The sequence below is a fragment of the Phasianus colchicus genome, chromosome 1, assembly GCF_987193195.1.
Source record: "Phasianus colchicus chromosome 1, bPhaCol1.hap1.1, whole genome shotgun sequence".
In the NCBI taxonomy this organism is placed as follows: Eukaryota; Metazoa; Chordata; class Aves; order Galliformes; family Phasianidae; genus Phasianus; species Phasianus colchicus.
In genome coordinates this window covers 107,738,924-108,027,281 of record NC_143436.1, presented here as the reverse complement: position 1 = coordinate 108,027,281, position 288,358 = coordinate 107,738,924, and the positions used below count along the sequence as shown (strand labels likewise).

The following is a 288,358-nucleotide window of genomic DNA, read 5'->3' as shown; positions in this document are numbered from 1 at the left end:
GAAAAAAAAGTGGAAGAGGAAAGGTCTCTGTTTTTTAACATAACTTTAACAGGAAATGTTTTGATTTCGTTATAGATGTTCATAGACTGAAGCTTTACTTGAAACTATAGCTCAACAGCAAATAAGTCTTGGGAAGATGGTTTTACTGAAATAAAAATTGTTTTCAGCTTGGCTTACTTTGAGAATAATAATGCAAACAAATGCTTTCTGCCTATCTCCTACTTTGTGTTTTACATCCCACTGAAAGATCTTGCCTCTCATACCGATTAGAGCCAAGGGCAGCTCAGTTGCTTATCAGAAAGTCCTCAGCAGCTTTTTCTGCACCTGCCAACAGAATTTGATCATTCCTACCCACCAGAGCTCCATGATGGACTGGAGGAGGCAAAGTGGTGGCAGCCTCTGTTCCCTTTTCTCGGGTGGGTTAATGGGAAATAATGATCTATTACTGAGACCAAGAGCTGCAACAAATATAATTCTGGAAACAAATATATTCATGAATTTCACAACCTACAGGCTTTGTTGAAGACTGTTGTAGCTTTATAACTTGCACTGTCTGCATGAGAAAAAATAATAGTAGAAAGAGTAAGTTACTTCCTTCAAAAAAAAAAAAAAAACCCCAAAAAACCCAACACAGCCACAGTCTATGTTTCTTGCCTATATGAACAACCTTGTTATACTTGCTTCTGTGTTCTGAAAAAACTTTACCAAACTATAACATAAATTTACTAGGCAGAAACAAATTGTGAGAACCTGAGAACTGCAGGGTACAACATCCACTGTTCTCTTCTACAAAAAGATTCCAGCTTCCCACTAGTAGCATAACTGTTGTTCTCAACAACTGCTTGAAATTTCCACATACTCATAAAATTCCTTTAAAAAAAAGATTCATTAGAAACACTGAGGAAATGGATTTGAAACAATTTTTCTCCACACCTCTGGGCTGACATTTCTTGGCAGCTGAAATTTCAAGCACTCTCAGTGGAGTTAGCGGAAAGGAAAACTAAGTCTTTGTATATTCAAAGAGCAAATCCTCATTTCACTGAGACTGTTGCGGTAAAGACTAACTTCACTGCTTGGAAATGAGGGTACAGAGACACCCCTCATCCACCCAACTGCCTGGCAGTTATGGGGAACCAAGACTTATTTCCATTTTAAGTGAGGTCATCATTCTCTGAGGAAAAAAAAAAAGAGAGCCTTCTCCCTAAGCGAAGTCATGCCATCCTCTGGGAAGCTGACTTCATTTTTTTTCCAGTGCTGCCCCTCATGCATTGGAGAAACTCTTTGTAAACACCCTAATGTTACCTCATTATTATTCTTGGTAGCATTGAAACTCCCCTTCACCACAGTGCCTACGGAAAAACTGACCAATCCCATGGCTTGCGATCCTAATTGTTTTTGTTATCCTGTGATTGTTTTCTCCTTCTCCCTATATCCACCTGTTATTTGCTTCACAGGTAGACTGAACCATCCTAGGTCAGGACCTTTCTTTTTCTGCCTTCTCTTAACAGCTTGGGTGCTAGGACCATATGAATATTTGATCAGAATGATTTAACAGTATTTCCATTTCTTCAGCACAGCAGTAGCAGGTCGGACTATAAATATCTGCCTGACTCAGTGAGCTGGGGGATCTCTGACTGGCTTTCCTATCCCTTCTCCAATGCAGTTTTGTTTGTCTGGGTGGAGTTCTCCCCAAAGCTAAAGCTCTCACTCAGCATCCCTTGGTCATGAATTGTTAATGCACTGACAAACTGTAGTCATGCTGATATAGTACCACACCAGCAACTAGACTCTAAGGGGAAAAAATAGCAGTTGCTCAGGCTGTGTGATAGGAGGAAGAATAACTCAACAACAATATTTATTTTGTATTAAATGGGGCTTTCTGTTTTTATTTTGTAGTGATATAATTACTGTTTCAACAACCATAGTACAAGTACTGGAAAGCAGACTACAAGGCTGGCATAAGGCCTGTCTGTGGCACTGCAGTTTAATTCCTGCAGCAGCAAGAGTACTCCTACTGTCAGTGAAAAGGGAAAAAATAATGCCCCACAGTTCTCTTTGTGTATGCCAAAGACCCATCATTACTGACATTAGTACTGGCACACATCAGCTCTGGTAGGTGAGAGACCCCATAGAGCTCCCAAGGAGGAAAGAAACTCCTGCACTGTGTAAGGATCTCATTTCCAAGCATCCAGCCATGGATCATGCCATGAAGACTTCAGTGAAAGCAGTGACACAGATTTAAAGCAAAAATTGCTTCAGAGAATCCTGCAGAGGAGCAGGGCAGAGATGAAATTCCCCATTAAAGATAGCTGAAGTAGTGGTGGTTGTTGCTGCCAAAACCAAGCAATCTGATCAAAACCAAACAATTGGATTTTTTTCAGATTTGAAGGGAATGCTGTTGGAGATCTTTTCCAACCTTGATGATTCTATGATTCTATGACCACAGCCAAGAGCTTGTGGTGGCTGATGAATCAGAGAGAACATCACCATGCACTGGCTTCTGTACGTTTTCATGGGCAACAGGGAGAGAAAGCTAGAGTTTTAAGTATTTAGCATCCTGGAAGGGGGTAATTACTTCCACTGATGAACTGTGCGTTTGTACATAGCTGCCAAGGATGAGACCTAGCTTCTATTCATGCACCACATAGAAGAACATAATTTGGAAACCCAAAGTCCCTTTTCAGATGCACACCCCTTGTGTGTTGGTTCATCAAAGGACAGAATTCTCCTCTGGAGACTTCACTGTCTTTCAGGATTTTAGTGTTTTTCAGAATTTTATTGAGTTGGTCTCTTCTCCCAGGCAAGTAGCAATAGGGCAAGAGGTAATAACCTCAAGTTGCATCAGGAGAGGTTCAAGTTGGATATTAGCAGTAATTTCTTCTCAGAAAAAATGGTGATGCAGTGGCACAGGCTGCCCAGGGAGGTGGTGCAGTCACCGTCCCTGGAGGTGTTCAGGAGCCGTGTGGATGTGGCACTGAGGGACGTGGGCAGTGGGCATGGGGGGGGGGGTGGGCTGATGGTTGGACTGGGTGATCTTAGAGGTCTTTTCCAACCTTAATGATTCTATGATTCTGTGAAAATCTAGCTCAGTTAGGTTTTTAACTTAGGTACTCCAGGTAAACACCTAAGCCTGAGGATCTGCAAGAGAAGGTCGTCCAAATCAGAGTGTTTGGGTTTCCAGTCTGCTGGGTAGACAGCAAGTCAGATTATTTAGTAGTGAGATACATACCGATCTGAATACCCTGAGAAATGAATTCAATGTTGCTAAGTCTACACAGAGAGCAAGATCGTGGTGAGGTTTCTTATGCTGAAACAGAGAACTTGCACTTCTGAGGCTGATAGAGTGAGAATGCAAACATTTTAGACAAAGCAGAGCAACTCAAAGAGTAGAAGGAGAAGGCAAATATGGGGACCTTACAATGGTTAAGTCAATACAATAAGAGGTAGAAGATGGAAGGGAAGGTTTACTCTTCTGGAAGAAATGTGATTTAAGTCTGTGTTTCCTTCACCCCTATATGTGCTCTAAAGAATAAAGAGTGGTGAAAGGGGCACATTCCTCCCCTCCTGTCTATGCGTTGATTTAGGTCAAATTTCAGAGATGTACCCATAAAATACTGGTGGGATAGGGCCCAAACTTTGAGACTGGTGGAGATCACTCACTTTATGAATGACAACAGTAGTGTTTCATTTGTTAGATTGCTTGTTAAAGCTAAGACATAAAGAGCTATGTGGGAGTCCATACCTCCATGGATATGACCTAGGTATGTAGAAAATTATTGGATGAAAGTGGGGCAGCTAGCATAGGCAGTTCTTCTTTTAGAGTGGCAGCTCAGTGGGAGGTTTAAGGATTTCATTCTTGGCCTTTGGCACACAAATTCTTTTGTGGATCCTATGTATCAAATATGAAGGCAGACCCAATGACTTAACAACCTCTACATTACCCCGACTTTCCTGCCCTGAGCCAAGTAAAGTGAAGTTTAAATTTGCTGCATATAATCATAATTACACTAAATTTGAGTACTATGTGCACATACTAAAGAAACTAAAAGCAAATATTGATAGCCCCTGTGGTAACTAGATGTAAAAGCAAAAACCTTGGGCAACTGATGAAAGACAGGTTTGTGGCTATATCATGGGAAGAAATACACACCGAACTGTAAGAAGAAAATTCCTAGTTGATTGGTTCCTAATGTAGTAAAACAATTCACCCAGGGACTTGTAAAATAACTGTGAGAGCTTAAAGTGATTCAAATTGGCAGTTCCAGCACAGTCCCAAAGGACATGATGCAATAACCATGCTTAAAACCTATTTCTGGGTTCCTAGGAAGGCGCCAGCACAGAACTGCCACAGGGGGTAGGATGTGGGACAGGATGTGTGCCGGGGCTGGGGAGGGATTGTCTCTCCTCCTAACCTCTCTTCTTAGCCTCATTTATAGGAAGAGTTGAGAAACTTTGCCTCCAGGATGCCCAGCACTGCCACTCCCTCTGACCTCCTAGGACCCTTGTACAATTCTTGCACTTTGAAATTTCTTCCATCTGAAGATGTTTTGAAAGCCCCTGCAGTGTTTAAAATATGGGGACTGCTCTTCAGGCAGCTAAAGCATTCAAAATGGAAGTCCCCTTCTAATGTCTATATATAGACATGGGAAAATAGATCAGTACAGGTCTTAGGGCTGAGGTCTGAGGTATCCCAGGAATAAGTCACCCAGGTGATTTTAATTTGAGAGGCCAAGCACCATCTGTTCAACAAGGAGATGTAGTGACAGTGAATGCGTTCTGTGTCCCACTGCCCCCTGTTGTGCCACAGAACTGGATGGTATGACACATAGCTTCTGTGTAGCAGTTTTCTTCAGTTGAACTGCATTAAGCAAACTATCAGGCACCATGAGATAACATGTCAGAACTTGACTGTGAAAGCTCTCTGTGAGTATTCAGGGAATTATAATAGCTTTGTCAGGTCAGCATCTGAAAGCTGTTAAGTCTGACCTCACTTGATCACCTATAGTTATGTAATGTTGGTACAAGGGCTGCTCTGAAAGTAATGCCTCCTGTTTTATTATGTTGGCCCGCGACTTCAGAGGTGGATGTTGGTGGTATGGCAGTAGAGGTTGAATGCTCCCACCAATGTTCCATTCCATTTTGCTGCCATGTGAGAGATGGCAGAAGAGAGGCAGTCTGACAGAATGGTGTCTGATAAGGAAGTGCAGATGAAGCAAAGGTGTGTCACTGAATTCCTCCATGTAGAAAAAATGCCACCAATTGACATTCATCAACCCTTGCTGAATATTTATGGAGACCAAACAGTGGATGTGAGCACAGTAGGGGGTAGATGGTGCGTTTCAGCAGTGGTGACAGCAATATGAAAGTCAAGCCATGTTCGGGATAACCATGCAGATTTTTACGAGTGCAGCATGCAGGCTCTTGTTCATTGCTGCTGAATATACCCTGCTAATAGTGGTGCCTGTGTTAAAAAATAGTGTTTTGTAGCCGATAATTTTCTCTATCAAACAGTGTTATCATGCTCTTTGTATCTGTTGTAGTTTCCATGGAATTAAATAGGAAACGTTACTTTTGGAGTGAACTATGTATTCTGTTTTGTTGTGTGATTTTTTTATGCTCCTTGCTCCTTACTTCTGAGCAAGGCTCATTTTTGCCATCATGAGTCTGCGAGCAAGGCCACCATCTCATCTGCACGATCTCTTGCATGAATAGTCCTGGGTGAGTCACAACCTTCATCTCAGGAATTGTGCATGTAGCCAGTAGGGACACCTTTAGACAGCTTGCATATGAATGCCCATTCCTAGACTTATATAATTCAGCACAAAACTGAGGTGACCATACTGAACAGCTCTCTTTTCCCCAGATCTCTAGAGACTCATGCACCAAATAAATCATCTGAGAGTGAATGGGGAGAGATCTGGGAGGTGATCCTGTTGCTCTGTTCTGGAGTACTGTGTCCAGGTGTGGAATCCTCAGTGCAGGAGAGCTGGAACACATCCAGAAGAGAACTGCAAAAAATAGTCCAAGGGATGGAACATCCCTACAAGAATGGGTTGACAAAGATGGGGCTGTTCAGCCTGAAGAAGTCTCCAGGGAGACCTGAGTGTAGCCTTTCAGTATCTAAAGGGTAGCTGTAAGAAATAAAGGGACAGATTCTTTAGCAGAGTCTGTTGTGTTAAAACAAGGAGAAGTGGTTTCTAACTCTAAGAGAGGAGATTTAGACTGGATAGAAGGAAGATGTTTCTTACAGTGAGAGTGGTGAGGCAGTGGAACAGGTTACCCAGAGTGGCAGTGGATGCCCCATCCCTGGAGACACTCAAAGTCAGGCAGGACGGGGCTCTGAGCAATCTCATGGAGCTGTGGGTGTCCTTGTTCATTTCTATGATCTTTGTGTTTACTGGCCAGTGCAATTTGAGGGATAGGGGGTGGACAACAAAACTGGAAATACAGCTGTTGGATATGCTCTCACCCAGCAGTCAGAAGTGTGATTGCACTCCAGCTCTAATTTAGCCAGTGAGAGTATCAAAGAATTACACATCTTTGTAGCAGAGACTTCAGCCACAGTTATTTGGTACTCATGGAGGTTTTTTCCCAGTACATGCCATAACATTGTATCTTCCATGTTACTGGTTCATGACCTAGTTAGAATAAAACTTGCTTTCAGAGACCTGCAGTCATGTTACCTCACTGTAATTCAGGCACAGCCAGAGGAGAAAAGCAGCTAAGGAAAATCTGCACATCTAAGGGTTATTTCTGTGGCATGAGATTTCCCCTGGTTATTCACCATGTTGGTGTGGTTTCCTTACTGCTCTGCTCAGGGCTGTGCCAGGAGGCGTGCGCTAACCCCAGCTTTGAAATGTCACAAAGCAAAGAGATGTGCCAAGACACTTGGGGCAGTGCACACAGTGGAGGAATTGACCACAATACACTGATTTCCTGCACTTTCATCCTCACCAAGTCAAATGTTATTTTCCAGCAGTATAAAAGTGTCATTGCAGAATTATCAGAAAAACAGTAGCTCTTTGTGTCCAGAGCGAACAGTTTGGTGGAGGAGATGTCTACATATAGACTGATGCAATACTGTGTAATTAGAGCTTGCATGCTTCCACTCTTCCTATTAAGTTCTATCGAGTTGGACTTACAAAAACACCCGCAAGACCCAAGTGATTATCAGGAAAATGATCAAAGTCTTTCTCACACGGAACAGAAAGCAAAGAAGGCAAGTTTAGTCAAGGCCAGCTCTGGCCTATTTGTTTTGCTTCCATCATTGTAAACAAAATATTTGTTCAGTACTCACTGTACCTGACCAGAGGCCCCTACCACTTGGAAGACATGCCATGCACTTTATTGGATAAGGATGAGAAGTCCCTGCTCCTCCAGACCCTTAAGAAGAATTAGATGTGAGTAACGTTGAAGGATAGCCTGTGGAGAACTGCAGTACTTGTCTACGCTTCATTTCTCCTCCATGAAATAAGTTAATCACCTTGAAAATAAAAAGCCAGGCCACTGTCTAGTCCTGCTGCCAGTGCAGTGCTTGGGGCAAGGCTGTGTTAGATTTAACTGGTAGATTATGGATCATAGTGAGCATTTCAGCAGCTCCACGCCTGGGCACATTCGGCTCATTCTTACTGACACCTCATTTTGAGAAAGCTTCTTGGATTCATCCCCCCAAAAGAAAGATTCAAGCCTGAAAACCCTGGTGAATGAAAGGGGACACAAAGCTTTCCAGCTGTGTTCTCACCTTCTCTGAGCAATGGTTTAGATCTCAAGTCGTCTATCAACCCCCATGACTTTCTGGCAGACTGTTTGCATTTGATGTGTTTCAGAAATGTTTTATTTTTTCTGCCTTTCAAAAGTTGCTTTGCAGAATCTCTCTTGGCTTGTGTTATTACAGCCTAGCTGTTAACTTGCCAGAGCACATGATCACTTCTGTCCTTGTTTGGACACATTTTATGACACTGCGACAAAGTAAGAACTGTGACAACTTCACCTACACACCTCCTTATACTTCCCACACCAACAAGGTTCCAATCAGATACTATCACTACTCACATGCAGACATTTTTTAGAATTGTGCAATTAAGGGTGCTTTTTTTTTTTTTTTTTATGATTTTTTTTCCTTTCTGCAGAAGATGAGTGAATGATGTGTTTTTGGAAGTACTGGCTATTCATTTTCCAGAGAAGTGCCTGCAGAGACACTTTAGGCTGATGTCTCTAGTGGTAAATTAGTTTCCTCCCTGTTTCACACTAGGCTTCTTGACCCATCAAATCGGGGGTTAAAGTATTTAGTATCTTTGGCAAGGAAAAGCAGGCATGGCTGAAACAATAGTTCACCGATCATACAGTCAGCAGAGATGGGCTGTGCAGGACTAGGCTTCCTTTGCCCCAGTCAGTCTCTGATATTAAGTGCTCATATGACCACATGCCTCCTCAAGACCAGTGCCTGTACTCAACGTTTGATGCCTACAAAATCAGTGTGAGGTGTGAGAAAGGTCCTAAGAAGTCAGAAGTAGCTTTGGGAAATGTCCTCGCTTACTTTCCACTGCCATGCCCCATTCACATGTAAATGAGTTACAATTGCCTTTCCAATCAGCAACATGCTTTTATGTTTCCTTATTGAAAATGTCTGACGAATCCCATCCCATAGACAGCCAGTAGCAGAGGTCCTGACCCTGGGTCCCAGGCTGTACTGCACCAGAGGAAGCTTGCCTGGGCCTTCCACCTGCTTTGGGCCTGGCCAGGCCGCCTATACAGCCTTGTCTTCTGCTGTTTTAATTAGCCTAGAGAAGCCTATGGTCTATCTTAAAGTTGAAGAAGCCTTTTTCGTGTACATCTTTATGTTTTACATTGGAGTGACTGGGCCAAAAAGGGTTAGGCGCTCTTATGCATTGAGGGGAGAGGAGGTCTCCAAGGCCTCCATGAGGGTCCTGGCAGCTCACATTTTGGGCACAGAAGCCTCATTAGGAGTACTGATGTGGTTCCTGTGATAGTTGCTGTCAGTGTCAAAGGGTGGGGTTCAGAAGATCTGTAAAGCTAAATCTTGTTACGACAGCTCAGCAGGCAGTGGTGTTTCAGAATCCCGGCAGACACAGTGCAAGGTGCAGCTCCAAAGCAGTGAGGAGCTGAAATGTTTATCCATCCTGCAGGACCTTCGTGGATCTGCTTTGTATCTCAGTGATGTTCAAGCCATCACTGAAAAAGTTCAAGGGAGCTGGCTATCACTGTATGACCAGGCAAAGTCTCATCACATTTTGCCTATGTGTTGTTTCTTTTTTTCAGCTTTTATTTTTTCTGGTTTTGCTTGTGGATGATATGGTTGACATTTAAGGGAAAGTGAATACCCTTGGAAGACTCCCAAGCCAGGGAAGACACGAACATCATAGGTGTTCTCGCTGTATTTATCAAGTCGTGGTATAGGAATAACAGAATAAAAGCCCTTCCAGCCGGTGCGGCATGGCATGACATAGTATCATATGGCATGGCATGATGTGTCATGGTAAGGCAAATCAGGAATATGGATGGTTCACAGATACAGGAGTACTGTCAGTTTTCTTGACTGAAGGGAGTTTGTACTGAAAAACCTAACTGCCTTGTTTGATGGACAGCACTCAGATAGGGTTTTGCAGAATGGTGCTGCAGATCTTCAACATCAGCAAGGCCATGTCCCATAGTTGCCAATGGAGTGGTGTAAGACACAGAAGTTGCGTAGATGCAAAGAGCTGTTAAAGCTGTGCTAAGGTACAGCCCTTCACAATCTGGCTGTGGCCAGCCCACTGCTTAGGGCACTGAGAAAGCAATCAGTCTGCCTTGCATGGTCCAGACAAAAAGACCATAAGTACACTGGTTCTTCTTGCTAATCCTCAATTAAGGATCACTGAGTAGTGTATTCGCGTGAAAGTTTGCCCATCCTCCAGGAAATGCTGCTAAAGAATTTAAGAACATCTAAGGCAAGTTCTCAAGAGCTCATCTCCAATCTCCTGGCTTACAACTGTTTTGTATTCCTGGAATTAGAGCCACAAAGTGTTAACACTATGTAAGTTGTAAGTTTACTGAAAGTTGATCTTTGTCAACTTTGTCAACTTTGTCTTGAAGAATTATAATAAATAATGTCCTACTATTTTCAGTTTAATCTGAATTTCTCATCTTCATCAGGAACTTCAGTCCTAATTCCCTCTCTGGCAAACCAAAGTACACACAGAGCAATTGTTCTGATTCAATGGAGTTGCGATAGCAAACTGTAACTGAGAGCATTTCTGGCTCTTCAAACCAATTCTACAGTTGCTTCATATATCCCCCCTGCAATGCTATAAATATTGGTACTATTTTAGTCTAAATGGTGTTTCTCTCTATAAGCCTAACCCCCTCGGAAGCCTCCTGCCCATATTTGGATACGAAACAAAGGACAAATATGATCTTTTTTTAATTCCTTTTAAGTTGTTAAACTTCAACAATAATAAAGGTATTATGTGGAGTCATCTTAAAAATATATCCCATATATCATCCTGAGATAAAGATCTTCGTCTGAGACTTTGTCTGAAAAGGATAATGTTTCACTCCTGGCGCCTGTGAGTCTACTCTTTCTAGCATAATACATATTTGTTATACAATTACTAGACCTGCCTAGGTACAATGCCCAAAAATCAGTTTGCACTTTTTATTTTTTTTTTTCTTGTCGATTAACAAAGATCGTCAGCCCATTGCCTTTTTCTTTCCATGGTGAATGCTTACCAAAGCATTGGGAACTGGTGGAGGCAGTAAGAAAGAGCCTATGTCCCCAGGTGCTGTCCATGGGGTTTTAAGTTGTGGTGGAGCACAGAACGCCCTGTAGTCATAAAGCAATTTTGGTATGCTTTAAAATACCCACATAGTCATTTACTTTGGTGGAAATTAGGGGAATGGAAATTAGGATATGCCTAGGTCTAGCAAGAGAGTCAAGTGAGAAATCAGTTTATGCAGAGGTTAAAGTTCTGTTGGAATTCTCCTTAGAATTTTATTGAATTTAGGGCAAATGGAAAGCCCCACACCCCATCATTCAGACAACACCGAAACATTGCTGGGTGTGTTCTGGGTAAAAAATATTTGGGCGTTTTCATTTTATGTTAAGGTGTTTTCATTTTGGTGTTCAAGAACTTCTCTCAGATACCAGACATAAATACATACCCATGTATGTACAAAATAAAAAGAAACTAGAGCAAGAAACCATAGGACTCATAAAGGCCTAGCCCAAAGATACTCAAAAAGAGTCTGCCAAGATTTGTTTTTACAGCCTCATTGGCTGACATGTCCCCTGCAGCTATCATGCTGTTGATGGAATGAACCTTCCAATTGAGGATGCTCCTTTGGGACTGAGGGGTTCTGGGGGTGCTGCTGACAACCAACCCCACACAGTTGCTGCATGAAGCTCATCTCATGAGATCCAAGCCCTGTGCTGTGCCTGTGGTGTGGTTTGCTTCTAATCTTCAGCCAGATCCAAGAATCATAAATATATAAACAAGGTAAGAATATAGGACTCATTAAAGGAGTTAAATGTGGTATACTGAAGCTAAGTTAAATATGGTAGCAGATTTTGCAAGTTAAAAAAAAAAAAAAAGTATTAGAGGTTTCTTGTTTATCATGTATAAAGTGTACTATTTGGTGAGTAGTTTCCAAAGCTAATAGCTTTAATAAACTCTTTATAAACCAGGGTGCTTATCTCCTTTACGCTGAGGGCCAGATGGTACTGTCTGATTCACACTGCAGATTTCTGCAATTTGGCTTCATTAATGTGGCAGACAGCACTTTCCACACCTCACAGAGGTATGTTCTCATCTTCCAGAAATGGTGCAGCTCTGGAGCCATGTGACTCTCCTGTTTGCATTGGAAGGATCCTTCACAGGGGTGTGATTTCAGCAGGAGGAGGTGAAACAAGCCAAAAAAATTAAGCTGCATGATAGCACTAGAAAAAGCAGATCTGGAGGAAAAATTGAGCTCAGGTTAGTGCTGACCTTAGCCTGGAAAATCATATGCTCTCCAACATCCACATCTATACAGCCACTAGGGAGCTGCCTGGTTACATGTGATTTTACCCATCTGTTATTTAAATCACACACCCTAGCGCAAACCCTGGAGCTTGCAAAAATGATGTGGATCGGTGTCATCCCATGGATACTTTTTCTATAAACAGCTGAAGGATCTGGATCAGGAAGTTTTCCAGACAGAATTACACTCCTGACTCCCTTGGTCCAGAACACTGTCTCCAGAACTGGGGTGATGAATATCTGTTGGTTTCCTTCTCTGCCTCAAAAAGCAGCTGATCACTGCTGTAGTGCTGCTTCTTCAGAGGAAACTTACTTCCTTGCTTTCATAACAATCTCCATTGGGGCTGACTTGCAATAGTCGGTCTTCTTTATATGCCATGGTAAGACTCTCTAAAAATCTGGAAGTGATATCTGACTTAAGCGCATAAGGGAATCCCCTGTAATGTTTTATTTTCCTTGTTATCTCTTTCCACCTGCATTGCCCGTAGTTTAATATCAAGACAGGGAAAGGGAAGTGTCTTACTAGGTTTCAATCAATTTTCTTTTGAAGGTAAATATTCAGTCAAGTGTCTTGTTTATCTCTGAGTTCCTTGTACTATTTTTCTACTTGACTTTCTTATCACTGGTTGTTCTCAAACCTACTAAGCACCTTCTGTGTGCATTCTCTAATCGAATGCTGAAAAAAGTTATTGTTTAATACAAAACTTTTTTTTTTTTTTTTTTTTTTTTTGCAGGTGTTACATATACTAATTTCTATTAAATTTACATAAACTGAAAAAAAAAAAAACATTTCTGAGTGGTATATTTGGTTTTAGAAAAAATGTGAAGTGTGTGCTTTTTGTTTTATAGTCGTTTATCAAAAAGATGTGATTCAGAATATGTTTCCAAGTAATTTGGGCTTAATTGAAGTTGCCATTACTCAGAGAATATAAGAAGTATTTGGCCTTCAAACAGCAAACTCACTGCAACAGATGACAGTGGAAGGATAAGATCGATCGTTGCTGTTGGCTTGTTGATGGGCCTTGACAGTGTGAGGTGCAGGATACTGCTAAATGTGATTCCTTGGAGACTGGGGAGAGGAGAGTTTCCTGTAAAGTAGGCTGGGAAGTAATGATCTGACTATAGAAATATCACCAGGAAGCCAAAGTTCATTACAGGAGAGGGTGTAAAGAAAGAAATTCTGAAGAAAAAGGAACTGGGATATGGATGTTAGGATGACTGAGACTCTTTTCATTTATATTTTTGCCCTTGATTTATGTCACTAGTTGATGTGTCAAGGTTGCAAATGTCTAACAAAAGTCTCTGTGCACCCAGAAATCCCTTTAGCAACTGCCACAGTGAAAGGACTCTTCATGGTGCTTGATAAGCTGCTATGCTTTACTCCACTGACACACACTTCGCCCAGAGAGAAGCTGTTCTCATTCAATATTGTCCAAAGTGAGGCACTTCTGAGCTCAGCACTCCTCCCAGACCCTGCAATCCCTTTTATTTTTGCAACTGAGCAACGAGCTGTACATAACTGAAGCTCGTCCAAATGTGGAACTGCCGTGCAGCTTCGGCATGCATAACAGACTAGGTATGGTTTCCTGATTCCTGGCCTGGTTCTGCAAGGTTTGAGCTGTCATGGTTTAAAGAAAACTCTTTGGGTGTTTTAATAGTGGGACAAATATTTTGCATTTCCCTTTTCCAGAGGGAAATTGACATCGTATTTTCCTTTCATCACTGAAGGAAAATACAACCATCTCTTAAGTTGTACTTACACAGTTCTGGACATGGTGGAAATAAAAGAAAATATTCATCTGTGAAAGATAATTTGTAGAGGGCTCATTTCAGTCCCAAGCTCTATGGGGAGCATCCCTTGTGGGATTTCTGACTGGCCATCCTCACCAGGCATTGGCCCAGCATGGCCATGTGGCAGCACATCTGATAAAGACTTGGACTTCCTGTATAGGTGAATAGCACAGGCAAGAAGTCTGATGTGGGGCCTGCTGCACACTGAGAGCTGGGCTTGTTTCCAAGCTGGAGTCTCAAACTAAGGCTATGTCAACTCTGTATAAAAACAGCACTATACTGCATGTTATCAGGGACTATCAGCTGAATCAAATAAATCTTATGGGAGCTTTAATGCATTCTGGCAAGAAATATTTCCTACCTTGTTGGAAAAGAGATCCATCCTCCTGCAACTTTTCTTTTCTCTTGCATAAATTCAACAACTGAAGCAACATACTGGTTGAAACTTATGAACATGCAGCTCATTTTCCAGTAAATCAAGGTTACTGGATATTACAGGAGGACTGAGTACTGAGACATCATTGTCTTGGAGCTGAAAGAAAAAAATATCATATAAAATAAGGTGCTGTGTGAAGATAGTCATGGAGGAGTGATTATTCCTTGTAACTACTCATGAGAAAGGGGATGTCCAATGACTAACAAATGCAGATTTAGAACAAACATAATGAGGAAGTATTTCTTCTTGAAAAGTTAGTCGTGGAAGTCACTGTAATCAAATTATTTCGAAACTTAAGTGGGTATAATCTTTCAAAATAAATAAATAAATAAATAAATTTAAGGTTCTTTGGTTGTTATTGAACACAGTGATCCAGACACAACCTTTAGGACAATAAGTTTCTATGTGTCAGAGACAGAGAAGGTGATACCAGGTAAATAGTTGCTCTACATTGGTGGGGTTTTTTGGACATCCATTCCCAAAGCAGCTGCTGATTTCCCATCCTGGAGATTAGTTACAGACCATGGGGGCAACTGTACTAATTCTGTATGGCTGCTGTGGTGTTATTACAGACATTTCAGTTGTATTAATACAAGTGGAAGAAATGCCTCAATGACCTTGTGTTTAAGTTGAAGGAAGGTTCCAGCCATGTAAGAAGTTTACATCCCTGTGGAATAAATGTAGCCATATAGGAGAGGGGAGAAGGTGCTCAGAGTACACAGAAGAATAGACAGGTCAGTCTACAACCAGACCTATAGTCAGTAATAACATCAGCAGCTGAAGTCCTGTGCTTACTCAGGAAGGATAACACTGAGAACAGCCACATAATCTTCTGCATGGCACCCTACTTGCATGTTCTTAGTGCTTCCAGTCTGCCCATCCCTGTTGGCTGTTGTCTGGGTGCTGTGCAGGCACTTTGAGGAGGAGACAGGCAGTCAGTTGGGAAGCACACCACTCACCATCCAGTCTCATACTCTGGTGACGCTTGGGGGAATGGGAGCCAATGAACTTGCTGTGAAAGTTTTGTTTTGAGAGTATTAATCACCACTTCATCTGTAGCAACAGCACTTCTGTACGTGATGTCCTCCATGTCATTGCCAGTCCTCTGAGTCATCAACTTGTGAAGGAAATGACTTTGTTTTCTTTTGGCTCTCAGCTAAGCATCCAACATAAGCACTTTCTTCTAGTCCACCTGGCCTCATCTTAGCTTTATTTAAAGTTTTCCCAAGGGCTAGTTAAAATCATGCTTATGTTTTCTTGCCTTATGTTTGTGTAGGTGACGGGGAGAAGAAATTTCCTGTGTATGCTTTTTTGTAAAAACAACATTTGAAGAATCATGGAAGTGTTCTCTTACCTTAAACAAATTTCTCAAGCTTTCATGTAGCCTAAAGAGAACCACAGTGAAAGTGTATTAAAATAAAAATGCTTCCCATTTCCCTAAGCCCATTTATACTTTGAAGAGATGGAGAATGCTTGTTTGTCTGTTCAAAGACTTTTGATTTTGCTAGCACTCACCTTCTTGGTCCCACAGCCTAATCATACATGGCTGCTGTTTTTGAAATTGAAAATGTTGCCAGAGTAAGTTTCAATCAGTCTTAGACCAAAGATGTATCGGTGAGAGGTTACAGGCTGTGTTATTATCAAGGTGCTTCAAGTGCAAATACTGAATCTGAAGGTGGGCGAATCAACAGGGGAAAGAAATAAAATAAAGCACAGTGTGCCTTGCTTCAGTGTGGAATGAGATCCAAAGTAACAAAGGAAGAATCCATCATGGATTTTTTTAATGGAATGTCTGGACTATACTACTTGGTCAGTAGTGAGATTGTTCATCAATCAAACAAAAATAGAAGACATTAAACCACTACAGGGAAGTGTTTGGTGTGTCTTTGAATCTCACATGTCCAGCTAATACAAGAGAAACATTGAAGCCCTGGGGCATGTCCAGAGAAGGATAACAAAACTGTGAAGGATCTGGAGCACAAGTCTTATGGGAAATGGCTGAGGGAGATGGGGTTGTTCAGTCTGGAGAAGAGGAAGCTCAGGTGAGACCTCACTGCTTTCTACAACCACCTGAAAGGAGGCTGTGGTGAGATGGAGGTCAGCCTCTTCTCCCAGGTAACAGCAATAGGACGAGAGGTAATGGCCTCAAGTTGCACCAGAGGAGGTTCAGGTTGGATATTAGGAAGAATTTCTTCTCAGCAAGAGCAGTGAGGCAGTGGCACAGGCTGCCCAGGGAGGTGGTGCAGTCACCGTCCCTGGAGGTGTTCAGGAGCCGTGTGGATGTGGCACTGAGGGACGTGGGCAGTGGGCATGGTGGGAGTGGGCTGGTGGCTGGACTTGGTGATCTTAGAGGTCTCCTCCAACCTTAAAGATCCTGTGATTCTAATGTTCAGTTTCAGTGTTACACTAAATAGAGGTCATTTAAAGCATATTCTTGAGTTCTTTCTTACTTAAAACCTGAATAAAGTATCATTTTTTTACTAAATTCTATAACAACGAGACTCTTTCCAGTGTTACAATCTGTAAGTCTTAACACTATTTTCAGTATTATAAAATAAATAGAACCTGACCTCAGAGTTCAGTCTAATAATTCAAAAGTAGTTTGGTGGTAAAGCAGCTTTTCCTTTCTGTTTTTCTTTTTGAATGCAATATTAAATGCTTGAGAACTGGCACAAATGTTAGTCCTTGCACTATCCTGTCTATCACCACTTCTTCCAGAGTTACAGAGACTTGAAGAGATTGGTTAAAATACTGGCATGCTGACACTCCTCTTGTTTTTCTTGGCCTGACAAGCCACCAGCTGCTGCAGTTTGTTGTCATTTTACAAGCATCTCTTGAGGTATTTAAACAAGATTTTTAGTAATTCAGCACCCTGTCTCTTCTTAAATTATGAGGGCTGAAAGTAATGCCTCCTATTTTATGATGTTGGCCCAGAACATCAGAGGCCCACATTGATAGTACAGAAGTAGGGATTGAACCTTCCTACCAATATTCTGTTCCATTTTGTTGCTGTCTAATGGCAGCAGAGGGGACTCAATGGCATCTGACGTGTATGAAGTGTGTATGAAACAAAGGTGTGTCACTGAATTCCTCCATGTAGAAAGAAATGGCATCCACTGACACTCACTGACACTTGTTGAACATTTGTGGAGATCAAACATGAGTCTGGTAAGTGCCTGCAGGGAAAGGACATGCTGAGTCATGGCAGCGTTCATCAGTGCATCCCTTGCAAGATTGCTGCTTTGTGGGGACCATAAGTAGCTAAGTTGCAACTAACTTTAAAGCCACGATCTACACATCATGCTGTGCTAAGATTTCCACAAAACCACATATAATGATCTGAACAACAGATAACTTATTAAGAGAACAATGGCTTCCCCCATTTCCTTAGTAATAAATGCAGTGATTGAGAAGTACAGTGCCTCAGTTTGGAAAAGCGCTTCACTTACACGGTAAAGATAAAAATAATGCTGTCATTAGAAAATATTCCCATATTTTCTTCACACACTTGTGCTGACAGCCCGCATACAGCCTCATCTCCCCATAATTTGGTTCCCTGTGCACAAAAGCAGAGGATGATGGAAGACCTGTCCTACATAATTCTTATAATTAATCTGATTCGATTTAAGAAAGCCTGCATGTGGTAGTGTTTAGGATAGTGAGGCAACCATTCAGCATTGACTGTGGAGGCTGGTGATTTTGAAGTTAAGCATGTGCCCCATGCTAGCAGCTAGAATGCCAAAATTTGGCACTGAGACAGCAAAAGCCTTAAATGACTTGGGCTGTTTTACTTGCACTGCAGGGCTGTTTTACTTGCACTGCAGCTGGGCCTATGAAAATTCACTGTTCACACCTGGCAGTTGAGATAATTGTACTATCTCTTGCAAAAATATAATAGGTGCATTGTTTGACTTTTGAAGAGCAGCAACAAAGTGTAATTGCTGAACTGAGATGTCAGCATAAGAGAATAAAAATTCTGAGGTGAAGGCTTTGATGTGGCGGAGGACAGTGGCACAGACAGCAAGCATTGGACTCCATCCACTTTCTACCTCTGAATATATTCTTTACATTGCAAATCTCTGTCTTAAATGCAAATAATGAGTTAAACACATTCTGTTACATTGCTGCCTGGTGAAACTGAAAACCAACACACAAAACCAGGTTGCACTTGTACAAGCATACCTTTTCACATATTAGAGAGATTTAGTAGCAGCAGTTTCTACGCTTCCAGAAGACCAAATACTCATCAGGTGTGTTGTATCTAACAGTTCATTTGCCAGGCACAAATAAAAAGATGGCAAAAAAAAAAAAAAAAGACACTTTCTTCTCACCCTGTCCCAGCATTGGGGAAGCCACGAAATAAGAAACAAAGCACTTGGCCACCACTTGCCGTGACGATTATGATGTCTATGTGGTAGGACCTGCATGAGAACTGAGGATTTGCTGTGCTGAACCCTCTGCAAATCTCAGCAGACTCTTTCCCAGAAGATTTATAGTCTCTGAATTTTAGTAAGCAAAGCTATGCCTATTAAAGATTTTTTTTTTCTCAAAAACTGGCTGTAGTTCAGTGGGTACAAAAACTGCGTGGGGGTTCTCTCAATTATTTAAATTCAGTGGTAAAATTATGAATACAATCTTCCTGATTGTAAGCCAGACTCCAGCAGAATGAGATCTGTCTATACAGAATTTTCCCTCAATATCTTTGAATCAACATCCAAAGTATCCTTTCAATTCAATTAATGTTGCTTCCTTGGAATATTAAATGTCTGAAAGATGAAGGCAAAGGGATCAAATAGAGAATATGGTTAAATAATACGGAAGATATGATAGACTTTTCTTTGCCAAAGATCTTCTGACGTCTCTGTGAGCATTACAGACTGGCAGCAAAAAGGGTAGGGAGTATTAATATTCATATCAATTCATGTATTTTCCAATCTTCCACTTGATGCCTGGCAACGAGTTTCTAGCCTCTTCTGCAATGTAGCCACATGCACCTGAAATACCACAGCCAACCACCACCTAGGGGCTAGCAGTGTACCTGATCAAATACTCAGCCCTGTGCTGGAACAAAAGTTTTACTTGGTTTTGCAGCACTTGAAAGCCAAAAAGGTTTCCAATATGTTAGCAACTAATCTGTGTGCTAGCAAGTGGGACTGCATTTTAATAATTGCAAGGCAACTACCAGGTTTTGAAGCAGGAGAGGATTTAGAAAGACTAAGTTCTGACAAGTACCCTGGTGAGGAAGGGAATTCAAGACAGTTGTGAGCTATAAATATTCATCTCTGACTTTCCAGGCACCTGAGAGTCTTCTCTGGGAAAATCCTCAATTGAAGTTCCTTCAGGAGCCAACATTACCAGATTCACATTGCACAAATATGAGAGTTTTCAGGATGTTGAGCCTTAAAATGTTATATATGAGAAGATAACTATTGGGATTATAACTATTTTTGACCAGCTGGTAATGGAGATAAAATTATTCACAGGTCTGTCAGCAACTATTTTAAAAAAACATATGAGTATATGCTCACTGCTAACAGCCTATTTGTAAAAGTGTAGCACAATCACCATGCCAGTTCAGTCTAATCTCTGAACACCTGGGTCAAAATTTTACTTTCATTTAGCTCATCAGGACATTCCAAAATCTATGCATCAGGAAGATGTCTAGAGTGGAATGGGCTTTGTGGAGGTACCTTTTCATCTGCTGAGGTGCTCTGGTTCATGGTAGTACCTGGCTCACAAGAGTGAGCAATGGTCCAGCCGTACCCAGCTGCCCCCTGGCACCCAACCTGAGCAGGGGCACCCCAGCCCTGGCAGTGGCACTTCCACTGCACTAAGCAGAGAGGGGAAAAAAAAACAAAGGCAAATATGAAGCAAACGTTAATTCTCTGGAAGCATGTCACTACCATTTGGGGTGGGGGAAAGAGTAGGTGGATGGCAGGAAAGGAGAAAGTGCTAAAGCAAAAATTACTACCAACTAAGATAGCAGCAGAGATAGTGTAGTTTAACCGCAGAATCCACAGTACGTAGCTACTGAGTGTGCCTCAATTATAACCACAAAATACAGAATCTTTAACCACAGTAATCGGATGATATGGCCAATATTCAGCACAAGGATCTACAATGAACTCCTTGAACAGTGGAAATCAATTTCAGGGACACTCATTTCAGATGTTTGAAAACATTCACTCCGAGCAATGCCTCCTCACCGCATGAACAATGGAGCTGCCTTTTTCTCAACAAAAGTTGTAGCGGATAAGTTTATGGCCTGTGATGCTGCAGAAAAGGATCAAGACCTGTAGCACAATTATGGCAGAGCATTATGAACAACATATGCCTTTCTACAGGGATGAACGATGAACTCTCAGTCCTTTGGGGAGTACATGTGCTTCAGACTGACAGCTGATCAGAAATAACATCCTTAGATGCACATCTGTCCTTAGATAATTAACTTGAGTTGGTTCTAGACCCTGTTAGAGACTCCAGCATGAATAGCCCACGAGTGAGCTTCAGGTTTCAGATCATGAATTTAGCCCACAGGCCCTATCAATTTGTCTTTGGCCAAACAAAGCTCAGCATGCAGCTCTGCTCCCAGCTTCACGGTGGACCGTACTAGCCTCTCTCCATTCTGATTTTGTGCTGTATTTTCTAACTACAATGCTCTATGCGAAATGATGTTCCTTGAGAACACAAGGTCTGCTGTGCTCAGCAACAGTCAATGTAAATATTTTAAATAGTAATGGGAAGCTTTTCATAGTCTTCAAAGCACTGATCTAAAACTTCCTGTTGCAAATCTCATGTGGTTTACATTAGAACATGATGCTATTGCAAATTGGAATGTAAGGTTAGTTCTAGCAATAAAAGGACACCGTTTCTACCTATTTAAAACTCACTGTATCTTCTTACAGAACATGATCATTATTGTTCGTAATGGATTTCTGGAACTCATGTTAAAGAAGTTTGGGCCTTTCATGACCTTTTCATACCTGAAGCTGAGCACTTTCTGAAGTTAAAGGAGAACATTACTCACTCTGTATCTCAGATATCAGAAATGCCAGATACTGCTTTGTGTATTCTTTGTTCTTTTCTTTCATTGTATGATTTGTCCTCCTGTGTCTCAAGGCAGATGACAGGATACCTGGAAAAAAGCTTGTTGTCAAATAAAAACATCCACTAGATGTGAAACTTAATGTAAAAGCTGAACAACTACAACTTAGGATAACCTGAGAGCCATTTACATGTTTGTTGAAGAGTGCATTGAGAAATTTGAGCTGAGTGTCTGTATCTATTGTAAACCAACCATGATTCATATAACAAATCAATAATGTATGTTTCCCCTCTCTCCTAGTCCATTGCTTCAGTTTCTGTGACCTGCTGCCAAAAGAGTTTTAAAAGGATGAAAGATGCTTTGTAAGTTAAGAACTATTAATGAGAACTGGAAATGGGATAGAACGAAAATATGTCTTCAGATGCTTTGAAGAAAAGGTCATCATGGTGGGAGATCCAAATTAAAAACAAACCTTCCTCTGGGGCACAGGCAGCACTGATCCATATGGGGCAGGTGAAGAAACATGTATCTAAGATGCATCAGATAATGTGGGAATCTGTATTGTGCTAGTCAGTGTGAATGACAAGAAAGGATGGGGTGCTGAGGCATGTTCACCCTCCTTTCTCACAATCACTTGGGACATTCAGGCCCTGGTAAATACACAGTTGTTTCTGGGCATGAACTGCTGTGAGTTTATAGTTAAGCTCACTGAGATTGGCCCTCTCTGAGGTCAGGATTTCCGTTCATAGAGGTAGACTTTGTCCAAAGGATAATTTGCCTCTGTTTGCATATAGGTGAATTGTGGGTATTGTTTCTGAGGAAATAGATTTTACCAAGAAATTTACAGAACAAAGATGTTAAAAAATGTGGGGAAACAGTCTTAAGCTGTACCAATGGACATTTGGTGTGAATTTTAGGAAGAATTTCTTTACACAGAAGCTGGTCAAACATTTGAATAGGCTGTCAATGGAAGTGATGGAGTCCCCATCTCTGAAGGTATTTAAAAGAAATGCGGATGTGGCACTTAGGGATGTGGTTTATTAATGGGACTTGGTAGGTGAGGTTGATAGTTGGACTTGGGTGATTTTGAAGGTCTTTTCCAACATAGATGATTCTGTGAGTCTATGAAGACATACACCTCAAGAGAAAGTCTTCCAAATATGTTTTAGGGGGAAGAGAGAGCTACACTAGTGACTTTGTAGCCACATGGTGAGCAGCCATCACTATGCTAAGAGCTCACTGCAGTCTGCAAGAACCTTGAAGAAAAGAAAGAGTGGAATGGTGCTGTCATCATGAAAATAAATCTGTTCTTCACAACATCAGATATGAATCTCTCATAGATGATATATTCATATCATTATGGTCCACAAAAGCCTTTGTGCCCCAAAGCAGTCCTTTCTTTTCTCAATTTGCTCAAACGCTCCTGAGCTGAACAGAAAGACTATTTCAAGTGAAAATATTGAGACAGTCAAAAGACATGTCTATGAAATCTTTTAGGAACAAGTATCAGGTCACATGCCCTCAGAGAAAGCTACCACCTCACTTCATCAGAGATGTCATCCAGTCCCATCAACTGGGTCTCCAAGAGTCTGTCTCTACAGGGTTGAGTGTGACTCCTTCAGAAGACTGCTCTGATGCTCCCACATTCCAAGTCCTCCATGCCCTAGGGATTCTTCTCTGATTAGTTCCTTTGGGCTTTTCTGTGGCTGCTGAGATGCATCAAGGAATGGACCTGCTGGAGCGCACCAAGAGAAAAACCACAAAAATGGTCCATGGGATGGAACACTTCTTGTACAAGGATAGGCTGACAGAGCTGGGGCTGTTCAGCCTGGAGAAGAGAAGGCTCCAGGGAGACCTGAGAGCAGCCTCTCAGTATCTGAAGGGGAGCTGTGAGAAATAAAGGGACAGATTCTTTAGCAGAGTCTATTGTGATATAAAAAGGAGAAATGGTTTCAAAGTAAAAGAGGAGAGATTTAGATTGGATAGAAGGAAGACGTTTTTTACAGTGAGAGTGGTGAGGCACTGGAACAGGTTACCCAGAGTGGCAGTGGATGCCCCATCCCTGGAGACACTCAAAGTCAAGCAGGACGGGGCTGGGAGCAACTTGATAGAGCTGTAGGTGTCCCTGTTCATTTTAGGGGAGTTGGACTAAATAGCCCGTAAGGTCCCTTCCAAGTCAAACGATTCCATCAGGATGCTGTGTGCTCATCACAGGGTTAGCACAACCTGGCACGTCTATCGATAGTGACACACAAGTTTCTATCCAGCCCGATGTTCCCAGAAGGCCTCTATTCCTAAAATCTTTGTCAGACTGATTTGAAACAGAAAAAAAATAAGAAAGCTGCTCTGCTACTCATTTCATCAAGTAAAAATTTTCCAAATATTCAAAGGCAGTGTTTTATCCAACACCTAACCCAGCTGGGATCATGGACTATGGTAAAAATAACCAAAAAATATACATCTCAGACCTTGCAGCTTGATTTCTTGGCCAAAGCGCTCAAAATAAATTTGGAGTCAAATAAACACCACATAAGCACTCAAACTTGCACTCACTTCTCTTTATTTTCCTAAGGAAAGGGTAAAGTTCAGCCTTCAGAGTGCTGCCAGGCCCTTGCTGACTCATGTACAGCTGCACAAGTGGATGTCAGGCGGGTGCCAGACCCTGCCCTGAAACTGGAGATCCTTCCGCACAGGTGCAGCGGCAAGAGCTGAGAGACTGAGAGACCCCAATCCCCTCCCGGCTGTCCACACCACTGCCTGTAGCGCATTCAAGGCAAGTACTGCCTTTGGCAAGCCAAAAACTGAGGTTGTGGCTACTTGTGTGTATGTGTGGGACTGGGAGGAGATGGAAGTGGGGATTAATGCAGTCCTTGGCCTCTGCAGAGGTCAGCAAGCATAAAAGATGGGGACATTGGAAGCAAAACACAACACAGAAGATATTCTTGTTCTGCACAACCAGGGCTCCAGCTCTAGTGATGATCAGAGCAAACGGTGTCTGTTTTTACAAAGAATTTAACTGGGTGGGCAAATGGATGTATATACACACAAGTTAATTCCCCTTCTCATCATTATAAAGCACTTTATGTGGCCCTTCAGTTCAATATTATAGACACAGCTGCTCACTGCTACTGTCCATTCCTGTATTCAAAAACTGAGACTTCAGGTTAAAAACACAGAACTGTTCACTAAAGAACTAGAATTTCATATACTTCAAAAAAATGTCTTTCTCCTTTTTAACACTGGATCTGTTTTTGCTGCATTGGCAAGACACGATTGTGTCTGGAAACATCTGTTGCTATGTTTATACTAGCAAGTAATTTGGTACAGTAGAAGCATGTCAGTAGATAGAGCATTTGGTGCTGAGTCACATATCCACAATGTGCAGTTAGGGGCTCAACTTTCAACTATACTGGGTCTGGTTCTAAAGACCAAGTGTCCCTAGCATACATGCTGTTCAAAACTGTCTATGGGACTCATCCTGGGTTCCACTTCTCCTGACCAACCAGGGCACATTTGGTACATACCTGAGGCACGGCTTCCAGGTTAGTTGCTTCTGAAAGCAGTTCAGCTGTATGTGTTAAAAGAGTCCTGTGAACCAAAACCAATGTGCAGTAAGTGGAGATGATGAGAAATTTGCTTAAAAATTGCACTGCTGCCCCAAACCAAATTGCTAATGAGTATGCTAGTAGTGGAAGTGATGCCTGGCTATTCTCAGTGGGTGCACAATTGCCACCCAGCAAGTTCACAGCGTGAGTGTATATGACAAAGAACAAGAGAAAGAAATGTAAGACTCTTGCAAAGCAAGTGGTTTGCCTGAGGTCATGCAGATCATCAATGGTTTCAGCTTGATTCTTTGCCCATGTGTCTTCCAAGCTGGGCCAAGTTAGGAGCCTGTAGAACAGGCCAAGGAGTGGTGCATGGGAAGGAAACATAAACAAGTGCCTTTCTGCACCGAGGATAGCAAATGCTTCCATAGCATGCCTTTTGCTGATCATGGTGCCCCAAACTGCCAGGTTTATTCCATTTTCAAGCAGTATGATATACTCTGATTGCCTATCCTGCTCCAGTCTGCTCAATTGTCTGTTCAGACTCATTCAGAAGCAGGAGTTAAGCCTCAAGCCTTAAGCCATGCCTAGCTGAAACTCTTCAGAAAACAACAACAAGAACTAGAATCAACATTGCTTACCACAAGGCTGACATCCAGCAAAGATGATCCTGGGCAAGCCCAACAGCCATATTTCAGCTGTTGTTCTCAATCCATGTTTGTCTTATCAATATCTTCTGCCTTTTTTTTTGTGGACATATGGGTCACTGCAGGCATCACCAAACCTAGCTGTTACTATTTTGGCAGACAACTCATTCTTTTTTTCCAGTTGCCTGTTATCTAGGTTTATCTATGCAATTAGTGCTGGTCTTTGAGAATATTCTCACTATTCAAAGAAATGGATTTCTTTCCATAGAGTTGCTGCTCTCACTGTGGCTCAGCACAGTCCCTGATAAAGCTAGGCAGAGAAGTGACACTCTTCGTCTTTGAATGGAGTAAAATAAATAAATGCTGGAGTCTTAGTGGGAAGAGCAGATGTAAAGAGCTACAACAATAAATGAGGAGCTGAGAAACAGGTTGGTGCAGTTCACTGGAAATATTCCAAGTTTGCTAGCAACTTGGAGAGTAATTTCAAGATGAAGTCCCAGTACAGCAGTGAAGTGCTGCCATACTTACTTCCCTATTCAGGCACTGGCTGTTCTCACTACTCTGTTTATCACCTGGTTCTTCAGCTGGACTCCCCACTGATCTGAAAGGAGAACTGCGTTGAAAAACCTGACCCCATAAGACTCTGATGCTCATTTTGTTAAGAGGATGAACAACTCCTTTCTAATGGTTGTCATGTTTCCTTCAGGCAATTCCATCTCCCAGATTTACTCCAGTGAAACCATTTAAATAAAGTTTAAATCCTCCCTCAACACATTCATTCATCTTATGAAAGGTCAACCATTATGTATTCAAAAGCACTAGTTGCCATTCAGTGCCATTCCATCTGTTCTTCTGCCCTTTCTCTGCAGTTACTGTCAAAAACACTGTGCTGTGTTCTTTGCCCATTTGGCTTTGTTTGGTACAGATAGAGATGGTAAAGGCATATCTCATGTTTATTTTCCAAGTTTCTTATTAGTTAGTAAGAAATCATTATTTTACTGATTCTTTTCCTGTTTTGATGTCATCCCTCACTAAGAAGAGCTGACAAATTTTGCTGATGAAGTTGTCCTGTGGTACATGAGCTCAGACCTGGTGTCAGAGCACAGGATCACCTCCTCCACAGTCAAGTCTCTGTCAAGAGGGAAAGTTCTGGGAATCTGTGTCTCCCTTCTCTTGCCTGGTGCCTTTCAGAGCCAGGTTGAATGCTCTTCAGTGGGCACCTCTACTTTCTCACTTCAGCTACATTACTCCAGTTCCTAGCCTCGGGTCTGAGTCACAATGTACACCCAACTCCTCACAAAAAAAGCACAGCTTTACTCTTGCATATTAAAAAACCAAGGTTTGCGCTACTTCTTTACAACAGTGTAGTGATCTGACCATTATAAAAATCTGTACCCTCACAGATTTTACTTATTTTCTTTCTTTTTATTTCATCACTGGTGAGTTTGGATATTGTGGCCATTACTAAAAAAGGCAACAACTGCAAAATAGCAAAGAGGCAGGAGTAGTGCTGAGTGCTGATGTGCTGAGCATGCAGTGCTAAATCATGGTATTGTAGTAAAAAGAGAGAGGGAGGGAGGGAGGGAGGGAGGGAGGGAGGGAGGGAGGGAGGGAAGGAAGGAAGGAAGGAAGGAAGGAAGGAAGGAAGGAAGGAAGGAAGGAAGGAAGGAAGGAAGGAAGGAAGGAAGGAAGGAAGGAAGGAAGGAAGGAAAGGAGACTCAAAGTAAAATATTTATCTTTTCCTCCTCCATTTTGTACCTGTTTATCCCAACCCTCCTTTCTTGGCTTGTAAAACCTAATGCTTTTCCTATAACGTGTGAACAAAATCAGCCTGACACAGATTCTGAGAGAGGATAAAAAAAGGAGAAAGCGAGTGACTGAGAACCACAGCCAGGGCAGGTTTTCAGTGAATGCTTGTCACTTGTTTTAGTAGGTCTCAGTAGGGAAAGTGAGACTGGCTCAGCGCTTCAGTTTTGCCTCTTTTTTTCCCAGATAGCTGCACAACTCCTGCAGTGCAACACATGGAGCTGGCGGAGCCAAGGGGCTCATTGTTTCGGCCACTAGTGGTGCTCCTTGGTCTGCAGCCTCAAGAGAAGATGTCCTCAGCAGGCATGGCTGGCAGGGTGCCAGTTGGGTCAGTATGTTTCTGTGCTGAAAGGCATGCTCACAGGCACTTGTGGCTTCGTGGTCTCAGTTTGCAGTGGAGTTTGTAAGAGGAGGTATCTTTTTTCCATGGAGAATGGTAAATGCAAGTGGAGGCAGCTGCTTGCTACTTGAAATAGCAGCGGAGGAACTGGTATCTTGAGACGTTCAAGTCAACACAAGTTGGTCTTGCAAGTTTTGAGCACCAGCTTGCAAGTGTAAAATTATCCATCTGACGCAGGAAATGGATCACCCATGCCAGTAAGTGAAGTTCAGTGTAGGTGAGATGACTCAGTACAGCACACTGGGACCTGCCATGTTCCTGAAGAAGTGGTTTCTTTTCTGCCTCCCACCCAGGCTGGCCAGGACAGTCACACTTTACAATTATGACTTCCAGCAGCTGCTGCTCAGTGCTACTCAAGTCTTGCAACAAGGGGAAAGAGAATGAAAGAAAGAAAGAAAGAAAGAAAGAAAGAAAGAAAGAAAGAAAGAAAGAAAGAAAGAAAGAAAAGAAAAGAAAAGAAAAGAAAAGAAAAGAAAAGAAAAGAAAAGAAAAGAAAAGAAAAGAAAAGAAAAGAAAAGAAAAGAAAAGAAAAGAAAAGAAAAGAAAAGAAAAGAAAAGAAAAGAAAAGAAAAGAAAAGAAAAGAAAAAAGGAAAATAGAAAGAAGAAGAACATGCCCTGCCTGTGACAGGTGCCAAGGGAGAAAGTCTCCCATTGTTCTTTCATTGCTTTTAGGAGGTTTAAAGTTAGTTATTCATGGTTATACAATTAATTAAAGGGCGAGCATGAGTAATTTTAGAAGCTGTTGGGTTTGCTAGTAATGACATATAGTGATTAGAAATGAAAAAGATTAGAGGGAAAATTGTGTAGTCTATGTAATCACTTTCACTGTTGGCTTTGAGTGATTACTCAGTTCCCCTTATTTTTTTTGTGGGAATTATTCATGTGTCAGAAAAGAAAGAGTGAAATGGTTGTAAATATAAGAAAATATGATAAAATGTTGAACTGGCAAGAAGAGATAAAGATGCTTTTAATTCCTAGAGGAGTACTTAGGGGAAGACATAAGAGCTGTCTAAAAACAGTAACTGAGGTGAGCCTTTTTTCCATCTTCTGTCTTATATACTGAGTTCTGATGGAAGTGTGCTAGGCCATCTTCTCTGCTACTGATTGTGCTGATCTGGCAGACACTTCAGATATCACATATCAGCTTCTGTCTTTGAAAGGACTCATCTTTAGTTGAGTACACTCTGGCTGGTGTAAAACATAAAAGTTTCTTTGCAGGCACTAAATAAACAGACATTTGTATTATAAAAGCCTTATAGACATTGGGATGTGGGGAATATCTGAAACACCTTCTAGGGCAATTAAGCCAGAAGTGAGGAGGGCACCCTGACAACTGGTGTGACTGCCTGAAGCTTCCTACCACAGCAAGCAGGTACAAAAGAGTACCTTGAGCTGAGAGTTTTCCTCATTGTGTTGTGGGCTTTTAACTCAAGCACAAGGGAATATGGCTTTTTCTCTCCACTGAAAGTGAGAAATAAGACATCAGTTATGAGGGACACCAGGATACAATCCTCTGCAACATAGTCCAGCACAGCAAGTTGCTAGTGGGGTAAGAAATGGGAATATGCTGCTGCCTCATGGACTTTGAATGTTGTGAGGTGCCTGTTTATGGAAACATCATCTCAGGGCAAGAACGTGCTGGTTTGCATCAGTCTTCTCCCAGTGCCAGGGCAAGACACCCAGACACGAGAATGTGATGCAGGGCTAACTTCATGGGCAGGGGTGGCCCCACTCCTTTGAGTTGTGGAAGATTCTGGGTGATAAATATCTTTATTCCCCAGAACTACTTCAGACCAGAACCTAAAGCATAAATCTTTCATGACCAAATGGATATTTCTGGTCCCTGATTTCTTCTTTATTTTTAATGTTTCTCTCTACTTACTTTCTCTCCACAATCTTTCCACTCCACTCTCACCGTCCTCAAGGACACTCAAAGTATCTCTTTTCTAATGAAGATATTTTCTCCTTAAGCCTGACTAGCAAAAGAAGATTGGACAATTAAGCAGGAGGGGCTGTGGGCTTGGGTTCTGTCTATAGTTTGCAGGAAGAAATTCAAGAAGTTTGTCCTCCCTTTGCAGCAATCACTCCCTGCACTCAGTTACCCGCCTCTGGCGATGCTGGCAAAAAGGCAGCGTGGTGATGATGAAGAACTTTATCCAGTGTTGTAAACAGCGAGTGCTGATTTTCCCCCTGCAAACAATAAAGTTAAAACCAGGGACAGTAAAAGGCTTGTGGCTGTCCTTTTCCTAGTATCTGGTATTGTGCAGGAGACTTCTCCGTGACACAGAGCAATTGCCTGGGTCAGCATCTCTGGGCACAGTCCTGCACAGATCGTAGTCCTTCTGAGTCAATGGGAAGTCTTTGTTATGCCTTCAGTGCAGACACCAACCTTTCTGGCCCACGCTCCTTGCACTTACATTAAACTCCTTGGGATTCTAGGATTACCAAACCTTCTTTCAACAGAACAGGGATTTTCAACATACTCTGCCCAGAGGACACAAGTTTACCTTCCCATGGGGACTTCTTTTCTCATACCAAGAGAAACAGCAATCCATTATGTATGAGTTAGGAAACATCCATTAGACACTGCTATAGCCCATTGGAGCACAAATGAAGTGCAGTCACTTCAAAAGTCACTCTCACACTTTTCAGCTGATGCTCGAATGCTGGACATCAGTTTATCCCCTGCCCAACTCATCCTCTCTGGTTTCAGTCTTCTGTTTCCTCTCTTGTTTTCAAGATCTTCAGATTTCCATGTATATTTGTGGAAAACAGCAGCTTAAAATCAAACTTAGACTAAAAACTAAAGTTCTGAATATTTCGGTAGTATTTCAGTTTGTGTGGGGGCTTTCCAGGTGGTTTCCTATGGACGTCAACATATCACAGCAAAAACTGATTGCTTTTTAAAATATGCATGACTTCTCAACAATTTTTATTAAAAAAATTGTTTGTTCCTGCTAGACTGTATTCCATGGAAATTGTGCAAGATTTTCATTAGATAAACACCTTTAAATCTGACCCTTATGGACCTTTCCACTCATTCATTTTCTCTCTCTCTTTTTTTTTTTTTTTTTTTTTTGTAAATTGCTTAATATTAGAGCTGCTCTGAAGATTTTCTCAGCCTTTCCAGTCATAGAAATCCTGCTACATCTTCACACCGGACAGTTTTGTCTGCCTTGTCAAATGTCCATTTTATTTAGGACTGCTCTGAACTCACAAAGCCAACTGTTCCACTTGGCTTGACCATTTTGAAGGAAAGTGTTAGTAATCCATATGTTAGTCTGTTTATAAGCAGCCCTTGCTTTTTTGTAAAGTATTTTATAAGATTTTTTTGGACTTCTGGCTTATGTATCCAGATATGAGAATAATTAATATACAGAATACCTGTTAGAAATAAAACTTGATTTTTTTTATTCCAGAATTCAATAGTCATCAAAAAATTGGTTTTCTGTGTAATGTCATGAAACATGATCAAACCATGACTTATATGAATAGAGGGATCATCAGCTGAATGTTGGTCTATTAATGGTGATAAATGAACAATTCCTTTTAAAATTGTATTTATCTTCTAATAGGCATATTGATTTTAAAAAGCCCACACCCTTTCCTCTTCATTTTTTCTTCCCCTCACATCCCCAAATAATCATTAAAACACTCTGGTTTAGTATGTCTGTAAATTGTGCCGCTATAGGCAGAATAAGTAATTGATGATGTGCTTTTCGTACAGCTGGATGTTGTTGGACTTCAGCTGGTACTACATTTGCCTGGACACAAAGAGGAGGCTCAGTGGAGATCTCATTGCTCCCTACAACCACCTGAAAGGAGGTTGTGATGAGGTAGGAGTCACCCTCTTCTCCCAGGTAACAGTGATAGGATGAGAGGTAATGGCCTCAAGTTGTGCTGGGGAGGTTCAGGTTGGATATTAGGAAACATTTCTTCTCAGAAAGCAGTGAGGCACTGACAAGTTCTGCCCAGGGAGGTGGTGGAGTCACTGTCCCTGGAGCTGTTCAAGGAAAGGGTATATGTCTCACTGAAGGACATAGTCTAGAGTGGTCACAGTCATGGACTGATGGTTGGCCTGGAGGATCTTTAGTGGTCTTTCCAAATACAATGATTCTATGATTCTGTGATTCAAAGCTTACAGTATAGATCTCTTCATCCTCATTGTTTGAGGTGTTCTTCTATCCCAGCAAGACTTGGAACACCTTGTTTCCATACCAACTCTAATGTGAAAATATTTGTACCTGTGTTTTCCTCAGCTCACACGTGCCTCTCTGAGGTAGGCTGTAATGCTCTTATCTTCTCACCCATGCTAGATCTCAAACCACATACTGCACTGACTCAGGCTCAGAGAGAGTGCTGTGACCAGGAACAGGGTGGTGACTTGGTCTCTGGTCTCTAGGGAAGGAGATTCTGCTCCACACTGAAAGTTCTGTTGTGCTCAACAAGCTACAATACATGGGCTGAAGCAGAACATCTCTATTTTGCCAAAAACAGTGTTCCTGCCTAGGAAAAGAAGGTAGTCAAAATGAGAACAAAAATCTGCTCTGTTCTCCTATTTTTTGTTTAGTCTATGCATATGGTTTTAAAAGATCTTTAACTTGAAGTTGAAGATATTCTGCTGAACCGTGAGGAGGAGGACAGCTGCAAGGCTCTCACTCCCGAGGCATCACGCACCCAGCTCCGAACAAGCGTGCAGCGGTGGATTGTGGCAGCTTGGCGTTATATTGCTGTGGAGCAGCAATCCTCTGGCAGCCCCTCGTGGGACCAATTACTTGTCCTTGCTGCAGGTGGGAGGCTGCCAGCTCTCCGGGGCGATGCTCCACAGGGCTCTGCGGACAGAAGCCAGCCCAGTCCTCCAGACATGCGCACGTGGTTCCTCATGTCAGAGCTGCTGCTAATGACACTATTAACTACCCAGGGACTACTGAGGCTCTTAATTAGGTAAACAGTGCTTAGCGAAACAATGAGCACATGGTTCTAGTGCACAGGTTTCATGTCAGGCTGCAGGGAGATGAAGCTTCTGCCTGCGAATAGAGGATCTGCTGAAGGTCTAATTTAGGTGGTGGAGCTGTAACTCTGCTGGGAATTCCAATTCACAGAGGTTAAAATAAGTGCTAGAAACAGCTCAACAGCTCTCAGAGACACCCTAGAAGTATTTAAAGTATTTCACTGCGTACAGAAAAGATGACTTCCTTAACTGCTCTACTTAACTGTCTAGTTTTAAGTGGAAAGCCTCAGAGACAAAAACCAGAGGGAAATTACAAAGTGTTTTGCATTTTTCATGTGATATTAGGCCTGATGCAGTATATGGCGCTGGTAGAAAAAGAACTAAATTCTGCAGCCCAAACAACTCTTAATTGCCCTCTGTTATTGGTACTGGTGAGGTCCCAATTTGAATTAGGCTGCTCACTACAAGAAAGACATTGAGGCCCTGGAGCGTGTACAGAAAAGGGCAACAAAGCTGTGAGAGGTATGGAGCACAGGTCTGATGGGGAGTGGCTGAGGGAACTGGCGTTGTTCAGTCTGGAGAAGAGGCTCAGGGGAGACCTCACTGCTCCCTACAACCACCTGAAATGAAGTTGTGGCAAGGCGTGGGTCAGCCTCTTCTCCTGGATAACAGCAATAGAATGAGATGGAATGGCCACAAGTTATGCCAGGGGATGTTCAGGTTGGATATGAGGAAGAATTTCTTCTCAGCAAGAGCAGTGAGGCAGTGGCACAGGCTGCTCAGGGAGGTGGTGCAGTCACCATCCCTGGAGGTGTTCAGGAGCCGTGTGGATGTGGCACTGAGGGACGTGGGCAGTGGGCATGGGGGGGGTGGGCTGGTGGTTGGACTGGGTGATCTTAGTGGTCTTTTTCAACCTTACTGATTTTATGATTCTGTGATTCAGTGCCTCATCACAATATCTGGAGAAATGAAACCCACCATCTTAACTTATTTACTTTACCCCTGTAGTATGCTATCGCTTTATCCTGAGAGTTGAAAGAAACCCCACAGTGCTAAGCTGGTATTGGCTGGCTGAAGCTTAGGTTGAGGTTTTAAAATCAGCCTTTTAGAGCTGAAGATCTGGTCACCGGGATTTAAGCCTTCCGCTCCCTGAGGCTTCTCTTGGATGAAGTTCTAGATCCTGTTTTGTCTAGATATTTCCAGGGCTCATTTTTGCATCTCCCACACATGGATCCCCACAAATTCCTTCTCTGAATACCCAACTATGCAGCACCATGAAGCAGCAAGCAGGGCAGGCGTGATGGAGCACAGTCCCTGTTAGAGCAGCACCTCTGGCAGATAGGAGAGCTTGCCGATGCACTGCAAAGTGCATCCACCGTGTGCTGCTAATTAAAAGAGAATGTCAGGAGCACTCTTATTGTGTGTCAGAGGTCAGCAAACAGTATCTCTGTAATGGGTAAATGTGGTGCTGAGAAATTAGAAATCTCTTCTTTCTGAGTGCTTGTTGCTAGCAGGTTTTACCGTTTCTTGTCTAGTCAAGTTTTATTTTCATTAAGAACATCAAGAGATTAGTGGAGAGTTCAGGTAATGTATCTGTGCTGAACAAAGCAGTTTGCACCAGGCTCCTTCAGCAGTTTGGAAAACACTGTAGAGGTGCTTTGGGATACTTTGCTATTTGTTCTGCAAGCCCACACAAAATTCATGTTTGGTGGAGAGACAGAAGCAGTATTATCATGTAGAAACCAATGATTTCAGTATACATCTCAAGTTTTCCTTTAGGGGCACAGGAATTTTACAGAGCTGCATTAGAGCAGCAGTGTTTTTTTTCTGCTCTATCCTCTGTCTAACAATGGTAGCACTAAGAACCTAGTACACCAAGTCCTGTAGACATTATTTATAGCATTATCTGTATATATGGAAACTTCCTTTCCACTCATGTCAATTAGTCACTGGTACGTGCTCTGAAGGATATGAAGTTAACAGAATTCCCCTCCTTATATTCACATACTGATTCAGATTAATTATCTCAGTGTAAGAGGCCAATCTTTTTCAAGATGAGATCTATTAGGTTTGGTGATACCTCAAGACCATGATACACATCTCCAGTGGTGCCTCTGTTTAACAGAGAAAAGGAAATGCTGGTTTTGATTTGCTGTATTTGCCAATTTGCTCTTGGAGATAGATACTAGCTTCATAAGAGGAGACAAAGAAGCACCTCGCCTACTGTGTCACTCATTCTTAAGTATTTCTGTTCTCTTGGTCCTGTTATTTCCATTGCTGACAAACTGTGACAAAGTATCATCTTCTGTATCTGGAAAGAGAAGCTCTAAGGCGGGTATTTCTCCACTGAATTCTCTGATGAAGACAGATTCAAGAAAACACGGTAGCAAAATCTTCTCTTCAGTGTCTTTATTAACCTGAATTAGTTCAGTGACTTCCCAGTGAACAGTTAGAACACTGTTTTGACTTCAGTTTTTAACACATGTAAATACATTTTTAAGTTTGTACGAAATTGTTGAATATTTTTGCTTGTTCTCTTTTTGCTTTCTCTCTTCACCCCCGACTCAGTTCCTCTCCTTTCTATCTTTAGAACTTACCTGTTTGTTTATGCTTTTTCTGTCAGCTGCACTAGCTTCAGATTTCCATATTCTGCTGCATACCAGCACAGTTAGCATAACCTCTTGAACTCTGCCATTTAATCCCATGTGTCTTGTTTTATTTTTTGTCCATTGCTTCCTTTTCAATTTAGCCACATACCTTCTCTTATGGGCTGTGCAGGGCATGCACTCACCCTGCTGAGTCTGAGGATTTTAGTTTCCCTGTTTTTGACATTAGGGTCTTTCTCAACAGCTTCCTCCATTTTTAGAAATCCCCCTGCTCAAAGTTCACTGCTACTAATGTAGTTTTGGGGTTTGATTCTTCCCTTCCTGAGGTAGTACTGAACTATTCTGTGGTTAGATCATTTTTGACTTAACTGGAACTGCTTATAAAGCCAAAACTTGCTGTGCCATAGAAACAGTTTTTCTATGTAGCAACTCTTCTAGATATATCAAATTTCCCCTAGAATTAACCCAACATGCACATGGACAGCTGAAGACACCACACACTCTGTTCTGGTTGACTCATCCGCCTAGTCTTCTTGAACACTACAAGTTCCCTAGTCCACACTATTAGTGGGATAAGGTAGAATCCATTTATCAGGGCTGCCTTGGTGTTTAAAAATGCATTTGGAAAAAAAAAAAAAGAACACATCTATATCAATATTGATATATATAGAGATATAGATAGTCTTCAGTCTTGTTACTCCATCTAGAGTTGGCCGTGTTGGAAATTTTCCCAATTGACATTTTCTTGGCAAAAAAACAAACAAACAAAATGAATGTAGTGACCAAAATGAAAAGAATGCAATGACATTTCTTAATTGAAAGCACCCTGTTCAGAGGAAACAATAGGTTTCTTTTCTTTCTTTCTGTTTTAACACATTGTCTGCTCCTTTAGATGCATAAAGGCAAAGACAGTAAAAGCAAGCGTCGCCTTCATTTAAAAATGTGAAAATTCTCTAATGAAACAGAACGGCTCAACTTAATTAAGAGTTGGTTGTTGTGAACTCAACCTGTCCTCCTCCTTCCTCTCTGTTGCAGAGCTGGGACACATGCACAGTGCATGGAAAGCTCTCTGCCACAGGGCAAGCTTGCCTTTCATACTCCAGTGGCTCAGCACTGGGGACTTCAACACTGGTACAGGTTCACCCCTATCCCCAATTCTTTCCAGGGTATTTTAGCAGAGAACGCTATCTGTTCGTCATCCAGAAAATAACCCAGTTGTAAGCCAGTTGTTGATGTGTGCAGACTAATTAACAACTCAGTACAGATACAAGTAACAGAAAGGCATATTACGTGTCTGCAGACTGCATCAGAGTTGGTTTTCGGAAGCTCCTCTGCTCTGGCCTAGCAAGGGAGGAACCTCAGCATGCATGTCATGTTATGCTGAGTTCAGTGCCGTGCTCAGCAGGGACCAGAACATCACTTTCATCCTCATGGCCCTGCTAAAGCAATTCCTCTGTGGTCATCAGCAGCAAGCTGTGCCTGCTGCCTTGGCCGTCTGTAAGTTTCAACAAATCTTTCCATCACAACAGTCAATTTTTTGTATCACAGCTGCATCTATCTAGGCTGGAATTGCTTAAACTATGAAAGTGTGAGCGGTTTTCCTCATTATTTTGGAAGGAGAGAGATTTTTTTCTCCTTTAAATGCAGAAAAGCCATTGACTGTGCTATGGCTCTGAAACCAAAACCGCAATTACAGTGTTTATTTTTAGGACCCTGGCTTGTGTCACCAATTTAGAGAAGATGTGGTTAAGCTAACAGTCACTCCCTTCTATTGCTTGCAATTTTGTTTCACGTTTATACAAAGCCTACTGCCAGAACAACAGAGTGTTTCTGTTCCAGAACCATGGATAATTGATAATTTGAGAGGAAGTCAGTGCAACTTCTACATTTCAGTTTGTTAGGTTTTCTCACTGTTTATGAACTAAATGCAAGTAGATTCTTCCTTAAAAAAAAAAAAATCCAAGTAAATAAAAGGGGCTTTTTAAGATATCACCACTAGCATTGGCCTCTTGACTTGGCAGACAGTAAGAAACAAATGGCCACAGAGAGGGTGGCTAACTCTGCATGTTGGCCACAAGCCGGAATGGAACTACTTGGCTTGGCAGCCAGGCTTGGCACTGCAGCTGTGCACAGAAGGTTGCAGCTACAAAGCAGTACCAGGTCTTGAGTGTGCTATTTAAAAACTATGCTGCTGCCTCAGAAGTTGGTCTGTGGACTCTTCCAGCTCTCTGTAACTTAGAAAATTTTGCCCGAGGTCGGATTTGATGGCTCTGCTCAGTGCTCAGCCATTTACTCATTTGAGAAGTGAACACAGGACTGAGCCACTCTGATCTTGCAGTGCTCTACACTCATTTTGCTGAGGAGCAAATGACTAACCAGCAAGACTGAAAAATCCGGTCTGCTCTGCAAGGATGCAGCTGAGAAAGCCTTGCCACCTGTACCGCAAAGTGGTACATCTGAGCATGCACAGATTTTAATGTGGTGTTTCTGCATCACTGGAAAACCCTTATTCACAACAGTGTTGCTTTTAGCAAACAAGAAAGTGGCACCTCATGTCACTTAGCAGCCGTGGTGGAAAATGTCTCAGTCCCATAGAGGAAGTCCAATTCAGAGGAGTAGCAGGGGGTAAAGAGAGAGATGCTGTATGATTGGCATAGAATCATAGACCCCATGGTTGGAAGGGGCCTTTAAAGGTCATCTAGTCCAACTCCACTGCAATGAGAAGGGACACCCACAGCTCCATCAGGTGCTCAGAGCCCCATCCAGCCTGACCTTGAGCGTCTCCAGGGATGGGGCATCTACCGCCTTTCTGACAAACCTATTCCAGTGCCTCACCACTCTTATTGTAAAAAACATTTTTCTTCTAAAATTCCTTTCAAGTATCCTAAGGCATCCCAGTGTCTGTGCTCAGCTTAACTTGAGGATAGTCATGGGCAAACTTTCCAACACCAGAGTACATTTTTGAAGGAGCCTAGTTCACACCCAAGAACGACCACAACTGACAGCAGTAATTCATCCAGGGTGTCTCACTGCCTTTGGCTGTCAGCTCCAGAATGGCAAGGATGTGTGCCTGCCCCAGTGTTTGTCCCTCTGGCTGCTCCTACCCAGTGCAAACACTGGACCCTAATGTCCCAATCCACAACCCATGCTCTGTGAATGGTGACAGCAGTTGGTGACATGTGTCCCAAAGGACTTATTCAGCTGTCTGCGCACTAAGTGGATGGTAAATGGTAAAAGGGTGGTTTTGTGGCATTCAAAAAGGAGAAAACGAGATGCAAGGTGTAGGTGGGTGTGCAAGTGGCTGAAAGCATACTGCTCAGCAGCATAGAGAGTCTCTGCTGAGACCCTGAGGACTAAGAATGCAAATAAAGAGGGTTGAGGTGAACCAGCAAAGACTATGCAATACTCAGGACCCAGAAAGTTACTTTAGCAAACAGAAGACAACAATTAAGGAGGCTTTCGCTGGAAGGGAATAAGTCAGGAAGGAAACCGTTCTCATTAGTACTACATAGCAGGCAAGAAAAATGTAATAGAAACCAAATGAGGGATAAAAAAGCTGGAAAAGAATTAAGTTTCTGGGATAGACACTAAAAACAAACTACAGAAATTCATCCATTCTGTTTGGAAAAAGAGATCAATGATTAGATAATTTATAAGGCTGGTGAATCATTTGTAGTGAATTATTTTGTGAATGTGGACTCATTTTCTGCTCTGAAAATGTCTGCAAGCAGGTTGCAAATTACTTGACATGCGTTTGCCAACTGTTTATGAATAATATTTGGTGCAGTTTGTTAATGTGTATTCTTTGGAAATAGTAATCTTTAATCTGCTCTGGCTCTGGTTAATGAAGCAGGTGACTTATTTCTGGTTTTCTCTTTCCTTGCCTGGTGAGCACTTTTGCTAATCCGGTATGAGAGCCTCAATTAGTGACCAAGCCCAGCCACTAGTGTGGCATTTTCAGTACTTGGACTTTCTCAACTTGAGAGATATGGGGCTGCCCATGGGCCTTCTTTTTTCAGATGCAAATCTCATTGTCAGAAGGCATTTGATGGCGTTGCTTCATTCGAGGTTGGGAAGTGTGTGTTGGTTATGGATGTCCCATGTATGGATGCCCCATCCCTGGAGGTGCTCAAGGCCAGGTTGGACATGGCCCTGGGTAGCCTGAGCTAGTGGGGGACAGCCTTGCCCATGGCTGGGGCAACGTGGGCTTTGAAATCCCTTCCAACCAGAACCATTCTGTGATACTATAATTCTATAAACCTATTTCTGAGCAAGAGGTTGCAATATCTATTGGGTTTCCTACAGAGGAGCAAGGCTGCTTACACGTGCATGGACAGGGATGAGTTGGCAAGCATCAGGGCTGCCCTTGGCAGATGCCAGCTCCCACAGCCAAAGGGAAAAATTAACTTAGGCATCGATTTCTGATCACACAGCTATGCTTTACACAGCATGAAGAGAAAATCCAAAGCCACAGCATTGTCTATGAATCTCTTCTCACCATCTATTAAATGAAAGTTAGCCAAAATGTAGGTCTGCAAAGGAAAAGAAGATGATGGAAAAGGGAGGCGGGGTCCACAGAGCATTTCTGCAGGTGCTTAACATTTAACTGTCTGATGCCACCAGGGGTATATGCTCTTGACTGGGATCTACTGAATTCTTTGTGAGGATCCAAGGTCTCTGATTTGTTGATAGGACTGCTTTACAAGGGCAGCAGCCTCTAAAGAAAAATCAGGGAAGAAATTTATAGGTTCATCCTTTTTCTTAAAGGAAAAAAAAGTTTTACTCCTGCATTTCATATGGATATTTTTGGTGTGAGACTTTTGTACCAGCACAAGTCTTGGCATGGAAACAATGGCAGAGTCCAGTCTTGCAGTGGGTCTCCCTTTGGCTTCACTGGGGAGTGCTTAGGTACAGCATTAAGTCACATTCTGACTGAGAAAAAAAGTCTACTGTTCTTTTTGGTTACAGTGATCATAGAGGCTAGTGTAATCCAAAGCAGGATAGAGCACCCACAGTGGTTCTAAGTAAACTTTGCCTCTTTCAGATGCTTCAGTTAGAAACTGAATCTAAAATCATATCCTTAAGTATTTAATTCTAAATGCATGCCACTATTTCTGCTTCACTGCAGTACATGTCCAATTAAATCTAACTTTAAAAGAAAAAAAAGCACCACATGCATTATATTAAATGACTTTCTTGACATATTTGGGAATTAACAAAAAGCGAGAAGCCTATTTAACAACTTGCAACGTATATGATTTTAACAGCCAAACAGAATAGCAGTCCTTTCATCTATAAATTAAATGTATAACAAAGCCATAATTAAAGACCTTACTGGCAAAACTTTTCAATAGTATGTTCTTTGCAATGGACTTTGAAGCACCTTCAATTGGAGCAATGGGAATTCTTCTGGACAATGCTACAAGCTGCAGATACAGCTTAGTTAATTACAAGCAGAGCTTTCAGTATTTATTCCTCCTGCCAAAATCCTTATGCATTGCAACAGAGAACTGTTTTTCCCCTGTGCTTGCTTACTAATGCTGCTAGAATGTGAATATAAAACAATACCTGTCTGTCTCGCTTGATCCTAGACATGATTATTAGGCTTTCATGCTAATTTCCCTGTCTAAGGAGTTAAGACTGGATTAAGGAGACAGAATTTCTATGTGCAGTTAGAGTTCCCTAAATATTTCAAGACAGTGCTCAGCAAAAGATGGTATAATTCAGCTGCAGTTTAAACCTCGGGTGTTCTCCACCATGAGAGCCAATGCTGATGACCACAGGAATGGGAGTTGCACTCTTTTACCCTATTTTTCTCTCAGATCTCTTCTCCCCAGAAGCTGTATTATTTATTATTACCTCTCTATTATTTACTTGTCTGCTTGTTCCCCTTATGAATTACCAGCTTCAGACAAATGGCCACAGCTAAGCTAAAAACATGCTTACGGTGTACGGTTATCTGGCTGGGGTGTTACAAGAGATATCTGTGAGGTGATCTGGGGAGTGGAAATAAACCGAGCATTGACCTTTTGGCTGTGGCACCAAACATATTCAGTATCTCAGCTTAGCTTTGAGCTTGATCAGCTGTGCATTCATAGGAGGTGTTGGCAAAACAAGCCATGTTGAACAGCTACACTGAAAGGCAAAGGATGCAAACTTACTGGCATCTAACCAGTTAATAATGAACATGTAGAACTTTGAATTTTTACCATTTCTGGGTAATAGAATACTTTCTGCATCTATACCACCTCCCTTGGAAATATGTGATAGCATCAAAATTGTGCTTGCTGTAAACTCCTTACAAATGCCAGCTTCCTCTTGCAGAAGGTTGTGTTGCCTTTTCCCCTCCACATGTTTAAGAAACACAAGATTCCACCCAAATACCCTTGTTCTGCTGCTTCAGAAATGCTGGAAAGAAGAGAGGGGCAGCACCAGCCTCACATCATTGCTGCTTCCTACCATCCTTTGGCACCCAGAGAAATTCATATTAGTACACAGTACTCCTCAGTCTGGATGCACTCTGTGCAAGTATGCCTGTCTCCTACATGATTTGGCAGTTTTATGCTCTCCTCCATTTTCTCTATTTTAACTAATTTCCCCATAAAACACACTATCAAGTGCCTGACTCCTGAAGTCCAGATAAATGAATTCTGCTGCTTTTCTGTAGTCTGCAAAACCAGTCGTTGTCAAGGAAAAAGATATTAGTTTGGAGTGATTTAACTTTGGTAAATTCTTATTGACTTTTTCATTCCATTTTCCATTTACTGCTATCTTTAACTCACCAATAACACATAAAGCTTCAGTTCAGATGCTCAGATCAGATTAACAGACCTATGGTTACCTGGCTGCTTTTTGCCTTTCTCAGATATAGAAACTACATTTGCAGATCCCCAGTCCAATGGCTCTAGCTGAGCACAAAAGAGTCATTACAGATCTGTGCTGCAGACCTGCAATTTCACAGGCAAATTCTTTCAGAGATGAAGATGGAGAATTGCCAGTTCCCCCTGTTAAAGGCCATGAATTCTGTGAGCTGATTTCATCTCATATGTGACCACTTCCAATTCCACCTTTTTCCATTCCCGTTTGTCATCCTGCTCTTGCCAACACACTTTGTGTCCTCACTGAAACATGAGGTACAACACTCACTAAGTTTGCAGGCAAGGCTGCTTACTGTAGCTGTAATCTCTGAATAGTGTCCTCACTTCTTCTTTTTTGTTCTCTTTTTATTTATATAGCTGAAGAACGTTAGGTTACTCTTTTTATCTCTTTTGAAAGATCTAAAACATCCTGGTTTATGACTATTTTCTTTCTGTGCATACATTTATTACCTGTAAGATGTACTTTTCCTTGCTGATGGACCTCACTTTTCATCCAACATACTTTATGTGGTTATTTGCACTGGAATGAGTGTTGCCTTCTTCTGCACTATGCTCCCATGCCCCCATCCATTTTGCTAGCACCTATGACTTAGGCAAATTTTAGACTTTGCATGTTGGGGTATGAACTGCTCAGTCCAGATGGCTTGAATCACTAGTTCCCTAACTTTATGAAAATCTTCCTTTTTAAATCAAGAATCTTATTAAGACAACTGAATTAATTCCTAATCATTTGACCTAGGGTAATTTTCTACAATTGTATCTTCCAAAATGGCATCAGTATTGATGAAATCAAGTCAGCAATCATATATAAAGAGATCTGTCAGCAATCATCTGAGAAGTTGAGCTTTTCCACAAGAACAATTTCTGTCATTATTTGCTGCTTAGAACTCAGCAGAGATCTCAGTTCATGTCAGAAGTGCTGCGTAGAGCTCTCTCAGCTCTTTTTTTTTCCCTCGGCTGGTCAATCAGGTCTGAGACTCCCTTCCCACCCAGCCTTCATCCATCTTTTCTGTTTACATTCAAAACTCTCAGGGACTCACTCTGCTGCCTTGTGCAGAGCACAGTCTTGATTTTGTTTGGTCCCCGGACACTGCCATAATTATTAGTCATGTTTATAGAACGATCCTGTATCATCAGGTTGTTATGACACATTTTATTAATGTGTTGGAATCTCTTTGATGCTGGGTAGAGCTGTGAAGCAGAATTATACATCCCCAGTAATGTTTGTAGCAGCAGGGTAAGGCACACAGGGCTGCTATCCCAGTGTTGTCTATATTCCTTGTGGAACATGAGACAGTTGTTATTCTAACCATCGCATACCTCATCCTTTTCATTTAAACCAGTATCAGCACAATGGCTACTGCTAGTCCAAAGTGTTAACAGCTGTGTTAAGTGGCAGCCAACCAATTTCCTGTAACTTGTGGTGAGGTAGCCAGATGCAGAGCATATCTATATAAAGACATCTTTTCTTGTGTGTGTGTGGAGAGGAAATAAAAAAAAGCCCCTTTTACATTTGAATTCAGTTTCTACATCTTGGCCAAGAATAGTGTGAGGCCAAACAGCAAAGGCCGCCATACCGAAAAGCACTACAGGGAAATGGGATGCAGTTTACTCAAGGTCAACCTTTATAATGACTTTGTGTCCCTTCTCTTCTTTTACCCCTCTCAGTTGGCTGCAGAAGATCAGCTTCTCTTCTTTTACTGAGCATGCCTGGCTTTGTTGCCAGTAGGTGTTTAGTGTCACAGGAGGTGTGTGCCTCCTGGCCTAAACTCTGGAGGTGCCCTGAGGTCTGTGCCACGTCCTCCCTCTCTCCCTTTAGAAATCCAAACAAGCTGCAGACTCCTTCAGAAAGCTGTGCCCCTCAGGCAGGGGAAACTTGCACAGTGGGATGAGAAAACAAGTCTTGCTGCCGGGTGGGCAGCCACGTAGCTGTGCTGCATCCTCAACAGCTGCATGCATGGCAGAGAGCATTGAGGTGAGGTGCTTCATTTGGAACCACCAAGATCTCACTGAGACATAACCTGAGGGTCCTAAGCCCACCCCCACGGGTGTCACATCTTCTGCATGGATCGTGCCATTTGACAGCCCAGGCCAGAGAAGCAGCTTTGGGTCTGTCCAGAGGGGATGGCAGCAGGACCAGGAAGGCCAGGAGTTTCCCCTGCAAGGCAGGAGGTATTTCATGGAGCAGGCATACCCCAGCATTTGTAGTTCTCTTCTCTTGCACAGCCCATCCTCCCCTGCAGAGATATGGTCAGCAACAGAGGCTGGCACCTCTCTGGGCCATGTTCTGGGATCAGAGCTCAGAGAAACTTTCAGTGGTTTGCTGAACAAGCAGGGGCTTGGAAAACTGAGAGGCTCTTGTACCTTGTGCTGCAGAGATTGCTTAGGGCTGAGACTTCCCTCCCCAGTGTCTGTGCAATTTAGAGAAGACTTGCTTTATATGTGTGCATGCTGAATGTGCACACCTACATGCACATATGAAGGACTGTCTGAAATCTAGCAGGCTGGAGGAAAGAGGCAGAAAGCAGTGAACAATACTCTCACAAGGCTTTATCCACCTAAAAGCAGGTCTGTCCCTAATCATTTAAGACAGCACACAATTACATCAATATTAGGGAGCAAAGGAGGGTAGAAATAAAGACGAGAGGGAATGGAAAGCTAATGAGGACTCATGCTCTTACCTCTACAAATGGCACTATGGGATCTTTAATGACTAGACGTGGTCAGGACCTCTATTTTTTGTCTTGTCTGAGCAACTTCCAACAGAGCCCCTATTAAAACCGTTCTGGGGGTATTGGTTTTCTCTTGACTCAGAGGGAAGACTGCTGCTTGAATCACTCACAAGAATTCAGCAGCACCTGGGTTTTCATTGGCAATGAACCACCCATGTATTGACCAAGTGGGAGGCTGTTCGAGAACAATTTCCCACCATCTGGGGGAGGAAAAAAGCATTCCCTGTGCCACACAACTGTCTAAAATCTGTGACATAGGAGTGATTTCTTAAAGAAAAATCCTCTTATTTATCTGGGAGAAGTAAGACAAACCCAGAACCCTTCCACAAGGGGAAGGGTGCCATTTTACTGAGTGAGCACACATTCTTTTTGTGTGTGTGTTTGTGTGTATCTAAATGCAGTCAAACGATGTCCCTGAAAATTTCCCTAGAGCAGCTGAAAACATGAGGCAGACAGCAAAGTGCTGCACACGTACCATGTAGACATCTGAACTTTGCTATATTGGGAAACAGCCACAGATAATAACTGTACAAACAGCCTCACACCAGGACACTGCCTTGGGGCTCTTGTGGTACCAGAATCCCTTTAAGGTGCTCAGAGGCTTGTAATTACATGGCTGCACACTCTGCTTGCTGCCTTCATCTCAAAGGTTTGTCACAGTACCTGTGAAATAATCTTCTTAGAAGTGGAAGGTTGGAAGTACAGATAATGATAGCAAAGCTATCCTTTTCAAAACACACACAGGGAAATTCCTGATGACTGTGAGTGCTCTGTCCTAACTCTGAGTTCATGTTTTGTCCCTCTCTGAGCAAGATCCTGAAGCCTGATATGCCTGGGTTACACATAGCCAGGTCCTCCCAGAGCTGGATGCCGTTAAACGAAACTCAGCCTTATTTATTCAGTTCACTGGATGTGTCCACATTAGTAGCTGTACTCCCACTGTGACACAGTAACATGTACACTGGCAAATACTCTGTCAGGAGTGTCCAACTCTCAGGCTGTATCTGCTTGCACAGTGTCTGAGTGACAAAAAGCCAGCTATAATGTCAAATGCAGATCTCTGTACCTTAAAGTTTCAGTTCCCGCTCGTCTGTGATTATGGAAAAAGGACTCACTTGCCCATTTCCAATTAATGAGAAACATGTTTCTTAGAGGCAGCATGCTTCCTATGCTTGAGTGCATAGAGGCTGTTGGCTAGCCTACTATATTTGACATGCAGCTGTTACGCAGAAACATCTGATAGTTTCTTTTCTTCAGGCTCAGTTGCTGTGGTGTCAGGAAACAGTCTTCGGTTTCAGTTCTTGTAAGACATGAGCAGGTATGGGAGGCAGCGTGATAACTCAGTAGCACAGAAAAACATCCTGCAGCCTGCAGAAGAAACTAGAGGCACGGGAGAGGGTAGGCTGAGCAGTTCCCAATTCTCATAGCTAGTTTCAATAATCAGAAATCAGATTTGTATATAAGTTTATTTTCTAGGGTGAGATTGAAGAATGTGTCCATTGATTTACGTGATAATGTAACACACTGATGCTCTACATAAAAGTAGCTATTAACAAATAATGGAAACCTAAATTCTAATCCAATGGCTAGTAACATACAATATGTGTTGGTATAGAGTAAAGCTATCCCAAATCCATAATGCTATGAGGCATAAGCATGGAAACTGAAAAGTTAAATGAAGGCCTGCCTTCAAGTACCTAGGATGGTTTAGGTCCATGACTAAAGCTTGGATATCATACAACCATAGAATGGTTTGGGTTGGAGGAGGACTTAAAGGTCACCCATTTCCAACTGCCTGTCGTGAGCAGGGACATTTTTCACTACACTAGGTTGCCCAAAGCCCCAGCTCACCTGGCCTTGAACATCTCCAGAAGGGGACATCCACAACTTCTCTGGGCAATATTGACTTAACATAGACTGTAGGAGAACAGAAAATATTGTGTCTACTATCAGTCTTGGTGTGGGGAGGATTTAGCATTCCCAGGGACAAGCTCTCAGGGACGTGGACACACAGTATACTATAAATACAAGGGCCAGTAGCAGAAAGAGATAGAAGCAGGTCTTTGAGCCTGTCTAACATATCATAATCATCTTCTTTCTTCTTTGAATCTTGGTATTAACAGCAGTAGCTGCAATGGTATAAGTTGTTTCCTCTCCTCCCCACCGTGAGAACAGTGCAGTTCACACTTCAACCCTTGCTTTGCAGACTGCAGTGCTTATGGGTTTGGGGGGAGGTTTTGGGTTTTGTGCATTTGTTTTTTCTAAACCTCAGCTGACAAGAGATATAGCAGTGTGGTCCTATATCACGCTTGAAGCCTTTGGCTTCCACAAGCTGTGGCTTATGCTGTGGAGAAAGAAAAGGTGAACGTCCTTTCATCTGAGGCATTTTAATGCTGAAGCTGTGAAAACTTTAGAGTGAAAACATGGCAGAACTTCTTGCCTTGCACAGCAAAGAGCCTAAGTAAGTCAGTCACTGTTCTGTTGCATTACATGAGCTTGTAAGCAGACAAAGTCTTCCTGGATCAAGATGATGGAATCCCCTACTAACTATGGCAACGAGCCATCACACTTCTCGTATCTTCCATAATATCCTTCTTTAACATGGAGATGTGGGCGGAGAGTTCTGGCCAGGATAGCATTAGCAAAATCGATTTTCACTTTTAGGAGATGTTTGTCACCTTCGCTTACCACTGCAACCTCCTGCCACAGCTCTAGAGCACTGGCATGCGTAGCTAGGGGCTGCAGAACCAGCACAGTGACGGCACAGGGTGAGTCAAGGTGACATGTCTCCAGGGTGTACTGGTGGCATATGTGCTCAGTGTCCACTGAGTGAGATTTTGGCTGAGCCTTGTATGCCCAGATCTGTGGCCAGCTCTAAACAGTTTCTGTAAAAGGCTATTGCTGTCATGTCTGCGGATGTTTCAGACCAAAATTTGTCAGCTCTGGTACAAAAACAACAATAACAAAGAAGGCTTATGACTGCTCCCTCTTACAATCTTGTCTAACAGCTTCAAGTGACCAACCACTGCATTTGGAAAGGTGCTTGGGAAGGCCCGGGCTTATGTTTACCATGCTTTCCCAAAGACCATTTGCTGACTCTGGGTTGTCTTTTTGCTCACTCGGTGTCATTTTTTCTGTGCTTTCTGACAGCAAAAAATGCTCACTGCTCCTGAGGAAGCCCTGGCACCTGCCTGGGAGTGAGGCCAGCTCCACTGCCTAGGACTGGTCACCAGTCTGTCCTCATATCCTTGTGCCCACCCTTCCCTTCAGCATGAGGCAGCTGGGTGGGCTGCTGTCATTACCATCCAGAGCCTCAAAACACTCAGGTCTTGCTAATAACTTCCTATGGCAGACCTGTAATTTATGGCTGCCTGTAAAAATGGGAAAAAGTAGCAGCTCAGTTCCTGGGTAGAATAGACTCGTGTACACTGATCCACACATTAAGCTACTAAAGCAACTTTTGTTTTGTCTAGCTCTACATCTCCCCATGTCTTTAAGAAAAGGAAATCCAAATCCTGGATATAAAACAGAAAGTTCTCATGATTTTAAAAAGCTTCTGTAATGCGCAAACTGAACTAATAGCTACATCCTTTTGAAAAGCAACTGGTTTCTTTTTCTTTTCTTCTCTTTTTTTTTTTTTTTTTTCCACCTTTTTTTCCAGCATGACAAGAAACTGCTTGCTGAAGGAAGAAAAAGGATATAGTTTATTCTCTTTGGACTACTCTGCTTCTGACAGAGGCAAATTCTCTTCCTGCAAACAGAGCTAATCCTCTTTGTCTGGATATTTTATTAGCTGAATTTTGAATCCTTGAACCCTCACTTTATCATGTGTTTCCCTTTAGTGATGATGTCACCTACCCACCTCCATGTAATGAGTTGCATATAGCAGCCAAACATAAGTGCTAGTAGGATACAGGCCTCTGCCAAGAACTTCAGCCTCCTAATACTTACCTTATTACTTGGTGAAACAGGAATATAACTTATATACTGGATGATATCCCCTGAAACACAAAGGAGGTCATTGAGTGCCTACAATTATCTCCTAATTATAGGAACCCAATGCAACAGAAGCTGTTAGCACAGTGGGAGGGAGAATTGATGCTGGTTCTGCAGTACAACCCATGACAGTTGAGCTACTCGAAAATTATTTTCTTCCTAAACATTTCCATATGACATGTGGGTATAAGAATGCCATTGTAATGCATCATTCCCCCGATGCCCTCTTCAAAAGCTGAGAAGAAATACGTTAGGCAATGTGTAATTGGTGATATTGCTTTAGAAAGAGAACACTTTCATGTCTGAGACCCTGAAGAAGAAGGTAGCGAAGGGAATGGAAAAAATGAAAAAGTAAATCAGACAGATGGAGAGACCAAAGGAGCTGGGCAAACCCCTGCAGGACAGATGACTAAGCTTTCCTTTCCAAGTCAAACAGCTCCATTTTGGGACAGCAACAGGTTTTCATTTAAACTCCCTGCATTTCTCGAACATGCTCTGGGCTCCCTACAAGAATGTGGCTACTGTCTGTGTTTGAGAATAGACAGGCAGCCCACTTTTTCCACTTGGCCACCTTAGCACAGTATGTCAAAAAGCTTACGTGGCTTTGATAGTCAAACTTGCTCTTGGCCCCGCTGGATATCTGGAATTGGCACTGCAGAGTGAGCATAAGCATGTAGGGTCTAGACCTCCTAATTAAATTGTCATGTTTGGGACCCGCCCAATAGAACTGGACAAAGTCTGCTCTTGGAGCTGAAGGAAGGAATTTTCCTAAGTGTTTCAGCTTTACTCCCAAAGAAACCAGTGAGACCAGTGTTAGGCTGTCTTTTGAGGACAGCATTCAAATTCCAGTGTCCACAAGGAAGTGTGTCAGGGAGGAATTCCCATGTAGGATGTGCTTGCTGGGCCTGTTCGGCTGGGCAGGGCAAAGTTTTTTTCATAACCTCATGATTGTAAATCTCCACTACAGCAGCAGCTGTGGGAAGTGACTACCAAAGAGAGGGAAATGTGGGGCCAGTGAAATCCTCCGTTCAGAATTTTTGAGGAAAATATTGACATTCATAATGAAAGAGGAGGGAACCCACAAGTTAATATTACAGCCTTTCCCTCAAGTTCATAAACTTAGACTGAAAATAGTAAAAATTCATTAACAAGAGTAACACTACTAAGCCACTAGAAATGGGATTTTCTATTTCAGTGATATTGGTTTCTCTGACTGGGAGGTACAAGGTGTCCATTTGTTGTGCAGTGACAGTCAGGGAGAAGGATTCTCACAAAAATAAACAAATAAATAAGCACAGATATTGGAGAGGAAAAAAAAAAAAAAAAAAAAAAAAGTAAGGAAGAGCCTGAAGAAGCAAAGCTTCTCCATACCTATTGCCTGACTGAGATCTGCTTTTCCTCAGTTCTTGTAATCCCAGCTGAAGAGAATGAATGGTAGGAGCAGGAGTACAGCCAACTCCCTGCTATGTTTCCATCCCATGCTGAACTGAGCGATGCTGCAGGGAGGAGAAAAACAGCCATCCAAAATGTCTCTGACCCTCCTGAACCCTCTGAACTCCCACCTCCTCTCCCTCGGGCTTTTCCTACTCTTTCCTCTTTGCCAGCCAACCTGCTCCTGTCCCTTGACTGACTGAAGCAGGGCTTTATATTTGATTCCAAATTTGAAATGAAAGGGCATTTGAAATGATGTAAGCAAGCCAAATAGATGATGGTGATTGCATTCAAGGGCCCGATGAGCTGATAGGGAGGAGTGGGGTGGAGTGAGGGGAAGACCAGTGCAGGAGTCAGCCACTGAGTCAAAGCACAGCTGTTAAGGACTGATTTTCCTTTTTTTTTTTTTTTATATAATTATTTTTATAATGCTGCTTGGGATTACTATTATTATTATTAATCTATTAATCTCTTTTTCCTTCTCTTTTTTTTTCCCCCCCAAACATTGAGTCAGCTGCTAGCAGCTGGGAGCTGCTGATTTTACTGTTAAGAGACAGGAACCCAGCAGCCAGTTGGAGGGGTTGCTGTGGAGGAGACAGACCTTGCAGGTGCTGCAAGCTCCCGGCACCAACACTGCAGAACCTTTGTGGTCAGCTTTATGGCTGCTGTCATTGTCTGAATTCTACAGTGCTGTAAGATGTATGATCTGAAAAAAGTGACCCCAGAGCTGCTTTATAAATCAGAACCACCAAAAGAGAGACAGGCAGGGAGATATGGGCAGGAATGAGGCAGAGGTGCAGTTGCATGGCAGACTTGAACAGCTGAAACAATGCTTTTCTGATACAATCTTTAAGATGTATTTTCAAGGCAAGGGGGCAGAGTATATATACTTAATATATATATATTAAGTAAATACATTTGTATATTCATTGCCAGAATTTGTTAGCAAATTATTGCAATGGAAGTTTACATGGTCTTATTGAAGTTAAGCCTGACTGTATGACTGTATTTGTGGTAGTAAAAATGGTGCTCTAGGATGGCTCAAGAAGATCCCACACAGGAAAGCAGAGGAGGTACCAGATCTGACATGTCAAAGCATCTGCTCCTGGTCACGCTCATGTAACCAGACAGACAATCCGTAATTCTGACCCTGTATAGCTGCCCTTACAATACCAGGAGCCCACCACCTCAGGAATGGAACAGGTCAATGTCCCCAAAGTGGTGTCATTAAATCAACTTGTCCCACAGTAAGGAAGAAGGAATTACAGAGGATGAAGTGGGGAAAGACAAAAAGACTGCAACTTATTTATCAAGAATCAGAGCTCCTGTGCTTTGCCCAGAATGGTTGTGAATACCCCATCCCTGGAGGTGTTCAAGGCCAGGTTGGATGGGGCCCTGGGCAGCCTGGTCTAGAATTAAATATGGAGCAGGCGGATTGGAGCTTGATGATCCTTGGGGACCGTTCCAACCCAAGCCATTCTATGATTCCATGCTCCAGAGAGACTGGTACACACCAACCCTGATTCAGAGGTCATTATGATATTCTCCACTGACCCTGACAGACTTGAGATGGGAGAAAATGATTGTGAGGTAACTTCAGCTGTGGAAGGCATGGGTGTGTGCCACTCGTCATGAAGATGCCTTGCAGATGTTTCTGCAAGCCCCTCTGCAGTCATTCTTTCCCTCAGCGATACAACTCCCACACTTTAGTTTCTTGTACACACATCTTCCCCATGAAACCAGTGGCTATGTCAGATTTGCCTGCAAACTCCATGAACTCAGAAGCCTTCCTAAACAGACCCATGTCATGGTCTTCCTGCTTGCAGTTGCCAACCTGACTGATTAGAAATGAGAACACCCCTGTCCTGGAGACATACTGCTACTTGTCCTAAAGATCTTGCAGAGAGCACAGAACCCAAATGCTCCAACTCCCTCCAACTCTTATTCACCATGAGAAAAAGGAAAGGGGAATGGCAAAGGGAAAAAGAAAAAGGAAAGAGAAAAAGAGAAAAAAACAGAAAAACAGAAAAACAGAAAAAGAAAGAGAAAAAGTCATTAAAGTCCACCAGACATTAGAACAATTTCTGCATCCAGCACCCAGTGCTGTTGCTGCTGCTGCCAGGAATGGCTGCATGCAGGCAACACCCCAGAGTCTGGGAACTGCCTGTGTAAGGAGATTCTTGTTTCTCCTTTGATGTATTGAGCCATTACCCACCTAAGCAGCCATGGTTTCATACTGGGAATTATGTTTAATCCTATTTCTCTAAGAGAATCCTGTTTCTCCAGGAGAAATAGGATTACTCTCTGAGAGTTCATCATTATTAAATTCATTGAATGAATTACTGAGACAAAAGATACAGAGTGATTTCTGATCCCTTGGTATGAGATGGGGATGCTGACTGGAAATGGCTGTTCTCTTCAAGATTTCATTTGACCATGCCGGTCCTTCTCTCAGCAAGTGAACACAGGTCTGCAGATCAGGACATTTTTTTGTTCTGGGACCACCTCCCCTAAATGCTGTGTTCACAGCACCCTGTTTTTGGTCTGAGAAACAATCACTCCTGATAGAGAAAGTCTGATGAAACCTTTGAATAAGAGTAAGGTATGTGACTTTATGAAGAGCTGTTTATGTGTGTATTTCTCCTCACGTGGCCCCAGCCACCCATGCTTGAAGGAACTTTGCTTCAAGCTTTTCCCTTTTGAATTTCTTTCTTTTGGGTTCTACTCTTTTCATTTCCAGCCAAGTTGCATCTCAACTAAGTTTAAAAGGCCTTTTCTCTTTTGTGATTCTGATTACAACTTCCATTTTTCCAGCATCTCAGCTTATATTTAGAGGTTCTGATGCCAAAGATAATGATGGTATTCCCCTTGATACTGAATCATCCGGTGCTGTATCACAAAATTATTGATTTTTTTTATCTTTCCAACTTTTAGTGAGCACTGTTTTCTCTTCTGAACATGCTGCTAAAATCCAAGTTCTTGTTGTGCTCTGTTCTAACATTATACATTTAGTCTGGCACAGGTAGGCATAGACACATGGCTGTTTTGCAAATACTGTGCTTGGCTAGGAGTGCAGTAGGGCATGGCTGCAAGGCCAGGGTGCCTTCCCCATGTGGTTTTTCGATAAGCCCTTGGGTGAGCCATAAACTTTGATTTCAAGATCTGCAGGGCGAGGAGCATCTCTTTCATCTGGGCTTGCATGGCCCCGAAGGACATAAGACATTCTGCCCATTGACTGCAAGCTGCTGCAGCAACACAAATAACATAATCAGTAGCTTTTATTGAGGGGGGCAGGCCAGTGAGTTTGGATTCCTCAGGTGGCTCTCCCATCCCATGGAAGTTGGTGGCATGTTTCCCATCAGCTGCAGTGGGGCTGGGATGTGGTCTTTCCTTTCTGGCCATGTGCTGCTTGCAAATGGAAAAATGTTTGAAGTTCTGTGCCTCAGACTCTGCTTCCTTTCTGCTCTAAGAACACTTCACTCTAGCCAAATGTTTCCTTTGTCTCATAGCCTCAGAAAAAAAAAAAAGAAAAGCTTTCTCCAAATAAGAACACGAGCAACAGAAGTGTTAGTAGAAAGGATACGCTTACAATCCAAATGGGAAGAAAAAAAATTTTTCCCACTGGATGTCTGGATGTCTCAGTCAAGGCCAAAAGAAAGCAGTCAGCTTTGCCAGCAAAATCCTTAGCAAAAGAAATAAATGTCATCCCTCATGTGCCCCTGGACATACAGAGTATCCGGCCCTGCTGCTGGGCTGCTCCCCTCCTTCTTCCAGTGCAACAGCTGCCAAGTTTGTCCTGTCTTGTAGGCATAACACATCCGACTTGGAGAAACCAGGTGCTGTGATGGATTCAGTAAGTCCCTCAAAGGAAGGAGAGCAGTGTGAAAGAATACACAGCCATGTTAAGAAGGTTTCTTCTAGGACAAAAATAGATGAACACACACACAGGAACTGATAATCCCTCCATTCAGTTTGCTTTCTCTTTTGGATTTCTTTTTATTCCCTCTCACCTCGCTGCTCCCCTCTCCTATCCAAAAAGAATAGTCGTGTTTCCCATCATTCCTTAATTCTCCTTCAAGGCAAATTATTTTGAACTTAAAAAGAAGAAATAATAATAATATTTTAGGAGGTTTTTGTTGTTTTTGGTTTTTTTTGTTGTTTTTTTTCCCAGTGCATAAAACAGCAACTCCCTTCAGGAAAAACTGAATGTTTGACTGTGCAGTGGAAGCCTTTCAAAATCAGGTTTTCATTTCCGCCAACTGCTTTGAGTAGAAAACTTCATAAACACGAATACATATGGTGCACGCGTGCATGCACACACACACACACATATATATACACATACTGGCTCCTCAGCTGCTGAATATTTGCAGCTTGACATTGCAGCATAAGCAGAAGAAGTGAAGTTTTGCCAGAATGGATCTTAAATTAGGAGATAACATGAAGATAAATGCTTCCTTGGCACTGCTCCTTTAGTCCAACCAGTTGTGTGCACGCTTTCTGCTTTGTAGCCAGCAGCCCTGAGTGCTGTTTTGCTTTTAGGAGCACAGCTCTGAAAGAAAGGAGGATGAACTGCTGGCTTTCATCCTAACAAAGAGGGAGGAAAGAGAGAAAGTGCTGTTTATTGCCTTAGAGGAAGGCGAGCAGAGGGGTGCGGTGGATGGGTGGGCTGCCTTCCTGTATGCACAGCAGCTTTCACACTCGCATTGCTACTATGCTGCCTAGAAGTTGGGCAGTGCTTGTTTTCTCTAAAAAGTAATAAATAAAATAAAATAAAAAAACCAACAACAACAAAAAAGGAAAAGTTCTGGCTTGAAGGAAACCGGGAAGTTCTTTCTACCAGGAACCAAAGGCCAGGTGCTGCCGCGCAGCCTGCCCTGAGATCCCCTGGCCCAGCTGTGGCCTGTCTGCTGCAAGCATCACAGCAGTGGCTGTTTGCCCAGAAACGGTGTCGGCAGCCGGAGCCCTCCGATGGAAGGAAGCTACAGCCAGCCCCAGCTAGTCTGTGGGGACACAGGTCCCCCGGCACTGGGAGAGGAGGGCAGAAAAGCAGCGTTCGTCAACATCAACATTGTGGCTGTTTTGTTAGGTGGGGAGGCTGTCCTCTGCTTCCTGCCATCACAAAAGGGTGTCAGCAGCTCCTGCTGAAGGCACAGCTCTACGTGTGGGCTGAGTTAGAAACAGGAAAAATTATTTCGTTCTCGGTGCTAAGATAAAGCCAAAAAGCTTTAATATCTTGGTGTTTGGATTTGAAGATTTTCTGGGTTGGCATCCCTTTGCTGTAAGGTATGATAGGGAATGGTAAAGACAAGTAAATCTTGATGGGACTCAAACTTTTGTCTCTCCCTTGCATTGGAGAAAGAAACACAGGCCACACCTACACATCTCACTTTTTTTTTGCTCTTCTGTTACTCAGTATTTTCATCATCATCCCCTGTCTGTATGAGATCTTCCAGGTATGAGATCTTGCACCGCGTCCAGATGGGGAGTCCACAGCACAGGAGAGACATGGAGCTGCTGGAGGGCATCCAGAGGAGGGCCACAAAAATGATTCAAAGGATGGAATACCTCCCCTGTGAGGGCAGGCTGAGAGAGCTGGGTGTGTTCAGCTTGGAGAAGAGAAGGCTTCAGGAGGCCTGAGAGTGGTTTTTCAGTATCTAAAGGATGGCTGTAAGAAAGAAAGGGACAGAGTCTTTAGCAGGATCTATGGTGATAGGACAAGGGGAAATGGTTTCAAACTAAAAAAGGGAAGATTAGATTGAATAGAAGGAATAAGTTCTTTGCAATAAGTGATGAGGCACTAGAGCAGGTTACCCAGAGAGGCAGTGGATGCCCCATCCCTGGAGACACTCGAGGTCAGGCTGGATGGGGCTCTGAGCACCTGATGGAGCTGGAGGTGTCCCTGCTCATTGCATGGGAGTTGGACCAGATGGCTTTTAAGGGTCCCTTCCAACTCAAATGATTCTATGATCCTGTGAATTTAGGTAGCACTGTAAAAACACAGCAATTAGATGTTTATTGGGTTTTCAAAACTTTGAAAGGTTCAAAACTTGGAGTGGATACAGGAGTCTCCAAACAGAAATTGAGCAAAGCCACAGACACTCAAATTTTGTAAGGCTGGCCATTTCTTTTTGAGTAACAGAGGTCTGCACCAGATTCTTCTTTTTAACCTGGGGTTTGTCAACACTGGCTACATCCCAATAAGTATATATGTCTGATTATTTGTGAGTGTCCAGAAAGTTGCTTCTCCTGCTAATTCAAAATTCTGCAAGACCACATCACACACAGTTAGCAATAAATTATTTATTTCATGGAAAGTGAGCCCTGAACCAGTAAAATTTGGGGTAGCTTTTCCTAGGATGTTCAAATGTGGGAATGAGCTGGGGCTGATTCAGCTCAGAGCTTCTGAACATTGCATCCAGGGAAACGGTGTAATATGTCATTGTGCTTCTGTGAAATTACAATTTCTTCCTTTCCCAGATATCATTGGTATCTCTCCAGAGGATGTCTCAGCAGCTGGCAGGCACCAAGGGGTGAGCCACCTCTGAAAGGGCAGTCATCCTCTGGCTGGTGTCAGAGGAGTGGTAGGTTTCCCTGGAGATCCTTTCAATTTCACTGATACCTTGAATTGAGGTACCATTTGTTCACTCCTTAAACTCTCAGGCTGGGTGAGTTGGCAGTTTATAGAGGACCTCTACAGTTCTCTTGGTCAGGCTTGTGTGCTGCAAACAGCCACGGGGAACCTCAGTCTGCTATTTCTACAGAGTTAGAGGGATTTTAGAGAAACTTTGGTTCCTCTGCAAGCAGCTGCCAACCATGGAATTGCTCTCTTCTTCCCAAGGTCCATTTGGAGATGCATTCCTAGGAGACACATTGGGCTCATTTGAGATGTGGCCTGCTGCCAGGGGGCATGGCACACTCCAGGGTTCTGCCATATGGGTGACATTACTGACTCCACTCTGTGCTGGTAACTGCTCTCTAGTGGAGACAGCAAGTCTGGGAGCATTCTTCTTTAGATGGGTGTTGCTTGGCCATGATGCCTCATATAGACACAGCTCCTCAGTTAGGTCTCATTCTTGCAAATATTTATGCCCATGAGTAATTTCAAGAGCATCAGCAATGAGCAGAGCGGGGTGACTCTTGGGTTTGCAGAACAAACTGTGGAAAGCAATCATTTTGCAAAAGGGGTTTGCGTATATGCTTAAATGTCTTTTGAAGTAAGAATGGACTTAAGTGCTTAAGTTCTTTTCAGAAGTGAGGGATTAGAATTTCCCTACTGTCTGCCTTTCATTTTATTTGCTGCCTGTAGACAGATATTTTGTGAGAGTGGCCCAGACTCTCAGTGTAAAGTTAATGGTTGAATGGTTTGATATCTGATTGTATTTGCAATTCTTTCTCCCTCTAAATATAAGAAAAGCCACTACAACCATTACTCTCTTATACATTTGTTGCATATGAAAGCACATTCCAGCACCAAGACCCAAAAGATTAGCCTTTTTCTAAAGCACATCATGTCTGACTTATAAAAGTTTTACTAGCTATAAAACTCCTGAAACAATAAGTTTCTGATGGAAATGTTGACTAGGGCAAAAGTAACAGGTGTTGATATAATACTCCTAAAAGCAAGAGACGCAGAAATCTAGCTCAGTTAAAGATACACATATTTTTATTTTTTCATATTACATTTATACCTCAGTTCTTCAGGCTGAACAGCAGCAAGAGATCACTGGAATCCCAGGTGAGTTTTTTTCCGTGGCTTGTGAGATCTTAGCAGGCAATGTGTTTGTACTTAGGACCAAGCAGCTTCCTTGAGAGCTCACACCACATCCTCAACTGGTGTAAACTGGCATAGCCCTAAAGAAGCTGAGGGAGCTGATTTAATAATATTTAAACACAATAAGACACATCTCTGTTTTGAATTTTGTAATGCAGTGCTGCCTAATGTGAACTTAGTGATGTGGCATTCCTTCTGAGTATTGTCAAGCTATAGGAAAAAAAAGGCAAATCCTCTCAGCTAACCTGTTTAAGCTGGCTTTGCTCATCCAGACTTTGATCCCTTGGATCCACGTGTTACTGAAGACTGCATTTATGGCATAGGCACATGGTCAACTAATTACACTGGCCCCAAGCCTAGGTAACACCTCCCATAGGCTGATTGCTGCCACTTCTTAGATCTGTACCAAGGCCTGCACAAAGAAAGGATTTGAAAACTATTCTGTAGTACAGGTCTCAGCTAGAGTGTATGGGTCTCTCATTTAGCCAAGCACCCCAAACACAAAGAGTGACAGGATAAGACCTGGTGATGCATAAAGGCACATCAAACTTATTAACTTCCAACCAAGGTGAGACTCTTCAGCATCCTACCAAGTCCTTGGGACCTCCTGAGTAGTTTTAGTCCTCAGGGGCCTGCCTCTGCAATGGGTGATTGGGGAGCTCAGTGTAGGCATCTAGATGAGACACCTGAGGTTGGCTGGCATGAATACCCCTGCTGTGCTTCTCGCCCAGACTCTGTCTTCCCTTGCAGGGGACACCGTATTTCATTATCTTCTTTTTTCATGTTTTTCCCACCTTGTCTTCACTCTCCTTGCTCATAAACTGCAGAAAACTGCCTGGAGTTGTCATTTCACTGCCTCCTAATGAGGACCCTCTACATTTGTGTTGTGTTAGAGGCTCCGATAAGTATTTCCCCAGAAGGACCAGCCTGGCTGATTGTTGTACACTCTTCATAGGAAGGAATATAAATACAGTAATGAACTACAAATAAATATAATCAGCTAAGAACTGATCATTTCTTTGATTTCTTTCCTAGCTGAATGCATCCAGCTGTGACATCCACTTTTTTTATCCAAGTCCTGCATATGACTCAGCAGTGTCCCAAGAGATTGGTATTGGACCCAAATCTTCTGTTTGCAGCTTTAACTGTTTGTTCTCAACAGTTTGCTGTGGAAATTATTTTACAGACCTGATGATTCAGTGCTCTGTAAGGAATCCCCTTGAATCCCCCTTGGATTGAATCATCTCACTACTCATTAGGTCCACCTGCTTGGGGCATAACTGTGGTGTAACTCCACTCTCTCTTAAATGGCTGAGGATCTTAGCTGGGCCAGCACATGCTGCCTGCTGGCACTGTGGCAGTGGGTTGTTGTCCTTGGTTTTGTATTTCATGACTTGCCAGTTCAGAGCAGTCCTAGATTAGTGTTAATCTAGGAGGCAGCTGAATTGCTTCACCTCTCAATAAAGTACAACAGACAGGAGACAACCCTCAGGAGTGGGTTATACATGTGAGTATGTAGATGAAGTACCCTTACAAATGAAAACAAATGGAAAAACTCTGTCATAATTTATTTTAAAAATATCCTTCTATTCCATTGAAGGAAGAGAGGGAGAAATCAAACAAGAAGGCACATGGTAAATAGCTAAGAAACCAGAAAGTCAGATTTTATTGCTGCTGGTAGTCATGCTTATAAAGTCTAGCCTTCTCAAAGTTTGTACTGTGAGATTTCTTTCTTTTATTTTCCTTTATTCTTCTCAATGGTGCTGATTTATTTGTATTTACATGGGCCTGTCATGCCAGTCCCTAAAATTCCTGTATCAGTCAAGAGTGATGATGAGGTAGTTAGATGGTAACTGTACTTAACACTTGTAATGAACACACTGCGAGAAAAATCAGTGATTCAAAGCAGAAGACAAGATTCTCTGTAGCTAAGGTTCCTCTTTCTACTCTCAAAGCCCCAAGGCAGTGTCATAACAGGTAGCAAGATGGTGGTTTCTGAGTGAGATTTGTGTATCTGAATTGCAAAGTGAAGATCCTTAAGAAGCAGTGCAGTGGAAGGACGGTTGTTGGGATGGCATGATGAGGGAGCTGTCTACAGGACTGACTCACTAATGTGCACATGAACTTTACCATAAGTTTCACCTCTCAAATACCGCAATAGTAGGTTATATTGGGGACAGTTCATGCAAGAACAAGGTTTATGGGTGCTGGAAGAATGAAGAAAGGGAGAAAGAGGGAAACCCGAACTTCTAGCCTAGTAGACAGATCAACCAGTACAATAGGAAGGCACAATCCAGAAAGACAGGGTGTCAGCACAGCCTATCCAGTTTTCAATAGATGTAAATTATTCGCTGTTACAGGAAATGTGCAGTCTTCTAGATGTTTCACCTCTAGTATTCTCCAGAGGTATTCTTCAAAGACCTGGAAACTTGAGGCTGAATCTGCAGGGTGAAATGAGATTCCTTCTGGTGGTTTGCCTAAGGTCAGACTTACAAAATGAATCTTAGTGTCAAATGGCGATCTGTAGGTACACAATGAAACTTTCTCCTTTTCTGCTTGCAGGAATGATGTGCCCCTGGCAGAAGTGAAGGTGAAGGTATGTACCTAGGGCTCATCTGGAGCAGACCACATTCCTCATATGGACCAGTGATGGGGGGCATGCCTGGTTCCTGCAACATGGATGCCACTCTGAGTAGCCTGAAAAACACTGACTCTCGGTCCTCGTTTGTGGCTGATGTAGTAATTGCTTTTGTGCCTGTCAATCAGTTCCTCTCATGCTTGTGACTTCTCAGAAAAGGCATCTTCTCCGGTGTTTTTTGATGCACAGAAGAAAATAAGAAGAAAATAGAAAATCCATTGAAACTAGCAAGTATATACTTTTAATGACAGGGCAGGATACCAGGATCTGAAATACTATTTTTAATTCATCAAGATCCCAGACTGGTTGAAAAATTGAATAATTTAATAATTTAGAATGTAAGTGAACTTTTTTTGACATTTTAGCTTTGATCTAATATTGAAAGTAAATTAGGGAAAAACTCCAATTGACTTCAATTAGGCCAGTGCTGAGCAGTTTTGAAAATCTCACATGGAGGTCCCTGGGGCAGGGACTCTGTCATGCTCTGACTCCATGCCTTCCCAGCATTGCTGTGACACTGCTTGAATGCATTCAGTGTTGTGCAATGTGTTTTTACATATCTTTGGCAGTCTTTCTTTTCAGAAAGTCTGGAAATTAGAGGCAGAGGAGGCAGATATGCAGTTGTTCAAGGCTGAGACTATGCTTCCTTTTGTCCTGCTCATTAATTTCAATTTAGGCAGTTAAGTGCTGCTATAACCAACCAAACAAACTCTTAAGACTTTAGTTTCATAGCACATTTAAATTAACAAATAAACTCTTCCTGGTAAACCAGGGCAGTCTCCACGTAAAACAGAATATACAGAGGAGCAGAGGTACTGCTGCAGTATCAGAAGGACTTAGACAGCCCCTCAAGCTCATACAGTCCTAGGGAGCTCAGAGATAGTCACCAGGACTTTGCAAGTTTTTACAGACAACTGCAGGACTTTAAAGTCAAGAGAAGGTTTCCCACTCCCACTAAGCTGCAGAAGCTAAATATATCCTTCCTGTTTACTCTGTGTGATTTTAGACTAAGCTCCAGTCTATGAAACAAAATGCATCTCTGGCGTCTCAGCCCAAGAAGGAGCAGCACAGCTCTGGTTAGTAATACAGCATCATCTGACCATTCACCTCTGCCAAAGCTGGCAACAAAACCCTCTTCAAGCAAGTTCAGGGGACAGCTGGTAATATCTGGATCAAATCAGTTCTGTGGTTTAGCTCAGACTTAAGGGATAAGGCATATGCTAATGGTCTTTCTCTCCTTTTTAGGTAAGCATTTCCATTTGTAATAAGCCACTGATCTTGGAGGCTGCAGTCTGGATTCAGAGAAAGAACCCACAGAGCACCTAGGACATGTTTGGCCTTGACAAAGTTTTACTTTCCAGCTTCTCCATTTGTAGTGGATTGACAGCTGGTTTCAAATGTCTCGTATTTAACTTTCCTGTTTTTCTTAATCTGTGGATTCTTTTCTGGAACTTTCTGTGCATAGCAAAAACCTGTCGTGGGCTGGTGAGACCCTCTGCCTCTCACAGTGCAGAATCAGACCCAGTAATCATGGACGCTATGCTTTGTTCTCTACCCAAAACAGGCATCTTTTGAGAGGAAGGGTGACAGGATGATGATTTCTTTTTGTAAGCAGATGTGAAGAACATGAAAAAAAAAATCTTAATAGCCAATCCAAAAATGACCAGAGGCACTATTTTGCAATACAGAGTGTATGACCTAGTAAATCCAAACCTCTCTAATGTAACATAGCTGTTCCTTCTCTACCTCTCTTTTTGTCTGAAAAAAAAGGGTCAATTTTGTATTTAAGAAATACTATCAAAGATTTAATGATTGTACCATTGGCCATAGTTCAAACAATACAGGCAGGAAAGAATGTACAGCTGTCAAGTGTAAACAGAAATGGGTACAGCTCAGAAGTGCTTCAGACAAATCATTGTATGTCATCGGCTGGTTTTAATTAAGAGCAGACCAAATATTCTCTCTCTCCCCCTCCTCCTTTCTTCTTTCCCTCTTTCTTCCCCCTCTTCGGTAACTTTAGACAAAATTATTTGTAGCATATTGTCTTATTGGTGTCTGTCCTTGTGGAAGTAAGCAAATGAATATGGAAATATCTTGATAGAAGTTCAAAGCATGTTATGACATCCCAAGGAGACCACAAGATTGTAATCTTAAAACTGCAACAGTAATAAGCTAGGCTTGCACCTTCCCCCTTTCTGCATTGTAAGTCTTGCTTCAGAAACAGATTCCCATCACGTTGTTTCATGTTCTTACTTAAATCACTGTCTTGGAAACAGATTTCAGGTTGACCACCTCAGCCATATGGGTTTTCTTTGTTACGTGCCCAGGTTCTGGCAGGAGGGAAACTTATTTGCAATATATCCTGTTTTCAGAAGTGACACATTAACCAATATTTAAACTCTTCTGGGTGGGCCTGAGCCAGAGGCAATACAAAGGAACCGAGGAAAGGAGATGTGACACACACAATATTTATTCCTATTTATTTATTTTACATTAGCTTCTCTGGATTGCTCCACTTCTGTCTTTTGGTGTTGTTACTACTACAGATCTCTTCTGATGCTGAGACTTCAAAAAGTAGAATACATCTGTAAATATTTTGTAGTTAAGGACCTGGCATTGAGGAAATACCTGTAAAGTTGTTCCCCTCCAAGTGCTGCAGCACAGAAGCAATTTTGAACGTACTAAACAGCAGATTACCGTGTAACGTTGCACTGTATTTTGGACAACATTCATCCGGTTTGTTTTCACGCAATGAGATGACTGTATCCCCAGATCAGTATTGATGGTGGCTGTGCACCATACTGTAATCATTCTGAAGGGTATCCAGAAGAAGAAAACATGCTATCACTTTCCTAAGTGAAGTAGACTTGATCAGCAATGTGCATTTCAACTCCAGGATGGAAAAACTCATCTCCACAGGGAAAGAAACTATGGTAGATAGGTTTACTTGCCTGCTCATTGTATTTCTCTTCACTGTGAAGAACAGCAGTAATTACAGTAATAATCACACAATTGATGTTCTATCATTAAAGGACTTTAACAGGCAAGGTGTGAAAAAATAAACTTACATAAGTCCCTATTACAATGACAACAGTGTGGATATCTTGAAAGACTGCACTCAAACATTTAAAGGATAAATATGTAGTCAGTGCTCCCTTGACCAGCTCAGTGCTGCTAGTGTTGGAAGTCTGATTTTTCTGGTCACCAGACATTTTCTTTGCTGCTACCCCTCTACTAAGCTCTAAGGGGTGCTTTTTTTTTTTTTTTGGAGAGCAGTTTATAGCTTTCCACATAAAAAGAATTCTTGGTATACATCATCCTGCATGTTAACGACCACAGAAAGAGTAGATGTCATTAGCAAATGCCATATCAGTTATTTCCATATTTGCTCATGTTGAAGAGGCAGAAGCAACAAGGGAAACTCAAGTTAATTTTTGCCCACTAGTAGCTCCATACTGGTGCTGACAAATGAAAATGTACCCAGGCTTCATCTGCATAAGACTTCCAAAATCATTTTTGGTTTTCTAGTTAAAAAAGCATTTTCATTTAAAATATTATGGAAATGATCTGTAAATCACCTAGTGGACAAAAATAAGACACAGGATAGTTGACATATTATTTTACAATGCTAAATTTTAACTAAGAATCTGTGACCTAAAGCATGCAAAGTAATTCTTGGTTTTGGACTGCATAGGTGAACAAACCTTCCAACCAAAGCTGTGAGATAATATTTTTTCTAGATGTTAGCTGAAAGTACAGGTTATTTTACTGTGTAGGACATGTGCTACAGCAATGTAGTTACTGAACGGCCATATGCCTTTTGATTTGGCCCCTACAGTAGTTAGGGGATTATATATTTGTTTTTATTTACACCGTCTCCTTACTTAAACATTATCAACTAATGCTAAGTAAAGATCATGATTCTCTGCATGAGGGCTAAACTACTTTCATATTTAATTTTCCTTTTCTACTTGCCTTTCTCTCCAAAAGAGGAAAGTAATCACAAAACAATATTTGAGAAGCAAAAAGCCATGACAATTTTACTAAGGCAATGTGGAGAGACAGCATATCATCCTTGACTCTGTTTCTACAAACAGACTAACTCGTACCAGTTCTGAGACAAAAAGGGAGAAGAAATGCAAATGGCCATGGAAATATGAGATGAATTAAGACATACGGAGATCTTCATGAAATACAGCCTCTACATCTACTGGGAAACATGTTTCTTATTTGCTTCACACATTCAAATGTCTGTTTTGGATGCAGCAGAAATAGATTTATTTGATATTCTGCACTGGGTTAATGTAATATGTATATTAATTTGTGAAACATAACTCCACAGTACACGTGTGTATTTTGAACATTAATTATTATAGCTATATATAATAACGTTGTATTAAATATTATGTTTATGGCATAGTGCTTGTATCAAGTTTGGTAAATAAGCCAACATTTCTACTGAGAAACATAAGCAGAGGCCCCCCAGATGGATCAGGACTGCCTGAAAAAAGCTATACCATTTTACAAGACTCAGAAGCCCAGTAAAAGTTCTCTACATCCTCAAGCAGCCTCCCAACAGAAAATATAAATCCTTTATTAAGTAATGTGGCCCATTAGGGAGATATATATGACATCATTCGAACAAATGTATTTGATGAATAATGCACCACTCTGCAAGTGCGATTATGGAGCTCAGTGTGTGGGATACCTCCAAAATGGACAAACTTTCCACTTTAGTTTTCTTTTGGAAAATAGAGAAAATAGCATCTCAGGTTTTCTGAGAAACAATAAAGGTATGTTTCCCTTTGAAACCAACAAGACTCTGTGAGGGAAGGTTTGCCCTTACATACTTGGAGAGATATTCCATTACTTTCAAAGATATTTTTCTTTTTTTTGTTTTTTTAAAGAATCTATTCCAAACCAAATAAAACAATATCAGTATTGGGGGAAAATTAAATAAAAGAATGAGTTAGTTATAAGTCATCAAATTCTTTTTTTTTTTCTCTCTGCTGCTTATTCTGTTACAGTAGAATGTAGCAGTTACCATGTTCCACAATTATATCAACTTATCACAGTTTAAGCAAATCTGCACCTTGTATTTCTGCACATGAATAAGCAAGGGGCAAAAGTCTGCATCTATACAATGTCTCATATGAGTATGTGAGGAGCTCAGAGATGATGCTAGCACCAAGTTGAAAGTTTTTGAGGGGCGGCTCCTACTAATATCAAATAACTGATTTTTCTCTCTATTTTTGCAAGTAATTCTTTGTAAAACTTGGTATTGTGGTTTGCAAAGAATCTGATCAGCTTTTAACACAGGTTTAAAAAAGACACAGGCTTAAAACAAGAAAATCCAACCATCTGAAAAATACAGAAAATCTCTTCCTTTTTGTTTATCTAAATAAATGAAAAGATCAGGGAAATTCCCAAAGCTAGTCAACATTTTGTTTATTGTTTGCATTGGCTTGGGTTCATATCTGAAGCTCTATACTTAACAAGCCATCCTGAGAAGGCTAGATAGTCATGGCTAATGGCAATGGAAGCAATTTCCCCTTGTGGTGTCTGAGCTGGGGCTGCTGTTGCAGTAAGCCTCGAGCTTTGATGTCTGCCTGACACCACTTAGAAACATTACATTAATTAAGAATATAAAACTGAGAACTATTGCCACATTAATTGAAAGCTCCTACTGATGCCTGCTGGAGGCCCACTCCCCAGCTTTCTCAGGCGCCGCAACCCATTTCAGCACGATGAGTTGTAATATTTGCAGAAGCTTCAGTTTTATTACCATGTGATCTCTGTGTGGAAACAGATGTGAGGAGGAGGTTCATCCCTCCAAGCTGTACTAAAATCTATGGTGCACGACCCATGCGTACCAAGGTCGGCCTTTTGAGTCCATCATTAGCAGGTCAACTCAATCATATGTCATTTCTTTGCATATTGCCTGCAATCTGATTCTGTGTCCTTCCTGCACAAGCTTTGGCTGGAATGGGTGTTCCCCATGCCCTTACTCTACACCAACCCATGGTCTTTTCCAGGGGCTGCTCTTGCCCCAGAGCCTGCCTGGGAGAGAGCATCCCTTGCCTTGCTGCCCTAGGGTTTCAAGAGATGTCAGATGTTCCCCAGGAATGTATGAAGGTGAATGTTGTCAATCTCTTGGACTTCTGTAAAACTTTACAAGGTTTTTGGATCCCCACCTCAGCTCAGAGGACTCCGTGGCTTCGCTCAGTGAAATAGGAAGAACTTCTCTATCCATATTTGCAGTAGGCAAGTCTTAGTTCAGCTAAAAATGCAAATAGAGAAAGACTGAATGGTTCTGAGGTTTCAGTACAATGTACTGAGTTACCGCGTTGCACGGTAGTGTGCTACTTAAAAGCTCACTAGGCTCTTCAGCAACCAGCTGGAAGATTTTCCACACTGTGTGTGCAATGGGTTTTAATCACCAAGCTGATTTTAATAGACAATCTATCAGCGCTGAAAAGAAATAAAAAGAAGAAAGGCTCCCACTGGTTCTTTGGGGAAGACATCAACAAATAAAACATGCAGGAACACTTCGTACTGAGACTCTTTTTATTATTGTATTGGCTTTACAGATGTAATTTAGAAAATCATCCAGATCACACCCTTTAGAAAAAGTACTTCACCAGAAATAAAGTGAGGGCAATAGGTGGAAACTTGCATTGCCACTCCTGTGGCTACTCCAAGTAAGACATGTAGGATATTTTCTGAGTTCTTAGTTTTGCTGGCATGCCTGCATTATCAAGGGTGAGGAAACTCTATGAAGTTAAAAATAAAGAAGATAAAGCTCCAAAGTTTGAAAGGAAAGCACATTTCAGTCAGTAAAATTCTGCTTTGCAGTCATGCTGGTTTGACTGCCCCTGTCTTACTTTTTAGCGTACGTGAGAATTTCACAAGTAGGTTACCATGAACCATGATGCAAGATGGGGGATTTCCCACCATACACCCTGCCCCCTCACCTTCTTCTCATTAGCAGTGTAAGCTGGGAGATGCGGTCTGGCAAGGATGTCTAGTCAACAGTTTATTGGAAATGAGGAACCTGAACTACCTATGCATCTGAAAATATTTTGCCCTTTCTTCTTTATTTTTGTCCTAAAAAAAAAATGGATAGCTGCTATTAAAAAAAAAAAAATCATCTTTACTATCACTAGTTAAAAGGATGTGGCTGCTTTGAAATCCTATTATATTTCTTTGAGACTCAAACAAAGTTTATGGGAGCTGAAAATGAGTAAACAGCAGTCATGTGTCATCTACACACCAGCAGAGTCTAATGAAAAATGGCCAGAACTAGTTATGTTTCTATACTAGATTTATTAGAAAGGATTTGTTTAGAATCTACAGAATTCTATTCATAAAGAGCTCTGTCCTGTTTCCAATGGAATTTTTGCTCAATTTACCATTTCCACGCAATTCATCTAGAACGTTCTATTTTCTTGTAAACAGTTATTTTTACTTGATGCATTTTTTCTTTTCTTTGTTTCTGTGACTTCAATTACGTTTCTAAATTCAGTCAGCATCAATGGCCTTCTTACTCAGACACCAAGCAAAATCTATGAAAATGGCAGTTCCAGCTTGCAGTAGACAGAATGGGTCCAAGGTAATGACTACTGCAACACCAGTGAAACCAAGGCAGATACACATAGGGCAAGCCTAGCCCTCAGAAACCCTACAGACTTGTAAGACTCATGGCAATATTATGATAGAAAATTATATTCTAATTTCTGAATTATATTCTTCGTGAGAAAGAACAGATGCAGCAAGCTTAAGAAAAAAAAGGGCATAGAAGTTATCTGTGGATAATGAGTGACGTATGGCCAGAATTCATGTTGTTTCTCTATGGTAGCACTGGAGAGATTTTAAGTCAGAATATGAAAATCATGTCACATTCCAGCTTCACTGAAAAACAGCTTTTACTGAGGGTACATAGTACATGGCTGGGCTGAGGATGTGGGTCCAGATCCAGTGGAGGGACATAACTTGATGGACACAAATGGGCTGCCCAATACATTCAAAAGCTGTTTCCCTAAGGCAGAATCCTCAGAGACCTGACCTGCTGAATGAGAGCCACCTAAGATAGTCTGCAGGAAATGCTGTGTTGTAGCCTCAGCTACTGCCAGTCTTCCCTCTGCTTGGGATCTGAGGTTGGACTGAAGGCCCAGCTGAGAATGGAACCAGTCCTTTCTCAGAAAGATAAATAAGGAGAAAATAGTAAGATTGCTCTTCCCTCAAGTATCCACTTGAGACAAGTAAATTACGGGTTCAAATCTCACCTCTTTGATACTTGATGTAGGACCACAGAGCCAATTCTCTGCTTACCCCAAAGCTGTGGAATCATCATTGGATTCGCTCTGACCTAGTGAAGCAATTCAGAAATTCTCTCAGCTCCTTTTAAAAAGTATATATATTTAACTTTACATAAATACAGGCAATAATGACTTCACCCCTTGCCCTCACCAAGATGAAATATTTTCCTATCTGGTGCATTCAGTCTAGCTCTAACATTTGGTTCCTATACCTTGCTTCCTCTCACTATCCTGCAGCATAAAATGCCATGCAGTGATTGGGAATTGATTAGGTCTAGAGTTCAGCACACACAATTCAGCTGTCAAGTTAATGTTATTAAATGGCTCTTCTAGTCCACCAGGAAGTATTAGAGGGTTGAAGGTTAAAGAGCTTTTACAGTTATCTAGTTTAATTGAACAAGCTACTATGTGTATTACTTAGACTTTTGTTGTCAGATTTAGTATTAGCATATGCTTTAACATGAAGGGCATACAGAGTGCCATGTGCAAGTCATTTTTAATGTGTTAATAAATGTATAATAGCATATTGAATTCTCATATTCATAAAGGTGGTTGGATGGAAGGTGTCTATTTTGTTTAATACACTTTACAAAGCAGTTCTTAAACAATCAATACTTAACATGCCATAATTGCACTTTACATTTAAATTGAAAGGTTCTTAGGAGCAAACTGGAGTGGTAGTAAAACTCTGGCTCTTGGCTAAAGAGGTGCATTAGTCAGGGTAATGCTGGGAGATGACTGAGAATGGATACTTGACTCGCAGAGCAGCCGTGTGTCTGACAGCACTATTTGGTGACGCTGCTGGCATTGGACCCACCATGCTTCACATAGAGGGTCCTGCCCATAGCCTCTTCCAAAACAAAAGGCAGCTACCTTTCCTGGGCTAATCCCAACCCTGCTGAAGTTATTTCACTTACTTTACTCACCTTCGGGTGGGTGTGAGCTCTAGGGTCAACTATAGGTAAGAGCTTCAACTCATTTCTTACTTTAATTGTGCATCACTGCTGCATTCACTGACTGCCTAACTCAGTCAGAGAAGAAATCATAGGAACCCTTTTCATAGGTTTGCTTTGCACTGTGGTAAGAGACCGGGTTATACAGAGCAAAGTGCCTATTGAAATTTCAAAAACATTACATTTTTTCAACAACAACAAACTATGCTCATTCAAAACATGCAATTGTAGAGGAACAGTCAAGGTATAGTGCAAAACAACACATGTAGGATATTACTTAAGCCACTCACACAGCCATAGCTGGAGCCTCTCTGACTAACATCTGCTGTCTTGATTTGTTGAAGAGTTAATCCAGTTAGGAAACAGAAACAATGTCATATTTATTTGTGTAACTAACTGACCAGTGCACAGCAGAAATTATTAGTTCCGCAGTTGAATGCATTAACTAAAATTTCAAAGTGTTAACAAATAAGAAAAAAAATACCCAACCCTGGAAACTCAGTCAAACTGAAATTAGCTGTTGGATTTAGAAGAAAATCTGTGAATTTTTCTTCAGTTATTCATTCATCACCAGTAACAAGTTTTGTCACATCTCCAGTGATAAACGTGGTACCCTCACCATGATATTTAAACAAGTCACAGGATACGGATGACTCAGCTGCTGTTTAAAGAGACTCTCGTTTCTGTCAGACTAAAGCCAACAACATTCACACAGTTTTTCTCATGTGAGAAATACCAAGATACATTCAATTGAGCCATTGTGGGGAGCTCTCACAGCAATCAAATAAGAACATTCTCTTGTTAAGAAAGTGTAGGGAATATTACCAGGACACATTTTAATTGGGAAGTTCTTCTCGGCCCCATCTCAGGTATGTGCAGGAAGGATGCACAGAGCATGGTATGAATAAGCACCTATACAGAGAATAAATAAATACTGTAAATAGGGATGCTGGCAGTTGGAAAGATGTGATGGAAAGGGGATGCACAAAGACACCTACAGCAGTTGGAAATGATGGGAGGAGAAGCTTGCCATCACTTGAGAGCTAGTGGCAGCCTCCCATACAGCCAGCCAATATAGGCTGGTGTGGGATGTGCCAGAGGAAGCACTCTTTCCACACAACTGCTTTCCCACAGCATTTTTTAAGCCATGGAAGTCTCTTTTAGTAGTTGTTGTGGAAGCCAAGGCCTAAAGGGAAAGAGAGGCCATCAGCAATTATGAAACACAATGGATCAAGTGCAGCTCCAGCTCAAGATCTCCCTAAAACTCTGATGGCCAGAGCTGGAGAGGAGGGAGAGGATACAAGAAGTGTACTCACACCATCACTGTGTTTCTCATTTATTTTCCCCAGTTGTCCATTTCTTACCTTTTTTAAAGCAAAATACTGAGCTAAAGGCCCTCTGTTCTGTCTGCTGTGACTGCCCTGTAGTGCTTATGATAAGCTTAAGGAGAAAATGTGTTTACTTGGAGATGTCCTACTACACTTCAGGACAGAGCAGCTTAGTGTTAGGCCTTGATCACTCAGACTTACATGAGAGTGACTTCACACATATAAGTAGTTCCATTAAATTCCCTTGGACTGCTCAAGTGCATAAAATTAGGCATGTGCGAAAGTGCTTCCAGGTGCAGGGACTTACAAGGCACTTACTGTGGCCCCAGTACAGAAAAGCACTTCAGCATGTGCTTAAGCTCCTCTGAAGATATTTGGTGTATTTGGCCAACCAGGCACGGCCTCATGGTCACAGTAAACCAATGATTTACTAACATGTAGCATGCAAGCGATAAAATGTTATTTGTTTAAAGTCTGATTAAATAAAACAACAGCAGGGTACAATGTATGGCTTACACGTTGCAGGTGCTGGTTTATGAATTCAACTGACACAACAAGAGAAGAATAAAACTTCTAATACAGACATCTATTTCTGATCTTTCCCTACAGTGAGCACATTAATTGGGAAGAAATGTTTTGTGGGCATCAAGGTATCATAGTCATGACTGTATGCAGCTAAGGTTTTCCGTTCTAAAATCAATTCCAGATCAATAGGATTAGGTGAGACTGTCGCCTGAGTACTCTGATAAATAACAAGAAAAACTTTAAAACTCACTGACTGTAGAATAGAGACACTTAGAATGTAGTGTTTAGCCCCAGGCCTTGGCAACGATTGAAAGAAAATGTTTTTGAAACAAAGCAAATTGGCATTTTGCTGACTTTTAATGTACTTTCTTTCCAAGCAGGACACCTGGTTCAACTACACAAAACATCTATTCAGAATTATAGTCTGAGCTTTTGTTATGCAAAAGGTAAATGAGGGCAATGCGAACTCTGTGAGAGTCAGGTTTGGTGTTGACTTTTTTTTTTTTCCCTAGGGCAATCTGTCAAGAAGATACTGGTTGCTGACAGGAAACCAGGAGTCTTTTGGGGATATGCTGGTTTCATTTATTTATTTATTTATTTATTTATTTATTTATTTATTTATTTATTTATTTATTGGAGGTGGGAGAGAAGGGAGAGAAGAGTCCAGTGGAAAAAGAAAGATACCAAGTGCATTAAAATGCACTGGCTGAATTAATCACCACAAGAAATACTATCATATTTCTAGGTTGAGGTTTATAGAAATGATGCGTGTGTGTATGTGTGCATCCATGCAAAGCACGCAAGTATATAAGAGTAGAGATTATGGCATATAAGAAGAAAGTTGAGTGTCACAGCGTTATTGTGTTACATTAACTCTGATGCTCTCACAGGTGTTTTACGAGCTCCCTCCGAAATAGGGAGGGATTATATTGTTATGTTTCCTTACATGTCTGTTGAATTTTTGTGAATTCAGACCATTCAAATCTTACGGATCATCAAATTTTTTAACTGTAAAGACTAACCTAACTCAACAGTAACTGAAACTACAATCCCATCTTTGACATTAAACTCATGGAAGACTGTGAAGTGAATAAAATGCTTGCCTGCCCATTCAGGACACCACTTTCATCTAGAATTTCATTTTGAAGGGCACAATACTTCATATTTCATTATGAAATCTCAGTCATGCTGATCAGAAGGCCAAAGAGTTTGAGCCATTGCTCTTCATATTCCTACAACTTTCAGGCAACAGCAAAGTAGCTTGATGCCCTCTGTCAAATAAAGTAGGGTGATTTTTCAAACAAAGTGCCAACATTACAACAACAAAAATCCCCAACCTTATATTTGGTCATCGCACTTCATACATCTAAAAAAATTGTACAAAAGGGTATCCACATCTTATTCAGCCCTTATTTCAGGCTTTTTGGAGGTATGAGGGGAGGCAACAGTTGGGGATATACACATATACTATATTGTATTATAGTGGGTTGATCACTGCTGTAAGTGGAGTTCCTTTTTCTGCTCAAGCATAGAAACCTTCCACAGACCAAAAGCTAGAATAAATTTTCTTGGGAATGTTTCAACAGAAGGAATTTTGTCAGAACTTCTGAATCAAAACCTCTCAAGAAAGATTTGGCTTAGACAAGTTTCCCTCCTTGAGAAAGGTACTGAAAAAATTAGTAGTAGTTTAAAAGTCTCCCTTTGTACTTTCAAAGGAAAATTTTGGGTGGGGGGAGGGAAGTTTTCTTTAAAAGCCCTTTTCATTTTGCAATATAAATAAAGCAATGTTTTAAAAAGCTAAAATCAAAATAAATTTTAAAAGTTTGAAAGTCATTAAATGAAACTTGTTTTGTTTTGTTGATTTTAATTAAAAAAAAAAAAAAGTGATATTTTAGCTATTTTTCTGACTTCAATGGATGTATTTTCCTGATTCAAGATAGTAACATGCAAAATCTTTTAAATTTCCCATGGGACAGAAAAAAAAAAAAAGAAACCAAAACCATCGAAACCCAACTCTACAAAAAATCACAGTAAGAAAAGGCAATCCTGACCTTATGTCTGGGCACAGGTGTGGAGAGCACAAAGAACGTCAATATCACTGTTGTGAATGCTGCAGAAAAATCAGATCTGCTCTGGAAAAAATGGATAGCAGATTCACTACACTGTAAGATGACATGTATGTGGCTTCTATGATTTTGATCCCTGTGACAAAGGTCTTACTTCAGTAGTAAACAAGGGGTAATATTACTATACTCTTAAAATGGTTATTAATAAAGGCATAAAGTCCAGTCTCCTTTTCTGGTGACTGCTTCTAATATTATTCCTTAATTATAATCGTGAGAGTGTTTCAAAGTGCTTCCACAGCAAAGCAGCTATGCTGCATTTCCAACAAGATGGAGAGAGGGGTGGGAGTACGATGGGTAGTTCAAGCATCATACCAGGGTTCCCAGCTCCAGCCTGGCTGCCTCCAAAATATGCCATTTGAAAACCTGTCCCCAACATTAATCCCACTAGCCCTCTCTTCTCAGTGCTCCTCTAACTCCATTTCTGCCTCAGGGATTCCCAGGCTTCCCAAGTTATCCTTCTACCTCACTGAACTACAGAGTCACAGCATTAGCTGGAACTGGAAGGGACCTCTGAAAGTCCTTGCTCAAGCTTGCCCAGGATTGTGGCTTTTGAATAACTCCAAAGTTAGCTCAAATCTTGTGCATTGAAATCCCCTGCCCTGCCATAGCAGAACCTCCAACCCTGTGCAGCTTCCCTACTTCAGGGACACTCCAGCTTCTGTTCCCAGTAATGCTTCCACCCCACTCCAATATCCTCCCTCAGGGCCCAGCAACCTTCCCCTGTCCCCTGCTCTCAATCCTTTTCCCCTCAGCTCCCTGTGTCCACTTGCGTGAGGACCCACTTTCCTTTCTCCAAGCTCTCCACATCCCTGAAGTCTCTTCCAGCTGACCTCAAACGCAGCAGATGATTAAAATTAATATAATTAATCCCATTCTTCCTGTGCTAACCAAGACAAGTGCAGGCACTAATTCATGATCCTACCTCCTTGATGTAATGCTTGCTCTTGGCCCCCTGCCCATATCTCCCCCCACTGCAGGGTTCTCTTTTCAGCCCTTTTCCTTAACCCACAATCCCACCAGAGACCCTTGGGATGTTCTTGTGTGTGCAGGGTTCAGCCCAATCCCACAAGCCACAGGTTGCTGGCCACCCGAACCTGCCTCAGCCAGCCAAACCGGCCTCCTCCATTCTTGTGGAGCCAGCTGCCTGGGATTCTGGCAATGATTTCCCAAATCCAGACAGGAGCTGTAGCTAGAGCTCCACCTGCATTGAGCCTGCAGGGAAGAAAAAGCGGACATGTCTGGGAAAAAGGAGCTTTATGGTAATTCTGCAGCAGGCATCCAGACTTTTAGGATGGGAGCCTATTCTCCAGAGGCTTGGAAGGGAGTGGGAAGCCCAACATCCACAGGCAATGGCAAGTGCAAACATGTGCAGAGCAGGGAGTTAGGCTAGTCCCATTCTGCCTGGTCAGATCCAGATCTCACACCACATGGATGCTGCCCAAAACAACAAGTAACAGTGTAGTCTTTGCTCCGCCTTCTGGCCTGGAGGTGGCTGTGCCATGCCTGTAGGGATGGCAGGTCCCTCAGGGTGGGCATGGAAATGCAGCACTTCTCCAGAGCACACCAATGACCGGTCCTGTTCAACATCTTCATCAATGACCTTGATGAGGGGGTAGTGGCCACCCTCAGCAAGTTTGCTGATGATACGAAGTTGGGAGGATTGGCTGACACGCCCGAAGGCTGTGCTGCCATTCAGCGAGACCTGGACAGGCTGGAGAGCTGGGCAGTAAGGAACCAGATGAAGTTTAACAAAAGCAAGTGTAGAGTCTTGCACCTAGGGAGGAATAATTCCATGCACCGGTACAGGTTGGGGGATGACCTGCTGGAGAGGAGCTCTGCAGAGAGGGACCTGGGTGTCCTGGTGGACGACAGGTTGGCCATGAGCCAGCAGTGTGCCCTTGTGGCCAAAAAGGCCAATGGCATTCTGGGGTGCATCAAAAGGAGCGTGGCCAGCAGGTCGAGGGAGGTGATCCTCCCCCTCTACTCTGCCCTGGTAAGGCCTCATCTGGAGTACTGTGTCCAGTTCTGGGCTCCCCAGTACAAAAAAGACAGGGATCTCTTGGAAAGAGTCCAGCGGAGAGCCACAAAGATGGTGAAGGGCCTGGAGCATCTCCCCTATGAGGAAAGGCTAAGTGAGCTGGGTCTGTTTAGCCTTGAGAAGAGAAGACTGAGAGGGGACCTGATCCAGGTCTATAAATATCTAAGGTGTGGGGGGCAAAGTGGCGAGGCCAGACTCTTTTCAGCAGTGTGCAGAGACAGGACAAGGGGAAATGGCCAGAAGCTGGAGCATAGGAAGTTCCGCACCAATGTGCGCAAGAACTTCTTTACGGTGAGGGTGACGGAGCACTGGAACAGGCTGCCCAGGGAGGTTGTGGAGTCTCCTTCTCTGGAGATATTCAAGACCCGCCTGGACGCCTACCTGTGCGACCTGGTGTAGGGATCCTGCTTTGGCAGGGGGGTTGGACTCGATGATCTCTGGAGGTCCCTTCCAACCCCTACGATTCTGTGATTCTGTGATTCTGTAATGAGAAGCAGATTGAGGTATGAGCTGTGAGACCTAGGGCTGCATCATCAGACCTCCCTTGGGAACTCCTTCCTCTCAGTTTTGGTAACATACAAGCCCCAGCACTTCACAGGCATCAGACTCACAAGCTCTGACTTGGGCATCCCTGAAACTTGCCAAGAACATCACTGAGGGCACGAGTACAAAAGACAAATGAAAAATAACAAAATAAAGACCAAGGAAGAGTCAGATGCTCTGAATGCTAACAAACAACTGAGAAATCTCGCTTTCTTCATCTAAATCAGAGCTATCAGGTGAAATAGGACCATTGTGAGTAAGAAACGCCTAGTATGCAAGACATGCCAGTCATACAGGGTCCACCAGAAAGCCATGACAATGTTGGCCACCTCCTGTAGAATATGGTAGCCACAGCCCCATCATGAGGGATGAGAATGGGCAAGGAGAGCCACGTCACATGCTGGAGGCACACTGCCTGCACACTTGGGGCAAACCATCTCAGAGCTTTGGGCTGGGTTTATTGTTTGGCAAAAATGAAGTTGATAATATCTGCCTCACAGGGGAGTTGTGAGGTTTATTAACGCTGCATCTAGTGCTTTGAGATCCACATAGTAAAAGTCCTTTATGACTATTTTATTGTTATTGTAGGGAGATCAAAGTAGCAGCTCTAATCTAATGCCATCCCTTTTATGTTTGTACCACCCACTTGCGTGCAGAAAGTCAGCCTGGCTGCGGAGCGTCTCCTCTGCCTGCTGGCCTTCTAGGGTGATGAGCCGTGTTTGTTGGGGAGGTTTTCCAGGGTAACTGGCTGCTAGTCAGCCAGGGCTTGAACCATGTTAAAGAATGAGGGCAGACACCAAGTTGCATCATTGTTTAGCAAGGCTGGAATAAACCATTTAGCTCTGTATTTTCTCGAGTTACTTGGTATGTTGAAAAGATAGGTGTGGCCAGCCAAAAATGTACAGAACAAAGGTAGTGCTCTATTTGAAAGTATTTTTAATTCACTGGAATTCAATCTTTGGTCCCTTTGCTATGCGTTGCTGGTATGGGAGATACAGATGTACATACAGGCATACATATATGTTTGTAAGTCATGAAAGTCTGTAAGTCATAGAACAGGAGAGAGCAAATAGGCCACTCAAGGATTTTCCTCACTGTTTTCGATGGAGGTAGTGTGGGATTCTGGTCTAATCCCAAATAAATTTTTGTTTTCCACAAGGGAAAGCTACTGCTAGGAATCTCAATTTATTAAGAGTTTGGATTTATTTCTTCTTGGACATCAATTTCACAAAGTGCCTTAATGCCTGAACTGTACACAAAGAGTCTAAGATATCAAAGGGTGGCAGTGAGCGCTCTGTTGACAGGAGTCAGTGTGTCCAATTATTAGGGGGGGGGGGGAAGAGAAAAAAAAAAATCATGTTCAAACCTGAATGAAAAGAAGGAGCTGTATAGAACAAGTCATGCTCCCATTCTTGGAAGAAGACCAAACCCCATGGCAGATATGTTTATTTTAATACTTCTATTTTGTTATATATTATTCTAAATCTGTTCATTTGAAGTGAAGAACCAGAGGGTACAGCTCCAGCAAACAACCTAATTCTCTACTTCTGCAGCAATTCACACCTGCCTAAATATGAGTTGTAGTGCTACCTGGCTAATGGAAGTTTCTCTTCGGTGACTGAACTGAAAAGTCAAAATAACAAGGATCTAAGAAAACAAGTTGTCTTGCAATGGAAATATCTTGATTTTTAGCAAACCCAAAAGCAGCATGTTTAATTTTAGATAAATCTCTAAGATTCTGCTGAGCCAAAACTAAGTATTTGGGAGGGGAGAATAATTTCTTTCAGGTTACTTACACTTTGTAGTAAGAAACAAAGGAGAACCAAACCATTAAAGCAACAACAAAAAATCTTATTAATTGAACATGTAATCAGGATGAAAACAGAAGTTTCTCTTCAGAAGTGTTGAAACAATGCACATTCCTGCTGTTTTTTAACCTCCTCTAAAACTGACCACTGAATTCAGCTCAAATTTATGAAGCTTCAGACTGCTCAAGCTTGTGTTTTTGACTCATTTTTATTTGACAGAGCATGTGTTTAAATGCTTTTTCTAAATAGAAAAGTCACATTATTTTCTATTCTGGAATTTATCACTTATGGACTTATCGATCAAAACACTTAGACGCTACAGCATGAAAAAATGAAAATATTAATATATCCAAGAGTCTAAGGAGTGCAGGCATGCCCCATGAAAATACACAGGTGACAAAAATCTATATTTTCCATGGAAAAGTAACAGGTAGGATTTTTTTTTCCATCTGTTTGTACAGCTCTACAAAAGCCTGTGTGCGATCTTGACGTGTACGCACAGTAAATGCCCATACGGAATAATACACACCACTGCCCTAATGCACATACAGCATTTATCAAGTAGTTGGTCAGAATGACAGAATTATTTTAAGGATGATTGTGGGATTACACCACAGAAACTATTTTCCCCTTCAGAAGTGGGTGGTGGCACTGCTACATGATAAGTGAGAAAGTATCTTTTTTTGGTTCTTTCTGATGTAGAGAGTCAAATAGATCTGTCAGCAGGCAGTGTCCTGGGACTGCCTCATCCTTAAAAGGAACAGAAGTTCATTTTTGCTGTGGTTTAGCAATGGAGCTTGTGTATTTGTTTTTCATGTTATTTTTTTTTCCCAGGGTGGCCTTCTTATGTGCTAAAAATGCCTCATCATGGTAAAACACAAAACAGAACCTTCCTTAAAATCCCACCCCTTCTCCTGGGGTGTTTGTCTCATCCAGTTCTTTGGAGACCAGGGTGACTCATGTAAACTGTATCAACATGGTTCATCGTTCTTTTTTTTTTTTTCCCCCCCTTATTTAATCTTCAATGCTTGAAGAGAGAGGAAAATGGTTGAAAAGCATTTCAGGGTGGCAGCAGGAGGTGAGGAACTTGTGAAAAGATGAATGCCAGCCCTACTACAAAGGATGTGAACAGTGGGTATCTTCCCCACTAAGGCACTTGATCCTGCATCTACTTGCATCTGCTTATTGTGAAGAGCCCTGGATAGCTTTTGTGAGAGTGGTATTAGCAACATAGACGCTTAGACCAGGCCCTTCTTGAAAACAAAAACAAAAACAAACAAACAAAACCATAAAATCATAGAACATCCTGAGTTGGAAGGGATCCACAAGGATGTTTGAGTCCAGCTCCTGACTTCACACAGGACCACCCAAAAATCAGACAATATGGCTGAGAGCATTGTGCAGGCACTTCTTGATCTCTGGCAGCTCAGTAACCAATGCCTCTTCCAATTCCTGTCCATCCTCTCAGTGAAGAACTTTTTCCTGATGTTCAATTCGAACCTCCCCTGAACCCACCACATCTGTGCTCCCTTTCAGTGGAGATCTATCTTTGTCCATAGGTAGTCCTGCAAGCACAGAGTTGCACCAACGGCTGCACCCTGCTCCTTTCCTTCCAAAATGCAATGGTTATACATGAGCAGGGTCATGGAGAATCCTGACGCATTATTAAGATTTATGGAGTTTTTGTAGCTTTTGAATGCTATTTTAGAGAAACAAAGGAAACAATCGTTAATACATTAATTTAATGTACCCAGTGACCTTGAAAGCTTGTCTCCATGTTTGGTAGAAATCATTCATATTTGATTGTTGGACTAGATTATCTTAGAGGTCTTTTCCAATCTTCGTGATTCTGTGGCCCCATCAAAGGGTGGGTATGTGGGATCCCTTCCACTCACTTACCTGTTGCTGATAAAAGTCCCCTGTGTGCTTTATGTTGTTTTCTGACCCCTCCATATATGAATGAAGTGGACCTAAATCACAAAATGGAAATGAGTGGAAGTGCTCAGGAAGACCTTAGAAAATTGCTGCCTAAAATCCTACCTGGGAAAACAAAATAAAACTCATTATTTTCAGTGTCAGGTTTATCATATTCTTTCTCAGACTAACAAAACTTCCATTACTAGGTTTACAATTTCCACATTGTGAAACACAGCTTGCTCTGCCTCATCTGCACAAATCAGTCATTTTTAGATTGAGGTCTCATTTTTTGGGATCAAGTTGCAGTGAAGCAACATCAGAGCCCTACAGAGAGTCATCCAAGACCTTTCTCAGCAATTTAGTCCTTGCAGGCTGTCAGCTAGACTTGGTACTTCTGCCTGAAGTATACACATCAGGCATTCACAGTTTTACACATTTCTTCATGGAGCTTTTATCTTTTTTCACAGCCATCTCCAGCACAGGGCACACATAAGCATCCACCACTGTCCAGCTTGCATCTGCCTCCTATCCAACCCACATGGTGGCTCCTAGCACCTTTACTGGAAAAGAACAGCCATCTGTTCTGTAGTGCTCTGTGTCATCTTTCTCTGCTATGCTGAAGAATTCTGAACCAACCAGTCATTCTTTGCATAGAAGCTGTTTGACCATGCTTGATGAACTAGGCTGTCCTCCAGTGTGTCCTTACTTGCCCCACGATGGCCTTTTTTGCAAGGAGGAGCAGGACTGCTCACAGCATTCTAGGCAAGCCCACGCAGGGGTTTTATACAGGCTTGTAATGACAGTGGTTTGGTGTGATTCTTCCTTTCTCTGGGCATGGAGCTGGTATTTCCACAGCACTGTTGCCCTAGGACTCTGTTCCTGGACAGTTGCAAGTGACTCAGAGACCAAGCACTGAATATTTAAAGTTAGGATTTTTATTTTTTTTTTTCTCTACGGTGTCATCACTTTACACTGTTGAAATTCATCTGCCATTTTTTGTCTTCAGTTTAACTTCATTCTGCAAAGTATGAGTGATTGCTGTATGTGTAGAGCAGGGATAAAAGGTGAAATGTTTACCATCACAATGCCTCAGAAATGGGCTGGTTGTCATGCATTTACATAAATTAATCCCTTCCATTGCCTGACATCAAATACAGAGAAGTGTACTACTTTCAAAGCCAGAATTTAACAGAAACCTCACCAATAACCATTTGAGATCTGGAGAAGAGAAACAAATAATTAAAAGCAATTGATGCCATCCCAGCTCTTTTCCCGTGAGCAAAGCAAATTATGCACAGCACATCATCTGCTTTGAAAATATATGCATGGGGGAAAAAAATGACTCTAGAATCTCAGGCTCATTAGATAATTTTGGGAAAAAAAAGAAAAAAAAGGACGGCTGTAAGTAATAAGGGGACAGTCTCTTTAGCAGGGTCTGTTGTGACAGGACGAGGGGACATGGTTTCAAACTAACAGATTTAGATTGGATATACAGAAGAAGCTTTTTACAATAATGGTAGTGAGGCACTGGTATAGGTTGCCCAGAGAGTTGGTGGATGCCCCATCCTTGGAGACACTCAAGGTCAGGCTAGACAGGGCTGTGAGCACCTGATGGAGCTGTGGGTGTCCCAGCTCTCTATAGGGGAGTAAATCAGATGGCCTTCAAGGGAGAAAAAGAATACATTTTAAATTCCAAGTATCTGTTTTTGCTAACAGTTATATTGAAACTGCCAACTCAAAAAAAAATAAAAATTAAAAAAAAAAATGCCCAACACACTCGGAAAAGACATCATGGAATGAAAGACTAGAGGAATTGAAAGCAGTTTCTGGTGCTCATGAGCAGAAATAGGCCAAAGTCATTGCTCACAAAGTATGTGCTTGTTGATGAATGGAGTAGCCAGGCTAGGGAAGATCCTTGACAATCTTCCTTGAAATGATTTTAAACTGAAGGAGTGGAGATTTAGGTGAGATGTTAGGAAGAAATTCTTTCCTCAGAGGTTGGTGAGGCCCTGGCACAGCTGCCCATAGAAGCTGTGGTGCCCCATCCCTGGAGGCGCTCAAGGCCAGGTTGAATGGGGCCCTGAGCAGCTTGAGCTGGGGGGGCAGCCCTGCCCAGGGCAGGGGTTGGGGTGGCGTGGGCTTTGAGTTTGTTTACAAACCCAAACCGTTCTGTGAGTTTATGAAATCAGCAGCGTGGCCAGCTACACAGCAAAGCTTTTTGTATACGATGCTGAGCACCAGGCTCTGATAAACCAAGGTCAGCGTCATCCAGTTTTAACCGCCCTGAGTGCTTGAAAAGCCTATGCGAGGTTAAATAAAATTTACTGTAACTCAAATATTAAGTGTCTCCAAGTTGGCCGCCCACACAGGAAACTTCTTGGAGCAGGTGGTCACTGAGGCCTACTGGTTGCTCCGGCTCCACTCGCCCTGCTTGTGGCTGCTGACTCACCACCAAGCTACGAGCCCAAACAAAAGGCTCTCAGATCAACTCGGAGGCATGGAACCAAGGAAGACAAGGTGAAGGAAGCGGTCCTCAGAGCACACAGTCCTCAGAGCGTGAGGTGGATGAGGAGCTAGTAAGAGACAAAATGAAACAAGGCCCTGTAGTGCTGGCCTGTGCTCCTTCAACTTGAACCCAAAGGGAACATCAAGTGAGGCAGCAATGGCAGGCTGAAGAGATGGGCACAGCAACACCACACCTTCATTCATCTCACTGTTGCTCCGAGGCTTCCCTCTGCAGTGGGGACCATTGTGTTTTCTGCTTTCTTACCCAAATGTAAGGTCTGCCATCACCCTACTGGTCCCCTGAGGCACACGGTCAGCTCCAGCTTTTGGCCATCAATGGCATTAATTTGGTTTCTGTTTGCTATATTAGCAGGTCTCCACCTTCTTGCCATTTCTCTTGCCACTTTCTCAATAGCATTCATTTTACTACCTCCTATTTATTTGGCACATTAAACCCCCCCCCGCCAAAGGTGCTTTTGATTTCTGTTGAAAAAGAGGAAGAGTCACATTTCCTGAGTTTTCACTCAGAGAGCACAGAAGACATCAAAAGTGTGCATAATGTGTACTGGATCTGTTTAGATGACTCACCGTGGTTGCCAGCAGACATACCTGTAACAAACACACACCCCGAAGTATTATAAATTAGTCTAGTTGTCTAACACACTTGCTGAGTGCCTAATACTGCTGGTAAAAAATGTCCTGGCTTTGCTAGCATGGGAGGATGTTGTAAGGTCTGATTTGAAGCCAACTTAATACAGTAAGCTTCACATCTGGGTTTAGATGGTCACAAACTACTCAAAAATAATTTTCATTCAACAATGATCTTCGAGCTGCTGGGACACATCTTTTCGTGCCTCAGATGGGGCTTAAATACTTTGCAGTGTCAGGGTCTGTACAGTCAGTTGCTGATTCTAAGAGCCAGCACTCTCCTTACCAGATTCCCCTGGGTTCATATCATAAATGCCTGCCAGGGCAGTAACACAGTTGAGAGGTGTAAAATCATATGCATTTTTATACCCAAATGGTATGTTAGCTGAGATATAACAGGAAGAAAAAAACAGCAACACACAAATAAACAAAACAAAACAAATGAACAAAAAAACCCCCTGAATTTATAGTAGGAGATTTTGGTGGTATTACATTATTAGAAAGAATAGCTCCCTTTCTAACATACAGTTACTGTGGCAGATCAGGACCACACAATAATTTATTAAATCAAAAAATATAGGAAGCCTAGTGATAATCTACAGCAAAGCAGTGATACCCTGAAACACTTTCTACTATACGTTACTGTGGATGGAAAAAAAAAATAGGGGGCTTTCCCTTTTGGAAAAAGTACTATTTTGTGGTTCAGCTTCCATCAGCTACGCAATGTATTTTAAGTCACAAAGGTATAATGCATCACTACAGAAATCTCTTTCTGATTTATTCATACATCCTGCAATGCAACAGGAAACTTTCAAATGCTCTTTCCAAACTTCCCAATCACAAATTGCATTGCAGCCTGTAAAACAACCATCCATGTGTTGCTTTCCAAGAACATTTCACATGACACGTTGTCAGGCAGAAGGCTATTAGTTGGAAGCCTGCGTGCATCAAGAATTCAGTGGTCTTTTACATCTTGCTGGAAACTAACTTGCTCAGGTTTTTTTTCACTGACTTCAAAACCATTCCTGTGCCTGTATGCTTTGCTACAAGCAGCTGGCAGAGATAGAAAATGGGGAACTGAAAGATTTAAGGAACACAGATTTTAACCTACAGTTATATCACTTTTAAGGCATCTGTCAGATGTTGTTTACTTGCCCATGTTCCTTAAACCCGGTGTAAATAGCTGTACTGCTCAGCAAGGCAGGATTTGCTGTGGTTACACTTCAGTCACAACCAGCCGGAGTTTGAATTGTTTGAAGGCACTTTGAAGCAGCCAACTTGCTCAACAGAAGAGTTTTGCCACAACCATGCCAGGCTTGCAGAGAAACTGCCTGATGCTTCTTGACTGCACTTCATATTCCCAACAAGCCACGTGCTGCTGAGAGAGCCAGCCCTGCTCTGGTACCCAGCTGAATGCCTAAATTGCTCCTGAGCTTCTCTCCATCCGACTGTAGCAGCTGGGATAAGGTTTCTCTAGCCTAATTTGGCCCCCTAACAGGGAGATGTGTGGTTAACCCTCCCAGCTTTGGCAGCTCATCCACAGCCTCCGTCCAGAGGTATGCACCATCCAGGGAGCCTGGCTAATTAGCTGGGACTACGGCCCCTCTCTACACAGCTGAAGTTGGGTGAAATCAAACCTTCCCTTCATGAATTCTGAGACTGCAGGACTTAAGTGGTTCCAGAATTAAGACTTTTCAGTTCTTTCTATATCTTTATTTCACTGCAGTACCCAAATTGAAAACACATCGCAGGGTTGTTTGGGGCATATGTTAGTGTCAGATCTGTGCTGTGAGTTTCTGAAATTTGGTATTCCCATGTTTGTAAGACAAGACAGCAGTTTCTGCATTAAGTTTTGGCTTTGATATTTTGATGCCGTCTCTGAAGCAGATGGGTATTCAGTTCCATATGTCATCCAGAGCTTTGTTTTGAAAACACCAGGGGAAACAAAAAAAAAAGCAGTAACTTTAATCAGATTTTATCCTGCATCTCTGACCATCACTAACAAGCAGAGAGATATTTAATAATTTTGTGGGTGAGTTTGAACTGGAGCAATGCATCTTCCAGGTATATCTGCAGCATAAATGAGTAAAGAAATTCATCTGAAAATATTTTATTGAAAAATAAATACTGTGACATTCTAAATTCTTCCAGGGCATTTATGTTGGGTTTGCCATATTGCTTATATCTAAGAGGAATTAAAAGGCTGCATGATTCTAATGTATCCTCATTGACATGACTTCATTATAATTGCCTTTCATTATAATTAAAAAACATAAAACAAAAAGTTTTAAAAAGGATTTTAGATAGAAAAGAGTTTTCTGCTTTTGGTTGCATGAATGGAGTCCACAATCCAAAATATACAGTTTTAAGGAGGTGGTTGAGTCACCATCCCTGGCTGTATTTAAAAAACATTTGAATGTGGTGCTCAGGGACATGATTTAGTGGAGGGTTGTTAGAGTTAGGGTAGTATGGTTAGGTCATGGTTGGACTCAATGATCTTTAAGGTTTTTTCTAACCTGAGTGATTCTATAATTCTATTTATGATTCTAATTTTTCAGACCAAAATCTCTCCAGTAAATTCTGGTGACATAAAACTTATTCTCTCTCCATTCAGTATTATTTGGGATTGCCACAGAAAGGAGACATCATTTGTTCCATCTTCTGCCAAAAATGTATCTATAGAGTCATATGTTCTGACTTCTGGTCCTCACAGTTCCTTCATTCATTTTTTGGCAACCATTTCTCTTTGACGCATGGCTGGGGCACCCAGCTGTGCATCCTGTCCCACTGCAGGAACAGCTGAGCTGCCAGTGAATCAGCAGCACAAACACCACAATGACAGAAAGATGGATTAAGACAAATCCTCAGCAAATTTGCCTTTCCTGCTCTGACAGCCGGAGCTGACCCCTGAACCTCCCAGGCACATGCGCAGCAGGAGAAATGGACAGCTGAGTATGGATACTCATCCAGTGCCTCTGGTCAAGCCTTGCCTTCTCACTGTTTAGTTATTAGCATTAGCTAACAGAGGTGTAATTATCTCTTTTTACAGAGTTGTACGGGGCCCAGCAATGCAATGTTCAGATTTTAATAGAGTGAACATTACTGAGCATGATTGTAACACAACTGGATCCGGAGGGCAGGAAAGCAGATTGATCACTCAGCTCAGCTCCATTCTCAACTGGGAAGAGGTAGAGGCATTTAACAGTTAGCTTTTAGCCGTGACTGAAAAACGGATACATATTTATTTTAAACCAATACTTTTGGTGAGAAAACCGAGAGCTGAAAGTTGTTTTGTTGTGTTTTAGTTTGTAAAGACTAGTTAAGGACTTTGCACACATGCACACACACAGCACACACATTTGTTTTAATCGCTAATCCAGCCAAACTGAAGATTATATTGTTGCATTAAAGGCTAATGTGATGAAAAGATCAAGGAATTTAATGAAGTGCAAAATTCATCCTACTTATGAAAAGAAATGTTGCTCTCTCCAGGGAAAACTCTGTACAGAAAATGTGGCTTTTTAATGAAAGTTATTTGTGTCTGTTTAATATTCTGGACCATGAGAAAAGATTTGTTGTTGTTGTTGTTGTTTTGGCATGTTAACAGCATGGAGTGCAGTACCACTTCATTTTTTCTAACAACTTGAATTCTTTGGCAGAGAGCCCCACGCTGGAGTGGATTATCTCTTTAGTTTAATTGGATAGTTCATTAGAAGACTTGATCATGTAATTGGGAAGGATAGTAGAAAAAAATTAAGAACTTCCTAGTTGCTGTACATTAGGCTCACCTCCTATCGAGTTCTGGGAACCCAGACCCACCACAGCTTCTGAGACACTCACTTAATTACTTTCTTTCTCTGAGCAATTATTTCTGTCCCAACATCCTCTTCTCTGATGTTCAGAACTTCCAAACAAAAGCAGAGGGAGAACTAAAAAATCAAAATCTTGAATAGGGGAAGATCGACTTTGTGACACTTTTCAAGCTGCATAATAAAGCAAATAATAAAGAGCTAGCAAAGTGCAAGGAAGACCAAAATCCCACCAATGAAGATGGCTATCCCTATGACTGCAAGAGTTGTGCAACCAAAGTCTATGAGGGAGCTTTTGGAGTGGGTTTCTGTATGGGGATCGCTCTTCCTGACACTCATACGCATCTTGTAACACTTAGATGCAGCAATTAAGTGAGCAGTTCCATACCACACAATATTTTACTTACAGACAAGCAGCCCTATATTCCTCCCCTGATAAACTGCACAGAGCTAAATTTGGAATTCCTTGTCAGGGAGATTTGGACAAGAGAAATGCATTACAGATGAATGCTTTCAATAGTTTCCACAGATTCAGTCTAAAGCTAAAAATCACCTGTTTGATTTCCTAAAGTGGTTTTCCCTTACAGCTGAGATTTGCAACTGATGGTATCCTTATAGTGAGTGACAGTATGAAGCTATTTATTTCCAGCAGTAAGGAAATTATATATTATATTACTCACAAGAGGCACTGTGTGTTCTGTTCTTGGAAGTCCATACTCATCTGTTAGTTTGAAAGGAACAAGGCTGTCAGAAGCTCTGAGCACTGCTGGCCCACTCTTGAAGTCAGCACAAACTGGGGATTTACTTATAGTTATCGGAGTGTGATGACAGCTTGCTCTAAGGAAAACCTGAATTACAGGAGTCATACAGCAGATGTGGAAAGCTTGGACAACCTCATCAGAATTGTCTGTAGAGGAAAGAATGCTACAGGAGACTGATGATTATTTTTAAGTTCTAAAACATTCCTAAACCTGGGATTTGTGGGAGCAAAGGAGGAATTTTCACCAAGCCACTCTCACACTTTGGTATCTCAGAATAACTGAAGTTTTAGAAAATCATTCTCTAAAATTGACGTGCTACTTTTAGAGACACTATCTGGATGCTTGTGCTTTTCCCACTTCAGTGGGAAGTTCCATGCTTCAGGGAGGCAGTGGTAGGGCCAACAGTGTACATGCACACGTGTGACAGCTCTGACCTATCACATCAATAGCAGAACCTGTGAAGGGGAGGAAACTAACATGGGAAGAAACAAATAAAACAGCCACAAAAGAGGTAACAAATGCTCCAGGGGAAAAAAGAAAAGAAAAAAAAAAAAAAAGCTCAATTTTAGAGCTGAGCTCTGCCCTTCAAAACATGTAAGCTTGGAGAAATCAGTGCCAAGAAGGGTCATTCTGCAAAACCACACTGCCCCTGATACTTTGCAGGGCTCTATACAGCCCCAGTGCTGCAGTGGGATAGATACCTCTTGCTCAGGACTTTTCTGGCCCTGAGGTATTCTTTAACTAGAGAAATGGTGGGCACTGAAAGAAAGGATGAAACCTCCCTAAAAGTTCCCATGTAGGAAAATAGATTTGAATACCAACTAGCTTTGGTAACCATCCTTGGTGATGACAACTCCAGCAATGCTGAGTAGGTCATGTCCCTGAGCAATACCCAACTTACTCAGTGCTAGGAATCCCACCGCCCTTCTGCACTCCCAGATCTTTTGGTACTGACTTGGTCTCCTCATCTTCAGGGAGATCAGGACAATTCTGTAGATTTAGGGCTGCTAAGACTGATGTCACTGAGTGACTCAGATGCTGTAAGTCTCTAAGGACAGCAGGGAATCAAAACTGACTTACTGAGAACTCTGAGGTGGCCTTGGTGGTTCTGGGTGGACTCTTCGCTAAGATATAAATAAACACATAGCACTCAGTAGGTGTTGCCCACTGAGCAGTGTAAGTTCATTGTTTTATTTTAGTTCAGAAGCTGCAGCTTTGGTATTGTTTGCTATGTACTTACCAAATACTGTAGTCTGTATGAGAGGCACAAAAAGTGTAAGTAGTAATATATGTCCAGAGTCAAAGAGAAAGACAATATTGATTCATTGCAACTGAGATGGCAGAAACATGGAAATACTATTCTATAATAAGGTTATATTTATTGTAGAGTACCTTGCACATGGGGAACTACACAGAATAGTTACAGAACATAATTTCTGTCCAAAATATTTACTCTGGTTGATCTCTTTCCAAGGAGAGAGCCTTGTGACAAATATCTAAAGACAGAGCATGTCTGATGCAGAAGGAAGGCATGGTTTGGTAGGGACAGATTTAGTGCAGCTCAGAAATAAATTTAATATAAAAATGGAAAAAATGCGTTCAAAATGTTGAATTTTAGAACTCCTCAGAAATTTTCCAGTCATTAGAAGAAACACAAGACTCTTAAAATGAGTGCAAAATACAAACATTCTCCAAAGCAAAGCTGCCTGTTGGACAGTTCTTACTACCACTAGCACATTAACTACTTGTGTTGAGTACTGAAGAGGATTGTTTTTACTCTCTGTACAAAATGGATATAAGAGATTGCAATATGTCTAGTATGTTATTAGAGGACAGAAGTCAAAGCCATAACATAACTGAGGAGATCCAAGTCACAAAGATTAGTCAAACACAAAATAATGCTTGACCAACCTGCTTGACCAACCTAGTGGACTTTTATGATAGTGTCACTGCATCGGCGGACAAGAGAACAGCCACTGTTATATATCTGGACTTCAGTAAAGCCTTTGACATGGTACCTCACAGCATCCTTCTCTCCAAGTTGGAAAGGTACGGATTTGATGGGTGGACTGTTCAACGGATGAAGAACTGGCTGCAGGATCAAGTCCAGAGAGTGGTGGTCAATGACTCAGTGTCTGGATGGAGATCAGTGACGAGCTATGTCCCCCAGGGGTGACAGGACAAGGGGAAATGGTTTCAAATGAAAAGAGGGGAGATTTAGATTGGATAGAAGGAAGTAGGCTTTTACAATAAGTGGTGAGACACTGGAACAGGGTGCCCATAGAGATGGCTGATGCTTCGTCCCTGATTACTTTAAAGGTGAGGCTGGATCAGGCTCTGGACTACCTGATCAAGCTGTGGATGTCCCTGTTCATTGCAGGGGAGTTGGACTAGATGGCCTTCAGAGGTCCCTTCCAACTCAGAGGATTCTATGATTCTATGATTCTAATGGTGTTTTGGAAAGCACCTACCAAGGGAAGGCAGCAGCCCGTGGCCTGTCCTCTGTCTGCAAAAATAAACCTTCAATCAGATCAAGTTTACAGTTTGATGGACAACCCAAATATTAGGTCTGCCAATAAAGTCAGACACACAGATCCAGTCATCAAAAAGGTTAGGATGGAGGCTTTTCTTTACAGCTGTGCTTTTGCTTTTAATGCATTCCGTATAAAATCTTTTCATATGTTTGAAAAAGAAAATGCCTACATCACGGTGCTGTCCTCAGGGGAAGTTGAAGATGTCCAAAGTAACAAAATAAATAATGAAGAAAAAAATGGGTCATGCTTTATAATAGTATTTCACAGTAATACAGATCATTTTTTGAAGTGTTAAACTGTGTCTTTTATTGGCATATCAGCCAACAGTGCGGTATTCATTCAGGAATCTGTAATTTATTAGCCATGATCCTCTTTCATCAGAAGTCACTCTAAATAAAATTGTGGCTTCTTTTTATTTGCTGCAACTCATAGTGTTCAGTAAGAATGATCATCTGGCAGGTGAAAGTGAACAGCAAAGAAAAGTGATGGAGATATTTCAAAGGAGGTGGAAAGTGAATTGTGCAGTATGAGCAAGGGTTTGTTTTTCCCCTTAGTTTCATTTATATTTGTGCATAATTTCATGGTCAAGCCATGCTGCAGTGTGGGACTTAAACCCAGACATAACCTCTAATAGTTGTGCTTGTGGGAGTGCCACCAAACTCATGGTGGGCTGGTGAGGGCCCCACACACACTAGAGGTCACACGTAGTGACCTTTCTAGTAGTGAGCTTCTTTACCCAGTGCAGAGCCTCCCAGAGGACTGGAGAACCTGCCATAGGACAGCAATGGGCCTAAAACAGAGTTTTGTAAGAGACGTTTGTAAGGCTGAAGGTCCGAGGTTAAAGCAGAAATTGATGCCTTCAGGATTTTGTCATACAGCTGAAGTTCTTCTTGTGCGAAGTAATAGCTGCTGTTAGGAGCAGAGTAGAGGCTCAGCCTTCCTGAACCTATTTTTAATTAGCAGCACACTTTCTGGGAAACAGACTGTCAGGGATGTACCTTATGTAAGGGCAGCACACCCGTCGCAACATGCCTTGAGAACCACTTGAGGGAATGACCTCAGTTTGAAAATCTTCTCTTTATTTTTCCAACTGGCAGGTTACCAGTTTTTCTGAGACACATGGAAGGAGAAAATCATCACTAGCTTTGAGCTGATTACTCCCCAGAATGATCCCAGCCTGCAAGGGAGCCTCCTGACATTCAGGAAACTTACTTCTTGCATTAGGTGTGTGGATTTCTAAATTCCCTGCTGAAAATTAGAGCCTGACAAAGATATTGGTACATCCTCCTTTCTTTATCCTTTCATTTGTGCTATCCACGGGAGATCTTACACCCAACTTTCCCACTTCTCAAAAAGTTACCAAGTCAGACAACTTCCTCCATCCTCTATGCTTTATGTTGAGAAAGTAAAAGGATTTTCTCTTTATTTCTTCAAGTCTGAAATATGTAAAAGGTGCATGAAGGGCACAACTTACCTGCTGCATAGTGGGCCAGCTACAGTTACAGATACACCATGTGTCTCTTGTAACGTCTTTGGTGCAGATGCAGGAAGGACATTTTTCCAGCACTGTCTTGGTGAATATCCTATCTGACCATCAAGCCTCTAGTTTTCCCCATGGGAGATGTAGCCTCCATTCCAATAAATTTTCCATCTAAATTATTTCACAGTAGTAAAACTTGCACAAAGGAGTAAGGTGCTAAATGAAGATATGGAGTCTTTGATATGAACATGACAGGGCTTTTAGTGCATTTTTCCTCTCTCCTTATGTCTCTTTCAGACAGACACAGTGGTTTGCTCATGGTCTTAGCTATGTATCTGTAAGCTGACTGTGCACTGGAAACCACATGGCTGTGGTTAGTGTAGTACCACGCTCAAACTTATAAATTGGGCTAAGAGGCAGGATATATTATGTTGGGCTCACTGCCACTCTAATATATCTACATGGCATCCATCTGGTATAAAGTGCAGTCAAGGTATAGCTTCCTTTTCTTTCAAAAGACCACTTAGCTGCATCTTGGTTATCTCCCCAGTGCTTGAGGGTTAGCTCTGGAGGAAGGAGCATTTCAGTGGAAAGAAATGAAATTCAGATGTCCCTCACCTTCCAGGCAAGGGTGAGGAAGTAATCCTGTGCACTGTTGTCAGCTTGAAAGAAATGAGGGTCAGGAGGAAAATACAATAGGAACAGACAGGATGTGCAAAGGCAGCAGAGAAATAAAGACTTCACTCATCCAACTGTGACAGGTGTTATGGGGGTGTAGTCTCCATATTCTAGCTGAATAGATTGAGATAACAAAAACATATCACTCACTACCACTGGCAGGTATGAATATGTTGAGCAGATCATACCTTTCATATTGCCATCCACAGCAACTAGCCAAATACCAAAAAATGTTTGAAAAATTTCTTGATGCTTTTTCTTCTTGGTTCACACCCACAATGGCAGCCCATGAGGTTCCATGATAGGGGAGACCCCTGGCATCTTAGCATTAGCACATGCTACCCAGTTTAAGAAGAGGAATGGAAGCCAGTAAGGGAAAATTTCCCATCCATTTCCTATCCGTTTGCCCTGGTAATGAAGGTTTGTAATATTTGGTGCGAGAAAATTACTAAATGAAAAGTCAGACGTGTTGTGTTGGCTTCATCAGCATTGGATAATCCTGGATATGGAGGAAAAGAAAATTTGTCTAGACCACAAACCTAATGGAAGCAGAACCACAACGATTTTGGTCTACCCTTTCATTCCCTCCTTCATCCTCTCAGTTTCAGTCATTCTCAAACAGCTGCTTCCCATTCCTTTCCCTCCTGTTTCTCTTGAGAGCTTGCCTCATGACTGTGATGTGTTTGATGGAGAAGGTCTGGCTGCTTTCCAGACTGAGCCATCATGAGGGGCAGCCACTGAATCACCTCCACTCTCAGGTGCAGAACATCTCTTTCGTATGTCTCTGCCGAGCAAGGGAATATAGCACAATACTGCAGAAGTCAAATGTATACCCTGCAAGTCACTATAAACAGCAATTTTTTTTAAAGGCTGCCATCAGACTGCCCAAGAACCTCCTGACTTTCTTTTAGAAACAGATCCAGGGATTCATATAAGTCCTGGATCAAGCTAGAGGATGAGAGAAACATTCAGTTTTGAACTGTTCTAGGCAGAGTTCTCTGTTCCAGTTTTAATCTGGAGCTGGATGCTAGAACAAGAGAGAAAGAAGTGGAAGGACGAGGTAGGGGTACTCACAGGCCTTGCATTGGGAAGTTGCAACAGATTCCCTCACATTCAATTATTGGAAACAGACTACTGTTGCTTTAGCTCATGCTGAGCAGAATCTTAGCCCTATCTAAGATGTTGCTCAGATGTGAGCCAGAGTGACCTCCCCAGAAGGGATTCAGAAAAAAAACACCTCTCTCATTAGTATGTATTTGGCCTGCAGTTTTCACAGAATTTTTGCAAAAGTGGTTCACTGGGTACACGTGTGACTGCAGTTAGTTAAAAAGAATTGTATTTATCCATTATTCTTTTTTTTTTTTTTTCCCCTGACTGCTTTGTGACTCTATACTAGAAATTTGTAATTTCCTTAAGCAAAATGCCTAAGGTCATTTGCATCATGACCATGCAAATATGTGTGCAAACATCCTGCTTTCTAACAATACTTTCCTCTGTATTGAATTTTGGTTGTGAAATTCTGACCTTTATTGTATTTGTGTTTGCATCTCATTCATTGGAGACACAGAAAGAAAGAGTCTGCACTAATTCTTTTCATACAAAAAAGCACAGCAGCAACAACATTAAAAGACAGCTAAAATAAGAACACATCTTATATGAAGATGTGAAGATGCATCTTTTGGTTATAATCTGGTGGCTGGATGGACTAAATCCGCTGGGTGATAACCTTAGGAGTCTGTCAAAGCTTCAGGTAGCAACAGGAAGCCAGACAACACAGACAGCAGTCTGCTTCACTGCTAGCTTGCAAAAAGTCCTGTCAAGCTGCTTCCCATGAAACCACGTAAAAGTGATTTCCTCTCTTTTTGCCTCCATTCCCTCCACAAAATGTGGGTGGGTACTTCCTTCTTTCTTCCCTTTCATGCACCTCACGTGGCTACAGTACAGGTTCTGCTTTGTTTCTCTTCCTATAGACACTGGGCCCCAGATTTTTCCTGAAGTTGCTGACTCCTACTTTTGTACAAGCAAATGAGATGGCAAAAAGGCTCAAGGCAAGGAAGGGAGTGTGCAACCTGAAAATGAACCTGGAAATGGAGAGGAAGCAAGCTAATTGGTGCTATAACTTTCCCCAGTTCTGTTGACTTGGTTATGACTGACTTCTTGAATATGTTCCTCTCGGCCTTAGGATAGAGAAGAAGTGATGCCAATAAGGCAGAGTCTGGAACAAAACAAGACCCTATGAAGTACAGCCAACTGTAAGTATAATCCTAGCTATGCAAAACAAAGAATATAACCCAGGCCATAACCAGGGAGATCTCTCAGAGGAAATAGGCTGCCAGGACAGGAACTTGGAGAACATGAAAGTAAAGAGGGGTGCAGGCTAAGAAATGCTGAGGCATTTGAAGAGAGAAAAGCATCAGGCTACAAGGCATAAAGCTGGTGCTGAGAACAAGGAGGTGACTCAGAAAAACACAGCAGACTACTCTGTATAAATGATCTGGTGCTTCTTAGAGATGTGTATCATTATGTGCATCACCCAGCACAAGATGAAAATGATTTCTCCTTCTCATGAACTCTTAGTCATTTTTGGAGGAGATGGACAGACAGCAGGAAAGAATATGCGTATGTGAATGTACATTTATACAACCACATATATATTTGTGTTAGGACCTTTATGTTGCACAGGACAAACTGTTTCTGGGCACTTCTCCATATTTAAACATACATGCTGGCAATTCAACTGAATAACAACCAGCCACTTACACTTCAGCCCAACAACCATCCTACTTTTCTTTATTTTTCATTTCTCCCCATAACAATGAGCTAAGCAGAACCCAGGGATTTGCCAAGGCAGGTCTCCTTGCCATGGTGCCCTCCAGATCCCCAAAGGATAGATCTAATGAACTCTGGGAGGAAGCAAATTCCAAATGTAAGAGTTCATTCCTGGAGCAGGAACACAGGAGGGAATACTCCTCTGCTGCAAAGATTTCAGATACGTGGTTTCTGGCCCCTATCTAGCACACTCAGTGTGTTTTGGTATATAAGTGATACAGTTGCACTTTCTATAAGATAATTTTTTTTTTTCTTTTAAACATAACTTTCTCATTGAAGAACAGACCTTTCAAATGCAAAGTGCAGTATAGTTAGGTTGTCTGGAGTTCACGGATAACATTTAAAGTCTTGGGAAAATATGAAATTGCCCACCCTATAATCATTCTGCAGTGCTCACTCAAGTGGAGGTAATTGAGAGGATTTCTCAGACCAATTCACTGGTCTTCATCCCAGCAGATGGCCCACCACAGAAGTTTGCCCCAGACAGGGTAGAAGTTGATTTAAAAAAAAAAAAAAAACAAATAAATGCTAAGAAAAGGAAATGGGAGACCCACCAGAGAGTGAAAGGAATCTAAAAGTAAGACAGGGAAGAGGGTGAAATAAGAAATAAAAACAAGATCAAGAATTTAAAGAACATGAAGATTGCTTTGTCAGTACAAAAGAAAATAACCAACGTTATGCCTGTGTACTGTCATTCATGAGGACACACAACTCACTGGTTTGCCCTCTACCCCTATCCTGAAATGCCAAAAACTCTGCAAAAATTGGGCTGTAGTTGTGCTTCAGCTTGGGCTTTTCTAGACTGCAAAAGGGTAAGGAGAGAGCCTTTGTAGTTTATAACTGTAGGCAAGAAGGAGTGGTTTACAGCAATAGTATTTCCTGCCTGCAGCTTAAATGTAACATGATGGCTGCCTTAGAATAAAAGCAAGACAAAAACTGTTTACAAAAAATGGTCTTTAACACCATTTCGGTAATGACTTCTCCACACTGGTGATAGCTTTTGTAAAGTTTCAATATGAGAGAAGTGCATGGTTTCCCAGGAGCTTCAAGCATCTAAAAGAAAATCTTGGCACTTGGAAGGCTGCTTTTATTCCAGTAATTGCTTAAAGAGTCCAAACACGAGTTTTCCTCTGGCCTTTAGCAAATCACTTCCTTTTCTCTTGGTGGGATAACTTCTACATATCTCACAGAAATGTGGAGTAAACCAATTTGTAAAACACTCAAAGACTCATGCAGGCTTTAGGTGTTAAGATTGCTGCATGCTGCATGCTGCTGCCCTTGGACATCACTTGCTCAGAGCAAGCAGTGCTGCTGGAGATGCTCACACTGCCATACTTTCTTCCTGCAAGCCATTCATAAGAAAGATGCTTAGTCAAAGTAGTCACATTTAGATAATATTAAGTATCTGGTTAAGTCCACAAGACAAAGCTGTGCAAAGTTCTGTCTCAGATTTCATCCTCATCCCACTCTACAGTTCCATGAAAGTTAACTGACCACAGGGTCAACAAAAAATGTTTTGGGTCCCCAACAGACATCTGCATACCTCTGCAAGAGAGGTAGAGTGATGAAGAGATGGGTTGCCTTTGGACCACAGTGCTGATGGAATATAGTGATACTGCAATTTTCATTAGATACCTATAAATATGGACTTTAATTAAACACTTAAAATCTCATGGATAACCTGTGTGCTTTTGACCAGACTTTACAGATCTCCAGTGCACTATGGAAGAAACACCAACACAGTTTCATAGCTGAAATAATTTGTTATACTGCTGGTAGAGCCATCGTAACTTTGCAGTTCAGTCTCCCCCCACGGTATTTTCCTTTGCTGTAAACATTACACATGCATCATTTAAAATTAATTGCTTGACAGGTAATACATGACACCTGTAGCACTTTCCAGGTGAATACAAATGTATTTCCTGTACAAGGCAGAAATGTTTTGCAGTCCTTATCTGAGTTATGGATGAGCCAAGGCAGAGAAGTGGAAATGCTTGCAAGTTAGCACAGCCACTGCTGCTTTATGTTAGTCTGGTAGAAAATTCAGCCCCAATATTTTAGCCATTGTCTTATATACAGGCATCTTTCTTTCTTTGGCAAAGGCGGTGGGACTTAGCCATGCAATGAGATTTCTCCCAGGCAAGGTGGGGGTAATGAAACAAATGTTTCTGTGTTTTGACATGTACAAGTGATGACTGAAATCCTACTGCTCTGAATACGAGTCTGTCTCATGGAGCTCTTTTTTGTACATGTTAATTTTAACTGTTCTGGTGCTTTTTTATTCCATCTATATTTAGTCAGAGAGAGGATTTAGAGGAATGTAAATAATTTAAATATATATCTGTAAACATATGAACAAACATGGCTATCCACTGGCAAGTGGGCTGTTGGATGTGCTGACACGATCACGCTGTGTTTCGAGAGATTTTGGAGCCTAACTGGTTTCACTCTTGTTTTTGCTGTCTCTTTGTCACACATGCACGCATGAAGTTTCATTCACTTCAACTGTGCTAACTGGGCAGGCACCGTGTTTGGCTGTTCAATAGACAAACCGGAGCTTCTTTAACCTGAAGTTAACCAGTTAATGATATATAGACAGATGGATAGATGATTTACTTGCAGGTCACCAGATGGGTAACATACATTTGCTTTTATGCAGAGATCTGACAAGTGGAGTCATTTGGAATGCTGCTGGTGTGCCCTGCTCCTACAGCTTTGTCACCCTGAAAGCTGTGCGCACAGAGACAAAAGTCCCTAGAAGTCCATGCCAGGAGGTGTTTTCCTTCTATGAGAAAGAAAAACAGATTAGATGGGAGCCTCTGGAGTGCACATGCTGGCTAATATATCTTTGAAGAGGAAGTGTAGTCAATTCTCTGCAAACGGTCATCCATACTACTAGCCAATAATATTAGGTGCTGAAATAGTCCCTCCGTATAAATTATCCCCTGTCATTTAGCCATCCATTTGGCTGGCCAAGGAAGCGGTAGTATGCTTGCCAGCTGTTCTACCAGATTTTCCTGAGTGCATCTGCATCATTGCTCTGAAGCACAGTAGCCTCAGCGAGATGACACGCTGTGTTCTGAGAAAGAGAGTTTTACCCAGAAAATGCGATAGTTCACCAAATTCTCCGGAAGCGAGAAGATAACCAGCTTCAAAAGACAATTTTTTTTTTTCTTCTCTTCTTTTTCCCCTCTCTCTTTTAAAAACACAGCAATGGCTGTGAACGTTGTGTTCTTGCTGCTTTTCAGGGATGTGGTTTTGTGCTATTAATAAAAAAAAATAGAAACGCTCAATGATTTCTATTAATGCAGAATGAGGTGTGAGAACAGCAGAAAAGAGCCCTTTTAGAGAGCTTAGAGTCTTGTTTTTTATATATTTATGTATATACATATACAGTAATGAGAAATGGAAGAGGGGGAAGTTGGGGGGTATTTTTGAGCTGCTTCCCAGGGCCTAATAAAGAAAAGCTGAGTGGGAGGGAGAGAAGAGGTGTTTTCCTCAAACCTTTCTGACCCTGGTGGTTGAATTGCTGGCTTTATTTTGTTGTCTTTTGAATGCAGAAAAATGATGAATTCCCAGCTTTTCTCTGCTTATCCCTTGTGGTTCAAGCAATCACAACACTGTGTGTAAAGCTACTGTCTTGTTTTCACTTTTTACCACTGGAGACCAGGACAGTTTCAGAGGGTACCACCTGCTTAGGGGTGGGAGAAAAGGCAAGTGACCTCTACAGCCCCATTTACCCACCACTGCACTGCAACCAGAGGCAGTGCAGACTCTTCCACGATGCCATGGTGTGCAGGCATGAGGTTTGCAAATGCAGTCAGCAACCAGCTCCATTACTCTTGTGTGATGCCAGAGGAGGTACATGGAAGGTTCCTTTTCCTGAGGGAAATGGGGATGCCTCAGGAAGTCCCTGGGGAAGTCAATGTGCAGGGACACAGCTAGCTTCAGTGATGAGTGGATAGGGGAAGGAGGAGGGGAAAAGTGCAAACAGAAACATTATTGCTGAAATCTTTGCCATCTGGCTTTGAAAAGATGAATATACAGTGTTGGTTTGTTGTTCGACTTTTTTTTTTCTCAACTGACAGCCAGAGAAATTTGGTGGTTTTTATGTTTCTGAAGGTTTTTCTTTTTTTTTAATCAACCCCATTACCACAGCCTTGTAAACTCCAGTCTCCTGCTCATCCCCTTCTCTTGCCTATGCAGAGCCATTGAAAGCTTATAATGGAAATATTTCTGCATCTATGTAGTGGAAAACACCCGTCCAAACCGGATGTTTGAGATCACAGGGACTGACCCAGAATCTGCAGTGGGGCAGACATGAAAGCATGAAAATTTCATTCACAAAGGTTTTCTGGGACCAGCTCTTTTCTGCCTAAGCGGAGTCACGCACATACTGGCTCAGACGCTCCCACAGCACTTCCAGAGCAGAGTTGACTGCTTTTAAAGTTATGCAGGGCTACATCCTTAATGGACAGAGGCCATGAGCTCGACTGGGAACAATTACCAGCTGAATAAGATGTTCATCTGCGAGGGGTGCACTTCTGCCAGCTACAACCCTTGGACAGCCCAGGGAGCGAGAGGCACAGTTGGTCCCACGCCTACTTGTTTTCCTTCCCTTCACTGCCACAGTTTCAACTGATTTTGATTACCCTGGCGCCAAATAAATGAAAACATTTCATAGACATATAATCACCCGTCACTGCAAAGAAAGGAAAAATGCTTGTGTACTGCGTGTTTATAAATACACTTAATGAAAAAGGGAGAGCTCTGCCCTTCCCAGCCTTGTGTGGCTGCAGCCAGTGTAGCTGCATGTCCTCTCTGGAAAGTGCCATCCCGATGTGGCCGCTGGTGTGGATGCCACTGGGAGAGACATAGCCCTGCCCTCTCCCTTGCTCACGCACTGATGATCAGGGCAAGAGGTAAGCAATGATGACAGGCGTTCCCCATCAGCAGTGCAGCTTGTGGGAGGTGGGATCACAGTGACTTGCAGGCAGAACCTGCTGCAACGTGATCTGGTCAGCCTGGCACGGCTCCCAGCAGAATGGGGTACTTCAGTAAGGCCAGGTAAGAGGAGGTGCTGCAATTCAGTGGTCTGTGTGCTGCTTCCATGATGGGTAGCGTCTAGCTTGGGATACAAAGTTTTGATGGATGCTCTTCAGGGAGATCTTTTAGTAATTCTAATAATTCTTCTAATAATTTGCCAGTGTGTTTTCTTTATATATTTATTCATTTTTTATTAAGGGGAGTGTTTGATTTGTCTCTGTTTTGAAAAGTACATGCTTGTTATATAAGGCTAAATACAACTCAATACGAGAATGTCATGCCCCAAATGCAACCTTTGAAAAGGCCAGATACCAGAAGTAAAAAAAAATGTGCAAAAATGCCATGGAAAACTGCCACTAAGACATATCCAGTAAGCTCTTTTGAAACATATTTTTCATCTGTCAGATCTGCTGATAGGTTACTATTTGACTTGAACCCATGAACGCAGGCATACTGCTGGCCTTTACCAAACTTTTATCTAAGATGCAGTTTGTAGAAATCATTCATACCAAGCTTCTTTCCATCTGAAGGCCTTGTAAGCATTGGGTAGAGAAGAATAAAAATAACCAGGTAAAGTGCACAAGTAAGATGGATAAAACACAATGGCAAAACATCATGCCAGGTGCTTGTGGAGGTGGATGCTGCTTCAGGAGCAGCTAAATTGCATATACAAGACCAGAGTTGGCAAAAAAGGAGAGAGATGAGCTTCCAAATGCTCATTCCAAGTTGCTATACCTGGACACAAACCTCCTGCAATAGCAGAGAGATGCAAGTGGTGTCACTACTTTAAACAAAGTGAGCTGCTCTTCCTAAGGTACAGGCAGCTGGGAATTCACATTTTTATTTATTCTTTTTTTCTTCAGTGCTATGTAGCTGATGCAGCATTTTAGTTTTTGTGACCCTGTGGTAACAGTATAACAGTATTTTGTGTTTCACTGGAAGCAATACACTACAAAGAGAAGAAGATTATTACTTTTTCAAAGAATGGGCAGTGATTTATTTTTCTTGCATTGTGATGGAGGAACGCTATCAAAGATTCTTCCCTTTGGCCATGCTTTAAAGCCTGTCCTGCAACCATTAAGAGTTTCCTTGTAATACTTGAAGATTTCAGGTATTGTACAAACACCAAAGCAAAAGCTGCAGCCTGACATGTGCTGTAGAACAGCATCATGCCTTCCAAAATGGAGAATGATATTTTTTCTGGAAATCAGGACACCCAGTTTTGTAACTGTTCCCTGGGTGTAGGCTGGCCAACAGCACAGACTAGCTGTACGGAGGGAAGAGCAGATTAGGCTGTGTCATCTGATAGAAACACAGAGCTGGAGACTGGAAGAAACTTGGGAAGTCATGACTTCCATCTCCAAAATGTAAGCAGGACCAGCTATATCAACAGGTAGCACCAGTATTTCAAGCATCCCTTCTTCAAAACTTCCAGTGATTATGATTTTACAGTCTTCCTAGACAGCTTATTCTAGTGTTTAATAATCCCAAACATAATATTTTCCTCATGTCTAAGTCTTTCTGCCTTCAGCTGAAGACCATCACTCCAATTTCTACAGTGAATATATGAAACACAGCTTATTCCCTTCCTACTTGTTGGCCCGTGATGAGTTTGAAGACCAGTGTCAATTCTCCCTTGGAAGACTGTGAGACAACCTCAGCTGAATCCATCTGTAGGCTACATTTTTCAAGGCCTTCTCTGACAGTCTCTCCAGTTTACCCACACTCTCAAACTGTAATGGACTGTGGAGGGCTGTGTCCACCAGCTGGGGTTTTGTTAGTGACAACTCACACAGAAAGACTAAGTTGCATGACTTGCTCGTGACACTCAGCACTTGCTTTTTCTGTAGGCAGATAACATATTTGCACTGTCGACTACCAGCCCCATGTCTTCCTCTGCAGAACTTCTGCTGAGCCAGTGTTTTTCCAGCTGGTGTTTGTGTAGCTGATTATTGCTAAATATAAGACCTTGCACTTGTACCAACTGAATTTCACCCTCTTTATTCATACTGTTGCTCACTGGGTCAAGATCACTCAGGATTTTAGTCCTATCTTCCAAAGTTTTTGTGGTTTCAATTGTTTTGGTAGCATCAGTGGTAGTGCTGTGTTTCCTTTTCAAAGGCCTTAACACAGTGGGATCACACTTGATGATTGCTTTCTTTTTCTTTTTCTTTTTTTAGCTGCTCCTCTACATCATCTTACCTTCTATACGCTCGCAGGTAGGTAGATCAGGAAAACATCAGGGATTTCCTGAAGCTAGCTTCCCTCCTTTCCAGACTGCTGGGAATTTATCTACTGTCCTTAGGCTGCCAAGTGAGGTTGCTAACAATCCTGGGATAGCTTCAGCCCATTGCCAAACCATCCTAGGGTTCATTTCCAATGCAGAGTACATGAAATCAAAGCACTCATGGCACGTCCCCACTAGCATTTCGGTCTGAATCAGTAGCATGCTTTCGAAGCAAGTCTCCTGTCCCTGACAGCACTTTGGCTCATACCATAGGGCACCGATGGGATGTGTGAACACAGTGACTTCCAGATAACACTAAAGTGGGAGGTATGCTCTGGTCCCACTCAGTGTATGGGTCAGACTAACAGAAATTTGACCTAAATCTTCCTGAAAAAAGAATGATGTAGATGTCAGGTCCTTAGCACCAGCCATTCCCTGGCATTATTACTTTTAGTAATTCCTTTCTATATACTCTCAAACTCTTGCCTCGCTGCCAGCAGTACAACATGTAAGCCAGCTCCTTGTATTTGATCACATCCATAAAGACTTGCATGAAAGATGTAACACATAATGTGGTTTCCTTGGTTCTGTTATCAAGTTTCCCTCCCCGGTGAACAACAGACTGACTCCTTCCTTGAAGGGCCAGTGTTAGATTACGCCTTGTTCGACACATTCGTGCACAAAGCCTTCCCCCAACTGTGGTACTGGTCCTCCAACATGGCCTTTGCAGCCAGGCATCTGGCTGTCATTAAGGTACAATTGAACTCTAAGAAAAATCCTTTCTTCCCTATTTCCATCATTAAACACAGGGAGGCTGAACATGTCTGCAAGAGTCATCATTGGCATGTGTTACTTAAAGGGTTCAGAGAGGACAAAAATATTCTGCCTGCGCTGACGTAGAAGTGACTGCATGCTTGCTAAAACCACACCTCCGCTCCCAGGAAAGGCACTCTCATTTGGTAACTGTTAAATGCTGCCAAAGTCTCTTAATGAGCCTGAGCAGGTAACTTAAAGCAGGCAGACACTTAGGAAAGATATATAAATGACTATTGATTTTTATTTAGGATATTGACCCAAGTGGGTTTTCTCACATATTCCTAAACTTAGACAATTTCAGGGCTGCTGTCCAGGCTCTGATGTCAAGACATAACTGGCTAACTGTGCTACCCTCTGGAAATGCTATTTGAGGTTTTTCTTATGACATTATGTCATTGTCCATGGCATAATATTTCAACACCACATAAAGGACATGCTTTATGCATTATTACCAAATGATACAGAAACGCACATGGCTCCTAAGGAATACAGAAGGAAGTATGTTGTTGATCATTGCTGCCCAAGTTTGGTGCAGACTGTTTTAATACTTTATTCAATTAGCATTTACTGTGCCACCCATACAACAGCTGCCTTTTTCTACTGAATGCCATAGAAATGTTGGAAGAAAAGACAAATGAAGCTAAGGTAATGGAGTATCTTGTATTTTGCATGCATGAGAAAGGTATGGTTGTATTTTGCTAAGTATGAGGGCTTTTTTCAAAGGCTCACATGTTCAAGCTCTCAGCAAATTTATTCTCTGCTTTGAAAGAGAACAAAAGGGAATAAAGAAACAATTTACATTGTACAAGCAAACAAAAGTAAAATTAATAGATAGAGCTCCAATCTTTCACAATAGTTGCCTTCTACTTTGTAGAGTCACACATCAATTTGCATTTAGGGTGAATTTCTGCTTCCTGCTCTAGTGTTTCTTCACTTTGCTCGCTGCCCAGGAAGCCAGGCAGAATTTTAATGGTTCTTGTTTTCCGGTTGCACTAGCCTCCAAGGATGTGTATTAGCTCATCCTGTGCTGCTCTTTGGAAGAAGACACAATTAAAACATCCTTTGCCTTATAATCATTAAAAATCATAGAAAAGAAAACAAACTGAGATGCTTATTAAGAGCAGACAGACAAAGCAAACCTAAAGGAAAATGGATGGCATATATTTGGCCCTTTTAATGACAAAGAGTCAACCTCTAGAAAGCTGGTTTATCCTCAAAACAGCTGGAGTAGAGCTCAGCCACTCTGATGTTGGGTTCTTTGGCCTCTCTCAGATGTCTTTAGCAAATTACTGCCACCTTCTATGTCACTGTCTAAGCCTGAAGGGAGGATCAGTAGTTTTATATACTACTTAGGTTGTGAACTGTTCAGAGCATATGCTGAAATTTGCTATGCAATTGTACAGTGTGTAACTCCCAGAGGCTGGCGGTACAGTTTCTAGGAATATACAACTACAGAAATGCATCACTGTCACGTAAGTGATGTTTCCCTTTTATTTCTCTTTTAACTGTTCTCCTTTGAGGTTCATTCCTTGGTCTCTCTGTTTCCGTTGTCCCCTTCCTGTCATCTTTTGCAGGTGTATGAGTGAACATTTCTGCATTTCTTGACACTTTTTTTTTGCACTCCACCATATGCAAATCACTGGACAACGCTAAGTCTGTCATGCTTATCTCCTATGAACATTGGGATGGGTTTGTATAGCCTCCATCTCATTAAGTCATAATTCATGTACATCTGGAGTTCTTAAACTGTTCCAAGAGCTGAAAAGTGTATGGGATGCCCTTCTGGAGCTGTGCTTTAAGTGGGCACCATCTCCTGAGCAGCTTCTGGTGCTGGACTCCTGAGCAGGGATGTGCTGTCACAGCTAAGGGCTTTCAGAGAGCTCAGAGAGGAAGCTTAGCTTTAACACCAGCAGCGTCCACGCCTTTCCTTTGCCTACCTCAGCCAATGACAAGTTTCTAGCCCCTTTGGTGCAAGAGTGAGAGTTAACACTGGGAGGTTATTCAGACAACATTTCTCAGTAGTTTTTCTGTAACCAAAAACAGTAGTTTTCATTAACTAACTAGAGGAGATAACATGTAGGAGCTGATACACTCCTGATAAGCTGACATGTTACCCCTCCTCAGACAGTGCTGAGGAAGAAATGAAATGAAACCAAGTGACAGCTGCTGGTAACGTTTCATGAGGATGGAAATGAGCTGTGCTCAGTTCCTGTGGAAGTTCCAGGATTCACTGTAAGGCACAAAAATCTCCCTTCCCTTGAATGTGTACAGGAACAAGGCATTTGTTGTTTGCAGCATTTGCAGTCATATGACCTCAAAGTCAGATAAATGTATAGATAAGGAGACAGTTCTGATATTTAAAGGGGCAGAGCAAAACCAAGAACATGCCAGGAGCTCTTGAAGAATGGCAGCTCTGTGGGTGGGTTGTTCACAGCACCAGCATGTCTGGTACTGGGGACAGCCACACAAACCCTACAGAGCAAGCTTCAAACAAATAAGCTATTGCCAGCACTCAAAGAGAAAATCAATAAACCTAAAAAAATGTGTTTATTTTAAGACTATGGTTCAAAAACCAGTGACTGGCTCCCAGTGACATTCCTTCCAGTGAGTTCCATAGGCCTTCAGATGTTTGAAACCATGATTTCTGCCGATATCTCAGTTAGCAGCCTCCTTTCATGGGTTTCCTTCTGCTAGCATTTTATCCATCTGTGTGGTCTGCTCTGAAGTTCAGTGTGCTGTGCTGCTGCAATCAGCGCAGATCCAAGGATTCCCCAAATAGTTTCCCTTGAGGGTAGTTGGCATGAGACCTTTCCAGGGAAAGAGAATCTTTGAACACTATGTGGTTGTATGCCTCCAGAGATGAGCAAGCAGCAAGTAGGATACAGAGTTCAGTCTGGGGAAGACATCCCTGCCTGGTTCACTGCAGTTTCTCAAACATGCACACCCACACCCTAGGCTGACGACTGCTTGGCTATACTGACGGTGTTGTTTTTTTTTTCCCAAAAGAAATCCCACAAGAAGAAACTTTTATGATATGGATTGACAGCATAATGGATTTTATCATTTATCCACTGGCAAATTGGCCCAGAAAGATGGCAATGTCAGCTTGTTCCAAGGGATTTGCTCCTGTCAAGCAAGGTGAAATAAGAAGATCACTCTCTGAAACTACTGTTGACATCGAATAATGTGCAGCAAACAGCAACAGAGCTCCGGGATATCCAACATCTCCAGTGGTCAAGCTACTGATTGTAGCAGGATTTGGAATGTTTTCTTCCCCAAGGATCCAACTTTGCATGCCAGGTATCTGTTCCACTTTACTTTCTTTTCAGCTAGGTTCTGGCAGGCTATGAGACATAGTAATCCCTCAAGCAAAATGGAAATCTCTGCCAGCTTTTACTTGATTGCCTTGATTGCTCTCTTAAGCTGAACCAGTGGAAACCACTTTTTAAATAGAATTACGTGAGTAGTTATTTAGGAAAGCATATGCTGTTGCCACAATTTGTATTCCAATGCTACTGGGCACTGACTCTTTGAAAGAGACAGTTCAAAAAATTTGATACGTGGGTACATGGGTACACAATATGACCGAGATTTTCAGAACCAGGTAAGAGCGCCAAGTTCCTGAATCCACATCAGAAACTGTGAACATTGAAGGAACTGTGAAAATTGCAGGAACTTAACTTTCAGAAGGGTCCAGACTTTCTATCACCAAATGGTTCCATAAGCTCACGGTGAGCGTGTGGAAAATTGTCAACCACTGCTGACAACTTTCACCATCACATCTATAGAAGATTTTCATGCTGAAGGATTGTTTTAATAAGACCACCCTTCCTCCCTCCCAACCTGAACAGAGTTGCACGTTTTTCCTACAGGTGTACTAAGGTCATAGCACTAAACCTCTGTCAACACAAAAAGCAGTTTTGCATACTGTTGCTTTCAGTGTTGCGGTATGATCTGTTTTATGGGCTTGCCTGCAGCCTGGAGTAAGAAGGTTCTGGTATGGTATTTCAGGGAGGGATCTTTCTAATTTCTAAGACTTCTGCATAAAATGTTTGCAGACATAAAGGTGAAATTCTGTTCTCGGTAATTGTAAGCTTCTAACAATATAGTTCCATTGAAAATGTGGCCTATGTTTAGCTGCTGAATAAAAAGTAAAATTTAATAGAGAGGGTTGAAGAGGAATCAAGGGTTGTAAAAACAGAATAAAAACGTTTCATTTGCAAGTTTTCCTCCCATTCTGGTGTCTGCTTTTTTATTGCTAGGAACTACCTTGAGGCTACAAGGAATCTTGTACAGCTGTCATTGTATCTTTGTAAGTTGGCCAACACATGACAAGCTTATTAAGTGATGTGAACAGAATGCTATTGCTCGTGACTGGACCTCTCATCAACCCAGACTCCCATCCTGTGACTCACCAGTACTTCTTTCCGTTAGGAGCAAGCCTTAAAGGAAATTCACATCACAGTTAATTCTCATTGGCTTTCTCCAGCATGCCTCATCCCACTGACAGACATTCATAAACTGAGTGCATTTTTTAAAGACTAAAAGAAATTATGTTTATTACAGCACCACCACTGCATCTGCACTATTGGATAAGCTGATTCTGAGTGAAAGTGTAGCCCAACATAGAATGATCAACACATAAAGCAAGACCAAAGTTATTCTCTAAGGAGAATTCTGACTACGTCCTCTTCTGCTTTCAGTATTTTAATCTGCTACGTGGGTAAAGATGTGGATGTTTTGTGGGCAGGAAGACAGTAGTCTCTAGGAAAACAAATGCCTTCTCTGCTCAGCACAAAAACAAACCTAATGCAAGCAGCTGCTGGCTGCTTCACAGCAGCCATTTCCAGTGGAGCCTGGATTGGCCCCAGTCATGCCTGCCATGGAACTGTGACTTGTGATAGGGGCCTGACTGCCAGCCTGTGGACCAGCCTGTAGGCTTTCAGATACATGCAGTCTCACAGACACAATAGATCTTATTTCAACCAGAAGAGAGTACAGTTTTGGGTCTTGGGATGTGGTTCTGTTCTGACAGGGTCCACTATGTGTGAATGTGTAGGTAGAGGTCTGCTGTGACTGGTGGCGCAAGAAACTCAAATGTTGTTTTGCAGAATGAGCCTAACCCTCAACTGCTCTCCACTTTAACTTAGCACACCTCCAAGCCAGCAATTAAGACATCCAAGAATTTCATGTTGAGAAAAGGGAAAAGACCCAAACATTGCCATGAGGACTCCATATGGAAGAAAATGCAAGCAAATCCAGCATGGAAAAATGAGGTAAACAACCCATTTCATCCCTTCTTCTTTTGTTAAGCTGTTTCCCATAGACTTTCCTCAGAAAGTCTATGAAAATAACTCTTTTGTATTGGTTCAGGATAAATTGTCACTTCCACTCTCTTTCATTTAAAGTTGGATGAACAACAGAACTCTTCTGCTTTATTTAGTGGGAAGGATTCATTTATAGGAAGCTACACACCTTTTTCATGAATGTCTGCCTCTATTTTCTCTAACACAGTCAGCCTGCTCTCATTGCAATGCCTGCAAGAATCACTCATTACCCTGATCAGTCTTCCCTCTCTACACTCATCTCTGACTTACCATTCCCTGTATCAAGTGCAGTGTTTGTGTCCTCAACTCCATGACACTTCTGAATTCTCCTCCCCTTTCCTTCCTTCTTCTTTTAACTATTTTCATGCTGTCCAATTACTATTGCAAATGAATGCTCCCCAGTCTTATGTTCACTCTTTTATGTCAGTTGTCTTTCCTCTGTATTATGTCCTACATCCCAAACATCCTCCCAGATCCTGCTTGTTGGGCATCTTCCCTAAGGCACCCAAGCCAGCCAGGGGAAATTAAAGCTTGTTAGCAGTGACTTCTAGTGAAGGCATATAAATTTAGTATGCATTTATTAGCCAGGTTCCTTTAGCAATTGGACACCATTTGTATAGCTTTTGGAAAATCTCTGTATATCTTGCTGTTTACGAGGGGTGCACTGGGTGAGCATTCCTCAGGGCTTCATACTGGATCAGACAGGAGTTCAGACTATTTTGGCAGAGGGCAGTAAGCAGGTGAAAGTACCAGGCCACAAACTAGCTCACCTCAAGCTATCTCTATACATGGCACCACACTAAAAGAGGATGCAACAGCTACAAAGACAGCAGCACTCTCTGAGTACCTGTTACCAACTCCAAGTCTGTTGTATCCATCATAAGCAGTATGTTGATGTTCTTAGAATGAGTGAGCCCTAACCATGAATGCTGAAGTATTTTCTGAGCAATTAGATGGAATAAGGTATTTTTGCTGGGATTCCCAGCAAAATACAGAAATACAGATGCCAAGCATTATTCTGTGAACACACATCTGAAAAGTGATTTGTAGTTTTATCACTAAATTACTTCAGTGACTTCTCTTTTAAAGCAGCTCATTCTTATTAAATAGCCATTTAATTTCTCATTCCTACTGAAGTGCCTAAAAACAAGAAACCGAAGAGATGGTGAACCCTTAAAAGTTTTCCCCAACTCATGAGTAATCCTATTGACTCCAGTAAAACAACTCACATGATGAAACACAAGCGTCTATTACCTGTTTCACTGTGCTTGCTTTGTGACTTTACTGAGAACACAAATGCAGCCCATTGCAGACTCCATACAAGTTCAATTGTTACTACTGGTTAGTGTCAGGATACTATATATTGAGCCAGCTCAAGTTGGATCTCTATTTTATTTCCATCCAAAAAGGATTTTGTTGATGACGAAACTGAGACAAAATGCAGTGCTGACACATGCCAAGGAAAAGGACAAGCTTGAACTCTGACTGGAATTGCTCCCTGATAGGGGAGAAAGGGAAAAGGGAAAAGTCAACTTGTGGTTACCACTGGGCATCACCAGTGGTTTTATATGTCATAAGGGAGTAGCATAAACTTGCAAGTTCAAAATGCTTCAGAGTTTGATGCAAGTTTCTATATGTGAGCAACTTTAGGTGCTTATCTGGATATTTCCTTTTCCTCTCCTTTCCTGAAACACTCTTAGTATTCATTTATTTTATACTTTTCTGTCTTTTCCTCCACTGCCCACATGCATTTAACTCATACCACCAGTAAAAGACTGGTGAAAAGTCCTCCAAACTCTGTTACTGACAATAAATTACTGGAAAAAAGGAATAAAGTAACTCCTGTATCCAAGGAGAAAAAGGACTAGAAGTGGTGGAGTGATAGTGGTGAGGTTCTGCATACCAGAATTCTGTAATAGAACACTCTGCAGCAGCTCTGATGTAGCATTTTCGGTATAGCTGCAAAACAGGAAGGCCAGAAGGAAACAGTTCATTTAGGTCAGTCCTTTTTTTTTCAGCTGAGCTATTTAATCTGGGTCACTTTTGAAATGAAAGACTAAAGCATTTTTATAAACTGGTGGAGTAAAACACTTGGGTTTTTAAAAATGTTTCCAGGCTCCCCTTTGCTATGTTGACTGACAGCCTCATTTCACAGACAGACACAGCTCCTCTGCAACAACATCCCTGTTCTCTTCCACATTTAAATATTATCAGCATAGATGTTAGTTTATTCACAAGGTTTGGGGAGGCTCCCTGATAATGGCAGTACCAGCTTACTACATCAATGTGCTGCTCAGTGACAAACAATATGCTACCTTGAGCCTGCTCCATGCTGTTCTCAGCCTCTCAGCATCCACTCAGCATGTAGTTCAGGCTCAAGGTTTCTAACCTGGGTTGCGTTTCTTTTGGACATGCTGGAGGTTTGTTAGAGGCTGCCACTGGAGTTCAGGGTAAACCATTGGGCTCTGAAATATTTGCAGCAGCTGAAATAATCTTTGCATGATTCAGTTTTAGACTTCTCAGTAGCTTGTGGGACTCTGCAGCCTGCAGAATGTTGGCCTCTGGGGCACACCTTGCTGGGGTCGGCTATGGAGTCTGATAAATGTAGGCTCTTGGAACCTCCCCTAAGTGAATGTTTTCATTCCTACCAGTGAAACCACAAGTATTTGCTCTTACAAAAAAAAAAAACAAAAAACAAAAAACAACAACAAAAAGAACCCTACTTCATAGGTTTTTTTTCTGTTGTGTGGTTTTTTGTTTTTTGTTTTTTGCTTGTTGGTTGGTTGGTTGCTTGCTTGCTTTGTTGTTGTTGTCATTTTCCAGAAGTTAGCAACTTTATGAGATTCCAAATGAGTTCTGTTGACTGAGAGTAAGACTCTAGCGTACATAAATGTTTGGTGTCAAGGTCTGCTTTCTCAAGGTTATTATCCAGCCAAGGGGCCATACTCTGCAGTACCAATGTGGGAAACAGATTTCTTAGTATCCCTGAATGTCTGACTCCTCTACAACATTTTTTTTTTTTTTTTAAAGAGGCCTACTGGCACAACACTTTGATCTCTCCATCATCCGGTAGCTGCTTGTTAATTTATTACATGATGTGTCAGCTTCTAGATCTGAGAGTGATATTACTTCCTGAAGGTTCACTGTTATCTTGCATCTTATTCATTAGAAAGCAAAGAATGTCTAAGTACCAGTGACACGAGTTTTCCAGAAGTTTACACTAACTACAGGACAGCTTTAAAAAAAAAAAAAAGAGAGAGAGACTGGCATTAATGATGGCACAGCTCACGTGGCAACCTTTGGACGCACTCCTTGGAGCATGAATTGTGAAATGGTCCACTTTATTCCTTTCATCAGAGAAATGCCAGCTATGCATAGCAGTAAGTTTTGACATAGATTAATTGTAGGGCTGCAGGAACAGCTGATGTGGACCCAACAGAAAATGGCACTGTGGTGCAGCCAGCATCACCAGCAACCCCTGCCATGTTAGGGGTCTCTCAGTTTCTCTGGCATGTGTAGCAGTGGCAGGGAGAAGTTCTGTCCATCCACTCCTTTGGGTGTAGCACAGACCCACATATCTCAGACTGTTCCTTGAAAACTTGAGGTGTCAAATCCTAATCAAGTGTATTCCTGCATGCTATTTGAAGCTGACTGTTGGCAGAGCAGAGACCGGAGTGGCAGACTGCATGTTGCAACAGTCAGGCTTTTCCCTTGCATCATCTGCCTTAGCTACGAGATGACAAAAGCAGCCCAACTGTTGCTTCTCACATAGCATAGCAATGCCCTGGCCTTCTAGGCAGATGACCCGGGTGAAGCACAAGCATTGCTGACATTCACTGGCACTCTGCGCTCTGCCCACAGCAAAGCGGATGGCTGCCTCACATGCTCTGCCTGCCTGGGCATCCGCCTCCGCTCTGGCAGCCTTCCTGCCCCTTGAGCATTAAAAGATGAGGAAAAAAAAAGTGATTTAAAAACTGGAATCTTCCTGCCGGGGCTCCCTCTACCGGCACTGCCTGTCAGGCAATGTACCCCCAGTTCTCATAGGCAGCAGATCCAGAACTCCAGTGGGCACAGGTCCTGGGCCCAGCTCTCGCTGTCCGGATGGGGAAAGGCTTTGCCTTTGCCTGGTGATCTCTGAGTTACTTATGTTGCCACGAAGTGAGGTTTATCCCAGACCAAAAACTGGTCATGTCTTGGGAGACTCTGGGAAGGATAGTCAGAAAAAAAGCCAAAGCTTGCATAAGTTGAGGCATAGCAGGAGTGTAAGCTGGGCTCACAGCATCCAAGCAAAGTGTCCCAGTCTTCCTGTCCTAGCTGCCCAGAACTGCTCCTTCTGCAGCTTCAGCAAATTGACATCTTCTGTGGAAAACTTGTCTCCCGTTTACACACAGCTCCCCCACTCACTCTAGAGGAAGCCAGGGTGTAGACTGCACTTGCACTAGAAATGCAAGTCAGGAATTCAACTTCCAAAGTTGCAATAAGTGGAAGCAATGCATGAAGTGCCTAATTTTGGCAAGGGCTCGGTGGTCCCAAATATGGGACCCATGGCATACAGCACCCCAGGAGCAACCTGCATGGATTATGCACTGTGCATTACTGCAGTGCTCCACCTACCAGTATTTTTGCTATTACTGTAGTATTGCTGGGCTACATCCTGAGCACTTTACTCAGCTTTTCTCTTGGGCAGGGATCTCTCTGACAAGAGTAGGCATTGTGCTGAATAGGGACTGCTGGACTTGAACTTATGGGAAATCTACAGAGCTGTCTTGTGAGCTCATGGATACTTCTGTCCTTCAGGCACTCCCTCAGAAATTACCATCACAGAGGTTCAAAATGATGCTTTTTTATCTTTCTCAACAGCTTTTTTTTCTCTCCTCTCCTTTCCTCTGATCTCCTCTTTACTCTTCCTTCCTTCGTCTTTTCTTTTCTTTTTTCTTTTCTTTTCTTTTCTTTTCTTTTCTTTTCTTTTCTTTTCTTTTCTTTTCTTTTCTTTTCTTTTCTTTTCTTTTCTTTTCTTTTCTTTTCTTTTCTTTTCTTTTCTTTTCTTTTCTTTTCTTTTCTTTTCTTTTCTTTTCTTTTCTTTCCTTCCTTCCTTCCTTCCTTCCTTCCTTCCTTCCTTCCTTCCTTCCTTCCTTCCTTCCTTCCTTCCTTCCTTCCTTTCTTCCTTCCTTCCTTCCTTCCTTCCTTCCTTCCTTTCTTTCTTTCTTTCTTTCTTTCTTTCTTTCTTTCTTTCTTTCTTTCTTTCTTTCTTTCTTTCTTTCTTTCTTTTTCTTTCTTTCTTTCTTTCTTTCTTTCTTTCTTTCTTTCTTTCTTTCTTTCTTTCTTTCTTTCTTTCTTCCTTTCTTTTTCTTTCCTTCCTTCCTTCCTTCCTTCCTTCCTTCCTTCCTTCCTTCCTTCCTTCCTTCCTTCCTTCCTTCCTTCCTTCCTTTCTTCCTTCCTTCCTTCCTTCCTTCCTTCCTTCCTTCCTTCCTTCCTTCCTTCCTTCCTTCCATCCTTCCTTCCTTCCTTCCTTCCTTCCTTCCTTCCTTCCTTCCTTCCTTCCTTCCTTCCTTCCTTCTTTTTCTTTCTTTCCTTTCTTTCTCTCACTCTCCCTCTCTCTCTCTCTCTCTCTTCCTTCCTTCGTTCATTCCTTCCTTCCATCCTTCCTCTCTCTTTTTTTCCCTACTCTCTCTCTCACACCTCTCTGCAGTGTACTTTCCCCAGCCAGTGGTCTTCCCTACAGTTGATTCCTAACGTTATACAGGATGATTTACACATCCTGTCCCAGCAGCCAATTAATACCCAGCTTTGAATTACTATTGAATAAGCAGCAATGAAACCCCTATCAAAATAATCAGTAGTTCCAAAAACCACAAACAACAAAATAAGCAGCATTGCACCAGCTCAGCACGCCCGCCTGCTGCACACGGGCCGGTGAGTCATTTCTCTTTTCCCTCCCTCAGCAACCTCCATGGCTGCCTCGCTCAGCCCCGGGGAGGGCAGGTGGAGTGGGTAGGGCATGACTTCAGAAAGTTAAAAAAAAAAAAAAAAAAAAGAAAGAAAGAAAGTTGACATCACTCAGGTCACATGACTCAAAGGGACCAATGGAGGCAGGTTATGGAAAGGGGAACAGTTAAATTTGTAATTTTGGTTGTGTGAAACACTTCTTTGGGCCTCATAAACAACCACAGAACCACAAGTTGGGTACAGAGGCAGTCACACAAGAGCGGGTCCGGGATATTGGTCAGCAGGCAGGGCAAATCGCTTTGACTGCAAACCACAGTTTCGTAGAGTGGTAAGCATCATCAACCACAACCGATCCGCTATTTTTTTTTTTCTTTTTAAGAAACAATTTCGGAGTTCTTTTAGAAAAAGAACCTTATTATTTGCTTTGGGTTACTCAAGAGGCACTGGGATAAAGCAGAGTGATGGCTGGGCAGAGGGTGGTAACAATGACCGTTCTTTTTACTTTTTCACTTCCCAAGGTAGAAGAAATCATATATTCCTTCACTGTAAAGAGAAAGTGAGTTTTAAAGAGGAAACAATGGCTTCAAACAGCGTATTTGATTCACTTCCTTCTTACCAGCACTTCTTGAGAGGTAAGTGCCATTCATACTTTCTAAATATTCTTTTCACTATCCCATACATAAGCAAATGCATGTCTGGAGAGAATTGGAGGACTTTCTTGTAGTACATGCTTTCTCCTACTTCAATTTTCTTCAAGGCGTTCTCGTCCAAGCTAGTATATGAACTTGTAGGAATACCACCTTATTACTTACCATCCATTAAGGAGATTATAACACGGGCTCATTTAAGCTGTTCAAACAGGCATCGCATGCTTGTGAATTTTCTCTTCATAAATCAAAGTCTGTTCGAGGAGCTCAAATGAATTAAAGCAGATACAATAGCAGTAGCACAAGCCCCTTTTGATTCCTTTTGGCAGAATTATGACTTTTTGAGCTACTGCCGTGAAAAATGACAGCCAGCTGCATACGACACCCATTACAGGCTGCACCCCCGCGAGCAAGCAGCAGGCTCGTGCCGGCAGCCAGCAGAGCGTGATGCTGGCTCACTTACACTGTGCTGTCAGCCTGGGTGAAGGCACACTCACTGGGGAGAAGCCGGGAAAGCTCAGAAACCTGCTTAAAGTTGGCTGCAACTCACATGGCTCCGGAGAAGCAATGAGGGTAAATTCAGGGTTTCTGTTGATGCCACGCAGGTCTCTGATGACTGTGAATTATTGGCTGCAACCAATCCTAGAGAAATGAAGTAGTCCTGTACGGGCTGGGGAGGGGATTGGAGTGCAACCCCCGGCAATCTGACTTGTTTCACTGTGACTGAGCGTATTCAGAGGCTTGCTCACTCATAGGTTATTCATTCGAGTGAGCCCGGGACTGGCACGAGAAACTTGTTCACTTTCTTGTAACTGCCTTCCCAAATAGCACATGATGCAGCTGAACTTTTCCCCTTCCATGCACACCCTCTGAGTATCCGAGCCCCTTCTGCAGTGCCGTGCCTGCCGGATGACAGCGTGCAGACGGCTCATCAGACTTGGCCAGCACGCCAAGATACAGCAGCGCTGTGTAGCTCTTTATAACTGCAGACTACAGCTTCCCGGCCTTGCTGCTGTTGTCAGCGTGAGTCACGCGTTATTCCTATTAATATGCGAGTTGGGAATGCGGAAGGCTCGCCCCTGCTGCTGTGTCACAGCAACTCTGTGAACCCTGAGCTGCTCCCAACAACTGCCGTGGGATGAGGGCAAGGTGCCAAAGCGCCCACCATCTCTCTTTGCTTTCTTTTCTTCTTTTTTGTCCCCCTCCTGTGATGAAAGTTTTTCTGCGTCTCTCTTTCCTGGCGCCAGCGGGGAGCTGAATGCAGTGAGCTGTGTGAGTCAGGCAGGCTCACAGCATCCTGGCTTGCAGCATCACCCAGCCTGCAAGGGGAGATGCCGGAGGCTTGGCAGGAGGCAGCTGTCTGCTCCCAGCACTCACCGTGCTAATGTTTTGCCAGCTCTGCTTCCAAGCAAAGAAAGCAATACTGTTAGAATAGCAAGAAGGATCTTCCTGCATTTTGACAGCTTTTTTGTTGGTGGTGGTGGTAGTGTTTTTTTTTTTTTGTTTTTTTTTTTTTTTTAAGTCACCCAACTGTTTGCTGTTTAATCTGTAGTACAGGAAGACTTCTTGAGGAAATTCTGTCCTTCTGATAAAATAAAAAATAGCAAGCCTCGTGGGGCAGTGCTTGCAACATGCCAGAATACAGCCAGCCCATGGGATGGGCTGGGGACAGTTGAGGCCATCTTGAAGGTAGGAGCCCCTTAAAGTGCAGGGGAGCAACTGCATGGGGACCAAGGGCTGATTCTTTCCTGTTTAGGTTTGCTAAGGCTGGTTAATCCAGCCAGTGGATTACCTCAGTGCTTCACTATAGGCATTATTATCTTTTTCAGTACTGCTTGCACTCTTATTGTTAACAGTGCAGTAATTTGTACTCCTTCATGGACAAGGTCCCCATTATATTAGATACTTTAAGTTACAGATCCTGGTAGGTATCCAGCACAAGCGAGGTGAAACTGCAGCTGTTCAGTGCAGGAAGAGCTTGGGCAAGAGCGCTTTGGTTGGGTTATAAAGCAAATGCCTCATCATTGTGAAAGAATATTGCGTTTTAACATGGAAAGCTGCAACGTTCCTTTTCTGTTCCTGTCTTTGCTCAAATGAACTTCAGACAATTTCAAAATTCTGGGGACAACAAGAGCAATGCTCGGGTCTCAGAGCAAGAAAAATAATCATCCCCAGGGCGGATTGTTCTCAGCCATGTTTCTCAACAGTGTTTACACAGACTGGCCATTAGAAATGTCCCAAACCATCGCTTCTTTTTTTCCCGCCAAAATTTATTGCACTTTCGCCCTTAACTGAAATTATGAGGTAAAGGGAAAAGTGACTTGCATTCTGCCATGGATTTCACTTTATCAGCCCGTGCAGTTCTCTGAGAAGGAAATCCATTACTTTTTTTTTAGCGTGGTACTTTGTGAAAATTGGGAAAAAAGAAAGGGAATGGGGAAGCAGAACAATTGTTCCAGCCCCTGTGAGCAATGATAGACATAGAAAGCCTGACATATTAATTGAATGTGGTACACCACAAAGGATATGGCCCTCTTTCTATCACACCACACCAGGTCCTTGCTTCTGCCACTAGGTAAAGAAATGAGGATTGCACTGAAACCTCCAGTGATGTGCTCTGCGTGCTGAACGCATTTACATGTTTACCAGCTCTGCTTTTAATGATGGCCTCATTTTCCTAATGGCCTCTTTCAGTTTATGGCCTGGGTTGCGTGTTAGAAGTACAAAATGAGAGCCTTTTTATGATTGTTTTGTTGTTGTGGTACAGCCCTCAATAAAACATCACTCCTTCCCTTTCTCAAACCCGGGTTCATATCAGCAAGGCTGCCATTTCAACTCGTATACAAGCATGGTTTGTAGGATGAGGACAGATTTGCTGGCTTTATTAGGGGCTGGGTGTGATTTCGTGCGTATGGACTGGGTCACAGAAATGGTATCTTTTGGGTAGAAGGACCAAAACAAGACCATTGGAGAGTCTTGTGTTAAAGAGTGCATGTTTTATTTCTAAAAGAGGCCTAGATAATTACATGATACCACTAACCCCATAATGTCTTTGTTTTTCTTAGGGGCATTAGGCTGTTCTGTAAGGTTTCCTAACAATTTTGCCTGCAAAAGAACACAGCATAATTAGTCCTTTTACAAAAAACATTGGTTTTGGGTTTTTATGGGGTTCTAAATATTATGAAGCATAATATTTTCCAGGAAGGCACTTTCCTCATTTTCCCTTTTGCTACAAGGTCTAATTATTTCAGTATGCAAAGAAGGTTGCTCCTGGTTTTGCCTTTGTAGTATTTTTTCTTGATTAATTAAGGCAGAGAAGCTTTGTGGTGCAACATTTTCTTGGTTTCTTATCAAATGGAAATAAACTCCAGCAGAGCACTTTTACGGCATGGAAAAACACACCATGTGTGCTTTATTCTTAGTTTTAACACTGTAGTGACCAGCCATCGTGGGTCTCCTCATTTGTACATGCTAAATAAAAACATTGCAAGAAGCTCCTCCTGCTTGGAAGGGCTTCTGTGCCTGGTTCTGTGGATACTGGTATACAAGTGCATTGTTTCTCATTGCCTTTTGGTTGCTCTGACTTGTTTTGTGATAGGATTTATGAAGGTAGGTTGTTCCCAAAGCCCCTAGCACTATCTGTGAGTTAGGAAAATGAGCTGTCCGGAAGCTCCCTGCTGTTCAGTTCTGGCTCTGCAGGTTCATGCTCTCAGCATAGGTAACCTTCCTAAAATTGGTGCTGATCCACAGAGGGTGCTGGTGCAGGGCAGGACAGTGTGACTCCTCTTCCCACCTAGGGTTGGCTTCATTCCTCTTCAGAGCTCCCTCTGTCTCTGTGATCCTTCAGCAGGGTGTACAGCCCCAGACTGAAATCAAAGCAAGCATCCACCTCTATGACAAGTGTTTCCAGTGTCAGCTTTTGTGTGGTCCTAGTGGAACATCAAGCATTGCAGAAAGATATCTTCTGCAAGTACAGCTTGTGTCGCCAGGTCTACGTGTGTGACATTGGCAGAAGTAATCATGCTAGAACCAGCTCTGTGAAAAACATGTTCCTCTGGGAGATGCACAGTACTCAGCAGCGCCATATGCTAGGAAAGGCTTTTTTTTCCCTCACCCAGGAAAAGAAATGGCTCTTCTAGCAACAGCATAATCTAGGTTGTGACTGTGTAGAGAGGGAGCTTTTCCAATCCATTTGCAGACTGCCTGAACTGTTGCATAGAGTCAATTTGTGTCAGCACTATAAAATACTAACTGCGTCTTATGAATGGGAAATTGAACTAAAGCTCATAAAAACCTCGGCTTACTGGAAGAAAAAACATGAATATCGTCAGATTTACACAGCCTTCTCTGAGACTTTTTCACTCAAAAGCCTTGAGAAGCACTGAGAGACCCAAACACAGGAATTCCTGTCAAGCACGTGGTGGGGTGAAGTACCTGACATAGATGAATACATTGCTTTGGTAAGATCAAGAGATTTTATCTAAGGCCAAAATACTGAACCTTGTGTTTAACCAATCACACTCAGCTTAGTGATGGACTTGTGATGTCATTCTCAGCATGAACTCAGGATTAGAGTTGGCTTGCAGATGCCTGGGATTGGCATGTCCAAATGTGATCTTTTTCCACCAACAGAAGAAACACTCCACTGTGTGACCCCATTACACCCAGCAGGATCTTGCTGGTCCCAGTAGCTGCACTCCTGGAGGGGCTGCCTGAGATCTGGGCAGGATGTTGAGACCAGGTCCTCTCACGTGGTTGTGGAGCACAGAAGTGAGATGCAGAGGTTCAAGAGCAAAGGGAATTGCCTCTTGCATGTGCTCTCGCAGAAGCTGCCAGCTATGGTGCCTCCTTAAGGGATAACATGAGGTTGCTCACCCCTGTGACAAGGTATGGAAATCTGTCTTCCTCCTACAAGCGACAAGAGCTTGTACACTGAAAGCAGCCATGGCACATGCCCCACATAGCTAATAAGACCTCTGTCAAATGCTTGTGCTAACAGGTGGGAAAGGTATGGCACCATGACTTGAGAGAGCTCAAGAAAGTTCGCACCAGGGATGTGATGCTGACATGTTCTGTACTTTTGCAGATTGCAGTGTGCAAATATGTCTTTACTCAGTTGTTGTTTTGTTTGTTGGTTTATTTTCCAAATTTTACTTTATTTTTTTTTTTCCTAGAACAACTGTGGCAGCCAGCTCACCTGTTCCTATTCCTTTCTCTGTGCTCAGTCAATGGAGCAATGTAGGGTAGAATTTTTTTTAAATGGTGGATGATTACAGCCTAGAAATCATTGTTGTGCAATGACATTAAAACCAGGAGTTTATCGGGATCCATAAATGAGCCAAGTCTTTAAAACAGATAACAGTTTCTTGATATGTACCAGCCAGGTAAAAAGGAAAGAAGCTTTTAAAAGGTTAATTTCTGCCTTCATCTCTCACTGCCGTATTTCAGAGCACAAACCATTCTCTGCTAAAGCTTGGAGAGAAAGCTTCCCATGTAAGCTGGTCTGTCATCTGCAAAATGAATTGTGGCTTCCTCCAAAACATCTGGTACTGGCTGAGGGGAGAGACAGGCCACAGGCTAGGTGACTCACTGGTCTGAGAGAGGGATAAGAAAATATTACAGTACCTTTGTTACCTCCTCTGTCATCTTATGAGAATGGATAATATATATATAAACTTGAGTCAGCTTCCCAACTAATAGAAGAGCAGTCTGGATATCTCCTCCATGAAGTGTATTGATGAACTGGGCTGGGTGACCACTGTGCTGAAGTTTAAAGCAGCAGAGCACCTATAAAGGTCTGCAATAACTTGGTGAAGTCCATGAAACCACTGACATATTCACAGTGACACTGCCTGCAGGGCATATTATTCTTGCTGCCAGTGGAAACAAGGCTAGAAATTAAAAACATGGATTGACAATGTAATCAATTTTCAATTTGCTTCCTCTTAGGTCCCAGCAGACAGTAAGGCATGAGTGACCAAGATACACCTTAGTCTGAAATGCTGAATTGTCTTTAAAGATGTGTCCAGACAATTTAAACTAGGGAAGAAAAGAAAGGGCATAGAAGACCTGGCTGTGAAAGCAGAGCAGCAGAGAGAGCCAGTAGGCAATACCTGGTAGTGTTTCCAATTCATCCTTAATGCTGTCCGCAGGGCTCACCACTTCTGCTTGCAAGTGAAACTCTGTGAAATTGGGTAGTTTCACTTCACAAAGATCTGTGAGAACATTTTCTCCGCCTTTGATCTGTCTGGGCTTTTCAGCCTGCAATTTTTGTTTTGAGTTTCTGATTCCAGTGAACCCAAAAGCAGCCCGAACCAGGGGCTAGGGGCTTTTTCTTTTGCCTTCCGAGTATTTGCTCTTGCAGAGTGCTTTCTGTTGGCTGGTTTCACGCTGAAGCTGCCCTTTGGTAGAGTTTTGGCTGCCAGCTGAAAATCTGAACACTCATACAAATCTTTTCCATCAGTGCAGCATGAGGGAACTCGCAACCTGATGGTTTGGATGTGATTTGCTATAAACATTTCACTCAGCTGTACTAAAGGAAAATCTTGCAATCCTTGTCAAACCAGTGCTATCGGGAGGCACTGGAATGCCTATGAAATGCCTTTTTTGGCATTCAGACAAGAGAGATGCCCATTTGTGAAATATTTGAATGTTGGGGGTGAAGGAGCACAGATGAGCATCCATATCCCTTCTGACAAAAGTCTTGCACTTCCCCAGCCCTGCATGCAGCTCTTGTAAGAGCCTTTTCAAGCTGGCTTGTGGCACTCACCTGCATCATGCTGAGTGGGAATATCCCAGAAGCCTTGAACAAGCACTGAGGGATGCAGAGCTCAGTCACCACTGTTGAAGCACCCTGCATTGTCCTCACCTTCAGCAAATGCATGCACAGTGAGCAAGCCAAGCAGCTGGAACAGGGCATCGCAGGCTGCACAGGGGACGGATGAACCTCCTTGCCTGTCAGCACTCTTTATGTACGTGCTGTGGTACCAAAAGGTAGTGGAAGGCAGTCTGGCACAGCGAAATGAAAGCTTCCCTCCATCTCATGCGGTGACACCGACAGATGCAAGTCACTGCCAGCAAACCCTCGGATGTGTAGGTGTGCTCAGTGCTGGTGTGTGGGGGTGGCAGGTGCACCTCCAGTTGTCACTACTGTTATTAGCCACGTGGAGAGGTTCAAGGCAGCACCGCTTTACTCCCACTTGCCTGCAGCTGCGCTTCCACCCGTTTCTATAGGGCATGGCCAGGAGCAAAATACAGTGCTTGGGATAACATCCTGCTTCCTCCCTGTAGCAGTGGCAGTGACAAAATGGCCACCAGCTGTGAAGGGCTGGGTCTGTCTCCCCAAGAGCAAAGACTAATACAAGAATGAAGTCATGACTAAGACAGGAGGTGAACTCTGAATGCCAGTGCTGACCTAGGGGCTAAATTAAACATTGCTTTGAGGTGCAGTTGTAATTCATATGACTCCACTTAGCAGAACTGTAACTACAGAAAGTTTTTGTCTCTTTTACCTTGGAAATATTGGTGTGTAAAAATGGTTTATGGCCTATTATGCGTGGCTGTGGAAGGAACTCTGTGTCAGCTGGGAGTCTTTTTCTGGTTGGGGGCTGTTGGTTTGCACATAGCATGTATGGCAGGGGTGTAAGAATGGATAGGCGGTGCATTCCCTCTTGAAGTAAGGAGAGCCTCTGAGAGAAGCACTCTAGTGGGACAGGACTTACACGTGTAGCCACAGCTTGGGAAAGCAACCCTGAAAATCCTTTTTCCATAGCAGGCAGCGAGGAGGAGGTCTCACCTATGTGGTCAGTCAGCCACCGTGGCTGCTGATCGTTTGTCAGCATTGCACATCATTTTTTGCAGGGTGCTGATACAAGAGAGCATACTGCACCCAGTTAGTAGGAAGTACAATTTATTTTACAACACGGTTACTAGATAATATCAGACTTCTGTAAAATGCTTCTGTTTTTCAGGACCTATGTGTAAATGAGCTCGGGGTTTTGCATGGGCTGGGTGTAACAGAATTCATGGCTAGAAGGTACATTCAAGTTAAGACTTTGTTAATCTCATTTGCATGGGGGTCAGTGAATCAGTTGTTGCAATACAGGGTAGTTTAATTGCACATGCACCACGCACTTTGCAAAGAAATTCACTGCTATTTTGTCCATCTGCTGTGGAGGTCATGCTGTATTCGTGTGGGGTCCTCCAACAAGCTGGTAGCATCTGCAGATGGACCGCAAGACTCAGGTTTTCCACACAAACACAAGATTATTCTGCCTGTACTTGCCTGCGCTGGATAAAATTTGCTTTCCTCAATGAAATGCGCTGTTTTGACTGCAATGTGTTGTGCTGTTGTGGAACCTAAGGAATTACTTGCCTGGATGAAAGGAAAAAATGATAGAGTAAACCTCTTAAGCTTCGAAGTGCTGAAATAAACCACTGACGTTTTATTGTAACAGTCAGAACTTTTATTGCTGTGTTTTAATTTAATAGGGATTGCAAAAGAAAAGGTCATTTTTTTTTACAGTTTCCTACACAGTCCAAACAATTTCAAGTACTACTTTTGAAGGGTGGTATTATTTGTGCTGATATTTTTAAGTCCATCTGTTCTACACTATGCAACAGCAAAGCTCCAGTAGTCCTGAAGTGCTCCTTACTGTAGTGCACAGAAGTAAACTTTGCCAGCATCAACACTTTTATACCTAGTCTCTTTCCATTTGGAATGGTGCCCTGCTATAACCAGACCTGTACCAATATAAAGTGGAATTTGTGGCTCCCCTGTGGGTTGAAGTTATGTCATCAGACAGGCACCTATATGAGTAAGGGTGACTTAGGCTCATGTTTTAATGGGAAAAGTAAAGAATGTCGGTAAACAGTTTTTAAGCACCAATTTCATCCTAAGTTTGTGAATTATTTTCTTCCCATCAGACAATTTCTCACTGAGCCTTTGCTTATTTCTCCAGCAAGTCTTTCTCAGCCCTGTTAATGACCAGTCCTTTATATCCTAAATGCCTTACAGGAGTAACACTGCTTCTGATGGGGCAGCCAAGACAGCTGAGTTTCTTTCCTTAGTTCCTTTCTGCCTTGAAACCTTAGCATGTTCAGGTCTGAGCCCTTCTTTTTGCAAGGCCTTGCTGGATTTTTTTTTTTTCCTGTGGCATTAAAGAATGCCTTATTTGAAAACTGCTGTTCAAAGAGGGATTGAAATCAGATTTAGGAAAATAACTTATATAAAAGCATTAGCTGTCCTATTTTAGGAGATAATTGGCTGTAGCATAGTTTCCCTCTCTTATTTCTCCTTGGTGAGAAAACAAGCTACCTTGTCATTGAGGTTTTTATAAAATGCTGCTGTTTGCAACATTCACCATGAGCACATTAACCCAAACATTTCTAGTGCATGACTTACTTTGCTAACACTGTTCCTAGCCTTCCTTTTGGCATAGGGACACCAAAATGTCTTCAGTTATCGCAAAACGGAGGAGGAAAAAAAGTTGTATCATGTATTTGATTGCCAAGGAGTATAGATATAAAAAAAAGAAAAACAAAAAGAAAACTAAAAACCATAGCAAACACTGAACAGAAGCCAGTACAGAAGAGAGGGTGAGAAAGTCAGAATGGAGAAAAAATGGGTTGATGGGCTGATGGTTGGACTTGATAATCTTAGTGGTCTTTTCTACCCTTAATGATTCTGTGATTCTAAGGAGGGGAAGAAGTGTTTTATTGTGCAGTAGAATCCCTTGTATCAGCAAACCTTCTCTCCAGCAAACCTCTGGGTTTTAGGGCTATTTCCACTGGGAATTGTGTTTTCCAGTTTGCATACTGCAAGCAGTTGTAGCTGGTGTGATTTCAGGGGATCGGTGGATGACAGAGCTCACAGCCCCAGCTGCTGACATCTGAGCCCCAGGTGCTGAGCTGCCTCTGCTAGCCAGCCCCAAAATGAATAATGCACTATCAGTCACTCCCACAGCTTGTGCTCCAAGAATAATCCACTGGCATTTGTTCATTTTTTCAGAAGCAGAATGTTTGAACTAAGTCTCCCATTGTTCATACCTTTACCCTACCTGCTTATTAAATCATCAACCTTTTCTTCCCTGGTAGCTTTCTGTGTTGGTTAGAACTAGATGGATACAGGTGGCCAGAAGCCACCCTGCTCTGTCTCTCACACCTGGTACCGGCCTCCTTTGATCAGCCCTTCCCTACAGATACAGGACAGAAAAGGACAGAGGAGCTGGCTGCTTTTGGTTGCTGCTGTGCAAACCCTGCTGCTGTGGATAGACCTGGAACAACAAATTGTGTATTTCATCCTTTATGCATGCATAGTGAATACACATAAAAGTTTCTGGATTTTCTTCTGAAATCTGAAGTTTAGTTTGTTGCACCAGGTGCCCATGAGATCGCTGGGTTTGTGTATCAGTGGGTTCTTGCCTCTTTGTCTCATACCAAGCTCTTCCAGAAGGCCTCTTGAGATTTAGCCTACAGGTTTAGTTTAAATAATGCCACAAAATCAGTGCAAAGCTGGAAGGCGGGTTTGGGGCATGAGAGCAAGAAGAAATGTGGGAAGAAGTATTTCCAGAGTAATCTCAGAGCCTTTTACATTTTCACATTCAGCAGATACTAGTAAATGTGAAACTTGGTAGGCAGCTTGTGCCAGGATTCTGATACACCATGGTGGATAAACAGCAATGAGAATATTAAGTTAAAAGGCTTGTTCAAGTACTTATATACCTGTGGGATTTCTTTTTCTATCTTTCTTTTTTTTCTTCTGTCTTACTTCAGAATCACCTTTCAGTGTGCCTTACATGAAGTATGTAGACCGATAATCATGCTGGCTTGCCTTCTGCAGGGCACATCAGTGCATCCAAACAGAAAGCCCTTGTGACATCAGCAGCTGCTTTCTGTATGAATATTTATGTTGGACCTCTTGTCACTGTGCCTCACCCCATTTGACTTCAGGCTGCTAGTATGGGCCTTTTGTAGTGTTACATGGGAGATAACTTGAATTGGAGCATACTGAGGCTGCCCCCAGCTAGGGCAGATGCTAATGATGTGATCAGTAACATCATTAATGTTCTTATCATGCTGCTAATGAATTGCTGGGGCAGCACTTAGGATAAGATGGATAGAGATCTGCCTCAAACAGCACAGGTAACTCTGCTGTGTATGTTAACTCTGTTAAATCCAAATGCTCTCATCAGCCTGTTTGTGCTCTCCACAGTCAGGTTGTGGAAGATGTCTCATAATTTGTTGTGCTCTTTCAAGGAAAGTCTCGTTTGTTGCATTTAAAAAGACAAGACATGCTATCCTAGGCAGAGCTGGTGACTGGTTTCCTATAGATGTGGGTCTTGTGGCCATGTTTTCTGACACCTGATAAGGCTTTAATCTGATCCACGGTTTTTCTCTTTTTGAGGAATCTCTAAAATCTCTCTTGGATGAGTGAATGCTTGGGATCTGGGAACACCAACCTTCGCTATTGCCATGTTTCAGGAAAGCTGTAGAAACTTAAGGCCACTTCTACTGTATGGAATTTAGTTGAAGTTGGCCCACAGCCAGAAAAGTTAGCGGAAGCACAGAGGGAGTGGGAGCTATCACATAAGCTCTGTCTCCACAGAAAAGCAGGCTGATAAAAGCTTTGCAGTTCCGTTTGACATACACTGGGCCAAAATGATATACAGGCAGTAATCAAATACAGTCATCTTCAGAAACTGCTTAAACAGCTCTGGGAAGCGCACAATCCTCATTTTTATGGATGAAGAACCATGAAAAGTGATCATATCAGAAGTCGGGGAGAGAAGTGGAAGCAGAACCTCTTTTTTTTTTTTTTGTCTTACAGTTCTGAGCCAGACTGCACAACATGATCTCCTGTTCACTTGGAATTGTAAATTTGGCTAGGCAGATGTTTTTGTCAGAAAGATGCCTTAGCATTGTGCTCATTCTCTCAGGGCACAGTTACCGTACGTCTCTAGCCACAACTGGGCCATCCAGCTCAAATAGCAAACCATGAAGAAAATCCAGGAAAAAAAAAGTTTTCCGATGACTTTTTTGAGCAGCAGGCTAACTTGAACGTGTTATGAGCTGTTTGTGGGCAACTCGGGAACAGAAAAAGAAATAAGATTAGCTGAGAAACTGTTTGTGACACAACGTTTGTTCAGCTCATCAGAATCTCAACTCCAGGAAAAGCAGCGGGTTCAGGGTTTCTCCATCCTGGCTTAGCACCATCCTGGCAGTCAGTGGTGCTCAGTGCCTCCTGCGCCTGCAGAGCGGGGAGGGCAGAAGCTCAGCTTGGCCACCCCAGTTGGAGACTGCACAGCTTGGAGACTGCCCAGGAATCTCCAGGCATGCAGCAAAACTAGAGGTTGCTGTCCTGGGAGATGTGTGGAGAAATGATGCACCAGTTAGTTTGTGCTGCTGTTGGTGTGAGCTCCAGCTCTGCTGCCAGAGGCTCACCTTCAGCCAAGCAATTACCAGAACAGAGAGAGTTTTGCTTTTCCTGCATCTAACTTCTGTCCAGTGTTGGTCCCCTCACTACAAGAAAGACATAGAGGCCCTGGAGCACGTCCAGGGGACAACAAAGCTGTGATGGGTCTGAAGCATAAGTCTGATGGGAAGTGGCTAAAGGAACTAGATTTGCTCAGTGTGGAGAAGAGGAGGCTCAGGGAAGACCTTGTCACTCTTTATAGCCACCTGAAAGGAGATTGTTGTTCCTCTGATTGCATCTCCATCTAAATGGTTGTGCCCTACAACCATGATCCTGACTGTGGGGGCACGGCACAGCAAAGGTACAGCACTATCCCCCTCCCTGCAGCCACTACACAATGGGAGATGGGCTGGGAGGAGGCAAGAAGCTTGGATGTGCTGAAACATTTCATAAGCATTACTGTAATAACTGCTTTTTGGTGAAATAATAAAAAAGTGAGCAAGATGGAAGCTCAGACTTCCCCCTCCGGTTCAGCCAAGCCCCCACCACATGCCTCTTGTTTTGCCATTAGCAGGGGCTGCAGGAAGGAGATAGCTCTGTGCTCTCCCCCTGCCCTACTGGGGTGCACCTGAGTCCTCCCCCCGGGGACAGCACGGGGCTGCCCCTCGCCTCGAAGCACGGGGAAGCTGCCAGGCGAAATGGAGGCATCCTGTTTGTCGGAAAACAAGCGACGGTTGCATGAGGGTTGCGAGAGCGAGCAAACCGCAGCCCCTGCGCGGGGCTGATAACAGCCTGTGCTACGCTTGCAGCAGTTCCGTCCCTGCTGGGGGGGCGGGGGACACACACACACAAAAAAAGCCCGAGTGTCACTGCCGCTTTCCTGTTTCGCGCTTTTTGGCTCTGCTGTTTCTTTGCTGTTCAATTCTGTCACTTTTTTTTTTTTTTTTTTTTTTTTTTTCAGTTTCTCGCTTGTTTTTCCCCTCTCTCTGTATGGCTCAAGGGGCTGCTCCATCCGAAGGGTCAGGCGGCTCTCCTCGGGTTGCTGTTGAGGAGCACAGACCTGCACCAGCTCTGCGTGTACACGAGGCTGTGGTTTGCGTGCAGCGCCTTGGCCCTGATGCTGTGCATGTGTGTGGACGTGATGCTGCTCATGCCTGCACGATCCGGCACTCCTGCTGTAAGGCTGTCAGCCGGTTGCACGAGCTGCAGTAGTGCAAGCTCATGGGTGCATAGGTTGCAAAGGTGGTGGACATGAGCTGTCCTGCTGCAGGGAGCTGAGGCTTTCCCTAGGCTTAGGTACTCTCAGGTTCGGGATGTCTCTGCTTAAGGATCAGCCACGTGCTAACATAAATCAATTTCAGTTCTTTATCCCTGATCACTCAGGGATTCATATGCTCAGTTCAACGGAAAAGGGGGTTTCTTTTTGTAACCAGGATTGTATTTGTCTTTAGGATTGCATAAAGTTCATGAGTATTATCAGAGTGCTCTTTGTCCCAAAAGATATCTAGGGACATGCTTCTTTACTACTGCTGACCAGCATTCTTATCAACATCAGTCACATAATTCCCACAGCTTATTCTTTTTAATTTGATAAAAACTGGGCTTGCCTGATTTCAGGGGAATAAAATGTCAACACACTTTATTCCAAAAAAACAAAGATAATAAAAACGCGGGTAGCACATTAATTTTAAATACTGCCTACCTAACTTTTGAATCTCACAGTTTTCCCTATGACTTCACACTTTTTGTTTCACTCTCATGCTCCACAGCTGAGCCTGCTGTGTTGGGAGCTGTACAAACGTTCAGGAGAGCACCCCAGGGAAATCAAGTAGAAGAAAGGTGAAGGGTACAGCACATGGCCTTGCTGTATCGGTATTTTCGAAACTTTGTTTGTGAGAAGCGTGAAATGAAACAAAAAGATAAAAATGGTTTTGGCAAGAACTAACGTCAATCGCAGTGGTGCAGGGAGGAAGTTGGAGAGCCCACTGGCAGGCGATACTGCCTGAAGTCACCTCATGCTCTTTGCTGTGACTCTCTGCCCATGCTTTTTCTTCTCTGCAGCAGAAATGATCCTGTGTCTTTTTACTTCCAGCCCTACTGCAGCCCATCTTGCTTTGGCCCAAACTCTGGGATCCTTCAGCTCCTCTCTCCCTGCTCCTTTCCAGCATGAGAAGTTTTGCAGTACCAGTCCCTTGCTAGAGCCCCACTCTTGGTAGGGACCATGCATCTCATTCCCCTCCAAGGCCACTCCTGACCTCTTATCTGTGATGTGCCTGCTCTCTCCCCCTCCCCTTGGGCAGCATGTTTTCTGGGATTGTGTACCCCAGCCTATCCTGCTGCCCTGTCCTTGGGAACATCTGTGATATTTCTTCATCTCTTAAGTGTGAAACCTTCACAAAATCTTCCTGCATAGCTTGGTCTAAACTTTTTAAATATTCATATGCTAGCAAGCTGAGAGACTAGGGTTTTCATAGAAGCATAGAATCATAGAAGCACAGAATGGTTTGGGTTGGAAGGGAGCTTAAAGCCCATGCTGCCTCAACCCCTGCCATGGGCAGGGCTGCCCCCACCAGCTCAGGCTGCCCATGGCCCCATCCAACCTGGCCTTGAGCACCTCCAGGGATGGGGCACCATAGCTTCTCTGGGCAGCTGTGCCAGCGCCTCACTGCCTGCTGGGGAAAGAATTTCCTCCTAACATCTAACTTAAATCTCCCCTCTTTTAGTTTTAAATAATTCTTCCTTGTCCTATCATTATTAGATCATGTAAAAACTAAGTCTCTGTCCTGTTTATAAGTTTTCTTTAAGTACTTGAAGGTTGCTCTCCCTGGACCCGTCTCTTCTCCAGGCTGAACAAGTCCAGCTCCCTCAACTCTTCTTCATAAGAGGGGTATTTCAGCCCTCTGATCATTTTTGTGGTCTTCCTCTGGACCCACTCCAACAGCCCCACATCCCTCTTATGCTGGGGGCTCCAGGTCTGGACAGAGTGCTCCAGATGGGGCCTCACGAGGACAGAGCAGACAGGGACAATCACCTCCCTCTTCCTGCTGGCCACCTCTCTTGTGATGCAGCCCATGATACTGTTGTCCTTCCGAGCTGCAAGCGCACACTGCTAGCTTATGTCGAGCTTTTCATCCAACAGAATCCCCAAGTCCTTCTCTGCTGGACTGCTCTCAATGAGTTCTTCTCCCAGTCTGTATATGCATCTGGGGTTGCTCCAACCCAAGTGCAGCACCTTACACTTGGCCCTGTTGAATCTCATCAGGTTCTCATGGGAACACTTTTCAAATAGTATCCCTTTCTTCTATTGTACAAACTGCACTGCTCAGCTTGGTGTCATCAGCAAACTTGCTGAGGGTGCACTCAATCCCACTGTCTGTCTCTGATAAAGATGCAGAAGAGCACTGGGCCTATTACGAACCCCTGGGGGACATCACCTGTGACCAGCCTCCACCTGAACATAGAGATGTCAACCACAACTCTCTGGCTGCGTCAATCCAACCAGTTCTTCATCCACTGAATAGTCCAGCCTTCAAATCCATAACTCTCCAATTTAGAGATAAGAATATGGTGTGGGACCATGTCAAATGTGTTGCTCAAGTCTAACTAGACAAGGGAATCAAGGCACCACCAATAGCCTATAGAGCAGCCTGCACATCCAATTGCCAGTGACTGAAGGTCTCGAGGCTCCCTGTGGTGCTCTCAGTACAGCAAATTGTGATCAGAGAATGGAGCTGGGTTTTTTGGAGAGCCTGTGGCTGCATCAGAGTTACCAACATGAACTTCTTTATTGTTTCAGTTTATTTTTGTGTGGCAGAAAATGAAGAAAATCTATTTCCCTGTGTCATTTATTGGTAAGTTATGGAAACATGCATCACCTTCTGTATTTAGTAACCCATCTGCATTAGTTTCTCTTGAAAAAAGATTGTCTTAGGTTACAAAGTTTCTTTTCTGAGTTTCCTTTCTGTACCACGGAGCATATCTGTACAGAGATCAGAGCAAGCAGTGAGCAGTTTAGTCGTTGGAAACAACAAAATCTTCTGAGAAGCTTTCCTGGGCTGGCAGCATACTCAATGCAATCAGTTTTGAATGCTAAAGTAATAGGGATGCTTTCCATCCCTCCCCCTAGGCCATTCACTGGGAGAATGTCTGGTTAGGGATTTTTCCAGAGCATTCAGCAATTTTCTTTTCACATAGTTTGCCTGATTCTTGTAGACTATTACAGTTTATGAGTGCATGTTCATAGCATACAATATATAAGTATATATATACACAACTGTGTACACTTAGGCACATCCATATATTATTTGCACACACACTGTGTTCACTTACTTTATACCTTAAATAATGCCTCTTCTGAGCACCTGTAAGATGTACTCACCATACTATATACTTACTGCTTGCCAGGTCTCCTCTGATGTCTTCTCCTCCAGCACCTCTGTCCAGGCAGGTGACTTTGCCCAGGAGGCCTGAGACCACTTTATATAGACACGGACATTATCCTATGGGAAGCACCAACAGGCTGCTGGACAGATGCTGATGCACAACCCCCAATACCTTGTTTTATGTGCCACTGCTCTTCATGTCTTCTTTTTCATTTGAGCCTACTTTTCCAAAACTGGAACAGGTCATCATCGTGTTATTCTGAACTTACTGCCTAGGACGAGACCAGGTTTCCTCGCAGAATTAGGTGCTGCGTAAGAGCAGATGAAAGAGAGCATCCCTGCCTCAGCCAGCTTCTAGGATAAAAGGGAAAACACAAACCAGCCCAGAGACAACAAATGGACGTGCAGGCAGGTGAGGCAGGCTGCCAACTCTACAGGAGCTCCAGCGTAGAAGTCAGTGCCAAGTTTTTGTGGGTACGACAGCAAAGGAGGACACAGAGAGGGGAGCAGGACAGCATCACGGGTGTGCAGGGAAGGAAGAAGAAGAGAGACATTTGCTTGAAAGCCCGGTAAGCAGTTGCGGAACAGCAGGGGCACACAAGCTGGGGAACGGTGGGTTCAGCCCTTTGTTACTAAAGGCAGGTGGTGGTAGGCAGGGCAGGGCAGGCTGTGGGCTGGCTTTGCTCCTCTAGGGAGCACTGGGGATTTGTGTGGGGATCAGAAGGACAGCACCGTGTGCCACGTGCCACACTTAACAGGCAATGTGGGTGTTTTTCCTCATTTTCCTGGTGGCACTGGGGCAATCCAAGGCCATGCCTACAGCGAAGTAGCAGCCAGGCTGTGCGTGGGTACTGCCAGTGCCCTGAGTCAGAAACTTGCCTTTCCACTCCCCTACAGGAGCCTGTCGGTGTCCTTATCTGTTGCCAGCATCAGTTCAGTTTGCTTTTATTCACTCTCTACCAGTGGAGGAGGCTGCTCCTTAGAAGTCAACTGTAGTCAGCAGCTTCACTTCATGGTGCTTTGATTAGCTTTGATTTCATCTTGTAATTGCCAGAAGTGTGAATGCAATGCTGCTTGCCCCACTGAGTTTCATAGAAAGTGAAGCTGCAGAAAGCACTAGGTTTTTTCTTGTGGGAAGGCAAAAGCCACGTACACCACTAATTCCACCACAATCATTCCTTGGTTGCTGACGATAGGCAGAATGGAGGTATATGAAGCTCTCTGCTAGGTCACAGATAGCGCTAGCTGACCTCATTTCTTCCAACAGTATTTCAGATTTGTTTTGTCTTACTCCCAACATGTCTTCTTTACATCTGACAGAGCAGCAGAGAACTGCAGAGGTGCCACCCCTCAGCTCCCAAAAGCAGCAGCTCTGCAAGAGGCTGGGCTGGAGAGCTGATGGTGAATGGGAAAACCTCGTTTCTGCACTTGTTTGTATATGCCTTTTATTTTTATTTTTTTATTTTCTTCCTAGAAAGTCTTTCTTTATATAAATGCAGCAACAGGGTTGCAGAAAAGTGTGACAAATCTTAACTGCTAAAGTTCAGACAAAGCCTGCTGTAAGCAAAAGAAAGCTGTGTTTGCTTTTGGCCATGGTGTGCTGTTTATACTACAGTTCTGTTTCATACAGATCTATCATGTAAAAGTGTTCATGAATTTGACCAAAGTCCTGCACCCTAATGGCTGGATTCATCTTTGGGGGTTCAAAATGGCAAATTCAAACCAGAGCTTCCATATAAGCCGTAGGGAAGAAGCTGCAGCTGGTGTTTGAACTCCCAATAGAAAAAATGCTTAGACATCAACTGTGAACTTCCATCAGTAGGTTTTAAAACAGACAAAGTGGTGGTTCATTGTCTACTCCCTACCATCTAATTTGCAATACAAATGGATTTCTCCTGATAAGGGCTTTCCACTCAGACAACCACAAAAGCTACTGTTTGTTAATGTGAGTTTCTGTCAAAAATAGGTCTACTTCCTTACAGGACCAGCTAAAGGGTAGGTGTCACAACTGCAACACGTTGCTGTCTCAGAATATTTTATTTTCTTAGCAGAAAACTATAAAGAAGTTGACTTGTATTAATGACCAACATGATAGAGCCATTCCACAGGGATTTCATTATAACTCAAGAGGTATCATCTCTTTTGCAGAATTTGTCACAAAGATTGTATGGCAATTTCAGACTGTTCCTTTAAAGGACAGTAGTCTCTCCTGAGTATTTGCAGGTATCCCTGGTTCTCTACATGCAAAAACACCCCTAGCAGACTGTGTTTGGGGGATGGGTACATGCACAGTATTGGGCAGTTGCTACAGACAGCTCTTCTGAACCAGCTTCTCAGGGCTCTTTGGTAAAAGCCAGTGTGGATGGATCCCTTCTTCATTTACTGAAGTTCACTGTAGTGTATGGGAGTCACAATGATTCTGCCAGTGTTGGCAAACCAGGAAGTCCAAATCCTCTGTGCAGTGAGCAGGTGAAGCAGAAACAGCAAGTGTCCATCACAATCCAGACGGCCTGGCTAATGCCTGAGTCACCAACAGGTTGTTCACTGGCCTATTCCTTGTCATTTGATGAAGCAGGCTGTGGGTGAGAGTGGAGCCAGGCAAGCTCTTGGTTGAGAGGAGGTGATCATGAGATAAACTGTGAGCTACCCAGCAGGCATGGAAAACCCATGGTATATGAAGGTACACACTAAGGAACCAGCCCTGTTCATATCTCAGACAGCTCTCGGTGTGACAAGAGGGCACAGAGAGCTGCCAGGACTGTCCTTGTCTGGATGCTCACTCTGGTTATGTCACTCGGTTGGTGCAGGTACTGGGGCAGCTCTGCAAGAAGGATTTGAGGTTCACCCTACTGCTGCCACACCTCAAACATGGGGCCTATGGAGTTGTTGCCCTGGAATAACTGATCTGATGATGTCAACTGAGTTATTGAGTATTAGTCCTGTTGTATAGGAGGAAGCAGCTGGGAGCGGCCTCATTTGCCTTCAGGACAGGTGCATTGGCTTTGTTCAGGAGTTGCCTGCCTCCTTCATGTGCTCACACTACAAAGCAAAGTGTTGCAGCCAATAAAGAGGAGGGTCAAATGTTTGTAGCAGAGAGAGGCACAAAAGATGTAAGCTAAAAACAAAAACTGACATTCCTAGTTCAAAGCTAACAAAAAGTCTCTCTGACCTCTATGAAAGCAGTTTTCCCGATCTGCTGAATTAGCTATCTTTTCTAATATTTCAGTATGAAATAACTCCTTCCCTAATGCAAACAACATGCTTGCTATAAGAACGACAAATAGCTGTGAAGCTCACAGTGCAGAAGTTTCTGTGGGATCAGCAATTCTGACATGACTCCTCCGCTTATGAATTTGCCCCTGTCTCTTTAGGTCATGTCTTCATATTCAGTTCTTCAGATTCTGCATTCAGAGTAGAAGAAAAGCAAGCTATAAAACCAGAGTGGTAAAAAAGCAAGTGGTAGTGGCTGGATGAGGTGGTTTGGGCAAAGCTTCTCCTCTAGATGAGTTCCTGCTTGGAAAAAGGTGACTGTGTGAAAGCAAAGCACATAGAGATTCAGAGGGGGCTTTGTAGGGGATGAAAGAAAAGGGGCAAAAGGAGCCCAGCTTTAATGAAAAGAGACTATCAACAGAAGAGAGGAAGTAGATATGGGAAAGGTGGAGAGGAGAAGAGGGAAGAAACTGCTGAATGAGGTCCCCAGAACCAGCAGGGAGTCAGAGCACACCTTTATGCCTTTCCTCTTGGCATCTCCAGCACAATACTTCCCCTCCAGGCTTTTGTTGCTTTGAAGTGGGAAGCCTGGCAGAGCGGGTTCGTCTGCTCCAGCTCTGCCGCTACATAGAAGGTTTGGTCTGTGCTGTGAGTACAGGGATCTTGGTGAGCTTCTAATTCACAGCTCCCCTGCTATGGGTTTGGCATGTTTATACTGGAAGGGGATGAGTACCTATTATTCTGCCACTCTGATGCCATGGCTTCCTAGCCCCTATAAAAAAAATTGCATCCTGTGTTTGACAGAAATGAGCTACTGCTTTCAGTCCATTTCGCTTGGTGCCAGACAGTAGAAATGAAGGAGAGTGTCTCTGCCCTTGCTGGAGATCCCTTTGAACATGGGTTGGGATTGTTCCTGCCAAAGCCAATTGTTGTACCGGCTAAAATTTGGAGATGTTTTTGCTCAGTACTTGGGGGGGAATAGACACTACAATATCACAAAACATATTCAGAATAAAAGCCTGCAATTTCTCAATTACCTTCCAGAAAACAAAACTGGTATGTATATCTTAATGAAATACGCACACTCAAAAAAACAAAACAAAACAAAAAAATACTGCTACAAGATCCTGGATTCCTGGTAGGAGAGGAAGAGGATTGCAAGATTATGCAGATGATGTTTACTTACTTTGGACAAAAAGCCCCAGTTCAGAACTTCTGCATGCCACCCTTAATCCAGTAGCACCTGCCAAAGGACACCCAATAACCCCCTCTTTAGCTGCAGGGATGTGCACAAAGGCAGTTTGCTGAGTGGGACTCATGTTACAGGCCAGCTGCTCATTCAGATCATTAGGCTTCTGAAGGGAAAAGGCTCCGGATCACTTCTGTGGCTTTCAACACAGTTTATTTAAAAGCTGGAAAAAAATATATATAAAAAAAAAAAAGCAAAAAACAAGTATGTGTAAGTGCAGAAGAAGAAGAGTTAGTTTGTAAGCAAGCTGAGAAGAATATCTGGACTAGATTTTGATTTATGCATCTTGATCATTGGTATTAGCAGGAAGTTTTCAATGTTAGGTGGTATTTTTTCGTTATGTACAACTCATCCTTCCGTAGGCAACAGTCTACTGCTGGCAGTGGTTCAGGGGCTGTGGTACAACACTGACGTGATAATTTTTGTCTGCCTAGCAAGACAACTTCAGTTTTCTGGAGCTTTCCTGGAAATTAAGAGTCAATCCTCCACTTTTAATGGGGCTTACGTGCCAAGCTTGCTCCATGTCATTCCTGAATGTCAGGCTCCAGAATGAGCTGGCTTAACCAATGATGGTGGAAGTGCTGTGGAGGGAAAGTAGAAAATACCTTTGTGAGAAGAATCTCTTACGTTTCATGTCAGTTCACAGCATGAAACAAGTGTGGCTTTGGCTGCAATAGATTTTAGCCAGGATTGCAGATACGATAGTTATGGAAGTACTTTGTGCATTCTCTGACTAAAAACACAAGAGCCTCATAATGTTAAAGAAAAGCTAATCTGGGTCTAGTCTAAAATCCAAGTGGTCCCATATACTCTCCCAGAGAAAGGCAACCTGAAGATACTTAAAGAAAACATGAGAAACATAGCAAATGTAACATGCTTTCCCTGACCTGGACAGGAGTTTTTTCCTGCCAAAAACTTGCTTAATTGCTTTCAAAACTTTTGACACACCCAGCTGACTGTGACTTGAATTATGTATTGTATGAAAAACATAAATCCCCAAGATAGGTGGTGCTAAGATTTACATGGTTGGCAGGATTTCTTCAGCTCAATCAGTCCTCCATGCCTTTTCTTAAGGAACTTCTGGTTTTATTCCTTGAATAAATTGATGAGTGCTTGGAAAAATGTGTCCTCTTTGGAGACAGAAGTATTTATATCCAGCAGTGAAAGAAGTAATACATTTGTTCAGTAGAAAACCCTCTTTTCTGGAAACTAGCTGCTTAAAGACATGGAGATTTCAAGGTTCCTGAAGACATTCTAGTTTCAAATAAACCTTCAGCTGATTGTTTTCTGTGAAAAATATAGTGCTAAGAATATCCTGTATGTATCTATTCATTTTTTTCATTATATCTTTATGTCTTTAATGAAGTACTCTTGAAAAAGAAAAAGAGAAGAGAAGAGAAGAAGAAAAGAAGAAGAAAAGAAGAAGAAAAGAAAAGAAAAGAAAAGAAAAGAAAAGAAAAGAAAAGAAAAGAAAAGAAAAGAAAAGAAAAGAAAAGAAAAGAAAAGAAAAGAAAAGAAAAGAAAAGAAAAGAAAAGAGAAGAAAAGAGAAGAGAAGAGAAGAGAAGAGAAGAGAAGAGAAGAGAAGAGAAGAGAAGAGAAGAGAAGAGAAGAAAAGAAAAGAAAAGAAAAGAAAAGAAAAGAAAAGAAAAGAAAAGAAAAGAAAAGAAAAGAAAAGAAAAGAAAAGAAAAGAAAAGAAAAGAAAAGAAAAGAGGACTAGCCAAATGCTTGGGGGAATATTTTAATTTCTGTGAAAGTCTACGTTTCTGTGGAAGTCTTCAATCTAAGCGAGGGTAGATTTTGGTTGGATATAAGGAAAAAAATCTTTCACAGTGAGGATGGCGAGGCACTGGAACAGGTTGCCTAGTGTTGTGGTTGATGCCCTGTCCCTGGAGACTTTCAAGGTGAGGCTGGATCAGGTCCTGGGCAATCTGACTTAGCTTGGTGTCTCTGTTTATTGTAGGGGAGTTGGATTAGATGGGCCTTAGAGGTTCCTTCCAACTCTAAAGATTCTATGATTCTATGATTCTACATAACAATCCACTTAATCCCTCCCTCTCCCCCCCCCACACCAAATGCAGAGATTGGATCTTCACAGCTCTTTTTCACTCTTTTGCCTCAGACTTTATTCTAAAGAAATTCAGAAAGCTGTGGGCCTAGAAACTGAGTTGCATGTCTGCTTTAACTAATCTGTAACTTCTCAAAGTTTAAGAAGTTTAGCAAATTGACAGAGCAGTGGAAAAAAAAAAAAAAAAAGAAGAGCAAACAAGAATTAAGAGCTCCTTCAGCTACTTGCAGTCAACAGTGAAGGAAAAACTGGAGAGAGAGAATAAAACTTTAAGATATAAATTGGTTTTTTTTAATCTAAAGTTGAGAGTGTCCAGATGTTCCGTTTCAACGTATTTCAGAAGTTTTGTGAAACTTTTCTCTATTTTTAACCTCATGTAGTCCCCTGAAAATTAGTATATTCTTCAATGAAAGGATACACCCAATTCAAACTGCTTGAAGTACGTTTAAGAAAAAAAAACATTCTGATCTACCAATAATACTAAAGAGGGAAATGTTTCAGGGAAAGATTACTAAAACAGCCTAAAGAAAATGGTTTGCGTGATGTAAGGAGCAAATGAATCCTGATACATGTTCTCTCTGGAGTTTTTGTCAGAGGCATCATCTCAGTCCATGAGCTGAGCACCTTGCAATTTGAAAATAAAAGTTAACACAGTTAGGACAGTACAGTTCTAACACTGTACAGAATATGTACAGTGACATATTCTGCAGAAAACATTGAAAAAGATTAATTCATTTGTATTTGCATTAGTAGCTTGAAAATAAATATTATTCTGAACTTCAGAAGTACCAAAAAGTACCAAAAGGAGCAACAAACTCACCTGTCTGTTTCTTTAAGTACTTTATTTCTTGTAACTTTTCATGGTAAACACCCTTTAGATTTATTTCACAGGCTGTTGCTTAAACATGAATAATCACAGCTTTCATATCTTGGTCTTCCTCTAGGGTTGAGAGCTCAGGTACCAGATGCTGCAAATAACTGCATTTTGTGGCAAGAGGCCAAAGGGGTTTTGTTACGCTAGCTGTCAGGTAGCAACACAGTGCCAGTGTTGGATGCAGAGGCCCAAAAGTGCTTCCCATGGTTTCTCCTATCTGGCCAGAGCGTGTTGCCCCTCATCACAAAGATGTGTCATAGATTCACAGAATGACTTGGATTGGAAGGGACCTCAAAGCCCATCCACTCCCAGCATTTTATTTTCTTGACAGAAAACCATAAAATATAGAATCATAGCGTGATTTAAGTTGGAAGGGGCCTCAAAGCCCACACCACTCCAACCCCTGCCATGGGCACGGCTGCCCTCCACCTCAGGCTGATGCCCAGGGCCCCGTCCAGCCTGGCCTTGAGCACCTGCAGGGATGGGGCACCACAGCTTCTCTGGGCAGATGTGCCAGTCAGACAGCAACTGTCCTGCTCAGGACAGCATCTTTACTAGAAAGGATGTAAAGGATGTGTGGTTGCTTTCTCACTTGCATCTCAGCCCTGGTGTTTCTTCCTTGAATTTCTGACATTTTGGTCTAAAAGAGTTTGCATGAGGTAACTGTGCAATCAAGTGGCAAATGAACAAAATTTTCCTTGACTCCTTGTAACAAATCTAACTGTTGAGGCAAACCGGTCCAGCCAAACCATACTGATTGCATATGATTGAAAATGCAGCAGCGCTTTTCCTCTTGTAGATCAAGTTTCCAGCTGATGCTCTTCTATGTTCTTCAGAGCAAGCAGGAAAAGCCACTGATAATTGCCTGTTATTCAAAGCACACACGACCGACTTTCCCTTCAAGAGCCATGCATCTGCCTCTCAATTGCCATCATCAAATTTATATTCTTTTTTTGGACCAGTGACTCCTTTTATGCATGTGTTTGTTTGATGTCCTAAAACAGTGAAACTTCATCTTGCCCTCTAAGCCTACCCTGTTCGTAACCATTAATTATCACACCGCAATCTCTAGAGCCTGTACATTTGGTTCAACATCATGTGCTCATTTGCTCTTTGGAGTATGCACTAATTACATTATTACTTTGTGAAGAATGGGTACTAATGTAGATGAAGACTCTGCTGGCTCTCAAACGCTCCTTAGGAAAGGAGCAGCCCAGGAGGAGCAGGGGTAACAAAAACTGTGGTAAGCACCATTGTTTGCAGTGGGTGGCTCTGCAGCCAAGAAGCTCAAGCAGGGGCTGGAGCTGTGTGCTGGGGCAAGGAAATAGACATCTAACATTCTGCTTATTTCTGTGCAAAGGATTTAACTCCTTTTCCCTGGATGCCTCAGAGGTGGGGGCCAGTGGGCTCAAGAGTCTGTCCCCAACATGACAGGGCTGTAAGACAGGCTTTTTCTTCAGTGTGGATCATCCTAAGAGACATAGATAGACAGTGAGTGGCAAGCAGGATCCTCCACCTCCTACTTCACTGAAGGGGAAGTGAGATAGAGGGGGTAACTGCCTTCTGCAAAGTCATACGGGAAGTTCGTGCAAAGCAGAGACTGAGAGCCAAACTGCATGAAAAACAGACGTAATGTTCAAATCCTACTCTTAATTTTAATTCCATTTCAGGATGCCCAAGCTGTAATGAAAATCCAGGTGTTTTATATAGAACTTAATATAATATTCTATTTCTTTCCACCAAAGCAGAAGTAGAACTTCTTGAACTTGAATGATACCTTGAACTTCATCCCAAACCTTCTCTCATGCACTCAGGGACACCAAGTAATAGCAAGACCCGGGTGCAGTGCAGGGAGTGATGTGGGGTCTGTTCTGAAGGCCAGGGCTGCAGACTCGTGCAGGAGACAAGGGGAGTACTTTTTGCAAGCCCTGACTCAATGCTGGATGACTCCCTCCTAGTCAGGTATTAAGTGTACGGCTCAGAATTTCGCACTTGGGTTTCTGTTTGGTTTTCCAATGAACAGCTGAGGTGTAGGCAGCAGCCTGCACAGACAAGGTTAGCCAGGAAAAAAAAAAAAAAAAAAAGAAAAAAAAATCACTGGGAATTATCAGGAGGCTTCAGTTGCTCTGTTTTTAAAAGCCTAGAGTGGATGTTTTCCTCTTGGCCTCGTCTTGTTTTCATAGCCGCTTGGAAACTCAGCACTGCATCATCTGCAGTGAGCCAAGCTCCCCTGCTGCCAGGGCAGGATAGTTTCCTACTCTGCCTTCTTGATGGTTTAGTCCTGTGTAGTTATAAGTGACTCAAGCTATGGTGCTTCCTATCACTTCCCTGGGGAGACAAGTTTGCAGTCTAAACAGGCTATATGGTAGCAAATTTTCCTCCTATTCAGCTTAATTTTTTTCCTCTCATTTTCATCCCATAATGCCTATTCCAGACAGAGGCAATGTTGTTGGAACAGGGGGAAGCAGCTCACACCAGCACCTCTTGGTGATGGAAAATGTGAGTGCAGGTCATAACACAGGTGCATTGCTTGGGTGCGAGGATAGCTCCAGGCTGCTCCTAAGTATGGAGGCTGGGGCTGAGTGTTGGCAAGCCAGCAAAAGCCAAGCCCCCTGCTACCCTCTCATCATGAGAAAATAATACAGAGCAAAGCCAGGGCTTTCCCTACCACAGTCCTTCCAGTCCTTCCAACAGTTTCTTTTCCTTCAGTCAGGCAAAGGGAAGCCTCTTCAGTGCTGTGCTGTGTGTTGGCCTCCTGCTTTTAATTACCTTCCTACTGTGAATGGCTTTCCCATTGCTTGCCATTTCAAACACAGCATCACTTCACCCTCTGTTCTCTCAGACACATCACCTAAACTCGGAACTCTGCTGTCGTCATATAAAAAAGTTACCCTAGGCCACAGGTACAGCTTTCTAAAATATTTCAGCCCAAGTGAGGGGAAAGGAAGGGTTTCTCTTCATTTTGCACTTGTCAGATTTAAAAAAAAAAAAAAAAAAAAAAGAGAGAGAGAGAGAGTGAGAATCTGTTTGAACTGAAAAGGAGTGAGTTATTGCTTAGAGATGATTCTAAAAATTGTCATCTTACAGCAGGTTTCCTGCAAATTGTGTGTTTAGTGAAAAAAGCATGTCAGTGTGGTGTGAGTGCATTGTTAGTGCTAGATGGAGGTGGGCTCAGACAAGGGCTTTGCCACTCAGAACTAATTCAAGCTTGTTGCTAGCCAGCAATTCATTTTATTCCTTATGTAATGTGTTAGCATTCCGAGGCATATTTTATACTAATATTCAGAGAGTCATAGAATGGTAGGGATTGTAAGGGACCTCTGGAGATCACCTAGTCCACCCCCCTGCTAAAGCAGATTCCCTGCAGTAGGTTACAGGACATTATGGAAATAGGTGGAAGGGGATGAAAACTGCACAGTGATGTCCAACTAGCTCAGCTAATTCAGCTGTCTTCAGCATGGGTTGCAGGGAGGGAGAGCAGTCTGCTAAAGCAAAAATATGCTTCTTGAGCTGCTTTCTGAACTGGAGGCTGTGCAATGGCATGTTTCTTGTACAGATGGGAGTTCTCTGTGTTGTCTCAGTGCTCTGGTGAAGGTTTAGACAGCCCAAAGGATGCTGATGCTGTGCATTAACTCTAATCCAGGAGGTGTTAGCGGTGGCAGGACATCTGAATATTGTCAGCAGACAAATGCAGCACATATATGTGGACACTCCAGAAATGCCCACAACTACCTGGCAGTCAATGTGAAGGAGAGCAGCCTCAAAGAAGTGAGATATGGGATAAGCAACCATGTTATCTTTAGGCCAAATAATAACCCAGCAGATATTTGTTGTAAGATGTGAGGATTTGTTTTTTTTCTTCCTTTTTTTTTTTTTTTTCTTCCTCAGATGTGCAGACTAATTAAATTACTCAGAGAAGGGAAAAAATCAGTTTGATCTGACTTCAATTTGAGTGAAGTCTGGAACTAAAAATGTAGCGCTTTGAAAGACAGAATAAGCAGTTTCCTGAGTCATAAATTGAGTCACACAGACCCCTAATGGTGTTTCCAGGACTGCAGACAAGCTGTTGCTCTTAAGACAAAAAGTAAAACCTTTAAAAATAAACTAGATTTTGTGGCAGATTTCCAGGGAGATTTGTAATGTCCTGTGAGAGTCACTTCAAAGGTACAACCCCAACCCCTGCGAGCCTGCATCTTTGCTTGAAGAGAGTGAAGGGAAAGCTCTAGCCAGAGCAGAACAGGGAGCTACAGAATAGCAGTGGGTATGCATCCGGGGAAGCCCAACAGCCGCGTACGTTACAATAAGCCTGCAGAATGCTTAAAAATAAGGATGTTATTTCCTGAGAGGCTGATGGAATTAGCTGTGCTGCAAATACGCAAGCCTTTGCACATTTGCTTTTGCACGTAGTAATACAACCAGGCAAAGCACCCAGCACATTTCTTCTGGCTCAGTCTGCTGCAAGCTTTCCAGCAAGGGACAGAACACAACTGAATCATAGCATCACAGAATCATTAAATTTGGAAAAGACCACTAAGATCACCTAGTCCAACTGTCAGTCCATCCCCACCATGCCCACTGCCCACGTCCCTCTGTGCCACATTAATGTGGTTCTTTAATGCCTCCAGGGACAGTGACTCCACCACCTCCCTGGGCAGCCTGTTCCATTCCTACTATTCCCAAATAAACAATCAGAGCACACTAAACAAGGAAGAGTAGCCATCACAGCTATGGCGTGAATGGTGTGAGGCTCCACAGCCTTACGTGGTAATTGTTTTGGAAATGTCTGAGTGCCACAGGCTGATGGCCGGGTCAGGAAGAACCTCTGAAAGGAGTGGGCTGCTTCATGTCCTCGCTGTGAATCTGCTCACTGCAGTTCCAGCAGAGCCTTGGCTGCCTGCACGTCCTGCCGCGTCTTCTCTTACCTCTGGAGCCGGACCTTGAGAAAGGAAAGGCACTGTGGCGAATGCTGAGTGGGAGACTTGTTTGCTTTCCCTTTTGTGTGGATTAACAGAGGATCTCAGTCTCCACAGCTATCAGTGAGTCACCCTTCACAAGCAATAAATTCACACAGCCACAAGAATGCTGCTATATATTAATACTTTGGTGCCATTGTTGATGATCTCTTATTGCAACCTGTGCCAACACCACAAACATTCTTAATAACATGGGAGCTTCCAAGCCAGCTGATGGAAAGCATTTAAGATAACAAGGAGAAGGAGAATGCCAGAATGGATCCAGAGATTTCATTTTTAATTAAAAAAATACAATTAAATAGAGCAACTATCTTGCGCTTCAGACTAATCTATATTTTATGAAACAGATTTGGTCTTTGCTGTTGGCTGTAATTTCTTGCTGGTCATCATAATTAAACTCTGGGGTGTCTCCATGGTACAAAAATAACCACCACCGCATCTGATTTCATGTGCATTCCATGCATTATCCTTGAGATTGTGGGAAAAGTTTATTCTACGGAAGAAACTCCAAAGAAGCACCTGAAATATTGTTCTTCATACTACCTTGTGCTCTGGTGTGTGTCCATGATGCAAAGGGAACTTAACTTAACAACTTAAGTCTTGCAGCTGGTTCTCAGCCACGTGCTGGCTGTTACACCATGGTGTGCCTTATTGGTATTCAGCCCAAGGTCCTTTCTGTTCTCCCTCTTACTCTTTCACCACTACCTTTCAGTCCTCACTGATTACCCAACAGCTCTGTTCTGATTATGCACACATCTCTGAGAGTACCTACAGTGTCAGAGTATCAGGTATCAAGTGCAGCTTGCCTTGATTTTATGCCTGGAAATGGAAATCCCAACCATAATGTAAGGGGTTTCATTTTACTTCCTTGAATATACTACACCACTCTTTGGCAGAGACAACACTCAGAGAAGAATAGACTATGCACATGGATGTGAACCTGTCATAAAATTCATTTTAGTTTCCAGTTGAAATTACTCCTGCTAAAAAGATCTTGTTACCATGCAGTCTGACAGCATAAAGCACTGTAGAAGAAACAGGTCACCACTGGAGGCTGGGGGATGGAAGATGACTATAGATAAACCAGGATCCTTGTTTGTTCTGTTTACACCAAACTCCTCCTAGCTGATGCTGAAAATCACATCTACTGTATGGCCCAGGGTGTGGAGAATGGTTACGCTGCTGGCATTCTTTGCATGGGCTCAGGGTAGTTAGTACACGTACACCTGGCCTTGCCCACTGCCACGTATGTAACTTAACCAAGGTCTTACAAATGGTTCTCCGGCAACTTTCTCTAGAGACAGGAAGGTCTGGGAGAAAAAAGCCAGAAGTGGACATTAACCCCCAGGAGGCCCTGTGTTCACTGCGGTAGAGGAGGACAAGATTGGAGATCTGTTTCTCCGCTGTGGTCTTCATCAGTCCCAAGTCTGGTTTTGAAGAACATGGTCATGGAGGAAGGAGGTGATGCAGCTCCAGCCCCAGGGCAGTGAGTTGTGACCTCCTGCCCTCTGCTGTGCAGCAGCAGGAAAGGACACGGGCAGCTCCGTGCTGGGGACAGGCTTCCTCCCATAGGCCCAGGAATGTCCCATAGGATGCCCCATAGGCCTTGCCCAAATGCAGACATTTCCCCAGGTGGCCATAGTGGCTGTATGGCTGGAGCACATGTACTGGCAGAAATTCCCTGTTCAAAAGCCCTGAAACATGGAGTGGTGGCAGCGTGCAATGTGCCAGTTGAGCTGGCTGGCATCTAAAGCCTAAGTTAGCAAATGCTTTTAGGAAACTATTCTAATGACTTTTTTAAATTTTCAGTTGTATTTATTATTCTGTCCCTAAATGTGTGGTCACTTAAGGTATTTCAAGATGAACTTGTCAGATCCTCTGTTTCTGTGTGGGACACATACTCCTGCTTTGCAGTTACTCTCTGAAATGCTACTCAGGCTTTCAAAAGGAAGATATACTTTTATCTCTGCATGATTCCAAGGCTCTCACACTATTTAGGATAGAAATATCCTTTGGAGCAAAGCTGGGAAGGATTTCCTGAATATTTTAGGTAATTCTTTCTATGCATGAAAAAAAAAAAAAGAGGAAAGGTTGGATTTTTTTCTCAGGTATGTTAACATACCATATTAAGCCCTCATTTATTTCCATGTCCATTCATGTCCCATAAATAGGTTGTGCTGGGAGTTCAGATCCACCAGTTCCACCCCAAGTTGGCTGTGTGCCTTTGGGCGCAACTGATGGCAAAGCCATGACCCTGACACTTATTAGAAAAGTTTTTAAATATATTCCTAACATTGGTGATGTCATGCAACAACTCTCTTTCATAAGGGTGCTTATTTCTTCTTTTTCTATTTTTTTTTTTTTTCCCCAAGAAAAAGAAATGGATGAGTAATTTCTTACAGGCAGCTTTTTTCCTTCTTGTTCACTCATCATCAAAGTGCAAATCATGGCTTAACTATGTGCAATTGTAAATTGGTTTGGCATAGTTGTGTCTACATCTACTGAGTTTCCCACTTGTGGGAGTCTCCCATTACTCTTTCTCCTCTCTGACTCACTTGCATGTGTACCAGTGATTTCACTAGCAGCTGTCTCACTGCTCCAAAAGGTCTAAAATGGGATCTGTGTACATATATTCCCTGAATTAGATAGAGATCTCTGCTATTTTGACATTGTGCATATAACCTAGGATATGCCTCAGCCTTTTGACATTTCACTCTTTTTAATATTAAACTTGGGTGCAGTAACTGCTTCTGCAGAATGGAAAAATGATTAGGACACTCATTTCTAAAGAAGCGTGTGGAGCATTAGCCATGAAGTTCCCATTGACTTTAATGGAGGGTTCGTATTTAAAGCCTTGTGCAGTTACTTCAGAAGATTTAGGGGAATTTATTACATTATCTACTGGTTGAGAAGTAATGCTATTGTTTCACTAGTAGCTGTAATCACCATAATGAAGTTAAGCCTTAGGAAGAGAAGGTCAAAAAACAAATGTCCTCTAGTCATTACACTAAAGCTGTTAGATCGGTTTGTACAGCTGCTGGGGGGGAAAGAAAAAAAAAGAAGAAAAAAAAAAAGCATGATAATAACTATTTCAGATTTAGGCCAGTCCTGCATGTCTGGAAGTTGCACTCCACATCAGCATGCCAGAAGATTGCAAGTTCCAAAAATGCTTAGGAAAAGGTGACTGCTATACTAGGAGACAGATAAAGAAACAAGCTGAATGGAGATGAGACTCATCTCACCTATCTGTCAAGCATCTAGCTCAATCTGTTCTCTCTTCTCTAGTTCATGGGTGGAAAGAAAGTGAGAGAGAAACCTCCATATAGGGTTGGTTACCAGCACAAGTCTCTAAGATAAGTAGGTTGAATCACCCTCTGGCAGTGACTTTCTAACATCCAGTGACTATAAAGGGAGCATAGTTTAGACTGGCTTAGACAAGACAAAGCTAAAATTAGGTGAGATGAATCCCCACCCTAAGCTTTGCACCCAGACAAATTGCTGTACAACAGCATGATTGGGGAATCTGAGACTGTAGGTTGGGACTGCTGACTTTCTGAGGTTCTATACACTGTCATCCCAGGGCTACCATCATGATTGTGGAGTTTTGCCTTACCCGGTAGAGGTCACAGGAGTCCACAGACTTTACTAAATTTGAAGGAAGACTTAATAAGTTACATATGTAATTGTTCTTTCAACTGGGAAAGCTATGAAATGCTGGAAAACAGGATTTAAATAGGATGATCATAAGGATTTTTACCAGTGTTTTCCCCTGGCTTTCAAAAAAAGGAAACTTTGGCAAAGATACAAAAACCTTTAAGATCAGATTGGTCCACCTTCTTTTTCTCTCATCTTATCTACTTCTACCCTGCAGGCAAAATGCATAGGATTCCAGAGATTGACAGTTCCTCTGTAGTTCTAGGAAAGTAGTTAATTATCTAAATCACTTCATAATTGACTCACTTCCACTACTACTTCAAGAGATGCCATACCAAGGAGGTAGAGTTGGAGCACTACGATGTGAGGAGTATAGGCAGGCAGTGAAACTGCCAGTCCCTATCAGTGTGCTTCCAGGAAACCTATCTCTGTTCAGTGCTTGGCTTTCTGACTTCTGTTCCCTCGTTACTGGCTGCTATCTTTTGGAGTAATGCCCTTTTGAACTGCAGAACTGCTGCTAGTATGCAACTTTGGTTACACTTTGAACAGTTTGTTTCTAAAAACAAAAAAGTGAGACTGGAAATGTGTCCCTTTCAGTGCCAGTAGTTCTAGAAAGCATCTTGTTTGGGTACTTCATTCCCCAGCACTTCCCACGTCAGGAAGGCTCAATGGTCTGTGACTATGGGTCTGGCAAGAGCTCCCCATCCAGAGTTGTGCAAACAGCAGCAAAAGCAGTTAAGATAAAGCTAATGTCAGCTTAGTGCAGTAGGCTCATTCACACAGTTTGAAAACCTTTTCTCTGCACTTTCTATTCTTGAAATTTTGCAGAACAAAACTTTTATTTCATGATGGAAATTCTGTTGGTTTTTTTTAGATCAAAGGAAGTTTAGAAGTATTTATAAGATGTCAGCATTTTTAGCAATGGAGTGTATTCAAGACAAACTCAATGAATCAAAAAGCAGTATTATTTGATTTCTCATATACAAAGCATTCTCATTTTTAAGATGCTACTTTTAGGAAACCCTGGAAAGAAGGAAAGGATTTCCCATCAATTAATCAATGTACTATAAAAATGCCTAGTTGGTTAGAAATTTCTTTGTAACTAAGTGTAGTGAACTGCACAGCAATAACCACACCACTTTGGAAACTCTGTATTTTAATCTCAGTTTTTTTAAACAATTTCCATAGTTGGCTGGTGGTTATTCTTTTCATTTTGACATTATAAAAGGAAGAGATACAGCATAACCTCAGATTTATTGTTATGTCCACACTGAGATTACTGCAGTAGACATTTGAGGAATCAAGCCATTTGTTACAAAGCACCATCTGAAATTGCAGTGTTTTCTCCAGTTACGTAGGTACGAGATAGCTTTGCTGACATGACAACTGCCTAGTTGTGTTATTTCTTTTTTTACCTTGTCATAGCTAGGCTCTTCCCCCTCTGTGCTAACCCCTGTTTGCAGAGGAGATACCAATAGGGTAACTAAGGAATGCATTTTCACCGCATGCTGAAAGGGAAGCAAGCTGCCTTGCCCTGATGTCCAATGAGAGTATCCACAAAAAAAAAATTAGTCTGAAATAACATTTCATTTCTTGATTGCTTTGGAGTTCTTATACAAAGTCTGAGACATGTTTAAAGAGAAACAACAGCAGAGACTTTATAAAGATAATCGCTGAGTTATCTAAAAACTTTTGGTGCTTTCCATTTACTCTTGCATTTTGCAATATGATCTCATAAACCAGACTCAAAATGCATTTCCATTAGTGTAAGCTCATTAGCAGGATGACTACAGTGTATATATCAATAGCCTACTGGCTACCAGGGAGACCGAGCAGCCAATTGTGCCTATCCATAGAAAACAGAAGATTTTTTTTTTGTGGCCAGCCATTTCTTCTGAAGGAAAGAAAGAAGTCTCAGTCATCTGGATTTCCCTGATCAGTTCATCTCAGTGAGTAGTACAGGGTGAATTTTGTAAAGCTTATGGATTCCATACTCAAAACAGCCTTTTAAATAATTAAACTCCAGATGTTTTGAATTAATTATTAATTAAATAATTAAACTCCAGATGTTTTGAATTTTCTTTGTATTTATAAAAATAAAAAGATCTTTTAATGCTTAATGAGAGTAGGTAAAGCTTTCTTAACACTTCTGAAAATGATTAAAAGGCTTTTGGATGCGCTCTTCTTAGTTACAGAAAATTAGTGGCATTTCCTTAGCTTTTCATCAGATCCACCAAAATAACATTTTGACTGAAGCTCCACTTGCTTTCCAGGTAAAGATGAAGGGGTTTGCTGTGTATTTAGGAGTTAGATCCTGCTCTCTTAGCTGCCATCTTTATCTCTACATGATATCCTAGTAGTTAAAGAGAGGTAAAACACTCAGACTAAATGTTTCATGAATTAAACACTGTCAGGAGAAAGCTTTCAGCTAAGGTTTCTTGTCCTTAGGTTTCAGCTGCTGGATGCCCTGATTTATAAGCTAACCATAGAAGTGTGTAGAGACAGCGGCAAGTATTGGATGAAAATATTTTGCTTTTTGGTGGACTCCATTCTGAACATCTCTGCTCAATGTTTTAATGAAACTTTACAGGTTGGGAGAAGATTCTGCAGGGAAGTTTTGGTGTGAATAAAGAGGGTGATGTGTAGGCAGCATCATTTTTGAGAATGGCCTTAATCCCCACAGTGCTTTCCCTCTTCAGGATCACCCTTGCTGAGTGTGACTGGGCTGACCTTGACAATGCAAGGACATGACACCTTCCCTTTGTTCTGAACTGAGCAGGAAGCCTGCAGTCGGGGGCCTCAAGGGGGTTTCTGTCAGGAGTAGATGCTGGTGTGGGAGCCAGATATTTGCTATAATCTTGTTTGTTTGCAAACAGCAAGCAACGCCTTCTTTCCCTGAATGCAGCAAGAATCAAACAAACGATGGTTTCTTTGATGGTGGCTCCAAGCCTCTATGAGCCTTACTAGTGCTGAAAGCTTTTGTGGGTTTTTTCATTGCAGTACTTTGCTATTGCTTTGTCTCCTATAGTCCCTCCTCTTTTGGCTCTGGTCTCCTCTTATTTCAGCACTAAAGGAACATAGCACTGTCTTCACATTTATCCAGAATGAAAAGTTATTCCTAAGCTCTCTGAGGAAAAAAAGATCTCAATGTCCGGTTTGAGTGTCCTGTTGAGACCTGCCACTGCACAGCTCCACACTGGCTCTTCCTTGCTTAGGGAACTCTAGGGCCACATTGGCTTGCCCCAGGTCTGTGTACCCTACTGAGCTGGGGATGTCTTTTGACCCTGTCTGGGTTGACACTGACCAGCCCCAAGGCAGGGCAGAGCAATAAAGGGTCTGTCTACATAGGGGTCATGTAGACATTCTTTATGATTATGCCAAAAAGCAAGTAATTTTACAATAAACTTGTTAAGAGAATTTCTTGAGCAGCAGCAGCATCTTCTTTGTTTTCACTAAATGGAGTTATTTGCTGGCAATTATTTCAGACCGGAATAGCTGGAGACTGTAAAGTTGTATTTGCATTTTTGTTCAAGTGCCTGCACATGTACTGCACACTGTGTTCCTTGCGAGGCAGCCATATATTGTCCAAAAAAGCTTTGCTTTCCACATCCAAGCACTAAAGCAGGAAACTCTCAGGCTGACCTGACTTTGGAGCACAAAAACTAAATGACTGAGCTTTTGTAGAGCTACACTTCATTATTATTACATTATTATATTAAGCAAGCAAGCCCCAAACCTTCTGTAAAGTGGTTGCTTTCCAGCTTTTCTCTATTGCTGTCCTTTAAAATTACATGCCAGTCAGACTGAAATCTGCCTTGAGATCAGGACCAGAAACTGGTCCCTGAAGGCTATTTCCATCTCACAGATCCAAAGGTGGCTTTCACATCTACCTTCTCCTTTTAATGCTTCCGGGAGCTGCTGAGCTCCAAAAAGGTTGTTAAGGAATCAGACATGGTTCACACTGCAGTTGTTCCCTGGTGTTGGCTATAAGTGGCCCTTTATAAGCATGAGCGGGTACTGGGCATGGGTCTCACAGAAGCTCTACTTGATACCCCAGTTACAAGTCCTACCTACTCATTCTCTAGGAAATACACAGTAGGAGAGTCTCCTGAAGACTATGGCTATGTTTTCCTGTTTTCCTTTTTACTCTGTCAACTAGCATTTACTGGTGCTAGTCAGTGCCCATTTTAGAAGAAGCAAAAAATGATCCAGAATGAGAGTCTTCAACCAGAGTTCATGGTTTGGTTTAGTTTTGTATTGTTTGGAGGGCAGGTTTCAGCAGAAGTTTTCAGCTTGCAGATAAAAGACACACATTCTCAGTTGAGCTGGGTCCCCCACTCTTTTCTAGAGTCACCACTTTCGAAGAAATAGCACAGAGATTCCCTCCTGTGGTGTGGGAGTTTCCAAAGGTAATCCCCCTGCACTGGTCATCAGCCAGCAGCGCACCAGCCAGGCTGGAAGGCTGGGCTCGCTCTTTTTTTGGAAGGCGTCAGCCCCTAACCTGAGCTTCCACACACAGAAATAAACATTTATATTGACCTTTTTCCAAAGCACATTCCTAGGACGTCAAATCAGCGCCTCCTGCTTTATGGGCCTGACAAAGCGTGGCATTTACAGCTCCCTGAATGAAACAGAGTGGGTTTGTGGCACGAGGTTGTCGCATGGGAGGTGTCAGCTCGCACACCCCTGTGGGGTCATTGTGGGACGGGTGGAGCAGGGGTTGCTCAGGGTCAGTTGCCAGGGGGATAACCTTAGAAGGCCAGACTGGGTGGGCACGCCTGATGTGCCTAAGGTGCAGCAGCAACTTTAGGTGAGAGCTTGTTTCAGTGCTCTCTCTTGGGGCTGTTTTTCAACTGTCACTTTTCCCTGTGGTAGTGCATGAGAACTGGCACAGACACGTGTGCAACTTCAGAGCAGGCCAGGCTGGGATGCTTGAGGTCCTCAGGTGGCAGTGCGCTCAGCACAGACCCCACTAGGCCTCATCTCACCTCCCTGTGGAAAAACAGAGCAAAAAAGGATGAGGCACAAGGCAGCCAACCTGGAGCCCGTGCATAAAACCATGGCTACTGGCTTCAAACTCCTTCTGTGTGCTGGGGGAGAAAAAGTCCCTGTACCTGAGGTATTTGAGCCCATCCTGGCTTTCTGTCTCCCTGATGCAGGCTGCAATAAGTCTGTACTCGCTTTTAGATCTCTCCCTTTGGCTTTCTGTGGACCGTAGCAGACTTCTGCACAGAGCTTGCTTGTACTTACAAGCCAGTAGAGCAAATAAACTATGTTGGTACAAAGCTACGCCTGTAAATTTTTCCTCTTGAAGCTTTTTCTTCTCTTTCTGCGATTTTTTTTTTTTTTTTTTTTTTTTTTTTTTCCTCCTCCTTTCTATGAATGCTGTGAATTGTGGCTGGCTTGCAGCGAGCTGTCCAAATTGATCCTCTGTAGCCAGTTCTATTCAACCTGAAGTCTGAGCTGCCAGCTGGTAGCCAGCACCATGTCAATTCACATGCTTTCAGCAGAAAAGACTCATCAGTGACGTAGAAGTGTTTCCTTCCCTGCTTATCAGGGTAGCTTGACTTTGTGCATCTCAGCCCTGTGCTGTGGGACATGAGAAATCAAAGACACCAACTGTGGATCCAGGATGAGCAACTGAAGTGAAGCCCCTCCCTTCATCACAGCCCCCTCTCCACCCGCTCTGCTGCACACATGAGCCTGCTGATGGTCAGGAGCAGTCAGATGTGAGAAGAAAAGTGGAGTGAGCAGAAGCACCCACATAAGGAGCTTGTGCACACTCGTAATGGTGTCGGCACTTGCTGGTGAGTGCTGAAGAGGTGCCTGTGCTCTCCAGTGTGTGTGTGCATTCTGCTGGCATCACTCTGTCTTCACCTCACTCTCCAAGTCGTATCCAGAGGGTAAATGATGTCTGGTCTGCATAAATGCACTGGACAGGCTCAGTTTCCTGCCCCTTTCTCCCCCTCCAACAACATCTGTGCCGGAAGAAACCTAATTTAAGCCCTGTGTCTCTGGCACAAACAAATGGGAGCTCAAAGCCCTCGGAAAAAGCGAACTGAGTACATCAGGGATGATTTTCACACATTTTCCCTTAAAATTCTTGTTCTTCCTTGTGGTTTCATATCTCACTGCATTTGACAAGGAGGGCAGCAATTGCACTTTGAAATTATTTTACTGTAGCTGACCCTGAATTGGACGTTGTGTGCAACTTAGCATTTTGCCATTTTGGATATGTTTATTCACTGAGCAATCGCTAGGATCGCTCCAGCCCATATATCCATCAAGTAGGCTTGCCATGGTTTGAAGTGGGTTTATCTCAATCTGCGGAGTGTGTGGCAGTACACTGGTGACTCATAAAGGCTCAGTCCTGCAAAAGCACATGTTTAAGCACATGTTTAACTTTCAGCACATTATTCTATCTCACAGAAGTCATCACAGAAGTGAGACAACTTACTTTCTCAAAGTCAGGCTTGTTCTCAAGCACTGCTCGGGGCTGGAGTCAGAGAGCCCAGCACCTCACAGGAGTGAGCCCATAATGATTTTCTTTTCTTGCCTGCGTAAGTAACATTCCTGAAAACAGGCTCTAAAGGATCAAGTTCTGCTACTGTTGAATAGCGCATATTCACAGATAGTCTGGTTTTAATCAATGGGTGGATGACTTTGGGCAAATAAGATCCCTCTTCCTATAACTCAATTTCCCATGTGTAAAGTAGAGATAATGATGCTTGCCTTGTTGGCAGTATACCTGGAGATTTACTGAGAATTCACTCTATGAGAGAAAGGGTCTGTATTTGGCTCTGAACAAATCAATATTAACACATTCTCACACCAACAAGTACAGAATGAGGCCTGGAAGGGTATTTTCAGTTGCTGTCTCTCCGCTGCAGGCTTCACGGGAAGACAGAGAAGAGACAGGCTGAAGTTTTGAAGCGTATATTTTAGTATAAGAGCTGGAACCATAGAGAGATAGGTTCTCTTTCTCCCTGCGTACATACATGCTAATGCTGTTACCTTAGTCCAAGCAGTAAAATGTAGGCCTTTTGTAAAATAGTAACTTCTACACTTGTGATTATAAAGCAAAAAATGTGCCTCACACCTTTTCCATGGAGAATAAAAACTGTAAGGGACAGTGTCCCTGTTGTTCCTGGAGCCTGAGCCTCTACATAAGGAATCTGGATTTCCCAGTGACTGGGAGAGGTTGAACGTGTTTCCTACCTTCACCTGAATAAGGCAGAATGAAACCATGCCCCGTGTCAGCTGGTAGGATGGAAACACATTGACTTGTCCCAGCTGAGGATCTCACTCTTTACATTTAATTGTGAATGCATGAGATTTAAACTAAAAGGAAAGAACCACCAATGAAGTGTATTTGAAAAAATGGTGTTGAAAGGATGACATTGCTACTACATAGTCTAATGAGCTGGCAGACAGTATTTTACAGCAAAATTTGCATCTTTTCAATGACATCCACACCCTTTTGTTTAACCTCTAGGCTACATTTAATCTGAATGTTTCTGAAATACTTGAGTTTCACTCTCAATTTTTCAGTTTTCAATTATTAGCATAGGGATAATTCTGGCTTTCCAACCTTGCGGATACAACATTGGTTGATTCTTAAACCTGTAAGTCCAGTTTCTGTATTTTCCACATCCTTGTGTTTTCTTTTCAGTGGAAATTTTGTCTGCCATGTAAAACAAAGTGATTATTCCATCCTAATCTTTGGAAAATTCTGTTCTCTGGCACAGTGCTGTGTTGTCTGATACTTTCTTTTTTATTTTATTTTATTTTTATAAAATTTTAAATTTCTGGAAGGTAAACCCTTCCTATGAGGAGATTTAACTTTCCATCAGTCATGAGAAAACCTATTCCCTCTGGAATATTAGAGGTAAGCTTGGAAGACAGCATTAAACATAAATAAAATTCCAGATTGTTTCATTTTGAATTTCAGCCCTTTTTCTTTGGAGGGGTTATTGTTTCAAGAAAACACCTTGTTTTTTAAATTTTCTTAGCCTTTTCAAGTTTAGTGCATTGAGTGCAATAGCCAAGAGTTCTGGATATGCAGCAGACAGGAGAAATGTGCAGCATCTGTCAAAAGACAAACATATACATGTGTTATATAGAACATAAAATTTTGTGTTGTGCAGCTATAAAAGAAAAGCAATCTTGAAATGTTACAGCACTGACTTTCCCTCTCAGTTTTGCTTTAAGTGAAAGAGGTTTGGGGATTCTCATAGAAAGTTGTTTCAAAGATAGCTTGTGAGATATATATATTTAGCAAAGTTTCATGCAAGTTCTCTGCCAGTTTCACAGTTTGGATAAGCTTATCTTCTCCCCATGGTATTTGAACTCTCTTCCTGTGTCCATATAATATGTAGTTCAGGCATAGGCTCATTCATTCAGATTTATTTTCAGTGAATCTGCATATTGCTTTCTGATCTTTTGCAAGACTAGCCTTCATTCCTTTGAGCTGTAGGCAAAAGTTTCTGTTCTGCTGAGGGGGCAGGGATGTGTAGCTACCAGTGACTACATGTTGTCCAGTTCAGTAAAAGCTGAAGCTTGCATTCTACGTAGAGGGTTACAAGTTACTCTTGGGGATGGGTGTCTCTAAATTAAAGTATTTCCTAATGCCACCAGGCTCTCAATTCCATCATGCATACACATACATCTGAGATGCCATGGGGTCTTCCAGTTGGCCTCCAGTTGCCATTAGGTATGGCTCTCCACGTCATGGTTCCCCATGGGTCATGTAGGATGTTTGCTTTACACCATATGGAAATCCTGGATTCCTTACGGCCTCTCACAGGGAACTGGAAACCTATGGTGGGTCTCTGGACTAGTCTTAGTATTCTAGCATGGTTATCTGCTGTCACCCAAAAACTTCACAGAGATACGAGGTTCAAAGAAAGCACTGTCTTCAAGCAAATGAATTTCTGTGGTAAATGGCCCCAGGATGAATCTTGTGGCATAGCAAAATTCCAACCATCCTTACTTCTCCAGGTATCATGGGATATTTCATTCTGTTTCAGAACAGCTTTGCTCTCTGAAGCTTTGAAGTCACAGTGAAGTATCAAACAGTATAGAGAGGGAACTATACAGCTTCCTTTATGCAAGTGATTCCTGGATATTTGCTTTGGAAGAAAACATTCCTGTTGTTCAGCAGAAATGAAATTGTAACATATTTCTCCTTTGATCAAACTGAAGTCGGTCAGATGACAGGAGTGCTGCTAACGCACGCTGTGTGACTGCTTTTGTCTATTCCCACTAGGCAGGCAGGGCTTGCTTTCAGTAGCGAGGTATCCTAGCGCTTGGGCGTGGTACAGAGGAGGGTTCAAGTAATGAGCAAGCTCTCGTTTCTCTCAGAAGACCTGGCAGAAGGCCCTGTCTGTTCTTTAATTACATTTCAACAGCTGTTTTTTATATATTTGTGTTTCCTTATTCAAACGTGGCTTATGAAGAAAAAAAAAAAAAAAAAAAAAAGCAAATGATGAGCATGCTTTCAACCAAGAAACACAATACTCTGCAACACAAGAAGCTGTCTCAGACTAGCCAGAATCTTTCCAAGAAAAATTATTTCCTTCCCAGACCCACGTCAGTGTTGATGCCACTATGGATGAGGTGGAAAGAAAGCAGAGCAGGTTGAGTCTATATTAAGAGCAAAGGCATTAATCCATGTTGACTTGCAAAGAATCATACATTGTTAGTTATCAGTCAGTCATCCTGACAGCAAAGTAATAGTCCAATATGATGGTACCCACAGAGTGAATGGAGAGTAAGAGCTTTCTATGTCATGCCAGGGAGCCTTTATCTGTCTTATCCTTTCTTCACTGCCCAAAGCTGTAAAAATGGTATGTAGTGATGAGACAAGAGAGCCATCTTGTCTCCAGCTGTGGTCAGGAGCACATACTTAAGGAGGTATGTCTGACTTGGCACTCCTGGCCCTTCACAGCTTCTAACTGTCAGCACCATAGGGATTTCCTGGGCTGGAAATTGTATGTAGATTATTGTGCTTAGTAGACAGTAACAGACCTTTACTTCCTTGGGTTCACCAAACATGTTCTTTGTGAACGTGTTTAAACCTCTTTGAATTAATTTCTAATTTGGCCTCTACAGCATCCTGTGGCATAAGTTGCACAATTTTATTATAAATTGTGTGTAAGCCCTTCCTTAGCTCAGTTTAGCTTAATATATACACAGTTTTCTCTAGTCACCAAGAAAAGGAGAAAATAACAGAATGCAAAAATGTCTGGGATATGAGTGGAATAGTTAAAGCAAGATGCTGTCCGTATCTCTTATGTATACATCTGTGTAAAGGGAAATTATAAAATTGAGAAGGCTCAGTTGTCCTCGTTGTTAAATGAAGTCAGAGCAAAGAAGCAATACGTTTGAACTCCACTGAGATTATGTAGGCGAAACAGGAGAACAGAAATTCCTGGTCTCTGCTTCCAGAAAGATTATCTGCAGAACAAGTTTGGGACCAAGATGGCCAAGTTCAGACTAGCTGTTTCCTTCTGAGGAATGTGGTGCATAATAATACAGTCCATTAGAAGTGGACTGTATTCCAAAGGGAATAATAAATGCAAGAATATTGTTGTCTGTTGAAAACAAAGCTGGTACTATGCTCAGAAACATAGTTGTTAATGAAATGCATCAAGACTAAAAATAACTTTGAAACAAATGTGCGAAAGTGTCAGAATCAGCTGCTGAAAACCAAGTGCTGGCCTTAAAATCAAGTGTATTTTTTTGTGGGAGGTAAGCAAGTAACCTCATCTTCAGAAGAGCCTAATATAAAATCTCTCAGCAACATTTGCCTCTGTTTTTGTTTAAAGGGATATGCTTAAGCACAGTTAACTTACAGTTCTTTGCTTTTGTTTGCACAAGTGAAAGCCACATATGTTATTTTATGAACTGCCAGACATCGTGGCAGAGGAGCAAGATTTACCCCCACACTGCAGAATGGAAGGGACTCCAGTGCTTACCAGTGATACGAAAAGCACTGCCAAAAGGAGATGGAGGACACACACAGATTCCATTGCACCCTTAAAATGCCCAGTTCCTGAAATGCCACAGCATAGAGAAAGGTGAGGATGCAGGCCTTAGTGTTTAAAAGATATCACAGAGCCGTAGCTACAGTTCACCTTGGGTGTTTTCAGGTTAATTTTTGTAACAGATTTAATCCCTGCAAAAAATACCTAACTATCCAGAGCAGATTTGGATCTGAACATTATAAACTGTTTATTCAAAATAACTGTAATGGATTGCTTTTGCTAACTTAGCATGACACCAACCTTTGGACTTTCTTTCAGTTCTCATTCCTTTTTAGCTTATTTGTGGAAACTTATAATTAGATTTTCCTCTTCCTTCTTCTCCCTCCACCCCAGCTGATAAAGTGCCATAAATTCTGGACATCATCCATGAGTGCAGTCATTTATGAATTTTGCTATTTTTTGCACATTGCACCATATGTAAGACAAACTAACTTAGAGGCACAGTTTCTTATTCCTGGCATGCAGGAAAGTCACTGAGAGATATCATATGGTCTCCTGGCAAAAGTACAAAGTGGCTCTCGTTGTTTGATCTACTGTCTTAAACTTAAATGCAAAATCTGATAATTGGGTCAGGCAGGAGAAGAACCTTACTAATAAAGCTCTTTTCATTTCCTTTTCCTATATTTCCTCTTTTCATCTTTTCTTTCTCTCTTTCTTGGTTGGTCCAAGGACCTGGAATCAGCTGTTAGCAAAAGGGGGAGAAGCAGAGCTCAGCTTATGGAATCGCATCTTCTCCTCAAAATCCCCCTCTGCTTGTCATTCCTTAGCATAAGCTGCTCATGCAAATTCCCTGCGAGCAGACTTACTTTCCTGGACTTGCTGTGAATGTCTTCTTAGAAAAGTATCAGAGTTTATAAAATGTAATCATTGAACTTATCGTAAGCATTCTCCAGAATCATGCCTGATTTTAAAACAACGATCTCTTTTTCGTCTAGGAGTCTCTTATATGTTATTTGTAACAAAGACAGAGGCTTACACTCCCAAGGATATACAAGCTAAAAGGACCATGAACTTTCTTTGCAAGCCAAACATCTTCATAATACAAGAAGCTGAGACCTGAGCACTCACTCAGCTGAGTGATTTTTTAAGCAGTAATAGAGAGCTTTTGTTCTCTGCTAGAAATAGCACAGCAAGAACATTTCATGGTTGGTTTCATGGATGGAATTAGATACTTCACAGTTGCCCGTGTAATTGGATTTGTTGCATTTCCCTCAGTGATTTTGTGTAAATTTCATCCAAAAATACGAAATCTCCATTTCCTGACAGCTCATTTTGGAGTAGCCCTTGAGATTCTGAAAACCCATGGCCTCCTTCTCTGCAGTAAGCAGGCTGCCAGCCCAGGAGGTGCCCGACAGCAGCTCTGCTGGGTGGCTGCTGCTCCAGAGCCATCAGCCCAACATGATTGCACAAAAGTGCTTTAAAGCCACACAGGAGAGAGCTGCAGAAGCAAGTGGTTGCTAGCCAGAAGTAGCTGAGTAAGTGCTTTAATTGATTGCTGAGCCCCAACTGTAGCGTGCTTAGCACGTGGGCTGAGACCTATGGAAATGATCAGTTTTATTCTGCTCTTTCTAATATAATATGAACTGTCATTCAACTTACTACACTCTTAGATGCATGACTTTGCTCCACATTTCACCTCTGAGAGGCTTGGGAATTCTTTTCAATGTAGAAAACGGATTTGACATTTGGTGAAGAACAAAAGTAGTTGTTTTTTTTTTCCCCTCAAATGCTGACCACAAACACAGAAGCTCCCCAGCTGTGACCAGAAAAAAATGCTCCCAAAGCTGTTTCTCTCTGGTCAGAGACAGAGCAGCAAAGATTTGGTGGGTGTAGCTGTGCTGGCACACAAAACTGTATCTTGGCCAGTGCATTTATGGGAGCAGTTTCCATTGCAGTCCTTGTAAACCAAATAGGCTTGCTGATTAAGAATTCACAAATAATTCCTTGCTTAGGATAGAAACTTAGCTTAAAAAACAACAACAAAAACAACAACAAATAGCCTTTAGAATACACACACTAAATAATTTGTATTTTAGCAAAGATCAGCTGCACAACGTTTTCTCTGTGCATTCCAAGTTCAGCCTTAAATTCTGCTTCTTGATCTGTAAAAGGGACTCTGGAGCAGCTGGGCAATTTCATAGAAGAAAACATCGGAGACAGTAAGTACAGAATCTGTGAGTGGAAAATAAATTCAAAAAGCTGTAAGCCCCAGTCAAAATAAGTGCTGAAAACAGAGTTCAGAAAAAACAGCAGATTTTGCAATTGTTAAGTAAGACAGCAGAATAATACTGCAAGGGGCATGTTTTAATTGTTCCCAAAACACTTCTTTCGTTGCCTTTCTCTTTTGGAGAAAATTAGACAAACTCACAGAATGAGATGATAAGAACACAAGCAAGAATTGTCAGCAGGGCTTCTGGGTTATTTCTTCTTTTGGCAGATGTAAGAGCATTCATTTCCTTGTCTGTTTCATGTGATGACGTAGGCCTTCTGCAGGTTTTAGTATTCGGTCTCAGAAGCAGCTCACAGTATCATTTTTCCTCACATTTTCCTCCTATCAATGTGAAGGCAGCTGTCAAACCTCAGCATTGCACACTACTGAACTAAAAGGGCAGTCAATTGTCATGAATTTACACATCATTATTGGCCCCACTTTGCATCCTGAATTCCTTCTGTTCTCACTTTGATTGCCATTAATTACTTCACATCCCATTTGTAAAGGAATGGACAATCCCAGTGACAACTTGAACCTATAGCAATGATAGACATCTACCTTGTGGTGGGCCTTTTCAGTCATTTTACAAATTGAACACCTCAGAGTAGGTCACTGTCAGTGCTGGATGAATTCCTACGGGCAGCAGAAGATGCTGGTGCTCCTCTACAAATCCCTTTGCCTTTATTTATGACAAATTTCTTGTCTTCATCGTTTGGGGTTATCACACTATTATTAACCACTCCTCCTACTAAAATAGCTGTGTCATTATTGGCAAGATGAGCTACACATTACCAAAGCAGACAGATCAGAGATGGGCTGGGGTCACATCCATCAGTTAGGCTTGGTGATCCTCAAGCATAGAGCTGAAATGCACCAGAGCCCCAAACCACCGTGGGAGCAGTACTCAGCATTTTAGATTCACATGAAAGCCTGGGAAACTTTGGAAATTTTGCACATCCACCCCAATCTGTAGGCAGAGGCCCAGGTGTCTCAAGTGTAAGAGAGGGCCTAGTGGGCTTGATTCTGGGGACACCCAAGTGCTGCCATCTTGCCAGCTCCAGTGCCTGGCACCTCAGGAAGAGAGATGACTCATGGACACCACTCCATTACATCAGGGTTTTGTGGCAACGTGTAGGGTTGGCAGTGGTGGCAACCAGAAGGGGCTGACCACAGGTGCTGTGAAGTTTTGTGGCTCAAGGGAGACTTTGAGGGAACCGTGGGCCAGAGCAGAACAGCGACTTCTCCCTTGGTTCCTTTGACACCCATCACCTAAGCCCACAGTATCACTGAGTCAAAAAGTCCCTTGGCAGTCATCCATAAGGGCAGCAGTTCTCGTCCAGCCCACAGTGGTTTGCTGGGCTGCAATCACTGCACCAGTGGCTGCAGGCAGAGTAGGAGAGAGAGGCAATAAAAATTCTTTGACTTTCAGTCTGCCAGGAATTGCGTGACTTCAATTATAACTGTTTTTTTCTGTCAGGTTTGTTTTTGTATCTCTTATTGTTATTATTATTATTACGGATTCACTGTTTTGGTGCTAAATTCTAGCCAGAGCTTTCTTTGCCTGGTTACTTCTTGCAGACTTGCTGAAGACTGCTCAAACTTTTCACTTGCATGTGTTTACTATCTGACTTCAAAAAAAAACAACTTTTACATGAAAGGGCAGAAGTAGTAAGAGTGGTGTTTTAGATCAAAAATAAATGTGAACAAAACTACTCCTGACAGTTAACAAATATGAAATACTCTTGACTTTTAAGCTATTAAACAAGAGCAGCCAAATGTTCCCAGCACTTGCTTAATGCAATTACTTGATTAGAGAAAGGCATTTCGTTTCCTAACCACTACAAGAATAAGCAATATAGCTGTCAATAATTTTGCAGTGAGGGCTGAGGACTGGTGGTCAGCCTTAGACCACATCTTTGCATGGTCATTAGCACATATCCATCAATGCACCCAGCACAGACTTAAGATTCTTGAGGGATTTCAGCAGTATGAGAATGACCTTTTCCTTCATCAGTTTCCAGGATGTTTTTCATTTCTGAATATGCAGCAAATCATAATGTTTTACATCGATTCTCCATTTAAGTCATATCACATTATTTTGAGACAGCCTACAATCCAGGCTGCCTTTTGCATTCCGGTGTGGATGAGTAAGTGGGGTGATTCTCCATCCAAAAGCACTTTCAGTGGGCTGCAAGGTCTTCAAATGCTTGTACAAAATATGCACTCTAACTGGAGACAGAGAGATTTGTCTTTCTTGTGACTAGTATTGCAGCGAGGACATAATGGAGAGGTGATGGTCAATTAGATGGTGTGCCCAGCTCCTCAAGCAGTGTGGATCAATTTCTAAAACACTTTTGTCTTCTGTAGTGTTTTCTAGCAGGCAAGAATGGGCCTTAATAGGCATTTTAGTGTGGTCAGGATTGCACCTTTGAAGGGAATCTCTCTGTCATCCCCCATCGCACTGCAATGTGTATCATGGAGTGGTCTCAGCAAGCATGGGCTGGGACTCTCTCTGCTGAAACACAACTGAACAGCAGGGTCCAGGGAATCAGATGGCCTCAAGTGTCGTCTCAAGCAAGCACTTTAAAACATAAACAGTGTGTTTGTCAGGTCCACAGCACCACTGGTTTCTGTCTGCAAACCTAGTGCTATTGCCTAAGCTGACTTGCTGATGCCAACACAGCCAGAGTACATACTGAAGTTATCTTTGCCGTGAAGAGATGAACTCTATGTATCTAAAACAATACATAGCAATATCTCCATTCTCCTTGCTTAAAAATCATCTTTATAGGTAGATATGGAGTTGTGAGGCTGAGTCCATAGAACAGAAACACGGGAGCATTCTTATTGTCATAGAAGATTAAATAGTTTCCCTCATTCATCAGTTCTACTTAAAACATGTTTATAAGTACATTCTGTCTGCAGTACTAAAGAAGAAGTTTTGACCGTGTGTTCAAAATTGTAAGTGTGAACTCTTAACTGCTCTATTGTACATAAGTATTGTCTGCCACATTCCTCAGCTTTATATTGATGTCTTTAAGATCATTTATGGTATAAATAATAATGCTTCCTTTTAACGGGCTGGTTCCTGAGATGCATGGATTTATTGAAAGGATGGAGCAGAATTAAAGGCAGATTTTTTCTTATCCTCCCTCAATGTTCAGGTCACAGAATGCAGGAGGAAACAGCCATATCTGTTGTAAACTCATCTCACGAAATTGTAGCACAACCGAAGTCACTCATTCATGGATGGCTTATGAATTTGGGAGTTGATTTCCACATTTAGAGAAAACGGAAAGAAGAGAGAACACACTGTAGCAAAATGAAAAACCTAAAAAAATACTACTCCAAGGTAGTGAAAAATATTTTTCTTCAATCTGAACGTAAATGTTTTTGTTTGGGTTTGATTTACTAATCTTTTATAATTTTTCCTTTCATTTTTTTTAATGTAGACTAGTCCTCAAACAAACACACAACAGACAAGCAAAAATCACCAAAATAGTCGAAGTATTCATTCTAAAAATGCCTCAGTGGCACTTTATAAAAAGCCCATTTAGAAAATGTCAGAATGAAATTAATCACTCCAAAACAATTTCCCCATTTTTCTGGATTGACTCTGCATGCAAATTTTATTCTAATTAACGAACTGTGGTTCACTCCCATAAAGTACCATCTTACACTGGAAAAAAAAATGTCTTCAGGACTTTATCATAATGATTTCAGGATTTGGGGTGTTTCATGCTTTTTGTGCATCCTGCTGCACACTGACACTGGAGAAGACAAACTTCTTCCCTGGAAGCAACTTTGTCATCTCTATGAGGTATTAAGATTTTGAGTAAACTCTCCTTTAGAAAAAATGGAGGTTATCTGTAAAGTACTATTTTTTCTGCTCCAAGCTGAAGTATATGGCGCAGCTTAGCTTTGGGTAGGAATTGGAAAGTTTTCTGTTACGAGGACTGAATACATCACAGAAGGATTTGGGTTGGAAAGGAGCTCAAAGCCCACCCAGCCCCAACCCCTGCTGTGGGCAGGGCTGCCCCCCACCAGCTCAGGCTGCCCAGGGCCCCATCCAACCTCACCCTGAACACCTCCAGGGATGGGGCACCACAGCTTCTCTGGGCAGCTGTGCCAGCGCCTCACCGCCCTGAAGAGGAGAAGGCACTGATATACATTCCATGGGACTGTTTGCATTTGCAAGTAGCTCGTGTCCATCAGCAGGTAGTGAGCAGTGCTGCAGCTGGCCCCCCAGCCTTGCTTCTCATCCTTCTGCCTCGTCCCTATCAGAATCACTGAATTACAACGCTCTGGGGCATGTGCAACTCAGAGCACCTCCACTGCATTCAGTGCACTGAGACAGCGAGTGCTGAGGAGCATGGGTGACTTTGTGCAGCCATGAGACATGGAAAAACAAAATCACCTCCTCCCTGACAGTATGTGCACCCACTGCCTTACCGCAGTAGAGCTGCTTTCTAATTCCACTTCAAAAGGAATTTGAACACATCTATTGCCACAGCTGGGGAAAAACAGAATTCAGGAATGCTTTCCTTGATGTGTTATTCATTCTCCTACTTGGTGTATTGAGGGCAAAATTCTCTCTTCTTTCTGATCCTAAGCATAGATCAAAAGGAAAAGTAGATCCCATATTTATTGTTTGCCTTTTAGGAATCCAGCTTCTACATGCATACACAGTAATGCTTGCAACCTGTAGCTGAGAAAACTTCTGTTCATTTGCAATAGCTAGGAATCATGGTAGCACTCATTTCTCTAGAGAAGCAGTGCCTTGGATTGCAGCCTTGGCTGTAACACGGTGCTAAATGGCCTGCCACTGTGGGATAAAGGTCTCTGTATTCATTATTTCAGAGTCAGATATGACAGTGGTAGCAGAGTCTGGGTTTTTATCTAGCATAAGTCATTTCTAGGAATTTGCTTTCATACATAAGATATCAAATTCATATCTTGCATTCATCACCAAGTGCCACACCTCATACGAAACTAGTGGGGAATTCATCTGCATAGTATTCTTTTCTCATAATCTTTCTAGAAATTTTGCTATGTTATCATAGGCTTTGGTTTCTTTTTTTCTATCTTTCTGGGGATGTGTGTATCTATACATACATGTGTGTATTACATATAGGTAATGTGTGCTTGTCCACACACAAAACCAGCAAGGTACAATGTCATCTATTTTTCATCTGAAATTGTGAAACACAACTGCCACAAAGAGTCTTATATCATGGAAGAGGACTGCATGCCATAGGAGACTGTATTTTGTGATGCAGTATCTCTTGTATTTCTCAGCTATTTCCATTGCAAATATGAGATGTGCCATTGGAGAAGAGAAGGCTGTGGAAGAAACCTCACTGCTGGCTTCCCGTACTTGAAGGGAGCTTATACGCAGGAGGAGAACTAACTTTTTATGTGGTCTAATAATGAGAGGACAAGGGGGAAAGTCTTTAAACTGCCTAGAGAAACTTTGGGTGCCCCATCCCTGGAGATGTTCAAGGTCAGGTAGCACAGGGCCCTGGAAAGCCTCATCTAGTCCTGATCTAACCCTGCCTACAGAACGGGAGTTAAAACTGGATGATCTTTACGGTCCCTTTCAAGCCAAGCCATCCTATGATTTTATGATTCCCTGTTGGCAAACGCGAGGAAAGATGCTTCATTTCCATTCAGCATACCTGGGTACTGTGCACTGCAACAGCACAGTGACAGCATCTTAAAAGCAATGGAACGCAAAGCTGGTTTCAAGTTGGAAAAGTATTTCTTTTGCAAACAAAAAATGCATTTAGATTTTTTTTTTTTTTTTTTTTAAGATATTCTCCTAAGGAAACATCCCCTTCATTTCTGAAGCTGGAGATGCCTTGGCCATTGCCTTCAGGCATTGCAGTGTCCTCCCCATTCCTGGTCCCGCATAGAGGTCCTGCACTCACCTCCCCCCAACCAGCATGGCAGCTCCCTGCCCCAAAAAGCAGTCAGTACAATGCTTTTGAAGTGCTGAAACCCAGACCATTTCAATTTGGAGGCTTTTCATCTCTGTCTTTCAGCTGCAGGCACGTGGTGGATCTCCAAACACAAGCAGCGGGGTGGCCCATGCATGGAGTCCCCAGCTCCCTATATCGCTCTAGGGGCTATATCCCTATATGCTGCATAGTGTCTGGCAGAAAAAAGGAGAAAAAGTCAGAAAAGAAGGAGGCAGTGTACAAGTGCTGTAACTATACAGAGTGGTTTCCATTTGGGTAGGAAGGAGGGAAAAAAAAGAGATCATCCCTTTGGGTACTAGTATTAAGCAGAGCAAATGGGGAAAGAAAGAGGAGGGGGGAGAGAAAATGAGCTAGAAGCCTCACATGAGGAAGTACAATTGGATGTCAGAATGAGGGCTTTGATGTCGCTGGAGGAGATTAAATGTCCACATAAAGGATTGAACTCGTGGTCTGTGCTGTTTCCTCTCACGTGCCCACCGTGTGACAATTGCTTTTCAATTGAATTTACCATGTTCTACAGCAGAATGAGGAGAAAGGGGGAAAAAAAAAAGACCTAAAAGAGGAGCTTGGCACAGTTGGTACACTGCACAGCCCTGGGCTGCCCGTGCTCCCTGGCCACAGCACAATGCTGTCTGCACTACCAGAAGAAATACAACATAAACTGTGCTGCTGAGACACTCACATGGTGACATGTCCTCAAGTTGCACCAGGAGAGGTTGAGATTGTATATGAGGAAACATTTCTTCTCAGAAGGAGTGGTGATGCACAGGCTGCCCAAGGATGTGGTGGAGTCACTGTCCCTGGAGGTATTAAAAAACTGTGTGGTTGTGGCACTGAGGGACATGGTCTAGAGTGGTCACAGGCATGGGCTGATGGTTGGACTGGATGATCTTAGTGGTCTTTCCAACCTTAACAGTTCTGTGATTCTATGTCAGCGAGTCGCTGGTGTGGAGCCTGGAGCACTGATGTTCTTTGGGACCAAAGCCCTGGCCGTAAGCATCTTCTGAAGTCATGTTGCCTCAGTGAAACCTTAGCACATAATTTATTTTTACTCCTAAGTGCTCTGCTAGGCTTCAGCCAGAGTCCCCGCCAGTTTCCCTGGAGTTTTGATGGTTCCACAACCTCAGGAAAGTCTGACCATAAGGGAGGATTTATTAGCCTATTATTATCATTATTGTCCTTATTATTCCTGGAAGCAGATCATCAGGAACATTAACCCTGTAGACACAGGCAACCAAAATTCCTTATTTCCTGAAGTTCAACAGAAACATGCGGGATGGGTAGTGCCCATGCTTTCCCCTTCAGTGTCACTCTTGTTCATGACAGATTCAAACTTAGCCTTGTGCAAGAGCATGCTAAATATGGCTGAGTAAGTCAGAGGATGTAAGCAGGGAAGGTCTTATTGACCTTATAGGCTTTGGATCAAGCCTAAAAGTCAGGAAGAATGTACCACAAGTGACAAATGGCTAACGCTCCCCACTTGGTGCTGTGGGCTAAGCCTTTTGCCACTGAAGTTACGGTTTAGACTTGTAGTCAATTGGTTACTGTGGTTTCATAGACTTTCTGCTGTGGTCAGCAGTTTTTGTCTGCCTGGAGCATAGATGCATTTGCAATTCTTGAAGACTTGGGTAGGGATTGTTTTGCACTGAGTAATTACAGGATGATATTTACTATTGTTCCCTCAAACATTTTTTACTTCAGTCACTTTACTCTGTTTTTCCTTCTGCACCAATTTTTTGTAAAGATCAGTAAACACTACATTCACAGAGGTTTTGATAAAGCGGAAGTATTTCCATTTGGGAAGGTAATGTAACAAAAATCTTGTTGATTTTTTGATTTTTTGATGATAGATTAAGCAGTGCTCTGGAATCCAGCCAGACTCTTCAAGCTTTATCAGAAGAATGTATATACTCTAAGCATGGAACATGCACAGCATTTAGAATTAATATACTGAAATTGTGCCTCACAAAAATTTGCACCAGTACACATGCATCTCATTGTCAGGGTAATGAACTCATTAGAAAATACAACTCAGGTAGTGTAATCCTACTGTGCTTTCTGTGCAATAACGACTCTGGTTAATGGGCTTTCATGCCCTATGCACACCTATATCCCTATATTAGTCTCTACCTCCTCTGCTTAGACCATAAGTCTCTAATAACAAGGAGTCGGTCTTTACTAAAACAGAAAGTGAATGACACTGTGAAGATGGAATCGCTGCCTTTATGATAATAGGGCTATGGACAAGTGAATGGAGGTGTGGTTACTGTGGTAATTAGTTGATATTTTTGTCACACTGACAACAAAAGTCTGCAAATCTGAACAGTAATGAAGGTTAGATGATACTTGCAAGTAGAATAGTTGGTGCCATTTTGACGTATAAACTCTGGAGTCTTTCTCTCTCTCTGATGTCTTGAGAATGGGTAAGATAATTGTAGTGTGTGGCTCAAAATACCATGCATAAATCAAAGGATTTAGCATAGTTTTGTAGGACACAGAGGCAGTCTTAGCTTACTAAGCTTAAGTTACTGCATGTGTTTTTCATTAAAGAATCCAATCCCTGATCTTCATAAAAAAACACCAAAACTCATTGTCTATAACAAAACATCAAACAATAAAATTATCATTAGCTTTCTAGACCATTACGAAATGAGAATCCCTGCATTAATCTTGCTGTTATTTGGTTTTAGTAAAGTGACCTTCAAAAAGAGTTTGGGTGAATAAAGCACCGAAGTATTTGCAGCAGAGCAGACAGCCTGACATTTAAGAGAATTCTCTTGTTTTACTGTAATCAACATAGCATCACACATGCAGAAGCAATGATTTTAAAAGTAAGACTGGGAGATAAAAAGGTCTGTGCTCAGGGGAAAGAGCTTGAAGACACTTAAGAAAATATCCAGATTGTAGTGGAAAACACATCGGATCATCTTAAGACAGTCAAGTCTCCAAACAAAAGCATACTGGTGAAAATGGTTTGTGAAGAGCATGGAGGCAGAAGCATATCAGCTTTGAGGCAACTCTGTTAATAAAAATGATTCCTTTACAAGCCACCTGCATGAGCCAGGCTCTAGAGCTTTCCCAAGTGACCTATCTCACATTGAAGATGTGGTTCCCTCTTGCTAGTGATGCTGCAGGATAGGGAGTGAGGAGATATTGATGCAATGGAAAAGGGGTGAAGGAGTACTTGGGGACTGCCCCAGCAACAGAGGTGGGGACGTGAGCACCTCTGCTCTTAGTGCAAACAGCCTCCTTCGAGGTGCCCTTGGCTTTATTTCCAACCTGATTATTTATTGCTTCTGATTACTTTTAATTACCAATGGATATGTACAATAATATATACTTCTGATGTTTAGATATCTTTAACGCAGAACATATTTAACAAGGACATTCAAGGACAGGCAAATACTTAGCACAAGGCAGAGCACATGTTATTTTTTCCTTTCATCTGAAGGACTTAGAGCTAAAGTAGAGTGGGTTCTACTCTTAATTACATCCTGACTTATGTCCAGTTGGTGTTCCCAACCCATTGGCACCCTCCACTTGCCCTGGGCACAGCCAGATGCTGGAGCCCTGGAGCAAGCTGCCAGGGCATCATCTTCATGGGTGTTGCCAGCCCTGCCCTAAGCCTGAGGACACTGCAGGAATAGTTGTGTGTGGAACTGTGGCAGAGAAGGTTTAGTGTATGCAAACGCTGGGGCATGCTGTGGTGCATAGAGGATTGCAGGGATTTTACTGCCCGCAAACCAAGATTTCATCCTTTTAGCTAAGCCAGGCAAAGGCTGCACTCATGTGAGACTCCTCCAGTCCCTTATACATTGTGGGGTTTTGCAAGTGCTTCAGCACAGGTCTTGAAGGAGCAAAGAACGTGCACTGAGCTCATTGGGCCAATGCCTTCTACCAGCCCCTGCTCCCGGGACAAGAAGCTGCCGCCGCCACCGCCCTCAGTTCTCCCCACAGGTTGCTGGGCGCTCAGATGTGGTTGCACTTCTTTGGTGAGTGAAACTGCACTTTCAAACTCCTTGTGATCAGAAATGCTCAGCAGAATTCTTTGGGATGAAAAGAGCTACGTAAAGGAAAAGTTGTGTCTATTTCTGTGTATATTGCTAGAACTGAAAGCAAAGGTTCTTTAACATTCAAAGGTGAATTACAAGGTGTAGAAAATACAACTTATATTGGCCAATGTTATTTTCTTTTGAATGCATGTTCAGGACATAAAGCAATAGCAAACATACACAGATATAAAAACTGCATGTGGAAAGAAGCAAAGTTGAACAAAGTACACAAGAATTTACCGTGTTTTACAATCAACGTTATAAGATTCATCTCCAGTGAGGTACAGTTCAGTGCTAACAGCTTTTTTAAATTACTCATTAATTTGGAAAAGAAGATGGACATGTACAGCTTCGTTCCAGGTTGAGGAAGCAAAAGAGCACACTGTGAAGGAATCACATTTCTCCCTGTTCAACAAAGTCTGCTGGATTCAAATTGAAATATGAGTGTAAAATAGATTATTGACTCAACTCACTCATGCAGCCAAATAAGAATAATTTTCCAAGCAGAAATTTAATCCTAAATAATTTAATAATATAACCTAATTGCTTCGTTATTAGACAGAACATGAACCAAACTCAGCCCGGTATGTACAAACTTGCCTTGACTGGAATTCTACCGACTTGCTGAAAGAGCTGGGGTTTGGCTGCACTTTTTTTTTTCCCCCCCAATCATTATATAAAAAAGTTGGTGTTCAGCAAATGTGGAAGGCTGCACCTAAGCAGTGAGAAGCAAATTCCCAAGCCTTGTTCTCCAGACTTAAAAAGAAATGAGGATCACGCTAGATTTAAGCTTTTCAAAAACATCTCCTAGTCTGAGAACAATGCTCAGGGAGCCTGTCACATTCACAGCATGGGCAAATCCTATCTCCCTTCATATGTTCGAGAGGTGTTTACTTCCAGAAGTGCTTCCACTTCTGGTTTGGTTTCTACAGGCTAATCCTATAAGGCTTACTAACATACCATACCTCTGCTGGAGAGCACACAGTATTTGACCTCTTCAGTCTTGGAGACTTCTGGTGTGGCCAGCATCATGCCAGTGGCTCTGCGCTGTTCCAGTTATCCAGGGGAACACAGAGAAATATATCAGTGTCTGCTGGAATGCATGAAAGCACTCTGGGCATGTAAATAAGGAAACTCTATGCCTTAAACTTCCACTAAAGTGCAAGAAATATCTGTTCAACCTAGGAGGAGTGAATGGGATTTTTTGCACCCATTTAGTCAAATGAATAAACAGCATCCCAAGCAAAAGAATACAAAAGAGGAGAGGAAATTTCACTTCAGCTTAGATTCTGTGAGCATGGCAAACTGTGCAAGCACTCCAAAGAACAATATATGCTGGCTCACACCAGTAGGACACTTTGCTTGGGTGGTGGGAACTGGTCCTTGGTTTGCCCTTTGAAAGCTCCCCTCTACTTTTCTATTTCCTGTCTTCCACTGGTGTCCATTGCAGACATAATATTTAAATCCAATTTATTATCTCTTTTAAAGTTTAGAATACGAAGGGGAGGGGAAGTGGGAGGAGAGAGGAAACCATATGTCAAGAGAAGTGAATCAAAGTGAAAGTGGTGTGTGTGCGCATGTCGAGGGGGGCTATGTTTGGCCTCATGTTTTCTATTTTGACTATTGGAAAATTTTGGTGAGATGTGGGCTTGGTGTGACATCTGTTCAGCTTTGGGGAGCGCGTGCGTGTCTGTGTGTGTGTGGCAGGGCCTGATGTCTTTGTGCAAGGCTGCACGGTATCATATGGAGATATAAAGCATGAACACCCACTTAGAAAATTCATGCAGTGCCTGTTGCGCAGTATTTCATCTCCCTTCTTTCTGGTGGTTTTAGCTCGTGAGGTACATACACAATAGGTCTTTTTCACCATCAATATAGTGCTTAAGAAAGCTCTACACTGGTGGTGTTTTGTGAATCAATGGTCCAAAACCGGGATGTTTTTAAAGCCTCTTTACGATGAATTCGTCCTAATGCATTCATTCAGGCTCTGAGAACACATCACAAGAGGCATCCAGGCTTGGTGCTGTGTAGTTCCCAACCCAGTCTGCTGCCTGCCTAAACCAGCAGCAGGCATGGCTCGAGCCGGCTCGCTGCATGTGTCAGCCCTGAGGATCAGGCACACATTTTCCCTTCTCACAGCAAGAAAAGAGACAGCCATACAAGAGTCGAGTTATTGGTGTTTTTTTCTACTTTTTCTCCATATCAGCAGTCCCAATATTTGTTTATAAAATAAGAAGAAGGAGGGGCAAACCAATCTATTTCAACAGGCTTTATAGTACGTCGCGTTCGGGTCTACTGAAAACAGAGCCTGATACTTCAAGGGTAATCAAGTGCCTGCAAACCAGCTTTTCCACCACTGCTGGCAATAATTAGCCATTCAGACTGCACTAAAAGCTGCCTGAAGGCGTAGAGACATTTTTAGTTTGAGGAGTTGTTTAAAAAAAAAAAAATCTGCCAATATTTCTCGCTGCTGTTTTCCTTTAATTTCTTTCCGTTTTCTGTGACGTCTCTGTGCAACCTGGAAGTTTGTGTTGCCCAAAGAACAACACGCGGTGTTTGTCAGGTTTTCAGGCACTAAAGCATTTGACATTAGTGTAGTTTCTATTTTTGTGTAAAATCCCAAACATCTGTCCCACAGGAGAGGGGTTTGCTACCAAGCACTACTGTTAGATTTCTCGCCAACAAGTTTCATTGCTTCATGTGGTTTCTGTTTTGTTCTTTAAACAGTTAATTATGTTTTATTCTTTCTTCCATAAAAGCTAAATTTAGCCAAGATATTCTCTAATCTGAAACATTTTATGGAAATGACACTGTTGTTAAAAAAAGCATTCTGGGTAGAGATTACAAATGTATAAAATAAGTGAGCACAGTGTCCCTTATATCATATCTCTGTTCACCACCCTATCTTTGATGAATGCGGGCGAAGGCTGCTATAAACGGAGATCAAGTAGTCTGCTCTGCATCCACATGTGTATGCTGGGATGCTCACACACGCCTGCGGACGTGCACCCACACACATGCACACAGTGGTTTATATAGTGCTGTCAGCAGCCAGGCCTGATTCACTGAGCTGAGAGAGGGGGGTCAAAACCCAGCCGATGGGATTGATAAGAAAGTTTCTCAGCGTTTTAAAAGAGCAGAGCTGGAAGAGACCTCAAGAGGTCACCCCATCCATTCCCTGTCCCTAGAAAGACCAGCCTCGCATATTTTACTGCTGGGGGGTGTTTCTGTAACTAGTCCATGGAGATATCCAGTATGGGATACTGTGCAGCTACTCCTTGCTGTAGTATGTTTCCTGCAGCCTTACATGCCCTGCATGCTTGGTGTGCATCCCTGCCAGTGGCACAAGAACCATCAGTCTGAGCCACCCTGATCATCCTTGGTACATCTCTGATGATAGAACATCACCTCAGTGAGGCTGGAGCTTTGCCATTCATAAAAATGACATCAGAATCTCAAGCAAAATATATGTATTTACCATAGTAACATGCATGCAGGCATAAATTCAAACACAAACTGCTGCTGAGAATGCTGGCAGCCTTACTTATCTGCCCCTCAGCTTTTATCAAACTGAAAGATAAAGTGTGCTTACAAGAAACGTGCTGAGAAATCAGACTGTAATATGCATGCTTAAAACAGCTCCCCAGCTCCTCCAAATATTCAGCATCTGTATCTTACGCTGACTCCTGTGTGTTTCACATTTTGCAAGTTCCCATCTTTCCCTCTCTGTATGGGTGCAACCTAATGCCCTCCTCGTTCCTAGGATGGCAAAATGGGCAGCAACCACTTTTGGCAAATTAAATGTGGTTCCCTTAGCTTCAGCCCCATCAGTGCACCCGTTCCTCTTCTCTATCCTGCTTTTGACTGCGCTGCTGCCTTGTTGACAGACTACACAGTGCTGTGCTCAAGAAGGAAAGACTCACTATAGAGCTTTTCGTACTGACTTCCAGCAATGCATAAGTTAGGAGTATTTACATGGAAAACTGTGGGAAGCTCCCTGCTATGTATAACCTGGAAAAGCTACAGTTGCTTGTGCATACTCTGTTTTACAGAGATGTGCTCAGCACACCGTGGCCATGGGAACCCTCACCCAAGGCCACCACCACCATCACTTGCTGTGAAGGTGGTACTTCACCATACTTCCACAGAAACAAGCAAGGTAAAAGAAAGAACACCATTCCCTGCTAGATTTGTATCAGAAAAAATGCAGCAAGAAAAAAACTGAGTAATGTTTTTCTATGCCCCAGCCTCTGCTGGATTTTGCATGGTTATTCTCACTGAGGAAAACAGGCAGAAATGCTATGGATACACATGTCAGCATCCTGATTTTTTTTTTTTGTGCAATATTCCTCTCTGCTTCCTCTCCTCCTTGCTCTGTATGTGACTGCAAACTCCAGCCTCTGTCTTCCTGGGAATTCTGCAACACATCTGTCTGAATTTTCTGTTCGGCACTATCAAGCTTCAGCCTCGGGAATACCTGTCACTTCCTGGCTCTAATTTCACTTGGGCTATAAAGTGGACCACCCAATTGGAGGAGGAAATATTGCTATCACCACACTAATTCCTAAATGATTTTCTTCAGTACTTTGGCTCCACTGGAAAGGAGCCAAATGTGTGGTAAAGTACAAACCACCACAATCTGAGCAAAGACCACCAAATACACCCTTCTACAGGCAGCTCGTCCGCAAGATGAGAACACCAAGCAGTCTGCCTCTTCCTCATTGTGCAGCTGTTGTTGCTGGAGTTCAACAGCACACTTCCAAAAATTCTGCATGGGGTCATTCATCTTTCATTCAGCACTCAGGTATCTGTCATTGCATTGCTCATAGAGAGCAGACTTCTTTATAAAGTCAGCAGTAACTGATTCCTCCAATGTGCTGCAAACTGTTTTTCTGACCATCTTCACTTTTATTGCCTGGCTCTGTCTTGTCCTTATCTTTCACCACAATAGTGCCAAAATCCCCAGCTGCCCATGCTGCAGATAAGCTTACCATTGTCTGAAACTGCTGTCCTGGGGCTGGGCTCAGCAAATCCCTTCCCACACAAAGCAGTTGGCAGCATCCCTCCAGTTTCCAACAGGGCTCCTCAGCCACTTGCCCATAGGAGTCAGTGCCTCCATTCACATCACCCTACATGGTATCACATTTCAGCACAACTCTGTAGGCAGTTGAGATGTGTAGGGCACCGCTAAGGAAAAAGTCTCTTGCTCCACATTTCTACCCAGACATGTCATTTCCAATGAAATGAAATTTCTGGTGAAATATTTCAGAAAATAAAGATAAATATGAGGTGCCACTCTTACTTATGTACTGTTTTTAATGTTTAACCACAGAAAATATCATTGTGAACCTCATTTAAAAATATTCCCAACCAGAAAGAATTTTTCTTTTCTTTAGAAATAAGGAAGCATATAGACAAGTATTAAAATTTCAGATTATTTTCAAAATATTTCAAAGAAGATTGACTGAAACAGATCCTTTCTGCCACAAGAAGATTGAACTTAATAAATCATTGATAGAAAAAAGTGCTGCACTGAAAAATTTAGGATTAACTCCAGTATGGATCATCATCTCAAGTGCATCCACCAAAAGTTAGTAACTTTTGCCTGTCATTGACTGATGTGATGTAAAACCACCAAGAAGATGTCAAACAGTAACCTCTTTAAGAGAAGCCCCATAGGAAACTGGAGCAATTCAAAGATGAATATACTGAATCTGGAGTGTTGGCTGTTATCTAAAAATTGACATTGTTCAGCAACTTTCCCATTTATCTATAATCTCTTCACCTTCTGCTTTGCAATGTACTGTGCTTAAAAAATTGTGAAGGGTACATTTACATTTTTTCATTTATGTTTAGGAAAAAAAGAAAAAAGAGGAGAGGAGAGGAGAGGAGAGGAGAGGAGAGGAGAGGAGAGGAGAGGAGAGGAGAGGAGAGGAGAGGAGAGGAGAGGAGAGGAGAGGAGAGGAGAGGAGAGGAGAGGAGAGGAGAGGAGAGGAGAGGAGAAAGAGAAAGAAAGAAAGAAAGAGAAAGAGAAAGAGAAAGAGAAAGAGAAAGAGAAAGAGAAAGAGAAAAAGCATGTCACTGCAGTCTCCAGAGGCTAAAGCAGGGCCTTATCATCCCAGCTCTTGGACAGAGAGGTAGAAAAGGGGTATGTAGTTTCTCCCATATGCAGTGACATAATAAAAAAGCATTTCAGCTTTTGTTACTTGTGTTGATGTGGAGTGAAAGAATTTCTGTATGTCTTTCTATGAGTTATGTGTTTGAAATAATAAACCGAGGTAAAGGCTTCAAAGGTGCTCAGTTTTCATTCTGGCTGTTGCTTAGGCTGGCAAGGAAGCCCCTCTCTTTACACTTATAATTTAAGAGGAGAGAAGAAAGCGGCACTTTGAAAGAACAAGACCAGTTATGCTCAGCACCCCTGTTCTGGCTGACGGGTGGTGAGAGGAACGTACAAAATTGGGTATCGCAGAAGGGTAAATTGCTTTGAGATAAAATGACTGGAGCTGCTCTGCTAGTGCTAGCTGTATAGAAGGAAAAAAAAAACTGGAAAACCTCAGGAAATGCTCTGTTCTGAGTTGGCTCACAGCAAATCATTAAGAATTTTGGCAAACTGCTTTGAAAAATTATTCTAGAACCAAGCAAAACCCCTCAGATCAAAGGCTTCAGCTGCCAAGGCTTTTAGAACAATTTCAAAACAAAGTTGAGAGTGAAGTGTTATTTCAGGCAAAAATATTTGATTAAAAATTTCATTCTGAAAATAACTGAAATGCATGTGTAGACTTCCAATTTCTTGAGCAAAACATACTGAAAAACAGGCGTGAATTCATGAAATACCTCCCTAACTTAAATGTGCATTAGGTTAGCGGGCAAAAGAAGATTCTGGCCTTTTCTCCTGCCCTATAAAGCAGGATTTCCTCAGTCCATTTTCCTTTACTCATCCTGCAGCCCCACAGTTTGTTGCCTACTAGTCCGACTCTTTCTTCCCAGTAAGTATTAGTGTGGGCGATATAATACAGCATGATCAATGGAGCCAAGCAGCACTGGCAAGGCAAGAGGAGGAATGCCATTTAACAGCAGATCGTATATCTGACACCACCCTCCGAGTGGCTGCTCTCGCCTCCTTTCAATTGTTGTGTCAGAAAATCAATCCGTGACTTCAGCAAAATCTTGATGCTTTCTCCCATCAGCAGAGGGGACCGTTAATAATTCACGACTGCTCTTCTTCATCGAAACTCATTTATTCCGAACCTAAACGCCTCACAACATACTCACTACTGAATCCACCCTGGTTCTTGTGCTCTCATCTTCTAAAGCTGAAATAAGCGAGAACTGGTACTTTTGATGGCCAAATCTCAGAAAGGGATTGATGATAAATTATTCTGAGTGTTAATATCATTTCACAGTGTGGGACTCCGTTTTGTGCTAAGTTAAGTCAGCTAATACTGCAGTCACACAAACAGGCTGGTCTTGGTGAAATTAATTTCCTGTAACAGCTTCTAGATTTTGTGACAAGAATGAGTGGGTATCAACAATGTTCTCATATTCTTGACAAATAAAAGATAAAAATGGAAGATTTTCTTGACATAAATATGGGTATAAATAGCTAAAGAAGGGTTTGTGCACCAGAAGGCTTCTTGTTTTTTTCCAATTTTTGCAGCGGATGCAATAAAGGCACCTATTACTTTCCACAGTTTTAACATACTACATCCATAAAATATCTATAAAAAAAAGATGTTTGGAAGAAAACTGTTTTGTGCTTTATCTGCTGCTTCTTCTTAGCTTTTTTTGTAGCAAGCGAAAGAAGGGAAAAAAAGACTCTTTCAGAAGAGAAGCAAAAGGGTGTTCAACATGTGATGCATTTTGGAACATACAAAAGTCAAGGATTTGACTTTTGAGTTATCTGCGATGGAATTACCTAAGTCAAAGCAGAGGTCACCAGCAAGAAAGCTCATATTCTCTATAATGAATGAAAATATCTCTAGTAGTTCCTCCAAGCACTGTCTACCCGTGCCACAGTTTTCAAGCCTAAGTAATTAAACAGTAGATTTCTAAATCTTTGAGTATGGAGCATAATAAATGCTCACAAATCCTTTAGTCAGTAAGAGCTGGACTTCTTTTGTTTAGTTATCTCACAGAATATGTCTGTTTTGAACGTTTTGACTGCAGTAGTTTATTTAACCTGTTGTAGCCACCCAGCCCTGGAGTTTGTTAGAACTGGTGACTTACTGTAAAGATAAAATGCTGTATAAAACACTGTCAGTCTTCAGAAAAAGGTTCTGGTTTTTTGCCTTTCTGCTCCAGATCCATCCATATACATGTCTGTAGTGCTCATGAGTTTACAAACAGAATAGGCAACTTATTACGGGGTCAGGAGATGCTCTGGTGACCTCTTAGCTCAACCACACCTGGGCACATGGCACACTTCTACAGACTGCACTCATCCTGTGGCTCAGTGCCATTGTCTCCAGCTGACAGGAGCTGTGTTTTCATACCTACCGGATGTTCTAAATTTAAATACTATTGGTCCACTGTAAATAACAATGCAATACTTTACTCTGACAGCACTGGAGGCAGCATATGGATTCAAGTTTTAGACAACACTACATGTAAAATGCCTTTCCTTTTATAGCAGAATATATTTAGTCTTTTAAGCTCAGCTACTGAACTGAGTATGATGCATCTAGTCATCCAGCCCAATCAACAGCAGAATCACAACTTCATGTCAGTGCAATACATTGTTAACTGATATGTCAGAAAATCAATTAATTACTTTTAAGTAGCAGTTAAGAGTATCCACACAATACTGCCATGTGAATTATTAAAGAAAGCAAGGTTGAGTTTTCTCCGCAATTGAAACCCTGTCTTAGAAGAAAGTGCAAAATGCTGCTTCTGCCCTGAAGCCTAATCAACATTATTGGCTATGCAACAGGAACCAAAAGAGTGGTGGAGGGCATGAAACTGGAAGGATGCTGACTCCCAAAGCACAGACACCAGAGTCTGCAATGTTATGGCTGAGAAGACTGACCGATAACCCGTCCCTTCCATGGAGCTGCAACAACATCCAGATGAGAATAATGGCACAGACACAGTGAGCAGAACAGCATGAGAAGGGCAGGAAGGACTTTCTGTCTACTTCTGCAGGGACCTTCACCAAGGGACCTGCTCAGACTGTGCCTCCCATGTCACTGTCTGTTATAGATTTTTGCCTGGGACTCTCCTCTGGCATGCTGAAGGGAAACACGTCCTGAGTGGGACCCTGTCGTGAAGCTTTCTGCTTTCTTCATGCCTTGGTCTGTTGGAGATACTACATGGATGAATAAATCAGAGAAGATGGAGAGGTGACTGTGAGGTGGAATTTGGCTCGGGCTTATGATTTTCTCTGTTGTGGAGAGGAAGCCCCACAGAGGAGGGTCTGGCATGTTTGAGTAGGCCTAGCTGGTGCAAGCACACCAGAGGGCTGCCAACCAACCCTGCTCTGTGAAGTGGCACCGTGTTCCAGGTGACGGTCGCTTGTGGTTCAGTTTGACCATGAGCACATGCATCTCTTCTGAGTGTGTGAAGGACACACCTTGCTCTCCTCCTCCTCCTCTTTCTTATCCTCCTCCTGACAGGAGCTGCAGAAACAGCTGGAATGTAGGCAAGGAGCATTACTGTGCTCAGACAGGGTTTTCTGGTCTTAAAACAGATCTCCAGTAGCACCTGAGGCCTGACCAATACTACATGGAGATCTGGAAAATACATTTATCTGAAAGCCAACAAGGTGTGACATCTCTGTGGTGTCTTTTTCCCTTGTCTGCCTGCCCCATAGGGATTCTTGCTTTGAAGACCTAAGTTACAAAGACTCTGAGTTTGGTGATTTCCAGGCAATTGGCTAGCACTGGAGAAGTCTCACAGTTGGCTCCTAGACTCATGACCTGTACCTGTCGGAACAGTCAGTGGTGCTTCTTTGACTTTTCTGATTACATCTGTTTTTCTGGTTAAGATCATAGAATCATAGAATCAGGAATCTAATTGAGTTGGAAGAGACCCTTAAAGGCCATCTGGTCCAACTCTCCTGCAATGAGCAAGGACACCTACAGCTCCATCCTCAGAGCCCCAGTCCAGCCAGACTTTGAGTGTCTTCAGGGATGGGGCATCCACCATCTCTCTGGGCAACCTGTTCCTGTGCCTCACCACCCTAATGAGAAATAGTAGGGTGCTTTTTTTTGTTGCTGTTGTTTTTTGGTGTTTTTTTGTTTTGTTTTGTTTTAAGAAAATATTAATTCCTCAAAACTAAAGCTTTTGACAAAATCATGTGTACTGATTTTGACCAGAAAACACCCCTCAGCTCCTGAGTTGGAAGATGTCTGGTCAAACCAGAGGCTGATCAATCTGCTAGGCTTCTAGGTATGGACTTTTTTGTCATGTCAGCATTTGGGCTGTACCATGGTGCACATGCCTTGTGTTGCACGCACTTTGGTATTTCAGACTGCATCAGTTTACAGCTGTCAGAGTCCAAGGGCTGTTTTCTCCATTGGTAAAACACCAGGGAAAGAAGGGAAGCTGAGCATTGGTTCTGCAGCACTTCTGGCTGAGAGAACGTGTCTTAATGAATTTCAGTTTTGTCTACACCACATGGATGGTGGATCAGGGTGGAGGAGTTAATGTCAGTCTCACCTCTTCCCATGAAAGTAATTACAGCGTAGGGTAGCTTTTAGCAGACGAGAGACAGAAACTGCTGGGCAGTGTAGATACACCTTGTGCAGACACAGCAGGACATAGGCCCAAGCACACGGAGTGGATAAAGAGTTGGTGTTGGGCCATGGCACCAACTCACCATGCTGGCATTGCACCTGGACGAACCACCACAATGCTCCCTGGAACAACCCTAGGAGCTGAGCAGGGTCTGCAATGACCCTGCTGTTGTGGCCACGGCTGAGCAGACCTGGTGCTGGTTGCTGGTGTGGGACAGCACTCACTGTTCTGCCACCAAGCACTGGTCTTACTGCTGGTAAATGTATTCCCTGTTTGCAGAGGCCTGTGTTTTTCTAGAAGTAAGCACTTCACAACTCTGCAATCTCATTTAAGAGAGGCTGCGATGGAAGAATTGCTCGCATCAAAAAAAAAAAAAAAAAAAAAAGGATAAACATGCTGCTTTGACAGCTTTCAAATGTCTGTTAGGCAGGTCCAAAACAAATGAAATCTTAGCTGTTGTTCCAAAAGTCTCACTAGGTTTGGTTTCATTGCAGAATACATCCAGCTTCAGCATGGTGAAAGTGCACATAAATATTATCCTTATCCAGAAAGAACTGGCATTTGAATTTTCTCAGTAGCCATGTGAGTTCTTCAGTGAAATCCACCCTTATCCACTAGTTTGGCAGTTCCCTTGGATACACAGGCAAAATCGTGCCATTCTGCTTCAAGAAAAACAACCTTCTTCAGCAGGGGCTTGCTAACCACTCTGCAGAGAGGATGTCATGCTTCAGAGCAAGTTAAAGATGGTGTTGTATGTTGAAAACAGGACGTGTGCTCCATCCTGTTTCATTCTTACTTGCCTCTTTTTTCTTTTCATATCTTTTTTTTTTTTTTTTTGGTCTGCGTTATGCATTTTAAAATATGTCAGTCATTTAGCTCCATTCTGAGAACCCTAAAAATACTTCTGTTCATAAAGCAAAGCTCTCCGTGTTTATTGGGTAATCTTCCTGCACAGTCCAAAAAAATGAAACTGACAGAGTTGGATCTTGAGATGGGAAAGAAACATCCCATTGTGTCCCTTTCCCACGGCTTGTAATACAGAATCATGTCTATAGGTAACAGATACACTTGTGTTATCAAAGACTTGCAAGGTGCATGAAGAGATCAGCGGCACATGTGGGAACCCACTCTCTTTACAGCATCCCCGTCTTCCATGTTTGGTGAAGCAAAGGTTTTCCTATTAACATTAAGTGCAAATGAAGCATACTGCTTCTCTTGCTCTCATTACCTCTCCTCTGTCCCCCACTTCAGGCTAACCCTCTGTCATACAGCTGAGAAGTGGTCAGTTGGACAGGGAGTGCAGTTGGTACAATAAAAAAACAGCTGGTATTTTGTCTGCACGTTCATTAGGCCATCTTTGTGTTGTGAGTAAAAAGCAGTCCCTGAAGACTGCTAGCTTTACCAATGCCAAATTAAAATAAGAGGTAAAGGAAATCTTTCACAACCTTCTCACTTCTCTATCAGCTGAAGTACTATATTAGGGAAGAAAAGTATGAAACGCAAATCCATCCCAGGCCTCTGTTTTAGCTTTCCCAGGAAATCCATCCTTTCTCATGTCAACTATAGATATTTTGCATAACTCCATCATTTGTTATCTTTATGTAAATGTCCACAAGGTGCTCACGCTCTGATAGATGGCCAAAATGCAATAGGAAAAGGAAGGTGAAAACTGATAATAAAAAGTCATGAGAGAGTTGGGGACTAAAGGTCTGTACATTTCAAAAGCTCAAATCTAGTGCGGGATGGAGGGATGGAAAGAAGGAACCTCCTCAGTGTAGTTAGCATCTTAGATAGTGGCATGCAGGGTGCTTTATCTGGCCCGTCACAGAGGGGCTATTGCATTTTTGCCGAACCACTGTCAGCAAAGCCCAGGAAACACCTTGCCTTGCAACTGATGAAACACTTGCCTGAGGTCTCTCCCAGTCCTCCTGTGGCGGTTGAACAATGTCATAACCCATGGTTCTGCAACAGCTGCTGCAGTGGTTGAGATTGTGCTGCTTCATTCCAGAGCACAGGGCTTTTTGTGGTTTGGTGTGGTTTTTTTTTGTTTTTTTTGCTTTTTTTCTCTTTCCCTTATTGTCCTTGGAAAAAGGACTACATTTCTGGTGTGGGTCTCTCTCTTTTTAACGAGACAAAACTCATAAGAAAGCACAGTGGCGTGCTGCTTGTTTTCACATACAGTACTGATGGACCAACAGCCCTAAACGCTTTCTAGATTAGGCTTTCCCAGAAGTACAATTTTATTTCACTATTCCTTTTACAAAGGCTGTACTGCAAGGTTCTGTGTGATCCCAAGGAATTAGAACTTGCTCTCACAGACATACAGTTTTAGCCATCCCTAGAACAGTTTAAGCATATCTATCTATCAGCTAAAGTATTTTCTTCATAGGCAACGTTATACATATTGAAGTGTTTGTAGGGCCTATAGGTTTGTGGCCATGTTCTGATGAGTGCAAATGTAATGTTTAAAACCTTAACAGTGGCCTCTGCTTGAAAACATGAAAGTTGGCCAGCAGCAAATCCCCAGTAAATCTCACAGCCTTTTGTTTCCACACACATTGCCTGATTTCATTAGAAACATCCCATCGTGGAATCTGGAAAACACAAAATGCATCACATTGGCAGCTGTACATTTCAGTAACATTTCTTACTGTCTACCCAGGTGCAATTGCCACTATTTGATTGTGCTTCTTATCTCTGTCTATAAGCACCTCACAATTTTCTAAGGAGAAATGGATTACAAAAGTTGAAGAAAAAACATTTCTTAGAATCATCAATCATCAAGGTTGGAGAAGACCTCTATGATCATCTAGGCCAGCCATCACCACCATGCCATCATCACTAACCACACTGCCAAATGCCAACTCTTCTTTCCTTTCACTGAAAAAAATAGGGGGGATGTTGCCATGGGAATCACTGCATGTGTAGGATTTCTACAGCACTGCACCACAAGGGCTGCTTGGTAAATCTGCATTGCACACTGAGGTCTGCATGGTTCCCAACTCCTTGTCTCCCAGGGACTGCAGCACTTTGGTATGCTTTGGAAGACAACTGGACTAAACTTTGGATCTGGTGTAAATTTTTGAGAATCTCTCTACATATCTATCCATCCATTCATCCATACAACCATTCATCTCTTTCAGTGCACTTAATAAAATTGCTGAATTTCTCACTTGGTGACAAATGTGGCAGGCTTTTAAGGAGTACATAGCTATTTATACATTCCTAGGAAAGATTATTTCCTCTTAAATGCTAGAGAACCAAGATGCAAATCACTTCACCTACGGGAAGAAATTCATGCTTAGCAGATACTGTTTCACATTTGCTGACTCGTTAGAGCAGAGCGGCTGACATGTGTCATTGTTTCTCATACACTTATCCATGCTGGGGACAGCAGTACCATCATTCCCATGTATAGAAGTTGAGCAAAAACTGTCCCGTGTATTTACTGAAAAGAAATATCTCCTTTTTGTAATCAGGGAGATTCTCATGGTACCACTGTCTGTTGCTAGTGATTGTAAAACACCACGAGCAGAAGTCTGAATCATTACCAATATCATCATTCTATTTACTGATAGTAGACTCTCATACCTTTGACATACAGGACATCAGCTGAAACAACAGGAGAGCAGCCCACTGAAGCATCACAACCTGGTTTCTAACAGCAAAACTGTGCTCTTAAATCTTCATGTGCTTCCACTCTAATTGGGCAGAGAAAAATCATATGAGAAGCTAAATGAAAATTACTAGTCTATAAATGCCCGAGGCAAAGAAAAAGAGAGAGAGAGAGAAAAGGACGGGAGGTCTCATGTGAGTTTGGTTAGTGGGAAAAAAAAAAAAAAAAAAGTACACATTCTAAGTATGGCTGCATGTCATTTTTCAATTTGCTCATGTTAAATAATGATCTCTAGGGCAGAGAAGGAGTGGAGTGAAAAGGAAGAGCTCTCCCCTCATCTTGTTTAGTTTGTGCTCATCTTCTGCAGTGTCTGGCCACTGCCCGGCTCTCATATAGACTTAAACATGAACCACGGGCACTTTGGTGTGTCTTCTCTCTCCTGGACCATGTACCTGATGAGGAAAAACAGAGCAGCCCCTGGCTTTTTTGGTAAAGAGTTCTTTATCTTCCTTTTCATTATTCTTTTTTTCTTTTCATTGCAATGCAATACAAATCTTGATTGTAAAGTAATAAGAAGTATTTGGCGGAGAAAATATTTAAGGCAATATAGTTTTGTTGGAGTGAAGTAAGGAAATCCATCACTGTGTGCATGCGTGTGCATTAATTTCCAGGAGACAGTTGGATTTGTACGGGAGCTTTCACTGGTCTGTTAGACATGTTGCAAGCCTCTTTAACTGAACTGGTTTCTTCAGAGGAAGTACTTCAGAACAGTTTTCATTGAGATGTTCAGGATGGAGGTGGAGGCAGGAGGGCGTGGGGCACGAGGTGACAGCTGTCAGATGGCACCTACTGCTCTGTACTTTGCAGCCCTACAGAAGCAAAGTGGTCACGGAGGACAAGGTAGTGTAAAGAGATGTTGTCAGTTGGCTTGAGTCAAAGTGTTAGTTGTGGTCAGCAGTGATGCTGTTTTGTGCAAACTAAGGGATTGACCCATATGCTACGTGCTTTTTTAATCCCTCAGAAATCGTGATGGAGTAAAAATGTTCCCATCAGAAATCCAAAGATGACTTTGCATCCAAAGAAATTAAATAATGTAGCCAGTTGACCACCGGTACAGACCCTGCTGTGGTCTATTTTCCTGTGGCTCCATTGAGAACATGACACAAGTGTTTAGGAAGCAGCATCTTAAGTCTTAGTTGGTGTTTGAGCATTGTGTAGCAGCAGTACATAAAGACAGTTCTAATAAAAGTTAGAAAAAAATGCTGTATTTAAGACTTGCTTCTAAACAGACGCATATAATTCTTGCTCTGCAGGACACTGAAGAAAACTCCCTTTTGATACTGTAGTGCGTTTGTAGTGGTTTCTGTAGTGCGTAAACCAAAAGAGCAACTATTTTTGCTTAAGATTGTCCTGTGTATACTTGATTTAGTGGCATTACTTCACACCTAAAAATAATGTAAGAATGCATTGTCTTAGCTAAGAAAGGCTTAAATATATTGCTACTTCTATCTGTTGCCAAAACTAAAGAATTTACAATCCCTGATTTCCTAATTGTGCAAATGAAATAGAGGAAAAATAGATTAAAATAGCCTGTTGTCTTTAAAATGAACTCACCAATTTACAGACAGCACATCATGGGCAACATCTGTAGCTGGAAAGCAGCAGAGGAATATGACTATAAACTAATCTTGCAAAGCTTTGCTCACTTTACAACATATTTCCTTTTAAAAGCATTGTGTTTGGTAGCTGGTGTTCAGGGAGTCATTTATTACATCCTTCTGCCTTGGAAAGAATATTTCTTGCTCTTAAGTATTCTGTAAGGTATATTTCAGGGCAGGTTTGCAGTGAGACTGATGTTTGCCTGGATCTGCAGCTTTTCTTCTCACCTTCCCTGCCACAAGCAGGGGCCTTGCAACTACAGCTAAGTAAGCACAGGCCCATCACTGGGGAGGACTTTGCAGCTTGGGGAGATGGGAGATTGGGGGCTCTGCTAAGCCCTGCTTGATCACTACCCTCACCCCACCTCCCTGTCTGATGTATATAGGACCGAAGAGTCCAAATCCAGATTGTGCCTCTGAGGACAGAGCTAGAGACACACAGGGGACCAAACCACCTCTCCTGCTGCTTAAGGCAGAGGCCTTACACTCCATCCTAAGCACCTGGCATCTTCCTGCGCCCCGCTGAATGGCTGCAGTGGATTTCTTAGTGTCTATGCAGGCTGATTTTGGCTGCTCCCTCCCTCTCTCCACAGCACAAGCTGCTCCCTTGCTTATGCACAGATCTCATCTCAGGCAGGTGAGCATGGAGGCTTTGATATGAAGTTGTGCCTTGTTATGACCTGGGGGAGATCTGTGGTTGAGATGAAAGCTGTAAATGACATACCTGGTAAATTAAAAATGCTTAAGAAAAAAAACCACCCAAGAGGAGCAGCAGCAATTTCTATTAAAACCAAGTACTACCTTTGTAGCAATTATTTACATGTGTTTCAAATCCAATGACTTGATTAGTGGTAATGGCCTTAAGTTGTGCCAGGGAAAGTTCAGTTTGGATATTAGGGAGGATTTCTTCTCGGTATGAGTGTTGAGGCAGTGGCACAGGCTGCCCAGGGAGGTGGTGCATCACTGTCCCTGGAGGTGTTCAGGAGCCGTGTGGATGTGGCACTGAGGGACGTGGGCAGTGGGCATGGTGGGGGTGGGCTGGTGGTTGGGCTGGGTGACAATAGAGGTCTTTTCCAACCTTCTATGATTCTATGATGCTATGACTGCAGGTGAGAGGTGCCAGACTGACAGTCTGGGAAACGTTGCCTTTCCCTCAGCAGTGCCCATTCCTTCCATCACACCTTTGCAAGCGCTTGTGTCACCCTGAGTCTCCTGAAACAACCAAATTGTAGATTTTAATTGTAATACCAAAACAAAGCAATTTGGGAAAATACACAAAAAATAGAATGAAACAGTTTGGAAAATGTTATTGTTCCTCAACTAATAAAAATAAAACTTAGGGGAGGTCAACATACTAAGAGTGTGACAAGAAATAAGCCCAGAGTGGTGCTGGTGGCTTTGGCTCTGGGGAGTTCTGGGGGGTCCTGCTTGTGACTGTGGAGTTTGTCACATCAAGTGTTAGAGCAGGGTGGGATATCTAACTGCACTTGTCATGTACAGACTCCAGGTTTTATTGCTAATCAGGCTCAAAATCATTTTTTCCAAATATTTTTTTCCTATTGCTGTCATCCATGTCTGTATCTAAAGAGCTTGCAGCCTTGTCTCCCTCACCAGCCCATCCCATTCATCTGACAGCACCGTGCGGGTGCTCCCTGCTGGGCACGCAGCTGCTGAAACACGGTGTGCCCAAGCCCAGACCTGCACAGCATGGGTGGAGGCAGTCGCAGGTGGGATGTTAAGTGGAGGAGAAACAATTTATGAGATTAACTTGTGGCTTCGTCTGTGGCTGCGAGAGTGCATTAGCGGTGCTGCGCGTGGTTAATAGTGCCTTGGCGTTTCAGCCAGCCTTTCCTTCCTCTGTCCTTGAGTGATGTTGCAGTGAAAGTCCCAGGCAGGATCCCCCTGTAAGCCAAATCCTTTTCTGCATGAAGGCGTTGCTGTGTGTTCACTGCAAATATAAGGTCAGTGACACAGGGGACAGCACAGCTGCTGGCTGAAGGCACCCACACCATCCAGCCCTAAGACCAGCCCTCGGGTTGGAGACAGACACTGGCAGAAGCCTGGTCTCAGATGAGGAACAATTTATAGACAAATAAAGAGAGACAGAAATAAGGTGCCTGGGATTTAATACTCCTACTCACCTGGGACGAGGAGCTTCATGAGCTCTCAGCAGTTATTCCACCAGCCTTGAAGGGTTCTTCAAGGGGAAACAGGGAGAGGGACGACCTGTCCCGGCCCTTAAAAACAGAAATAGGAGGAACAGAGAATCCATTCCTTCACTGAATGCCTTTGTCAATAATACCACCCACTGACACAAGTGCTGCACTGTCGTGCTGGGAATAATGTCATTATTTTCTTTTTGCCTTCCTGTTTCAACATTCAAGCCTGTCACAGTCTCTAAATGGTGAAAGTAATGTAGGAAGAAGAAAAAGGAAGCAGTTATCCTTGTTTCTATGTTTTTTCACTCCAATCCAAAGTCAAAGTGTTGAAAGAGTGCAGCTTTCCTTCTGGCAAACCTGGGAGGAAGGAGCCTCCTTTGGAAGCATCTTCCTCTCTGTTACATGCCAGAAATTCTATAGGAACTTCCCTATAGGAACTTTGGCAACCATGTATCATTCCTTCTCAGTTTTGACTGAAAATGAAGCAAACCAACCCTGAGCAAGGCAGACCCACACCACACTGTCTGCACCAGCATTCATACCACCACTACATTTTCCCTGTTACACAGTACAGTACCTGTAATGCATTTTTTTTCCCCTACATTGAACACGTTCAGCGGCCTGATTCTGTCTGGTCAGTCACCACTAATTGCAGGAAGAAAGTCTGGGGCACAGGAGGGGAAACTTTACCTGCTCAGCATCAATCAAAACATCAACAGGGCCTCTCTGATACCAGCCCGGCTGTCTGGAGCATCCGGGCCATGCTGACAGCCCAGCAGTGATGCTGCCCCATAGGCATGCCCTTTCCTTCAGAGGGACAGGTGTGGGGAATATAACAATTACATTAATTCTGTGCCATCAATAGTATCCTCCTCATGGTAGGGCTGTTCCCTGCTGTCCTGTGGGTTAGATTTACTGCTCCTTTTAAGTGTCCTGGAACAAAAGAGAGCTGGAGGTTGGTTTTTTGGGTTTTGTTTTTTTTTTTTTTTCCTATTATTTTTTCCATTTGCTGGTACAAGGCATCCATAGTGTTCCTACCAGGGCAGAAGATCAAAAGCCCAAATGTTACAATTAGTGCTGGAGGTTGTTATGATGTGAACCTGAGTATATAAAATGCTACAGAAAATACAAGGTGTGGGTGATGTTATCTGCATTAATCTCGACATGTAATGAGCATGGTATAATGGCACACAATGTGTATTTTTTAAGTCTCCACACCAACAAGTACTTATACCACATGGCGGCTTTTCAACAATTTCCATTCCCTTCTCCACCCCATACTCCCAACTACTTCAAGTAATTGGCTTCTCCTTTAGGGATTAGCCACAGTAGAATCATATTAAGTGACTAATTTTCCTCACATAGCCTTTCTCTTCCCCCACCCCTCTTTTAATTTTGAACTATGCAGAGAAAGAAATCATCCCAAAGCTCTGAGTTCGTGTTTGTTTTTAGAAGCCCTCTAGAACGGCCTCAAAATCATTTGGGCTTTTAGGTCAGGCAGTACATCCCTGCGCTTCTTGGCTTCATTTCTACTATTTCTTAAACTTTCCCCTTCAAGGTGCTTGTCAAGCTCTGACTTGAAAAGTTCAAGTGATGTTGATTCTGCCTCTTCCCTGGGAGCGTTTTCTCCTGCCTATTTGATCTTGTGATCAACGTTGCCCCTGCTCTTAAAACTGAACTTGTTTTACTTCAGTTGGCATCTGTTATTTCTTGTCTTATCGTTTTTAAGTAATGAAAACAGTTCCTCCCCTTCCTCTTTATAGTTGTCTTTCATGTACTTGTAAACCGCAGTCATGCTGTCCCCTTGGCTTCCCTTTTGCCCCAAATTATATGTATGTATTTAATTCCTTTAATCTTTCCTTATAGGTAGTTCCTTCCAGACCTTTAATCAAAGCAGTTGCCCTTCTCTGTAATCTCCCTCATTCACTGATATATAGCCAATAACACTGTGGCCAGGACTAAACCCGTTGTTCTCACTGGAATTCAAGCTCTGGGAAAATAAGCCAGCCTGCTCCCTCAGCTCTGATGTGACCCTCTGCTTCTGCACCTCAGGGAGGCTCTCCTGTCTACCGTGCACCATTGCACTGTGTAAGCAGCTTTCATTCTGAGGAAGGTGAAATGAGATGGCTCCTAATGGCAGAGTCATGCATTTCACACACCCAGTCCACAGGTATGGGGAAGGTACCCAAGGCAAACCACTGAAAGATATTTTTGTAGTGGAAACTTTAACACAGTCCCCACTCCTACTTGTAAGTTTGCCAACTGCTGCACAAGAGAAAGGAGTGAAGTTCATTGAATCCTAGAATCACAGAATGGCTGGGGTTGAAAGGAACCTTAAATACCCTGCCATGAGCAGGCACCAGCTCAGGCTGTTGATGGCTCCATCCAACCCAGCCTTGAACACCTCCAGGGATGGGGTATCCACAGCTTCTCTGAGTGAAGACAGCAAGCTGGCTTATTGGCCCTGATCTAGTAAGGACTTCTAAGGCCAAAAAGTTTTGAAACTTCCCAGCAAAGCTGAGCTGGCCTGGCTATAAGACAGAAGGAGCACTGACATCAGCTGCTGCAGTAACTTCATCACAATTATTAATCTTCCCCTTGGGGAAATGGGGAAGGAGGAAATAAGGTGAGATGGAGAGAAGCCTCCGAGGGTGGTGGCACTGGTGGGATGCTCCTTTGGTCATGCAGCTGTGACCCTATGCCTCTGTGCACTGAGATAACATCTGTGTTAGTGAGTAGAGTTGGCCAAATCATCGCCCACTGCCCATCCTTCTGGGGCTCTGCTAGGTCTGAGCTCATTCTTGGGTGCTGCTGTGCCTCATTTGTTCACCCAGAACAGCCCTAGGAGGATCTGCAGCCACCCACAGGCCTGCAAAGCTGGGGTTAATGCTGGATGCAGATTCACAGTTTAGCCTCTCCTGAAAGGTGTCCTTCTCCAGGAGTCCCTGCCCCCTGCCCATTGCCTTCACCAGCTGACAGGTTGAGTTCAGAGAGGTGCAGCTCTCTGTACTACTGTTTCTGAAGGTCCAAGGAGGTAAAACAGTGAAAGGCAACTCCCTTTTATGTAAGTCCATGTCCCCACATACTCAGAATGGGAGTCATAGAATCATAGAATATCCTGAGTTGGAAGGGACCCTTAAGGATCACTGAGTCCAACTCCTGACTCCACACAGAACCACTCAAAAATCCAACTATAAAATGACTGATAAAACATGGAAGTGAACTAAAGACATGTTTCAAAGTGGGTTTATGGACCATGCTGCACATCTACAAAGGAACAATTTACTTCTGACAGCATAGCTGTCTTTTATGAATGGAAGTGGTGGTTGATTATCTTTTGCACATTCATCTTGAACAAGGACTCGACCCATTCCATCTCTGTCCACCCTCTAAAATATTTAGAGTGACAAGACTGTGGAATGTTCAGTCCATTCTGAATGCGAAATGGCTCACAACTTCTGCGAGCACTGTAACCACCAGGATGTTCTGAGGAGGATAGAGAGTCCTTGAGAACTTTTCCAGTGTTCAAGTTGGGTTGCAGGCAGTTAGACTCCCAGACTGAATGGATACATGGTATACTGTCATTCATCCCAACCCCTCTGTTTAGCATAAAGCTGAGTTGCAGCCGTTTCCCCTTTTCCAGAGCAAATATTCTCGTATCAACTAACAAAGCTGAAAGAGGAGACTGCCGGATGGGCTCAGGCACTTCCCTCCCTGAGATGGAGAGAGGTCACACATCATGCACCTGTGCAGTGCTGGCCCACAGAGCCAAGCTCCTCAGCACGGTGCTGGCATCTCACACCTCACTCTTGGTGGCATCATATGTATGCTTCATGTGCTGGGGTGAAACATTCAGATTTACTTGTGTGAGAGATGAGTGCAGGAAATAAGGAGCACCGACCTCATCTTTTTACTTACAGGCAGCTGCTTTGCTCTGTGCACTGGAATAATGTGACATGATTTAAAATAATTTAATGCATCGCCGTAGTCATTGCTTTCATGTCAGTCAGTGGAATTACCCACGATGGTAACTGTTGTGCAATAAATACTTGCAGGGGCAGTTCAGAAGCCTGATCCTACAAATCTTATTTACAAGCATTAACCTACTGATTCATTGCCACTACAAGTAAGGCACACTCACATCATCATAAATATTTTCAGGACGGCCTTAATACATGTATTTTCACACAGAGGGTGATGACACATTGGAACAGGTTGCCCAAGGAGGCTGTGGATGCCCCATCCCTGGAGGCATACAAGGGCAGGCTGGATGTGGCTCTGGGCAGCCTGCTCTGATGACTAGTGACCATGCACATAGCAGAGGGGTTGAAACTTGACGATCATTGTGGTCCTTTTCAACCCAGGCCGTTCTGTGATTCTATGATTAAATTAATTTGGGTGTGAGAGGGAGGAAATGACCCACTGAGTAATGCCAGGCTAAGCCCACTGAGTACCTAATGGCATTCGCCAAGATTTTCATGCAGCAGAAGAGTGGCTAAGAAGAGGTCGGGGATGTTTTCCTAAGAGGTTGCACAGTCAGGGTCTGTGGCCAGTTCTCTGGGTTGTGCTTACACAGCATGCACTTGCTGTTACGGTCTGCGGCTCTTTAACAAAATGTTTTGTCCCTTTCCTCGGTCACGTTTACTCTCTCCCCGCACAAATCCAACCTATTTTCCACCAGCGTCCCCCCTGCCCGTTTGCCTGCAGAGGGTTTCCTTTTCAGCACGGACTCACAGAGCACTCAGGCTCTCAGTCTCCCTTTGCAATTCGGTGTGTAGAAAATTCATCCCAAAGATGTTGCTCCCCATCTCCAATTTCCGAAGCTTTTGCTTAACCATATGACATAAAAACTTCGGTGCTTTGTGGTCTGTGCACCCCGCACGACAGAGGCAACGCGTGGCAGATAGAGATTCCGTTGCGGTTTGCTTATGGCTATAAAAAACTGCTGTCAGCATCCAAATGGAAGCGGTGCTGCATGCGAACGGGTCAAGCTCTGACTCCAGTTGCGATTCACGCTTCAAAGGGATGCTGGCACAAAGGAGCGGCTGTCCGAGCGTGAGCCGGGGCGTCGGGCACGCTAAAAGCCGCAGCGGGAGGGAGGAACACTGACTTCCAGTGCCGTCCCTCGCTGCCTTCCTTTGCCTAATAATCGTGGGTGCTCCCGCTGCTTCACTCAGCAGTTCTCCCAAAGTGCACCCAAAGCACGGCAGTAGGGGACGGCAAACCCCTGCAAGAGTCCCTCCCTTTGACATGTAAAACTAAATCCAGGCTGGATGTGGCTCTGTGCAGCCTGGTCTGGTGGTTGGCAACCCTGCACACAGCAGGGGGGTTGAAATAGATGATCACTGTGGTCCTTTTCAACCCAGGTCATTCTATGATTCTATGAAAATTATAAGGAAAGCGGTAGATTGTGCTGGCTAAAAGCATTTAGAACCCCCCCGTGTGCGGTCGGTGCTAACGGATAGGTACAATTCACTGCTCGACCTGTAGGAACACCGTCACCTGCTGCCAGGATCAGCCCTTCAGCCGGCCTCCATGCTGGTGCCCGGTAATAGGGAGCGGGAAGCGTGGCGTATTTTGCCCGACTTCTGTTAAATAGCGGCGTTTTGTATCTTTTTTTCTGGTCGTTCGCGAGTGTTTATTTTGCCTTTCTGTGAACTGGGTTTAGTTTGCGCTTATACAGAGGAGTTGAGGTGAAGAGAGGGTGCTATCCATCCACCGGAGTTCATTGAAATATAGAAAGCTGCCTACTTCGTGGCTGGGAGAGGAGAAACAGAAAAAAAAAAAAAAAAAAAAAGAAAGAAAGAAAGAAAGAAAAAAAAGACAAAAAGAAAAAAAAAAGAAAACTCAAACGCTCTGTGCGCATTTTAACGTGTTACGCGATGGGCGCACATAGCTAACAGAGCCGCTGTGATCTCGGTAATGGCCGTAAAAAGCGACCGGCCACAGGTGGCTTTAAGCTGTGCTGTAACAGCGCTTCGCCTGTGTAGTTGTTTTGTTGTTTTGTATTTTTTCCTCTTCCTTCAAAAACATCTCCACGGCAATTTTAATTCGGGATAGGTTCATATAAAGAACAACGCGACAGGGAGAGACAGGGAGAGGGAAACAGCCGTGCGGGACGGGTTTATAGAGAACGAACAGCACGGGCGGGCACAGACACACCACGGTTAGGAGATGCCGCGGTCAGCGGGTACCACGGACCCGGTGTTCGAGCGGAAGCCGCCGGATCGGGTCGCACGGAGCCGGTGTTTTCCCTTCTGCACGCTGTCCTACCCCGCAGCAGAACCCGGCACTTCTCCCACCCCGCACAGTTTCCAGGCGGCCGCCGGCTCTGCCCTCCCCCCGTCCTCCCCGCGGCGGCGCCCGTCCCGCAGCCGCTCCCCGGAGCTCCTCCGCGGCCGTCGGAGCGCCGTCGGCGGGCGGCGCGCCCCCTCTGCCGGGCCCGCGGTGGAGCTGCAGCGGCGGTCGTCCTGGGGCTCGGCGCCCGCCTCCCCGCCGCCGGGCCCGAGGGGGTCCCCGCTCGCCGCGGCTGTTGAGTGCGGGCCCCGAGGCGACCGCGGGGAGGGGGTCGCCGGGGGTGGGAAATGAGGCGGAGGAACCGCAGGGGCGCGGCTCGGCTCTCGGGACGGGGAACTCCAGCACCAACACTGAAAAAAAAAAAAAAAGGAGGGAGCCCAAATCCAGCCCGCACGGGCAGCCACGCCTCCACCCGGCACACCGCCGCCGGCCCCGCTGCTGCCCGCCGCGTGCGGGAAGCCCGGCCGCGGCGGCTCCCTCGGGGACCTCCAGCCCCGCGCTGCGGGACCGCCCCGGGGCGGCCGGGCCGGCGCTCGAGGCTCAGCCCTCGGCGGACGAACCGCGTCCCGAGCGGCAACCGCAGCCGCACGCGGAACCGCTGCCCGCACAGTAGCGGCGGCGGCGGCGGGCGCGCCAATTCCAGGAGCCCCTGGCCCGCGGCCGCGCCCTGGCTGCTCCCGGAAAGGGCTGTGATTGGCCGGCGCCCTCCCCGTATGCAAAGCAGCCGGGGGGATGACATTCCTCCGCACTCCGCCCGCCGCAGCCGACGCGCTGCCGGCCGCCTCCATTCATCCCAGCGGCGGCGGGCGCCGAGCGGAGCGCCGAGGGGAGCGCGGCGGGGCCCTGCGCGGTGTGCGGCCGGCGGGCGGGCGGGCAGGAAGGCCGTTCTCCCGTGAAGACCCGAGGGCTGCGCGCCGTGGAAATGTCTTCTTCTCCGCGCGGCCGTCCGGGCTGGAGGCTGTGAGCGCCGAGCCCGGCTGGGAACTTTGCGTTTGGTCATCCCCGCTTTTCGCTGTCTGCGCGGCGTCCCGCCCCCCCCCTGCCCCCCGTCACCCGTTTGGCGGAAGGGAAACTCGCAGCGACTCGACGCGGGGCTGTTGGAAACGGAGCTGAGCGCTGCCGGCTGGCTGCGGGGTGCCCGCGCGGCTCTGCGTGGCTCTGGGCGGGTTCTGCGCGCTGTTCTCCCGCCGACCCCCGTGCTGCAGGCGGCGGAGGGAAGAGCCATGCTGCCCGAGGCGGGGCTCCACCTGCTGCGGTTGACATCGTGTTAAGCAGCTTCTCCTGCGGCCGAGCGAAAGGAAGACCGCCTCAGATACCGAAGGGGAAAAAAACCAAAAAAACAAAAAACAACAAAACAAAGCAAAACAAAACCAAAAAACCAAAAAACAAAACCAAGTTGGCAACGAGTGACGAAGTTGTTTCAGTGTGGGTTTGAGTGCTGAGGGGAACGGGAGTGAGAGAGAGGGAGCGCTGTGGCGCACGCCGACCGCAGAGCGCCCGCAGCCGCACCGGCACCCGGGGGTGGCCTCAGCCATCGGCCGCGGCTTTACGCAGAGCGCTGTCCCAAAGACAGACCCAAAGAGGGACATCTCAAGCCATGCACTGAGCTTTTCTTTTTATTATTCTTTTTCTTTTTCTTTTGGCGGGAATTATGGCGAGGCCATGAGCCCTCGTAGAGCGACGCGAACTAAATGACCGAAGCTGATTTTCGAGGCTGCTTAAAAAAAAAAAAATCTTAAAAAAAAAAACTAAAAAAAAAAATACCAGCCGGGCCGTAGAGCACTGATGGATCCCCGCCGTGTTTAAAGCCCCGGCGGATCGCGCCGTCAATACTTTATGACGCGCGGTGCGCGTGTGTGCGCGCGTCCGGGGCCGTGCGCGCAGCTGTGCCCGGCGGAACCCTGAGCGCCCCTCGGAGCGCGGCGCGCCCCGTTCGGCCCCGCGGAGCCGCCCCCGCGTCCTGCTACAAACAACCAGCGGGCACAGGCATCCAAACGAGTTGCCCCCGGCTGCCCGCCCCGCGCCCGTGTATGTCGCTCTCCAGAGAGCGGCTCGCCGAAGAGTTCCTTTCGTTTCGCTGTTTTGCCCCAAGCCCTCGGAGGTCCCTCACTCAACAGGCTTGTTGTGATGCGTATCCCCGTAGATACCAGCACCAGCCGCCGCTTCACGCCGCCCTCCACCGCGCTGAGCCCGGGGAAGATGAGCGAGCCGCTGCCGCTGCCCGGCGCCGAGCACAGCGGAGCGCTGGCGGGGAAGCTGCGCGCCGCCGACCGCAGCATGGTGGAGGTCCTGGCGGACCACCCCGGGGAACTGGTGCGCACCGACAGCCCCAACTTCCTCTGCTCCGTGCTGCCCACCCACTGGCGCTGCAACAAGACGCTGCCCATCGCCTTCAAGGTACGGCCGCACCGGGGGCGGGCGGGAAGGGCAGGGGACGGGACGGGGAGAAAGAAGGGAAGGGAACGGAAGGGAAAAGAGCTGGGATGGGGAGGGCGGGCAGGAGGCGACCCCGCGGTGGGGAACACGGGGCCGCCGCGCACAGCTCGACCCGACCGACCCGGGGAGCTCTGCCCCAGCCGCTGCCCCGCGGCAGCCGGCACAGAGCCTCTGCGGGAGGAGGGGGGAAAAAGAAAGGACGGAACCCGAGGAGCACCCGAAGCACCGATCTGGGGTGCCAGCGACGGGCGGGCCCTCCAAAAAAAAAAAAAAAAAAAAAAAAATCAAAACATACTAAAAAAAAAAAGAAAAAAAATATTTCCTTTTTTTCTTTATTTATTTTTTCCTTCGTTTTCTTTCTTTTCTTTCCGTTTTTTCTCCCTTTTCTTTCCTTCTTCCTTTTCTTTCCTTCTTTCTTCCCTTCTTTTCTTCTTTCTTTTCTTCCCTTCTTTCTTTTCTTCTTTCTTTTCTTCCTTTCTTTCTTTTCTTCTTTCTTTTCTTTCCTTCTTCCTTCTTTTCTTTTCTTCTCTCTGTTTTTTTTTTCCCCTCAAGCCCCGCTCGGAGCCCACGCAAAGCCGCGGCACAACGCGGGGCTCCCATCCCGGCTCTCCCCCGTTCCCCCTGCCACCGGGCCGGAATCTACGGGACGGGCGCGGAGTTCAGCGCTTCCCTCCCTCCCAGCCCCGTCCCCACTTCCCGTTACCCGGCTGTAGGCAAAACTCTCCCCCCTCGCTTTGCTCGTTTTCTGCTTTTTGACTTCGGCCTGCCGCAAACTGAGCGGTTTTCGGGCTGCTCCTTACGATCCCCTCGAGGCAGGAGAGCCCCGAAGCTCAGAGTTAGGATGGGGAATCGGCAGAGCTCCGTGGGGCGCTCAGCGCCGGACTCCCCCCCCCGCCCCAGCTCGGTCCCTCGGGCGACTTTTGGGGGCAGGCAACCGGCTCGGCTCCCGGGGCTTCGGGAGCGTTTCCCAAAGTCCGCTCATCGCTGGGAACTCTCCTGGAAGGCAGAGATATGCGGAGCCCCGCCGGAGCCGCTCAGCCGCGGGTGAAGCTCCTCCGAAGAGCCGAAAGCGCTCGTGGCGTGCTTTGCCCTCGGAATACGCAAGGAAAGGAAAGTGAAGGGGAGAAAAAAGTAAAAACCACCAAAACCGGGAGGGCGTTTCCGGACGCGGTAAAGGCACCTGCCCGCCGGGCAGATGGCTTTGTTAAAGTCGCGATTCTTAAGATTATTTGAGTCTGACAGAAAATAGGAAACACAGCTTGTTCCTCTGTGTCTGATGTTCCCATCCGACACAAAAATCGCTGGGTTTTATTATCCCCTATTGCTAACAATCATTGCACTGACATAAAGGAGGCAGAGAGGTTTCTCCTCACGTTTCCTTACACAAATCCTCTTGTTACATTCGATCTGTAGGATTGGGATATTATTTCCAAATGCAACGACCATTTCTATGCACGGTTGGTTTTTTTTTTTTCCTAAAATAAGGAAGAATTCCAAGAAACTTAGAGAAAAATACGTAACAGCTCTCACAGGGGTGCCATACATATTCCTTGTCCAAACGCTGCTTGGAAATCATCTCAGTCTTCATTAAAAAGGCCGATTTGGTTTGGTCGCTGCACCAGCTGTGAGCATTTTGATAGCCGGCGGTGCTGCAGCACTGCTGCTCCCTTCTCTAGAAGCACACGTCTTTTAGGAGCATAGATAACAGCAGCCAGCAAGTCCCGACTTATCTGTTCAGTTGTTTTTTTTTTTCTAATGTCAATGTTTGTATTTCTGCTTCTATTGTTTATGCCTTTTTACCTCTGGTTTCTTTTCTGTGCTATGCCTTTCTTTTTTATGCTCGTTTCTAATGTTTTCTTCGCGTTTTTTATCTCTGAGGCTGCCTGCAGTGTGATTTGAAAACGGTGCTTCTCAATATTTGTGCTGTAAGAGCCGATGGACGCTGGGTTCGGGAAGGTTTTTATTCCTAAAAATGCTGGCAGGTATTTCCTTGAACAAGCCGGCATCATCTGCATCGCAGGGAGCCAAGGGTGATGCCCACATTTTCCTTTTCCCTTCCTTCTGTCCTTTCTCTACGTGCGTGTATTCAGGTTTTCTGATCACTTCATAAGCGTGCTTCGACTTCACAGCTGCTGCTGGCTTAAGCCAGCCTGCCTCGTTGCACAGCGCTGTGGAAAGAGAAAAGTTTGTTAAATGTTTTGAGAGGGGATTGTTGGGCGCCAAGATCGGGGCTTTATGAAAGGCACAACGCTGAGGGCAGAGCAGAGAACAGAATAGGCCACAGAGACAGCTTGTGGCACGCGGAGGAGAGGAAAAAACAAAAGCACGAGCCGTGGAGAAGTGGGAAAGAGGAAGCTGAAATACAGACATAAAGCGGGAATTTCGACGCAGTGATTTTAACTTGGTATGTGGAAGTGAAAATAAGGGTGATAGGTGACAGAAGGGAGAGCACTGAAGTGAGAAAAGCAGCCCCCTGCATCAGGAAAAGCTCTAAAATATCTCTCCTTGTCATGCTGGGGGAAATGGTTGCTACTGGAAGGTCAGCATCAGAGACGGACTGAATAAAGGAGCTGCTGGTCTTGTTTGGAAAGAGCAGTGTGAACAGAAACTAATGCAGCCCAGGCTGCGACTAGCTGGAGCCCATTCTAACTGCATGGACGTAAGCTAGAACACGCTAAGAGGAAGGAAAAATATCAAGCAGCAACTCAGAGAACCTGCTGCAGGACTACTTCCTCCTAGAGTATGTAAAAGAGGAAATAAAAATGAACTAGACTTTTTTCCCCCTCTTTTTTTTTTTTTTTTTTTTTTTGGTAGTAGTCCTGAGGTCACTCCTGTAGATTTAATTTGGGGAAACAGCTAGAGCAGCGGGTTTGTAAAATGGTGCAACAGAGAACCTATTCTGAGCTGTTACTTTTGCCAGAGTCAATCAAGAGACACACCAGACATGCATTTGATCGTCGCAGGGGAAAACTGCTGTAAGAATTCAGTCTTGCTGAGGAAGATAAGATAAAATTCAACTTTTATTAGTTCAAAAGATGTGAACATTGCAGATACGAGTCAGAAAGCTTAGTGTTTGAAATGCGTACATCTCCCAACATAAGAAATGTGGATGCTGTGTTCCTGAATATTAGTTCAGTAGATACTGACACTGGGATGCTACATTGCAAACCTTTAGGATGAGGTGAAAGCTTCTGAGCTTTTGCAGGTTTCATTTGTTCAGATTGCAGCTTCCACCCATCAGATCGCAGGTGATGTCTTAAGTCAGTGATTTGCTTTCACACACACACACAGTGATTCCCTTTCACAAAGGGAAAAAGGTGTTGTTCAGTTAGTTGTGATTAAGCCCTTGGTTGAGGCCTGTTTCTCTGTGGATTTATTCTGAATTTATATATTCGTATCAGTGGGATGAACAGAGAGGGAACTGATGCACCTGTGGGCAACCTGACCCTCTGCATCCACAAGGCAATTGGCTTGGGTTTGTTTTCTTTCAAATTTTACATTTAGATGCTCGTGCTGACTTTACTGTAGCTTAAAAGTAAATCAGATCAGAATTTGTTCCTGTTACTTGAATTTATACGCTGCCAATTACAAAAGTATATTTTGGAAGGCTTTATTTTGTGCTGAGGTGCACATTATGCTTTGTATTTTGGATGCGTGTCAATGTAGCCGTAAGTCGGCATGGTTTTCCCCAAACGATTTGTAGTCTGCATTTGTTTTTGTTGCTGCTGCTTTTTTCCTATTTTATCACATCACTTGTTGATGTTCTATTCCCCAAAACAGATGTCCCGTGAGGAAGCTGAGGTTTCTGTGCTTTGGTTTGGTAGGTGGTGGCCTTGGGAGATGTACCCGATGGGACGCTGGTCACGGTGATGGCTGGAAACGATGAGAACTACTCTGCAGAACTCAGAAATGCAACGGCTGCCATGAAAAACCAAGTGGCAAGGTTCAACGACCTCAGATTTGTGGGTAGAAGTGGAAGAGGTATGTATCTGTTTGCAGCCGCCGTTCGGTCATCTTTACCTGCTGTGTCCAGCTGCTGTTACGTGGAGAGAATTTAAGTGCTATGTGTTGAGCTTTCTGCAGTAGGGACATCCGAGGACGGTTTAAAAGGTGCAGAATCAGCAGTGTGTTTTTCACGGTTTATTCTTCAATAATTCAACTTTTGTACAGTAAGATCTCATTTTAAGAAAAAAAAAGTCATGGTCAGTGTGGCTCACTGTGACTCCAGAATTCTTCCCACCGATTTAGAACAGCACAATATTGCCCACGCTTAAGTTTAAATAACACATTTTCAGTTTAAAACAACAATTCTCAAAAGCTGATCTCTGCAACAGCGTGAGTCAGCCTACATTTACAAACAATTCCCACATGATTCTGAATTTTTTTCAGGCTTTATTGTGACCTGACAAGCATTTCTCTAACCTTTCTTTCTCTGGAGTAGCTGTGGAACTCTACACAGTAGTCATTATTTAATGTATTACTGCAGGGTGCACAAGGGTGGGTTAGGACAGAGCAGAACTAAACAGACGAGTTTAATATTGGCTCTCCGCAATAACTAAGAATTATTGGTACAAATGGAAGGGTCTTAAGAGTTTAAGTAACAAGTCAAAGCTGACTTAGACTGTATTTATATATAACTGTTGTTGGAAAGCTCCCATGTGCACAAGTAGATATCCAAAGCTTGGTCCAAAAGCCTGTAACAGCAACAGAAGGATGCTTCTTAATATCACTCTTTAGCTCAAGCCCGTAATCTTGAAAACCATGGATTTGAAGCAGTCATGTTTAAGTTACGAGTTTATTTGAAGCACTCGTCCTGCATTACTGCCCTTGTTCCCATGAGCTGAGCACCTTGGCACGGTCGGGGTGGTTAGAGGAAACCCACTGGAGCCAGTGAAATGTTGGTTAGAGAAAGCTCAGAGAAACAATCAGCTAGATTTAAGGTCAAGACCGAAAAACCATTGCATCCTCTGTGTGACTTCATACGCTATTTGCTTATGTATTTTCCTTTTGTTTAGTTTATATCTTCAAGTAAAATCGGAACATAACATCACAGTGTTCTAAAGACAACATTGTTACCTAAGGACAATTCAGTGCTGTAGCATTCACAAATCAAAACGATAGTATCTACAGCGCTTGCGTAGGTTTCTTTATTCCATCTTTCAGAGCATTTTGTGAGCTGCTGTCCGTGACAAGGAGATTGAATAGTCTGGGGTTCACAGACCCCTCCTCATCATTTTCCCCTCTCATGTGGGCACTCCTTAAGCACCCAGGCCATCTTCTAATGCGTGGTGGCACGTGCGGCTCTTACAAGAACGCACTGAGCTACAGGCACACTTCAGGAGAGTTCAAAGGTGACCCACTTCTGCTCTCTCAAAATCTCTTACTCGCAGTGGCAGATGATGGGTCAAGCTTTAGGCTGAGGAAGTCATTCTGATTATACACAACAGCTTCTATTTGCCTTTGAATTCAAATGCATTTGTGGATGTTGTAGTGTAAGTACAGCCTGCAATTTTAGAAGAACTCGGCCCTCTTGAAACGCGGATGCAAGCAGCAGGTACATTTTAAGTGTAAAAGCCCCTTTCGATCCTTCTGCATCCTGTAGCATTTTTAGCTGAGGGTACAAAGGGAGATGTCTTTTAAATTGTGTTGTTTGGGCTGTCTTCAAAATGTACTTGGTGGAAAACACCCGCAGCTGAGAACATAGCTTCGTAATGCTAGCAAAGAATAATAATAGGGTAATGCAGAGAAAATTATATCCATTTACTGAAAACATGAGAGATGCTGTAATGTCTAAAAGTATCAGTCATTAAACATGTTCATTTGTTATATTAAAGGTTCCACCTTTTCAGTAAATGGAATTTGCATTATGATTCAGAGATGACTGTTTAGAAGATTCAAATGAATAGCTGGCAAAGTGGCTGAGAAGCTAATAAAAACAAACCTGTAGTTCAGTTCCTGGCCACGGGAGTGAAGCTAGAAATCATAACAGTGAACTGTGGGATTTTCAAGGTCAAAATTCAGCGGCAGAGGGAGAACAGTGGCTATTCATTCAGCAGGCTTAGCAGAGAGCCTCTCTGAGCCCCTTGCCTGCTGGATGCCGGTGGCTGGAAGCCGTCACTCACGGATGTGTGTGCATGTGGACGTGGATGCTGTGCACTGTGTGACACCCAGGTGCTCGGAATCATTTCAGCCACGGAGTGATTTGGGAGCGCTGCGTGCTGCTAGCCAGTCCTGGAGGTTAAATCTCATGAGCTCCATTGGCTGCCCATCTTTAGAGCCAGTGACTAATGTATGCTTGTGTTTACTCCTCCAACAGGGGATTGTTTTCCAAAGGTGTGGATTGTTTGCATTTGGTACATGATTTCTGAGGTGCTGTTCTGTTGAATTTGTATAAAGCCTGAAGCATAAGGTGGCTGCTTCAAAGGGCATTGCTGCCTTTGATACTTTGGTAGAGGAAAATTAACTGAAACTTTGTTTGCTGTGTAATATTTGAGTTTGAATAAGTTCAGTTGCCACCAGTGATAATGAGATGCCAGGAATATTATATGAATAGCCATTGAAAGTTCACGCTGGTTGCAGTTATAGTGGGCATTATTTGTGTACCTGGGTGATTTAAAATCACTGCTGGAGAGCAAGGAACGACTTTGCCGAGTGACAGTCCTGGTCCATGTCTCTATTTCACAACACATGAGCTCTTGCTCAGGTGTAAAGATCCCCATTAAAATCTCACAGAACTGTCAGCAAGCCAATTCCCTCTCTCTTTTAAAATAAAAGAAAATTGTCGTTCTTGACATTCCTGACAAATAGTTCAGTTTTTCTTCTCTGGGCTTTCAGTGAGGTCTGGCAAGGCAGCCAGCAGTTGCTTCACACGCTCCTGCAGAGGACCATTGTCCTGTCCCAGTAAATAAGTGGCTCCATGGGAGTGTTACAACTCACTCCATCCAGAGGTCTGATCCTGTGCATCTGTGAAAGCGCATCACTGCCCAGGTATCAGCTGCGCCTTAAAGAACCACATGGCATTTCAGCATTGGTTCCATACTGAACAGGGAGCACTGGCCCTGTGCTGTTCAGGCTGTGCCTGCACTTCAGGATTAAAAAAGCACTCTCATTTTTGACACCGAGGATGGGAGCTGAGAATATCACAGGTCTTCCGAAACAGCGAGATGTTGTATGAAAGCAATTTGGCTGGCTTTCCCGAACAAAACAGATTTACATTGGAATTGGCTGGGGTCCAGAATTGCTATTCCTCACCCTGGTTTGAGAATGCTACTGGGAAAACCTGCCTGTCTGGCTTGTAAACTCAAGTAAGTAATTTCTGAAAGAAAAATGTAGTTTAAAACTTCAGCCAATCTCAGCCCCTCGTGTCTGCTTACCTGTTTAAAAAAACTTTTTCTCCCTCCATTCATAAACATTTCGTACTTCAAACTGCTGCTAGTGCAGAGTGCCCTGTTTTTTCAACGTATAAGGAACGAGTTTGTGTTACAATGATGAAATAAATCCAATGCAAAAAGCCCGACACCGTGGAAGTTCATTGGATAAAATTAAAAATAAATAGTTATTTTGGAGAGGGCAAGCCTCATGGCTCAGTAAGCATTACATATTTTCCTCATGGAATCATTAATCCCATTAACTGTCTTCTTTGCAGAAGGTAACAGTAAAAAAACAACAACAACAAATATTTTTTCTAGATGAAAATGATTATTAATAGGTGATCATAATAGTAGCTAATGAGGAGTTGTCTTGGCTTGCTGCAGAAGATCTCAATTTAAAGCTGGAATCTGTAGCTGGAGCTTCATGATATAGCAAGCTTTCCAGCAGGATCCTTTTAAAAACTGAGTTTTGGAAAAGACTGGACATTGAGCCCGCATGTATGTGTTCTGCCCGCTATCGGGATTAGGCTCGTCCGAATAAATTTCACAATCATTTTCTTTGGAGTTGAAAAAGTACCCCGTTTTCACAGAAGCAGCTGGTAGGAGAGCACGGGAGGCAGATTACCAAGCACAGTCGTAAGTTTCTGCCTCCAGAAGTCTTCCTTCTGGATATAATTTTGGGGAAGAAAAATCAGTTTGAGCTGGAATCTCAGAAATAGTCAAAAGACAAGAATTACTGGCCTGTATCCTGAGTCCAATTATTTTTATTGCTCTTCTAAAGTCAGAATTTTGCTCCTTCTGTGTAGCTTCAGCTTGTGGTTGTGTTATGTAGGCACTTAGTTAAAATTTGTTTTATTTTTACTTAAGCATATTCAAAATTACAAAAGTATGTGCAAAACAGAGGAGGATGCTATTCAGCAGGATCGTAAAATCAGCATTAAGCAGCCACCCGGGTCCGGGTCCAAACCATTGGAATGCTTCAGGGGATGTGGTATCAGATACTGGACTAACGACTCACCATACTTGCCAGGCGGGACAAAAATAGAAGAAACACAGCAGCAATCAGAGCTGAAAAGGAGTCAGTTGGTAGAGCTGAAAAACAACTGGTTATCAATACCTTGGGCCGATGGGTGTGCAGCAGTAGTGGATGTGCCACCGAGAGGTTGTGGCACAGAAATACTCACCGTGCTTTGGTTAGATGTCGATGCGAATCACGGGGCTCTCCTCCACCATCCTGTCTGGCCCAAATGAATTTTTCTCTAAAAGACAGGGACTGGAAGTGGGCATTTGTTTTTGAGTGACAGAAGGGTGCTTGGCTGTGTCACTCATTTCATCGAGAGCTCTGTGTGAATGGCGTAGCCTTGCCAGCATTAAGTGAGAAAACTCCTGACCCTAATGCTCACGAGTCAGTGCGTCTTTGAGGTCAGTCAGCACGGGTCACAGTGAGACTGCTGAGCAAAGCCAGCCCTTTAAGCACATCTGTTCCCAGCTCAAGCCCTGGACAGAGGCTGGCTGAAGGAGGTGGGGGAGCAGGCTTGCTTATTGCCAGCATCCTGCCCCAGTCATCGTGGGTGCACGTTCGGTACGTGCAGCCGTTTTTCTCTGAATTGCTGATTGTGTAAGAAAGTATATGATACAGCTCAGCGAGGGTGTCTGCATCGAAAACATCATGTGGTCTGCGAGGCTGAGCATGACTGGGGCTATCTTTGCCAGCTCACAAACACTCTGCTGGGTTACTTAAAATTTGGTCTGGGTGAAAGAGCTCTCAATCAGAAAGCGTCAACAGGAGAAAAATAATGGCAGAGTGATTTTGAGAACTTCCTGTCTCCGGGAGCATTACTGCTGTAAACAGTGACCATGCCAAGTGCTGAACCACTGCCCTCATTCCAATAACAATAAATCTATTTTTTGGTTGTGCAGAGCTGTGCTTGTACATTTTTTAAACTCAGGGTAGGGATGAGGATGAGGCAGACGCTATCCTCCGAGCATTTTCTTGTTTTCTGCAATGATAAAAGGAGCGAGGCTGACCAGGATACTGCATCAGGAAGACAAAAGACCTCTCTAGATGTAGAGGTTACATAGTTTCAAGTGATCTGCTTGCCCTTGAGCTCTTTCTTTTTACTCCTTTCTTTCTGAAAAATTTTTTTGCTTTGTATTTTAGCATGCCCCCTTCAGTGGCTGTTCTGGTCAAATAACATTTATTTTCATGTGTAGGTAGATAGGTAGATATGCACGTATATTACAACCCAAGTAACAACTGCTGTTTTGTACTCAGAATGAAGTCATTCTGATATTAATTAGGATCTTGGCTTCAGGGCTGGCTAGTGAACTTCAGATGACTGTCCTGGAGCAAACACTTCTTGTCAGCTCACTCAGCCTTAGCAAAAGTGAGGATGCTGCAAATCAGTGGCTTACAATTGCTGTCAGCAGAGCCTTCCTTTTCCAGCATAGTCATGTGCATAAACCCTCAGCAGTTTGAATCAGTCTCTGTTCCCTTCCAAAAACCCTTTAGCAATAGCAAAAAAAAAAAAACCAAAAACAAAAACAAAAAAAAACCACCATTATTTTTTCTTTTATCTTGATACTGGCTGACTCTCTACTCTTTTGCTCCCAGCCTGCTTCACCCAGTTCCCCCATCATACTGTTTCAACACAGCTTTCTCCTTTCTCAGTCTCTTACAAGTTTCATTCCCTTCATCTGCATCCTGCGTCCATCTCCACCCTATATTCCCCATCCCCTGTTGGTGCCTGTCCCCTTTGAGGCAGTCAACAAGAGCCCCTCATTGATGCTGGGGAGGCCAGGCCACATCCAACTGCGCAACACCCTGAGGTGCTTCTGTGTGTATCGTGGTGGTGCCTGCAGGCAGCAAACGAGCTGAGTCTCATGCTTGTACAACCAGAGCCAGGTTTGGCCTGTGCTGTGGTGCTTGGATGGATCTTTGATCCCCTCCATTGCCCTCCTATAGGGAACTGCCTGCCCATGCCGTGCAGGCTTTGCTGGTAGAGAGGACCGAGAGGTGAGGCAAGGAGAGAAGCAATGTCTTGAAGGCTTGATGCCATTAGAGCTCTTTAGCAGGGCGGTGCTTGGAGCGGAGCATACTCACAACATCAGTTCCCTGAAGTTTAGGGAGGAACTGAAGGAAATGCTTTGGCAAGGCCGCAGAGTTTCCACAGGCCAGACTTTATGCACCGCAGCTCTGACAAAGCTGTGCCCATATCCGAGGCCTCAGAGGCTGTTCTGCTCTTGGAAGTTGTCCCTGCTAGAGCTTGGCAGGTCCCAGTTTCATAATGGCAGTGTTATCTCCCCATCGCTGACTGCACGGATATCCATCAAGTGACCCCAGACTTCTGCTGAGCTCTTAAATCAATGCGCATTGCATTAGCGTAATGACAGCGTGGAGGAGTCCTTCCTCTAAGAAAATGAGCGCAGAGTAAACAGTCCCCACTCACACTCCCACGCTCAGGCTGCTGCTGGAGAGGTGACCTGTCAGGTTGGCTTTGCTGCTTTAGGCTGCTGCAGGCCCAAGTCGTCCTTGCTGAACTGGCAGTGATGATCACAAAGGGCTCCTCACCTGCCACATTCAGAGCAGTACGTTGCTCTTCCAGTGAACCCACGCCTTCACTGCTCACCGTACCTGCAGCCTCACCATCATCCTTCTTGTTGTGCAGGGCAAGGAGTGTGCTCAGCCCCAGCCCCAGCAGCATGCTAAAGCACCGAGGTATGCCAGTATCTGTCCAGGGAGGAGGCCAGGCCAGCTGCTGGAAAAAGGCGGGGGAGTTCTCATAGAACCTAGATCTCAGAGGGCTTTCTCTAGGCTCATGGGACCATGCACCGTAAAGTGAAGGTGCCTCAGAATGGGATCTGCCACAAACCACAACAGCCATTACACCATTGGTCTCACAACTGGCTGTGCTGAGCTGTTCTTCCCCAGGGGCTGAGCTTGTGGCCGCAGAACAGCAGGACTGTGCAGCAGGGGAAGCTCTCTCAGCCACAAGGTGCCTGGACAAGGACGCCGATGGGTGTAATTTGGAGCTGAGGCATTTAAATCAAACCTGAATCCCACTTCAGGCAGCTAAATCTTCTTGTGAATCTGGGCCTTCACCTTTTCATGTCTGTCTCATCCCCTATAAAGTGTGGGTGATAATTTCTGCCTCAGAAAGCTTATTAATGGCTTGAAATTATAGCTACGTTAAGGACTATTATTAGGCTTAAGGATCCCAAGGCATTTTCAGTGAGAAGGTGGTTGGTAGTTTTGCATTTAAGACATCTCATTTTGAACTGTCTTTTCCATTTTGAGCTCCCATTGCTGTTTTTCCCTGAACTGTTGAGCAGTGACACAGCACTCTGCTGAACGGTGGTGGTTTTGTTCCACCGGAGCTGGATGTGCTTCTGGAGGCTGTCATTTCTGAATGTATGTTTATGTACACATACCCTAGACTCCAAGTATAGGGAAGCACCGTGTTTAAGACTAAAACGATACCACACTGAAGAAAAAGAAAACTCCTTGATATGTGGTAAGCCACAGCTTGAAAGCAGAAGTTCAGTTTTTGTTGTGGCTAGTTCAAATGGAGTGTTAGAAATTTATGTTAGAGTCATCTTAGGGGAAAAAGAAAAAGCTCTTATTAATTCTTACTGACACTTTAACTCCACCCTCTCAAAATCTGTGTTCAAACGTTAGCAACACATATATTTGTGTAAATTGTGCGTATATATATTTCAAGTCTTAAAACTGTAGCAAGAAGCACTATATTTTAAAACTCGGGCTGTAATCTCTCTGAACTACAGCTCTGCTGCAGAGGCCAAGAACCCCATAGCATCTCATTCTTCCTGTGCTGTAATTATTGTCTCCACCCAAGTTCATAAGAATTTTATAGTGGTTACTGCAGCAGGTCCACTTATAGTTAGAGGCTGCTTAGCTTTTTCCATTAAAAGGTCTTCTCTCTACTTCCCCCTCAACCCAATCTTTTAATGCTTTAATCCATTTTGCAAACTTGATCTGCAGGCTTTCAGTCTAAGAAGGCATCCCACCCTTAAGATTCGGTTAAAATAGGTCACTCAGGTCATCTTTCAGAACAGGATGGAAAAATATTTTTTGTCTTATTGACAGACGTGGTTGCTATTCTGGTGCCCGCACTCACACACACACACACACACACACACACACACACACACATGCACACACCACCTCGGTCTCAAAGCCTGAAAGCTGGAAGATACATAAGACAGAAACCTAATGTTTACGCCAGCCAAATTCCTACCATAGTTTGAAATAGTCTCTTTTCAGAAATTAGACAACGTCACAATATAGGGGAATTCCTGGTGTTTTTCTGTTTGTGGATTGCTGATGTTGCTATATAGAAGTGACTAATGTCGAAGATGCTATTGGGCTGACCGGTGTAAGACACCCTGCCTTCAGAGACCTCTTTCCTACAACCCAGGTCCCAAATCACTTGGCTGTGTGTTTCCTCTCTTCTATTAGTTTGCTTATATCTCAGAGATGCCCTCCAGATAGGAGCATATCTTCTGTGGTTCCTTTCCTGATAAATGACCATGAGCATTTGGTATCTACGCTTGGTATCTCCTGCTACTGAATGACCACAGCTTTGTCTCTAAACAGTTGAAATTGTGCTTTTTTGTGGTTATCTGCTGAACCACACTCCCGGGATTTGTGTGGTGAAAAAATAGCATGCAGGTAATAGAAGTATTAACTCAAGGGAAGGAATTAGAAGGGATCGAAATTGAGACCGATAACTTGTCTGCAACACCACGAACATCAGTCCCTGAGCAGAGCAGGGCCACCTTGCAGGCTCACAGTGCAGCAGCAGCAGTGGTGGTGGCTGCACTTTTACACACTTTGCCAGGCTGTCAAGGATGGATGGGATTAGCATGGAGGCCCCTGCTAGGCTGCAGGAGGTGGTGCCGATATCATGGTGACAGCATATGGAACTGAGAAGTGAAACCCATCATCAGTGCAGAAGTGAAACTAGCTGCACACAAACTCATCAAATTAAAATGTAAACAACTGGCTAAAAAAAAGAGAGAAAAAATGAAACAGTTTCAGTGAGCTGAGTCCTCTCTTGCAGTCTTTGAGAGGGTGAATGATCCTATTTGTGCAGTGGAGAATCACTCTTCTGAGGACTGCCAGGGGCAATCTGCAGAAGAGTATCAGGGACTGTCCTTATCACCCAGATAATGGTTTTAAGGTAAACATAGATGTTATAGCACCTGCTGAGATTGGCAGTGCCTCTATTAACGTTGCTCAGATTTCAGTTATATAATTTTGGTTGCTTAACGTGGTTCCTGCGTTGCCTTAGGTGAAATGCCACGCATACGCTTCACCAAAATAATGCCTTCAAATGATTTCACCCCTGATAAAACCTCCCTCCAGCCTTCCAGCATTGGGAATCTGTGGTGAAAAAGGGCCTGGAGAGCGGGCGAGGAGGAGCAGAGGGGGCACACGTCCTTCCTCAGTGCTGGGCCATGCTGCAGAAAGTAAGAGGGAAGCAGATGGGCATGAGCCCTGCGGGGATGCCCTGCTCAATTCAGCAGCTTACAGCTTTCTCAGCACTTGTTGCACAGCAAATGAAGTTCAGCACAGGGGCCAAGCGTGTAGCAGAGCCCTTTGGGCCATTTGCATGGAGGCTTAGTCCCACGTAAATCTAGAACAAAGCACCTATTGATGTATCAGGATCAAGTTTTCATTCTGTGCGAGTAAATGCTGTGTAAACACAGATAGGAGAACTTCCTGGAGTGAGGCACTTGACAGCAACGCTCAAAAGTGCACCTTCATGCTGACCCAATCTGGTTTGGCAGGTGAATTTCCCATGTCTCATACTTGCTTCAAACATACACAGGACAACCCTACAAGTACGCAAAGGGATCGGTTGTCCATGCAGCTGATTTGCATGCACTGTGCCTGTGTTGCTTTGGGCTGTGACCCTGGTTTGCTGCCATTTCCCCATGCGCTCACCGATCCATTTGGTCCGTTGTTCTGAGGTGGTCAGAGTTTGCACACCTAGCGTGGCAGTGCATGAGGTTCATAACAGGTTTTTCTCATATTTAAATTCAGCGGTATCTGCGGTACTGCTGGTAAACAAATGATGCTCTTTTTTGATGCTACTTACTTCAGCTGCAGTGCTTTTCTGATAGAACAGCCACTGGACCAAGCGTAACAGGCAAAGCATTGCTCTTACCTTGTGAAACTGCCACTGGCAACAGAACAGTTATCATATAGGGACAGAATCTGGAGTTGTGCAGGTTTTTTGCAGCTGGACATACAGTTGGAAGAACTACAAAAATATTTCGTTTGTATCATGAGCAACAGTTAACTAATGCAGGGTCAAATTATGTTGGCCCTTTTCACGCTACCAATTACACTCGAATTATTCAGCTAATAAGATATAAAGTGCCTTAAGTGAGAAAAATGGCAAAATTTGGCCCCAGTGTACAGCAGTCGACTGTTGAGAGTGAATATGTGTGTTTGCATTGCTTCCTACCCAGCTTCCTGCTGTCTGATAAGTTATTAAAGCACAGCAGATATCTTTACTTTGGCAGACACCCAGGAAGATATGAGAAATTGTAAAGATGTGTAGAATGGATCATTTAGTGTGTTTTAATAAAAGTAAGTGCATAAATACTAAAAAGTAGAAGCTGAATGAAAAGAATAGCATTGTAATCTTTTTTACAAAGATCTGGAAGTCTCTCACTGATATAATAGAAATGTTTGTAATATAATTTGCATTGCATTTTTTTATTACATATTTTTCCATCCATGCCATTTTTCCTTATCAGCACAAGCATTCTTGGCTCCTTTCCCTTCTTCTTCTGTTTTATCTAATATTTTACCTTAATGACTTAAAATATATATCATAGTCATAGAATCACAGAATGGCCTGGGTTGAAAAGGACCACAATGATCACCTAGTTTCAACCCCCCGCTATGTGCAGGGTCGCCAACCAGCAGACCAGGCTGCCCAGAGCCACATCTAACCTGGCCTTGAATGCCTCCAGGGATGGGGCATCCACAGCCTCCTTGGACAACCTGTTCCAGTGTGTCACCACCCTATGAGTGAAAAACTTCCTCCTAATACCTAACCTAAACCTCCCCTATCTCAGTTTAAAACCATTTTCCCTTGTTATATATGTATATACAAAAGCTTTAATGGCACATCTATGATTGGCAGTAAAAAATCCCCAAAGCAAAATGCAGTGTGATCACAGCATCTGTTGGCTCCCTTCCATGTGTACAAACCTCTGAAGCTTTAACTCCGTTTTCATTCTGTCCTCATTTGGTTGATACTTCTTCAGTGGAATCAATCTTTTTGTGTAGTTATGAGATGGATTAAAGTGAAGGGGTATATTTGGGGGGTGGATTGTCTTCCCCAAACTGTCTGCTCCCATTCCCCCTTGCATCTGCCCATGCAGCCATTGATAGTAAGCATGCCTTCTCTCCCCCCCCTCCCCAGCCCCACAGTTGCATTTGGCCATGACACTGCTTAGAGTTGACTAAAGCAGCACACAGGAGCTTCATGTGACCATGTAGTCACTTAGGATTCATTTTTTCCCCCTCATTTCCTCTTGGACATTCCCAGGGGCCGTAGTTTACAAGCCTATTGCTCCCTCTAGAGCCCATCAGTCCAGTGCAGGACTGTTCTGGGGGACGAGTGACATAAATCCCTCTCTCTGCCAGGTGTGAGCTCATGGCTCTCTTTGCTTCCAGACTCAGACAGATGTGATACAGCTGAATGCAAAGTTCAGGTTGCTGTGTTGCAATGCAGCACGGGCACAACCTTCATATGCCTGGGAACTGGAGGTTGATCTTTGCCTTTTGCTGGTTGAGGAGCAGTATTGCTGAGCAGGTGCTGGCTGGCATTGTGCTCTGCACTTGCTCTTAAGTTCTTACAGCTTTGCACAGCATCAAGGGATCCTGTAAGCAATCGTGTGAAGTAAAAAACTGGGGACAACTGGTTTAATCTGTCTGACTTTGGCTGTCAAGTCATCAGCAATTCTTGAAGGCACAATTGATAGTCCAGCCTCTAACCAGCGCTTTGACAGTCTCCAGTCTCTCTTTCAGAAGTGAGTGTTGTATCTTAGCCTGAACTGCTACTGTTTCCATTATTTTTTCTGAACAAGTACTGACTTTAATGCTCCTGCAAAATAAACATTACCAGGCAATTTTTCCCATCCTAGTTATGTGGGAAGACTCGATGGAAGCAGTGAGTCTTGTGCTCTTTCCTTATGCATGTGAGGGGATGTGTGATGTCTGTCGGGAGGATTTTCTATGGCAGATCTCTGTCCCACATCAGGGGAATTTAATGTTTGGGCTCAGCAGGTGTTCTGTGGCTAATAATAGGTGCTGCCAGGGAAGTTGTGGAGAGCAGCAGTCTCTGAAAGCACTCTTGCACCCAGCAAGGCACAGCTTGGTGAGGACATTGCCTTTCAAGCATTCCACCATCAGCAGAGACTCCCAGAATGTGTGATTTTCTGTAGTTTTATGGGACCAGAGGATCTCAGATTTTGGTGTTAGTCAGTGAAAGGCTACATGCTAACTTGCTATCCTTTCTGGACCATAAGCAAATTGTCATTGTGATTATTTGAAGCATCTGAGCCAGGCCAACATTTCAGCTTGGTCCTTCACTCAGGCTGTCTGACAGGTTTAGAGGCACCTGCTCCTTTATTGTTTATAGATGTACTATCATCCCAAAGCAGGTACATCCATAAAACATGCATTTCACTAACAATACCTACAATCTAAACCTACCTTTGTCAACCAGACATACAAATGAATAATGTAGAAGCTATGACTAAAAATGATAAAACCACTTAATAAAACTAAACGTAAATGAAACAGAAGCACCAGAGGAAAACACAGCCAGAATTATTGGTGAGCAGCAATGAGTGACACATAGGTTTATGGTTATATAGTCCTGTGGTTAACCAGTATGTGGTTAATGAATACTCTTCTGTCAACAAGAAGTAAGCTAAGCATCTTCCTGCTTTTGCCAGCTTGTATCACAACCTTAAACTGGTTCTGAGGTCTCATCTGCTCTGTAGAAGATCTTGAAAGTAACTTCACTCCCCTCTTCTTCATTCTGGTCTCATAGACTGGTGATGTGGCCTCATTTTCCTGAAGTTAGTTATCTTAATATCTTCTTTTTCTGCATTTTTTCTATCTGGAAGCACCATGAGGGCCTTGGAAAAAAATCAGTTGACTACATATTCTAGCAAAACAGTAGCAGCACCTTACCAACTGCATCAGCAGTTGTCAAAAAATAAAACTGGCATCAACATGAAAGTGCTACAGATTAGGAAAGGGAATAATATATATTTTGAAAGTCTTTTACACCTTGGTGATCTAGGTGTTGCATATAATAATACTGGGATTTTTTTTTTTTTTTTTGCTAGAAGAAAGATCTACAGGTGCCTCTCTGATATTTGTTAAGTATAATGCTATGAGTGTAATTAGAGTTTTTTCAGAAGAAAGCTTACTGAACTTTATTCCTGTTGCCTTATAGAAAAATCTGGTCTACAAGTGTGAAAACATCAATGAAGCTTTATCTTGTAATTTAGCATCTAGAAATAGCCAGGAACATGGTGATCCTTTGTCTTGGTAGATGCAGAACCCAAGAGTTGAGGGCTGACGGCCCTCAAACAGGGTTTTTGCTGCTGATGTAGTTCTTTTGATCTCAGGGAGTGCTTTCTAGTGAGGATGTGGAGGTGGGAAGATAGTGGCCTGCAGTCTGGCAGGGTTGTGTTTCAGCTTCTGTTTTCTCAGGGCTGTGATTCAGGATTATTGTCGGATTTAGTTGCAGCAGCCAAAGTGGTTAGCATCGCTGGCCACAGGCTGGCTTCCTGTTAGATCTTGGCCAAGACACTTTATCTCCCCACAGTTCCTCATCCGTAAAGTGGGGAGAATGCCTCTCTAATTCACTGGGCTGTGATGAGGACAGTTTCCAGTAACAGTTATGTGTGTGTGTGCCCGCTGTGATGTTCAGACCATTAGCACCAAAGTAGGAACTGCATTAAGAGAAGTATTGAATTGCAAGTAAATGTGCATAGGGAAGGGGGGGGGGGAGGAATGATGCTGCTAGAGGCAAGCATTTATACTTGTATTTACATTTATATTTATACAGATAAACCAAGCAAATTATAAAAATGGGAGGTCTTAAAAGGGAAGAGGCTCAGCTTTCAGGGGGGGCTGGAGCCAGGCAGTGAAATGAAACAGGTAGAACTGTATGTGCCCGGAGGAGAAGAACCTCAATTTTCTTACAACAGTTCCTGGTAATCTAACTTGGGGTGATGGCCCTTACTGTCTTTGACTACTAATGAAGATACCAGTATCTGATACCTCCATGATGCTGAGATAAGGATGCCAAACCTGCCAACAGCCAATGTTTTTATCGCTGTCCAGGCCAAAGCCATGATAAATACAAACACGAGATCTTATCAAAGATAAAGAAAATTACTTTTGTTACTGAAAAAAATACCTGGAGTAGTATTAGCATTGCCCAAAACCAAATCCAGAGGTAGCAGGATTTGAATGCCTCATGGTCACAGGGCGTACGAAACCATCCCACCTCCCCAGCAGCTATCCAAATGGGCACTTTTCAGAACTCATTGCTGTGGCATGAGCACAACAGTTTTGAAAAGGTTTTCACAGTTTTCTTATTGAATAATAGAGAAACTGAGCGTAATGCTCTGCTACGTCTTCATAAAATGTTTTAATTCTCTGCGGACAGGCTGTAGGGATTTTTTAATTTTTTCCATTCCCTTGTTTCTCGGCATTGCAGTAGCAGATTATTTTTAAAGGATTCTGGTTCATAACAGGGAATTGATCTAATAGTAGCTTCAACCACAAAGCATGGAATCTTACGATCCGCCTCGGGGACCTGAGTACCCAGTTCTCTTTAATTTTACAAGCATTTCTGATCAAATTCCCGTGGCAGTTTTGGAAGAGTCGACCACAATTTCTAAGCCTCTCTGAAATAACCGCCTTTCAAAAGTTCAGATAATACACCAGTAGTCTAGTAGATCAGATAAGCTGTAACTGTTAAGGGTAACCTCTTTATTTTGAAAACAAAGTGTAGAACATTTACATATAAATTGATTTTTTTTCCCAAATGCTTTGAGCAGTTGCCACGAAGGGAATGCATCCAGCAGCAGACAGTAGTGAGCCCACGCTGCCTCATATCTGTCTGCAGATACGGACAGCTAGTGGTTAGTGTCATTTGGTGTGTTCTGATTCTGTTTGAAAAGACAACCTGTTCTCAGTACATGTGTTCAGTAACCTTCTCTCCTCTTGCAGGGAAAAGCTTCACACTGACTATCACAGTCTTCACAAACCCTCCACAAGTAGCCACGTACCACAGAGCCATCAAGATAACGGTGGATGGACCACGCGAACCCAGAAGTAAGTGAACTAAAAAAAGCATTTGCAGAAAGTCATGTTGATTATTTAGCTCAGGCATACCATCACCAGCTACATGCAATGCAGCAGCACCCAGTGCATGTGGATCAGTGGGTGTGCCTCAAGCCAAGGCTGTCCTATGAGTGGTTTTAATTATGCCTTCCTGAAGGCTTATTTTTCATGGGTGTCCAGCTGATCTAGAATATGAATTACTTTGCATTTATATAGTATCTACCTAAGGATGGTTTGGATTGTACCCAAAAGCTGACAAAAGGCATGTTGGTGAAAGGTGGGCAGCACATACCTTATGCATCATTTCTTGCTAGTCTCATCTTTCAGATGCTAAGAGGGTTTTAAAGTATTGGAAACCAATACGTCATCGATCTAAGTTTTCAAGCTCAACCACCCTGCAGACATAAATAAATGCCTGAGAGGCAACACCTGGTTTCTCCCTTGTAGAGTTCACTGTGCCTCATTCCAACTTGGGAAAGTAGTAATTGCTGAGAGTGATGCTTCCAACAAGCAGATGCAATTATCCCAGTGGGACACCCATTCTCACAGACAGGCAATGTTTCCTTTTTTTCCTTTTTTTTTTCTTTTTTAAGAATGAAGCTTAAGGAGAAGACAAATGATTTGATATTCCAGGGGAATATCCACACCGTTCACGCATGCGGTTGTTTTCATTAGGTTAGAGGAGGAAGGATGCTTTGTTTTGGGGGAAGCAAGGGTTGCACAGGTAGGCAGACGTAGGTGCTTCTCTGGCATATGCTCTGCCTGTTACCACAGGCAATCTTTAACCTCAGAATGTGGAATTTTCATATTTCTATCAAAATGCCCTGATGTAAGTTGAGGTTTGTGGTTAGTTTTTCACTCCTCCTTCACACTTGGCAGAAGTTCTGGCTATTGCTTAAGTGGAGTCGTCCTGGGAGAAGAAAGCAGTAAGATTCAAACACCCACTAGGGAATGAGACATGCAGCTCGGGGCTACTTTAACTGAGTGGTGCAAGAGAAGAAGAGTTTGCAACTTGAGTTTAAATAACTTAGAAAAACTGCTAACTTTCATATGCATTTTTTTAATGGAGCCTTCATTTGCCTGAGTTGCATCACGATGCTGCATGCATTCAATGGAAAAAAACTGACTTACGTATATTTTTAAAATGCTGCCAGGATAATGCTTCTTCTTTAGTCTGTATTTGTGTTGTTTTTTTTTTTTTTTCTTTAAACTGAAAAAATTGTCCCTGAAAAATATCCCTCGTGAACCAGGCACCAGGTTCACAGCTGTGCACATAAAATAGATATTTGTATATGCAAGCTCCAGGTTTGCATGTGTAATTACCTGGACATGTTCACAGTTTGCATACAACAAATAAGCTTTTTTTTTTTTTAAATATAAGTCTGCTAGAATAGTAAGACACAAAATCATCCTGCAGGCATACCCTACTGTTTTAAATCAATTCTTCAGTTGGTATAGTAGTTAATATTTAATAAGATTCTACATTTTAAAAAGGAAGTAGAAATATAATATATACTGAAGTCGTATCTCCCTGACTCAAATGTATGTAAAAGCTTCCTTGTAAATGATTTCATTTTGTAATAGGCAAGCCAGAGGTACAAAGGAGTCCCGTACTCAAGGAGGTTTTACATGTGCCATGAGCAGAGGTCAGCTCCTTGGCAGGAGTGCACAGCTCCTTTTATTGCTAAGTCACTCATGATGCAATGTGGAAGGGATTCTGCTCCTTTCACTTCTAAATGGGCTGCAAGGTCCTGTAGGCTGACTTCTCACCAGCTTAGGAACTGTGGCAGCTGTTGCTATCACAGAATCACAGAATGGTTTGGGTTGGAAGGGAGCTCAAAGCCCACCCACCCCAACCCCTGCTGTGGGCAGGGCTGCCCCCCCCCCAGCTCAGGCTGCCCAGGGCCCCATCCAGCCTGGCCTTGAGCTCCTCCAGGGATGGGGCACCACAGCTTCTCTGGGCAGCTGTGCCAGCGCCTCACTGCTTTCTGAGGAAAGAATTTCCTTCTAACATCTCACCTAAATTTCCCTTCTTTTAGTTTAAAGCCATTCCGTCTTGCCTTATCACTGTCAGACCATTTAAATAGTTGCTCCCTCTCCTACTTACAAGCTCCCTTCAAGTACTGGAAGGACACAGTGAGGTCTACCTGAAACCTTCTCTTCTCCAAGCTCAGTATGGTCTCTGCTGTCCTTATTCTATGTTTGACTGAAATATTAACGTGGCTTGAAGGAATGAAGTGCTATGAAGGAAGAAAAAAGTGGTACCCAGACCTTTCTCCCTTTCTTGTTCTTCACGTTTGGAACAACCCTGACCACAGCTCAGTTTTCCCAACTGTTGTCCATTCAGCAGTTTTTAGTAATTAAACTCAGAATGAATTCTCTCAAAATAACCATTATGTCTCTGAAAGAGACTTGCTGTTTGGGGCTATACGTGGTTTTTTTATCCCCTCAGTGGGTGTATCCTGTTCTGCACTGCTCTGATTAGATCAAGGTACATCTGTAGCATGTACCAAAATAGATAGTGTGGCTGTTACCTGCACAGGATTTGTGGTTGAACGTATCAGAACATGCATGCCATGTACTGAATGGATTTAAAATGATATCAGCCTTCTTGCATGCAGGCTAGAATAAAAATAAAGCTGGGAGAGAAGCGCTTCTAGATCGCTGATCAATATTTGGGAACTTCCATGCCTACAAGGAGGAATGGTTTTAAACTGAGACAGGGGAGCCTAGGTTAGATTTTAGGAGGAAGTTTTTCACACAGAGGGTGGTGACACACTGGAACAGGTTGCCCAAGGAGGCTGTGGATGCCCCATCCCTGGAGGCATTCAAGGCCAGGCTGGATGTGGCTCTGGGCAGCCTGGTCTGCTGGTTGGCGACCCTGCACATAGCAGGGGGGTTGAAACTAGATGATCATTGTGGTCCTTTTCAACCCAGGCCATTCTGTGATTCTGTGATTCTATGATTCTATGATTCTATGATTCTATGATTCTATGATACAGATCCATGACTCAGTCTCTCACCTGGGCTGCAGGAATTCCAGAAATACTGACCTGTATTTTCTAAGATATCCTGATTCAAAAGAAATGTGGGAAAGAGAGCAGTAGGAACAAAATTAGATACCTCTGTCTTGCAGACCTCTGGAGAAACCATGCTTACTTCCAAAGCCAACTGTAGTAACAAACATTGATTCATTTACTTTATGTTTGTAGATAGGCTGGATTCTAACGAGCATCTACATGGCCCGTAAAAAATACTGGCAGGTAAGATGCCATTTTCGAGATAAGAGTTAGAGCTTTGTAACAGAACAATTTTCAGCAAAATTAGTAGGTTGTAGGAAAAAAAAAAAAAAAAAAAGAAACACCAAACCTTTAGACATATTAACTTCAGAAATAATAGAAACACATTCTTTTGTCTTTAGAGAGTGACAGAATCAGAGCAGTTTCTAAGCTAGAATTAAAAGGATTCTAAAATCTTTTTTTTTTTTTAATGATAGAGGACAGCTTCTTAAGCTATGCATGTTTGGGAGAATAAAAAACAAAAACTTCAAAAAGTAATATAAAGCATCATTTGAAGCCATTCTTGGCAAGCAGAAAAATGCTCAGACCAAGGGCTCTGAAGGCAGGCATACAAAGCATAGACTTTTTGGCTCACTCTGACGTGCGGAGATGTCACAATAGGCAACTATAGCACAATGTGTATCCTTGTACATGTGCACCACCCCTCTCTGAACCAAATCCTCTCTTTGGTTTTCAGACTGTGGATTCTTGCATGCCATGCCGTACAGTTGGTCACAATGTACAGTCCAAGGGCGGCTCTTTGCCCATCAGCCTATTTGCAAATATAACTATAATATTTGTATTAATAACTGTGATAATTACTTGTGTGAGTTGCTTACAGCATTGCCTTTTTTTTTTTTTTCCACTGAATTTCTGACTGTGCCTATCCAGATGATTCTTCTCATCAAATTTTCAGGGTTTGTAGAGAGAGCCAAGGTACTTAAAAATCTGGCTCTTCCTCCACTGTCTTCATTATGTATTTTGAAAATCTCTTTTTAACTTAGTATTTTCATTCTCCAGCTTTACAGAAATGCTTATTTTCTTTCTTTCTTTCTTTTCTTTTTTTTTTTATAAAAAGAAATAATACTGCACCGTCAGAGAGAAGGGCACGATGACCTAACCCATCATTTTCTTCTCCAACTTCTATGATTCTATGATTCATAAAGCAATTTATGTTTTTATGAGCTAAGTCCATGGGGAAAATCATTAGCAGTAACCAGATCAAGAGTAGTGCTCCTGATGAAAATACTTTTGGTTAGGAAACTTGGTAGAAATAGTATGACTCTAAAATTAAATATTTCCCTTAGGCCATTTGACCTACTGTGTATGTCTGCTCAAAAATTAGGTTTTTCTTCTTTTGACTGCTTCTTTCTGTTTTTCTCATTGAATTGTTTTAACCTACATAGCTCTGAAAAATTCACTAATGGACCAGGTGCCTGAAGACTGTGCAAAATGAAAGGGCTGCACAGATTTCACCCCAGCAGCCCTGAGCTGTCCAAGGTTAAGCTGTGCATTAAATGTGATTATCCCATATTGGATATGTGGTTTTCCCAAATACTTTTTTGGCATCCTTGTATCAAAGGGCAGGATACTGTAGCAGACAGGGAATAATATTGCTAAGCAGGGTGGGAGAAGTAGCTTTAAAGGCTGCTGGCTGAAGAAATGCCTTTCGAGGGACAGTTGCTGGCTTTTGCCTTCTGGCAGAGGTAGCCATGGGGATGCACAGCTTTGGTCTGCCACAGCTGAGGACACCCTCAGACCTTGATCTGGAGTGGTCCTGATTCGCTTGGGAAGTTTGAAGAGAAGCCCCTGGCCTGGATCTGCTCAGAAGGAGCATCTTCATCTTCAGCCTCTTCCTGCAAGGAAAAGCCAAGCCAAGCAGTTCTCCAAACCTTTGTCATCTCAGTGACCTGAAATAGCATGAAATGCCTTCACTTCTTGCTTGTTTGCTGCTGCAAGTGCCTCCGTCTGCTGAAAACTGAGACTAATGTGTACCAAAGAGTTGTTTAGCACCATGAGAGAATGAGCCACCATGTCACAAGAATAGACCCACCATATGGATTTCGACTATGTTTTTTCAGATCCTTCCACTCACCTGGAGATGTACAGTGCTTAAAAGCTTCTTGGCAGAAAATGCGTAGAGAGAAATGTGGCATTTTTAAGTTTCTTTATAGCAAAATCCCTGTACTGAAATGTGAATGTGGCTGGGACTCCTTCCCTTTGCTAACATTATCTGCATGGCACAGACTCCATGGCGTACTGCCCTCTGAGGATAGGAACCCAAACTTTCAAATCACTGTTTAAAAATCTTGGCTTAGACACTTGCCCCGGAGAGGTTCCAATCTAAATAAATCTTGTACAGACAAAAGAAAGGGATGGGCTGCAAGAGGAGCCGATGGCTGAGCAGTGCTGATTCTCTGTGCATATTTGCATCCCTGTGTCCCATTGTCTCATTGACACTGCCTGATGAGTGGGTGGATGGATGTTTAAATTACAAGCATGCTCTGGAGACATCATAGTCAGCTTGTGCAATGGCAATGTACAAGCCTACAGCAGCTGTGTGAACTAACAAAACATTTCTAGCCCAAATTCAAGCAATGTGACTATCTCTTAGTGGTGCCGAGCATGCCCTAGTTGTAGGGACATCATTTTTGTCCTGCTCATTATTTCCCTTTTATTTTATATACCAGCATCCTTGAGATTTCGTGGTGCAGATGCTTTCTTTCCACCTGGAAAAGGAGGATTGAGATTATTTTCCACGGCATTTATCAGTCTCACTGCTGAGACAGTGGGGAGAGTTGATGTTGGATGACAGGGGGTGGGGAGTTCATACATATTTGCTTGCCTAGGCTATAAACTGCATTTCTTAAAGATAGACAGAAGTGTTGACAATATAGGTTCTTTCCTCACATAAAGTAGGAAAAGAGGAAGTAAGAGTTGTTGTGATGTAGGCTAGGAACAGCCTGGTACTCTATAAATTATTTCTGCCCCTTGTTAGAGTCACTTAATCTCATAAAGATCTTTTTCTTTCTCTCTTGAATTAGTGTGATTCAAAATTGAGAAAGGGTTTGTACTTTCCTTTTTCATTTCTTTCACTTTTTTTCATCTTTGCCAATTTAATTTTTGCACTGAATACTCATTATTTTATTGCCTAATTGTAGAACAGCAACAAAGACAGTGGTATTTTTGTTTACCTATATTTGCACAATGGAATTTTCAAGTATATCTACCCTTGGTGTAGTTGTACCAAAGTTAGTCCTCTGTAACTGTGGCAAAAGAATTAGATGAATGTATATTCATAGGATCACAGAATGGTCTGGGTTGGAAGGGAGCTTAAAGCCCATGCTGACCCAATCCCTGACATGGGGAGGGCTGCTCCCCAGCAGCTCAGGCTTCCCAGCAACCTGGCCTTGAGTGACTCCAGGGATGGGGCACCACAGCTTCTTTGGGCAGCCCATTCCAACTTACAGAAATGCTTCCAAAGCAACCAGTAGTTCTGACATTCTTCTGTCAAGTGCACTTAACTACAGAGAATTTATTGCTGCTGAGATTGATAGACAAGTCTTTTTTGAGGGGGGAAATATTTTTTCTGTAGAAACACGAGGAAAGTCTGCATAGATTTCACATGCATTTGTGTGAGCGTGTATGTGAGAAAAGCACTGACATGCAGTGTGCTGGCAAGTAGGTTGGCCAATGGGGATGTGACTGTCTGCTGGTCCCCTCTGAGGCCCTCATTCACTGAATTTTGGTCAGACTGTTCATACCTTGATGCTGCATGGGTCAGTACAAAGCATTCGAGAGAGAAATGCTTGGGTGAGTCTGTGTCCTCTCATCTCCTACACTGTAGGAGAAAAGTTGTCTGTTGTACTACAGCACACTGTGCTTATTAATGACTGAAACATACCCTAAGGAGCAAGAAAACATGGCCCATGCCTTCTTTAATTGTGGAGCAGATAAGGAACAGACTGTGAAAATGGGAGGAGACATGAGAAAGAATTTAACTGGCCACAGTAGTAAAGTCTACTAGTAGAGTTCATACATTTCTCTTTCTCTTTTTTTTTTTTTTTTTTTTTAATGGCTTCAGCCCTTTGTTCTTTCCTGGCAGAGTGATGTCGTTGGAGCCTATTAAGCACTGAGTACACCAGGCTGCCTTCTCCGGGCTGACCAGTCAGGAAGAGTCAGGCTGTGTCATAACCCCAGCACATAAAGCTGCACAAAACTTTCAGTGACCATGTTGATTTAATTATTAAGGATTCTGGTTGTCTGAGTCTCTCTGCCTCTCCTACCTGCACCCCGCGTTATGGGCTGTTCTTCATTACCTGCTCTACCTATCTTCGCAATCTAGCCGCAAACAGTTTTGGTTGACCACACCACTTCCCTCTTGAAAGTTAATACTGTTTGACTCATTCTGCACTGCTAACACCAAGCCAAAGAAAACAAGCCAAAGAATAACCTGCTTGTATGCAGTTTGGAAACTTCTCAGAGGCCCTGCTTTCAAAATGCTATACAGTAGCTTACTATATCTCTCTGCAGCTGCAAAGAAAATGAGGAAAGCAAAAAATGGTTCAAGAACCTAAAATAAAGAGACAGCAGAACCACATGAAATTTATGAGCTTTCAGTGAACTGCAGTCTTGTGTAGGCACAGTGGCACGTTAGTACAGAGGAGGGACTACTTAGTAACCTACAGATAAAAAGATTCAACCTCATTTCTTTGCAAAAGCAGGTATTTGCAGCTACTCTGTGAAGACACCACCCACTGGCCTTATGGAAAGTAAAGGTCTTTAGTTCAAGAGAAGCACATAACCTGGCTACATAAAAAGTTGTGGTTTTTTTCCGACAGGAACAAAGTTTGTCACAGTCTTCAAACTCTGCCCAGTCAATACCCTACAAGGGTAAATTTACTTTTGTGTTGCCAGATTCCCTTAGTTTATGTGAACAGTGAGCCATGGGACTTGACTTTCAAGTTCTAGGTCCTTCATTCATCCCTGTATGAGGCTGAACTGGGGAAACTTTCTATGGTCCACGTACATTTCAGTAGGCTGATGAAATGAGTTCCTGTCCTTCAATACTACTGTGTTGGTGCAACTCACCCTTCCAAGTGTTTGGCCTCTCAAAGGCATGCAGTGAAAGCCAATGCATCCCTACTTAGCACAGCCTTGGCTCAGAGGGCAGGGTTTCAGCTTCATCCCAACTAAGTCTGTGCATTTAATTAGGAACCTCATCGCCTTCATTCAGCGGAGTTGCAACCATCTTCAAAGGGTTTCTCAAATGGTGGCTTAGTTTCTGCAGTCTGAGACTTGTGTTTCTGCAGCTTATTCCTTGGACAGAGGTCTATTTTTGTGCCAGTGTTTTTCTTGGTTGCTGGCGTACTTGTTGGTTGGCTGGTTGTTCCTTATTCTGCACCTCCTCTCTCATCCCTATCTTCAACTATTATGTCTCAGCCCATGTCTAGAGGGTATTCTTACGGCAGTTTGTACATGTGGGAAGATGCAAACTATAAAGAAACAAAAGAGGATTTTGGCAATGTGCTGTTTAAGTTGAGAGTCATTAAAGCTTTGTCAAGGAGTCAGGATTCTTAGAGCACATACATCAACATGGGGGAAAGGGAAAAGAAGGTAAAGGGTATAATTTGCAGACTAATTTAACTTCATGAACAATTTCTTCCCTCAAAACTTTCAACTCTCAGTTTCCTTACTTTTACTTCACTGAGGTTCTTCCAGAGAAGAACCCACAGAATAATTGCCCTTTGACAACAAAAATAGAGGACACCTATATGTCATGTTCATTAGATGTTTTGGTGGACCCATGTCAAGCAAAATAGTTTTGGTGTTTTGGTGTGTTTTTGTTTTTGTTTTTTTAATGTGTGTTAAGATTAAGCAGAAGTGTGTTTGTGCATTGCTGTTTGTTAGTACAGCACAGGCTGTACCAGCAGAGCTGGAGGGGAGGAAGCATCTTTCCTGTCTTGCAGCAATTTCCAAGACTGCTTTTTCTGGCTGTTGTAACTCAGGATGAACGTGAGACTTTTCAAGTGTTTGTCAGGATCAGAGAGGCCTGTAGTTGTGCACTCAGCATGCTTGGCTGGAAGGAGGATGACCAAAATCCCCAGGTTTTGCCTTTTTTCAGGAAGGGTGCACTCTTCAGCCCACCAGCATTCATCTCAAAATGTAGACTCTTCCAATGCATCTGGAGAATTAAATATGGATAGAAATGGAGAGAGAAGCCCTCATAGCTTGTAATTAGAGTTCTCATCTGGAAAACAGGAAACTGAAGTTCTTTTTCTAGTACAGATCAGGCAAGATGGGCTTGATTCTGACTCTCAGCTGGGGGCAGGACTCCCTCTTGTAGGACATTTGTGGCTTGCTCTATCCGTAGCATATCCATAGCATTATGAGGTTATGGGGTTTTTTTTAATGTACTGATTTTAAAAAGAAGTAGTAAGAAAAACAGTATTGCTGGGAATATTTAACTCCTACTAGAAAAACACAGGAAAAAAGTGCCCCAGCTGCTCAGCAGGAGCTGCAAGTTACTACTGTGTGTTACTACTCTGTGGTGAGCGTGGGGTGAAGAACCCCAGCAGAGAGACCATCAGCTGCTTCACATTTCCCACGGGCAAGAGTCTGCACTGGTGGAGCTGCCGGAGAGCAGTGAATGTGCCACATGAATCCTTGTTTGCCTTCTTGGCATCACCAGACACTTGCTTAACACACAGCCAAATTGGATTATCGAGTGGAAAAATTAAATGCAGAGCAAAGGATGACACCTGAAATGTCTAGCATGTCTGCAGTTAGTCAGAACAACAAACAGATTTTCCACGGAAAGACCAAGGTTTGCCAGGGAGCTGATAGAAGAAACACAGCTGGAAAGATTTCCCGTTGTCAGTCTGTCTGTGTATGGCATTACATGGTGCTGGCATTATTTGGCATTTGGCTTTTGAAGGACATCTGGATGTCAGGCTGTTCATTGTGCCAGGAATGGTGCGTGTGCATAATGCCCTGTCTTCTGCTCACGTTTCCCAGTACCTTGTGCCTAAGGTCACGTTGGGTCTGATGACCAACACTGCTTCTGCTGGTAATTACAGACACAGCACAAGAATGTTTAGCATAATATCCTGTCTGCCGTGATGTTCCTACTGTCTGGAAATAAGGCTTTCCTTACACGGTGCTTAAGAAAAACAGCCAAAAAATATAATTGCTGATGAGTCTACTCAATGCTCTGTCTACCATCACCTTTATTTCTCCTTGCTGCAGCACTATTTTTAACAGAGGAGAAGGAAAACATCCTATAGCTTGTCTAGTTCCTCTACTAGTAGCATTTTACACAGTATTTTTAACACTGTTCAAGATGTTGGTGTGCTTCAGTGCACTCCTGCAGCAGTCTCTGCAATGCCCAAATGTGATGTAAGTCCTTTCCAAGTGGTGGAAGCTGTGGAGGAAACCACTCTTCAGTCTGGTCTCATTTTCAAGTGCCATCTTCTAGAACCCCATAGGCTGCCATATAACAGCAGTTAGTGCAGTTGTAATCAAGAGCATATCTCTGTACAAGATCAGGTCAGGTCTGATTTAACACACAGTAAATGGTGTTACATTGGTTGCTGTTTCTGCACAGGTACAAATTTAGAGGAAAAAAATGTAAATTATTTTATAGGACCCTTTACACATACGAAAATATTATTCGCTTAGACATTATTTCCATTTTTAACAACAACAAAAAAATCATTTATTTTGCAAGCAGAAGAGCTGATTTTCAGGCTTTTGAATTACCCAGCTTCGTGATAGTGTAGAAATACTATAACTCATTTTTGTTTACAAGACTATATATTTTTCGCACTAAAAAGCATGTGCTCTCACCCTAGAATAATGCGAAAGAATGTAGTTTCTTCTCATTCTTCACTGCATACAGAATAATTTGGATATATTTTAACTCCATGGTAAAATATGTTTCCCATTTTATTAGCTGGGCACAATGAAACATGGCTTATTTTCTATCCAGCTAGAGCTGGAGCCCTGTAAAGTGAAGATGCTTGGATCAACTTCCAATGCAGTTCCAAAGTGGTGAGATGTCATTAAACCAAAGCATCGAGTCTGATCGGATCTCCCTGCTTCAGCAAAGCCTGAACAGACATTGTTTTCACGTGTATTTCCACTTATTGGGTTGCACAGGGAGTGAAAAGCCCCCTGTTCCACCCTAGGAAAAGAGATGCAGAGAGAAGAGATGTGTTCTGCTCCCTCTGGGGACAAAGGGCTCTACTCAATTTCATTGTGGCTGTCTCCTGCTGGGCACCCACTGGGATTTTGGTAGCTGCAGTGTGCAGAGCAGGAGCATGGAGGGCCTGACATCTCCCCTGGATGTGTGTCGGATGAGGGCTGCTGAGACACATCATTCTGGTTATTTCCACATCCAGCACTCCGAGCTGGTGGCTGCTGTCCAAGCTGAGCACTCCGCTGCCTCTTGAAGTCTATAAAACGGAGTTTCCTTCATGTAAAGAGGGAAAACACTTTAATGTTGTGTTGCTGTAGAAGTATCAGAAAAACTAATGTTTTCTCTACACTCCTTGTTAATATCCTGTTTAAAAAAGAAAATCTTCTGACCTCGCTGAAGCAGTATTTGAAAGGGATAAGGAGGAAGAAAAAAGTCAAGAAGCACCCAATGCTTTAATTTAGCCAAAAAGGCTGGATATCGTGTTTATTGTAAGTAAAGGCTCCAACTCTGCTTCCCTGAGGGAGAGAGAGGCAAAAATGTCACCAGCTCTCCCCTTCACCTTGCCTGGTGTTGGGAGTGCTGTCACTGGGGTGCACAGCAGCTGAGGGAAGTGGTGTTGTTCAGTCTGAAGAAGAGGAGGCTCAGGGGAGACTTCATCAATCTCTACAACCACCTGAAAGGAGGTTGTGGTGAGCTGGGAGTTGTCCTCTTCTCCCAGGTAACAGTGACAGGATGAGAAGGAATGGCCTCAGGTTGCACCAGGGGAGGTTTAGGTTGAGTATTAAAAATTTCATCTCAGCAAGAGCAGTGATGCAGTGGCCCAGGCTGCCCAGGGAGGTGGTGCAGTCACCATCCTGAAGGTGTTCAGGAGCCGTGTGGATGTGGCACTGAGGGACGTGGGCAGTGGGCATGGTGGGGGTGGGCTGACGGTTGGACTCGGTGATTTTAGAGCTCTTTTTCAATCTTAATGGTTCTATGATTCGATGGCTCTGTGCAGACTAGTGGTCTGGGTACACTACTGAGCTGAGAGAGGCAGGCATACACCGCAGGTTTGCTGTCTGACCATGGGCAAGCCACCTTGTTTCCCCATGATTCAGTTTTCCACTTGTAAAATGGAGATAATAATAGACCTGTGCTTTACAAAGGTGAGCTAAGGACAACTTGACTGCTCTTTAAGCAAGTTATTTAGAGGATAACTTCAAAGTAAAGCTAATAAACACCGAAACACAAGTCACCCTAGCAAGGCACTGCCTGTGCATTTATAGTGGCTTGGGAAAACTATTTATATTTGTTACATTTTTCTGACACATTTCTTCACTTTCCTACCACAAAAACAGGTTCTGTGCTGCTACCTGTAGCAACTGGCAGAGGAGAAAAGGTTGGATAGCATTTCTGACTGGGAAAAAATAAAAGTCACTTTTGGAGGTACCTCTGAAATGACAATTCCCTGATGTTATCTGTAGGTAGTTCCCACCACAAAGCTGACACGTATAGACCAAAATAAATAGGTGGGCAGCCCCAAGGAGGAGCCTACAGGTGCTGGTTCTTTGACTAGCTCCAATGACACGAGTGGGGTTTTCATACATGTCAGGAAGCTGTAAGCTGAGGCACCTCTTTCAGTACCCCAGATAGTTAAAATCTGGGGCTTTAGTTGGTGAATGGGCAATGAAGAGACTTGCAGAGGTATGTTCAGAAGTGGGGTGCCCTGTGGTAACCCCAGGAGAATGCTGCACCTTTGGTTAATTTAATTCAGACACAAATGCAGTGCATCAGAGAGTCTGCCTGGTTGGCCTGAACGTAGCCTGTAGGACCTGCTTGCCTGTGCATGAGGCTGCCGGGCTTTGGAATAGCTTGGGGCCGTGGAGAGAGCCTCAGCAACCTGGCCAGGAGAGAAGAAAGCAGGATACGAGGAGGTCAAGCTGCTGACTTAACAGCAGAAAATGGCTGAATTGAATTCAAAATGAGGAGTAAATTACACTGGGGGTATGAATTTGGAAGGATCTAAATCTTGGCTCTGTAAGACCTCAGGTCAGACTGCTGAAGCTTAAACTAATCCAAATGCATGAGGTATTTCACACATCTTGTATGACTCCATGTGTTCATGTTCAAGTCCTGTGTCAGGAGCAGCATCCAGCTCTGTGCTGCTGACAATCAAAGCACTTGCTCTTGGCCCACCAGAATGTCAGATAGAAGTCTTTTTCATCTTTCTCCCCCCTGCACCACCTCCTTTTTTCTTTTTGGAAGCCCTAATGGGTCTCTTTAACAGTGAAACCTCTGCTATATAATGTGTCTTTTTATATTTTAATTTTTTTTCCCCTCTTGGGATAATTTATAGCACAGTGTGGAATCTGAGACAGTTCATGCTGTGCCAGAGGGCCTGGCAACAGGAAGAAATGCCGAGCCACTGAGATTTGGAACCATAATACAAGTTATAAAATTTAATTTTAGAAATGCAGCTACTGGGAACTGCTTTTGAATGTACATTTTCCCCTTAGTGCATAAAATGCTCTTGTGTCTTGATTACGCTGTTCGGGTGGCATGAAAGAGTGCTCTGTAGAGTAAGGGACATACAGAGCTTTTTGTTGCTTATTCACCGATATGTGAAATTGGAAGCTGGGTGTTTATAAATGTTTAGATGTTAAATATTATGGGAATGTGTGGATTATTTGGAGGAGTTTTGTATCAGTCCATTTCACTGCTGATGCCTTGAGCTCGGGGAGGACTTGCCAAAGGAGCACAGGAGGTGGAGAGGCAAAGGAGGTGGAGATGCACAGAGAGCTGTCAAAGGCAACTTTTTATTGCAAGACTATGAAAATCAGGAGCAGACAGGCAGCAAATTATGTTATTTGGCAGAAACTGTGGATAACACCACCTTCTTCAATGGAGCAAGTAGAACTAAAGATGTCCACTCACTGACCTCTGTGCTAAACACGTGAGATACATTCACATCAGGACAACAATGTGCTTTCATGTCAAAAGGAAAGGGAAGGAATAAGCAACAAAGATTCACAAGGCAGCTGATTTCTTGATTTCTTGAGACAAATGCAAAGTGAAGATTTGAGACTGGGGGAAAAAGAGGATTGATGGCATCCACGTGAAGGTACAAAGCAGAAGGTGCCCTCTTTGGAGTTGGGGATCCTATTCCATTGACTGAATACAGATGGGGTTGTCATAGTGCCGCTGCAGGCAGTATCTTGCCCTCCATTACAAAGAGCATCTTTGATAGGACAATTTGTGTTTCAGAGACAGTCCTATTTTGGTCTGTCTGCTAAGAGGTTGTTTCCTGTGAACTGAAGGAAGAAAAAGGTGATAGGTTAACTCCTAAGAGGGTGCAGATGAGGATAGAAAATTTGTGTTTTCATCATGCCTATCAGAAAGCAAGTGCTGCGGTAGGTGAAGTATCCTTTGTGTATGCTGTGCACATTGCTACTGAGCAACATTACATTTTGTGGCAGCATTACACTGAGGGACCCAGAGCAGAGCACTGATAGGCAGCGAGCAGAAATGCATTAGCCTGCATACTGCTCATTGCTCCTAGCTAAAGCTTATCTTGATACCAGTCCTGCCTATCCTGCCAGGATAGGTCTCTGCTGTTCTGGATGAACCTGGATGTACACCAATGCCATGCTGGAGCAAGGCCTTTCCAACTCCTTTCCTGTCCCCTGGCAGCTCTATGAGGCCACAGCACCAGAGTGCCATGGGGACAGCATTCCAAGGCCTGCCCCAGGCCAGGCCCTAGGCCCTGTTGCTCCCACCTGGCCGAGGCCGATGCCACTGTGCTTCATTCTATGCTGCCATGTTAGGGTCTGCTTTCTTATAATTGGATGTCTGGTTGGACTTCATGTCTTGGAAACCCCTGGTGCTACTAAGAGAGACTTCATGACCTTGTAGCTGCACTTCTGCCAGCTTCTGGTGTTTCTTGCCTATTTCTGTCTGGAAAGCAATTGCTAAAGAGTCCAAAAATGAGATTTATTTGGGTTTGTTTTTTACAGCTCCACAGTACTGAGCACAGTACTTTATGACAGAGTGGGGCTGAATTTCAGATGACTTGCTCTGATGCAGGGCTAGTACAGGGACCACCACAAGTTTCTTCCTGTTATTCACCCTGTCAGACGTTACTTCTTCTATAAAAGCCTCCTCTCCCAGAGTGAGCTGTAGTAAGGAGGCACTGCTGTTTTCAGTGGGCCTGGATCTTCAGAGTACACCATGTCCTGGGCTGCCCCATGATATGGTTTCAATGCATTGTTTGTTTCTCCTGTCCTTGCAGAGAGGTGTATAACTTCAGAGAGCCACTAGCTGGTTAGATACTTCGCCAGTGGATGAGGGGTTTAAAAAGTAAAATTAAAAGAAAAGTCAACAGACCTCATGTATCAGTGAGATTTTCTGATCTTTTTCCCCCCCTCCCACAATAGGACATCGTCAGAAACTAGATGAGCAGACAAAGCCCGGGAGCTTGTCCTTTTCAGAGCGTCTGAGTGAACTGGAGCAGTTGCGTCGTACGGCCATGAGGGTCAGCCCACACCACCCAGCCCCCACACCCAACCCACGAGCCTCCTTGAACCACACCACTGCTTTTAACCCTCAGCCTCAGAGTCAGATTCAGGGTAAGTACCCAAAATCTTCCCCTGTTCGCCCAGCACCCACCCAGCCCTGCTGAGAGCTCCTGGGCTCAGATGCTCCCATCTGTCTTTTTTGGCTGTCCTGAGATGTGTGGAAGCCTTGCAAGTCTTTGTTCTCTTGCAAAGGTGCATTATGGCAGGCTTTTTTAATATAGGTATATTACTTGATGGGTAGCTATCAATTAATTGTGTGCTTGAATGAGACAAAAGTGCTGTCAAGGCCTTGATTTGGCCTTTCATGGGAGGCAGTTGCAAAGAGAGCTTTATACAAATGACCTTAGAGCCTAGATCTGAATGTGAGAGGGCTGGTTTGAACTTATTTCTGGGGCTGGTGGTTATCCATTGGGTTGTATTTGATAGAAAACTTATAAAATAATGACTCTGGAGTCCAATTTCCTCTGAGATGGAGGTTCACACATATGCCAGTGAAACCAAGCAATCCAGTAGGAAACCTCATCTGCCTCTGCTGGATCTGAGTCTGTCACTGCTAAGATCAAATCTGCCACCAAAATCTGTTGCAACTAGTAAGCAAAGAATCAGACACTACACTCAACTGATAACATAATTTGCAAAATGCGTATCAAGGTGCGGATTCATAGTGCGATGCCCGCAAAGGAAGGATGCAGAATGGTACATGTTACAGTGAGAGTTGTTCTCAGTGTAGTTTTCCTCTGCTCTTCTGCCCAGAATGAAATGGTCATAGCTGAGGTTCTCTGCTGATGCTCTGGGGAGAGAAATTTCTTCAACGGGTTCTTTTTTTGGTATTTATTTTTAAAGTCAAGGTTTACTTTTGTGCATACAGAAAAGGTTATTGCTTATAGAATATAATGCTTGCTGCCTCTAGGGAGGTCTTAGGCCTACTGACATCTATTGCAAACCTGCTGTTGTCTTTACAAGGAGCAGAAGCGGTTATTTTTGAGAAGTATATGTTGTGTTGTAAAAGGCAGGGAAAAAAAAAAAAACACAGAAGGGCCACAAAGCACCTTCTCTCCCTGGATCTAATCCTGCAATTTGCCAACCCACAACTCTCACCTCTTTTGCCATTCTGAGCTGTAAAGCAGGCCATGCTGTGGGCTTCTGCACACAGCTCAGCTCCTGCAAAAGCTAATGCCTGTGCTGCTGTGGCTGCTCAGCAGCCTGCAGCCCTGTGTGTGGAGGTATCAGTCACAGATGCGCATTCCTTGGCTTCTTGGGAACCCTATATGCTTAGCAGAGTATCAGGTTCAGCCACACTTATCCCCCTTCCCTTGTTCTGCATGGAGGTCCCTCGTTGGGACGGCTTCTCGCCTTTCTGGGGACTCAGCTGCTCTCTCCAGAAATACATTTAGTATGTTGCTCTACTTTGCTCTCCATGAACGTAGTTTTAATACGTTTCACCTGCAGATGTAGCTCTGAAGGCAGCAGCAGTTGAGCTGGCATTTCCTCATTGCTGCCCTCCTCCAAAGCTTCCTCTGAGTTCCCCCTAATCTCTGTGACCACAATTGCAAGTTATGCTAGGACCTCCTTGAGCAACTTGTTGAAGCTTCAGTATTTGCTGGTGAGATAAACTCAAATCCTCTGTGATGCTGAAATCCTGCTGTAGGCACCTTTTGGCTGGTGGGGCTCATCTTTGTCCCTCTGTCATGGAAGGACAAAAGGGCTGGGTGGTGATAAGGTGCACCACCACTGGTATATTTGTCAGTGCTCAAAGCAGGGCTGGCTGTCAGGTTGGTCTGCTGGGGGAAATCTAGAGAGCTGGGGTGTTTCCATTTGTATTTTTTTATGTTTCAGAAAGAGATCCCCAAAATGACATGCTTCTGACCCCTGAGAGCACGGGGTGCTTTTTATGTGGGCAGAAGATACAAAAGCCCATGCACTGCTAGTAGCAATGTAGCAGCATCACATCGTGCTTTAAGTTACACCTTTATGAATCATAGGCTACTCCTCTCTTCATCCAGGCCCAATTATCTTTTTGAAAAAACAAAACTAACTCAAAATAGACATCTCAGAATAGTTTTTGGATTTAAAGGGGCAGGTTGCCATGCCACTAAACCACTGTTTATTTGTTGAGGTTTTCGTCTATAAAAGGATTGAGGTTAATTTTAACTTCCTATTTATCCCAGTCTTGAATTTGAGCATAAAGTTGCTTGTGTCATGGATACAAGTCCAAGCAAGTTAAGAGACCATAAATTGCTATAATCGAGTTTTATGCTTCTTTCATATCACAAGGAGCGAGTGAGTACACCTGTTCATTTAAAACTTCTAACCATAACCAATTCACAGACAAAAAGGGAACAAAAGGGGAGAGAAGGCTTTCACCACATCACACATGTTTTAAGTTGAAAGATTACTTTGTGCAAGTACTGAGCGTATCGTGTCAAAGGCTTTGACCCAGCTCACGGCGTAAGGAAATGCAGTTAGAGCTCAGACAGCAGCTGACACTTCATCCTTAACTCACCCCTTTCTTTGCACAGAGGAAGAGAAAATAGAGCTATGTGAGCTGGGTTGGGTTGCTATTTCACAGAATCACAGAATCACAGAATCACAGAAACACCAAGATTGGAAAAGACCTACAAGATCATCCAGTCCAATCATCCACCTATCACCAATAGTTCTCACTAAACCATATCTCTGAACACAACGTTCAAGTGTTATTTAAACACTTTATGAAAGTTTAGGCAAAACCCTTGCAGAGCATTGGAATTTACACATGTAATAAATGTAAATCTTTATATGTATTATGGCTGAGTTTCTTCTAATACCTGTTCTGAATCAGACAGTAAATATATAATTAGTGATTTTACAGTGGTTAATGTTAACTGGGGTAGGTAGATCCATAATGCAGGAATTTTAAAAATATGAATCCATATGGTTCCTTTGTAATATGATTTTTTTTAAGGGCCAATAGAAATGTTTTATATCTGTAAGTCATCAACCTCGGAAGGTTTTCTTCCGAAGCAGTAACACAGAGCTAATAAATAGCCTAAGCAAATTAGGAGGTTAGGAATATCATCCTGAAATGTCTGCAATTAAATTACTTCAACCATTTTCATTTTCACATTATCCCAATGAATGCTTCCAACCAGTGATTTATTAATTACCTGCGAGTTGGAAAAATAGATAGAATAAAGCTATTTTTCCTGTCTGGGGAAAACAATCACTGTAATCACTTTGAGCTGTATGCTTCTGTTTCTGTTTATGCTTTTATAGCCCTAAAATATTTGAGCTTTCTCTCTCACTCTTTTTTTAAGTTTTGTAACCTTATATGTTAAGTTTCAGCTGGGACCGTGTTTTTATGAGCAAGACTAAAATCCCTGGAAATGAGAGTCTGTAATAAAACTGCTGACAGATCTTTAACCAAAGCAGCAGAACCAGCACCGATAGCAAAATAACAGAGATCGTGTCAAGATCAGCTTTTTGAATTAGCAAGAAACTTAACGATGGAGAGATTATTTTGTTACAGGCCAGCCTTTTGTCTTCCTCCAGGTGCACTGTGCTTTGTTGAGGAGACATTTCAAGGTCTTTGCTATCATAATCTTGCTCTACTAAAAACAGCCTGAGTTTATCAGAGTTCCCATGAACAAGGGAAACGCAGTAGTGAAGTCAAGGGCGGTGTTTAAGCGTGGGGAATTAAGGGAGCTTTGTTCTTGCTATGACTGCATCCTGTCCCAATTCCTAATATTTCCACTTTGAATCAGCTCAGCAGGCCACGGGTTAGCAGAGCCAGAAGCATGTGCAAGGCAGCTCTCATCCAAGACAGATACACGGCCTCCCAGGATCCCAGACTCGCCAGCCCTCCTCCCTCTGCAATGTGCTAAATGCCTGTATTTTCATATCCTCTGGAGCTGTGTCTGCCTCTCCCTGCCATTCCCTCAGTATATCATCATCGTGTTTCCACTTGATTAACCACCTGATCCCTCCATCCCAAAACACACTCCCAGGTATCTCAAGCGAGTTCCACCAGAGCTTGGCACCCTGCCTATCAGCACCTTCCCTGACCGGCAGGGTTGTGGCAGGTGGCCATTGGCAGCCCTCATGTCATTTCCCAGCAAAGTGGCCAGGGATGCAGTGCTCCAGTGCTTTTTCATAGATGCCCAGAGCTCACCTCCCTGGCTCCAGAGCAACATTTCTGTACCATAAGCAAGGCTGCTTGAATTTTTTGACTGGCCATGGCACATCCCTTCAATGGAGACACTGAGGGTGAGCAAGGAAACATGGGAACAAAGCAGGAGGACACTGGGTGAAGGAGAGGTGAAGCTGCCCTGGTACTGAGGACCTATAGCTTGAGTGCCACAGCCACTGGGAGGTCGCAGGAAATTTGGTGAATGAGTGGTGTTTTCACAAAATATTTGCAAAACAGATATGTTTAGTTGGAAGATTTCCAACAGGCTCTGTCAAGAGGAGATGTTATAGGGAGAAATACCTTTTTACTAAATGCTCTACATTTAGTTGATTCACCTTTATGTCTCGACAGATAATGCTTTAATATTGCCATGAATAACCTCAGCAGCTTTTTTCTTTAAAGGGTACAGTGTCATTAGTAGCAGACTCGCCCTACTATTTATTTGCTGTGTCATAAACCAGCTTCCATGTGAAGGGATGAGCACAATGGTGCGTGAACCAGATTAGCTCAGTGAAAGCCAATCTCCTCTCATTCAGTCTAACAGAATTCTACTCAGAGGAAAAATCACTCCTCTTTCACAACGCCTACTAACAAATCTGTGTAAACCTCCTTCTGAAAGGTGTCCAGGCCTATCCCATAGCTCTGAAGGCAGAGGCGCTATTGTTTTTTGTCCAGGGTTACTCATGTTGACCAAACTGGAGCATGTTTTACGGAAGTTTGCTTGAAAGCATAAATTGGAAGAAAACATCATTAGTGTGACTCTTTGCCATTTGCAGAAGCAGGCCAAGCAAGACTTCTCATTCTGCTGTGAAACTAACACCTTCCATATCTATATCTTGGAGAATGTTTGTGAGGTTGTAGTGTATATAGAATGTATTCTATGAAATGGAAGAAGATGGGTTGTAAATATCTCTGGTAAAGATGTAAGCAGGAGGTATGTAGTATATAGAAATAACCCTCGACTTCATCGTGTTCATTGTTTCTTGGCTCCAGCCCTTCACATTGCTTTTCACTTTGCCATTTTATCCTTTGTGGAAATAGGCTCCTTGCATCAAGATGTATAGCATTCGTTTGATTTGTAAAGCTCTTAACACCAGTTGGATCTTCTCCAAATATTAATTTTGACAGGAATAAAATTTTGTTATCTGCCAAGCTTTTGCTTTTGTGAAGGGCTGGTTCTGTGTGACATAAGAGAGGGTTTGTTAATAGCCAGAAGCTGCCCAGAAACAAGAGCGGTCTCAAGGAATTCCCTGTATTTGTCATTAGTAACTTTAATTCCACCATCACCTCCCCATCACCTTCTCACCTATTGGAAGCAGGACCCTGTTTTGTTATTTTCAGGTACCATAGGTGGGATACTGCATTTACAGCAAGACGGAAATTTCTAGAAAAATCTCATCTGAGGTTCAACCCACGATCACCCAGCGTTCAAGAAAAATTAAGCACTGGGTGCAAAATGAGCTGTTAGAATGAGAGGAAGAGCACAGAGCTTACTTTAAAGAGATCAGCAGTCAAGTTTATTAAGGGCATCAAATCAAAGGCTGTGAGCAAAGATAGTTGCAGTCAGTGAACACAGCAAAGGAGCTCTACACCAGGGAGGGAGGAGCCCTGTTGGTGCTGAAAGACCATGCTGGCTTGGGAGCAAGTGGTTATTCTCTAAGTTGGCCATCAATGAATTTAGGCAGGAAATTGGAAGATGGTTCCCAGGTATTTGTGCAGCCCTGGCAGCCTTCCAAGGGGCGATTAGAGACAAAAAGATGTAACTTAAGACATATCTTAGATCTTACTGAACAATGTAGGACGTGGCTGGACTGCACGACCCCAGAGATACTTTCTGGGCTCGTATTTTGTTCCATTCAATCAATTCCCTGCACCTGTGGCTTCAACAAGACCAAACGAGGAACATTTCATTCTCTGGGACAAGCAGTGGAAGACTCAGGTGTGTTCTCAATGCTCTGCTCAGTCACCTCTCAGAACTGAGACACAGTTTTTGCCTGTAGATTCCCAATGTCTTCCTGACTCCCACCTTCGTCATCATGTCTCCAGTAGTCCTAGGACAGACCTCAGCCAGCTTCCCAGTGCCCGCATTGCCAGGCACTGCATGTGGGTAGCCAGGGCTGCAAACCTTGTGCCTGTCCCATTGAGGAGAAGACCTCCTCAGATCTTGTGGCAGGAAGCCATCCTTGAGGCAGCCACATATCAGAGGCTCCTCAGCCTGTTAGAGCTGAGGCAGCTCTAGGCAAGGAGGTGAGCTCCTCAGCCTCAGGCAGCATGCACAGCTATAGGGCACCAGCCTTGTTCAGGGGCCCTGCCTGCCTTTTGCATGCAGCTCTTGAAAAAAAAAAAAAAAAAGGGTTTGAAACCCTTTTTCATCAACTTAACACCCTAATGGAAAGAGTTATGTAATGATGTTTAATCCAGAAGATTTCCAAGTGTCGATATATATATCAAAGATACCGATCTTTGTATTCCAATTGCCTGGCACTTCCTGAGGTTATAAAAGCAATAGATAAGGCAGCAAATATGTTCTCAGTCCCCAAGCAACATCTCCACTTACACGAATTTTCCTTATGTTTTTTCTTTCTTTTTTTTTTTTATATCCTCAGCACGGCGCATCCTAGAGCACAAATTTTACTGAAGACATGACAGCCTTGGTTTTTAAGCAGAAGGAGAGGAGCTTAGAAGTCTTTTTTTTTGTCAAAGGTTTTGCCTAAGGTTTGGCAGAGTCATTCTGGATACCTTTTGGCAAGCTGTTTGAAACACGAAAACTTTAAAGGGTTTTTTGGAAAACTTGTCACACATTAAAGGTGTCTTAGCAAGATTTTAGTTAGTAGCCAAACTTCTTGGCCCCAGAGAAATCAGTGACAATGACAGAGATGACTTTGGAAATGCCCTTAGCTGCCTCATTGAATCTTTTGGGCAGTGATAAAACTTGGCAGCTCATGTCCAGTCACAGTTCTGTTTTTCATTAGTCAGTTCATTGTCTCTTGCCACATGATAGCTATGTTGAGCTGATGGATACCACTAGAGAAACAAGGCTTGCAGGTAGGAATAAGTATCCCCATTTCCGTTCTTTCACAGCAGATCTCTCCGTTCTACTTTGTTTTGCCATTTCTGAATCACTAATCTAAACTCCCCACTCCAGTGTAAAAGTGTAGACGCTCTTTGACTTGGTGCAGGAACCTTGTAGGTGCATTAACATTACCCCATGTAAGTGCTTTCAGTGGTCACTGTGATGGTCAGAGACAAGACACTCCTTGGGCTCATTTCTCACTTCCTTCACTCCCCCACAGCACAGCAATGCTGGAGGCATCTTTCTGAGCTGCTGCCTCTGGGTCCTCTTCTTGACTGCTCACTTCTGAGGCAGAGGAGAGGCTCAGCATCCTTCAGGACGGCAGCTTCCATGCAGCCTCCTCTGAGCCATGCAATATTGTACCTCTGTGACATTTCATGTCTACTACTGTTGAGCTGTGTCACTAGGCTCTCCTGATTTTCCATAGGAACATCTTATCCCAGCTCATCGCTTCTCTTCCTCAGCACCAAATTCCACCTGTTGCAGCACAATGCTGAAGCTGTCTAAATCAAATACTCCTGCCTGCCCCACTGCCCTTGGAGGGCAGCAAGTGGCCATGTGCTTGACAGCATTCTAGCATTTGAGGCAGATGCTTTTTGGTTTTTTGGGTTATTCCTTACTGGCCCTCGAAGGAAATTCTTGGCCTTTGAATAGCCCAATTGTGATGAAGATTAAAAGCACTGATTGCAAAACTCTGGTAAATAAAATCTCTTAGTTCTTTACTGACAAATCCAGTTTCTTTCCATAGCATTCTTCTCTTTAATCCCTTCTTGGCAGAACATGACATATTTTGATACCAGAGCTCAAATTACCTCCCATGGTAAATAAAACAAACAAAAAAAAAATAAATAAGTGCTCCTTACCCTAAAAACAAACACCCACTGAAACCAGCTTATTCAGCTGATGCTGTTGCCCCTGTGCCAGAAAATATTGCTTTGATTCTGTAATTGAATGCATTGTTTTCCCTCAAATACTGTATTGAGCCTTTCCAAAACCAAAATGCTGCAGTGACCACAAGCACCCCTACAGTCTAGAAAATAAAGAAGGTAACAAATGAGAAGACTAACACATAAGTTGGTCCCTATGCCCAGGCAGATGTGAAACCTCAGTGACTTCTTCTCCACTCAGTATGCTGGATCTCTGCGTGGATCTCCTTCAGGCTTTAGGGCTGAGCCCTCCAGCTCCAATGGAATTTCATCCATGGGGCAGGGGCTCCCTCAGGGCATCAAGTGCAGGCATGCCCTTGCCTCTTCCGCTGCCGTGTCTTTAACAAGGTGTTACGTCAAGCCACTTTCCTCCAATAATCTCCCCTATGTCGAGGGTTCACAGGGCTCTTCTCACATGACTGAGTACACAATACACCCTTAGTAAACTTATTCGTAAGTTTTCCCTATATGTGTTCAGTATATTGTGACCCCTACAAATGGAGATTGTTTGCATGCGAAGAACAGTGTGCTTGGATATGCTTTGTATAACAGTCAGTTTTGAGGGGAAGGGTACATTGTATAGTCAATAGATGATTGCCTCCATCTGACCTTTTTCGTTCTGTATATACATGTCTTCACTTAAAAGCACTGAAAAACATAAGCATGGGAAATAGATCCATTAAAAAACTGTGGTTTTGCTCTGAAGGTCAGCTTGATTTCTAACTGTAAATGTCTAGGTCTGTTTTAGAGGTTTATCTGTACTGGGGAACATAATCAGTTCAAGATTGGTGATTCTGAGAGCTTGCAGGTCTTGGAGTTCAATTCCAGGACTTTCAAGGAGCCTGGATTTCTGAAAAAGGGTTGCTTTGAATGTCTTTGGTTAGGTATGCCAAGATCACTAGGCATGCTTTATGATCTAAACCATTGTGGTTTACTCCCTTTGTATTTTAAAGTGAGTACAATTACCAGAGCTTTTAGGAATGACTTGGCCAGCTTAGGTTCCCTCATTTCTTGATGATCAAGTTCAGGTGATGAATGAAAAATACTGAAGCCAAAATCCTTATTATAGAAAAAAAAAAAAGTTGTATATTAACTGCTTTATTCATTTATAAGTTTTCAGTATTCAAAGAAGTTGCTGTAAATTGGTATGTCCTTTGAAATATAGAAGAGACAACGTTTTGTCAGCAGTGATGCTTTATTTTATTAGTATAATGATGATTTACAACTAGCTGAACAAGTACGGCATTTATGATGATTTCAGTTCTCATTGCATAAGCTTACTGAAGTGCATTTAATTTGAAATCTCCAAAGTCCAAATGATGATCCTCATTCAGCAGTAAAGCACAAGAATAGCTGCTCAAAAGAACAGACTCTTTGAGAGCCTTGAGACCTACATGTACATGAGCAATTTTACATGCAAAACCACTTGCAAATTCAGACCTACTATTAATGACTTTATGGGGAAAGTATCAACAAGAAAACTGTACTACTCTACCGTACATTATAAAAGTGAACACTTGTATTAACTTGAAAAAGAACCACACAAAAGGGATTTTTCAAATGAGTGCAAACCAACATTAGCCAGCTCGTGTTCACCTAGATACAAACGGAGTGCTAGCAGATTGCCTCCTCTTCAAACATTGTTTTGAAAGCCCCTCTTTCAGCTTGTAAGCACATACCTGGGCATTTGAGCAAAACTCTTGTGATGGTGGCACTCCCCAGCTACCACCCCTGCAAACCCTCCCATTGCCCAGCCGGAGGACAAGATTGCAGATGGATGTGGCAGGGAACCAACCTGGGACCTGCAGCTGTGTCAGGGCCAGGAGCCAGCCCTCATCCCAGGCAGTCTGTCAGCCTTCACGTGGCAAGAGACTGTGTTGGGAAATGCAAGAACTGAGTGATCTGCTCCCAGGACAGAGGAACTGGTGATGCCTGAGATGAGGGCTTGCAGCCATCCCAGGGGGAGCACCCAGATCTTCCCAGAAATGGGCTGTGGCATGAGTGCAGCTGAAACAGCACAGAGGGAGCAGGCTGCTGCAACGACATAGCCACTAGTCAGGGGCTTGGTGCTCGGATCTGCAAGCATGCTGGAAGCACATGTTTCATGTGCCACCTGCACGTTGCTCCTCGTACATGGTACAAGAAAACAGGGCAGGCTCCATCACCAAGAGTGTAGGGAGAAAATGGGCAGAGCAAAGCCTCAGACACAGCAAGAGGGCTGGGCCTGTTCTGCGTCACCCCTGGGTGATTGAGGCTGGGGTGGCATGTGGGATCATTCCTGCATGTGGCTGAGCCATCAGCTGCACCCGCACTGCCCTCCCATGCCCCCAGCAGGTGAGTAAGCCAGCCAGACACAGCACAGGGACTGCTGGGGTGAAGCGGGTGAGAGAAGGAAAAGCAGAGAGCACAAAAACAGGTTTTCCTAGAAAAGTGAAAGAAACATATCCATGAAACAAAAAAAAAAAAAAAAAAAAAAGAAGAAGAAGAAAAAAAAAAGAGAGAAAAGAGAACCAGCAGTGCTAATTCTTGTGCTTGTTTGATCATGTTCAGAGCCTCCTAGACTCCCATGGAAGGGAATGGTTTTGTTTCGTGAGGGTGGTGCAGACTGAATGCATGTCCGTGTGATTTTTGTATTTGTACATTAAACATTTCCCCAAGTTGTAATTCCTTCCCTCCTGCACTTGGAATAAAGCGACTTTACAAGAAGTCCTGCCTCCAAACAGCAAGCAAAGGAAGGCTGTTGGGGCAAGATAGGGCAAATGTAAATGTGTCTGAGCTAGCTGCTCCACCCAGCCTCTCATCTTTATATGAAAAAAAAAAAAAAAAATGTTTCCAATAACCGAAACAGGCAAGGTCTGATCTGCACAGACGGTCTGCAGGCATCTGCCCAAGAAGCTGACGGTTGGCTGGTACATCCTCATCTGATTTATGTTGTGTGTGTGTTAAGCCTTAAATTGTTGAGTCTCTGGCTGGCTGCAGTGGTATTACTGGATGGTTGGTGTATGTTTTCAGCTCACGGAGCTGGCTCTGATACTGGGGTTGTTGGCACTGAATCAATTCCAATCTCACACCTGTCTGAGACAATGAGGGCCTTGTTGCACACATCTCCACCAAAGGCTGTCATACAACTTATTTTTCACATTTGAAGAAGGAGGAAAAAAAAATAAAGGGAGGGCTGAGGACATGCTGTCTCCTTACAGGACACGGTCCCAGTGCTTTGAGGCAATCATGCCCTTCTTTTCTTCAGGGGAAAATGTATTTACAAAACAAAGGCAGTGGAGTGTTTATGAAAAGTATTCCTTGGTCTTGCCAGTTAAATGTGACGAAGGCTTGGTCTCTGAGGACTCTGGCATGGGAGATGGTCACCTTGTTCTGCACAGACTCCCTAAGACGCTCCTCTCCAGCTGGGTCAGCGCTATTAATAGCTTCTTATCAGTGTCCCTAGCACCTGTGTCATTTACCCAGTGCGTTGGGGACATTTCTTGAGATCTCAGAGGTTGTGCAAGGTGCTGGGCATGGATGCCAGCGTGGTCAAGAACCTCTACCTCCTGGCACTGAAGCGGCTCAGCCTGGGTGGAGGATCAGCCTGGCTCAGGCACCATTAACTCCTGAAGTGAAGGCAGGAGTCCGATTTTTGTCTTGGTGATGTGTCTTTGCTGTTAGGGTCTCCCTACATCCACCATTCCTCCTTGCTCAGATATCTCAGATCTGCATCCTCTAAAAACTCTGTCATTGGTTATCTCTTTGCCAAGTGTTGTTTCAAAACAGAGTCAGATTTCGTTTTTAGTTCTCTTCTGTGCAGCTAGTACTTCTGGCCCTAAGCTGGAGCCTTTTCCAGACCCTCTTGCGTCCTTCTTCCTAGCAAGGAATGTAGGGGCTGTAGACCTGTCTCACACAGTTCCATCTTCCACTGAATCAGTTAGTGGTGCTTTTTCACCAAATCAGAGGGGAAGCATTTGGCTGAGCATTTCATTCAAGCAGGAGTTTGTTCTCTTCCCAAGTGGCTTCCCAGGCTCTTCCCACATATCTGTTTGCCCTGCATAAGCAAAGGCTTGCTGAGCTTCCTCAGCTGGCAGATGTGCACCATGCAAGCTGTCAGTGACTAGCCTGTCCCTACTTGGGAATGCTTGATTGTGTTTCTCCCGCGCTTGTCTATTACATTTCTTTTCCCAAAAACGCCCTTAAGGAAGGAATTAGGAAGGAAAAAGGGCAAGACTTCTCATACCCTCTGAGTTTTGAAAGACACAGAGACAGACCCAGAGACAGATCTCCAGCCAGGCCAAGCTGGTGTTGCTCTAGCAAGCAGGCCAGCAGAGGATCTGCCCTCGCACCTTGTCGGGGTGGTCTTTGGCATAAAAATAAATGATTAACTGAGCAACGAGTGAACGTAAAGACAGATGATAAAGTATACTTCTGTTGGTACTTGCATGCCTTTGTTTCAGAATACAGAGCAAGGCCCTGCGGTGATGAAATGCAGACAGGAGTGTGATGTTATCTCACACCTATAAACCTCACTCTGAGTCCACTGGTGGCCACTATCCAGAACTGCTGAGTTCAGACGCACTCCGTTGCACTAAGTAGAAATGGTGCTTTCAGTCTTTAGTAAACAGCATTTTTGCCCGAGGGCCCTAATCCTTCAAACATTTGCCTAGGTAATTGTCTGTTTTTTGCCTTCTAGTGTCTCATCATCAGCTTATCTGTAAGTTCAGACCGGCTGAATGAGCATGTGGGGATGGGGGATGAGCTGCTGGAGGATGGGAGAATAAACTATTTCATGTTTAACTCACTGGTAGGAGAGACTGATGCAAGAGCAGTAGGTGATCTTTTTAGGATCACATCAGGGAAAAAATGAGTAATACAGCATATTAATTTGAACAGATTAAAGATCTGCATGCATAAATGGAAGGGCTTTTTTTTGTTGTTTTGTTTTACTAGCAGTTCCAAATGTCAATAACTACAAAACAGCAGCAGCCAATTTACAATTTCTCATTGAACTTAGAGGAATTGTTTCAAAATGTTGTCTTTTCTTCCAGTACTTGAAGGGAGCCTATAAACAGGAGGGGAAACAGCTGTTTATGAGGGTGGGCAGTGATAGGACAAGGGGGAATGGTTTTAAACTGTGACAGGGGAGGTTTAGCTTAGATATGAGGAGGAAGTTTTTCACGCAGAGGGTGGTGACACACTGGAACAGGTTGCCCAAGGAGGCTGTGGATGCCCCATCCCTGGAGGCATTCAAGGCCAGGCTGGATGTGGCTCTGGGCAGCCTGGTCTGGTGGTTGGCGACCCTGCACATAGCAGGGGGGTTGAAACTAAATGATCATTGTGGTCCTTTTCAACCCAGGCCATTCTATGATTCTTTATTATAACTATTCTGAAAATACAGACATAAATAAATTTCAATTAGGGCAATTTTTGAAGGTTTTTTTTTTCTTAACAAAGCTAGTGACTTATAACCTAAAATAACTGCCTTTCTTGCCATCATGTTGGAATATTAGATTAAATGTACGTCTTTGTTTCATTTATTTTACTGATGTTCTTTATGAAATAAAACAATAGTTATTTCATATTTGATTGCTTACACAACAAGGTTATGTTTAACTTTGAGATAGTTTCTGAAATGGCAAAAAGTTCTTTTTGCTTATAGTAATGACTACAGATCCTGTACTCCATACCATAGATGTATAACACTGTTCAGCTCAGCACACCCAATGGCCTTCAGCTGTGTTTAGCTCCATTTCTAGAAAGTTTTGGATGTGTCACTGTTTCATAAGTTCGTAACCGCCAACAGAGAGAACAATACTTTTATATGATATTTCTGAGCAGACAAGTTGGTCACGTGGTGCAGTTTGACAAGAGGTTATAGCAAGCTAGATTCAAAAATATTCGGACCATTAAAGGCATAGTGGTTAATTTTTAAGGTGTTTTATGCAGAATGTGAAACAAAGCTCTTGTTTTTGTTATAAGTCATTCATTGCATATTGCGAGAAGAAATGTTCTTCAGCCTGGCAACACAGCAGCTGTTTGTTCTAATACTGCAAATTACTTTTTTATTCCATACCGGGCCGTTTTGCAACACTTGACATGTGTTGACACTTCTTTTCTGTACTGGATCAGTTTTTCTTGAACGTGGTTCCTCCTTACCCCACCCACTGGTAGCACCACCTGCACACAAACCTGGGGTTACGGTCGGTCTTTCACAGATGTGGGTGCACATTTGCTGTGCTGGAGGAGGCAGGGAGCTTCTGGCTGGCAAGGGAAGCACCTTTGGCTTCACAGCTGAGGCTGCCTGTACTGTTTGCCTTTCAGGTTTAGATGTAGCCTGCTCTGAGATCAAGCAGTACGTTTAAATACAGCCCATAAAGCTCACATGCAGGTTGAGCTAAACTGTGCGTATGCCCCGAACGTTCCGACAGAGACTGCGGAGAGGGGCTGAACAAGGAGATGAGTCTTTACTTTCCTTCAAATCCTTCTGTAATGTGTGCTCCTCCAGCCTCCCAGTCTCACTGCAGGGCCGGGCCAGGCCAGCCAGTGCCACAGCTTGTGTAAGATTTGTGCCGGCCGCCGGTGCAGGACGATGCATTCCTCGGCTAAACAGGAAGTGCCAAGGGATTTCATACAGGAAGCAGAGCATTTCTTAAAAGGTATTTTAAATGCATTTCTGGATCGAATGCCCCCGACAATCCAGGGACTTGGGGCTTTCAGCACATACTTCTGGGCTTAACTCATTTTCCATTTCGGTTTTGCAGATCTCCTCAAAACCAGCTTGACAGTTCAGAGGAGCGGATCATTTAACAGAGTTTCCAAAAAGTCCGTTTTGGTTTAGTAGTATAGTGAGCAACAGTTTCTTAGTCACCTACTTTAAAAAAAAAAAAAAATCAATGCATTATTCTAAATCAAACTTGCTTTGCAAATATACATTCACATGAAGAAGACCTTAACTCACCTTGTAAATCAAAGCTTCACTCTGGAGAGAATTTTCATACCATGGGGCTCAGTATCATTTTTCTCAAGGTGACCTCGGTTGTTGAAGTATGAAGGTTGTATTTGATATGTCACTTACTTTCTCTAAGTCAAAATAAATGAACCCGTGTCTTTAGATCATCAGAGATCCGCTTATGACCAAAAGTTGTTTTAATCCTGATTGGTGTTGGCTTTAAAAAGAATCCAAGCAGATTTCGTTTGCCATCCTGAATAAGAGTTTGGAGGGTGATACTCTGCTGCTTGTGTAGAATGCCCCTAGATGAATTCTACTTTATTAGTTTATAGGCTTTCTTCTGAGCACTTGGGATGAGATCATGAAAGTGTAAATGGCTGTTATCTTCAAAGGCCTCTTTTATACTGACAGAACTCCACCTTACCAACTTGTATTAATAATCTATTGCAATCCTAATTAGTTCACGTCAAGGTCAGTGTTTTGTGGTGGATAAAATGACTGTAAACTCCAGAGAGTAAGTTCTTTATTCTACTACTTTCATGTGGAAAAAGGGGAGGGAGCACTGAAAGTACAAAAGAAGAGATTGATGAGGACTTTTTGTTTATCTGTAGGCTAAAGAAGTTTTAATATGGTGTAATTAGTCCACATAATCAGGAGCAACCTTTAAGATACCTGAGGCCATGCTACAGTCATTCCTTTATCACTCCCAGTTGACTGTAGAGACTTCTTCATTCAGTTCTGCTTCTTTATTTATGGCACTTGTTTTCCAGAGGGAATAATCTACTTTTCAGCTTGATATTGACTTGTCTTGAACATTACACAGAGAGCAAGGGAATGTTTTGCTGTATCACCAACTTATGACCATCTTTTTGAACACCCTGAGGCAGAGTCCAGTGCCTCAGGAGCCAGGCACCAGGGTATCAGCAGCCTGGACCAGCGGGGTCATGGAGGGCATTGACCTGGAGAGGAAGGTGCAGGTAATCCTGCAAATACTGACTCAGTATGACTTCCAGGTCCTGGCCCAGGAGATATCGTGCCACTTCCTTTCACCTTGCTCCACCCGTGAAAGAGAAACTGTGGAGGTGTAAACAGGGTGGGATTCATTTCACCTAGCCTGAAACATCCGTGTTTTGTATGTCTCCATCTGACACAGTTGTCTGGAATCTTTGAGTGGGGAGAGAAACAGCTGTTCCTTGAGTGTGATTCACCTGGCTTGGCTTGGATGTCTCATTTAGGTTGCAGTGGCTTGCACCCCACCAGCATCTCTTTAACCCTGTTGGCAACGAAGGGAGTCTAGACATGTAGCTCAGAGGTAGACAGCTACACTGCAGATCACTCAAGTGGGAGGAATCCTCCCCCAGGACCCAAGGAAACAGGAGATAACATGACATGCTGTACACAATTAGCACCCTGCTTTTACATCTGGGCTTCCAGGGCATGACCCAGGGCAGGCTGAAGGCAGCTCTTTCTCCTGGGAGCAGCAGAGGAGTGAGATGGGCTGATGGACCAGCTTCCCCATGAGTACTGTACCCAACCTGAGCCCTGTGCTTCACGTAGACCTCTTTCAGGATAACTAATGTAACCAGAATAAAGTGGATACATCTCCCCCAAGCTGTTTTACAGGTTAACTTTCCCTGCTGGGGTGACATCAGGTAATTCACATGTGCTCTGACTCAGCCAAGTGCTCTGCTGAACTGCAGCCTTGCTTTTTGTGTGCATCAGTTCTCCCTTTGCTAAAATGAAGGTTGTAATGCTACCCTTCCTAAGGAGGCGGTGTGAGGATCAAGTAATTAATTAGCTGGGAGACATTCACATACCAGAGTGGTTCAGAGAAAGCAAGGAGGAAAGGAGCAGCCAGGACCATCAGATTGGAGAAGGGAGCAAGCAGAAAGGATAGGACCAGGGGATCTCTGCTCTTAGATGGGGTTTGCCGTATGGACAGGGCAGGGATTCCCCTCCAGGCTCAGAGATCAGATTTCCTAGAATGTGGGGTAATTGAGAAAGATATGGAAACAATGACCTTCCCAACAGCTCTCGTCCATGCTGCCTGAGTCCCTGAAGATACTTTCCCAGCTGCTTTCTCCCTGGTGCCTCTGGAGCTCCAGGAACTTCATTGACAAACAGCAAATAAATAAACAAGTGTATGTTGCCCAGAGAAGCTGCGGTGCCCTATCCCTGAAGGTGCTCAAGGCCAGGTTGGATGGGGCCCTGGGTAGCCTGAGTTGATGAGGGGCAGCCCTGCCAACGGCAGAGGTTGGGGCTGGGTGGGTTCTGAGGCCTCTTCCAACCCAAACCCTTCTGTGATTCTCTGATTATCTGATTCTGTGTGCATGCACATATGTACATATGTGTGCATCCATGTACTGTCACCCTACGTGCCGTCCCTCTTCCTACAACCCTCCGCATGGCATGACTTCCAGTGCTAGGCACGCTGGGAGGAAGGGCAGTGTTTGCCCACCACCAACGCACGCATGTGTGATATCTGTCCCTGATTTCGTCACCTTTTCACTTTGTGCTTTACCCAGAGTACTTAGAGATAGGGGAGAGCACTGCAGCGGCACCGAGTCTGGCTGCCTGTCTGTAACAGAGGAGCCAACAGAGTGGAAGGTCAGGGCTGAATTGTTTTATTTCATTCCTTGTAGATGCAGGAGGGAGGGAAGAGGAGGATGGGTGGGGGGAATGGAGTCTCCCTGTTGAACAAATAGCTGCAGCTCTGCGGGGTGACTCATACCTCGCGAGACAAAGAACAATGCATCCTTAATTTGCAAAACTCAGCTTTCCAACTTCTGGGTGTCACTAGTACTGAGAGACTTTGCAGTTTGCCCATAATGCCATCGTGTTCTTCAAAGCAGCAGTGACGCCAGCCCAGAAGGAGTGTGCTTACTCAGTAGGAGAGATGGTTTATATTTCATCTGAGCAGCTTATGTACTAACCTGCTAGGACAGCACATATGCTGATTGTGAAATCAGGGTTTTCACAGTTTGGCATTTGGAGCTGCCTGCACTTCCTGATTCTGGCATCAAGTTAACTGTGAGCCCGGGGTTGTTTTTTAGAAGCCCCCTCCTCACAACCACTTAATGGCTAAACTGCTACCTGCTGGTTCTTTACTGTGCATTGTGCACGTGCAGTTTTGTATCTAGGCAGTTCATTAGGGGCGTTTTAAACCTGAAGCGATACACATTTCTCCCTCTATCCCCAAAATATACACAGCTAGAACAGGTACCCTTTGTAGCATTTCCAGGCATCTCGAGATTATTAGAGCTCTTAATTTCTTGATGTGGACACAGAGTGAAGGAAATTCAGATAAATTGTGGGGAAGTATGATTTGTTTTTCTCCCTTCCCTGCCATTCATTTCCAAAGAAAAACTAACAAAAGCCTCATTGATAGATTTCTGTTCTGTCACCACATTCAGCACTGATACACTCAGAAGCGCCGATCTGCACCATTTTCTTCCTTGAGACCCTTTCTGGCACAGTGTTGGAAAGAAGTGAGCTAACTTGCTAACAAGAGACACAGAGAGCAATGGGAGGTAGCTTGTCCATAGAAATGGAATGAGAAGGGAGTGAAGGGCAGAAGTGGTGCTCTGCACCCCAGCGCCTGCTCACATTGCTCTGTCTCTGTAGGTTTTCATGACCTGTAGTCAGTCTTTCTCAGGGCTTGGCACCTTTCTATATGGCCTTGCTATACCTGGAGTGCTGTACACTGGGGAGTGCTGTATCACCACCAAACAGGGCAGCTAGAACCAACAGTGACAGCAGCTTGGGAAATGTTTCTCCTCAAGGTTCATATTTTTCTCTTACAGTTTGATGCCCGAGTGTGGGAAAATTCTCCCACCCTCCTATCCCACAGCAGATGTTTTGCTTCCAGAATTTCTCTGGTCTTCGTCGTATTCCACGAAACCACAGTAATATTGAACTAAAATGAAAGCAAACATAGGTAGGAGATCTCTGCCAAAGATCTGTCCTTCAGTGAGGGGGATCCCAGGTGGGGATTTGGGTGGTCATTTTTTTCCACACCGTAGCTTAGAAATTTCCAGGTACACAACATATCTGTCACTGTCGTTCTTGACCAAAATAAGTTCTGCCACCCATCAACAAGCCGAACAGGACTTTTCAAGGCCTCAGAGGGGAGTGAGTGCTCATCCCCTATGTATTTCCAGTGGGAATTAGAAGGCTTCAAAAAACTTTCCCTCTGGGCAAACCAGAGCTCGCACCCACCTGGGTGCACACTGCTCTGTGACAGCAGTTTCCTCAGCCCGGCGCGTGGAGGGAAACCACCCTGCGGGCTGCAGTCACTGCCGGTGGAATTTTACAGTTTGCTCTGTAATTTTCCAGCTCCTCATGTTCCAGCGCTGAGAGGTATGAGAATACCAGCCTTGTGCGGCGGCCACGGCTGCCTCTGCTGCTGCCAGGGATGAACTTGTCCTTTGGAAAGTCCCCCTTCTTTGTGCTCCTGACTAATTCCTTCAGCTGCTGGCAGATGACACGCCTTTTCACGGTGCTGCGTTCGGCTGAGGATTTGCTGGCACTAGAGCAAGGGAGGGCAACTGAATCATTTGAGAAGGGCTGCTTTAGAGGGGCTTGGTGGAACTCGAGCAGAACCATGTGCTGCTCAAACCATCACCTGCAGCCTCTGGGGCCGGGGATGAGAGAGAGAAAGACACAGAAAGTAGAGGCAGAGAGATGCCTACAGGAAAGATGCTGGGAAAGGGGTGAAGGATGAACAGCAGCTTTTAGACATCCTTCTCCTGAACACAAAGTATTCCTGTGCTCACAGTCCCTTTCCTCTGTTAAGCAAGATGCCTCTCCGAATGAACAAGTCCAGTCAAGATGATTCCTGCCTTGCACTCGAAGGGAAAGTCACACTATAAAAACTGTTTCCCTTTGGAAAGACGAGCAAATCAGAGCAGGGAGGGAGGGTGGATGAGTCCCAGACTCAGAAAAGCCTTTCAAGGCAGTTCAGGATCTCGCTCTTCCCTCGTCTGCCTCTGAGTTGACACCAGGAAACTAATCCCAGCTTTCATTCACCCCATGCCTTCTGCCAGTTGGTGCCTTTAAAGTGCTCACCAGGATGGCAGAGGAACTGCAGAGCTCAATGCTATGCGACTTTGGGCTTTGTTGCATATGACTGAGAGCAATTTTTGCAACTTGAGAAAAAAGCCTGGCAACAGCAGCAGCAGTTTCGCAATGCATCTTCATCGCGCTGTGCCGAGAATGACAGGATCCTCACTGCTCTGGCTGGTGGCTTGTCACCACCCAGCACCTGGAGTGACTTCTTCAGCTCCTGGAGGTGACTTTGAAAAGGGTGATCTGTCCAGACAGCTTTGCTCCTAGCTGGCAGGTGCCCTCTGCAAGAGAGGGCAGCGAATGTGGCACTACAGCCTGGCAGCCAGGGCAATTAGCCTGCAGGGCCTGGCTGACTCAAGGCGTACCTGCTGCCTCGCACCCGCCAGCTCCATCCTCGTGACTCACATCCTGCTGCTCCTCCGCAGCTCCCAGCAACGTGCTGCATCACCCCAAGCTTTGGCCACGCGGCAACCAGCTGGAAGCTGACAGCTGTGTCCCAGCTGTGGTGGTGTACGGAGAGCTGCCTGCTCTGCTGTGGGAGTGAGGGCACGTTGGGAGGTGCATGGGATCCAGCCCAGTGCAGAGCCTTTTTGGCTCACAGGTGCAGTGGGAGCTGTTATCTGGTTTGAATTGTAGCTTAAAGTTTTGAGTATTACTTTACTAATAGTATGTCTCGCTATTATTCCTCTAGGTGTCCCTGTTCATTAAAGGGGAGTTGGGCTAGATGGCATCTAGGGGTCCCTTCCAACTCAAATGATCCTATGAATCTAGGAATATGCAGTGTTTTAGGCAGCCTATTATGAACTTATATTTGTTATACAGAAAGAATGAGGTGACAGGAACAAACATTTTGCTATTGTCTGAAGCAATGTCCTGAGCTGGCAGTACCAATCAGTGCAGGACTGATTGATGCCTCCTGGGTGCCTGACAGCAGCAGGGTGCTCTTCTGGAGGGTGAAAGTGCATGGCTTGACTTGATAAAGCACACACAAACAGCACTGCAGGACACTGGAGGAGGGGGAGCGACTTTTTACGCAGTCTTATAGTGATAGGACAAGGGGGAACGGTTTTAAACTCGAAGAGGGGAGAAATTAAGTTAGATGTTAGGGAAAGTTTTCACTGAGAGGGCGGTGAGGCGCCCAGCCCATAGAAGCTGTGGTGCCCCATCCCTGGAGGCGCTCAAGGCCAGGTTGGATGGGGCCCTGGGCAGCTGGAGCTGGTGGGGACGTCAGGGGTTGGGGCTGGGTGGGCTGTAAGGCCCCTCCCGGCTCAAATCCCTCTGTGATTCTGTGATGACTTCCTTAAGGCCCAGCGACTTGCATGGTCTCAAGACCACGGCTGTCTCCGAGGTCACACCCTGGGCGCCGCGGGCCGCACGGGGCTGGGGCCGGGCTGCGGGGCTGTACGGGGCTCTCTATGCGGGCTCCGTGCCGGGCTCTGTGCGGCCCCGCACCGCCACCTGCCGTCCGGGCCCTGCCCAGGCTGCGCTGCCTTTCTCCCCCGTAGAGCGCCGGGACCGCCAGCAGCATCCCGAGAGGAGGAGTGCGGCCTTATCCAGAGTCTCACACCGGAGCTCTCGTTTCGTTCAGCTATTAAGCGTTATGCAACGTTTGTACAGTTTAATTACAAGTTTTTAAAAGGAGCCGAGCGCAACCTTTTTGTGGCAATAAAACATGACGAGGCATGAAAGACGGTTCCATACTTTCTGCTTAATAGCTTGTTAGGCATGAGGCTGGAGGCTGAAGAGCTAGTGACTAGGCAGCAAGGTGTGAATTATTGCACCATAATTCTCGCCCCGGAGTGCTTTATTGCAATTAATAACTGTTTTCATGTTTTTAAATACATTTTCTCACACCATAAAAAGCAGAAATGGAAAGTACTTGCTAATGGGAGAAATACCGGGAGAACTGGGCACAGCTCACCAACCAGAGCAATCTCTTTGGTTTCGTGCTATTCTGATCTGCTTTAAAATGGTTTTGAAGCTCTGAGACAGCATGGGCCCACAGCTCTGTTGCTTTCCTTTCTTGAAGGAGCTCTCCCTGCAAATGTCTCCACAGTGATTCAGAGCAGGGAAGCGACTGCCCTCTCTTTTCAGCGTATCTTCACCTGAATAACCTCAGCCACACAAACCCACGCATTCAGTTCCTTGTAGTAGTCTGCCCACTTCTGAGAAGTATATCTCTATTTGGAAAGTAGAAATCAGGAGGGAGCAGTGGACTCAGGAAGGGCTCGTTGTCTTCTTTTTTCTTTTCTCTTTTTTTTGGGGAAGTGGGGGAGTAGCCCAGTTCTGTGGCAAATTCAAACCCGTTCCAATTCAGTTTAGGGTGAACCAAAAGCTGAAGAAAAGCGGATATCACAAAAAAAATACGGCACTCACTGAGACCCCTAATCCAGGTCCTGCTAAAGCTGTTGGGAGCGCAGCCCTTGCCCATATTGTGAGCTGAATCTGCCTCTCAGTGCTGAAATGCTGCCATAAAAATGCTACTGCCTGGAGCATCTCTCTTGTGAGAAAAGGCTGAGTGGCCTGGGGCTGCTCAGCCTGAAGGAGAGAAGACTAAGAGGGGGTCTCATCACTCTAAATGTCTAACATGTAGGAGTCAAATGGATGGGGCCAGACTCTTTTCAGAGGAGCTCAGCAACGTGACAAGGGCCAATGGACACAAACTGGAAGACAGGAAGTTTCATCTGAACATGAGAAAGAACTTCTTTGAAGATGACAGAGCACTGGAACAGGATGCCCAGGGAGATGGTGGAGCAGGAGTATCTCCCTCTCTGGAGATACTCAAGACCTGCTTTCCTGTGTGACCTGCTGTAGGGAACCCACTTTAGCAGGACCCAGTGCTCTCCAGAGGTCCCGTCCAACCCCTACAATTCTGTGCTGTGATACCTTTTTCCACTTGTTATTAAACAGTCCTGAGAGTGAAGCTTGGGGTCAGTCAATATAACCTGCTTTAATGTGTGTGTAATATAATACGCTGTATTAACATTGCTGAATAGATTGCAGCTTAATCAACCTGATGTCAAAAAAGTTTATATTTAGTATCTAATAGCAAATACAGGGACTGGGAATACAGGTAACAAGATGGAGAATTGATTGGTAGAACTTTCTTTTACGAAAGACTTAATGGGATTGTGAGATTAATGATGGGGGTTCTCTGGCTGGCTGTCACTGCTGTAAACACCCCAGGGGTTGGTAATGATAGCAAATGGAGGAGGCAGGTCAGGTGCCCTGGTAGTCTCTTTCTGGATGTTAGCAGACGTGTGTTTGGTCCATTACTCAATTTCTGGTCTGGACACAACACAAGGCTAATTGTAGTACCACAGAATGAGAAGAAATTGTGTTTTGTTCTGTCCACACTTAGTAAATCTGTGACAAGGTCTTGCCTCCCTTTCTGCCACATTCTGGAGCATAGGACGCACAGATGTGCGCAAGAACTTCTTTATGGTGAGGTGACGGAGCACTGGAACAGGCTGCCCAGGGAGGTTGTGGAGTCTCCTTCTCTGGAGATATTCAAGACCCGCCTGGATGCCTACTTGTGCGACCTGGTGCAGGGAACCTGCTTTGGCAGGGGGGTTGGACTCGATGATCTCTGGAGGTCCCTTCCAACCCCTACAATTCTGTGATTCTGTGATTCACTATAGCTGCTGCCGTGGCTTTTCCTGCATCTTCTTGTTCTGTTAGGGTGCTTATTGCACCAGGGCTGTTTTATGAAGCTGGATTCATGCTGAGCAAGGTACAGGACAGACCCATAGCCCTGTCCTGAAGAGCCAGCAATGAAAGAGACAAAGGAAAAGTGAAGGGTAGAGCTGCCCTGCCAGTTAATGGAAGCTGTAGCAGAAAGGAACAGGCAGTGTGTCCTCCTCCAGGCTGACAAACAGGGGTGGGTGGCAGCAATTTCTCCCCTCTTCCCTTCAGTGCTGGGAGCTGAGGACCTGCAAGCTAGTGATAAAACATTTCCAGTCAAAGGCACTCAGCTGCAAAACAAACAAGAACAAATACTGGGGATACGGCCAATTTGGGATGTGCTCCACAACTCCTCACTTGAAAAACAGCTTCCCCGCCACCACGAAGCAGGGAAAACAGGAGCAGTGCGGAGTGCTCTCCCTCCTGACAAGACAGGAAAACAGAGAGGCCATGGCCTCGATGGGAACCTCCTTCTGCAATGACAGCACTGGCCAAAGCCCTTGGAGAGAGGTGGTGGAGAGCAGTCTTGGCTCTCACAAGGCCTCAGGCAGGGACTGCCTCTGCGGAACCTCCACACTGGGCTGGGTGTCCTCCAGCACATGTGTCATGGCTCCAGCACTCAGCAAAGCTGCTGAATGGAAACAAGTGGGACTGATATCAAAATAAGAGAGTCACAGAACCACAGAACCATTAAAGTTGGCAAAGGTCTCTAAGATCACCCAGTCCAACCACCAGCCCACCCCCACCATGCCCACTGCCCACGTCCCTCAGTGCCACATCCACACGGCTCCTGAACACCTCCAGGGACGGTGACTGCACCACCTCCCTGGGCAGCCTGTGCCACTGCCTTACTGCTCTGAGAAATGTTTCCTAATATCCAACCACATTTAATTAACCCCATTTTAGAACTAAAATACATGGGGTCAGGCCATTACAAAGTTCACTGTTCCAAAGCTTTGTGGTATTTATCCTAACGCTAGCCCTAGAGACTGAATTCCCCCATCTCTTTCCCTGTCGTCTTTAATAAGCACTGGCCATACATTAACAACGAGGTGATGTTACAGTTCAGAACACAGCAGGCTTTGTGCCTGTGCCCTTTTGTTTGTTGCTTCTAAAATCCATTTAATTCAATTGGATGTTGCTTTTAAAACAACGTGAGTCAACTGAATCTATTTTTAAGGAAGTCTGCCTGAAAAAAAAAAAATTAAATATTAATAATATCTGATTTTGAACGATTTGAAAAAAATCTTTAGTACACCTTGTTTTATTCTGCAATTGCCTTCGCTAGCTATTTTTGAAAGGCTCCGAGTTTATATAAATCCTCCTTGCTAAACGGGTGAAACAAATAAAATGTAAAACTCATCTCCATAAAGCACAACAGAATAATAATTTCCAGATGGGCTTTCTGATGGAAGATCAAAGTCCTTCATCTCAGACTTGGGAAATTTCCCTTCCACGCTGGTATCAGTTTTATCTGAATGCAGTCTGTCCCAACATTGGATTTTTTCAAAAAGACAATTAGCTAGATGGAGCTGTGGGAGACTGTGCTTAGTGCTGAAGAATATGGAAAAAGATTTTGCTAAAAAAAGCAAAAAATGTTGTGGGTAGGCAAAGGAAGGACGAATCTTTCTCACTTTGAGTTGTGCAATAACTAGACATTTCTATACACTCAAAAATGCCAGTTTCAAATGCAAATATTAAATAAGCAAAAGAGGGCTGTTTCTACATTGGTGCAACCGGTTTGGACAAACTCCCAGCTATGCATCTTTGATTTCAAACATCTCGAGGCTAGAAAATAATAGCTTAGTGGTTTTCCATATTTAAGTAAATGTTTTACACATCTATGCAGTTTCAGATTTTTCTTCCAAGAACCAGAAGTTTCTCCTGAAAGCCTGTATGCACTGGGCATCTGCATTTTCAGCTTAGCAGTTCCAGAGTTTGCGTAGGGGTTCCTGTTTCTGAAATTCAGCCACTGCTAATAGGTGCACCCATACCTCTAAGTTTTTCTGTTTGTTATACATAATAAGTACCAAAAAAAGATGTACAAAATACTTCTTCATTTAATCCAGGCTGAGATTTTCAAAAGACGGAGGAAGTCTAATTCCCCCAGTCCCATTCCTCCAATTAGGAATCTGCCTTCTGGAGAAGATGAGCTTCACTCCCTCTGTCTGTTGCTCCCACACTGGCACATTTCCATCTTGTTTTGCTCTCTCTACTTAGAAGCTTTCACAGAAGCACTCCCAGTACAGTATTTTTGTCTTCATGGTGCCATGCAGGACGTGTCTTTCTGGCAAAAATGACTGTGACTTCACAGCTTGAAATACTAATGGAGCTCAGTAATGAGCAGGTTTTTCACCCGGCAAATCCTTTTCCCTGACCACTTTTCCCAAAGACATGAAACAGTAGAAAGCTTTGCAAGAAAAAAATCAACCAGTCAAAACTCACAGATGTACAACTAGTATCTGAGGAAGCAATTCATCTGCAGGTCTCTTGGCAAAGGGGATTATGGATCCGAAAAGTAATTGCGTCACCACTTAAGTTTCCACATCCACCAGGTGGTTTGGTTCACATTTTGGATATTGCAAAGCTTTATCGTTCAAATCAGCCTATAGGTCTCTTTCTCATTGCAGACACAAGGCAAGTGCAGCCATCCCCACCATGGTCCTACGACCAGTCCTACCAGTACCTGGGCTCCATCGCGACTCCCTCGGTGCATCCTGCGACACCGATATCACCTGGCAGGGCCAGCGGCATGACGTCCCTCACCGCAGAGCTTTCCAGCCGCCTCTCAGGTGAGCCTCTGCAAATTGTTAGTACTGGGATGCCCATGCAGTAATCACTGTGTCCTCGGGTGCTGCTGCAGGTTTTCCTTGCTGCTGGTGAAGTGTATTCTGAGCCTTCTGCAGAGAGCCATCTCAGCTGGTTGACTGGGATTTGTGCGAAGAGTGAGGAAATAAGGTTTGGGTCCCAGCATAATCTTCTCAAAAGAGAAAGAAACAGGAGAAAGTGGCTACTTTGAAGATGTCTGGAACTATAAAAAAAGTTGAGATAGCTTGTCATATCTGCCAAGAAATGAATGCCACAGATACTTTGGTTCTGTTTCCTTCCTTCTCTCAAAATTCAGACCAGAGCACAACAGATTATGGGTGGACATGCTGCAGGATGGTGTTTTTTGACATGTTAAATGTTGCGCTATACTGCCTTGTTACATCTTTCTGAAATAGTACTGCAGGGCTTTAGAAGCCAGCATAAAAGTACAGCTTGAAAGTGAAAGCTACCCCCCTGGTTTGCTCAGCTGACCATCTGCTGACTCTAACCCCACATATTGAACCAATATGTGTGTGTTCAATAGCAGAAATTTTCCTAAAATGAATGAGAGACGTATAATCCAACCTTGCACATGGCTTTTTCAAGAAGTATATTCTTTGGCCATACATATTGCTCTCATTTGAATAATCGGGGCAAACTATTTCATTAAGGATTTTACTTAAAAAAATCATGTTTCTTGTCTAAACAAACAGCAGGTTGGAAGGTTTTTAGACATGGTGCTTCTAAAGACAAAGGATATCAGACATACTTGAAACACCTTGACATTAACTTCTGTTGTTCTGCTTTTTGCCAAACTAGGCAGAAGAAGCCCTCCTCTGATGAGTGATGTGTCTAGGCAGATTTAAGAAATTTGATTTCTTTCTCAGGAATGAGGTGTGGAAGCACCATTTAAAATCTGGCAGGTTGTCAGGTGTCACCTTTGGCCTTAGCCACCCTCAAGCTCCTAACGCTCCACACCATGGTCTGTCTTACTGTGTTAAATCTAAAGGTGCGGGTGTTTGGGGGAAGGAAATGTGTTCAAGGGTCCCACTGATCTTCCAGAAGTCAAAAAGACAGAAGACAAACTGAAAAAGGAAGCATACCACATGCGTCAGAGCTTTTCTAAGAAATTCATATAAATTCATCAAAGAGTGCTGGCTGTGCAGTTGACGAGCTTTCAGAGCTTGGCGCTGGAGTGTGTCTGCTCTAGCTTTAAAATTGGCCAGAGCCAAGAGCTTTGTTTTCCCTCTGCTTCTTCTCATGAGTATTTCCTTCAGCGTATGGCTCCTCTTCTGCAGACTCCACACCTTGTCTGATGGAAGAAGTTGTCTTCTGGAAACATTTTTTCTTAATTATGATTGCAGTAATTTTAATCACGCATAGCTGCTAGCTCTAGGGACTGACACCTTCCATTAATCTGAGTCACGATGAAGATCCTTTCTAGAGAGGCCATTATCTGCTCTGCTTGTTTAATCCATGCACGTCAGAGAAGGAAATGGTGGGACTGGGTGTCTTTTCACTTGTGTCAGACAAAACAAAGCATAATTTGGCCATCCTATAAAAAGCTCACTTAGGATGAGAAAGATTTCTAGTACAATTGAAAAGGGGGAAAAAAAGCCTAACTCCCAAATGTAGCTTTCTGCTTTCAAAAGGCATTGCTGTTGTTATCCCTTTTTATATGCTTACTAGAGCCAAGATTTTTGGAAATCAGTAACAACTCTGTAGACGCTATATGAAGACCCACATATAAAGATCTCAAATGAACCTGATTTTTTTTCTGACTTTGGTAGTTTAAAGAGGCAGTGTAGAACTGTGTTGCTAAATGCTAACACCTGGGCTAAGCCTGTCTGTGTAGAGCTCACCTGTGTATTTTGAAAGGGCAGTGTGTACTCCAAGGAGCTTCCCTTTTGAGTCAGCAAATAAAACTGGGAGCAAGGAGAGGCTACGCAGAAGCTGAACAATTTGTATTTAGGTCCTATCAGTGTCTGTGATGACTCGTGATTCTAAGCAAGAAGGCTGAGATCCGTATCCATGTTCCCCACCCACCTGCTGAGGATGAGGGCACTCTGGAAATGTAAATTGCATGTGCTGTAAGGTCTCTGTGAGCAAGCACGTACACCTACAAAACATGGTGAGAGCTTGGCACTCCTCTTTAATTGCTGCTTTACTGCAGTAAATCCAAAACATCCAGACCTGCTAGCACTGTGTGTTAGAGATGGGGTGCGGGACAGCTCAGTTCTTTCCGTGGCAACACTACTTTAGTTAATTGTGGAACAGGATTCTGATGTTGATTATTGCCTTGCAGAGGTGAATTTCTGCTCTGCCAGTTTGACAGTTTCTGCTTTCCTTTCCTGCAATCCAGGTGCTTCTGACTTGACGGCATTCAGTGACCCCAGAGTGGGGATTGACCGCTCCTTCTCCGCGCTCCCTTCCATTTCTGATCCTCGGATGCACTACCCGGGAGCGTTCACCTACACGCCAACACCCGTCAGTTCGGGGATAGGGATCGGTATGTCTGCTATGTCCACGGCCACCAGATACCACACTTACCTCCCACCTCCGTATCCTGGTTCTTCTCAGGCCCAAGGCAGCCCGTTCCAGACCAGCTCACCTTCATACCACCTCTACTACGGAACCTCCGCTGGGTCCTATCAGTTCTCCATGATCTCAGGAGGAGACCGGTCCCCGCCACGCATCCACCCCCCTTGCACCAATGCTTCCACAGGATCAACACTCCTCAACCCCAACCTTCCCAACCAAAGCGATGTGGTTGAGGCGGAAGGGAGCCACAGCAACTCCCCAACCAACATGGGTACCACGGCAAGGCTAGAGGAAGCGGTTTGGAGGCCATACTGAATGCATTTTAAGTAGTCGTGGGCCAGGACTAACGTGCTTTCGATTTACCGATGTCCATAGGTATCCCATAAACACCTGTCTTGCTTATGGGCCCTGCCATGTTCATACATCACTTCCAGAAGCAAACTCTCCAGAAGTCAGCGGTCCCAGGAGCAGTGGCGTGCGTTGGGCCAGCTGTGTGGCTGGTGAAGCCATGCCAGGCCAGCAAGGTACCCCCCAGGGGGCTGAACTTCTGGAAAGGAGGACATTCAGGTTGGTGGCCTGTAGGTAGTGAGGGTGAGTAGGAAGATATCCAGGCTGTTTCCAGGCTTGTGGCTTTCAAACATACCCAGGTTTGAAGGTCTCCACAGCCCTAAAGAGAGTTTCAGTTCACTTCTGTTTTTAAGACTTAAGACCTAACAGAAACTTAACGAGTTTACTGCATCTTATGGACATATTAACTATAAGGAAGTATAGGAAGATTCCCAGAGGGAAACTGTGAACGCTTCTGTTTTAGCAATGCTGTGAATGAGAGGTTTTATATGTTGGACTTCAGATTTTCCTTTCTTTTTTTTTTTTTTTTTTTAAACCACGTTGTGTATTCCAAAGAATATGGAATTTTTTATTGCTGGTTTTTTTTTTTTTTTGGTTTGGGTTTGTTTATTTTTTTTAAGGATGCAACTCATCCTGCTTTGCATCTAATTTGTTTAATTTCTCTTGGCACCTTATAAATCGCAAAAAAAAAAGAGATTTTACTTTTTGTTGTTGTTTTAATCACGCTTGCTTCTTTCTTGCTTTGTCAACTGAAAGAATCAGCTCCTTTTTCAGTGAGTTAATTTAACTTTTTTTCTCTTGGACTTTTTTTTTTTTTAATACAACGGCTACAGCCTTGGGTCATTTTCAACTACTGTACTACTTTGATGATATTTATGCTTGATATTTAGACTTTTCTTATTTGTCGATACTATTATTATTTAAATATGCCTATATTAAAAAGATAAGCAATTGCCTTTTTTGGTAGCAGCCAAAGTCAAATTTGTCACATTGAAAAAGGCTGGAATAACGATGGGTAAAGTGACCTCCTAATTACCTAGAAATATTGTTTACAATTATCTCCCTTTCATTTTACTCAGCTAGGTGAGCCCAGAGCCTCAGAGCCCCACTCCCACTGAAACAATTGAGGCATCAGAGTCTCCATGAAGGCACTGTGCCTTTCCCCACAGTGGAGTCATCTCTCCACACCCCTTCCTCGTTTTTCCTTCATCACCAGTGGTGATGCTCAGGATCAGTACTCAGGAGGTACCTATATCATAAAGCAGTCTTTTGTATTCCCTCAACTACGTAAGTCCCCACAAAGCCCTGTTCTGTGCTGAGCTTCCCTTGACTTCCTGGTAGAGGTTTCATAGTCTTTCAAATCAAAAGCCAACACACAGTTAGCATAGCAGGAGTGAAGTGAAGAAGGCTCTGATATAATCAATGTGAGACTTGCTCCCAGCTCAGTGGAGCCAAGATTTCTGTGCAGTACAAGAGCCATGTTTGAATGTACTGGAAAAGAGATCAATTCGTGCATCACAAAATAGCTCAGACTGAACAGAGTCAAGTTCATCTGGAAAGCAGGCCAGCAAAGAAGGGGCCTTAATGGTTCTTCCATCACCATATATTGAGGGAAGAGGAAGGAGATTTAAAACCCATGCACAAACTATTTGGTCCTGTAGCAAATATGCACAGCTTGTACTAAGAGCATGTTAATACAGAGTCGTCATCATTGCCCATCGTTACAGCACAAACATATCAGATGTCACTGTAAAGTTTATGGCACTATTTTATCTGAGGGTTCGGTCTGAACGCAGCTGTTGTACTACTCATTAATTACAGACTGCTGATGTTGACAAGTGTGCGTTCCAAATGATCCGATTATTATTTAATGTACGTTTTAAATGAGTGAAACAATTGCAGGTCAACTCAGAGAGTATTTGAAAGCAGGACTTCAGATCAGTGTTTGATGTTTAAAAAAAAAAAAATGAAAAGGATTCAAATTAAAAAGATCCTTGGCTGCAGGCAGCAGAACAGCTGGACTTATTTAAAACCATTTGTTTTTCAAGTTTTCTTTTTTTTTATATATGATTTTGCTTCTTTGTTTGAGTCAGATGCAGTAGCACTTTGGTATTGAAAAGTTACAAATTGAAGAACTCCCATTGTCAACAAGGTCATTTTTGTGCAGAAAATAGGGGGTGTTTCAAGAGATCTCAGCAAAAGTTCAAAATGGTTCTGCTAAAATATATACATGGCCTCGTGCTTTTATTTAGCATAATATAATTTATCATTTTCTAGAGTTTGCTCTGATCAAAAAAAGCAGAAAGCATCAAAACCAGTATCAGAACAGTTAAAAATGCATTTTGGAAGTATGGAGACCTTGCTGAACATGGAAATAGGGAGACCCTACCCTTACATAGTTGGAATCTCACCTCATCAGTAGCCTGAAAAAAAAGTCCTTCCTCACTAACAGTAGCTCTGTTGCAGAATCCATTTTACACATTCTCTCGCACTCGCCGTGCAGTTCAAATCCCCATTGACCACAGCTTTCATGTCTGCCTTGTGACTGGACCACCCAAGTGCATAGTACTGCGAGTGGGAACCCAAAGGTGAGGGTGAGGAACCGCAGAGGAGCCGCACGGGGCACAGCTGCTGGTGGTTGGGTTACTCCAGCCCAGTGGCAGAGGTGAGGCTGCTGTGGTAAGGACTCTCCCACATCAGTCTCTCCCCACATCCACGACTGCTGTCCGCTGAAGCCTTTGCCTGTTTTAGCCCATAGTGTTGTACTATCCCCTTCTGAAACTAAATTGTCAGGGAGGGGAAGGTGAGCCCAGTGTGCCGGCCCAGTGTCAGGCCTAATGTTTCACGTTTCTTATGGCTACACATCTACTTTCTTCACACCTGGCCTGAAGTGGAAGTTTAATTTTACGCTCCCTGGTGTGAACGGTTTGAGAAAGTGCGGAGCTGGTCACAGCGCTAACCCCTTTTCTGAAACACAACCAGAACGTGGGCTTTCTCACCTCCTCACCCACCATCACTGCCAGCAACTCCTGAGTCGAACCTCTCTGTGCACGTCAAACATAGGACGACGCAGTGCTCCCCTTACAGAGGAACATGTGAGTTTATTATCCCTTGCAATTTGTCTGTTTAATCACCGTGAGCTACGGTGTATTCGCATAAGTGCTTATGAGACACCACAGTTCACTCAAGTCTCTATTTTTGTAGCCATCCCCTGCCTCGCTCAGGACAGCAAAGCTCTCTGAGGCTGTAAAAACAACTCTTGTGTCATTCCTCTCATATCTAAACAGCACTTGGCAGGCAAAAGGAGGACAGCTAGGTAAAACACTTCCCCCATTTACCTGCCTCCAAATTATAGCGTATAAGTATATATTTTTATATGTAATATATATATATTTATATAGTTTTATCATCCCAGTTGCTGAATGGAATAGCACTGTTGTGCTTCCCTTTGCAAGTCTCGGTCAGCACAGTGCCTTAGGCTCCGTCCCCTACCGACGTGCAGTAGTTGATGGCAGTCCCTGGTATCAGCTTGTGTGTTCCTCTCACAAGACACAGCTTGTTGTCCAGAGGCAGCCTCATCAAGCAGTTCCAAAGTAAACACAGGGCCGATCGCCTGTTTGCATTAAGACCCCTTACTTTGCTCTCAGCGTTTCTGCTCACTTCCAGAGTTCCCATTTGGCTGCCAGAGCAAAGTGAAGGAGCTTTAGTGCAAGAGGAGGCAGATGCAGGGAGCATCGTTGCTACTAAGGATTTTACTTGCAGAATTATGCCAAATAAACTTCTGGAAAGGAGAAAAACGGTTTCCTCCAAATGGCCCACAGTCTTTGTCAGAGTGTTCCGAATTGCCTGCACTCTTGAAACATTCATTACTGCTTTCTGGATGACCTTCTCCATTAATGTATTTGAAGATTCAGGATAAGTGGATCATTTTCAATTTGGGCAAAACACTTTCTTGTTTTCCTGCATCGTAACATTCTTGTGTTTTATTTTTGTTAACCTTGCTTGGTCAGTGCTGATCACTTGGCATTTTTCTCCTTGTCCTAAGAGGGTTGCATCAACAGAGTTACTTGTATTTATGTATGTAAATAGATTTCAAAAGCTTCACAGCAAAATATTTAGTGCTTGTAATTACTCCGCTTTTTTTTTTTTCTTCGTTTTTCTGTGTTTTTAATGAACTTACCTTTGTTTGCTTAAATACTCTAGTGAGACTTATTTCTTTCCAAATTAGTTATTTTAGGCTTCAAGATTAACTACATTTTATTCACTTTTGTAAACAGTTATAGCATGGTCTCTATTCAACACTCTTCACTTTTTTTTTTTTTTTTTTGTGGTAGGGGAGAAATGAATGTGCAAAAATCTGTGGGTTATTTGTGGTATCCTGGGTATGACAGTTACACACTTTTCTTTCAAACACAAACTCAACTTTCAGTCTGAGGGGGTGGCATGGCAAGTCAGAGGGGAGGGCACAGTGGGAGACGCGCTCCTATCAGGACGGCATCAAAGTGTGTTCGTTCAGCATTTACTGGATCTGTTTACAAACCAGATGCTGCAGCATACTGGAACAGTCACATTTTCCTTTGACGCTGTCATGCTGAACATTTCCAGAAGGGGAAACTACCAGGTTCTGGAAGTTTGCTTTTTTGGTTTTTGATCACAGGGGATTTTTCTTCCAGGGGTGGGAAGGGGGGCTGCTGTTTTTTGGAACCAGATAGGAAAAGAGAATAGAGTAGATTTTTTTCCCCCACTACAGAAAGTCTCTAGATACCACGTCAGAGTAGACTCTTGTTGTACATACGGATGGCTGTGTCCAGCTCCACGGGAAAACTCATTACAACTAGCACGCAGAGCAGCTGGACTGCTGCGTTAGTTCTAATGAAGACTTTCTTTCTTTCTTTCTTTGTACCACAGTTTCCTCTGTAAATTCAATATCATAATTAGTGTGAATGACAAATAAAACGTTTGGCAAGTATGCACATTGGCCCGGTGCGTTCTTTTATCAGGGAGAAACCGACTGTCACAGGACAAATACCCATCGGAGAAGGATACTGAGAGTGTATCACTGACAACATCAGAAATACATTTCTGTGGTTTTTTTAAAAATCTATTTATTGCTTTTTTAACATTAAATTGACGTTTTTCTAATGCAGAATGACCCGTCTTGCTATCTAGTAGGACCATCAAAACAAGACTCAGATGAGACTTTGCATGTACAGAGGCTTGGTAATTGAATTGTATCTCCAACGTCTTGATTAAATTCTTGAATGGTCTAAAATCTCCTATATTTGTTATTTTTCTTCCTTCATTTTATGCTTCTTGGGCTGGATCCTCTTTGATATTGATGAGTTGAATCTTATTTTAGAAGCACCAAAACAGACAGTTTGAAGTCATGCTACTTTTGAGATACACTGTTGTTTTTTTTCTCTCTCTTTAAATAAATAATGGAACAGTAGTGTTAATGAAACATTAATAAGGGAGAAATCAAGCTTTCAAATAGAGAAAAAGAAGAGTCAATAATGAAAGTTCAATCTGAAAGCCCCTGTATCTACACATAAAATCTAGAATTGGCCTCACAGAGTACATTGCATCGTACTGAAGAAGTTTTCAGTAGTCTACTTCTATACAATAATATATGTATGCAAAGATTACCTTTCATTTGTTTCTCTCAGTGAAAAATAAGCTGCAAAACACACTATTACAGGTATATTCTTTCTAACATCTCGTCAGGTAGCATTCCATCTCTGAAATGATAAGTCATATTATCATTTTAAAATTGGGATCAAGGGACTACAAGAAAACAGTTACTGAATTCCAAGCACTTAACTTTCTAACCTCTTTCTAACCTCTTCAGGCTCAGCTAACACACGCCTCTGACAAGGTTACTGCTCAGTTTGAGCACATGACATTTCTTTCTGGCACAATCCCACATTATCCTAACAGTATTGCAACTACATTTTTGCAAGGGTCTACCACAAAGACTTTTCTCCTTAGCCTCTGAAACCCAAGAGCACTTCTTCAGAGGTGGATGGTCAAGCAGAGCACAGATTTATTTTGTTTTCTACTTTAACACAGCAGGAAGAGAAGCTACAAATAGTGACAGTCAAAACAAAAAACAAAATTTTTACGCCCAAGGGCAACTCAGCAGAAATATTTGTAGCTAGATTTTGAAGACTATAGGGCGGACATATGAGCAGAGTTTTCATTTCATATGGGAGTGGAAGGCAAAGGAGTGCAGTGGCCACTTGGACATGATGCACAGATTCCAGTATTCCCTTAGTGCAGACCAACGTTACCTGTTTTCCCCAGAGTGAGGGGAGGAAGCAGAGGCAGCTGCCCTCCCTGGACTCTTGGCTCTCTGAGGAGCCTGGACATCCCTGTGAGGCAGGTGGCATGGCCATGCCTTCCTCTGGTAGCTGAGAGAGGCCAGCTCAGCCCCACCTCTAGCATTTTGAGGGGGAGGAAGAAGTAAGAGCAAAAAGGTGAGGAATGCAAAGGCTGGAGGCTGCTGTTTGTGAGAGGAGGGGCTGGCGGGGTGAACCCACACAGTTGTTGACTTGTTGTTCTACCCTTACACCCTGACTGACAGCTTTTGACGGGCTTTAATTATAAAGGCCATTGTCATGGGTGTTCTCTGCACTGCTTTGTTTGACTTGTGCAATGAGGAAACCCCTCCCTCTGGAGTCAGGCTTCAGAACTAAAGCAGCTTATTAAATAATATCCGCCTGAAAGGCACTGTACGACTCAACACAGCTGTCCTGGAAAGACAACACAGGTGTGTTACCTTTGGTTTACATGGCTTTTTTCCCTTTTCAGTGGCTTGTCACACAAGACAACAGGCTTGGATTAGTGGTGAGTGTACTGTGCCCAGAAGTTGTACTATTTTTCTGAGCAGGCACAGAAATCCTGGTATTGGTGCTATGTGTGCGGTCACGGAACTGACTGTAAACTGCATTAGCTGCTCTGAGACAGATCTTGTTCACAGCATTCATAGCTTATAAGCCTATCAGCAGTGCCACTGCTACAATGCTGGAAGACCTTGTAATGACACTGTGGTTTCCAGACATCACTGAAGTATGACTCAGTCCAGAACTGGGCCAAAAATATTATTTTATGGTGTCCCACCATATTTTTACATCACGGGGTATTTGCAGGTCTGTAAGATGCTTTAGGAGCATGTCTCCTTAGGCAACCCCCCAGTTGCAGGAAAACAGCACCTTTCATTCCTGTTTAACTCTGGTGAGGACTCACATTAACTTTGCCACCGGGATGCCCTGTGGAGCAGAAATCCTAATGTGGACAGTCTTTCAGAGAAGGAATGTCCAAACTGCAGCTCATCATAGCTCTCGCCTGCTGGGGGAGGGAGACTCTGTACAGATAAAAGCATGTTTAACTCTGAGAGAAGGAAAATAAAGGCTCAGAACCTGCAGGTCTTCATTGGAATGTCTAGCTACTGAATTAGGAAGCTTGTTTTCTGGTTTTAAGTTACAGGGACACCTAGAAGTCTCCCAGACTGGATTAGTCAGCACGAGTCACTGTCTGGGAATTGTTTGGGTTTGTGAGAGGAGGATAAAACAATTTAGAAAGAAAATCTAATACACAGATTTAAGACATAGCCTGCTTGCAGAGCAGAGAGGGGGTTAGGTCTGATCTGTGGACTTCATAAACACTGGTTCCGAAGGCTAGGGCGGCTGTCAGAAGATAGAGACCTGTTCCCTGCTGATGAGGAATTGTTTCCCATAGCATGTAAAAAATGCCTCTGGCTGTTTTACTTTCAAATGCCCCAAATACAGGAACATCTGCAGCTCTTCTATGGAAGCTTAGAGGCAATCCTACTACATCCTTCATGCCTCGCTCTGCTGCTGCTGCACTTGACCCATCCTGCAAGCTACACCCCAGGAAGCCTGCACTTCATTCCCTAGGGAGTTCTGAGGTGCCTGTGCTTCATTCCCTAGGGAGCTCTGAGGTCTGGGTGCACTTCATGGTGCTTATGCCAGCCAGCTGCATATTGCCATTGCCACTGTATTCTCAAATCAGAACCCCTCGGAGCCAAGACCCAACAATTCAAAATGCAGCTCCAGTCTCTGTGTGCAGGGACATCCCAGGTACAAGTGTACAGGTTTCTTGGCCCCCCGAGCTCAGCAGGCAGAAGCATGAGGGATGCTAGAACCCACAGAATCATAAAATTATTAAGGTTGGAAAAGACCTCTGAGATCATCAGATCCAACCATCAGCCCACCCCCCCCCCCATGCCCATTGACCACATCCCTCAGTGCCACATCCACACAGCTCTTGAATATCTCCAGGGACAGTGGGCAGCCTGTGCCACTGCCTCACTGCTCTTTCTGAGTATCCGTCCCACAGACCACAGCCCAGCTACTTCAGGGACCTCTAACACCAACAACTTCTCAGCCTTTTCTTATAGCCTTCTTTAAAGGATCCCAGCAGTTCAACAGCACTATGCATCAGGTGAGTACTGTATTCACAAAGGCATGGAAGTCCTTCAAAATTTGCTGAAAATCAGCTGATCTTCACTGACATAGTAAAATTTGTTTGTGAAGGCTCTGTGGCAAACTTCACTCTTCCTCTTCCAAAAGTCTACGATAAAGAATTGCTCTGAGTCAAGACAACATGGATTATTTTACATGGGGAATGTGTCCTACTTTGCTTTCCCTATGTAAAAGAGCAGCAAAATTTGCAGAGGGGGGGAAGAAGGCATTATTACTGAGCAACTGTTCTTCTCCCTTTCTTTTCCTTTTCCACTCCCTCCTCACAGCATCATGCATCCATGATCTCTCTCCAGCCTTCTGCAGGACTCAGAGCTCAGTGATGTCAGTTCAGTACATATAACTTGGGAAGGGATGGGAGATGGGGGGAGGGAAAAAAAAAAAAAAAATTTGCCTGTCTGTTGAGCACAGACAGGCAAATGCCAGCATGTCCATCCCATGGGCATTATGATTTGGGGGCTGGATGAGAGGAAGAGTTCTTCTGTTTTGTAACAGAAAGGCACACTTCCAAGAGTTTCAGCACACAGCAAAAAATCTGTCCGTGTGGTCTTGAAATAATGTTCAGTTGTATCCTTTTGAAAATACTGAAACTGAAATGATCCTAGTTGCCAAAGGGCTGCAGACTGCCAGCTTAGCTGGGAATCCTGGGCCGTGGGAAGCAGGCAGCACTGCTGGTGATACGGTTGGGGTGAGTCAGTGTGCTGCACCACAGTTTATCAGAAGTATTTCAAACAAGCTCCAGGTATGAGTGGTCAACAGCAAGCTCATCCTACACAGGCATTTTAGCTATTGCTCACTGCTGTTAGGACTGTGCCTGTGATCTCATTTGGATGGCCTTGCAAACTTGAGTCCAAGAGTGCTGAAGTGGCAGATATTTTGCCTTGTATCCCTCTCTTTCCAAATGTGATCTCTTTGAAGTTAGTAAGGCTGTTTTGTAATGCTCTGTATATTTTCTGACCTCCCTGGGTCTTTAAGCATATCACCTACTGGAAAATATTTGTGTTCCATCTCACTGTGCTGTAGCCGTTTGACATTTTCTGCTTTCTGAAGTCTTACAAGTACATTAATTCTCCTTAAGACATCAACTTTTGGGGTTGCACCTCTCTTAGTTCTCACAAGGCTCAAGTTAATAAACAAGGAGTAAATCCTGCAAAGCAGATGTGCATTCTACCCACGAACAGAACACAGGCAACTTTAAAGGGTGGCAGGCTGTCCTGTTTCAAGGGACTGGTATTTAGCTTCAGCTGCTGTCTCCAGGACAAACATCTGCCACTGTTATTCCTCATCCCTAAAGAGGTGGCTTCTTCTCCTTTGCTTGCACTGCTTCCTCAAGAAAGGTTAAGTCCGTGGCTGTGAACAGAGGTCAGAAAATGAGGAGATAATTAAAAAGAAGAAAAATTATGAAAATCACAAAGCATGACTTGAAAGATAAAACTACAGGTATGTACCCAGTTTACAAAACATGTTTGTTCTACATATGTGTCTCAAGCAATGGTCTTTGGGGCAGTCTTTGTTGTCATGTCTCCATTGGTGCCTGTCTCGCAGGAGATAGAATCACAGAGCCATGGAACATCCATAAGGATCATTGAGTCCACTCCTGGCTCCACACAGGAGCACCCAAAAATCAAACCCTATGTCTGACAGCACTGTCCAAAGCACTCTCAGATCTTTCCAAGTTACAATAATTTCTGCCTATTTTCCTCAACCCTCAGACTCTTTACTTGAACTTCCAGGTGATTCCAATAGTATCCAAATCCTCTTATAGATCACTCTTCAAAATAACTCTGCTGCAGGTTTTTGCCTTCTTTTCTACATCCTCTCATTCTCACAAAGGCAGCCTACAACAGGCAAAGGAAATGCTGGAGAAACTGGGAGGGGGCGAATGCACCAAGGGAACTTGGGTCTCAAGATGATTATTCTTTTGAAGTCTAGATGCATCATTCATCCAGACCTTTCTAAACCATGTATGCAATTATGAGATATGGTCAAGAAATTTACAAGTGTCCTTTCAGCCAGCATGGTTGCATTAAAGATGAAAGAAGCATCACTCCTTGCTGAGGTCCCCTCCTTGAGGGGGTGAATTCCGCCACTCTTCAAGGCTCTTGGTACAACAGCATATCGAGACAAGAGTGGGTGGAAGAGAGAGTCACTTCTGTAAGGGATATTTTTGTGCCCTGTTTGCAATAACATCTACAGACGTATTGAGGTTTGCCTCCCACGGGCAGCCCAGTGGTTTCAGGAACTGTGCATAGGCGAAGAATGAGTTGCATTCGGTCTATTTTGCAGGGGGAAAGAGAGGCAAGTGGGAAGTCAGATTTATTCAAAATCTTAAAATAAGAAACACTGAGTTTCCTGTCTGCTTTTCTTGCCACCTGGATTTTGCAACCAGCAAAGAGGGAAAAAAAAATAAAGCACTATTAAAGAAAATGAGTTTTTTCATTACCTATTAACAAAGTGCCAGAATAGGAGAGTTATTTACCCTTCCAGGGCAAGAAGCTGTAAATTGCTGAAAAAGCAAGACTTGTGAACTTTTGTTTTTTATCCTGATAAAACAAACAAATCTAGGGTGATAGAGCTAACCCACTCTAGGAATGAGCTTCTCCTCTGTGATGCTAATGGGGATGGATGCTGCAAGGAGAATAACCTCATCTTACAGTGATTGTTCAGCATCCCTCAGAGTTAAATTTCTGAAGTGTCTCTTTTCTTGTTTCTACCACAGCTCATACACTGTGAAGCTTTACAATCAAGAGCTCCCAGCTGCTAGTTACAACCCATCATTAGAAACTAACACAGCTCCCACAGGTTGCTTATCTCCCTGCCAGTTGTTACATTGCTATATTAAATGCAGTTATTCCTGTACTTTTCCCCCTTTTTCGGCCCTTGGAATTGCTTTCTCTCCATTTGTCCAGCTCAAATGCACTCTTCTATCACCTCCATCTCATATCCAGGCCCATGTGGTGTAATTAGGTGTGTCTTTCTTTCAAATGAGTCCATTTGCCATACAGAGAGCAAGATTAGGGAAGAGCCCCTGCTGAGACAGTAAGTCATGTCCTGTCACAAGTTCTTTTTCAAAATCTGCACTTATGGTTGCTGAGTGACAATTTAACAGTACTCGATGGAGGATCTCTTTATGGCTCTCTCACTTGCTGATGGCTGTAACAAAATCCCTTCTTTCCTGTGCCTCATTTTCCTCATCTGCAAATGGGCAGTGACACCGACCTTCTTTGAGAAGCACTTTGAGCTCCATTGATGAAAAAGTCCATGGAGAGCAGCCTTGTTGTTATTGTTGTCTGCAGAGTAAAAACATGCTCATAAATCATCTTTCAGGGATGGTAAAGCAGGTTTCATTGGCTCTGGAGCTGGGTGACTGAACAGAGAAGAATTTCCTTCTTTGGCATTTTCCCCTAGTTTTAATAACTTTGAACTCTTGCTTTAGATCTTGTTTACATTAGGCTGGTTTAGTAACTGTGTGTCTCCCTCCAGCAATTGTCTCCTTCTTCCCCACCTTCCTCAGGTATTTGGTTTAGGTACCAAACATCTGACTCAGGTCTTCCTGGAGAACGGCTGAGCCAGGGCACATGGAAGAGGGATTCATTTTTCCCTGTTTGCGAGCAGAGGGACTTAACGGGGGAAGGAGGTGGAGGCTGGGACTGTCATGGATGTGAGCCCTGAGAACATAAAAATCTAAGCTGTTACCACACCCATGTGGCCTCTTGATGAAATGCTAAATGCAAACTGCACCGACGGCCTGTGCTAAAAATGTTTGGGCCGGAGAATTGTCATGGGTCCTTCTAAGCTTTACAAGTGATGAAGCAACGATGCCTGCCTTTCAGCTTAGGGAGGGGAAGCAAAGCTTCTTTGAAAGCAGCAGGTCACTCAGTTAGTTACACAAGAACATTTATCACGGCGTGGGCTGTAGATCATGATCACTACCAGGAGTGGTATGGTTGGTTCTTTGCTTTGTTTTTGAAAAGCTCTGACACGAAGAGGGGTCTGGGGCAGCCTAACCCATGTTGTTCTGCCAGGGGAAGGCTCATGACAAGACAGTGACCCAATCTGTGATCGTGGTGCTTCAGGGCACCAGAGCCCTCAGGGAACTTCCCTCCCCTCTCACCCTGGCCACCGACATCACCGCCAGCCCCCTCAGTAGCAGGGAGAAGCCGCTAGGGGGCCCGCCATTGCCCTGGGGCGGCCCTCATGGAGGCGCCATTTGGGGCAGCCTGGGGCTGGCTGTGCAGAGCTGGGGGGAGGCAGGCCAGCGTTAGGTGACAGGGTTATCTACTGCGCCTGTGGGAGCAGGAGGCATTTGAAACCTGCAGCTCTGTCTTCCCAGGAGGCTGTGTCAACAGATGGCTGAGTGCCTTCCAGCCTGGCAGCTTGCTCTATGGAGCAGCAAGGTGTGGTGAAGAGGTTCTTGGTTTGTATGGAGCCGGCTTGTAGAATTCCGATTGGAAAGGTCGTTTGATGAAGTAATAGAATCATAGAATCACTCAGGTTGGAAAAGACCTTAAAGATCATCGAGTCCAACCACGATTCTAACCATACTACCCTAACAACCCTCCGCTAAATCATATCCCTGAGCACCACATCCAAATGGTTTTTAAACACATCCAGGGATGGTGACTCAACCACCTCCCTGGGGAGCCTATTCCAGTACTTAACCACCCTTTCTGTAAAGAAGTTTTTCCTGATATCCAACCTAAACTTACCCTGGCACAACTTGAGGCCATTTCCCCTCATCCTGTCACCTGTCACCAGTGAAAAGAGACCAGGCAAGAATGAGAAAGGCCTCAATCATCCATTGAGCCTCTGAAGCCTATAGCCCTTCAGCTCAGCAAGGCAGCAATCCAGCACTGCCAGGAGGAACGGATATAGAACACAGTGGTACCTGCAGGACAGACAGCAACATGCTTTCCTTTCTGACAGAAGGGATATTTTAAAAAGCCATTGACCTTGTCTGCAAGACATTTTCGCCTGCTGTGTTCATTGCTGCTGGATGAGAGTTTCAAAGCCGTGCCAAGGGTGTACGTAGTCGTATATCTCCAGTGGAAATGAAGGGAATACGTCCATCTGGCGTTTGTTTCTTTTAAAGGTTTCACCCGCTGATCATTTCCTCACTTCGCCGTTTGGGAGAAAGTTTGTCACCCACTCTGCCACCGTGTGGGGCACTCGAGCAATACAGCTCCGGGAGAGGACAGCGAGGGCCACGGCTCGTTGTCACGGATAGCAGGAGAGGGGAACTCAAAAAGAAAAGGCTCGAAGATATAGCTGAGACAAGATGGATTATTTCAGGGCTCTTGGCAATTGCAGGTCTCAAAATACAAATAACAATAATAATAAAGATTATTAACTTAGCTTTCCTATGAGTCTTTTCTAACTGGTTGCAAGCCTGGAAGAAAGGTGAACAATATTCAGTGTCATACATCTGGGCTTGAGGCTTGCAATTACAGCCCATTCCAAGAGAAATTCTGACCTTTCTAGACAGATGGGCTAGCTGTGTACAGATCAGACAGCCAGGATGACTATCAGCAGACAGATCCATAAAAGCTTATGGGGAATAAATTTCAAGAAGTCATGATCAAAACTGTCAGGAGCCATAAATGCATCCAGATGGGGAATAGCTCAGAAGAACGTCCCATTGCCACATCAGAGACCTGGAAGCTTGGAAAATGTTGAAAGTTGACTGTAATATGAGGTTCAAAGCTAATATGCTGGGTTGTCTGCAGTATTTTGTATCATGGCTGTAATCTCAACAATGCATCAGGCGCCCTGGCTGGCTGATATGAAGTCTTCTACTCCAGAGGCAGGCTGATTCTTAGTCCTCAACAATATGCAGAATATTAGCACTCATTGCTTGCCTCCTGTTCTTTCATATCCAAACTTTTGGAGTGCCAAATGCTTAGTCATGCTTCATCTGTGAGACGGCTTGACCCCTGTGACAGCATGTTTCCAGTCACATCTCATGAGCTACCCCCAAGATTTATGTTTTTTTCTTCAGTAGAATCCAAGCTGATCCAAAGACCATAAGAAGGTACTAGACAACAAAGTGGATTGTTCGGAAGTGTTTCCTTGACTCACTGGTGTTTTGTCTTCTACACACTTGGCTGTCCATCTCCTGTGTGGCCCTGAGGGAACTAGTAGGCTCTCAGTCCTGTCTCAGCTGTGCTGCAGCTGTGCTCATCTCTAGCCATGCTGCTGGCCCTGCTTGGAAGGTCCCTGGCCTTAGCTCACCCCACACCTTGGTGGGGTTGTTGGTCAGCACTGCAGCAACTCTTGGCTCTACCCACTGCTTTCAGACATTTCAGGATGGCACTCATGAGTGAAGTCACTGCCTGTGCTGTGGTCATCCTTTTCTCCCAGCTCTCCAGTCCATAAGGATCAGCTGGCCCTTCCTGTTCCCTGATAGATACCCTGAATAACAAAATCACAACTAAGATTAAAAAAATCTGTCAAGAAGCAAATTAATGAGAGGCATTTGAGTCAAAGGGTACAATCTTTTTTAGTATGGATATGTGTTTTTTGATTGGAAATAGACCACAGTTAGCATTCATGGGCTCTGTTGAGAGATGTGCGGAAAGGTCAAGGGCTCACCAGATACAGAATCTAAATGGTTCTTAACTTAAGCTGGCCTTTCTGGGGCAGAGTAACAGTTCCAAGCAAGGGAAGTTTCTACTGCGGTTGAACAGGTTTGCTCATTTGCAGAGTCATCAAGCATCACCTTTCACAAGGGCTGACATTTAATTTAAAATAAGATTTGTGAAATAATAAGTGTATGGGGCTGCAGAGTGAGAATCTTGACGTTGTAATGAAAGAAAGTTATGATCTTAATGCAACATGGTTTTGGCTGGTTTGAATGGTAAATAATAGATAATACTCAAGTATCCTGAATGAAATGCTAATACTTATGTGGTGCAGTCAAAAGAGCTGTGAGAGTAGCTTGTAACATTCAGAAAAACCTAAACAGAGCAGGTACTCTGAGATCTTTCTGCTCAGTTTCCTAAGAGCTTTGCCTCTGCCATTTGATTTGAAGGCATATGCCCAAAGCTAACACTCAATGCTATTTCTGATAATCACTGGGCTAAGGAAAGGCAGGACCTACAGGACCTACGCAGATGGATGCTGTGTTTCTTTGTCATGTTTAACTTTTAATACTAATCAATTCTGAATATACATACAGTCTGTGTAATTTTGCATGAGAGAGAGTGTACGTTCATTGCTTTGATCTAGGCCTTGGAAAAGAATCCGTACAGTAAAGTATGAGTGTCTATATTTCTCAAGTCTATATGTTCTCACAGGAGAGAATACCTATTGCAGAAATTCCTTCTCTTTCTCACTTAGACATGCCTGTCTTCAAGATTTGGTAAACAAGGTATTGCAGAATTATTAATGCATTTATCTTCATTGGTCTCCTGGGAGTTAGATAGGTATAAGCCATAATTTTAAGCACTGTGAGTTCAGACAGCTGCATAATAACTAGGAGCAACTCTCGCTACTGGCCAGAGCCATACACAGTACAGGCCTGGGCAACTCCTTCATTGGTAGGTTCCAGAAGTGCTGAGGTTTCTACATGGAAATACTGCTGACCTGAGCCATTCGTACAACAGTGAAAATGGCCCCCGGCTGTGCAGTCCTATTTGCAGATGTGTCGTCAGGAATTCTTCTGTCATTTGACAACTGTCAACCTTGCTTTAACATGTGTCCTGAAAGAAAGAACAATTGTCTCACCACCTCACGGGAATACAGAAAAAGAGAGTAGTACTCCATTGACTTCTGGTAGAGAAGAGATAGAGAAGAGATAAATGAAATGTACCGATGGGCAGGCCTGAGACGTGTTTATTTTGTACATGATATTTTATTATGTTTGGGAGGAATTTCTGGTAAAGGGAGGAGCATAATTAACTGGAAGAATGTTTGTAATTGTAACCAAGGATAGAAGTCTAGGCCAAGGAGCTACACTTTGGTGTCCCTGGGGTGAGCTGGTCAGCCTCACCTGGGCAATCGCTTCCAGAATTGGAATGCAAAAGTTATAGCCTAAAAAAAAAGAAAACCAAAAAGAACACAAAAAACAGCAAACCAAAACCAAAATGGGAGAGAGGCAAAATGGAAAAGGCTTTGATTAAAAGTTTTTCTTTGAAGGGTAATACAGAGCAGAAATCATTTATAAGTCTTCTCCAAAGCAAGACACAAGGAGAGGGTGAAGGATTCCCTGAATGCACAGGGATGAGGGTAATCCAGCATTTTGCACGCAGTCTAGCTGATGAACTGGAAAAACAGAAATTGCTAGCAATGCTAGCTTGGAAAGTGAGGGTTGTTAAGAGGGAATAGTAATGGAGCCCACAGCCTTAATCAGACTTTACTGCTCAGCAAGGTTTGACAAACCCTAACTGGGAGGAGGATGTTACTACAAGGGATTGGGAAGCAACTGACCATCCTCTGAGAGCTGAGCTAGCGAGCTTCAGCAAAAAAGAAGACTGAAATAGTAACAGTAATATACCAGGAGTTAAATATAATCCCTTATACTGTTTATCTACCTTTTCTGCCATTAATAAAACATTTTGCATTAAGTCAACTGAGTCATGTTTGCAAATGAAGAAAATTTGCTTGCTTAGCACCAGAAAGGTTAGGTTTTATTTTCCCAATCTTCTGAATGGGCATCTGAGTTTAGAAGTGACCCCTGGCATTTGAACTCAGCCCTTGTTGCCAGTCAAGTTCTAACTGAAAGATTATACGAATAAATGAATTTTATTCAGCCTTTCCCTGCCCAGTACCTCAAACGGCAGCTTCAGCTTCTAATTTACATCCAGGCATTGTGGGATCTTGTCAAAACAATTTACTAGTTTCTTTCTTGTGGTTTCCTTAGCCGAAAGCGTAGCCAAAACCTGTCTATGCTCAACTCTGACCATTCGCCCAAGCTTTAGTTTCAGGAAACTGCCAACAAACAAGAGTCAGTATCATGCTGAAACATTGGCTTAAGTGAGACAGCCGCAAGTGACTGATGAAAGGCTGACAAAATAGCCACTGAAACCATTTGGAGAGAGATGAGTCCAGATGTGATATACTATTTACTTAGACTCAGTCTTGTAAATGAATTCCGGATGAGGAGATTTGGGGCAGAGTGATTTCTTCAGGATTAAGCTAAGAACTAAGGAGTGTTCTTCCTCAAAAAGGACTGGGTCATGTGCATCTTTCCAGGTTGGCTTAGTATTCTTCTTTTCTCACAAAGTCCAACCTTTTACCCAGCAATGTACTTTCAACACATTTTATGTGTTTGGAAAAGAAGAACAGGTCTGTGGTGATGACACCAAAGAAGAGAGCTGTGCTTCATCCCCAGTCTGCTTTCCACTCTTTCTTTTCACTTGGGGAATCTCACTTGGATTCCCAGCATAACCTAAGTGAACAGCCAAGAGAAGAAGGCTATGAAGCAGAGAATCCCCATTAAACAGTGGGCATATGGAGTTAGGTACATACAGAATCATAGAATCAAAAGGGTTGGAAGGGACCGCTGGGGATCATCTAGTCCAACCTTCTGCTAAAGCAGTTTTCCTAGAATAGGTCACACAGGAAAGCATCTAGGTGAGTTTTGAATATTTCCAAAGAAGGAGACTCCACCACCTCTCTGAGCTGCCTGTTCCAGTGCTCCGTAACCCTCAGAACAAAGGATTTTCTTGTGTTTGTATGGAACTTCCTTTGTTCCAGTTTGTTCTTGCTGGCCCTTGTCAATGGGCACTGCTGAAAACTGCTTAGCGCTGTCCACTTGAAACCCACTCTAGCTTTATAAGCATTGATAAGATCTCCCCTTCTCAGTCCACTGTTTTTCAGACTGAACAGTCCCAGATCTCTCAGCCTTTCCTCATAAGTGAGATGCTCCAGGCCCCTCATCATCTTTGTGGCCCTCCTCTGGATTCTCTTCAGTAGTTCCATGTCTTTCTTGAACTGGGGATCCCAGAACAGGGTACAGTACTCCAGATGTGGTCTCACTGGAACAGAGCGGAGGGGGAGAATCACCTCCCTTGACCTGCTGGTCACGCTCTTTTTAATGCACCCCATACACTAACACACCTCATTGCAGTGAGCAGTGCAGCTCTGTGCCAGGAATGAAATACAGGCTTTTGCCCAGTCAAATAACAATGCTCACTCCAAGCTGCTTCTCTCTTCTTAGTGTGGTTCTGGGACTATTTTTCCTCGTATTGCACTGTCTGGATGCTGAAGAAATATAGCCCAGGGTGCACTTTTAAGATCAGATACTATTCTGCTACTGCAAATGCCCCTTGTAGCCTTTCTTCTGGCTTCAGACACCTCTGACACACAGGAAGAAGGCTCTTGGCTCTCCATCCCTGCAAGCAGAGGCAAACTTTTGAACCAGTGGTGTATCACTCTTGTTCCACCTTTGGCTACCAGTGGTTCTGTGATTTAGCCCTGCTTCTGACAACAGGGCTGTCATCCGGAACCATCCTTCTGGTTCATCCAGATCCGTGATCTCTTTCCAATCTCACATTTTGATTTAGTCCCCAGGAACATATAACTGAGTTTGCAGGCTTTGCTATTTATCTAACTCTTCACTGTGTTTGCTGTGCTGACAGCTGGCATCACTGATGTGTTGGAAATCTTGGCTTCTGAAGTAGTGCTCCCAATTCATTTCTGCACCTTGACAATGAGAACTGAGGAGCTCATCTCCATGCTGCTGTTAGCAGTGGCTGTACTCATTCCCAAAGTTTGCATAAGTGTTTTAGATTCTCCTGTTGAAGCAGTGATAACACCCAGTTAATGTTTTTGCCAAGGCAGACAAAAGGCTTCTGACATTGGTGACTCTATTATTTGAGTGGCGTAACACAAACCATGGAGAACAAAAGAAGATACATCGCCAAATATCAAAACGCAGATTGCTGAAGTGGAATGGGATGTGGAATTTGTTCTCTGGGTAGTGAGGAAAGAAAAGTACTTATAAGGCAGGAGATGAGACTGTTTGTTCAGCCAGAGAAAAAAAAGCCAAGCTTTGTCAAAGGGCACTCACTATACAGGCTTAGGAACCCAGAAGATCCTGTTTGACCACAATGGCAACCAATGTGTTGGCTAATATTCTTATCACTGTGATTATTTGAAATGGTTTTCTAGCAGCTGCTGCTCCAGCTGTGCCCGAAAAAACAAAGCTTCCAACAGGTAAGGTCTGCTTCAGTGCAGCATCCCAGTGCTGGCTGGCTATACGTCTCATTAAACACCAGCCTCCTGTCGTGGGTGTAACTGTCAGTGTGTTGGCTGGAAGGATGAGTTCACAGATGTAACTAAAGACAGTATGGAGGTGTTTGTATTGTGCTAGGGATAATAAGAGACACAGTAAGATATTCTTAGGTGGAGTTAACTCTCAGAGCCCTACCAAAGAAGCTGGCTTGCCAAAGAAGCTGCTTTCATTTCAATAAATCCTTTTCATTGATTAATAATAGGTATTTTAATCATTTAGTTATTTTCAATATTTTAATAATATAATTATCTATTTACCTTTAGTCTAAAATACCATTTAATAATTCATTTCTATTTTATGTCTCAATGCTGCATGCTTGACAGCAGACCTTGCCATGAAACTGAATTCAACTAGAGGTCTGTAGTTTCACTAAATGCAAGGCTACCTTTTGGGGTAAACATATGTAAGAAGGGCATCTGGGTGTGAATCCAGCCAGACTGTAGATATGTAGGCACTGTTTTACACACTTAAGATCATAACACTTCTTTTTTTTTCTTTTTTTCTCACAAACCAAGTTCAAAAGGAAGATATCATTGCATGTTGCTGTAGATGATGAACAAGAAAGGATCCTGACATTATTATCAGTGTTTGACAAGCCACAAAAAAAGTGCCAGTCTGGCAGCAGACACTAAAATCAGTGGAATCAGAGGTAAATGTCAGAAAGTGTTTTCTCAAAAAGAGATTTGCATATCTGCTACTGGTTTTGCAAAGATTTTATATATCTGATTCTGTGTCTGCCTTCCTCTATGTAAGAATCCTGTAATAAAAAGGGCCAGGGACCTTTTCAAATGGAGTAAGGGTCTTTTGTATTTATTTGATTGCTGTTTTAAATGTATTTTTCTAAGGAAAGCATATGACTGAGTAAAGAGACAGACTGTATGTTTGTCTGTGTGTCTGTCTGTGTGTTGTAGAAGGACTTTTGGGTAAGAAGTGGAACAAGGAACATGAAGGAAGCTTCAGTCCTACATGTATTCTCTAGCAAAATATCTTGATTCGAAGGAATCAATTTCTTTATGAAAGGAAATGTTTACACTGATTTGTTTCAAAGACTCCCCACCAGAAGGTCTTACAAGCATGCAAGCATGCAGTCTGTTGCAGATGCTTCTCTATGATGAAATTCAAAATGGGAGAGAAGAGCAAACTGTAAAAAACTTACTGCAAGCTATATGTCATTGTAGATGGCTTTTGTGTTACTTTAATGACACCTCTTTTGTTAGTTCCGTATGTTTTACTTCTAATACAACTTGCCCTATCATTCAATGCTAGTGACACAGCATGACTCAAATACTGAAGAGAGAATAATATCTTCAGGGCAGAGGTCACGTTTTAACATGACTGAAAGCAAAAATACACGCAGGGAGGTGGAGGGGTTTAAACAAGAGACAAAGCCACAAGCCACAGTATTTCCATTGACATCTATTTGGATCAGTCATCTTTTGCTTTTATATCTTAGAGGAGATTCAGTAATTTCTCTTACTGACACTTGTAGGTCATGTTCTAGTTTCAGAAGGTGAATGCTTTGTAGCCTGATTCATGTATGCCACGGTGTCATGCTAGAAATGACTGTTTCCTCAATCCCTTATGGTTTGTCGGATCTACCCTCTGCCTGGTTCAGATGTTAAGCATGGGTTCCACTTCAACCGTAAGCTTTGTGTAAATCCAATCAATATCTGTCCATAGTCCTCTCCTAAAAATTTTCAACAAAGTAACAAGGAACACTTTTCAACTTAAGGAAAGGATAGGACAAGGGGGAATGGTTTTCAACTGAGACAGGGGAACCTAGGTTAGGTAGGAGCCTAGGAGGAAGTTTTTCACACAGAGGGTGGTGACGCACTGGAACAGGTTGCCCAAGGAGGCTGTGATGCCCCATCCCTGGAGGCATTCAAGGCCAGGCTGGATGTGGCTCTGGGCAGCCTGGTCTGCTGGTTGGAGAACCTGCACACAGCAGGGGGGTTGAAACAAGGTGATCTTTGTGGTCCTTTTCAACCCAGGCCATTCTAAGATTCTATGATTACCAAACTGAATCAGATCTGGCTTTACATTAACGAAGAGAAGAACTGCACATCTTTCCATGTACTTATAACAAAGTCACTCTCAGGAAAGTTCTGCCCTGTCTGATTGTGAAGCGTGAGAGACCTAATTTCACCAGTTTGCCTCACGTGTCCTTGGATAAGAAACATTGTCTTTGTGCCACTTTCAGTTCTGTAGGTATGAAATGAGCATAACAGCCTTCCATTTTTGACAAGGGTTCATGGTCCCTTTTTATGCACACTGAGAATCCTTCGGTCCTGCCTGAAGTCACGCTTGGGTGGAATCTCCTGAATCTGCCCTTCTTAAAGTAGGGTTCAAGCACAGCAGGAGGTGTTTACCTCACTTACTAAGCACACTGTAGGGCCAGTGAATTTGTAGCTTCTGTAGGAGCCAAGGCAACTAATGGGCATCATGAGTCTACAAGAATATGGGCAACAGCTGTAGCTGCTCTTGACTCTGCAGCAGACACAGTGGAAGCCTGATCAGGAATTGCCACCCAACCAGCTGTGTTTCAGCAGACTGACAGTTGTATCAGTTCTCTGATGCAGTTATCTGAGTGTGCTTCTGCTACTGCATTTCCTAAGGCACATGCTTGATCTAGAATGAGATGCTTGAGGGAGGGAAGGAGGAGGTGGGGAGAGACCTACATTTTAGTTCAAATTATATCCACAGTGATCTGAGGTTTTTCAGAGATTTTGCTAATGCCAGCAGAGGAGCCACCTTTAGGAGGATGCTTATGGATGTAGTGGTAGTACTTTCCATCCACACAAGATACTGTAGCCAGTATTCTTACTGGATGGACACATCCTTGTGGTCTTGCAGCCTGTTAGCTCAGGCATCCTTAGGCAGAGAGGCTTGTAGCACTCCTATCTGCTACAGCACGGTTACACATGAGGCATGCAGAGCTTGTAGGTTGTGTCTGAGCAGTGGGACGCACAGCATCCTCCATACAACATATGCAAGGTCTAACTCCCTGCAATCTTTCCTGTGAGTATAGCATAAGAGGCAAAGAAGTAGCAGAGTTTTCATCTTCAGGAAAAGCTTTTCTTCACTTAGTGAAGAGAACGGAGTGGTTTGGTACAGATCCTAATGTTTTCAAAAGAAAAGAGAATGACAAATTAGATGAAAGCAACTTTTAAGTATTTTTCAACAAAAGATACACTTTCGGTTTATAGGTTGTGTTACTTTTTAGTCTTCAGTTGAAAACCAAGGTTTGGTATTCTGTTTTCTTTGCTTTTCTTCCCTTCTCCAGCACTTCTATCTCTTATTTTTCCCCTTTCATCACTGAAAACAAACAAATAAATAAATAAAAGGGAAGGGAATGGTAGAGAGAAGAAACCCAAGAAAAACAGTTGCCTTCAGCTTTCAAAAGAAATGTTTATTTTGATTTCAGTTCATTGGTTTAATCTAAAAGTTGGACAAATTTCAGATTTTGAAACAAAACTCTGATTTCTATCAGTTCACTTCCAGACAAGATTTTTCTGTTTGCATTTTGCTCATCAATAAAAACTTAATCAGCATGTGTTTAATTTAGGTCTTCAGGAGTCCAAAATCTTCGCTCCTGCCCTTCTTTGCAGTTCAGAGATGAAGGAAAACTAAGTGCTCAGTCCACAAGGTTGCTTTACCCCATAGCTCAGAAGCAGGACCTAAGTCTGGCCTTCTGTCTCATAAGAAAACTAGGAGTAGCTCAGGAATATGATGCTATTTAATATTGCTGACTGGAGAATGTAGTAGAGAGCCACGTGGCAAATCTCTGCACTCCCATCTCTGCCAGGTATCCAGAATAGCTCACCAGGAAATTCAGTTTTTAGGGCAGCATGTCCCATATGTGATCAGTAAAGTCACGGTGAGTGTTCTTTGAGTAGCTTTGAAGGGTCCACGGGGAGCATCTGTGAGGCCAAGAGTGACTGAGCAATAGCAGCACTTGTGGAGGCCAGTTTAGAGGGAAGTTTACTAATGAAGTCAAGGCTCAGCACAGCCAAGGCTCTAACATGTTTTTGATAGTTTTTGTTGATTTGACCTCTTGGGGGTCATGCCTCAACTTACCACTTGATCACTGGTTCTTGATGGCTTAGAAATAACCAACGGGTGTGGCTTTTAAGCTAAACTTCAACCAGCTATAAGGAGCTCATGGGATTTAGATATTTGCTTATACTCAAACAAATAGCATGTTGATACCGACGATGGATACCAACTTGCTTTTATGAGGTTTCATTTTTCACTGCTTTGAAGCTATTTCAAAAATGGAACACACTGGGGGAAATGTGTTACAGTTGATTACCATGTATTTGATTTTATTCCAGCATGCTTTTGGAATTACTGCATTGAGCACAAGTAGTATTTATCCTTCAAGTTGATGGGTCATTCTGAAGACTATCTGAGATACTGAAGCTGACAAAAAAAGTCTTCAAACCCAAAGAACTTTCTACACAGGTGATAGAAGAAAAAATAATTCACTTTCTGAGCATATATTCTTTGCATATAATAGATGTTTAAAGGGGAAATACAGACATTTGTATTTAAAGCAATAACAATAAAAACAAATTTTATACAAGCAATGTTACAGAGAAGACTTCTTGTGCTCATAAGCATTTGGAAATCAGTAGCTCTGTCTGCACAGGCATGCCTTAAAATAATTGAACATAATCTCTGCTTTTACATGGGGTCACGCACTGCAAATCTGTATCTAGATATTACATCTTGTCAAGGCTGCTCAGTCAGGTGGTGATATAATTAACAACACAATTTGCTTTCTCTCTCCCTTTATATCATATTATTTGTTCTCCAGTAAATTTAAAAGTATTTCCATGGTCTTTTAAAAATAGAGCAACTCAAAGATGGACAATGACTTTTTCTTAAGCACTTTCAGGGGATGGAATTAGACATTCAAAATGTAATAGGTATAGCTCCACACACTGCAGGAC

At 43.3% G+C, this 288,358-nt stretch overlaps 1 protein-coding gene and 2 long non-coding RNA genes across 7 annotated transcripts; all 3 read left to right on the top strand.

Moving 5' to 3' along the window:
• The first annotated feature begins 59,409 nt into the window (after nucleotides 1-59,409).
• Nucleotides 59,410-65,353, top strand: LOC116242042 (uncharacterized). 2 transcript variants are annotated; one of them, XR_016467059.1, is made up of 5 exons: nucleotides 59,410-59,563; nucleotides 60,417-60,538; nucleotides 60,619-60,652; nucleotides 61,701-61,854; nucleotides 61,940-65,353. It is a non-coding gene; the product is annotated as an uncharacterized LOC116242042 (long non-coding RNA). The 2 variants fall into 2 exon arrangements; XR_004169643.2 differs by having other exon boundaries at nucleotides 61,701-65,353.
• A 40,108-nt stretch (nucleotides 65,354-105,461) lies between these two features.
• LOC149919936 (uncharacterized) lies at nucleotides 105,462-109,184 on the top strand. Its single transcript, XR_016459193.1, has 3 exons — nucleotides 105,462-105,815; nucleotides 106,590-106,883; nucleotides 108,734-109,184. It is a non-coding gene; the product is annotated as an uncharacterized LOC149919936 (long non-coding RNA).
• A 5,769-nt stretch (nucleotides 109,185-114,953) lies between these two features.
• Nucleotides 114,954-268,637, top strand: RUNX1 (RUNX family transcription factor 1). Of its 4 annotated transcripts, XM_031612467.2 has the most exons (8): nucleotides 114,956-115,184; nucleotides 115,375-115,488; nucleotides 198,225-198,478; nucleotides 202,342-202,498; nucleotides 218,192-218,296; nucleotides 233,977-234,168; nucleotides 260,600-260,761; nucleotides 263,140-268,637. In XM_031612467.2, the coding sequence occupies exons 2-8, from the start codon at nucleotides 115,434-115,436 to the stop codon at nucleotides 263,631-263,633; spliced, it is 1,419 nt and encodes a 472-aa protein (XP_031468327.2). In that variant the 5' UTR covers nucleotides 114,956-115,184; nucleotides 115,375-115,433; the 3' UTR covers nucleotides 263,634-268,637. The 4 variants fall into 4 exon arrangements, with proteins under 4 accessions (XP_031468330.2, XP_031468327.2, XP_089978417.1 ...); XM_031612470.2 differs by lacking the exon at nucleotides 233,977-234,168 and having other exon boundaries at nucleotides 114,954-115,184; XM_090122291.1 differs by lacking the exon at nucleotides 114,956-115,184 and having other exon boundaries at nucleotides 115,221-115,488.
• The last annotated feature ends 19,721 nt before the right edge of the window (nucleotides 268,638-288,358 follow it).

Bases quoted from the DNA above. Each gene is read 5' to 3' on its own strand.
- RUNX1 (XM_031612467.2), top strand. From the start codon at position 115,434: ATGGCTTCAAACAGCGTATTTGATTCACTTCCTTCTTACCAGCACTTC. The intron at 198,479-202,341 runs GTACGGCCGCAC...TTGGTTTGGTAG, and splicing joins CGCTGCCCATCGCCTTCAAG to GTGGTGGCCTTGGGAGATGT. The intron at 202,499-218,191 runs GTATGTATCTGT...CTCCTCTTGCAG, and splicing joins TGTGGGTAGAAGTGGAAGAG to GGAAAAGCTTCACACTGACT.